At 36.4% G+C, this 288,358-nt stretch overlaps 1 protein-coding gene across 1 annotated transcript; it reads left to right on the forward strand.

The window, feature by feature from the left end:
• Positions 1-258,485: 258,485 nt before the first annotated feature.
• On the forward strand, positions 258,486-260,012 carry LOC131064738 (nematode resistance protein-like HSPRO2). The gene has a single exon (XM_057999008.2). It carries the CDS (start codon positions 258,486-258,488, stop codon positions 260,010-260,012), a length of 1,527 nt encoding a protein of 508 aa, XP_057854991.2.
• The last annotated feature ends 28,346 nt before the right edge of the window (positions 260,013-288,358 follow it).

The following is a 288,358-nucleotide window of genomic DNA, read 5'->3' on the forward strand; positions in this document are numbered from 1 at the left end:
CTGAAACATACCATTTTGTTGACTAATATATATACTGTCTGTCTAGTCAAATTTTGTAAGTATATAGATTTTTGAGTTATGACTTTGAAAGTAGTTTTGTTAAACATCTCAACTAATGTCAAAAGGGGAGATTGTTACTATTTATTATAGTTGCCATTATTTTTATATCCAAAGTCATTCTATATACTCTATTCAGTTACCTCTACTGAAACATTCAGTCGGTATGCACAGAGGAATCAGTTATAGAAGGAAGTAGTCACAGAGCCCAATATTCACCAAGCTGTCTACCAAGTAACATTCCATGTCTACTGAGAAACAATAATGATACACTGAGTTGATATACACGGAGTGAAATATTTTACTAGATTCATTGAACCTAGACACACATGTGGAAACGTGTTACAAGATCGAGGAACATAGAACTATGATCACATTGGAAATTGCACTTAAGGATTGTGTATGATTTTGAGGTCATCTATCCATTGAAATATTTTGTAAGGTTATTCATTCGATAAATCATGTTTGTAAGATCGAAGCAATGAACTAGATCACCGACATAAGAGATCTATTTATACAACATGGATTGAGATCAGATAGAGACACATAGAGGTGTATGAAGCAAGACATGCATGATACATAAGAAAGCACTAAGTGTTATGACTGTTACAAAGACACAAAGGTCATCGAGAAGGATTTCAGAGAATAGTCAAAGAATAGAGTAAACAAAAAGGTTTACCGAGTTATTCTATGGGTTACCGAGGTATGCTATAAGCAAGGTAATCTCATTTTGAGCACATAGAATCTGCTATAACATTCCGGATGTAAAGTTGTAGATATTTGTAAAGATTTTATAATAATATTTGAAGTTGTAAGAGAAACCTTTAACAGAGTAAAAGACTCTGACAAAGTCTATAAATTGTAAAGCCTTTAACCAGGTGCAACATTTAGAATAACTGTTGTAAAATCCTTTAGCAAGGTAGATCTAATGATCTTGATACTCCTAACAAGGTAAGCTATCAGAAATAGCTGAACATGTAGCTCTAACCGAGCAACCTTTATTATTGCAGTAGTGAAGTTGTGGGTACCATCCCCACTACAGTTTTTCTCTCTAACCAAGAGTTTTTGCGTAGCCAAAATATATGTGCTATGGAGTGAATTATGTATGATTGTTATTTGTTTGTTTTAGTTTTATGTTATGTTACAACAACTTTTGGTTTATGCATATCAGTGAAGATATTTTTGAAGAAAGGATTTGTAGTACTGATTCACCCCTCCCTTCTCAATACATTAGCTTTCCATATTGGGCCTAACACAAAGTTGTGTGTTTTTGTCAACTCTGCAGATTCTTCTCTTGGCAAGAGATGTCAGACAATAAAGCACATTGGCTAAGTTTCAACGCTTTGAGAAAGTGTGAGTAAAGGGGGGCCTAGATTAGGCTAGATTTGAACATACCGGGCTTCAACAATTGCAAGCACTTGAAGACATACAACTTAGGCTGGAAAGATGATTCTACTTGATCCCCATGCGGATTTCTCAATATACCTAGATAGAGCGGATAGATAGAGATTTGGTAGCACTAGCTCCCCTCCATAACAATCACTTCTCATGCATAATAGAATCTCATACCCCAAAGATCTGGAGATATTATAAACCAAGGGACATTTATCTCTACTCTAAATGATACATGTGGGGCAACTTCAAAGTTCTGAGCTCCTGCATCAACAAGCAAAGGGATTTTGGTAACTGGTACAAAGTTTTTAGTAAATTTTTGAAGGTTTCAATCCAACGACGCATTATTGAAGCAAGCCACTTAAGGATTTAATTGAGCTTATAGGTGCAGAGAAGGCCTCCACATACAAAAAATTCACTCAACACTCCAGTCAATTGACCAACAAATTTATATAACGGCTCGAAAATCACCCCTCGAGATCCCACCGAGAGAGATGATATCCCCAGAGTACCTCTATTTTGAAACACTCCCTTGATGTAATGAGGCCCTCAAGAGGTGATTCACTACTCAAAAAAAAAAAAGGGTGTTGTTAATGACCTTTATCTTCACCCTAGGTCCATGAAGACGAGGAAAGAGGATACTTGGTGTAATAGTGGGTCCACCCTACAAACGTGCAAGTACACCAATCACAGAAAAAACATTCATTTTTATCCATCACAAAATATGATTTCATTTTAGGAACTTGAAAATGAAAATTTTTAAACCAAGATTGTAAGATGATTGTTCATTTTAGCCAAGATTGTAGCAAAATGACAATGTTCATTTTAACCAAGATAGAAAAATGTGAATGCTTACCATCAATATAAATGCTTCCTTTTCCACAAACAGGTGCAACTTCTTCTCCTGCAAACCTAATTGATCGAATGACATGCTTATCAAGGTTGATAAACTTACTTCTATCAATGGTCATATGATTTGAACATCCTAATGATCCACACCTTTGGTTCTAGTTTTACATGTAGTGCAGTCTTCACACTCACTAGTTTCTCACTGATTTTCACATCTTCAAAAGTTTCAAAAATCTCATTATCCTTTTCTTCTTTATCTAGGAACAACGATTCTTTATTTTATTCTTCGCCATCTTCTTCTTTAGATGAGTAGGTCTTCGTTGGACAAAAACTCTTCTTTTTCTTATCTCTATCATCTCTTCTCATATTTCTATCATTTCCTCTATAGTTCTCCTTTCCTTTGTTATCATCATTATGTCTTCTATCATAGTCCTCTTTATACATATAATTGGAAGCATAATGATCGATTCTTCCAAAATTAAAATATTTTAGGGGTAACTTACCTTTTTCTTAGTATGAATATGGAACCAGGTAGAATGTACATAAGGCCAAAATCCACTTTCATAACAATATTGGTGTAGACACTAAAAAATGGTTAACGCTTGCAATATCATACTTAAACATTTATGAGTGATCTTCTTTTAGGTTTTCATATTTTACTAACATTTCTTCTATGTTACACATTTGATCTTTATCATCTGTTAACATTGTATCATTCTTCTACATTCTTTTCCTATTCGATCTTGTTTTCTCAAGTTTGAATTAGGTCTTCTCACTGTAAATCTCAATTGTCATTTCATGATCATGATCAGTTGTTAATGTTAACCAAACATCATTTATCATTTTCAATCATTATCAATTTCTATCAATCTTGATCAATTCATCATCGATCCCTATCAATTATCAATCATCATTTATCATTGTCAATATTTGTCAATTTTCATCAATCCTTGTCAATTTGATCAATTTGTCATTGATCCCTATCATTATCAATTTGGTTAATTTTTGGTCCTTATCAATCATTTTGTTGATCATTTTTATCATCATTAATATTAATCATGTCAATCCTATCATGGTATCATTTAACCTAATTCATTTATCATTCTACTTCGAGTTTAAGAATTCTTAGATTATTTCTCCCTTTTATCCCTTTTCCTATCTAGGGTTTAATAATTATTCAATTATTTATTCCTTTATCCTAACTAGTTTCTTTTAGGATTTATGAATTAGTTCATTATCCTAATTCCCTTTTTCATATTTTGCAAATAAATGTTATTTATTTAGTTGTCTAATTATGAGATTTGTGGGAGAAATTAATAAATAAATATTTATTAATTTATCCCCCACTTCTCCTCCATTTTTTTATATTCCCCCCTCTTTTCTATATTCCTCTCATCTTTTCTAGCTTCCCTTCATCTTTTATAGCCTTCTAGTTTCCTCATTTTTGAATGGAAAATTTCCCTCCACAATTCACTCATTTTTTCATAAAATGACATAGCAATTTGTCATAAATTCAGCATAATTTTTTTAATAATTTTGTCATAATCCTTCTCTTTTCGAATCAATTTGCCAATTTCGACTGAAATTTCTTCTTACATTTTTCTCATGCTAATTTGGTCCTCTCATCAATTTCTTTATAAACTAAACAAATTTCTTCATCATTTTCAAACCACATTTTGAGTATCCTTACGTTATCACATTCAAATACATCTTCTTGCAATCTAGCTTGCTTTTAATCACTTGCATTTGTAGGTGGCATCCACAAATTTGAAGGAGAAATAAAAGAAATGGAGGCCAATTGAAGGAGATGCTTTTGTTGGTTTGCATTTTTAATTTACATCTTGTCTTCAATTCTTCCATTGAGTGGGATAGTACTTTATTTCATTGCATTGTTAGGTTTGTGGTTCCTTAACTATTGTTCTTTGATGCTTTATTTTGAATTTCCTACGTACAATTGGAATACAAAATCACCTAGAGGAGTGATTGTATATGACTAACTCTTGTAAAAGAGAGTCAAATGACACCTCTAGGGTTTCTATTCCTTCATTGCTATGGAAAGTGAATGAATTATGGAGATATGTTGAAGTAATGAAAAACTATGGGTAAGGTATGATTAAAAGAAGCAATTAAGTTGTTGTAAACGATTGACAGGTAATAAAAAGTGTTGTAACAAACACAAAACTAAGAAAGAAATATGACTATGCACTTGTGACTGCAATCCAGAGTTGAATCTATGGGATCGGGACACTCAGAATGTTGATCTAGTCCTATGAGTATGAGATATTGTTGGAAAATTTGCAAGTTGAATCAATTTGGAAGCCACCTGTAAAATTTGATCAAAATTTTTGAGGATAGGGGCATCCCCAGTGACTTGGTCTAGACAAGGGCGCTCCTAGCACCCTAGTCTTGGGGAATCAAGTCAAACCAGGAATAGGTTTATATTGGGCTCCTAATGTTTTTTGGGTCTCCTGGCTCTATTGGGTACCTGTAGCTTCAATAGGAAATGGAATTTTCTTAGGATAAGTCCTCCAATTTTTTGATGCAATAACATGATAAATCCCATAAACTCAATCAAGATAATGATGAGATATCACAAGATTATGGAAATGAATGGAGAAGGATGCCTTAAATAGGTATTTCATAATTAAATTCACCTTTAGGTCGACTGAGATTTGATATATTTTCACATGGAGTAGAATTTAAATTATATAAGACTGCCAATTTATCCTTTTGAAATTCAGGAAAAAAAGTGTGGGACTAGGAAGGTAGAGCACCCTGGTCTTGATAACGTTGTTTTGAATTTCTAAGAATGCAAGATAACGAGGTTCTAATGTTAATTCCAGCTCGATGGCTCTAACAATAATGTGTAGATATTCAAAATGTGTCTTGGAATTTGAAATTGGGGTAGGATTAAGGATAAATTAGGATGAAATGATAAAGGAAATGCCTAAAATTAAGCAGCCAAATAAGAGTTTGATGATGTAATAAAGTGGAATAAGACTACTAATATTAATTTAAATCAATCAAGGTCTCATAATGCATAGAGGAAAGGGAAATACTAAAATAGGTTCTAGGAGAGTGTGAAATTGGACACACTAATAAAGTTGTACAATTTACGACATTACACCTTTGTACTTTTCAATTCCTCTCTTCAATCTTCTTACAAATTTTGCTACAATCTCATCCATGTCTTCATTTTCATTTGGTTCTTGATTTCTTTGTAACTTTGAGTGTTGCTTCCCTCCTTTCCTTTTTGATGTCATCTAATTCAGCAATCTCAGAGGCAAAGAGTGAACCGAAGAGCTTATCCATAGTGTACTTATTCATATCATGACTTCCCTCAATAGTGGACTTTTTAGGGTTATAGCTTTTGGGAAATGTTTTCATTATCTTCCTTACAACTTCAATTTCTTCTAGCATTCCACCAACACCTCTATGTGCATTTACAATTTCATTCACTTGATGAGTATAGCCTTTAATATTTTCATCATCAGACATCCTCACATTCTCCAACTTGTGCTTTAGATTTGTAATCTTGGCTTGCTTTGTCCTTTCATCACCTTCAAATACACTCTTCAACTTTTCTGAGATTTCTTTAGCTAACTTCATGCATATGACTTTGCTAAATACTGTTGTAAAGTGGAAAATTGGATCCTACTGACTCCCTACCTAGGAGAGAGAAAGGAAGCCACTAGGATGATTTTCACCTGGAGGAAATTTACATTCAAAAGAGGGGCTTGAATCCACTAGATCCAAATCCAAGGGAAACAAGGATGTGAATTTCATGTGGATTGCAAGGGTTGAAGTGTGATTTACCCTCTTTTGTAAATGAGAAAGTTGACTTGTTGACTATGTGGAAACAAAGAGAAAATGGGTGAAACGAGGATCTACCAGTTTGGGATTGCACTGTAACTTTGGATCTGAGCTAATTAGACTGATACGGATCTGCCTTGCAAATTTGGAGAAAATTCATCGGGACCGTGGCAGGAGTGTACATGGTCCTCCACAAAATCCACAAAATGAAAACGGTTCTTCTGTCTCTACAAATGAAGCCCAAACCTACAATTACAGCTGCACACTTGCAACCTACACACATAAAAGAAAGGAAAAGGGGTTGTGGATAGGGGTTTTCCTTAGTCAAACCCCAGTTGAGGAATCAACCTTGAAAGATAGTAATTGCAAATGCTTGAATGTAAACAATAGAAATATATACCTTGTAGATCTACAACTTGTTGATGATGATTGCTTTTCTTCTTGAATGTAATCGCAAGTGTTGCATGGAATGGCATGTAACATGAAAAAATCCTAACACATACACATTCTTGCAAATGAATGTTGAAATATTGCTCCAATGGATGAATGAAGAAGACTTGAATGCTTGAATACTTGATGATGTATATCTTTGCCTATGCTTGCTTATCCAATTCCTGCTTATCTAATTCCCTCTTATGTAAATGAAAAAACCAACTCCCTTTTTATACATATCTCCAAAGATTAATTCATCTCACCAAAGGACAACATCAGGGAGATATGGGATCCTGAAGTGCAGATAGGGTCGGGGGGACTTATCTTGGGGCCACCCTAAGAGGGTGGGATAGGGGCTCCATGCTCCTATCCCAGGGGGGATAGGGGCACCATGCCCCTATCCCAAGGGGGATAGGGGCACCATGCCCCTGTCCTGCCCTATCTTGGGGCCCGGATAGGGTCCTAAGGCTACCTCAAGGCTCAAACAGGAAGGGGTCAAGGGGTGAAAATGCAGAAAGAGGTCTTGGCTAGGAAGGAGGATGTCATCCCCAAGGTGAAGACCTCAAATGTGGTTAAAATTGCAGGAGGTGCAATTTTATGACACTGCATTTAGCCCCCACTTAGTGGGAGTATGGATTACACCACTACTTTCCGTAAAGTAGAAGAAAGAGAGATGAAGATGTGAGATGAGAAACAATACAACAAGGAGTATAAGACATCACTAATCTTGAGGAACCAAGCCCCCAATCCTAGGATCTTAACTCACTCAAACATATGCAAGAGAACACAAAACAAAAGGAACAAGACACATGAAAAAAAACAAAGCACAAAAGACACATGACAAGACAAGACACAAGATGACAAATGAACTAGCCAAAGAGACCTCAATACTCAGATATCTCAATAACTAACCAGGACACATAGACCAATGCCATCACATAAACACAAGTGATCACATAAAAGAGCAAAGTTGACATCATCCATGAACCATCAATAGAAAAACTATAGGTTCATGAGAGGAAGAAGAGAGAGAACATGAATACACACTTTGGTGATCCATGAGAAGAAATGAGAACAAGAGAGAGACCATGGAAATATCGCCCCTAAAACTAGGTGATCCATTGAGAGAAGGACATGGAAATATAGCCCCCAAAGCTTGTCTGGGTGATCCATGTAAGGGAGGAGAGTGGGAACACCGTTAGTTCCACCCAACCTCAAGCGCGTGTGTGTGCAAGTGAGGTTTGAAGCACCTCATAGGAGTCTATGCCTGAGTACGCTACAACCTATATAGAATGTATAGTACATGTGTCGAGAAAAGCATGATATTTCGCTCTAAGAGTATGTGCTCTGGTTCTGAGAATAATCACCCTGCATAAGAGAAAAGTGGCATCATCTCACTCTAAGAGTCTATGCTGTAGTTCTGAGAATGACCCATTGTATAAGAAAAGAAGTGAAGGCATCCCTCTCTAAGAGTTTGTGCTCTAGTTCTGAGAATGACCCACTGTACAAGAGAAAAGTGACAACATCTTGCTCTAAGAGGCTTCCCTCTAGTTTCAAGAATGTCTCACTGTACAAGAAAAGTGATGACACCTTGCTCTAGGAGGCCACCCTCTGGTTCCAAGAATGTCCCATTGTACAATGAATAAGAGAAGTATAGTACAAAGGAGCAGTGTGGGTGCCCCCCTTAAGATGTCAACATAAGTTGATGTTGATATCTTAAGGAAATTAGAACAAGGGTACCTACCTTCGTCACAAAGAAGATATCCATTATGCAACAATGTTATAAATCCAAGCAAGAGAGGGAATACTCTTCAAGAAAGGATAAGATAGTTGAAAAGAGATATATTGTTGTAAGTGTAAAGGTGATCCTTGAAAGAGAACATATCTTTGTTCAAAAGACATCTACACCCAAGAGGAGTTGTCTTAGAAAAATATAACATCTTCTAGAATGATGCACATAAGAGAAAAATAATTCAATCCTTCCTCCTATTGCTAAGTGAAAGGGATTCTTGATGAAGGATGACTCACGTTTAGCCCCAAGAGGGATGGGTGAATTTATCACAGATATACATTACCAAGTGGAAAAGAGGTTGTAATCAAGGACTTACACCTCCTATATAAGAGGTAATCCTTGAGAAAACAACCAACAATATTGTACAAGGAATCACATCAAGTAATAAAGCTCACACCATCCACACAATAGGGAAAAGTGGATCCTTAGAGAAAGAGAGAGGCAGAGAGATAATTTCCCCCCAAGTGTAGGACAATGAGAAGAATTACACAACTTCTAGAGAGATATTTCTCATAAAAGACGTACCATTTCAAACAAGGAATACATCCTAACCAAGGAACATACATGCACTCACATGAAAGATAAATCCATTCAAGAAAGGACATCAAGTTATGAATAACACAATAGAAGAGGTAATTTACAAAGAGAGAGAAAGGGGAAGAAGAAGGTTTAAAAAAATTCTCTGAGGAGAGATTGTTCATAAGAGATGTACCATTTCAAGAAAGGAGAAGATCCCACTCATAGAATAGACATGCGCTCGCATGAAGGAAAACTCCATGCAAGAAAGGACATCGAGTTTATGAATAATGTACCCAGTGAAGAAAACAGTGAAACCTTAGAAAGAGGAAAAGAAATATTCTTGCCCCCCAAGAAGAGAGGCAAAAATAAATAGACTATTATGTTTCTCACTAAGTATGTTTGCACTTGAAATTGTACCACCATGAATGACAAAGAGCCCCCAATAAGTAGGCTAACTATGTCACATAGTGAGGAGCAACATAATAGAAACTTGAATGTTATTTTAAATGATCATGATGAATATGCCATTCATTGTCAAATGTTATTTTTAACATGCCTGAATCAATTGCAATATTTGCGTTAAGAGAAAAATTTAGAATATGAAATTTAGGCATCTTAAACTTTCTAGACAAGGTAGGAGTGAAATCTAAAGACCCCCAATCATCCTCTAAGAGTCCTTCTTTAAGAACTTCTTTGGTAGGAGATGGTGTATTTGAGTGAATTAAAGAGAGGATTATAAGAACTAAGAAATCATATGATGCTTCGCTCATGTTCTCATCAATTATCTCAATAGTATATGTGTAAGGCACAACATGATAATCAGGAAGAATTTTTGGTTTCCTAGGAACATGAATGGCATTGATTTGATTTTTATCAGGCTCTTGATTTTTGGGAGAGAGAGAATTATAATGAGAAATAATATCATCATCTTTTTCTAAGGTATCTTTATGTTCAAGAAACTCATTAGAAAAAGGACTATCATATGTAATTAATCCTTCATCTTTAGAGGGAAGATCATTAAAAGAAGGTATGGTATCACTAGGATAAGTAGCCATAATATCATCCTCTTGCACCAAATACTCCTTATGAGGCAGATAATTTTTAGGGGAAGAAAGAACACAATTCTCCAAAGATTCATCTTTAGGAGGGAGATCTTTAAAAGAAGTGTCCATGTTCCCTTTTTGCACTAATGTGCCCTCATTAATGAGATTAATGTTGGGAGAGGGTAAATCATAGCTATGAATAAAAGGGAGAACTAACCTATCATCATATGCAAGAAAGGGAACATAATGAATATCTTTAATGTAACTCGAAATTGAATAAGAAAAATAAGATAAGAACTCCATATTCATTGATGATCAAACAATAATAATGTTCACCCCATACATGCATAGAAATTTTAATAGAGGGAAAATGGAATTTGAATTGCAAATTTAAAATTTCAATTTCAATTTGTGAAATTTGAATTTGTGTTCAACCTTAGAGGGTGTTAGAATTGATAAAGTATGACAATTTTCTGGATTTAAGCAGAAAAACATAGTTAATTATGTCTCCTAAAATTTTGGGAAAAAAGTCGAGGACTATGGTGAAAGTGCACACAGTCCAACCAATTTTTTTTGAAATTTTTAGGGATGATAGGTATTATGATATTATTGCGGTATCCAAAAACACAGCTGATTTGGAAATGTCTAGATCGGTTAAATTTGCAGTCAAAGGTCGAAAAATAGAAAGATCTTTAAAATTAGGGTTTTATGATTTAACCACTGAATTTTTAGAATAAAGAGACATATTTGAATTGTAATTTTGAAACAGAAATCAGATCTGAAACAAGTAATAAAAATTTTACACTTCACAAGCTTAATTTTCTCAAAATAAAAAAATAGGGTTTTTACGCAATTAACCTCTAAAATTTGCAAATAGATCAAACTTGGAAATGAAAATTTGAAATCCAAATTGTAATTAATAAGATCTAATAATGAGAAATCAGAGTAAATGTGTAAGACGTCGGGTTCACCAAAATGTAAAGTGGAAAATTGGATCCTAGTGACTCCCCACCTAGGAGAGAGAAAGGAAGCCACTAGGATGATTTTCAATTGGAGGAACTTTACATTCAAAAGAGGGGCTTGAATCCACTAGATCTAAATCCAAGGGAAACAAGGATGTGAATTCCAAGTGGATTGTAAGGGTTGAAGTGTGATTTATCCTCTTTTATTATTGAGAAAGTTGACTTGTTGGCTATGTGGAAAAGAGAGAGAAAATGGGTGAAATGAGGAGCTGCCAATTTAGGATCGCTCTATAACTTTGGATCTAAGCTAATTAGACTAATATAGATCTTCCCTACAAATTTGGAGAAAAGTCGTCGGGACCGTGGCGAGAGTGTACATGGTCCTCCACAAAATCCGCAAAATGAAAATGTATCTTCTATCTTTGCAAATGAAGCCCAAACCTATAATTATAGCTAAGCACCTACAACCTACACACAAAAAAGAGAGAAAAGGGGGTTGTGGATAGGGGTTTGCCTCAGTCAAACCCCTATTGAGGAATCAACCTTGAAGGAAAGTAATTGCAAATGCTTGAATGTAAACAATAGAAATGTAAACCTTGTCGATCTGCAACTTGTTGATGATGATTGCTTTGCTTCTTGAATGTAATAACAAGTGTTGCATGGAATGGCATGTAACATGACAAAACCCTAACACATACACATGCTTGCAAATGAATGTCAAAATATTGGTCCAATGGATGAATGAAGAAGACTTCAATGCTTGAATGCTTGATGATGTATATCTTTGCCTATGCTTTCTTATCTAGTTCCTACTTATCTAATTCCCACATATGCAAATGAAAAAACCAACTCCTTTTTTATACATGCCTCAAAAGATTAATTCATCTCACCAAAGGCCAACATCGGGGAGGTTTGGATCCCGAAGTGCAGATAGGGCCGGGGGGACCTATCTTGGGGCCACCCTAAGAGGGTGGGATACGAGCACCACGCCCCTATCCTGCCCTCTCTTGGGGCCCAGACAGGGTCCTGAGGCTACCTTAGGGCTCAAATAGGAAGGGGTCAAGGGGTGAAAATGTAGAATGAGGTCTTGGCTAGGAAGGAGGATGTCGTCGCCAAGGTGGAGACCTCAAATGTGGTTAAAATTTTAGGATGCACAATTTTATGACACTACAACTGCATCATTCAAACAAGTGGCAATTGCAACTATAGCCTTTGCATTATTCTCATATGCTTTGATTTCATCTAGAATTGTAGGACTATTTTGAGGAGTAGTATAGACCTTCTTAATGCTTTCCCATATTTTAGCTGACAAAGTTGCTAAATGATATTCCATCATTTCTTTCCAATAAGCATAATTTATGCCATCAAACTTTAGAGCCTTGTAGGTGAAATTATGTGATATTATGAATTTTCCCCAAACAACTTTAGCTTTTGAAGAGGAACCTCGCTCTAATAGAAATTTTGAACACTCCATAGGACTAAGAGGGGAGTTGAATCTTGATTTGGTCCCTAATTTATGTCTTTTAAACTTTCAAACCACAGCTATGTAATCATAGCAATATTAAATCATGAAAGCAAAAATCACAACAAATTCATGAACATTAGATTTACATGGAAAACTCTAAGTAGGGAATAACAATGATGAGAATCACAATCACAGTATGAATATATATTTTTATAATGTTGTCTCCAAAACTTATTTCTCTTGACTTGTAGAACTAAGGTGCACAACCTTAGGGCAAGATACAAATGATTTGCAGGATTAAGACACATTGTCTTAGGGTGAGATATAAAAAGATACCAATAAGACTCACAATCTTTTGATAGAAAAAGGATTAGTTGAATTGAAATGAATTGAATCTCTTGATCATGAAATTATCCTTGAATCATTATGTCATGTGATCAATATCATGGAAAACACATCTGACTTCAAATTGTTGGCATTGCCTGAAGATTGCATTGATGAACTATAGTGTTGTCATTGATGTCAATAGTAACCGGTAATGGAGTTGTATTGCAATTGGTAATGATGCAGTAATGCAATTGGTAGTTGAGAAGTTAAGGAAACCAAAATTGTTATTTCAAGCAGAGTGATCAACTAGTAACCCTAACCAGTTGATATGTAGAACCCTAATCGATGGAGCTTGGTGAATCAGTTATGTTGATCTATGATCAAATGGTGATCTAAGATTTAGGTGCCATATAAGAAGGATGTGTGTGATGATTTTCAAAGTGGTTTTGGCATGTGAAGATAACTATTTATCTTGGGAATGAGCAAATGCATAGCATGAAGTGATAACCGCGTGATAAGTTGCAGGGTTCAATGTGTAGTGATCTAGGAGTGGTTCAAGTTGTCTAGAACAATGTGTAGTCGATTTCTATGTAATCTAATGGTCATGTTTGAACTGATATGTTTGTAATCTCGATGAGAGTTGTAGGTTTTGTGATGTGTTACTGACCTATTGTATTTTCTTATAAGGTTGATGAGCTGTTTGTAATTGTGTTTCCAATTTGGTTAAGTGTGGTAGTGTGATTATTGTCGAACTAGAAGGAGTGTCTGCATAATATTTTGAAGGCAGATAGGAGTAGAAAAGGATCTGACTAAGCAGAGTAGTGCTATTACCAGATAAGCAAAGACCCCATTGTTCTCTAACCATTACAACAATTAAATCCCTTAACCGGGTAAGCTTTAATAGGCTTGGTGCTGTCTAAATCCTATAACTAGGTGATCCATTAGCTTGGATTTGAAATCCTCTATCGAGGTTACTCCTAACAGGGTATTTCCTTTAATAGGGTATTGTAGTCAATCCCTTAACCGGGTGGTCCCTAATCGGATCTGTTCTTAACATGATATTATTGTATAAGCTTCTAACAAAGCTTATCTCCTAACAGGGCGAAATTCATAAGAGTTTAGAATATTTATGGGTATTCATCACCACCGTGGTTTTTCCCTTTTGGGTTTCCATGTGAAAAATCACTGTGTTAAGTGGTGAATGATTTTGTGGATATGTTTTGATATGGTTGATATGATTGACTGGTAAAGTCACTTAGATATGTTTAGATCACTAGAAGTGATCTGAAATGTGCTATTACTGATGTTAGTAAAGTGTTTTAATGTTTGGGTTAAATGGTATGTCAGTTTCAGATCTGTTACATTGTAGCATTGATGTTTTGGTCAATCGGTAATGTTTGACAGTGCAGTTGTATTTTTTGATACAGGGTGTAAACCAGTTAGTTTTGCAAGTTGTTTATGAGTGGGTTTAAGTTTCATGAAAGTTTAGTTTGTTTTCTATCTACTGATTCACCCCCTCTCTCAGTAGTTGACCGGATCCTTATTGATTCATCATATTATCACAAATACTATCTTAGAATACTATCATACTAAAGATATCATCATCAAAGCTCTTCATAGCTGACTTTCACACATCTCTGACATCAAATCTACTTGCAAATCATTCACATCCACTACTTATCAATTCACACACAGTCCATGCATCATTCACACATTCACACTCCTTTATATACAAGATTAATAATTAAAACCCTTGACTAGGTTGATCACAAATAAAATAAACAATATTACATAAATTCGGCCACATGGACCTAAAATATCCATTTTGGTCTACTCTAGGAGATAGAGAGGATAAAAATACATCATAACACATCATTTTCAAACAATTATAATGAATCACACATTCTAACACATGCTCCAAAGTTGACAACAAATGAAACATGTAGGTAAACATTAAAGCACATTAACCAGTCAGCCCAAATGTATCCTTAAAGGAAAACTTCACAATGCAAATCTCCACATTCCATGGTGAGACCCAAAAAACTAGCCAAACTCATTATCCAAAGAAAACTTGGACCAAAATAATATGATCCAAGTAGGATACATCACCACAGTCAATTGAAAATTAGACCAGCTGACAACACAAAACACATAAAATCATAATTCCACTTTCCAATCGAACCATCAACAAAAAAATGACTTGGAAAACTACATAAACTAAATAAACATGTCCTCCAAATAGCAACACTTGAATCCACATACCTAAAAGACACCAATAATTCTCTGGACTACTTCTAACAGACAAACACTATTAGAAATATCAATAACCATCTCTACCATTTGCGCAATAAAGAACCTAAAACCTTGATTAGTGCAATATACACAAAACATAAACATTTTATCTAGAGTTGCAACACATAATATTTATATATTAAAGGAATGAAAAGCATTATTTCATTGGGACATTAAACACTCTTTCTTGCATTAATATTATTTCTTTTATATTGAAACATCCACTACACCAACCTTCCAGAAACACCTAGACATTGTCACCAGACCACACAATAATACTAGAATACTCACTTTTGAACCATCGTCAACACATAGTGACATCAATGAAAACACAACACAACTCAAGTTTCCAACAAACTATTGAGTAATATGCTGATTATAGTTCACCCTTGTCACTATTGGAAATGAAAAAAATACATCCCATCATTCATTATATTTCTTAATCCATGTTGCATAGATCCTTTCTATTGGTAATTGGAAATCAAGCAATATTATAATTTTGTCATTGTGCATTGTATATCTTGCATGCATAATTTATCTTGTCTCTTAACACACATTTATACAATGAACACCAGATATATATTGAAACCAAGGATAGAAAAAACCATGGAGAGAATGGCCTCTTGGATCTACTATCCAAATATAGCCTCACAAGAATAATAAATCACTTACAAAGATTAAGTAGACACCAACCTACTAAAGATAACAATATCCTAATGTATTGTGAGAACAAACCCACAAGAGACACTAATCTCAAATGCCTAGGTTTAAGCAACGACTTAATAGCTAGGATCTCAATCTCAACAATATGAATGATATGGTTTTAGGACCTTCAACATACAATTTTCCTCTGATCAAATCAGCTTCAATATAATATCACTTGAACCTTATGGTATTATAATAATAGTGTGCATTAATCAAGAACTCACACTCTATCTCATTCTCTAGTTCACATGATATTCATTTGTATTCTCAAAAGTACATCAACATCATTACAACTACACCAAAAAATAAATTTAGGAAATTCATATATATGTGTCACAAATACAATTATAATTACAAGTCATCCTAAGCATAGTTAATCATTTACAAGTTAGTCATGCAACTTTTCTTCACTAAACACATAGTATATTGGGTCCTGAATATCCCATTCACACATAAATACAAGGGAACACACCACACACTTCTCATAGAAGCTTGAGTAGGTAAAAAATATTGTTCACCTGTAATCTTTGACAGACACACACACTACAATTTATCTACATGTTGGCCATATTAAATGCATAATAGGTTTGACCCAATAAGCTCATACATAGTTTCTCATAGAAAATTGACCTATTGTGGATCCTATAGAGGATCTATTTGATCATAAGGAACATCCACTCTTAGTTTCTAGCAACATATACTCAAAACAATTGTTGCATAATTCTCAAACATGAACACGGTTTGTTAGCAACACAATGGCTAAACTAATGAATGTTGGCATTCTTTATGTTTATGATGTGATTGTCATTGATGGACACACACTTGCATTGAGATCTCCTTTATATGTATGAGCTTAAGCTCAACTGGAATATGTTGCAACTAGTATGTTGTATTATAGTCGTTAGACTTTTGGTGTTTTGCAGAATGTGTTTACCAGTCTGAAGCGGCATGTCGACCCCAAGTGGTTCATGGATCCCAAGCGGTGCAAGGGATTAAAGCGACATAACACATTTTTACTACTCTTCATTTTTGTCAAATTGGCAATCAGTATTTTGTATGAACCGATAATACTCTGTGATGAGTTACCAACTAGCATTTTGTGATGAGTTACCATCCACCGATTGTTTGACGGTGCCGACACTTTAATGGTTCTTTTTATGCCGTGTTACTAGATATGTCTAGATGCATTGAACCTAGGAAATTATATTGTAATCCTATTGGACTGACATGAAATCAGATTCCTTTAAAAGGACATCATGTCTAGGGTTTTATGTTGTTGGTATTGTTGATGTTGTTGCTAGGGTTTAAGGTGGTTGAGGAGTTAGAGAGAGTATGAATGTATAGAAGACTGAAGTAATGCTGGAATGCATTAGGAACGAGCTATCAAGGATCTAACCAAGCAATCTATGCTATTTGCTAGATCACTCACTTGTTGATTACTCACATCTTCAACAAGTCTGTAGCCCTTAACCGGGTAGGCCCAAAAGCCTTTTGTAAATCCTCTAACAAGGTGTTCACATCTGTGGATCTAAAATCCTCTAGCAAGGTAGTCTTTAATTAGACTTATCTCCTAACAGAGATTGAGATTCCTAACAGGATCTGTTCTTGTAAAGAATATTGTAAGACCTTAACTGGTCTGGTTCCTATTTTGCAAATAGTTACTTGTGAGCTTCATCTCACCGTGGTTTTTCCCATTTGGGTTTCTACGTCAAATATCTTGTGTTATGGTGGTATTGCTTCTGTGGGTAAATGTCTTATTTGCATTTTGGTTTGCATGTGTGTTAACTGGTTTGTCTGCTAAACTACTTTACCGGTTTACTGTTAGTCTTGCAAAGTGTTTAAGTGCAGTGTTTTTTGGCATACTAATTCACCCCCCCTCTTAGTATTCATCAATTGGTATCAAAGCTAGCCTTTCTATAAGTTTAACCACTTGGAAAGAGATATGGGGGAATACACATTGAGGGAGCTTACTCATCGGTTCACTTAGTCTGAGCAAGCCTATGATGATCTTATGGTCAAATACAACGCATCTCAAGCAAAAAGGAGAGAACATGCAGAAAAGTTGATGGAGCTATTTGAAAGTAGTTCCTTTGATGAAGCGAACATGGAAGCCTTGATTCAAGAAGTAGAAAAGCTGAATGAATCCAATTCCAACCTGAGAAAAGAATTGGAAGGACTAACTATTCGAATGTGCTAAGAGCTTGAGAACCCAAGGAAAGCTAAAGATCTGGTCAAAGATAAGGATCATGAAAACTCCAAGCTGAAGCAAGAGATCAGTGCCCTAAATTCTCAACTCCATTTGAGCAAAGTGGAAAAGGAAGACATGCAAGGGGAACTGAACATTGCCATCTCTAAGAATGAAAACCTGATGGAAACAAATGCTTCTATTTCCAACGAACTCTCTGAGTCAAAGGAAATACTTACGAAGTTCAACAAGAGTACTATCAAGCTAGAGCAAAAGCTTGAATCTGCCAAACCTATCAAGAATACTGATGGACTTGGTTATTCTGGTCATGAGGAAGGTGAGACCTCTGGTACAAATGTTGGAACATCAAAGAATCAACCGACATCAAAGGATAAAGGTAAGAAAAAGTTTAAACCTATTTTCTTTAACTGTCTTAAAGAAGGACATACTGCCAATGTGTGGAGGAGTAAGGCTTACAATAATTTTCCTTATTTTCTAAATGATAAGCCTAGATCCTATAAATTCAATGGTAATTGTTATGCATGCAACAAGTTTGGGCATAGAGCATCTGAATGTAGGTATGTTATGAATAACACTGGAAGATATCCTCAGAGGACCCAAGGAGTTGGTCCTGAACCTTTTGTGAACCAGAATCACAACCGGTTTAATGCCTTCAATCATCAGCCAAGAAGTAGTGGCTATCAAGCGGCGACTAGATGGAGAGCAAACTGTTGGATTTGTCATGGCCATGGTCACACTGCTGCAACATACAGAAGGAAGAATGGAAACATGAACAATGGACCTTGGAGAGCACCTGGATTGGTCTGCTATCACTGCAACAAACTAGGTCACATTGCCAAATTCTATAGATCAAGAAAGAACATATCTTATGATATACTGGTCACTCTAGAAGGAAAGATTGATGTTGACACTATTCAAGCGGATATGAACAAAACCTGGAAGAAGAAACCAACGGTGTTACAAGAGGAACCAATTTTTGCACCTAGTGTGGAAATCATGGAACCGGCAAACTAAGCTTCAAAAAAGCTTAGGGGGAGCAAACAGCGAGATGTTTCGAACCCCCAGTTTACACCAGTAAAAGACCTTAACCGGTATGCGATACTTGTCATTTCGTGGAAGACCGGAAATGGTAAAAGACAAATTAGGGTTTATGCCCTAATGGTGGAGCATTTATTGCGGTAGGTGAGGAATATGTTTAAAAGGATTTTTCAAATCATTTCTCACTATCAGTTTTCAAAGCGAAGAAGGTTTTCGAGTGCAGAGCGACGACAAAGTGATTTGTGCTGCGATTTAGAGAAATTTTAGAAACCTTGAAGGAGATTCAAAAGCAAATTGCAAACGGTCAAGTGAAGAGCGCAAAGTGGTGATTTTGCAACCAATGGAGTGTGAGGTGGAGAAGAATATGAAAGCCCTAAATTCATGATTTTCGAAATGTATTTTTTGAGTTTTCAGTTTCTACCATAGCTTCTCCATCCCATACTAGCTTTAGTACATCTGTAGATTCAGCAAGCTTTATTCAACACAAGACTAGATATAATGCCCTATCACAAGTTCCAGCTGGTGTGATAGTAGAAGAGGGAATCTCAGATTACATAGATTGTAAAATCAAAGACCTAGGGTCTCTAGCAATTCACTCACGGCTAGGTTTATTTTATGGACAAGATAAAAAGATCAAACTGGAGTATAGTATTTTGGAGAAGAAGAAGCTCCACAATGTTGTTTATTTCCTGGAGGATTTCACAAATGATCACATCAGGATCATTCTGAGCAGAGTGCATGGGGACAAGATGTACCTGGAAAGAATGCATGATATAACACCACAAGCAATTCATGTCATCACTGGTTTCATGCTTGCATGGTGATAGGCTACCGGACATTCTCTACCGGAAAACTTAACTCTGTATCTATTGCAGCAGTAAATGCCGGTTACCGGATGATCAAGGACAATGCATCATTTGACCTATGCACCGGTATGCAAAGGCAACTCCTGTTGAATCTTATATCGATCAAACAGGATAATGCATTGAGGTTCAAGTTTGGACAACTACTGGTTGGATTGTTCTTTTACTTCCAAGGCTACTTTCTAGGAGTAGGTGATGTCCAGTGGTCTGCTGACCAACTGACAACCAAGCAAATCAAGGAAAGCATTCAAGTAGTTGGAACCGGTTACCCTAAAGTTCTGAATAATTACTTTGATGAGTTCAGACATAAAATGAGTTAAATGGTGAGAATATTAGGTGATATTGTAAAGAAATATGAAGATGATATCTATTTCACCATTAAAGTGGATCAATGCATAATGGAGGTTGTTGAGCCTAGATAGGAGGAAGTGGAGCCTATGGGCTATGAGGTAATGAATGATATGTTGGAAGGATATGCCTCTACCCTTATTGCCTCACCGCTTGATCCAAAGGAAAAAAGAACCGGCACGTACCTAGAAAGGATAACACCAGTTGAGGAACTCTCAGCAAAGAAAGGAAAATAACCTTTAGTGAAGAAGGCAAAAGTAGTGCCTTCAGCATCGACACCGGCTACTGCAACCAGTCCTAAAGTGTCCAAGTGGTCACTGGCTAAAAAGAAATTGGAAGCGGCACCTGCTAAAGTGTTCAAAAGAAAGAGGAAGACAAGGAATACCTCACTAGACTCAGAAGAAACTATGTCTGAGGAAAAACCTAAGAAGACACGACAAGCAAATAAAAAGACAAAGAATGAACTAGCATCATCGACATCGGTAAAAATTGACATATCCTCCTACAAACCTTTGACACATTGTCAAAGAACTATCAAAAACATTAGGAGAAAAGTACTAAATGATTTGATTGATTGTTTTGATGACTTTAATGATGATGAAAGGAAGTGGTTGAAAAAGAAATAATTTAGTATTTATGTGTTAATGACCGATCGCCTTCATAAATTAGATCTGAGACACCAGATTCTTTGTATAAATCCTTAGACAATAAATGGCGCATTGCCATAGAGTAGGAATAGGAAATGAGAGAAAAAATTTTTGCTGAACATTTTCCTGATATATCAAATTCAGAACTGTTTGAAGTAATAAATAAATACAAAGGCCTCTTCTTCATGAGAAGAAGAAGACTCCTATTACTAGAAGGGAAGGGTAAAGAAGTGCTCAAGAATACACACACCCTTGCTCTAGAAGCTCTGAAGATGCATTGAGTGGCTGAAGCCAACAGGAAGGCTGAGCAAGAACTGTCAATAACTAAACTAGATAAGTGTTTGATGATGAAGGAAATTCGGTTGTTGAACCTATCGACACTATTGATGTTGATGCTCTAGATGGAGAAGATATTATTTAGGGTACACCATTGGAAGCTACAGGATAGGAGAAGCAGGTAGAACAAGAAATAAAGAAAAAGGAAATTGAGGATAAAAAGGAGGAAGCAAAGGATGAAGCGGAGAAGAAGAAAGCAGAAGAGGAGAAGAAGAAGAAGGATGAAGAGGAGAAGTAGAAGAAGGATGAAGAGGAGAAGAAGAAGAAGAAGGATGAAGAGGAGCAGAAGAAGAAGGATGAAGAGGAGAAGAAGAAGAAGGATGAAGAGGACAAGAAGAAAAAGGAAGAGGACAAGAAGAAGAAGGAAGAAGATGAGGAGAAATGGAAATAGGAAGAGAAGAGAAAAGAGGATGAGAAGAAAAGAAGAGAAGAAGATGAAGAGAAAAAGAAACAAGAAGATGCAAAGAAGAAGAAAGAAGAAGAAGACAAGGAAGAGGAGATGCAGAAGGAAATAGAGAAAAGGAAGAAGGAAGAGGAAGAGAAGGAAGAGGAAAAGAGAAGAGAAGTGGCAAAGAAGAAAACAGAGGAGGACAAGGCAGGAGAAGTAGCAAAGAGCACGTAGATGGAAACACCTAAGGCAACTAGTAGTCAAGCCAAACCGGCTGACCTCACTAGTCCCATTGACCTCCAGTCTGCAAGTGAACTGGAGCTACTGTAGAGCATCAAGGTTTCTCAAGAACGCCTTGAGGTGTTAAGAAGGAAGAAGGAGGAAGATGTGATCCAAGTTGCAGTGGACACTCTTTCTGGTTTGTTACCTAGTACAAACCTCCCCAGTACCAACTCATCAATGGCCCAATTGAAGCTCCTATGCACAATAGTGGATGATCAAGTGCAGAGCTTAGAGGAGGTAGCAGAGGCAAATGCCAAGAAAGAGCATCAAAAGGCTCTAAATATTGCTCTGGTGAAGAAGTTAAATGAGCTTTGGGCTGAACTCCAAAAAGCACAAAAGGATATAAGGGATGCTTTGGATGAGGGGAATCTTCTACTCAGCAAGATTTGCCAACCCCATCTATTTTGTGACGATGTGCTTGCATAGAAGCAAAAGCTTCAATTTGACTTGCAGTCCTACATGAGCACATTCAAGCCACCTTATGACTCTTTTACAACTTATGGGAAAACCCTTTACCAGTTTCACATCTAGTTTGCCAAATTAGAGTTAGAAATAAGCACCCAGTCTCGAGATTTGCAGAAGCTACAACTGGCTCTACTCCCACGTCTGCAAATTCTTCAGAAGTGCTATCTAAATCTGGATGCTTTAACAGTGACACAGGAGATGAGCACAATTGACGCCATGAAAGAACAGGTCTCCCAGATGCAGATGGAGAAAGAAGTAGCCACCTCCCTACTTGAGTCTTGGTCTTTATCTATGAAACAATTCTTGCAGGACTTTAAATCTATTTTTGACAAATTTTATTCCTTATTGTCATAAACTTTTATTATTTTAATACCAAATGAAGACAAGGGTTGTTTAGCTGTACTTTGTCATTGTTGGCAAAAGGGGAGAAGTATTCTAAGGGGGAGAAGTATCTGGTATTTAAAATCTTAATGTATGCTCTGATATCTCTATGTGCAAAATAGTTATACATTGTATTGTTAAAGGGATAGTGTATATGCTTAGGGGGAGCAATTTTGCTAATGGCATGATTTTGTTGTAAAACACTTAGATGTCAAAATTTTATTTTCCTAAGTGTTGCCATCAATGCCAAAGGGGGAGATTGTTGGCATTTTTTATTTTTATGATGTGATTGTCATTGATGGACACACACTTGCATTGAGATCTCCTTTATATGTATGAGCTTAAGCTCAACCGGAATATGTTGCAACCCGTATGTTGTATTATAGTTGTTAGACTATTGGTGTTTTGCAAAATGTGTTTACCGGTCTGAAGTGGCATGTCGACCCCAAGCGGTTCATGGATCCCAAGCGGTACGAGGGATTAAAGTGGCATAACACATTTTTACCAGTCTTCATTTTTGTCAAACTAGCAACCGGTATTTTGTATAAACTGGTAATACTCTGTGATGAGTTACCAACCGGTATTTTGTGATGAGTTACTATCCATCGTGTTTGACGGTGCTGACACTTTAATGATGCTTTTTCTGTCGTGTTACCAGATATGTCTAGATGCATTGAACCTAGGAAATTGTATTGTAATCCTATTGGACCAACATGAAATCAAATTCCTTTAAAAGGACATCATGTCTAGGGTTTTATGTTGTTGGTATTGTTGTTGTTGTTGTTGGTATTGTTGATGTTGTTGCTAGGGTTTAAGGTGGTTGAGGAGTCAGAGAGAGTATGAATGTATAGAAGACTGAAGTAATGTTGGAATGCATTAGGAATGAGCTATCAAGGATCTAACCAAGAAATTTGTGTTATTTGCTAGATCACTCACTTGTTGATTACTCACATCTTCGACAAGTCTGTAGCCCTTAACCAGGTAGGCCCAAAAGCCTTTTGTAAATCCTCTAACAAGGTGGTTCACATCTATGGATCTAAAATCCTCTAGCAAGGTAATCTTTAATCAGACTTATCTCCTAACAGAGATTGAGATTCCTAATAGGATCTGTTCAGGTAAAGAACATTGTAAGACCTTAACCGGTCTGACCTTAACTGGTCTGACCTTAACCAGTCTAGTTCCTATTCTGTAGATAGTTACATGTGAGTTTCATCTCACCGTGGTTTTTTCCATTTGGGTTTCCACGTCAAATATCTTGTGTTATGGTGGTATTGCTTCTGTGAGTGAATGTCTTATTTGCATTTTGGTTTGCATACTGTTTTACCGGTTTACTGTTAGTCTTGCAAAGTATTTAAGTGCAGTGTTTTTTGGCATACTAATTCACCCCCCTCTTAGTATTCATCAATGAAAGAAACATTGTGTTCTACTACACTTGAATTCTGCAAATACTAGATACTAATATAAAATGTGTAGGCATACTCTTATTGCAAATCACAATTCACAACTCTTAAGCATCAATAGATGTAGATCTCAACGAGTTGCTAGAGTAGGAACAATAGTTGGGTAACTGCAACCTACTTTTCATAATAGACTTCTAAAATACTTCCATCAACATGAATGGGTGGACCATGATAGTATTGACCTTTATCATCCAATTTCTTAGTCAGATCAATCAATGAGACTGCATAAGATTGTTTCTGTAGACACCTAAAAATGTCTCATTAATCTCGCACTAATTATTCATCCTAATTAATTAAGTGATTTTTTAATTATTTAATTAAGCTAATTATTCTTCTAAACTGACTCAATCATCACATTCAACATTTCTAATTATTGAATTTCTATTCCTTAATTAATTATTCAGTTAACCCTATCTCAAATATCAATTAAATATTAATCACATTTCTAATGTTTAAATAATTTCATTTAAATTATTTAAATTAATTAACTTATTCCTCCAAATCCCCAAATTCAAATTCATTTAATTCCATCTAATTTCATTTCTATCAAATTCACAAATCCCCAAATTCAAATTTCAATTAATTTCCTCTAATTCCAAATCATCAAATTAACATTTCATCAAATTTGAATTTCAGTTAATTTCATGTGCATTTCAGCATTCAAAAGTCCAAATTCAAATCCAAATTGAAAATAAAAATCAAATTCAATTCCAAAATCCTACAACACATGTTGAAATCATAACTGATTGATCAAATCAGTTAACTCTACAATCACCCATTTTCACTCCAAAATAGCTTTTTCTAACTAGTCAATCAATCCTCTTATCTCTCCTATCAATTTAGTCAACTAGCTAGTCTTCATTCTATTGGTTAATCAATTGATTTCACTCTCCAATCAATCCTATTAATAGAACAATCTATTGAGTTAACGAATCAATCAATATGAGTTCAATGATCAATCAAACTCAGTTGACTATCAATCAAGACTTGAGTTCAAATCCTCACCCCTTCTATGTTGAAAATCTATATAAACAACATCATTTTCACAAATCAGCCGAGATCACACTCTTCAAAGCAATTGCCATCTTATGCAGGAATTTCAGTGCAATACCTGAGTTCCACCTACACAATTTTGGAGAAGAACAATGGAAGCACAAATTTGGAATAGGGAGTTTGAATTCGTTTAAAGCTTTCAATTCTTGCATCTAATTTCTATTAGCTTATGTTTGAGTTTGTTTAATTAGTTAAGGATATGTGATCGTTCTTATTTCCTAATTAGCTCATATTAATTTCAAGAATGAAGACAATTGGAGAACCCGATGTGAAACTAACCTTCTGATTTTGTTTTTTCACGATTTGTAGGTCCCGTATGGAACATAAAAATATGATGCACAATTGTATTGACATAAATTTGCAATTTTTAATTCTGATAAGCAATTGTTATCATATTAGTGTGCAATTGTAGTTATATTAATTCACAATTGTCTTAACTGATACACAATTGTATGGATAGGTTAAATTGTTAATTTTTAGTGTCATTTTTGTTTTCCTAGCATTTGCGTTGCTAACCCCAAAAAATCTTTCATTTCTGAAAAAATAAAAAAATTTGTGCATGAAATGTCTCAAACCTAATGGTAGGAAGGGTGACATTCAAAAATTCAAGTACCAAAAGAAGGAAAGAGAATATAAGACAACAAAAGGCCTATCATAGACTTGTAAAAGAAAAAGAGAAACTCTGAATCTTGGAAGAAGAAGAAGCCATGAATCAATATTATCGAGCCATACACAAAATCTTTGAGAAATTCAACATTTATGATGACATTGAGGTCCTAGGTCGCCTTGTGGTGGAGGATTTCCTCCAAATTTTAATTCCATCTTTTGTCTTTTTCATTCTATGATTAACTAGTTAGCAATTGTTTAGAGATCTGTTTGCAGTGTTGACAGAAATTCGCAATTGTATACATATTAGTTCACAATTATAGTTAAATTAGTTTGCAATTATGCAGTAGTTGATGCACAATTGTTAGGAGTCAACAGAGTATTATTGTTCTAGATTTTTTAAATTCTCTGTCATTGATATATGTTATGTATTCACAAGATAGAGGAGTCAAAATTGTAACCGAAGAAAGGATTAGGCTGGAGAGTCCACCATGTGCTAACAATTTTTGTGTTTTCTTGCAGGGATAGTTGGACCGAGTTTAGCTAATTTTTCTTTTGGTGCTCTTAAAAAGAACAACACAAATCTCATCATTGTTATGTTGGTTAAAATAAACCCCATGTATTTTTGAGCAACATCTCCAATAGTTTATAAAAATTACAATGAAGGTTTAAAAAGAACCCTTGTTCTTCATGTCTTCAAGGTGATAGGTATATGCTCTCCCCTTTTCAAGGTGATAAAAAATCCAGACCCACCTTTTCATGCTTTATTTCATTTTCTCCATTAAGATAACACCTTTAGAAGGCCTACCTTCCAAGTAGCCCATAAGGCCAAGTGAGAGGGAACGACCTAAGTGGCAATGACTAAAGCCAAGTAATCCAAGCCATTATAAACAAATGCATATGTGATGAAAATCATATGTGAAGAGTGTTATATGCTGTCACAATGACATTATGCCTCCCTCGGTGCCTATATGGTATGTTAAAATCTATAGAGTGTAACCTCTATTGACTGGGAGACCTCCCTTAATGGAGTGTAAAACGCTGATAATTGTGACCACTCGAATGAAACTCTTTCTAAATATAGTAGAAATTAGAAGCCCAATTGAGTCAGTAACCAGATAGTTTTATTATAACAGTGCAAAGGTAGGGAAGAATCCACCCCCAAGACACTCACCATATATCTCCCTGGATAATGGGCCAATTGAGGAGCAATTCTCTTTGGTTTAATTTCTGGAAAAAGGCAAAAAATTGAGTGCACCTTAGGGTGTGACAAGGCTGTTTGAGCTGATGGAGTATCAATATGTGGGTTGTGGTAATATTTGTGACCTTTTAACCTTATGAGAGTCATCTTGATGTTCTATCAAATTGCCAAAATACTATCAAAAACAAAATGGGGTCTAGAAAACGATCTCAACATTCAAGAGAATTTGAAAAAGTCCTTTAAACAAGTGCTCTCTTTGTTTAGTTTAGATTGTTTTCTTTCCTTGCTACTCTGTCTTTGCAACATCAACATCAACAAGATCAAACCCCTCAACAAAGTCAAATTTCAACATCAACAAGATCAAAACCCTCAACAAAGTCAAGTATCAATATCAACAAGATCAAAACCCTACAGCAAAGAAGCTTCTTAAGATCAACAAATCAATCAAACATTGCAACATTATAGAAATGGAGAAAACATCTTACATGTTGTGATCCTAGGTCTAGACCAATCAAGCAAACATCATGAACTGGAATTATGCATTTCATAGGGAAGGTGAAGAATTCATCCCTTCCATTCCTATTCCATCATCATCCATAAATATTTTAGCTCAACAAGTCAAGACTTGGCAACAACAAATGAGAGAGATGACTATCCCTAATGTCATGCAAGAACTTGGCTGCCGCTGTGGGATGTGGCCCGCAGCTCGGCTGTCACCGCCGTTGTGGGGCACCGCCCACAGGGGGGGGCGAAGCCACCTCGACTGTGGGTTGCGGCACATAGTGGTGTCTAAAGCCACCACTAGGGGTCGCCGCCCACAGTGCGTGGGGGGGCGCCCTGCGGGGGTTCCACAGGGGTGGAGGCTCCTTGATGCCCAAAGGCCATTTTCCTCCCTTTTTAAAAAAAATTGTTATTATTTTTTTAAATATATAGTTACCTTCAAAAGTATATATATATATATATATATATATATATATATATATATATATATATATATATATATATATATATATATATATATATATATATATATATATATATATATATATATATATATATATATATATATATATATATATAACTTTGATATTTTAGGGTTGCAGATTTACTTAACTATAAATATATTTTCTTTGCCTTCTAAATTATGCAAAAGTTAACAAAGTATGGCCATCATGGAAATAGGGGCAATTTTTCTTTTATTTACTTTAAACAATTTGTTTATATTTCCCTTCCTAAAATCGCATAAAGAAGGTTTTCAAAAATAACAAGTTTAAATAAAGCATTTGTTTTTTCATTGACAATATAGTTGCTAACTTTAGAGATGGATTACTAATTCTAGATTTATTTACTGCACATAAATAAACTGACAGAATTTAATAAATTTTAATTGCAACTATATTAGACTAGATATCATTTGAAATAGTCCATAGAGATAGACAAATTAAATCTGTTTAACCGTATTTTGTAAAATGGAATAGATATGCTTACTTTTCTCTCATTTCCATTATTTCAATATGCATAAGGAAATAAACTGAACTTTTATTTTCAGAAATAACATGAATACAACAAGTATTTTTTCAATAACTATAGGAACTTAATCTACAAATAATCATTTCATTTTTGCAATAATAACTTAATAGAATAATGCATTCTTTAAAACATATTTAAAATACAATGTAGTCAACATTACAAATGGGTGAGATACCCAACTAGTCTCTCATTTCTTATTAAATGAGGACTTTAAATAAAATGAGTACATTTGTTTTTTCAAAATAAAAACAACATATAGCTTTTCTTTTACATTGATGCAACTAAAATTTAATATCCCATTCCCTATTCTTTTTTTGCAAATCAAGTAAAACCAGCAACTCCTACCTTGCCTTTTTCTTTTCTTTCCAAGCAACCTACAAATAAATCAGAAGGCTATGACCATGGAGAGCTCACCTCCTAGCCTAGGCTTACTAGAAGCCACCCCCGAGCTTGGAGAACCAAGCCCTAGACAAGTTACACTTAGGCAAACACAACAAGCAAGGGAAAAATATACAACAAACACTTCCCCAGCCAAGGCTACACTTCATCACAAAATGTGATGTTTTTAAATGGGTGGAAGTGGACCAAATACCCTGAGGAGACTGCAAGAATGGTAGATCACAAAGCCATCTCATGGTAAACAAATATATATCATAAGTACATTAACCCCACATCTTTATGCCCCCCCAAGGCATTCATGCCATACTTTCTCTCCTTATGACCCCCAAATGCATAAACAAGGCCATGCAACAAGGGTCACATATTCAACCCTTGAGATCACTCTCATAATGAGAGCCTCTCACTTGAGGGTTGTCAAAATCCTTCCACCCACAAGTTCATCCTACTCTCCCAAGAGTAGAAGGCCTTGGTTACTCCCGAATCACAAGAAAATGCATAAAAGAAATAACAGATAGGTCACATAATAATTTCACAGAGGAAAATACAAGAAACAACTTTTACATACAAACAATCTTTCCAACTTAAACATGCAACATGAAAGGGAGAAGATGAACCAACCTTCAATCTGCCCAAAGGTTCGCTAGAACTAGTTTGAGGATGAGCAACCCAATTCCACAATCCTTTCTTCTACACTTAGCCAAATTTCTATCCCAAAACTATTCTTTTCAAAATTTCATGATCTCCAAAAATGGAGAGTGGGTGATTACCCACTAAGTCTCTCATCCTTGCCTAAGAAGGCCTCAATGAGAGTTCTCACAGGTTTCTAAAACTCAAAAAGGAAAAAGTAAAAGAAAGTGGGAAAAAGAATCTCACATCAAAATGAAAGGTTATCTAACCTAGATGGAACCTTCTAAATTGAATTTTCGCTCACCTTAGGAAACCCACTTTTTGAGGTGACTAAACTGTCACATGGGAGTAGTCACATGCCTAAAAATACTCCTAACCCATAGGTATACCTTATGGACTTTAGGAAAAACCTTTAAACTACCGCTAGGAGTCCATTTGACCCCTTAGAAACCCATCTCTGAAGTTAACCTTTGGGCCAAACCTGAGTTGACCACTCCAAAGACTCTCTACCCAAGGAAAATTTGGGACCTAATTCAAATGTTTGAAAAGGCTATGGTTAAAACAACTCCCTTGAAGAGACAAGTCAAAAATCAAGACACAAATCAACACATGTGTCAAGTGACACAATAAAATACATAACAAAATTACACATGGAATTTGTCTCTTGTTGGATTTACACAAATTAATAAATTCAATTTAACACACATGCAACATTTACTTTCACAAATAAAATACGATACATACGGGGTGTTGTCTCTCCAAATAGACAACCCTTGATTTTATGAATGTACATAGGTCTAGGTTTGGTTCTCCATAGTCTTTCCATGGTCACATGGATAATTTTCCTATGCAACTCAATTACACATTAGTACTTCCAAATAACCTCATAAAATATTAAACACCTGAATAAGAATACACATCAAACACTCTGCATACAATTGACATTAAACAAATCAATATCTCATATATCCAAATAAATCCACATAAGTAATTATCATAATCCTCATAATTTTGATCCATACATAAGACATGCATTCTATTTCTATCATCATAGTAAAGTCCTGCAAATCCAATAATGACATACATCATCTCAAAGTTATCCTATTCTAGAATCATATTGAGTTCTATATCTATAATGCATAGAAATGAAGCATCAATAGACATCAATGTTATCCAAATCATGGAATCATATAAGTTCTAAATCCATAATGCATAAAAATAAAGCATCCATAATAGTCTCAACATGAAAATCATTGAAATGCTAGGATGAGTCGGGGTAGGGCCTCACACACTCCCCCTCTAGGCATGAACTTCTTCCCGGAGTTCATCAAAAAGATGGGGGTACTGTGATCTCATACGTGCTGCATCCTCCCATGAAGCCGTAACCTCATCATAGCAATCCCACTAGACCCTAACCTGGTCTAGCTCTCAACCTCGAATGGCCAGCGTCTGGCGTGCCAAAATGCGAATGGGCTCCAAAGCTAGTTGTCCGTCCGACTCCACCTGCAAGGCATCCCAATCTAAAATATGAGACTCATCATAGATATACTTCCTCAAAACTGATACATGGAACACATCCCGGATGCGTGACAGGATAGGTGGCAATGCTAATCGATAGGCAACTGGTCCTATCCTCTCAAGTATCCCAAATGGTCCTAGAAAGCAAGGTGTGAGCTTAGAACCCTTTCCATAACATATTGGACTCTTATGCGGTCGCACTCTCAAGAAGACTCTATCTCCAACCAAGTAGCTACAATCTATCCTCTTTACATCTGCATACTTCTTCTGTCTATCTTGTTCCTCTCTAAGATGCTGCTTAATTAGATCCACCTGCTGCTCCATATCCTAAACTATCTTAGGACCAATAGCAACTCTGTCCTCTATGCGGTCCCAACTCAACGGTGTCCTACAAGGCCTGCCATATAATGCCTAATAGGATGGCATCCCCAATGAAGTGTGATGCCCATTGTTATAGGAAAACTCCACTAAGGGAAGGTACTCTTCCCATTTGGTCTGATGATCCATGACATACATGCAAAGCATATCCTCTAACACCTAGTTAACCCTCTCTGTTTGACCATCCATTTCCGGATGATAGGTTGTACTGAAGTTGAGCTTGGTGCCCATAACTGCCTGTAATGCCTTCCAAAAGGAAGAAGTGAAGAGGGAATCCCTATTAGAAATAATCTTGCATGGAAAGGCATGAAGTTTGAAAATGTCTCGTAAGAACACCTGTGCTACTGCTGGTGCTATGAAGGTAGTCCGAACTGGTGAAAAGTGGGCCACTTTGGTCAACTTGTCAACTATCACCAAGATGGCATCATGGCGACGAGATGACATAGGGAGACCAATGATGAAATCCATGGATATAGTATCCCACTTCCACTCTGGTATAGCATGAGACTGGAGCAACCCACTTGAATGGCGGTGCTCTACCTTGACTCTGTGACACTTGAGGCATCAGGCTACTAACTCAACAATGAGCTACTGCATTCCTGGCCAATGATATAACTATCTCAAGTCAGCATGCATCTTCTTAACTCTGGGATGTGCTGCATAAGGACCTCTATGAGCCTCCGTGATAATGAACTCTTGCAATCCCCCAGAAGAAGGTACATAGATGCGTCCTCTATGGTGTAATAGTCCATCGGTCTAAGGAATAATCCACATATTTCCCTTCTAGAGTTTCCTGAGATCCTATCACCTGACAAACCTCTAAATAGCATCCATCCTCCTGTAATTGCTGCAATATACGATCTCTCTAATCCATGCCCATAGATATGGTGTATACCTCGTGACGTCTACTACTCAAAGCATCTGCAACTATGTTTTCTTTCCCTTTGATGTAGTGAACGTCAAAATCATACTCGCACAAGAACTCCATCCAATTCCTCTGATGTGCATTAAGGTTTGGCTGAGTGAATATGTATTGAAGGCCCTAATGGTCTGAATGAACCTCAAAATGATGACCCAAAAGGAATTGTCTCCACCTCATAAGTGCATGCACTACTACTGCGAGCTTAAGGTCATGAGTAGGGTAGTTAAGCTAATGAGTCTTAAGTTTCCTTGACTCAAAAGCTATAGCCCTACCATCTTGCATAAGGACTGCTCCTAAATCCTCCAGGGAGGCATCTGTGCAAACCATGAAGTCAGCTGAGGGATCTGGTACTACAAGGATAGGTGCGCTAGTAATTGTCTTTTTGAGTTCCTGAAAGGCCCTCTCGTAATTCTCTGTCCACTCAAATTTCTTTCCTTTATGCTGAAGAGAAGTAATAGGATGTGAGACTCTAGAGAATCCCTCAACAAAGTGTCGGTAATAACCTACTAAACCCATGAAGCTCCTGACCTTTGTCACACTGGTTGGCGCTGGCTAATCCATGATAGCTCTAATCTTTGATGGCTCAACTAAAATCCCATCATCGGAAATAACGTGCCCAAGGTACTTGACCTCTGAATGAAAGAATGCACACTTTGACAAACTGACATACAACTGTTTGTTCCTCAAACACTGCAAAACTTGTCTCAGGTGCTCCTCATGCTCCTTCTCATTCCGAGAATATATCAATATGTCATCGAGGAACATAATCACAAAATGGTCAAGAAATGTGCGGAATACCCCATTCATGAGGCTCATGAAAACAACTAGAGCATTCGTAAGACCAAATGAAACCACAGTGAACTCATAGTGGCCATATCTAGTGTGAAATGCAATCTTGTGGATATCACTTTCCACTATTCTCAACTGATGGTATCTTGACTTCAGATCAATTTTGGAAAATACTTTGGCACCTTGAAGTTGGTCGAATAAATCATCGATCCTGGGCAAGGGATATCAGTTATTGATGGTTACTTTGTTCAACTGACGATAATCCATGCATAATCGAAGAGATCTGTCCTTCTTCTTCATGAAGATGACTAGTGCACCCCAAGGGGACACGCTAGGATGAATGTGACCCTTCTATAGGAGTTCCTCAAGCTACATCTTGAGCTCATTAAGCTCATTTGTGGTCATCCTATAAGGTGCTCTTGAAACTGGCTCAACTCCTGGTACAAGGTCTATATGAAAGTCAATCTCTCTACGGGGTGGCATTCTAAGTAGCTCTGAAGGAAACACGTCTGAATATCCCTTAAGGATAGGATGGTCATCAATAGATGTTTCCTTTTCATCCTCTTCCTCTCTATCACTGATGGTGATGGCAAATAACTAACACCCCTTTCGCATGCTCTGCTTAAGCTGCATTGCGGAAATCATACGAAGAGACACGGGTCTCTGAATCCCAATGATTGCTATGGGAGAACCATGATGATCCTCACACTCGATCTCTTTTAGGCAGCAATCCATCTTGGCTCTGTGGGCATAAAGCTAATCCATGCCAAGTATGATGCCATATGATCCAAGTGGTGTAATTCTAAAGTCTACTAAGGTGGTGGTATTGCCAATCTGAAGCTGACATGCCCTAACCTCTGATTCCACTGACACTCTAGCCCCTGAAGCTAACTCCACTTACCAACTGACATGTTGTCTAATTGCCACTAGCCCACAATGCTCCATAACCAATGGAGATATAAAGGAGTTAGTAGCTCCTGAATCAAATAATATAGATACACTGCTACCTTTGATCATACCTGCAGCCTCAATGACTATGGCCTGGTGCTCTGCTTGGCGGTTGTCAACTACTATGAAGACTCTATGGGACTTGCCCATAGCTCCAACTATAGGCTCTGATGCTGCCATCCTCTGATTTCCTGCCATCTAACCTAGAGGACACTCTCTCACCATGTACCCCATGGCTCCACATGTGAAACACGCACCGCGTGCCTGAAACTAGAAGCCCTGAGGCCTAGAGAAAGGCTGTCTCCCTGTCCTACTAGAACCACTGTACCCACCCCTGGAGGACTGCTAAGTCCTCGCCAGAGGTGTGTAAGGAACCTAGGATCACTGATCTCACCTCTAGCCCTAAGACTGCTATTTCTTGGGCTTTGCACCCTACTGACTCTACGGAGGCCCCTACCTTTGGTTCTGCTGTGACTGTTGCGGAGGAGGGGGTTTGGAGAACTCCAATGTGTGCCTGTTATTACCCTTCCAATGGGGTTTTTGAAACCCGTATGTCTAGGGTATAGGGTTTCAGTTCTAGAACTGATCCCTTGTATCCTATGGCCTAACCTGAATCTCCTCTGCTATCAAGGCCTTCTCCATGGCAACCTGAAGGCTCCCTGGAGCGGACATCCTCACTAGTCCTGCTATGTTGGCATTCAACCCTCTGATAAAATGGTTGATGAGAAGCTTCTCATCTTTCAGGTAGTCCACGTATGGCAAGAGCTCGAAGAAATTGCTCTCCTACTGGGTCACTAAGAGACCCTTCTACTGGAGGTCATGGAACTCATCTATTATATGCTGTCTGTAATGCTCTGACAAGTACCTCTCCTTGAACCTCTCTATAAAATTCTCCCATGTGATGGTATCTGCAACTAAACCACACTTGTATTCCTCCTGTCTCTACCATGTGGAGGTTGTTCCTCTCAATAGGTGGACTACTACATGTGCCTTTAGATTGCTCTCGTAGGAGCACAATGCAAAGCACCTATCCAGGCTCAAAAGCCAAGCCTCAGCTTCTACCCCATTGGTAGATCCCCCAAAAGATGGTGGCTAGAGGTGCATAACCTTTCTGATTAGATCCCCTAGATCCCGACATGATCTCTTATGATACACTAGCTCTGCTACTAGAGGTGGTCTTGGTAGGTGAACAAACTCAGGCTCATGCTTAGCCTAACTCTCTATGGGATTAGGAGGTGGACTCCTACTCTATTCCCTATCTGTCGATCTATGGTTCCCTGAGTTTTGGTTTTCAACATGATGATCCCCTACTCAAAGCCTATCTTGGACTATACCAATCAGGTTCTGGAGTGCTAATAAGATGTCTTGGTTTGGGTCAACTGGTCGTTTGGGAGGAGCCTCTGGGTTCCTTTCTGGAGCCGATTCCTCCCTATCGACCTCTTCGCATGCCATGCATACACGCCTAGGACCCCTCCCCCGCTTGCGAGCTTGTTGTGGAGTCGGAGGCATCCTTATGAGGAAATAAAATAAAATGAATTAAATAAATAATTTGTCAGAGAAATATTTAATTAATTAAAATTAAATATAATAAAAGTAAATATAATATAATTAATTAAATAATTAAAGCGAAACGTAATGGAGAAAGGTTCCTAGTGTTGGAAACCTTGCTCTGACACCAAAATGTCATGCCCAAACTTTTGGGCACAAACGGAATAAATTTTTTTTAAACATGTCCTAATAAAACTAAGTTTGCTAAAATAATGCAGTATCAAGTCTTGTCTTAACTACGTTTGAATTCTTCTTTAGCTAAAGTTAATTTAAACAACTATATCAAGTAAGCGAAATAATCTAAATTACATGCGGAAAATTAACTCTTCAAAGGATTTATTATTAACTCATCAATTAATAAATAATAAATTCATTTAAGCAAAAACCCCTAAATTAATTGACAAGAGATATTATTAATTTCAATTAATCTTTTTAATCATTGTAGGAATTAATTAAATTAACTCTAGCAATTGGATTTTTAAATCCCATGATTTATTATAACATTAATTATAATGTGTTTAAAATTTGACTAAAGGGCTAAATAAATCCATAATAAAAATCGCCCTATAAAGTTTAATCTTGACAAGCCTAAATTTAGGTGGACTACAATAATCCCCCTATAGCCAATTATCTTACAAGGGGAATCGTTATAATTTCCTAAAATATAAAACTTCAAAAATAATTAAAATTTAAACCGTTATAATTTCCTAAAATATAAAACTTCAAAAATAATTAAAATTTAAACATCATATTCGAGTATACCCATATGTTTATATAAAACATTTATAAAATTTAAATACATAATAAAATAATTAATCTAAAATTAGACTTATACATTCGTATATATAATCATATGTAATGTAAAACTTCATATGTAAGATATAATGAGTCACGACAAATAATATATATATTATTTGTCTAGTTTAAATATCTATGGGGATTCCCTATTCAAAATTCGAATAGGGTTTCCCCCCTTTTTTTAATTTCAAAACCAAAATAATTAAATAACAATGATAACCTAATTTTTTTATTATAAACTTAACCCCTTCATTTTTTTTAATCTTTCTTTTAAAATTCCAAAACTACCCTAACCCGAACCGGGTTAGGGTTTTATTGTTTTGCGCAGGGAGGAGGTCAAAGGCAAATGGCAGAGGAGGGCGGCCATAGGGTTTCGTTGTTGGTGCGGCGATGGGGGAGAAAGCCTTGGGGGCTCCTCGCAGGGACGGCCGTAGCCGAGCCTACGGGTCACGGCCCACACATGCAGCCTTGGCCGCCGCTATGGCATGCGGCCTGCAACCCGGCTGCTGTCGTCATTGTGGGGCGCCGCCCACAAGGGGGGCCAAAGCCACCCCGATTGTGTGTTGCGGCCCATAGTGGCTGTTACGATTCCCACAAATACTGAGAGGGGGGGGGTGAACCAATATCTAACCGGTGAATTGAATTTCTTAACTCAAAACATGTAGAACATATTATAACAGTGTACCGGTATGCAAGAAATAATGCAATCAATAGAATTAAAAGAAACCACATGAAAAACACACCATAACATAATGATTCAATAAGGAAACCCAGTGTGGGAAAAACCTTGGTGGGATTTGTGACCCACAATATTCACTTACTAGCCAATAATAGAATATTACTGCTACAAGAGGGGCCTGCACATGCAGGAAGGCCAACTGCCTAGAGCTCACTGCTCAATGGGAAGTCTCACTGACTTACAATGATGGATTATATAAATCCAGTATCTTGTACTGCTTCAAAATAGCATCTATAATGCCAGATCTAGTACCGGTTTCTGCTCTGCTTCTTACATAAACCCTTAACTTATAATTCACATAATAGGTCTGCCTTGTTTCGCTTAAATATAATCTTCTCACTTACTTACAAATGTTCTACAATGATCTCTCTTATATAAGATTCATTTTACAATGATGCCAAGTCAGCTTACAAAGATTTTACAATAATAAACAAAATATAATATAACAAAAATCATGTCGGCCTCTGTGTCGGTATGCTTCATTTCTCTGCCGGAGTCGGTGGTCTGAGTGTCGATGTAGAGTCTGATCTTGCTAGTGCCGGTGTAATGCCTTGCCGATGCCATAGGATTGTAAGGTTTCCATTAATGACAAAACCTTTAATCACCTACAAAATCTCATTGGAGTGTGCATATGGCAACAATCTCCCCCTTTGGCATTGATGGCAACACTCATGAGAAAATTCAAAAGTGTATCCAAAACTTGTAATCCAAAAATGTTTCCAAAAGTATAAGAGCTCCCCTTGAGCAGATAAGTCTTCTGTTGGTTATTTTCTCATTCTACTACTCCCCCTTTGGCATCAATGACAAAGGTTGCCAAGATGTTAGTAGAGTTGTAGTCTCACTCAACCTTGTAATTGGGTGGTTACAATTTGAAAAAGATCTGCCAAAATCAAGTTTATACTTTCCATAAACTTCTTGCTGTCCTTATTGTTGTCTCTGTTCTTTGAATTGTACCGGTGAGGTGCTCCATATGCTTTGTCGGTGTTCTCTGTCCCTGTACTAGTGCCTTAGATATTTCCTTCTTTAATGATGCTAGATAGTCCAATCTTGGACTTAGTCTTAGTCTCAAATGCTTTTCCTTATTTACTATTCTCTCCTTTTCTCTTTCTAACTTAAGTAATTCTTCCATAAAAATTGTTATACTTTGCTCAAAAACTGATAATGTATCAGGTGAGTTAACAAAATTGTCTGCAAGTTTATTGATTTCATCCTATACCTTGCTCATTTTCTTATATATGTCTACTGTCAAAAAATTTGTCTTGCAAGTATCTTTGTACAAAGTTTCAAATTCCTTTAGTAAGTTACATAGTTCCGGTAGAAGTGTGTCAAATTCCCTAGTACACTTCTTTATCTTATCTTCAAAGAATTTTTGCTTTTCAATTTCTACCTTATCCTTCAATGTTTCTTCCTTTATTTGCTCAATAGTCACCATGTTCTCGGTGATGTATTTACACAAAGTATCAAGTTGTCTTAAAGAATCCTTATTGTCTATGTTACAGTTAGGAGCTATTACCTTCAAAATTGGGATTGTGTCATCTATAGCTTTATAAGCCTGTGAACTACAATATGTTATCTTTTTGATGGAGTCCAAAAGTACTTTAGTTACATTTGTTGATTTGTAACCTGTTGAGGAGGAACCAACATTCTAAATTCCGCCGGTGGAGGAAGTAACCAAGCTTGCAGTGACCTTTGGTAGGTTAGTCTATGTTTCCATTTCTTTAAGCAATGGTTTTTGATCTTCTCCTATTGCTGGTGGCATTGTTTCCATGTGAACCTGTTCCTATTTTAGAGCCTGTTGCTTTGCTTGTCTCTCTATTTGTTGCTCTATTTTAGTCTCAGTCTGAGTCTCTAACTGTTGCTCTATGTTATCAACTTCAACTTTCCTTTCAGTATTGTCAATGCTATCAGTTGCCGATGGCTCACTAGCCATATCTGTCTTGCCGGTTGTTTCTTTGTCTATCACAATGTTGACCTTTTGTGTATCAACATCAACTATGTATAGTACCTCAGGATTAGGATTTGTATCCTCTATGTCCATACTCTCATCTGCCAGTTGATCTTCAGTAGTTGTTACCGGTGATGTAATTTGAGGCGGTGGGGATAAGTTATCTTTTACTTTGATGCTCAGAGGTCCACCAACCTTTCCTTTTCCTTTGTCTCTCTCCTTCTGGTATACCTTTATTGGTTTGGGGTTCCTGTACTCTTCCTATTTTTCTTTCTCAACAATAAATATGTCCCATGCATTTTCTGTTTCCTCTGTTACTTCATTCACTCTTCCAACAATTAATGTAATATGCCGGTGTGTAATAGAGAATACTAACCGGTTGGCTTCTACAATTAAGTCATCTATCTTCTTAGGTGAGTTTACTGGATAAACAACTGTAAAGCGGAAAAATCGAACCCTAGGTGTTCCCTCCACTCCACTCCAACGAGAGAGAAAGGAGGGTCACTAGGGTTGACGGTTTTCACTTGGGAGAGACTTTACATTCAAAAGAGGGGTTGAAACTCACAAGATCCAATCCCACACAATGCAAGATTGAATTCTAAATGATTTTCAAGGGTTAAGACATCAAGGATACCCTCTTTTGTAAAGAAAGTAGATAGAATGATTGAACTAGGAATGCATGTAAAGTAAGAAAGATTCGATTATAAATAGAGATGGGGACATAGGATGAAGCTACGGACCTGGAATTAGTAGTAAAATGTCGAGACGATGCTGTTCTGCAAATTTGAGCGAAAGTTGACGGGACGATGGCGCCCGGAGTGCACACGGTCCTCCGAAAAATCCGCGAAACGAAGGGGGATTTGTTCGTCTCTGCACAAGGATTCCAGATCTTCAATTACAGCCGCGTACCTGCAACCTACACACAGAAAAGAGAGGACAATTGGGGGGTTAGGGATTAGGGGTTTTCCTTTAGGTCAAACCCCGGTTTTGGAATTAACCAAGAAATGAGAATGCTGTAAATGTAAATGTTTGTAATGTAAACAAGTACTGATACCTTGTTGTAAGAATGTTTGTATTCTTACATGCGAAGGTGTAATGAATGTTGTATGTTATATGTTGTAAGTGATCTCCTCTTCAATGGTTGAATCCTTGTCTTTGAATGCAACATCTAGCCTTGAATGGAGACTTAGAATACTCAATGGCTTGAAGGAATGCTTGAATGTTTGAATATTTGAACATCGCTTCGGCGTCTTGCTCTTGCTTTTTTTTCCTTCCTTTTTCCTCCTCTCTTTCTAGGAGAGGAAAAGTAGTTTATATACTTGTCAATTAGGGTTAGGAGACTGATTTTTCTGACCTTAGGCCGACGTAGAAGCATCATTTTCCGAATTGCAAACTTAAAGACCCGATGCCCAACAAGAGACCGGACCCAAAATAGGGCCAGGGAACAAGGCGCTGGGTGCCATGGTCTCACCTCCCGGGACAACAGGGTGCAAGGAAGGATCAGGCCAAGGTGCAGAAATATGCAGTTTTTGATGTCGTAAACAGGTTTCGGGGTCTCCATTCAGGTTCAACGTTGCACCGCCATCGTGAAGACCCAAATGCAGTCAAAATTGCAAGTGTCACAATTTTAGGACGCTACAACAACAAGTAACTTTTCAATTTTGATTTTCTTATCAAGCTCTACAACAACTTGTCTTCTTGCTTCCATTCTTTTGAACAATTTATCTGGTATATCATCTATTACTTCCATTAAGAACTTCTTATAGATGTCCATGTGTAAAATAACACTGTTTTCAACTTGTTCTTTGTCATCTGCTGGCAATGTATCATAGACCTTTCCTATGTTTTTGAGTTTCCCTTCCTCTATGATTTCATATAGCAATTTGTCAAGAGGAGCCATGTTTTGTTTAGTCTTCTTCTTTGGTGTCAACTTTTTCTTTGGTGTTGTCTTTCTAATCGGAGACCTCACTGCCTATTGTTTTTGTCTAGTCCTTCTAGGCAAAGGTGTGGATGCCGGTGAAGGATCCCTTTTCCTTACAACTCTTTTGAAAGTTGCAGGCATGTCACTTTCTGAAGAAGTAGCTACCGGTGATAGGTGAGTGTCAGGCTATAGAGTTCCTAACTCATCCTCAGTGATACCAGTTTTTTTTAATACATCTTCTTTAATAGCCTTATCTTGTCTAGAACCTCTTCTCACAACTGCTTCAACCTTTTTCACTCTCTTCTTAGATTGAATTTGTTTTTCTATGGTCTCAGGACTACCAAATACTTCTTCCTTTGGTTCATTTGGTGCTTCCAGAAGTGCTTTAGTATAAGTTTCAATTATATGATCATCAGTCTCATAACCCATCTCTATTACCCAAATTGTTCTTGGGATGACTGCTTCCATCCAGATCTCATCCTTTTTTATTACAAAATATATATCATCCTTGTATTTGTTGATAATTTTCTATGATATTCTGATTCTTTTGTTCATCCTAACCTTTAGTGCTTGAAAATAGTCATGAATGTTCTTTTCTTTGTTTTCACCCATGTTGTTGAATAGGTCTATTAACTGTTTTCCTACTAGTATGTCAAATCCAAGATTCTTACTACCTATACCGGGAACCTGTTTGGTTATGTGTAGCATCAAGCATACAAGTAGATTTCCAAATCTAAAGGTTCCTTTCTTATCCTTCTTGATTTTGTCTAGGTTATCAATCAACTCATCTTTTAACCATTCACATACATCAATTTTTACATTGTCTTTAACCATGTCATAAGAACTTTTAATGCATAAACTGGAAACTGAGTTAAGTCTATTTGCATGAGTTGCTGTGTACCCTAAAATCATGCTAACAAATCTCACATTTATATAGGTCACATCATTAACTCTCAGAGACCTTCTGTCTAATGTTGCACCAGTTAAGTTCATTACTAGGTCATTGGAGACCTTCTTAGTCTTGTCTGGTCTATTATCGGTGGGAGGTAACCCTATTACTATTTTCACAGCTTCCTTTGTTATTTTGTGTACTGAATCAAGCCAAAAGAATGAACCATGTACCCTGCTTAAAACTATCCTAATCACCTCCTTGGGAAATTTAGGAATGCAGAGGATTTCATTGAATCCTAGGGTTTCAACAATTTTATGTTCAGGTTTTACATTACCAGAATTATGACATATAACAATCTTATACATGCTTTTAATTTCTTCATCTCCTAATTCCTTTATGTTGTAATGAATATATATTCGGGGATCTTCTACGAAAACAACTCCCTTTGGAATTTGGGAAAAAGCACCTACATTGTCATCTTTCTTAGCTACCTCGGGAACTAGCTGAAATACGGGCCTAGGGCATTTTATAACCTTGACTACTATAGGGTTTGCTATGAATTCAGGTGCAGAGGAGGATGCCATGATGATAAATACCTTTTTCTGCCTTTGGATGGATTGATTGCCGAAGTGCTTTGCCTCTTTGCTCGAAATCCCTTAGCTCTGTAAATTTCGGGCTCTTCGAATGTTTGAAATCTTGGTGAAGTGAAATGGAGCCAAAACCATAAATTTATAATGCTTATTTGCCATCTACCACATTTAATGTATGCCGGTTAAGTAGTCACTTAACATTGTCTGCCGGTATAGAAGTAATTTCCAACTTCTCACCATTAACCGAGGGAATTATAGCATATGTCTCATTGATTGCCAAACCCTCAAGAAAAATTTCTTCAATTTCATGAAGAGCTTCTTGTTAGTGGAGTATTACTCTGTCCTGTCGGTGAAGCATCACTTTGTCCTGCCAGTGAAGTGTTGATTGGTTCTATCGGTGGAGGAGTATTCTCAACTGTGAGATTTTGCCAAGATCAAGGGTACAATGAAAAGTATTAAAATAGAGACAAAATAATGACAAGAACAAACTGTATTCTCATCAATATGAAAATGATCAACTGGATTCTCCAATACAATGAATATAGGCCTGCTTATATAGGAAAGGCCATATGGATGTATGAGCACACAATCATGACATGTGGCTCAATGAGAAACAAGGGTAGGTAAGAAATACTAGGGGTAGGTAGGAGAAATAATATAATATTCCACAAGAGGTGGATGACCCACCGAATGTGGAGTGTAATAGCAAAATAAGACTACAAAAGGTGGAATTTCTCCTACAAGCTCTATCCCTATGTGCACACTTCCCGAAGTGTCTCAAATCCAAACTACGAAGAAATGCATTATCCTAAGTTAACTTAAGTAAAGTGTAATAATATCCATAATGAATATTCATTTACACCAACACCCGCCCTTAAGTGCAACTTAGGGAAATGAAGCCTTAAGTCAACAATGCAAGATGGGTCCCGACTATTAGGCCATGATAGGTACCCATGTACAATATGCAAATACAAGCAAAACCATGAAATGTAATCTCTCACAAATGGAGAAAAGGAGAAAACCCGGTGGGAAAAAACTCCCCCCCAATAGAGAGATGAAAGTACAAAAGACTCTCAAAGAAGAAGGACAAAACCTCAAAGAGGAGAAAGTCCCCCCCATAAGAGAGGAAGGAGAAGTTAGTTGACCCCCCCTAATGACACATCCCGCACCCCCAAGAGAGCTCGCAACTACTGAAACATACTCTCAGTGAAAGGTTTGGTGAATATGTCTGCAACCTGCTCCACTATAGGGCAATACTGCAAATCAATGACCTACTCCTAAATGAGCTCTCAGATATAGTGCATATGAATCTTGATGTGTTTGGTCTGCTAGTGCTAGACCGGGTTCTTTGAGATTGCAATAGCACTCTGATTGTCACAATGTAGAACTATCGGTCGTGGAGTGGTGAACCCAAACTCTGTGAGAATCTGCTAGAGCCAAACGGTCTCAGTCACTGCATTAATAGTGCCTCGATACTCAGCCTAAGTTGAAGAGAGAGCAATAGCATGTTGCTTCTTGCTTTGCCAACAAATGGGGCCTGAACCAAGGTGAAAACTATAACCTGAAGTAGACTTACGATCATCAAGATCACTAGCCCAATCAAAGTCTGTGTAACCAACTAGGCAAAGTCTTGTGCTTGCTGCATAGTGAATCCCATAGTGATGTAAACCTTGGATGTAATGAAGGATGCATTTGGTGGCTTTCCAATGAAGCTCATGTGGTTCCTGGATGAAGCGAGAAACCATGCCAACTGCAGATGAAATATCAGGGCGTGTATGGGTCAAGTAGATAAGACTACCCACAAGCCGATGATACAAAGTGGCATCAACTAGTGGAGAAGAACAATGAGCCTCAAGCTTGACTCCTGAAAGAAAGGGAGTCGGTGCAGGCTTACATTCAACCATATGAAAGCATGCAAGTAGATCAAGAGCATACTTGGGCTATGATAGTGTAATCCCAGAAGGTGACTGTGAAATCTCTATCCCAAGAAAGTAGTGCAAAAGACCCAAGCCAGTCATAGCAAATCTGTCATGCAAAGCAGATTTGACCCTGCTAATGATGGATGCAGTATTCCCTGTAATGATCAAGTCATCAACATAGAGTACAAGTATCAAGTGAGAGTCATCCTGTCGCAAAATGTAGACACTCAGATCAGAATGACACCTGGTGAACCCTGCAGAGAGAAGAAAGAAATCCTTCTTGGCGTACCAAGCCCTGGGGGCCTGCTTAAGGCCATAGAGAGATTTCCTTAGTCTGCAAACCAAAGAAGTATCCTGGATGAAACCCTGTGGTTGCTCCATATAAATCTTCTCATCAAGATCACCATGAAGAAAAGAACTCTTCACATCCATCTGATGTACAACCCAACCATGAGTTGCAGCAATAGCAAGTGTCAAGCGAATGGAGTTCATCTTGGCTACAGGCGCAAAGGTCTGAGTATAGTCAACACCTGCAACCTGAGAGAAACCTTTTGCAACAAGCCAAGCCTTATATTATCCACACTACCATCCGCAACAAACTTGGTTCGATAGATCCACTTACATCAAACCATATTTCTTCCCTTAGGGAGATGGACTAAATCCCACGTGTTGTTCCTCATCAAGGAACTATACTCTTCCTCCATAGCTTGGTCCCACTCAGGAACCTCTGATGCTTCCCAAAATGTCTATGGATTAGAAGCGGTAGCAATGAATGGATGTGGAATATCCTGATGTTGTGATCGAGTTCTCTATGTATCTGAAGGATCCCAAACAAGAGAACCCACAGACTCAAGTGTCTGTCGAGCCCAACGAGGTCTAGGTGGAGGTGGAGAACAAGGCTGCTCAACTACAAGTGGACCTTGCAGAGGTGTAACCCTGCGAGTCGGAGTTGAAGAAGTCTGATCATCTGAATCACTAGCATCACTATCCACAATGGAGGAAGGTGGAGGAGGTAGAGAGGCTAAGCTAGGAGAGCTTTCCTTAAAGTGATCACTCCTCTCAATGAACACCTCATGTGTCTCAGGATCCATCAATCTATATGCCTTAACACCCTCAGGACATCCAACAAATATACAAGGTCGACTTTGTGGTTCCAATGCCTTGTGTTTCTGTGGAGGTATGCGAGCCCATGCTGGACACCCAAAGACTCTGAAATGTCTCACAATCGGTTTCCTACCAGCCCAAGCTTCAAAAGGAGTAATACCTTGCAAAGCTTTGTGAGGAACTTGATTCTGGATGTGTGTGGCACAACTGATAGCCTCGGCCCAAAAGGCGGGATCAAGAGAATGTGCATGAATCATACAGCTAGCCATTTCTTTGAGAGTTCTATTCTTGCATTCTGCAACTCTGTTCTGCTATGGAGTGTATGGGACAAAATGCTGAAGATCAATTCCCTCAAATGTACAAAAATCCTCAAGTATTTTGTTCACATATTCCCTTCCATTATCTGTGTGAAGAATCTTCACCACTTTCTCGGATTGCTTCTCCACACGAGTCTTGAAGTCCTGAAATCTGTCAAATACTTCACTCTTATGAATAAGAAAGTAGACCCAAGTGAAGCGGGAGATGTCATTAATGAAGGTGAGGACATAGCAGGCCTTACTAAATGAAGGTACTGGAAATGGACCTGCTATATCACTGTGAACAAGTTGAAGAACTTCCAAAGATCTCCAAGCTTTCCCTTTATCAAACTTTTCCTTCGGATGCTTTCCCATGGAACACCCTAAACATACACCCTCTGAAAAATTGATTCAAGGTAGACCTGTGACCATGTCTTTAGTGCTGACATGCTGAAGATAGTGGTAGTTGAGGTGACCAAACCGCTCATGCCATAGCTTACTTTTAGAATTTGAATGAGTAAGCAAGGCCCTAGAAGGTGAACTTGGCACAAAGTGGGAGAATGAATAAAGCCTTGAGTTGTCATTGACTTGTCCCACTGCTACCAAGGCATCATCATCAAGTTCCTTTACCACAACTGAATCTGGTGTAAACTCAACCTTTTTCCCATTCCCATAGTGAGTGATTTGGTAGATAGAGAGAAGGTTGGTAGACAAGTTAGGAACATAGAGAACATTCTCAAATGTTCCATCATCCATGTCAACTGAACCTTTCCCTTCAACCTCTACTTGTGTATCATCACCTATGTAAATGTGAGGTACCTTAGATGGCTCCAATGAAGAAAATTGCTCCTTTGTAGAACCCATGTGATATGAGGCACCTGAGTCAAGTATCCACTGATGTGAAGAACTTGTTGTAGCCACAAATGGTTGCCCTTTTCCCTTAGACTATGAGGAAGAGGAAGGAGATGAATCCTTCTTTGTGTAGGCAGATGGCAAGTTGATGTTGTTTTTCTTGAGAAGATTAGTTAACTCATCAACTTGTTTTGTGTGGCATTGATGCTCATCATGACCATACTTCTTGCAATATGCACAAGTTGGCTTATCCTTCTTAGGTGGTGTCCCCTTTTTGGAAGAGGATGAAAAATTGCCTTGTGATGGAGAGGATGATTGTCCTTTTTCGTACTATGGCTGTGACTTAGATTGCTTCTTCTTCTTGTTGGAATCTTTGCCTTGACTTCCTTAATTCCCTTAATTAGCCACCAAAGCCTTGGACTTTGAAGACTTGAGAAAGCCCATGTTCAACAACTTAGATTGTTCCAATATCAACATTTCCATGAAAGCATCAAATGAAGGCATAACATAGGAACTCCCCACTGTCAAACAATGAATTTGGAAGCTAGACACAAATGTTGCATATTCTGGTGCAAGCTTATCCAACAAGTTGAATATCAATTGAGCATCCTTTTTGTCAATTCCACAATCCTTAAGCTTTTCTCTTAGCTCATTTGCTTTGGTGACATAATCTTGGATTGTATCAAAACTCTTGGGATCCAAGTTGGTGAGCTCATTATCAATCTTATAACCTCTGATTTCATCAGCTTGACCATACAATATCTGAAACATATCCCAAGCATCTTTGATTGTAGTACACTTTTCAATATGAAAGATGAGGTCATCTGATACATACTTGCACAAAGTTCCAAGAGCCATGCAATTCTTAGTGAGCCATTCTAATTGAGCATTATGATTAGCCTTAGGATCAGGTGGTGCTGCTATTGTTCCATCTATGTAATGCGTGAGACCTTTTTCCATTAATTTGCTCCATACTTTAATTTTCCATGATGCATAATTATATGGAGTTAAAGGTGGAAATTCATGAGGACTCATTGCAACAAAAATGAAAGAGCACAAGAAAAGAGAGGCACAATCACACAAGACACCCCCCCAAATTCACTCAATCAAAGAACCCCCCCCCCAAAAGTGATGATTTGACACTTTATACTTAGTGCATGTACAATGGGCCACTTGCAAAAAATGGCAAAGTGGACTTCTGATTTCAATTTTAAAACTGCCTCAATAAGGCCAAAAGAGACTCAAACTAATAATGCAAGAGATCTAAACTAAGATCCAAGCAATTTACAAGTACGAAATAGGCCAAATAAGACCAATATCTGAAAGTACAATTTCTATTTAAAATCTCTAAAATCTGATCATAGATTATGAAAGTAGATGAAAAAAAATGTAGTTTCAAAAAAATGACACCTGAAAAAGGAGGTCGTATGAGCTCAAACGAGGCCTTTGAAATTGCAGATTTGAGGATTGGACAGGTACAACTAAGAGAATCTGAAAATTCTGAAAAACCTATGCACCAAAACCAGAAAATTATCACACCACTACAAAGAGCACAAAAAATTAGCACAACTCAAAAAAAATTGCACCCAAAAAGGAGCAAAATTGAGCAAGTTATGGGCCTCCAAAGTTGACCCAAAAATCCAAAGTGTAATAATATCCATAATGAATATTTATTTACACCAACACCAACAATATTTAGGTCTGACTTTCTAATCCATTGTTTTGAGAATTCTTGCTTAAGCTCTTCAACTTTTTCTTTACCTTTCAAGCTAGAACTTTTGTTGTTTGTCGGTGATCCTTTACTTCTACAGAATTTTGCAATATGCCCAATCTTGTTACATGCATAACAAGTCACATTATTCTTTTGAATAGCTTTCCCATAACCTATGTCGGTTTGTGTTCTGCATTGATTAGATAGGTGTCCAAATCTTCCACAAACATAACATCTCACATTCATTCTGCAATTTTCAGAGTTGTGACCAACTTTGTTGCATTTTGAACATTGACCAGTGGGTGTGTTGATAATCTGATAATTTCTAGATCTACATTCATTTTCTCTATGACCAAACTTATTACTGTTAAAGCATTTTCCATTGAATTTATAAACATTAGGTTGCCTTACCGGTTTGCTATGATCTTGTGTATTTGTAGTACCAAAGCTTTCACCAACTTCAAAGCCAATTCCAGAAGTGTCACCTTTAGGTTTTTGATTCTTCAGCAAGTTACCAAGTTCTTCTAAGCTTTTCTTGAATTTTTCTTTATGTTGATTTATAGTATCTAGTTCTCTTTCTAAGTTTTCTATCTGCCTCATCAGTTCATTGGAGTCATTCTGAGTGTGCATCAGATCTATCTTCAACAAATCATTTTCATAGCCAAGTCTTGTGTTTTCATTTGCAACATCACTTAGTCTTCTGGTCAAATCTTCTTCATTCTTCTTTCTATATTCAATTTCTTTACAAAATCTCATAGTCATATCTTGCATCTCATTCTTTGTTGTCATGTTATCTTGTTTCAGCTTGTTTATCATATCATTAAGAGTTTCTTTTTCATCATTCTCATTTTGCATCTTTTCACAAAGTTCTCTTCTCTTGTTTCTTGAAATAGTAAGATTTTCTTGAAGTGCCTGAATGATATCCTGGGCTGCCTTTAGATCATCTTCTAGTTTGATATTTTTTAATTTCTCTGCATCATAGTCTGAAAGAGCTGCTTCTAGTTGCTTCATCAGATTTTCTATATCTACCGGTGTCAAGATCTTCCTCAAGCTGTTAGGCTTCTGAAAATAGAGGACCAAGCTCTGATACCAATTTTTAGGATTCCCATAGATACTGAGAGGGGGGGGGGGGGGGGTGAATCAGTATCTAACTGGTGAATTGAATTTCTTAACTTAAAACATGTAGAACATATTGTATATGGTGAAAACGGATAACAATAATAACAATATTGAAAGACTAAATGAATTCAACCACCAAACCCTAGCCTAACAATCAACAAAGATCCACCATAACATATGAAGATTACCTAAGACAATGCAAATCACATGAAATCACAAAGATTATACCATCACATGTCCAATAGGGTTTTGATCTCCATTCTTCCTATCTCCATTGATCTTGCTTGATATATTTGCTCTCAGATATAATGTACACAAGAGCTCAACAAAGAACGGAATGTGGTTGCAAGTAGGATCGTAGTATAGTCAAGTCCTTAAGATCAGTGATTAGGATGATTGATTAGAATGCATAGAATGATTAGGGTTTGATAATGAAGGAAGCATCTCCTTATATAGAAGACACTATATGAAATGGAGGGATAAGATTGAGAGGTGTAAAAGGAGGTCGGCTATGATTAGAGGGTAGGTAAAAGAAATAATAAAATAATGAAAGGGGTAGGTAGTGTATGAATTAAGAGATGAATGACATGTGTCATGGGTAGAAAAGGTTAATGAATTAATTAAATAAATAAAGATTTATTTAATTAATAGAAGAAGTGGGATCAATTAAATAAATAAGATATTTATTTAATTTAGGAAAAGGATAATTTAAATAAATAAATGTATTTATTTAAATGAGAAATAAGGCTAGAAGAGGATAAATGAATTAATTAAATAAATAAAGATTTATTTAATTAATAGAAGAATTAAGCTTAGATAATTAAATAAATAAAATATTTATTTAATTAGACATGACAATTTTAGGTGTCTACATTTTGCCCCTCTTTGAGACAATGCGGCTTGTCGTGTTGTTTCAAAGAAGATAAGATGAACTGATACAGAGTTGCCCCAGGATGGGAATGATATGCCCCCTCGAGAGATTGGATGAAAATGTCTGAAAAGATTGCAGACAATCTCTCGATAAGAAAGAGAGGCTAGAATGGACTGACCGGATAAAGTGACAAAGTCACGGGATAAAGAAGACTGACTCGGGAAACGAAGGCTAGGGGTAGTCTATAAGATAGACCACGGGGGAAAATACATCCTCATTGTCATCTATACATCCACGAGAGCAGAGTGCAGAGCAAAAATAGAGCAGCAGCAGTCAGCAGCGATGGCCTTTGTTCACAGTTTCGATCGCGTTCGCTGATTCCAGAGGCCAGCAGAGGCAGGGGAGCCAGTAAGTACCACAAAACCTCCTTGTACTTTGATGCATTTATTGTCATTAATGCATGTCGAATAGGGTGATAAATGCGCTTAGACTAGGGTCCAAAAAGTGTCAAAAAATGTCCAGGCGCGTCTGTGCAGGGCATAGGCACGTCTGTGTCAAGAAGGCACGTCTGTGTTTTTCAGGCGCGTCTATGCAGTCTTTGAGCGCGTTTATGTCATGTAAGCACGTTTGCATTGAAAAAATGCAAGTTTGGTCTTCTAGGTCAAATCGACAGTTCTGTGATAAACATATGCTGTCGATTGGATAAGCTACTGAGAGGATACACTCAAGCAGGTCCTCTAGGAAGACTAGGATAGATCAAGGCACTTTGTGATGAATAGCGAGTACCAAGATAGAGTACTTTGTGATGAATAGGGAGTACTGAAATATGAGCAACACTTTGTGATGAACAGGGAGTGCAAATGTGAGTAACACTTTGTGATGAACAGGGAGTGTCACACACGTAGTACTTTGTGATGAACAGTGAGTACCACTAGGATAAATAGCAACACTTTATGATGAACAATGAGTGTCACTAGGGTAAATAGCCATATGCATTTAGATAGCGAGTAGCATTTTGTGATAAACAGTGAATGCCACTATAACTGACATGATTGAGTTGTTTGACTGCAGGAGTATTTGCCGATGCTAGAGTCACGGGAGAGATTCCCGTCGACGCAGAGGTTGCGACCTGAGTTGTCGCTCGAGGACAGAGCTACCATCGAGGAGATGGGTTTGAGACATGTGTTGTACGTGCCTAAGTTTCAGGCAAACATGGGTTTGCTGACTGCGCTGGCTGAGAGATGGCACTCTGAGACGTGTACGTTTCATCTGCCGATGGGTGAGATGACAGTCACCCTGCAGGATGTATATAGGATTATGCGGAAACCGATTGATGGGGAGCTGATTTTGTACGATCGAGACAGAGACAAGGATGCCCTTAGATGAGTGTTCTAGGATCCAAGACTGGAGATGAGGGTGGGACACGTGGCATGGGATACCATGACATGGATAGGATTAGCACTACCAATAGTGTTGGCAGGAGTGATCAGTGAGTTCCTCTGTATCAGTTTTGTACCATTTTGTATAATGATGTAGACACCCGCAGGTGATTGTAGCCATATGATTTTGACATCATTGTATCATGACACTTTATATATATATGTGAGATGATTCATCTTTGCGGTAGCTATATGCATGTGTACCTATGTGATGAGATGTTCTTATGTGATGCTTATGATATGGATGCAAATATGTATATGATGCAATGCAATATTTTTTTATTTTATTTTTGTTCGTTTATGTTTTATATGTGTATGCATGATGCAAATGTGAATGTAAGTAATGCAGATGAATATGATAATGCAAATGTAAATTGTGCTAACAGGTGTTGTGTGCAGGATGTGATGCAATTGTGATATCTATATGTATGTATGAAATACTTATATGTGGTAATGTAGGTGCAGCTACATGAAATGCAAATGTTTTTGGTGTGTCATTATACTCAGTCATGTGATAGCAGGCTACGAGGACTTGAGAAGGATGATGGAAGTCAACCAAGAAAGGGGGATGAAAGATAGAAGATATGAAAGTGAAAGAGCTTCTTGTGCGTTATCATCATTGAGCTTTATTATGGCAAAATAGGTTATGACAATCGAGGCATATGTTCGACCCAAAAAGTCATTGTACCTGTTTGCATGGAGATAAGACAGTCACAAACAAGGAATGCCCCAGTTCACACCAGACTCATAGTGTCCTCATATCCTTGGACAAGTCATAGCATTACTAAGAGATAGTCCACAGACAGAAAATACAAATAGGTGACGATACCCCATCCTCGCCTTTCTAGTCAAGGACATCCTGGAGATAGAATCTCTAGTCAAAGACATCCCGGAAAAGCTAAAAGACATGTCACCAAAAAGATAAAATCAAAAGAAAACCAAGACTCGTCACCAACATCCACTGTAGTCCTCAAGTTTAGTGTCTCTTGTCACTTGTATAAGTCTTATTCGATTGTGGTCACAATGTTTACTTTCACAGAAAGGATAGATAGCACTGAACCATAATGTTGTCTGAGTCTGTTGAAAGATTTGATTTGTTGAAGCCCATTGTTGTTGTTGTGTCTCATCTAAAATTGACCGAATCCATGAAACTGATACTTTATTGCGGAGAAGATGAAACTTTATTGCGGATCTGTGATGCAAATGTTGCTTTATTGCGGATTGTGCGCGGATAGACTGAAGGAAGCTGGAAGAAACTGTACTCCTTGAAACATGTGATGTTCTCAGTTCCACACCCATCACTAGGCGTAGGATTTTGCCTTAGCCACAGATAGGATCTGATTTATTATGGATGGAAAGGGAGGTGAAAAGGGAGGTTTATTATGAATGGCTAACCAATCTTGGGTAGATCAATAACAAGCCATGATGGGAATGGGTAAGTTTATTATGAACGAATAGGTTGTGAGTGTGTGCAAAGTGAAATGATGAAGAGAATCCTGAAGGAGGGAGGAGCAATGTCTCTACACATGGTGCTGGTGACCCAGTTTTCACCATGGTACTTGCCCAGGGCGCCACCAAAGTGGTTTTCACCGTTGGACAAAATTATTTCTCTTTACTTTTTTCGATTTTTCAATGTTTTTTGTGTCACAAGGCACCTGTTTGCCAGGTTTTCACCAAGTAACGATTTTTTTTGTTTTATAATTTTTTTTGTATTTTTGAATTAGGATATTTTGAAGAGCTATGTGTAAAACCTGCGAAGGTGCATGTTGTTGATAGGATCCTCCAAAGGTTCACCTTCTGTAGTTGAGAGATGATATGCACCAAATCCATATGCTGCTGTAATGATATAAGGACCAAGCCAGTTTGGTTCGAACTTGCCCTTCTTCTGTCTGTCTTGTTGATTTTTAGGGTTTTCTCTGAGAACTAAGTCACCTACCTCAAATGTGCAAGGCTTGACCTTGTGATTGTAGCTGCATTGTTCCTTGATTGAATGATGTGTAGCTTGAGTGTCTGTCTTCCTTGATGAAGGAACTGAGATAGAATTACTAGAGTGTGGACTACATAGGCCCATATGCGTATCACCTAAAGAAGTTTGGGCATCCCTAATAACAAAGTCCTTTGAGGAAGCTCCATTAAAGGTCCCTGATGTATCGCCAGAAGGGAAAGGATGTGAGGAACAAGTGGATGAGTGATGAAGGCTTATGATTGCAAAAAGAAGTGAAAGTAGGATAGCATGATGGAGACTTAGGATCAACAAGTATGCTTTTTGACTTGAAATTTTAGAACTTTTGCCCCTAGTTATTTTGACATTAGGGGAGATCAACTCTTTCTCTTTTTGCTTCATAGGATTTTTATCCTTGCCCTTGATTTTTGCAGAGTCCAATAGCTTTTGATTTTGATTTGGACTAAAGGACTTTTCTTTATTTTTGACTTTTAAATTTTTCTTTTCAAAGCTTGATTTTTGATCCCCAATGAGTAAGGTCTTTTGTAATTGTTGTTGATCCAAGTCTAGGAGAGGAGTGGAAATGGAATGAGTGGATGATATGGTAAGGCTATGTGGGTTCTCAAGAGGGTTGGCGATACGCTCAATAGATTCTTTGTTGGAACCACTCTTAGGATTGTTGATATCAAGAGATGCTTGCACCACTAGAGGAGATTTGCATTCAAACTTAGTAGCCACAACGCTAGGTGGTTCACACCTAATTCTTTGGCATTGCAAATTGTTTGTAGGTTGTTCCTGTTGACAGAATACCTTAGGAGATAATGGGATTTGGTCAACATGAAATATATACTCACCACATCCTAGGTCTTTAATTTTGAACTTTTCTTTTAGCTCTGCTTGTTTGGATGTAGAAGCTTTCAAGGATTCTAGATCTACATATGCCGATGAAGGAATAGCTTCTCGATTAGCTGGAATTGTTATTTCTAATCTAGGTCGCAGATTGTTGCAATATATGAATGGATTTGGGTCAGCATTAACTGTTATTTCAACTCCATTGTGAGGAAACTTAATGCATTGGTGATATGTACATGGGACTATGCTCATTTCATGAATCCATGGGCGTCCCAAGAGTATGTTGTATGTGAGATCGATGTCTAGGACTTGACAAACCACATCCTTTGTAACTGGCCCAACTCTGAGAGGTAAGGTGACTGTGCCCTTGGATGAACGCTCTTCATCATCATATGCCTTGATGGTAATTTTGTTTGTAGAATTCACAGCTTTCTCAGAATATCCCAATTGTTTAATAGTGTTCAATGTGCAAATGTTTAGACCCGCTCCTCCATCTATCAGGACTCGTTTTATTCGATGTTTGTGTATGAAGGCTTCAATGTGTAATGGTGCATTATGTGGCTGACTTACGGAGGTGTCATCGGCTTCAGTGAATGTAAGGGAGTGTGGAATGGAAAGGTATCCCACCATGGCTTGGAACTGGTCCATGTTTAGATCAGTAGGAACAGCAGTATCTCTCAAGATTTTGTCAAGAATAGCTTTATGTGCTCAAGGATTGAAATGAGCGTGGGTGTCTTCCCTAACTGTTCTACAAGGTCATACTCAGGTTTGGTTGATGAAGAAGCGGTGTTTTTAGTTGGAGCACCTTTCAAAGTGAATTTACTTCGGCGAGTTGTAGCATGACATTCAGAGGTAGGTTCAGAAGAAGATCCAACACCTTTTAGGACAATCCTGGGTCTTCGAGTAGAATTCTCAGATGCTTTGTCCTTGATGATAATGGTAGAGACATAATTGTCCATCGAGATGTGATTGATAGTTGATTCATAGTTTTAGGATGCTTTGGTATAGTTGGTTTGATCCTCTGTGGCTTTAGCTTTTCCTTTGTCATGTTTTGGGAATAGTTCCTTAAACATCTCATGTTCTTGATTAGATGAATGTCCCTCAATCTCAATGTCACCTCTATCAATGAGATCCTGTATGATGTTCTTCAGTCGATGACAATTTCCTATCTTATGACCCTTGCTCTTATGAAATTCACAATACTCATCATCATTCCACCAATTCGGCTTAACCTTTGGTTCATATGGAGGAAAATCTGGAACTGTGATTACCTTGTTTGCCACAAGCTTCTTGAAAAGTGACTTAAGTGGTTCTCTTAATGGAGTGTACTTCCTTCATGATCTGGAAGTTGTTTGAGTAATTACTTGATTGTTTATAGAACTTGATCCTGAAAAGATGAATTTAGGTCGCACTGTGTTGGCATCAACAACACCATCATTGACTGTGTTCTTGTTTTTATTCCAAAATCTTGGCTTGTCTTTTCCTTTAAAGTCATCTTTGTTTTCCTTAAATATCTTAATGACTCCTTGTTCAATTAGGACCTTTTCTGTTGCTAAGCCTTTTTCGATAACGTCCTTGAAGGTAGACAAACAAGCTTTCCTTAAGTCATAACCAATCTCTTTGTTAACATTTTGTGTGAACATTTCTACCATTTGTTTTTGTGGAATCTCACAAGAGCATCTATTGGCTAGATTTCTCCATCTTTGTAAAAATGATGCAAAAGATTCTCCCTCTTTTTGCTTGGTGTTGCACAAAGTAGTGACTGATATGTCTGTCTCTATATTGTAGGAGAAATGTTGAATAAATGCTTCTGCTAGGTCACCCCATGACTTAATACTAGGTGGAAGTTGGGAGAACCATTCCATAGCTTGATCACCTAAGCTTTGTGGGAATAATCTCATCAAATATGTCTCTTCTGCTGCTACCTCAATGCAAGCTGTGAAAAATTGTCTTATGTGTGCCTTAGGATCCCCTTTTCCTCTATACTTATCAAATTTAGGCATCACAAAGTGTGTAAGAAAAGGAGGCATTGGAATGCTCTTGTCAAATGTATAAGGACATATGTCTCTCATTGTGTATGTTGGCCTCGGTGTATTTATGTCCTCCATTTTCTTTTGTAAGTCCCTAATTTGTTGCTCCAAATTGCTCTTAGGTGGAGATCGACTTCTTGGACCATATCCTATGTTTGAGGTACCCATTGGAGGAGGTGCATGTTGCATATATGGATGATATTGATCATACACATGTTCATATGGAGGAGGTCTGTAATGATGTTGCATATATGGACCACTTGGTATAGATTCATGTTGAGGAACACCATATCTATTTTGTGCATGTATACCATACTCTACAGGCATGTCATGTTCTACTGTGTTGCCCCCAAATTTGACATGAGGTTTCCTTGTGTCCAAATTTTGAGCATGCCTTGGAATATCCCATTGCTTTGGTGGTTGATCCTTAGCATTAGTATGTGATTGAGCATATCTGTCTGCATAAGACTTCCATAATGGTCTACGAAAGTGAGTATCATATGCTTGACCATGTGTATGTGGGACCTCTAGTTTTTGAAGCAAAGCTGATGGTGATTCAGGTACCATGTGTGGTCCTCTATTTCCTCCACTATTAGGTCTCCTTTGATCCATATTGGAGTGAGGTTGTTGCAAAGGTCTATGTTCCATTATTTGAGACATGTCAAAATCATGAGGTATCGTCACCTATTCGACATGCAAGAAACAATGCAATAAACATAATTAAAAGAAACCCCTACCGGTGTGTGCAAAGTGATATAATAGTGTATCGGTATGCAAGAAACAATGCAATAAACATAATTAAAAGAAACCACATGAAAAACACACCATAACACAATGATTTAACGAGGAAACCCGATGTGGAAAAAACCTTGGTGGGATTTGTGACCCACAATATTCACTTACTGGCCAATAAGAGAATATTACTGCTATAAGAGGGGTCTGCACATGGAGGAAGGCCAACTACCTAGAGCTCACTGCTCAATGGGAAGTCTCACTGACTTACAATGATGGATTATATAAATCCAGTATCTTGTACTACTTCAAAATAGCATCTATAATGCCAGATCCAGTACCAATTTTTGCTCTGCTTCTTACATAAACCCTTAACCTATAATTCGCATAATAGGTCTGCCTTATTTCACTTAAATATAATCTTCTCACTTACTTACAAATGTTCTACAATGATCTCTCTTATATAAGAGTCATTTTACAATGATGCCAAGTCGGCTTACAAAGATTTTACAATAATAAACAAAATATAATATAACAAAAATCCTGTCAGCCTCCGTGCTGGTATGCTTCCTTTCTCTGTCGGTGCCAGTGGTCTGAGTGCTGGTGTAATGCCTTGTTGATGCCATAGGATTGTAAGGTTGCCATCAATGACAAAACCTTCAATCACCTACAATGTCTCACTGGAGTGTGCATATGCCAACAGTGGCGGTTACGGCCGCCGATGGGGGTCAGTACCCACAGCATGGGGGGGCCATCCTGCGAGGGTTCCACAGGGGCTGAGGTTCCCCGATGCCCAAATGCCATTTTCCTCCCTTTTTTAATTTTTTTTTTTTTTGAAACTACATAGTTACCTTCTAAAGTATATATATATATATATATATATATATATATATATATATATATATATATATATATATATAACTTTGATATTTGAGGGATAGATTAGGTTGCAGATTTACTTAACTATAAATATATTTGCTTTGCCTTCTAAATTATGCAAAAGTTAACAAAGTATGGCCATCATGGAAATAGGGGAAATTTTTCTTTTATTTACTTTAAACTAACTGTTTATATTTCTTTTCCTAAAATCACATAAAGCGGGTTTTCAAAACTAACAGGTTTAAATAAAGCATTTCTTTTTCTATTGGCAATCTAGTTGCTAACTTTAGAGATGGATTACTAATTCTAGATTTATTTACTGCAAATAAATAAAGTGACAGAACTTAATAAATTTTAATAGCAACTATATTAGGCTAGAAATCATTTGAAATAGTCCATAGAGATAGACAAATTAAATCTTCTTAACGATATTTTGTAAAAAGGAATAGATATGCTTACTTTTCTCTCATTTCCATTATTTCAATATGCATAAGGAAATAAACTGAACTTTTATTTTCAGAAATAACATGAATACAACAAGTATTATTTCAATAACTATAGGAACTTAATCCACAAATATTCATTTCATTTTTGCAATAATAACATAATAGAATAATGCATTCTTTAAAGCATATTTAAAATACAATGTAGTCAACATTACAAATGGGTGAGATACCCAACTAGTCTCTCATTTCTTATTAAATGAGGACTTTAAATAAAATGAGTACATTTCTTTTCTCAAAATAAATACAACATATAGCTTTTCTTTTACATTGCTGCAATTAAAATTTAATATCCCATTCCCTATTCTTTTTCTGCAAATCAAGTAAAACCAACAACTCTTAGCTTGCCTTTTTCTTTTCTTTCCAAGCAACTTGCAAATAAATCAGAAGGTTATGACCATGGAGAGCTCACCTCCCAGCCTAGGCTTACTAGAAGCCACCCCTAAGATTGGAGAACCAAGCCCTAGACAGGTTACACTCAGGCAAACACAATAGGCAAGGGAAAAACATACAACAAATAATTTCCCAACCAAGGCTACACTTCATCACAAAATGTGATGCTTTTACATGGGTGGAAGTGGACCAAATACCCTGAGGAGACTGCAAGAATGGTAGATCACAAAGCCATCTCATGGAAAACAAAGATGTATTATAAGTACATTAGCCCCACATTCTTATGCCCCCCAAAGGCATTCATGCCATACTTTCTCTCCTTATGACCCCCAAATCCATAAACAAGGTCATGCAGCAAGGGTCACATATTCAACCCTTGAGATCACTCTCATAATGAGAGCCTCTCACTCGAGGGCTGTCAAACTCCTTCCACCCACAGGGCCATCCTACTCTCCCAAGAGTAGAAGGCCTTGGTTACTCCCAAATCACAAGAAAATGCATAAAAGAAATAACAGATAGGTCACATAATAATTTCACAAAGGAAAATACAAGAAACAACTTTTACATGAAAATAATCTTTCCAACATAAACATGCAACATGAAAGGGAGAAGATGAACCAACCTTCAATCTGCTCAAAGGTTTGCTAGAAATAGTTTGAGGATGAGCAATCCAATTCCACAATCCTCTCTTCTACACTTAGCCAAATTTCTATCCCAAAACTATTCTTTTCAAAATTTCATGATGTCCAAAAATGGAGAGTGGGTGATTACCCACTAAGTCTCTCATCCTTGCCTAAGAAGGCCTCAGTGAGAGTTCTCACAAGTTTCTAAAACTCAAAAAGGAAAAAGTAAAAGAAAGTGGGAAAAAGAATCTCACATCAAAAAGGAAGGTTATCTAACCTAGATGGAACCTTCTAAATTGAATTTTCGTTAACCTTAGGAAACCCACTTTTTGAGGTGGCTAAACTGTCACATGGGAGTAGTCACATGCCTAAAAATACTCCTAACCCATAGGTATACCTTATGGACTTTAAGAAAAACCTTTAAACTACCCCTAGGAGTCCATTTGACCCCTTAGAAACCCATCTGAAGTTAACCTTCGGGTCAAACCTGAGTTGACCACTCCCAAGACTCTCTACGCAAGGAAAATTTGGGACCACATTCAAATGTTTGAAAAGGCTATGGTTAAAACAACTCCCTCCAAGAGACAAGTCAAAAATCAAGACACAAATCAGCACGTGTCAAGTGACACAATAAAATACATAACAAAATTACACATGGAATTTGTCTCTTGTTGGATTTACACAAATTAATAAATTAAATTTAACACACATGCAATATTTACTTTCCCAAATAAAATACGATACATACAGGGTGTTGTCTCTCCAAATAGACAGCCCCTGGTTTTACGAACGTACATAAGTCTAGGTTTGGTTCTCCATAGTATTTCCATGGTCGCATGGATAATTTTCCTGCGCAACTCAATTACACATTAGTACTTCCAAATAATCTCATAAAATATTAAACACATGAATAAGAATACACATCAAACACTCTGCATATAATTAACATTAAACAATTCAATATCTCATATATCCAAATAAATCCACATAAGTAATTATCATAATCCTCATAATTTTGATCCATACGCAAGGCATGCATTCTATTTCTATCATCATAGTAAAGTCCCGCAAATCCAATAATGGCATACATCATCTCAAAGTTATCCTATTTTAGAATCATATAGAGTTATATATCTATAATGCATAGAAATGAAGCATCAATATACATCAATGTTATCCAAATCATGGAATCATATAAGTTCTAAATCCATAATGCATAAAAATAAAGCATCCATAATAGTCTCAACATGAAAATCACTGAAATGCTAGGATGAGTTGGGGTAGGGCCTCACACCTAATAAACATAAGGATTGGTTAGAAAAAATGATGAGAGAAGCGATAACCATGAGGGAATCATTATCAGGCCAACCTTCTTTTTCTTGTGAGACCATTCAAACATGCCAACCTTCATTCTCCAACAAAATCATTCCTACTTCACTTCAACCAACATTAGAGTTAGGTCAACCTTCTTTTTCTTTCAACCCAACATATCAATCACATCAAACACATCAACCCAATATTCAAATTTCCCCTTTCAACCAAAATCAAACCCCATTCAACCAAACCCAAAATAAAAAACCAACCATGTAAAAGCCTCAAAACAATTCATATGATCATCCAAAGAATATTCTCACATGAGCTTCCCAGTTCATGTTTTCCAAGCAAGATTAAAATCATATACCAGCTCCTAGAAAGGGCTTGTCCTTTCATGAAAAATTTGACCCTCAAGTACCCTCCATATCTTCCACCATTTCATCATCCCCTGAAATCACATAAGACCAATCCATGCCATCTCTATCCAATAACACAATCTCCCAAGGGCTATCCATAATACAAATCCAATATAATCCAAGTCATGATGCTAGTCCTTTCCATGCTTAAAAAATTCAATTTCTAATGCCTCCATATATCCTATTTCCAAGTAAACCACTTCAGATTGTCTTTTCTCATCAGGCCAAAGTGTTGAAACCTTCCAAAAATATCGCATGCATATCCAAACTCCTTCCCCATGTCAAAATGATAATTCAAAATCAGAAGAAATCAATCATGAACCAACTCAAGATCAAGAACAAACCCTTCCATTCTACCCAATTTTTGATCAAGATCCCACCTATCAAGAATCCTATGATGATCCCCTCACTATTTTCTATTCCACTCATAATGATACCCTTTCATCTCAAGAACAAAGTATCCTTCCAAGTCCCATCCAACATCCTCCTGCTAAGCAAGATCATGATATCTGTTCCATCCTTCCTAATAATCCCTTTCCAAGTCAAGATCAAAGAATCCCATCAGCTTCATTTCCTAAACAAGCTCCCATTGTTTACCTAGATCCTTATCAAGATCCCTCTTTCCCTTCATCTCTATGTCATAATCCTCCCTGTTCCTCACAAGATTCCCTCTCAAATAAACTTACCATTTCTCCTAGTCTCCCTCATGATCCCAATGCATCTACACAAGTTGTTCATGAACCCCTTGTCAATGAACTCACCAATCTAGATCATATTACACAGTGAAACTTGTCAACAATTGTATGTGCCCTATAATTATTTAATGAAGTCAATACCCAAATTTTTCAATTATATTCTTCAAGAACAAGCATAACACTAGCTAATGAGATCAACACCTAGCTGGCTTCATCATCCTCTTCAAGTGGGTCAATAGAAACAAGCATATCACCCACTCATGTCACAATTTTAAAACCATAATCTATTTGCCTCATACACCCACACTTGATAGAATGGGGGAAAGAAGATCTACCATAGCTGCATTGGTTTGAAAATAAGGAGGCTATAGTTGAATTCATGGGTGCCAGAGCTGGATTTCCCTTTGATGATCCACAAAATCCAAAACCTAAGGAAATCAACATTGGAGATGTCAAACATGTACACCAAGGTGAATATCCTTTTGAAAAATAAAGTTTTATCCAACTCTTCAAACACATACCAATCAACTATCTACATAAAATTCATATCAACCCGATGAACAACCTGCACCTAAAAAGATATTACATCTAAGGTATGGGTTCATTTAAATTTTCAGTACTGCATTGCATCACATATCTCTATTTCAGAGTGCATCATAGTTGCTTGCTTATCATCATTGCACAACATATAGTTGCATATCTTTATTACTTTCTCATATAGTTTCATCAATAAAACAAGGCAATTGTCTGAGCCATTCACCTATCTACACTGAAAAGAAAAAAGATGGTCTCATTTCCTAGATACTGGTACATGAAGTTTTTAGGACTTTGGTCATTCATCTTCAACATCACCTTATGATTAATCTTTATCCATGGTTGAGTAGAGATTTCACCATTGAGTCTTGTTACCAAAAATATGTCAATTACTATATATCAAATATTAATCAATAGCTCTAAGTCATTACAGATACCTAGTTGGTCATGTGGCTAGTGAAAAATCCAATATTTAGCTTCAACGCTGCTGTAATTGTCATACCCAAGTAAGTTTGATTACTTACAAGTCAAGGCAAGAAAATAAAGAAGAAATGTTATGCCAATATCCATCTCAAGGAAAAATAGTACAAATATATAGCTGAAATATCATGCAAAATGTGCATTAAAATCTTGACTAAGGGAACATGTGAATAACTCCATCAAGGCTATGGATGCCTGTTGGAAATGGATCAATATTTGAGAGATTATGGTGTATAACCTCGTCAGAGCCCTAAAAGATTGCTAGCAGTGAGGCTCTATCTAGGTTGCTTTTGAAGTCAGAATTACTCACGTAGCTAGCCACATAGGATTCCAAGGGTCTTTGTGTTAGAAATTTGGAATTTATTATGTGTTGCATTGATGTTTTATCATTGATGGCAACACTTGTTGTTTTGGTTGTTTACCGGTTTTTGATTGGTTTAGGTAGAGTGGTTGATAATGATATTGATTAGGTAGGATCCGATATGTTTTGGTTTGTGGAATTAGTTTGGATATGTCATTCATGCTATTCAGATGTGTATCACAATTAGTTGGTTTGGGATTTGATAACTCAGAAGCTATCACTTGTTATAGTAAGACATTTGGTCACCGGTAAGGGTTTTACTGGCAGAGCTTTATTGAAGATCTTTTGATGAATGTGATAAGTGGTGTTGGTGCAACTTTTAGTGTTCATGTTCTAGTTCATTGGTGGTTTTGGATTTGGTTTATGGCAACCTATTTTGGGTCTGCTGTTATCTAGGTTATGGATCGGTTTTTGTAACGTGTTGGAGGATGTTCCTAATGCGTTACTGGTGGGATTTAATGATTGGTTTACATTGTTCTCAGCCTAAGATGACTTGTTTGATCATTGGATTATAGGTTTATGTTATGAATTTATTTTATTATCTTTTAGTTGGCCGACCTAATTGTTTAGGTCTCGGGTTGGTAAAAATATGATGTAAGATCTCTTTGTAGATCATGGGTTGATAGGTCAAGGTAATTATATGATATGTGTGCGAATAATGTTGTAATCATATGCAGAAGGTTTGGTCGATCATAGGTGATCAAATTGGTTTTGTAAGAGAGGTTTAAGGCCTCTGGTATTGAGCTTAACCAGAACTGCACTCAAGCATAGGAGATGCTATACTTGTAGTTCACTCTTCTTTCTAGATTATAGTCTGATGTTTATGTAGTCAGCGAGGCTCATTTTTGTGATGAGTAGTGCACTCTAGGTTATTGGCCTTCTTGCATCTACAATTCCCTCATATTGTAATCACATACTTACTGCAAAAGTATTATTTGACTGTAGGTAGGCTTCCCACCGTGGTTTTACCCTTTATCGGGTTTTCCACGTACAAATCTTGGTGTCATGTGTTATGGATGGATGGTAAATAATCTATGATTTATGTTTATGTTAACATGCTTTATCAGTCATTCTGGTATTTGGTTTATACATTTTGGTATTAAGTTTATGTGTTTCGGTAATAAGGATTCAAATGCTTAAAGTTGTTTAATTTGGTGACAATTGATTCACCCCACCTCTCAATTTTCCTCTAGTTATCTAAGATGTCTAACAATTGGTATCAAATATTGGTCCTCTCTATAGAAGCTTAACCACTTGAGGAAGATCCTATGGCATCTAGAAGTTCAAGTTCATCTGCTACTGTTTTTCAGAGAGAAATTCCTAGGCTTGATGGACCAAATTACAGGGTATGTAAGATTCAGATGGAGACTCATCTGAGATGTCTTGGAAAGGAGATTTGGGAGATCACTAGAAATGGTGTTACATCATTTAATCTGGCATCTGATAATCCTCCTCTAGCTGGTCTGATAAAGAGCTTAAGAATGATTGTAGAGCCAGAGAAGCTCTTTTGTGTGTACTTTCTGATCAACAAATTATGGGACTAACTGACAAATCAACTGCAAAGGCTATATGGGACAAATTGGAGACTCTGAATGAAGGTGACCCTATTGCTAAAATTGCTAAACTTGATGGTTACTGGGTAAGGTATGAAAATCTAAATATGGAAGAAGATGAAAGGATTACTGCTTTTATGGAGAGAGTTAATGAGATTGTTTTGGGAATTCAATGTTGTGGTGGATCTCTGAGCGAAGATGAGATTGTTTCTAAAGTACTAAGAGATTTATCACCAGCTTATGAGATGAAGGCTACTACAATTAATGAGCTTAGAACTATGGGAAACACCTCTGTTAATAGGGATACCTTGGTTGGGAAATTATCTGCTTTTGAGCTTCAGGAATTTGGACCTTCTAGAGCTGTTAAATCTGCACCTACTTTTCATTCATCTACATCATCTACTGGCAAAAGTGATTGGAAAGATTTATATGCAAAGGAACTAGAGGATATGAAGAAATAAGATGAAGAGTTTGAGCAACTTGAAGCCTTATTTTCTATAAGAGTACCTAAAGGTCCGACAGGAAGTAAGTATGAAAGAAAATCACCTTTTAAATGCTTTGAATGTAATAAGATAGGTCATTTTGCATCTAGATGTCCTGAAAGGAATTCAATATTTGAAGAAAGAGATAGAAGATATTTTAGGCCTAACCATGATTATCAGAATAAGCACAAGTACAGGAAAAACAAAGACAAATCATGCTACTATGCGGATGAGGAAGGTGTGACTGATTCTGATGATGAACCAACACAAGATTCAGCTAGTGGATCTGGCAATAGAAAGGAATGGGTATTTTTGGCTATCAAGGAAGATGATCTGGTACCTGAAGAGAAGGCCCTTGCTGCTAAAATTGAAGACAAGGATGAATGGGTAATTGACAGTGGATGTTCACATCATATTACTAGAGATAAAATGAAGTTCTTATCTATGCAAGAATTTGATGGTGTTCTGGTTAGATTTGGAGATGAAAAAGAATGCATGATCAAGGAAAAAGGAACAATATCACTAGATGGTAAGAATAACATTGATAATGTTTATTATGTTGAAGGTTTAAGTGAGGGGGTTCACCTAGCTTGCTCACACTTCATCTAGCTGGTGTTGCTCAATTCCACCAAGTCTCCATGTCTAGCTATGCTCTAAGACCTCCAAGTCCTTATCAATCTCTTCTAGGGCTTGCTTCTTGTCAATCTCAAGGTGTTTTCTTCAAGTGTTTAACTAGGAACCCTACCAATTCACAATGTTTCCCATGTGCTCATTATGGTTGTCTTGGCTTCAACTTGTCAATTTTACCTCTTGCTATTGTGAGTTGATGAAAAGGTGTGGAGGTGGCTTCTAACATGTTTTGAATTCCTTTTGGGTCCAACTAAGGTTTTCTTTCATTTCCTTTCTTACCGATTTAACCATTTTCCCTAGAAAAGGGCTAAAAGGAATGAGCCCCAATTAAGCCTCCAAAATCCAGTTTTCTAGGGCTTAGGGGAAAATGGTACAAAAGACCCTAGAACAAGGTTTGATATTCTTAAATGATACACCTAACCCCAAGTGATTTAGGTGTTTTTGGTTTCTCAACCCACCGTACAATGCCCTAACCCAAAAATGAGGGTTTTGAAGGGTTTGTAGGCCTTCTAACCGACAGTGACTGGTCAAGTTTGTGTTTGGGAATCAAATGGTCTTTTCAAGGCTTCTCCTTGCATAATAAACTCTGTATGAACTTCATGGACCCCTTAAAAAAGTTATTTTGTGGTCTTGCATCCACCCTTGCACTTTACCCTCCAAATTCACCCTATCTCCTCTAGCTGGGTTGCTCCCGGACTCGCCTAGAACAATGTGACAGTCATATAAAATTTCATCTATATCACTTGTCCCTACATATGTACATTTTACAAGTGGTTTCCTTCCATTTACCAATAGGTCATGATGGTAGCACGGAGGGAATTCATGGGGCAACCATTTTACACAAAATTGCTATGTATAAGCCAAAACTGGTTGTTTGCAAACAAAGCAATGAAAACACTAATACAACCTAGATTAAAAGCTTGAAATGAAACTAAAAACTCTGAAACACACCAAAAAAACTCAATCCATTACTGGATCAATGGATTCAATCCATTTGTACTCACAATATGAGAAAATAAGCCAAAATGATGTCAAACAGTTTGAAAATGAGTAGTTTTAGATTGTTGATCTTACAAAAACAAAACTCCAACCTTGGTAACCATGAAAGAGAATGTTTTTATAGTCTTCCCCATGTGTGGAGGCATTATAGTGTTTTGGGCCATCCCTAACTCCATCGCTAAGCATTTTCGGACAAAAATTGTCATGACAACTTTTGCAACTTTGCACTTTTTTCTTTCCTAATCCATGAAACCTATTCTAAGTCATTACTCATGACTTTTAAAGCATTCCTAAGACTATTTTAACCCTCCCTAATAATTATACCAAGTTTTACCACTTTTGACCATCAAGAAGGTGAATTTACTACTCAAACCACTACCCATGCACAAAATGCAAACCTAAGAATAACTAACTCAATCTAGGCCTACATTTACTCATCACAGTCACTCTTCGACCCTCCTAGAGTCCTTATTCAAGTTCCCAACTTGGATAAGGTCAGTACAAGCCAAAATTGAGAAAAACCTATAAATTTAAGTCCTAGGTGCTTGTGCACCATTAAGGCATAATCTTTTGAGTGTAGGACAATTAGTGGATAAGGGATTTCAGTTACAGTTCAAGGATGGAAAATGCAAGATTATCAACAAATCTAGTTTGAAATTGCATTCGGTACATAGACTAAAGGTAATATGTTTCATTTTAACTTCGGTGAGAAGACATGTTTGATTGCACAAATTCATGAGAGTTGGTTATGGCATAAGAGGTTGTGTCATGTGAATTTTGGTTGCATTGTGAAGATTAGTTCTACTAAGGCAGTTAGAGATAAACCTAAGATTGTAAAGCCCTATAATCTGGTATGTAAGGAATGTCAAATGGGAAAGCAAGTCAACATTTCTTTTAAGAGTATACAAGACTAATGATGTTCTTGATCTTATTCATATGTGGTGCTAGAATCCAAAATTTTAAGGGTGATAGATATTTCATGCTAATCATTGATGATTATTCTAGAATGATGTGGGTTACTTTTCTAAGGGAGAAGTCTGAAGCATTTGCAAAGTTTAAAATCTTTAAAGCTAAAGTTGAGATAGAGACAAGATTGAAGATTAAATGCTTAAGGTCATATCAGGGTGGAGAATTCACATCCGGTGAATTTAACAATTATTGTGAGAAGAATGGGATAAGGAGACAGTTGTTTGCACCTCAGACACCTCAGCAGAATGGAGTTGTGAAAAGAAAGAACATAACTATCTTGGATGTAGCTAGAACCATGATGATGAAAGCTAATCTGCCTCATATCTACCAGAAAGAAGTTGTAAGCACGATGGTATACACATTCAACAAAGTTCATATCAAAGGAGATACCACTAAGACACCTTAGGAGTTATGGTTTGGTTATACACCAACAGTTAAGTATTTCAGAACCTTTGGTAGTAAATGCTATATCAAAAGAGATGATTCCATTGGAAAGTTTGATCCTAGATGTGATGAAGGAATATTTCTTGGTTATTATAATGAAAGAAAAGCATATAGATGTTATAACAAAAGATTGCAGAGAATTGCGAAGAGCACAAATGTCAAAGTGGATGAGCAAAATAGAAGTCAAATTAGAACTTATGAGAGAGAACCGGTAGTGGAAATGATCATAACTAAACCGATAGAACCTATATCGGAACCAAATGTTGAACCAGTTACTCTGAAAATATCAGAAAATTCAAAAGTAACTGAAGATCAAGACAAAGGAACATAAAATCTAAAGACTCCTAGGTATGTAAGGTTGAATCATTCTGAAGATCAGATCATTGGAGATAAAAGAAAATGAGTGATGACAAGAAGAAGGTTGGCAACTGATGAGGTATGTTTTATTTCTCAAGTTGAACCGACATCAGTAATCGAAGCTTGTAAAGATGAATATTGGATGAAAGCTTTGGAACAAGAATTAGATCAGATAGAAAAGAATAACACATGGAATTTAGTTCCCTGACCTATAAATAAGAATGTTATTGGAAGTGAATGGGTTTTCAGGAATAAATTGAATGAGGATGGACAAGTTGTGAGGAATAAAGCTAGATTGGTTTGTAAAGCATATTCTCAGAAGGAAGGAATTGATTATGATGAAACTTTTGCATCGGTAGCTAGGATTGAAGCTGTGAGATTATTTATTGCTTATGTTGCTCATAAGAATTACAAGGTTTATAAGATGGAACTTAAGTATTCATTTCTGAATGGAGATCTTGAAGAGGAATTTTATATTGATCAACCTGATGGATTTTCACTTTCAGATGACAAAAACATGGTTTGTAGGTTAAGGAAAGCTTTATATGGATTGAAACAAGCCCCTAGAGATTGCTATGCAAGATTGGATAAATATCTTTTGAATCCTGATTTCACTAAAGGTAATGTTGATAGTAATTTATTTTATAAGATCACTGATGATGACATATTGATTATTGAGGTCATTGTTGATGATATCATTTTTGGAGGTGAAGATAAGTTGTGTATGGAATTCTCTAACAATATGAAGAATGAATTTGAGATGTCTATGATTGGGGAGATGAGATTTTTCTTAGGTTTGCAGATTACTCAAACTCATAAAGGTATTTTCATCTATCAAACTAAGTATGCTAGAGAGTTGTGGAAGAAATTTGGTATGGAAAATTATAAACCGATTAGTACTCCTATGGTTACAAGTGAGAAATTGACAAAGAAAGATGCGTCTACATTGGTAAATCCTACTAGGTACAAATCTATGATTGGTGGTTTGTTATATTTGACTCAGACTAGACCGGATATAATGAATGCAGTTTTTATTGTATCAAGATATCAGAGTGATCCTAGAGAAAATCATGAGAGTGCAGAGAAAAGGATTTTTCTGGTATTTGGAGGGAACAACTAAATATGGTTTGTGGTATCCTAAAAGTGATGACTCTACATTATGTGCCTATATAGATGCAGATTGGGTTGGAGATGTTGATGACCGAAAGAGCACATCTAGTGGAGCTTTCTTTCTTGGAAAGAAACTTGTTTCATGGATTAGCAAGAAGCAGTCATGCACTTCTTTATTTACTGTTGAAGCTGAGTATCTTGTTGTTGCTACTAACTGTACACAAGTTCTATGGATGAAGAAAATGTTGAAGGATATAAAGGTGGATTGTAATGAACCAGAAGTTATTCACTGTGATAACTTTGATGCTATTGATATATCAAAGAATTTGGTATTTCATTCTAAGACAAAGCAAATATATATCAAGTATAAATTTTTGAAGGATAAGGTGGAAGCAAATGAGGTCAGACTGGTTTATGTGAACACTAAAGAGAAGATTGCAGACATTTTCAGTAAACCTTTGCCTAAAGAATCATTTGAATACTTCAGAGACAGGTTGGGGGTTTCTGCCCCTCTGATAGAGACTTGAGTGATGCTGATTGACATCAGTCTGCTATGCATTATTAGACTTATTACTCATTTCAGATTGATGTGGTGGTGCTACTACTTAGGGGGAGTAGTCAGATGCATGTTTCAGAGGATTTCTTATTTTTCTTTGATGTTTTATGCCAAATATTTGGTATTGATGTCAAAAGGGGAGAGATATATGTAAAAAATAGAGCTTAACAAAATATCAATCAATAGGTAGTTTGGTTCAAAACTTCATTGCTATATCATTTTGTGGGATTGTAAAGCGGAAAAATCGAACCCTAGTTGTTCTCCCCTCCCCAACTCCAAGGAGAGAGAAGGGGGAGTCACTAGGGTTGATGGTTTTCACTTAGGAGAAACTTTACATTCAAAAGAGGGGTTGAAACCCACAAGATCCAATCCCACGCAATGCAAGATTGGATTCTATATGAGTTTCAAGGGTTGTGATAGCAAGGATACCCTCTTTTGTAAAGAAATGTGGAAAGAATGATTGAACTAGGAATGCATGTAAAGTGGGAAAGATTTGCTTATAAATAGAGATAGGGATATAGGATGAAGCTGCAGACCTGGAATTAGCAGTAAAATGTCGAGACGGTGCTGTTCTGCAAATTTGAGCGAAAGTTGACGGGATGATGGCGCCCGGCGTGCACACGGTCCTCTGAAAAATCCGCGAAACGAAGGGGCATCTGTTCATCTCTGCACAAGGATTCCAAATCTTCAATTACAGCCGCGTACCTGCAACCTACACACAGAAAAGAGAGGACGATTGGGGGGTTAGGGATGAGGGGTTTGCCTTTAGGTCAAACCCCGGTTTTGGAATTAACCAAGAAATGAGAATGCTGTAAATGTAAATGTTTGTAATGTAAACAAGTATTGATACCTTGTTGTAAGAATGTTTGTATTCTTACATGCGAAGGTGTAAATGTTGTTGTATGTTGTATGTTGTAAGTGATCTCTTCAATGGTTGAATCCTTGTCTTGAATGCAACACTTAGCCTTGAATGGAGACTTAGAATGATTAATTGCTTGAAGGAATGCTTGAATGCTTGAATGTTTGAGTATCGCTTCCGCCTTTTTTTTTCCCTCCTCCAAAATGGGAGAGGAAATGTAGTTTATATACTTGTCAATTAGGGTTGAAAGACTGATTTTCCCGACCTTAGGCCGACCAGGAAATATTATTTTCCAATTTGCAAACTTAAAGACCCGAAGCCCCAAAAGAGACCGGGCCCAAAACAGGGCCAGGGACCAGGGCGCTGGGCACCATGGTCCTTGGGGACCAGGGCGCTGGGCACCCTAGTCCTGAAGGACCAGGGTGCTGGGCGCCATGGTCCCACCTCCAGGGACAGCAGGGTGCAAGGAGGATCAGGCCAGGGTGCTGAAAAATGCATTTTTTGGTGTCATGAACAAGTTACGGGGTCTCCATTCAGGTTCAGTGTTGCGCCGCCATCGTGAAGACCCAAATGCGGTCGAAATTGCAAGTGTCGCAATTTTAGGACGCTACATTTAGCCCCCACTTTAGCGGGAGTATAAGCGTACACTCATACTGTCAGTAGTAAGGATCTTACGAATTTGATTGACAAAGTAAAAGGGAAGATCACGAGGGAGAACCATGACTGTTAGTAGTAAGGTTCCCTCACTATGAGTCATGCAAGAAAGATATCAAAAATTTTCAAGGCAAAGCTAAATTTGTCAAGAAATTTTCAAGTATCTTGAAAAGATATGAATGGGATGTATGCCCCCCTACGTTAAAGCGATCGCACATGCCTCATCGGGGGTGATTGCTTTAAGGTAGTGATACATATAAGAGATGAGAAAGGAGCACGTTATCACAAGGATTTAGCCCCCAAGTGTGAGATAAGCCCAAGGATAATAGACACAAAACACAAAGCACAAGGTGACTTCGCTTTCCTCGGGGTTAGTATGCTGTATGATAATTCATGTATATCATATGTATGTATGCATAATTGTTCTTCATTCCCCAATCAAGGAAGGTCACCTAGAAGAAGGGAACACATGTGTCTTTTGAGTCAACATGAGAGAGACCAAAAGAGATCTCAATGTTTTGCATCGTCCTCAAGTAGACAACATTAAGGACAACAAATAGAAGAATGGGAGTAACACATAGAAGGAGTGACAAAAGAGAGGAGGAGAGAGTCTGCTATGCTAATGAACTAGTCTAGCACGTCATCTACCCCCCGATCTTGCTGATCAATATTTCGGGAAGGTAGGAAACATGCTAGAGGAGGAACATCCAACACAGCAGATGGACCTATCACAAGATCCAAACAAGGGCTATGTTCATACCCCAAGCCACGGTGTTCTTGTCTAGGAGCTAGGATAAGTGCTTTAGAAAATTCGTTAGATAGATGGTTATCAACATCAACATATTCATACTCACTATTAGAATGTACAGGAGTAGCATTTTCATCATGAATAACATTTTCATCTATATCATCATCAAGATTTATAAAAATAGGATCTTTAACTCGCACAGGATCAAGACCATCATGCATCTTATGTATAGGAGATTTCGGCTCAATCGTCGGTTGAGGAGAAAATGGAATAATATTGGCTGAAGGTGTTTTTGGGGATTGCAAATTTTGAGAAGCAGCTGCCTGAGCTCTAAGACGACGCTTTCGTCAGTGTTCACGTGCAGAATGATTTCGTCTAGTCTTAGTAGGAAGTTGCGAAGATTGAGGAGGAGGAATGTTCTCATCCTTATCACTTGGGTGTTTAGGTTGTGGTCTCTTAGGTTGAATAATAGGAGAAGAGGAAGGTCTCTTCTCTCCATAAGAGGAAGGAGGAGGAACTGCTCCATATAAGGGAGGAATATTTGGTTTAGGAAGGAGACCAAGTCCATCATGACGAGGAGGTATAGGTCTACTTTTAGGAAGTTTATTAGATATAGGCATAGTCACATTCATAGGAATGGGTTGGGAATCTTCTTGAGGAAAGACATTAGTTTTATCTTTCAAAGGAAGAACTTCCTTCTCAAGAACAATAGGAATGTCAAGTTTGGGTGTTCTAGGTTCGCTTAGAGATAGGATCATATCTTTTTTCCACTTTTGATAAGATTTGAAAAGATGATCACTTCGCGGAGGAAGAGATTGGAATTGTTTAGGCCAAAAGTAATCAATAGGAACGCTAGAAGTTCTTTCAGCTGGTTTAAAGAGACTATGATTGACAGTAACAACTTCACCATTATGGGGAAATTTCAAACACTTGTGAATAGGAGAAGCAATAGCTTTCATGGAAGATAGCCAAGGATAGCCTAGCTTCACACAAAATTGTTCGGATGATGGAATAATAGCAAAGTCCACATCAAGGGATTTGTTATGGACCTCAATAGGTAATGTAATAGAACCAATTGCAGGAGAAGAAAATGCATCAAATAGTTTCACAACCACATTTGTTTCATCATAGATCACTTGATTCAATTGCAAAGTAAAAAGAAATTCTTCAGTAATGATATTAACCATACAAGAAGGATCAATAAGCACTCCACGGCAAGGTGTATTCTTGACTTTTGCAACTATATATAAAGGACCATCAGGTGCCCTGATAGTTTCACTAGAATCAAAGGTGATGGAAGGTTCTTTAGGAATTTTCTGCTACTCCACAAGGTTAATCACATTAGGAGTCATAGAAACAAGATCATCAGGTGAGACAGAGGAATCAGTAGTATCAATCAAATTAGAGGTATGAGAAGGTAATGGATTGGTAAAAATTTAAAGATTTTGGTTAGGAGGAGCTACAGATTTGTTGCCTTTATCATTCACTCCAGAAACAGAAATAGTATTATTATCAATCAAATCTTGAATTTTACCCTTTAAAGCAAAACATTTTTCAATATCATGCCCAGGATGACGATGAAATTGACAAAAAGATTTGTTATCAAAATAGGGTGAATTAATCTTTGCAGGATCTATTTGCCTTATAGGAGGAAGAGTAAGCACATTTTGTTCCAATAACTTATTCATAATACTACGCAATGATTCATTCAAAGGAGTAAACTTTCTTTCTTTCTTGAAAAACTTAGAAATAGGAGGCACACCTGATGCTGCATTCACATTGTTGTTGATGATGTTTTCATTGAATTTAATGGACTCTCTATTCGGTTTAAACTTCCCAAATGGTTGTTGACTACTATCACCCTTATCAGTCGGAGCCATAGGATTTGCTTGTTCCATTTGACTCACAGTCAGTTGATAATTGTGAAGAGTTGCGCACAACTGTTGGAAAGAAATAAACTCAGAAAACAGGAGTTTTTCTCTAATATCTTTTTGTAAATTAGAAATAAAGATTCTTTGAATATCATTGTCAGGCACTGGAAAAGAAATTTGAGCATACAAATGCTTATATCTACCAATGAAATCAGTCACTTTTTCTTTAACACCTTGTTTACAATGCATTAAATCAATCAAAGTAACTTTAGGACTTATATTGTTTTGAAATTGTTGAATGAAACCATTTGCAAGTTGTTCGAAAGAAGTAATAGAATAAGAAGGCAACGAGCAATACCGTTGTAGGGCTTTATCTCTTAATGTTCTAGTAAATAGTTTTGCAAGCAACCTTTGGTCATAAGCAAAATCAGTACATATTGTTTGAAAGGTCTTAACATGTGTTAGAGGATCACCCTTACCATTATAAAGCTCCAAATGCGGAATTTCAACATGTTTAGGGGGAATAGCTCGAACAATGTCAAGAGAAAGTGGGCTCGCAACGTCAAATGTGGGCACACTAAACTTAGATTGATTCATAGAGGCAATTTGTTGCTGTAAAGAAGAGACAGTTTGTGCAAGATTGTTAATGGTCACTTCAGTCGAAGAGTTCATATTAGACGTGTTAGATTGTGATGGAGGTGTTATGTTATTGAAAGAAGGTAGAGAGTAAGGTGGTGGGACACTATGATAGTTGGTCATAGGAGATGATTGGAAAGGAGGAACACTACAAGGAGGAATGGAAGGGTTAAATGAATTGCCCCCTTGCGTCATGTTCATTTGTGGAGATATAATAGGAACACTCATTGAAGGAATGAATGAAGAAGTTGGATTGAATGAAGGAAGAGGGTTGATTGAAGAAGAAGGATTGCCCCCATGACTTGTGATCATAGGAGGAATGTCTTGTATTGAAGTAGTCATTATGTTTGATGTAAAAGTAGGTATACTAGCAATAGAAGTCGTCAAAGGGATAGAATGATTGACTTGAGTAGGAGGTTGTGTATAACCCAAAGTTTCAGCACAACTCTTCATAGGCATCACATTCGAATCCACAATGTGTGCAATACCACGCAAAATATCAATTCCATTCTTATCACTTTGAACCATACGTTTTAGACCCTCAATTAATGAAAGAGCTTCACTATCAGGGTATTCTTGAGACATCCATTGTCGAAAATCATCAAATTGGTTATCCAATTTTGAAAGTTGTTCTATAGAAACCTCAAGGAGAGCTTTTCATCATTAAGAGGATTAGAGGAATTACCCATGTCCTCGTTAAAAAGGCCATTCAAATTAGGTTCCATCTCCTAGGTAATTACACCTTGGAAAGACTTAATTCTAAGGCTTCGTCTAACGGGAATAGTGTAAGTAGGGCTTATTGTTGTAAGACTCATGCACTAAGGAAAGAGAGAAGATTTTGAATTTTAGAGGTAGCAAATTTCAATAAAATCAGCCAATCTCCTAGATTTAAGCTGTTAAATGCAATCAGGACAATCTCCCAAAATTTCAGAAAAAATGTCCGGGACCGTGGCGAACGGAGTGCCCACGGTCCTCGCAACTTTTTTCGAAATTTTCAGGGATGAAAGTTATGATGATTTTAAAGCTAATCTGAAAAAATTGAGTGATTTTACGATCTGTAGATAGGCCAAATTAAAGTTGCAATCTCAAAATTGAACCCTACCAAGATTGTTGAAAAAATGCAAAATTTGAATTTTGAAAAAGAGAGGGAAACTGAAATTTTGAATTTTATGATTTTAGAGGGAATGTTAAAAGCAATGCAAGTTTCAAAATTTAAAAGTTGACTCAATTTCATGCAAAATTCGAATTTGAAAGTGGAAATCAAGGTTTTTGCAATTAAACACTTAATTTCAAAAGTCACAAACTGCAAAAATTTGAATAAAGCACTAAAATTTCGAATGAATGCCAGCACACTTTTCAGATTTAGGACTGTAAGAAACACAATTTTGATACAAATTTCAATTTCAACAATTTTTGAATGATTAGAAGCCTCAATCCAAGCAATCGCTAGACCAACTTTGACTTTAATTTTGAAAGTGTTAAAATTGATAAAATCGGCCAAAATTCTGGATTTTAGCAGAAAAATACAGTAAGATCTAGCTCCCGAAATTTCAGAAAAAATGTCGGGGACGATGGCGCTCGGGGTGCACACGGTCCTCGCAACTTTTTTCCAAATTTTCAGGGATGAAAGATATTGTGATTTTATTGCAGAATCCAAAGTTACAGCCGATTTGGAGGTGTTTTGATTAGTGAAATTATCAGTCAAAGGAAGGTCTTAAAAATTAGGGTTTTGACATTTAACCACTTAATTTTCAGAATTAAAGCACAAATATGAATTGACAATTTGCAATAGAAGGGTAGATCTGAAACAAGCATTAACAATTAAACATTTCACAAGTTTAATTACTTAAAAAGAAAATTTTAGGGTTTTTATGCAATCAACCTCTAAAATTTGCAAAAAATCAAACATGGAAATGTAATTAAGGAAACAAAATTTTTAGATCTAACCATGAAAAATCAGAATGAGGATGTTCACGTCAGGTTCACCAAAATGTAAAGCGGAAAAATCGAACCCTAGTTGTTCTCCCCTCCCCAACTCCAAGGAGAGAGAAGGGGGAGTCACTAGGGTTGATGGTTTTCACTTAGGAGAAACTTTACATTCAAAAGAGGGGTTGAAACCCACAAGATCCAATCCCACGCAATGCAAGATTGGATTCTATATGAGTTTCAAGGGTTGTGATAGCAAGGATACCCTCTTTTGTAAAGAAATGTGGAAAGAATGATTGAACTAGGAATGCATGTAAAGTAGGAAAGATTTGCTTATAAACAGAGATAGGGATATAGGATGAAGCTGCGGACCTGGAATTAGCAGTAAAATGTCGAGACGGTGCTGTTCTGCAAATTTGAGCAAAAGTTGACGGGACGATGGCGCCCGACGTGCACACGGTCCTCCGAAAAATCTGCGAAACGAAGGGGGATCTGTTCGTCTCTGTACAAGGATTCCAGATCTTCAATTACAGCCGCGTACCTGCAACCTACACACAGAAAAGAGAGGACGATTGGGGGGTTAGGTATGAGGGGTTTGCCTTTAGGTCAAACCCCGGTTTTGGAATTAACCAAGAAATGAGAATGCTGTAAATGTAAATGTTTGTAATGTAAACAAGTATTGATACCTTGTTGTAAGAATGTTTGTATTCTTACATGCGAAGGTGTAAATGTTGTTGTATGTTGTATGTTGTAAGTGATCTCCTCTTCAATGGTTAAATCCTTGTCTTGAATGCAACACTTAGCCTTGAATGGAGACTTAGAATGATTAATTGATTGAAGGAATGCTTGAATGCTTGAATGCTTGAATGTTTGAGTATTGCTTCTGCCTTTTTTTTTCCCTCCTCCAAAATGGGAGAGGAAATGTAGTTTATATACTTGTCAATTAGGGTTGAAAGACTGATTTTCCCGACCTTAGGCCGACCAGGAAATATTATTTTCCAATTTGCAAACTTAAAGACCCGAAGCCCCAAAAGAGACCGGGCCCAAAATAGGGCCAGGGACCAGGGCGTTGGGCGCCATGGTCCTGGGGGACTAGGGCGCTGGGCACCCTAGTCCTGAAGGACCAGGGCACTAGGTGTCATGGTCCCACCTCCAGGGACAGTAGGGTGCAAGGAGGATCAGGCCAGGGTGCTGAAAAATGCAGTTTTTGGTGTCATGAACAAGTTTCGGGGTCTCCATTCAGGTTCAATGTTGTGCCACCATCGTGAAGACCCAAATGCGGTCGAAATTGCAAGTGTCACAATTTTAGGACGCTACAGGGATATTGTTGGTTGTCTTCCATTAGGGGAGAGCTGTTTGGCATTTCTTGGCACTTGGATGTTTTTCACGTCTAGTGTTACCATCAATGCCAAAGGGGGAGATTGTTGGAAATTTGGAATTGATTATGTGTTGCATTGATGTTTTGTCATTGATGGCAACACCGGTTGTTTTGGTTGTTTACCGATTTCTGATTGGTTATGGTAGAGTGGTTGATTATGATATTGATCTGATAGGATCCGATATGCTTTGGTTTGTGAAATTGGTTTGGATTTGTTCGTGTTCCAGTTCATCGATGGTTTTGGATTTGGTTTATGGCGACCTATTTTGGGTCTAGTGTTATCTCGGTTATGGACTTGTTTCTGTAACGTGTTGGAGGATGTTCCTGATGCGTTACCAATAGGATTTAATGATTTGTTTAAAATGTTTTCAGCCTAAGCCAACTTGGTTGATCATTGGATTGTGGGTTTATGTTATGAATTTATTGTATTATTTTTAGGTGGCCGACCTAATTGTTTAGGTCCCGGGTTGGTATAAATATGATGTAAGATCTCTTTGTAGATCATGGGTTGGTAGATCAAGGTAATGCGATCATCTGTGTGTGAATAATGTTGTAATCATAAGCAGAAGGTTCGATCGATCATAGGTGATTAAATTGGGTTTGTAAGAGAGGTTTAAGGCCTCAAGTATTGAGCTTAACTGGAACTGTACTCAGGCATAGGAGATGCTATACTTGCAGTTCACTCTTCTTTCTGAATTGTAGTCTAATGTTTATGTAGTCAATGAGGATCCTTTTTGTGATGAGCAGTGTGCTCTAGGCTATTGGTCTTCCTGCATGTGTATGCCCCTCATATTGTAATCACATACTTACAACAAAAGTATTATTTGACTGTGGGTAGGCTTCCCACCATGGTTTTTACCTTTACCGGGTTTTCCACATACAAATATTGGTGTCGTGTGTTATGGATGGATGGTAACTGTTCTGTGATTTATGTTTATGTTTAAATGCTTTATCAGTCATTCTGGCATTCGGTTTATGCATTCCAGTATTAAGTTTATGTGTTTCGATTAATAAGAATTTAAAAGCTTAAAGTTCTTTAATCCAGTGACAATTGATTCACCCCTCCCCATCTCAGTTGTCCTCTGGTTATCTGAGTTGTCTAACACTTTGATGGTTATAAGACTCAGAATAAATCCAAGTGCACACACATGGGCAAAAGAAAATCAAAGTTTCACGAATTGATGAAGAAGTTTTTCGTGCCTCCATTCATAAATATTTGTTACATAGTGTGTTAGGTTGGATGGTCTAAAGTCTTTTGAGATTGGATTGAACTCTTATCTTTGAAACATTTCACACCTTTAATCCAATTAGTGAATTTTAGAATGAAAGATGCACACGATCATCATTGTTCGAATAGGAACTACATCTTCATCATGTATCTTGCATTAGCATAACTCATATCAAAAATTCATTGTCTCCATATGCATCACCTAGATCATCATGTCATATAGGTCTGCATACTGGGGGCATAACTGAAAAAATCCTAAAAAATCAGATAAAGTCTTGAAAAAATCCTAAAAATCAGATAAATTCTTTAAAAAATCCTAAAAAATCAGCAAAAGTCTTGAAAAAAACATAAAAACATTGAAATATCAAAATCCAAACAAATCAAAAAAACAAAAATACAAAACATTTGGAAAGCATAAAAAAATCCAAAACATCGAAAAAATGTCCTGAAAAAAATTAAAAACAAAATCGCAAATAAAAAAATAAATCTGAAAATCAAAGCAAGAAAGCATGGGTTATGCATCAAATCATATCAACAACAAGTAAACTCTCAAAGTATATAATCAAACTGATCACATGTATTGTTAATCAATCCATCGATCAAAATCTATCAACATGTCTTATATAAGGAAGCTACACTCGAAACCAAACAAATCTGTCTTATACGAGGCACTCACTCTTTGAAACCATGTATTCTTATCGATCATTAAGCAATGAAAACAATGACATAGATCAGTATGGTTGTTGGATTTTGTCCTAGTTAGCCTTATCTTTATCAATTGATGGAAGTTCATGTTTCATCTTGACAAAATTTAAAAAATCAGAAAACAACAAAATCAAACAAAAACATTCAAATATCAATCCAAAAATCCTAAACATTGAAAAACTTAAAAACAAACTCAAAATAAAAAAATCAACCAAAACTTGCAATAAAATGTCTCATGAGAAATAAATACCCTAGCAGATATGCAACAAACACTTCACACATAGTTCAACAAAGGATATTACTATCTTATCAAACATTTGCAACCAACCTGATCAAGTCTTATCAATCATCGATATCCATATCAACGTGATCATTATCATGTCTTAGACAAAATCAAATACACTTGAAACTAGACAGATCAGTCTTAAATGGGGTCCAAAGCTTCTGAAACCAAATGTTATCAACCATCACATCAAATAAATCAAAGAAAAGGTACAGTCAGTTTTGTTGCTGAGTTTTGTCTAATTTGGTTTTTATCTTTTATCAATTGGTGAAGATCATGTTTCTATGCTACTCAAGGATGTCCAAAAAGTGACTAGAGGAGCCATCATGGGCATGATCCTATACTTTATTTGTTGTTTTGTGGTATGAACCAATGAAGTTCTAGGGAAATTGCTCTATTGGGTGTCTGTGATAGGAGCATTCAGCCTGTGAATGCCACACATACCTCGACCCCTAGTGAAATTCCCAGAATGGAGGATTCATTCCTTATCTACTATGTGTTTGTTTCTTTGCAATGAGATATCTATACACCTTGGTTCCTTATACCCTAGTGTACTAAGCTTCATTGTTGCATAATAAGGCTCAATGATGATAATCTGTTGCACTACGAATAAAGGCAAAGAAGAGTATTCATCACCATCTTTCACTATCATCATCAATCATATCAGTCATTCCATTAGGATTGACTCGTGTATCATCATCAATCATATCATTTCATTTTCTCATCTCATCATGTTGATTCTATCTCAAAGATCATTTTCTCATCAAACATATTCTACTCTCAATGAGTTCATTTCAATTTCTACTCACATCTTTCTAATTCCATCTCAAATCATTTCATCATATCAACTATTCTATCAATCATTTATTCTTTACTTTCATCATATTTTGATCTATCATTTGTCTTATACAGGATTAGTCCTTCCTAAAACTAGACATGATCATCTGTTTTTGTCTTATTCAAGATCTTCCTGAAACTAGACGTTTTAATCATCTTTGTCTTATACAAGATGTGTCCTTCCTAAAACCAAACTTTATCTTTATTAGATCAATCCTATCAATCAAATCTATTTGATCAATCTCATCAATCTCATCAATCCTATAAATCTAATCGATCATTCAATCAATCTTCAAATCATTCTAACCATATCTTCTATCGAGTCAAATCCATTCATGTATCAATTAATCATTATCCATCTTTTATCTAACATTCTTCTTCTTTCGAGAGATTATTCATGCCTTCAATGCACAAACAATCTCTCGAGGGGGCATTATACCCATAGCATCATCGGGGCATACGGGGGCATAAAATTTTCTTTTTCTTTGAAACAACATCGTCTCGACATTGTGTCAAAGAGGGGCAAATGTAGACACCTAAAAATGTCTCATTAATCTTGCACTAATTATTCGTCCTAATTAATTAAGTAATTGCTTAATGATTTAATTAAGCTAATTATTCTTCTAAACCGACTCAATCGTCACATTTAACATTTCTAACTATCGAATTTCTATTCCTTAATTAATTAATCAATTAATCCTATCTCAAATATTAATTAAATATTAATTATTTAATTAATTACAATAATTCCTTAATTAAATAATCTTTATTATTTAATTAATCACATTTGTAATGTTTAAATAATTTCATTTAAATTATTTAAATTAATTAACTTATTCCTCCAAATCCCCGAATTCAAATTTCAGTTAATTCCATCTAATTTCATTTCTATCAAATTCAGAAATCCCCAAATTCAAATTTCAATTAATTTCATCTAATTCCAAATCATCAAATTAACATTTCACCAAATCTGAATTTCAGTTAATTTCATGTGCATTTTAGCATTCAAAAGTCCAAATTCAATTCCAAAATCCTACAACACATGTTGATATCATAACTGATTGATCAAATCGGTTAACTCAGTTAACTCTTCAATAACCCCTTTTCACTCCAAATCAGCTTTTTTTGACTAGTCAATCAATCCACTTATCTCTCCAATCAATTCAGTCTTCTAATCCATCAATTCAGTCAACTAGTTAGTCTATTCAATCTACTGGTTAATCAATTGAGTTTATTCTGCAATCAATCCTGTTAGCAGACCAATCTATTGATTTAACAAATCAATCAAGATGAGTTCACTGATCAATCAATCCCTGTTGACTATCAATCAAGATGTGAGTTCAAATCCTCACCCCTTCTATGTTGAAAATCTATATAAATAACATTATTTTCACAAATCAATCTAGATCACACTCTTCAAAGCAATTGCCATCTTAAGGAGGAATTTCAGTGCAATACTTGAGAGCCACCCACACAATTTTGGAGAAGAACAATGGAAGGACAAATCTGGAATAGGGAGTTTGAATTCGTTTAAAGCTTTCAATTATTGCATCTAATTTCTATTGGTTTATGTTTGAGTTTGTTTAATTAGTCAAGGATTTGTGATCCTCCTTATTTCCTAATTAGCTCATATGACTTTCGAGCATGAAAACAGTTTCTACTTGATATGCTCTGATATGACATGAAAAGTAACATAAGTTCTTCGACCTTCCAGATAGAAAAAACATAAGCAGTGTGAGTAAAAACATCCATCCAATAGTCTCCTACTAAGATATATTCCTTTTTGACATCAATGACAACTTCTATTCAACATTTCACACATTATGCAATTGGTGGGTTCACTTAATTTTTCTTGTAGGAGCAATAGGATGACTCTTTCTTGCAACTATTTCGGATGGAACCCAAAATATTCTAAAGATTCATTTTAGTGTGCAAAAGGCTCCTATAGTACCTAAATGTTCTAAAATTATCTCTTACCTACTCTTTTTATTGAATTAAGATACCATTACTGCATATCTCACCAACCATTTTCATCCACCTAATGACAACCCTAGCTTTGTGAGTGAAATTTTGATCTAGGAAGTGGAGCAGTGGTTATTAGACCCAACACATGGAAATGTGTAATTGGTTTGACTTCATCTAGTTGTTTTTTCTCTAATTATTCTCTTTCTTGTACTTATTTGTCTTCTTATTCTCCTCGGCCTCATCATCGTCCTCCTGCTCCTCCTCCTACTCCTCATCCTCCTTGTTGTCCTTGTCCTCTTCCTCATCCTCATCATCATCAACATCATCATTGTCCTTCTTCTCTTGCTCCTTCGTGTCCTCCTCCTCCTCCTTCTCCTTCTTCTTCTTCCTCTTCCTCTTCTTCTTTTTTTCTTTCATGTTATTAATTGGTAATAGGTTCTAAGATCCCATTTGAGTGTCAATACTTGGATCTAGATTAGCTAGCCTAGATGATCCATTGTTGTTTCGTGAAACATATACTTTTGAACCTACTTGATTTTTGAAATAAGAACTAATAATTACAAAAATATAATGGGTGCTTGATATATCTCCTTTTATGGTATCCAACATGTATCCAATATCCACCTTTATCTTGTTGGTTTCTTCTTCCCTAGGTGTGGTATCCACCTCTTCTACTAATGAAATATCCTTATCATGAATCCTTCTAAGAGTGAACTTATTATTTATGCCTCTCGTGGAAGATCTCACCATGGTGCACCAAAATAGTTTTATAATAAATGACACACAAAAAAAAATTAACTAAAAAAGTATTGTAACATGCTAGGGCCTATATTTCACTTTCCAAAAAAACTATCAACAAAATTCTCTAATTTGTATCTTTTTTAGTGAATTTATTGAAAATCCTAATTATTCAATAAATTCATTATATATACTCCAAATTCCTTCAAATTGGGATTTCATATGCTAAATGCACCTTTATCAGTCCTCTAGAAATCAAGAAATGATACACTAAATTGCATGTTGGTAAACAAAAGTGGTGGAAACATTAATGTAACTTGATTATATAATAACTCCTTGTATTATGCTCTGATTTCCTTTAATTTTATAACATAGTATCTTAAATGTGACCTTAGAAAATCATGTAAAAATCAAGAAAATTATTGTCAAAATCAAAGAGATATTTTCTTTTCAAAATAATAAAAATTAAAAAGTTATCTTGCCTTCATAGTGCTAAGATCATGCTCTAAATCACTTTCAATGAAAAAAGTCTTACAATAGAAAAGTATAATGGAAAATGTGTTAAACATACTTGATAATAATATGTCACTTTGAGAGGGAAACTCTTAATCCATTTTGAGGGGGATACCTCCTAATCTTATGTCTGTCTTAGCTCTCTTCTATCCTGAAGATGGATGATAGAGTGTGATCTGAAATGGTAATACAAAAATTTATCACACAGTCTAACCTAGAAAGAACAACATCTTGAAAGATAATAATAACTAGCCACTAACTCTTATATATCCTATATATACCTTGTTATGCCTTGGCTTAGGGCTATCACCTAGCATAACTTAGATACTTAATTACAACCCCTAGGATGATCTAAGTACTTATATATCTAATTATAATAATGATTATGTAACTTATTTAAGAATGAAGGCAGCCACAAACTAACTAAACATAACCAAATACACACTATAGGGTTAGAGGCATAACAAAGTACTACACTTTTCAAATTGTAAGGTTGAAAATTGTATACCTTATCATTTTTACAATACAATTTGACCTTATTTTACCATTTTTTTCCCTTTTTTAATGTTTATATGGTTCACTTAACCCACCTTTGGCATTTGTCATATCCCTCATGTTATCTTGGTTTTGTTTTCTTGTGATTCTATGTATTTCCCATGAGTTTGTATATGCTCATTGTGTCCTTATAAGATTCTATTTCCTTTTTTATCAAAATTTTGGTTGTGTTATACTTTGTTACTAGTGTGGGTGTGTAGATGTTTGCATGGGTGTGTTGTCATCCGTAAAGGAAACAATAATACAATAGATGTTTCTTGCCTAGATGAGTGACTATTCAACTTCCAAACCATCTTATAACTATTATGCAACCCATTGGTTGAAATCTCAAAAGTCGCATTAGCCTTTTGATGCATGTTTTGAGCTTCCCTTCTTTGGGACATCTATCATTCATTCATTCATATTTTATTTTTTCTATATTGTACCAACACCACTCTCAATAGTGTCTTGAGTTATTCTTTGTGAACAACCTTGTGATCTTGGTAACATCACTCTACATCCATCTTATTTTTTATTCAAGAGCAACTTTATTACCTGCAAGTGAGTCTCTCATTCTACAACAGCCTTGGGTGAGATAAACTAATGCACTTAAGATTAGAAGCACGCAAATAGAAGTACTATTTCTTCATTTCATTTGATTGCCTATGGAGTTCAAAAGACCAAAATAGGGGCTTGACCACTTTAGCAAGCTCTTAAATAGTCACCACCATTTTCATTCTCTTGAAAATATGTAAAGGGTTTCAACTTCACTTTAAGGTTTGCATCCCTTTTTTTTCATTGTCATTTCATTATTTCATATAAATTTGGGTTAACTAGACTAGTTTATTGTTATTTTGTACTTGGTTTTTGTATATGTCCAATTTATTATGTCTTTTATTCCCATTTCCCTAAGTGTAGAAATTACAAATTTCACATAGAAACTTTATTATCTAATATTTTCATGGCATAGCATGAAACCTACATTACAATGCAGCTTCTAGATGATAGTGCAAGTGCACTAGTGTTTGTACTAAATCACCTCCAAATTTGTTGTCTAGTTTCTTTATAACATGAAACCTACACTATAATGTAGCTTCTAGATGATAATGCAAGTGCACTAGTGTTTGTACTAAATCACCTCCAAATTTATTGTCTAGTTTCTCTATAACTTGCATTTGTATTTCTTGTATTTTCTATTTCCTATTTCACAACTTGGTATTTTTCTTGAATAGACAGTTTAATTAGGTGAAATATATTTAAGATAAGCTTAAACATATTTTTGGGGTTTATCTCGCAGTGTGATGGTTAAGTTGTGGTATTGTTGATGGTGCCACTAAGGTTCATTGCGACATTCATGCCAATAGGCTAATTGTGAATGATTGTAGCGTTAATGCTGGTGGGTTGGTTGTGAACCACTGTGACATTCATGCTAGTGATTTCACATGTGTTCATGCCCTTGTAAAAAACCCTATAGCTGATTTTTAAAAAAATTTAAACATATTACTTTTTTTTTGTCACAATAGTATTATTATTATCAGTAGTCTTATCTAGAGTGTAATGAATTAATTGAAATCTTCAATACACTTAGAAAATCAACACTTTAATCTTACTCAAACTTAATTTTTATTTTTTATAAAAACGTTATATAAACAAAAACAAAAACAAAACAAGTATATTAAAAAACAATTCATAAAAATAAAGTTAAAAAATAGATAAATAAAAATAATTCATTAATAAAAGGTAAAATATATGTATCTATATACATATATAGATAGATGCAAATACAAATATAAAATTATTCTAAAGTAAAATGAAATTAGAGTAACTTTAGGAAAGAATTTATTAAAATAATGTGTCCATTTTTAAGATGATTGTTCATGTCTTATTAAAATACTATATATAATTAAAAGAACTGAAAAATCACTAACAACTCCTTTGATAGCATGCATCATCTCACCATACATCATCTCAACCTCCTTCTGATAGTATGCAATTCCATCTCTATCGTCCTGTTGTTGACATGAACCTTAGCTCCCCTCCTCCCAATCCTGTTTCTATCATGGAGATTGGAACCCTAGTGGTTCATCCCACACTCTCAACCCCGAAGGGTAAAAAGGCCCCTTCGAAAGGAAAAGGAAAATCTGCTGGGAAACAGAAACACATTATTGTTGATTATAGTTCTGATGACTCGGGTAGTGAGGAAATTCTTGCTAAGAGTTCTGTGAAAGCTAAGGGAAGGAGGAGGTCTCATATGCTTGCATCTAATGCCACCAAAAAAAATAGAAAGAGAAGAATGGATGATGAAGAGGAGGAGGAGAGCCCTAAGAAAATAGATCTTGGGATGGATGAAGAAGACAAGGAGGATATCTTTTTGACCCCACCTAATACCTTTGAGTCGAACCCTAATTATGCGATAGAGGACGCTCTAGGGGAATAATTGGTCTTTGAAGTGGTGGATGATGAGGGAGAAGGCAAGTGTAGCAACGAAAAGGAGGACCGTGTGCAAAAGGTGGATGTTCCCCACCCTAATAGTGAAAAGGAGGACTGTGTGCAATAGGTGGGTGTGCCCCACCCCACTAGCCCTACTAGTCGGCCATTTGGAGAAGATGTTAACACTTTGTCCAGGAAACTGCAAAGCACAAGGGATGCGCTCACAGAAGCGAATGAGGAAATGAAGAGAATCACGAAGAAGGCTAGGACCATTAAGCATAAACACGAGGTACTGGATAGGAAAATCGCGGGCATTGTCAGGGTGAGCCTGAGAATCATGCACAGTTCGACAACTACCTCGTGTGCACTCCAAGACAGGATGCTCGAGGACGGTAACGCTGACAAGGAAAAGATCAAGGACCTTTTCAAATTCCTCACAGAGGATTGGGAGGGTGTCATTAGACAAGCGGGCATTTGGAATCCCTAGTTATTTTCCTAGGCATAGGGCTGGGGGTCAGTTTTGTTTTGATGTCTGAGGGGTCCCCTTTTTTGTGAACTTGTTGCTATAGTTTTGGCTATTTCGCTTGGTTTTATGTAATGATATTTTAACGCCTTCAAACTGTGGACTTTAAGGGTCATCTCCCTTGTAAAGTTCTTTTTCATAACAAAAAACAACTCCTCTTAAAAAATTCATATCTATACTAATTAACCAGAATATTGTTTTATAAAAATATTTTTATAGTTATTGTACAATGAGTTGAATCCCATAAACAAAATAATAATATTTTTTAATAAAAAAGAGTTTAAAATATCCTACACAACTTTTGGGCATGGGATAAAAGACCATAAGATAAGATCTTGAAGCACGTATTCACAATATCTCAATGAAATAACTTTATTCTTTATAAAATATCATCTGTGCACTTTTGAGAAAAAATCAAAATTGCTCAAACCAAAGAGTTCAAAATTATTTAAAATTGGTAAAGCTCAAAATAATGATTATTATAGATAAAGATGTGAAAAGATGGATTATTCTTCAATAATATTAGATTTTAATGGATTATAAATAAAATATATATATTTAGTTTAAATGCATATACTTTTACAATTTTATGATTCATTAAATAAAGAAATCTTTGTTTATATAATAATACAATTATTTTCATATAATAAGAAATAGAAAGAGAAAAAATTTCAAATCGCGTGGGATATATATAGTCAAACATGATTGATTATTTAAATGTATAAGATATATCTTAATGAGAATAATTCAAAGGTCCGTACAAAAGTGGAAAATAAATGTGAGGCATTAAAAAAGTGATTATCCAAAACTCCTAAATTTGGTTGGCCCCACCATGTTTTGATTTTTAGGGCACCGCTATTATTGGCTTTAATGGAGGCAACCCTTGCAGTGGGAAATGTTGAATATGATGGGGGGTGTCAATTTTTAATGCTTATCTTCTTACTCATGTTTTCTTGATTAGGATGGTCAAATTATTTTATAAAAAGTTGTTTATGATCTAAATATTATTTCCATTAATTTCAAATCAAATATATAATCTTGATTCCCAATAAAAAGATTTTATTTCTAAAGTTTTGGATTAGATTTAGATTATAAATAAATAATCATGTGAAGATTCTTTTAAAAGTTTGGTGTAAATTGTCTTATATGCATTATTGAAGAAGGATGATCTAGTCATTGTTTGTGTTGTACATTTTAACATATTCAATCTAATTTGGTCTAATTAGTGTTTGTGTTGTATATTTTAACATATTCAATCTAATTTCTTTGGGTTTTTCCCTCTAGATTGAAATCGAATAATTTTGTATATTTTATACTTTGTAATAGGTTAATAATTTTTAGTGGATTTTATATAATTATTTATAAAGTTATTTGGTGTTAGATATATTAGGAACTCGTAAATGTGACTCAAACATATGGTCAATAATGAGTAAGCCAACAAAACTTTGTAATAAACAACCCTTAAATATCAATTTTACATGGTATTAAGGAACCCCATATGGATATGTAAAGTTATATGTTTCGTTCCATGTCATATTTTATGGACATGATTATTTTACAACTTTATCATCATATTATTATGCCTTATTAAAGGTGTTATGATGGTTAGATTAGACACAATTCTATATGATCACAATTTAATGGCTTATTATCTTTGTCCATTGTTGTCAATCATTGTCATACCTTTTGCATCTAGACAAGATCAAAATTATGGTAGCCTACATTATTGTATTATAATGTATTGTAATTTGTGCCAAGCTTGTATAAGTAATTTACCTAGCCATACTATGTCAACCCTTAATTACATATATAGGGAAACAAAATTAATGTAAAATTTGGTGGAAAACATTTCTTACAAAGCCTACCTCGAATTTAGAATTATTATTTGTACTAGGACTATGAAGAAAAGAAAATGATTAAGGTAAATAACGTAAATGATAATTTAAACCTATTATACCTTTTACCTCAAATCAATGTGTTCCTAAAATAGAGTTGAAGTAGAGTGCACCCTTGCTCCAATTGATTTTCTCTCACAAATAGCTTGCTTGTTCATGTGGATTGCATTGTTATATGGAGCCTAATCAGACTCAGAGGTTAAATTTTCCCCTTTTATTAGTGCAATTTCCCCCCAAATTTTAATGGGGATTTGGGGGCAATGCCCCTGGCGCATGCTTAGACAACTTTTATTACCTCATAAAGGCATCGAGTGTTATTTTTCTATTGGCTAAGATATTCTAAGCCTATTTTTGTAATCGACATAAGTCTTGATAAACTGGCTAAGGGTTAGGGTTTTCTATAGAGAATTTTGTAGCATTTTGCAATAGTATTGAGTTGCAAGGGATTGTTGGTTGTAATCTGTTCAATTTGTTAGATAATAATATTTGACTCTTTGTTTGGAGGATGTAGCCCAAGATTGGGTGAACCACATTAAAAAAAATCTCTTCATTGTTATCATATTTGTTTTTTTCATTCCTTTGTTTAATCTTTTTGCATTTAATTGATATTTTTTGTAGGCAATTCCTAATAGATTTCTCCATAGAAAAATAGCATGACTTTGGTATGGCTATGACTTAATAATGGAAAAGTGACAACATAGACAAGTGATAGAAAAAGACTTAATGTAAATGAAAACAAAAGGATTTGATTTATAGATTCAAAATAAATACAAAAATCTTAAGCAAGTGAAAGGTATTGAATATAGCATTTTTCATGATTTATATTCACATTCTATTGGAAACTGTTATGCATTTAAGAAATGTGTTCAACTACAATATGATCTTGCACACATTTGTCTCACAGAGGATACTACAATATGATCTTGCACACATTTGTCTCACAGAGGATTCAGTTCTATTTCTTGGTAAAAACATCATGCCTTAGCACTTCCTTTCCCTTCATGTTTCTCTTCACCCTATGACATAATTAGCCTATTTCACGGGGGCTCTTTATCATTAGTGGTAGTATTGTTTCACTTTAACATACTTTGGGGCAGCAACATGAAGTCCATTTCTTCTTCTTCTTTCTATACATTTGTCTTTATCTTTGTGCATAATTCATTATTAGATCTCTTTTCTTGCATAGGATTACTCTTATGTGAGCATATAATTGTTCTTTGGTTTTCCTCCTTTCTTGGAGAGGGGCATATTTAATGAGTAATGCACTTCTTCTCTTTCCTTCATTCTCTTGGAAATCTTACCTCTTCTATGGTTTCGATTATTCACAAGTATCATATGCCCCTTAGCAAGGAATGATCTCTTAGAGGTATGTCTCCTTTCCTTGAAAGGTTTGTTCCACTAGGACGACATATCACTTGAAACTAATCACCATCAGAAAATGTGTAATATTTCTCCTTGTTCTCCTCACTTGGGGGGCAAGGATTTTCATTCCTTTCCCTTGCATCATTATTTCCTTTAGGTGTTGCATTTTTCATATGTGATTATCATTTATTACAATGGTATGCTTTTATGACCAATCCCTCTTGGGGAATATACGATGCTTATTCTCTCTTCTTTTCAAAGATTACCACTTCTTGAGATGTGTATTTTACATTTACTAATGTCTTTTCTTGCATATGTTCATGTAAGTTCATTGCACATTTGCTTATGTTTAATCTCTCTCTAGTAGATTGTGTAAGCTCTTCTCATTGTCCCTTAGCTTGGGGGACAATGATCCTTCTCTCTCTCTTTCTCTAGGGATCCACTTTTATCCTATTAAGTGGATGGTGTAAGTTCTATTACTTGATGTCATTCCTTGTGTAGAATTGTTGGTTATTGGCTTAAGGATTCTCTCTTATACAAGAAGTGTTAATCCTTGACTATGACCTCTTTTACACTTGGTTATGTACATCTATGATAAATCCAACCATCCCTCTAGGGGATAAAAGTGATTCATCCCTCATCAAGAATCCCTTTCACCTTGAAATAGGGGGAAGGGTTGCATTCTTGTTCTTTCCTTTTCTTGTTCTAGAAGAAGTTATATTTGTCTAAAACAATACCTCTTGGGGGTAGATGTATTTTTGAACAAATATCTCTTCTCCTCCAAGGATCACCTTTACACTTACAGTAAGATATCTCTTTTCAACTATCTTATTCTTGCTTGAAGACTATTCCTTCTCTTGCTTGGATTTATGACATTGTTGCATAGCGGATATCTTCTTTGTGATGAAGGTAGGTATCCTTGTTCTACTTTCCTTAAGATATCAACATTAGACTATGTTGACATCTTAAGGGGGGGGCTCTCACACTGCTCCTTTGTATTATACTTCTCTCATGCATTGAACAATGGTACATTCTTGGAACCAGAGGGAAACCTCTTAGAGAAAGATGTTGTCACTTTTTGTACAATGGGTCATTCTCAGAACCAAAGCATGGTCTCTTAGAGCGAGATGTCTTCACTTTTTCTTTACTTGTACAATGGGACATTCTTGGAACTGGGGGGAAACCTCTTAGAGAAAGTTGTCATCAATTTTCTCTTGTATAGTGGGTCATTCTCGGAACTAGAGCATAGTCTCTTAGAGCGAGATGATGCCACTTTTGTTTTATGCGGGGTGATTATTCTCGGAACCAGAGCATGGTCTCTTAGAGCGAGATATCACACCTTTCTTGACACTTGTACTATACATTCTATACAGGTTGTAGCGTACTCAGGTATAGAATCCTATGAGGCGCTTCAAACCTCACTTGCACACACACACATGAGGTTGAGTGGAACTAATGAAGTTCTTACTCTCTCTCTTTACATGGATCACCTTAGAAAGCTCTAGGGGCAAGACATCCATGGTTTCTTTCTTCTTTTCTTTTCTTCTCATGGATCACCAAAGTGTGTATTCATGTTCTCTCTCTTCTTCCTCTCATGAACTCATAGTTTTACTATTGATAGTTCATAAATGATGTCAGCTTTTCTATTTTATGTGATCGCTCATGTTTATGTGATGTCATTGGTCTTTGTGTCCTGATTAGTTGTTGAGACATTTGAGCTCGAGGTCTCTTCGGCTAGTTAGTTTGTCATCTTGTATCTTGTTCTTGTCATGTATCTTTTTGTGCTTTGTCTTTGTTTTGTGTGTCTTGTACCTTTTTGTTTTGTGTGCTCTTGCATATGTTGGTGTGAGTTAAGACCCTAAGATTGGGAGCTTTTTCCTCCTCAATATTAGTGATGTCTTATACTCCTTGTGGTTTGGCTCTGCATCTCCCATCTTCATCTCTCTTTTCTTCTACTTTACCGACAGTAGTGGCATAAGCCATACTCCCGCTAAAGTGGGGGCCAAATGTAGTGTCATAAAATTGTGACCCCTACAATTTAAGCACATTTGGAGTCCTCACCTTGGCGACGACATCCCCTCCCTTAACCAGGGCCTATTTCTGCATTTCCATCCCTTCTCCTTTCCTCCTTAATGTCTTGTGGCTGCCCTGTATCCTGTCTGGGGCCCAATATAGGGTAGGATAGGGGCGTGGCACCTCTGTCCCCCCTAGGACAGGGGCATGGTTCCCTTTTCCCCCTAGGATAGTGGTGTGGTGCCCCTATCCCCACCTCCTAGGGTGGTCCTATGTGTGGGTTGCCCGATCTCTTATGCACTTTTTATCTTCGGGGTTTGCAATTCCTCTTTGTTGGCCTTCGGTGGTTGAAAGTTAATCCTTGAGGCATGTATAAAAGGGAATTCAATACCCTCATTCAAGGATGGATGAACAACGAAAGGATATATAGAGATAATAAGGAGAAGATACAAGATTTCAAGGTCATCATCAAGAATTCAAGTCTTCTTCATTGATCCATTGGAGCAACATTATAACATTCATTTGAAAGTATGCGTGTGTGTTCAGGTTTTGTCATGTTACATGCCATTTCATACAACATTTGTAGTTGCATTCAAGAAGCAAAGCAATCATCATCAAATAGTTGCAGATCTACAATGTATGCATATCCAATGTTTACATTCAAGCATTTGCAATTACTTTCTTTCTAGGTTGATTCCTTAACCGGGGTTTGACCAAGGAAAACCCCTATCCACAACCCCCCTTTCTTCTCTTTTATGTTTGTAGGTTGTAGGTGCACAATTGTAATTATAGGTTTGGGTTTCATTTGCAGAGACGAAAGAACCCTTTTCGTTTCGCGGATTTTGTGGCGGACCATGTACATTCCCACCACGGTCTCGACGACTTTTCTCCAAATTTGCAGGGTAGATCCATGTCAGTTTAATTTATAAAAGAGACTAAATCACACATCAACCACTTGCAATCCACTTAGTATTCAGATCCTTGTCTCTCTTGGATTTGGATCTAGTGGATTCAACCCCTCTTTTGAATGTAAAGTTCCTCCCAAGTGAAAATCATCCTAGTGGCTTCCTTTCTCTCTCCTAGGTGGGGAGTCACTAGGATCCAATTTTCCACTTTACAAGAACAAACAAAGAGACAAGCCTTTGAACCATCATAACATGTAAGACCTATAATATACTCAAGCTCCTCTAAAGTATCATCATCAAAGGGTATCTTTTATCTACATCATCAAGGGGAATGCACCAAATTATAGTATGATTCTCTAAAAATGGAGAGATATGAGTGTGTGCGGGAAAAGCGGGGCGATGGAACTCAAAATGCAAAAATGCGGTTCCAAAGAGGCTTGTTCACACAACCACGGGACTTCTTGGTGTAAGCTATGGAGTCATGAAGAATGACTCAACTTCCCAAGGTTGGTTCCATGGTTCTCTATCTCACAAGGTCCCTCAAGCCAATGTCTTTGCTCTCACATCACTAAGCAAAGTGGCTTAGGGATGACGAATGCAAGAATGAGGGACGCTTATGATTGATTTAAATTATGAAATGCATCCTATCCATGCATGATCCTACAAATGCAATAAACTAGATTATAAGATGACAAGATTAGCAACAATACTATCCTAACATGATATACTAGTTAATGATTTAAGCTAATGATAAAGGAAATAGTTTAAAATGCTTATTAGATTAATTCCTATTACAAAGAGAAGCTAGATGTATTGATATTTTGAGCATAAATGAGATACTAAAAGATTGCATGGATGTTTAAAATGGAGGAATGAGAGCTCTATTTATAGTGAAAATAGGGCAATGGATGGTCAAGATTGAAGGAGTTAATCAAGGGTCAGGATTGAAAGTTATCAATCCATGTTTACAATTTTCACCAATGAAATGGTGACAATTGTCAACATAAGACTGGTTGAGAGGAGATGAAAGAAGCATTAAATGCTTGAGAAGACCTTATGGTTACCTTAGGAGGTAAGGGTTAAGGTTAGGTTAGGGTTATCCAAGGGGTAAAATCTTGTGCAAAGGTTAAAGGGACAACCATGGTCAAAGCAATGAATGCTTGATGAGGCCCCTGGGTTAGATGAAGGTTAAGTTAGTCAAAAAGTCTCTAACCATGTCACTAAGGGTTAGTTCAATATTAATGGTTTGAAGACTTTGGGGACAAATTTGTAAGAGTCCTTCCAAATTTGGGGGTATTCAACAAGTTAGCTTGTTGAATGGATAAAGGCTTTAATGCATTTTGAAGAATTTACTCCAAATTTGAGAAGTGACCTCCTCAAATTTAGGGAAAGGGGATAATGAATGGGTTTAGGTTAATTGATTAGGATTAGATGGATTCTAGAAGAAATTATGAATAGGGTTAGGATGCAAGTGGGAGATGTAGGAAAATGCAAGTGGATGAGGAAAATAGAATTTAATTAAAATAAAATTAATTTATTTCAATTGTGGTTGCAAATTTGGGAAATTGAATAAATTAGATTTATTCAATTTGGGATAAACTATTAACTAAATGTAAATTTAATTAAAAGTAAGAAGAAGAGATTTAATTAAATAAAATGATTTATTTAATTAAATGATGCAAAGGGCTTTAGTGAATTTAACTAAATAAATTGAATAATTTATTTATTTAAATAGAAGAATGTGGGTGATTTAGTTAAATTGAATTTAACTAAATGGAGGAATGGGAATAAAATAAACATTAAATATTCATTTAGGAATACGGTCATTTTTATACGTCTACATTTTGCCCCTCTTTGAAGTGACATGTGTGCACATGTTGATTTAGAGAAAATGATGTGTCGTCATGATTTTAGTTATGATCAATTTTTATTTCGTTTCGAGATTTTCATGTCATGCCCCAGATTTGATAAACGATGCCCCAGATTTGATGAACGATGTTGATAATGCCCCCTCGGGAGATGAATCAAAATTTTTGAAAATTTGATTTGATTTAGATAAATTTGATAAATTTCATTGCATTGTAAAATTTTGTCTATGTTGAATGCGGTAATTTGATTCATCTCCTGATATTGACATTTGGTAGGGTTGTAGGAGACACCGCGAGCAATTTACACGTCCCTCCATGTAACCGTAATTTTGATTTACCCTATATAAAGGGAAAAAGTGATCTCTTTTGTCTCATTTGTGCTTGTTGACCTTGGAGAAAGTGATTTTTGGAGAGAAGTCAACATGCCGGTTCTTTATGCTTCTCATTGATTCGAGCACGTTCGGAGGTATCAGAGGCTTGTCGCGTATGGACCACCAGTAAGTCAACCTTTTTGACCACTTTTGGATTTTTTATTTTGTCATTTTTTATCATGTTTTTAATTTTGTCATGCGGATTTGCCGGTTTAGCGCTTCAGGGTCAAAGCGCAACACATACGATAGGTTTCATAGTGCGTAGGTTTTAATAAAATAGGTGGCATTCAAAAAGTTTAGGGTAGCGCAACGGTAAATTAGGGTAGTGCTTAGGATAAGTTTAGCGCATTGGGATAACAGGGTAGCACAGAGGGAAAAATGTGTAGCACGTAGGAGATACCTAGCGCATAGGGTTTTTAGGGTATTGCATTGGTAGGCTTAGGTAGCTTGTAGTTATACCCTAGCATAGCGGGGAAGTAGCACAAGAGCCAAGTAGGATAGCGCATAGGGTAGTTTTAGCGCTTGGGGTACGTTAGGTGGCGCAAAAATAGGATAGGATAGCGCATAGGTGCTGGCTAGTGCATAGGATGGATTGGGTAGTGCTTTGAGAGGACATGGTAGCACATAGTAAGCAGTTTAGCGCATAGACAAGCTTTTTTAGTGCATGGGGAAATTTTTTTGGTAAAGGGTGTTTTTTTGGATGAAGAAAATTTGTAGTGTTGATGCCAGTTCTGCCAAGATGGGTGCAAATTGTCAGTCTGCGTGCCTGTTGTCTTTGTTTTAATAAGTTTGTCCAATAGGAGTTTCGATATAACTTGATTTGATTTGCAATGTTTCAAGTTAATATATGCTGATTTGATATGATGTGGCTTTTGATAGGGATGGTGTATATGAACTTGATTTGATAGGGATTGTTTCAAGTTGATATATATGTTGAACTTGAGTTGTTTTACAAGCTGCAATGATTGTGGAACTTGAGTTGTGTTACAAGTTGATATGGATGCGAAACTTGAGTTGTTTTACAAGTTGCAATGAATGTGAAACTTGATTTGTGTTACAAGCTAATATGATTGTGAAACTTGAGTAGTGTTACAAGCTGATATGAGTTGATATGAAAATGGACTGATATGATGTGGAACTTGATTAGATTTTCAAAGTTTCAAGTTTTGATATGAATTTGATTTTGATATCTATGTTTTGATGAGGAAACTAATATTGGACTTGTTTTGCTAGATGACAGGAGCACATTGGAGTGGTTCAGTTGCGAGAGCGATTTCTGAGACCGTGGTCATTAATACCATGATTGACACAGGCAGACAAAGATATTATTAAGAGGTGTGGTCTCTCCTCATTGTTAGAGATGCCTCGGTTTATCGTGAATCGGTGTTTATTGACAACATTAGCTGAGAGGTGGCACAGTGATACAAACACCTTTCATTTGGCGACAGGCGAGATCACAGTCACGCCTGAGGATTGCTATCGGATTTTGTGGATGCGTGGTAGGGGCGCTATTACCCTATGAGAAGACTAAGGAGGGTGGTACAGAGGCACTGCGCCGGATTCTGTAGGATGACACAGTTTGCAGATACGAGATCCCTTGGTAGGAGTTCCTAGATTTGGATTACGCTCCCCTACCCTCAGTGTTGGCAAGTTTATAAGTGGTTTCTTATGTCCCGAACGTAGGTCAAAGGGGCTGGTAGTGGGATGGGGATAAGTTTTGGAGGACATGGTGACACAGGGTCACCACTTTGCATGGGGGTCGGCTATCCTGGCTCACTTATACAGGGATTTACATTAGGTAGTATACTTGGGCTATAGCATTTTATCAGCTGGAGTGACACTGCTACAAGTATGGGCATGGGAGCATATTCCTGCAGCGAGGCCACTGGTGGATAGAGATAGGCATGTTGGGTGTGCGTACGCATACGGATACCGAGGGATAGTTGTCTAGCATAAGCTGGGCAAGCTAGAGCACTAGAGGAGAGTGTTGGATGATATTGATACGGTCGTTTGGTGACCATATACAGGTTGTGAGGTATGGGCAGAGGATGGGATGGAGATGCCTTATTTTTACATGTCCAGGTATTTGATAGGGTGGACGTCCTTTATTATTGAGAGGTTTCTACATAGTCGGGTGCTATGGTAGTATGGTCGACAACAGGGGATTCCACAGGGAGCATGCCTATATGCTCGACGGAGACAGGACATTTCGGATTGGGGACCTACGATTGATAGCGCGGTGGCCGTGGAGGAGTTCTTTCATTTAACCGGCTAGATTTAGGATTATGCCCCTGAGATAGTTGATGCAGGGATGACTGATGAGTTTGCAGGTTTTTTTGCAGTGCGTGCAGTGGCCAGGATATCGGATCCAGTGGAGATGATTCCCGCTTTCAATGATGATGAGGATGATCATCCTGAGAGGCTAGGGAGACGGGGAGAGGTGGGTGAGGAGGTAGATGGGGGAGGTGGTGATGGAGGAGGAGACGATGGCGGAGATGGTGGAGGAAGAGGCCAAGGTTGGCGAGGGGATAGGGGGAGATTGGATCGGGGGAGGAGAGGAGATAGGGGTGGAGATGGTGGTGATAGAGGCATATGGGTGGAGAGAGAAGTGCAGCGGGTTACGATGGATAGAGGGAGAGGAGGGTTGGCTATCAGAGCTGGGGGTGAGGAGAGGGTTGGGGAGGTGATAGTGGCAGTGGAAGGGTATGATGATGTCAGATGACCGACCTAGAGGAGGAGGCCAGATGTGCTACCTCCACTAGCACCAAGAGCAGGCAGAGGGACAGGGGGTACCCCTTCATAGGTACCCCTGTAGATGCGGATTGTGACGCATCTAGAGGATGCACATATTAGATCTCTGCAATTGTCAGTGCAACAGTTGCATACACAGTTGTTGGCAGATCAATGTCAAATTACTCAACTGACCACAGACCATGATACTAAGATAGAGCGTCAGGGTCGAGCAGAGGAGCTCGCAGTGAGTTTGTAGAGAGCTACAACATGTGGCCTGATGAGAGACACCTTGAGAGAGCTGGATTTGAGAGCCAAGGAGGCAGAGTACTACCGGCATCATTATAAGGATGCGGTTCCCAGGGAGCGTCGAGTGCAAAGTTTTATAGTGTCAAGATCTAGTCGATCTCGAGAGTCTGGGTCAAGGACAGAGAGCAAAGGCATGATAGGGCCTCCTAGACATGATCCACCTGGAGATCCAGGTGCTGGGACATCTGTAGCAAGACCGTCTCCCTCAAGAGATAGTCATACCTGAGAGACATTGTCTCTATTATATTTTGATCATTTTGTTGTATTGGCACAAACATGACATATTTTGTACATTGATCATTCTTTGAGATATATATATATATATATATATATATATATATATATATATATATATATATATATATATATATATATATATATATATATATATATATATGACACCATTTTCTTTGATCCTCATGTGATGTGTTATGGATGGTGCTTTCTATATGCTTGTGATTATTTTATGATGATGCAATGCTTAGATGGATGTATGTGATGTGATATGTGACGAATATGATGTGATAATGCATGATGTTATGAGATGCATCTTGAAAATGAGATGCATGATAATGATATGCTGTGAGATGTATCTTGAAAATGAGATGTATGATAATGATATGCTGTGAGATGTATCTTGAAGATGAGATGTATGATAATGATATGATGTGAGATTAAGATTTTAAAATGATATGTATGATAATGATATGCTGTGAGATATATCTTGAAAATGAGATGTATGATAATGATATGTTGTGGGTTGTATCTTGAAAATGAGATGTATGATAATGATATGCCGTGAGATTAAGATTTTAAAATGATGTGACTAATTGTAAAACAATATGAAACTATTTATAAAATGATATGCAACTAATTATAAAATGATATGCAACTAATTGTAAAATGATATACAACTAATTGTTTTGAGCATCCTCATTTTGCATTTGTCATCCTTGTATAGCCACATGTTGTTTGCTTTCTTTATAGGTATCATCATTGAGCATTGATTTGTTTTGGGATATGTTGAAAATTTATACAAGCATAATGGTATAATTGAACCATAATGACCTGAGAAAAATTTACATGATTTTTGATTTTGCAAGATAGCACAAGTGTCAAGGTATAATTGAACCAAGATGACCTGTGTGCGGATTGCGTATAAATAGATAAGATTAAACCATTTGTATGCGTAAGGTGGAATCGTGTCTTCAGTGATATGTTGTGAATCACATCTTGAGACAAGTATTGACAGAGTACAAATGATCGCCTCACAGACAGAAAACTAAAAAAAAATTGGAGTCCCCACAACTTTCTCTAGCTTGATGCATCATTGAGAGAATGTAGAAGATCCAATAGTTCAAAAAGTTTTAAGTGCAAGACTAGTCAAACTTTATGCAAGATGAAACATTTGATACTTCAGAAAATCATCCATCATATTTTGTGAATCCCGTTAAGTGACCAATGTGTGGTGTTTGTGATTGCTGAGTTTTGTTTGCTGGATATGATGTTCTGAGTTTGCGACAAGTTTTTTACAGCTTGAGTGTGCTACAAGTTTTGATTAATACTTCCCCTAGTTGGGTGTTCCTCTTAATGTAGATATGTATAGGGATTACCAAGCCATGGTGAGATGCGGTGAAAGGATATGATGATAAACCAGGATAGTGACTATGCTAAGTATGTTCTGGATGGATATTATGATAAAAATATAGGGCAATGACCGGTAGTGTTTTACTAGATATAATGGTATGGATATAGATAGAGGAGCTGTCCTCTCACAATAGCGCCTGTTTGCCAGTTTTTCACCAGTTTCTTTTATTGTACCTTTTTATTTGCCTTTTCTTGATTTTTTGACTTTTCCGTGCATTAGATTACTCAAGTGTAGTATTTCTTTAGATGGATGTTGTTAGTTGGTTTGTCAAGCACATATCCCTCTGAAGTTGTTAGCTGATAGGTGCCTGATCCATAGGTTGATATGATGACATAGGGACCTAACCAATTAGGTTCAAATTTCCCTTTCTTTTCCCGATCCTGCTGATTCCTAGGATTTTCCTTGAGTACTAGGTCACCAATTTTAAAAATTTTGGGAATGACCTTGTGGTTGTAGCTCCTGCACATACATTACTGATATGCTTTGAGATGAGTGTAGGCACGTTGACGTCTTTCATCTAGAAGCTTGAGCTCTTGCAGTCGATTAACTCGATACTCTTCATCTAGAATTTGGCCTTTTAAAGAGACTCTAAGAGATGGAATTTCTACCTCTAGGGGTAAAATAGCTTCAGATCCATATACCAATGAATATGGTGTAGCTCCCGTTGGTGTGCGAATGCTAGTTCTGTATGCCCAAAGTGTTGGATTAAGTTGTACATGCCAATCTTTGCTAGCATCATTCACTATTTTCTTTAGGATTTTCAAAATTGTCTTGTTGGATGCTTATGCTTGACCATTTACCTGTGGGTAGAAGGTGTAGAAAAACAACGTTGGAATTTGAATTTTTCACATATCTCTCGCACATTTTGGTTCTTGAAAGGTCATCCATTATCTATGATGATGGAGCTTGGAATGCCATATCTGTAGATCAGATAATTAAGGATAAAAGAGGCTATTTGTTTCCCAGTTATTGTGGTCATGGGGACCGCTTCAATCCACTTGGTAAAGTATTCTATTGCAGTTATAATGTGTTAGGATTCCCACAAATACTGAGAGGGGGGGTGAATCAGTATCTGACCGGTAATGAAATTTTATTAAGATAGAACATGCAGAACATAAAGTAACAGTATACCGATATGCAAGAATTAATGTAATTAACAGAATCAAAAACATCCACATGAAAAGAACACCATGACACAAGATGTTTAACGAGGAAACCCGGTGTGGGAAAAACCTTGGTGGGATTTGTGACCCAAAATATTCACTTACTGGCCAATAAGAGAATATTACTTACAATAGGGGCCTGCACATGCAGGAAGGCCAACTACCTAGAGCACACTGCTCAATAAGAAGTCACACTGACTTACAATGAGGATTATACAAATTCAATATTCTGTACTGCTTTATAATAGCTCTTCAATGCCAGATTCAGTACCAGTTCTTGCTCTGTTCTTTACATATACCCTTGACCTATAATTCGCACATTAGGTCTGCCTAGTAATTTTTTTTATGCTTTCTATCCATGTCTTACAAATGTCTACAATGATCTCTTTTATATACAAGAGTCATTTTACAATTTGCCAAGTCAGCTTACAATAATAAACAAAATATTACATATCAAAAATCATGTCGGCCTCTGTGCCGGTATACATCTTTTCTTCTGTGCCGGTGTACATCTTTTCTTTTGTGCCGGTGTACATCTTTTCTTCTATGCCGGTGCCGGTGTCGGTGTAGAGTGATCTTGCTGACGCCGGTGCACTGTCTTGCTTGAATAATGCTTTCCCTGTAGAATGTCTTGTCGGTGCCATAGGATTGCAAGGTTGCTTGTGTAATGCTTTGCCGGTATAATGTCTTGCCGGTGCCATAGGATTGCAAGGTTTCCATCAATGACAAAACCTTCAATCACACACAATGTCTCATTGGAGTGTCCATATGCCAACAATCTCCCCCTTTGGCATTGATGGCAACACTCATGAGAAATTCCAAAAAGATGTCAAAAAATGTGTAGACCAAAAAATTTACCAAAAAAAAGTGAGTGACTCCCCCTGAGCATATGATCCCTGTGTTTTTTAATTATCTCATCCTACTACTCCCCCTTTGGCATCAATGACAAAGGTTAGTAGAGTTTGTAGTTATACCAGTCTATAACCTCAACCTTGTAGCTGGGTAGTTATTATCTAAAAAAGATCTCCCAAAATTAGGTTTATACCATCCATAAACTTCTTACTGTCTTTTATTGTTGTCTCAGTTCTTTTTATAGTGCCCGTGAGATGCTGCAAATGCTCTGCTGGTGTTTTACTTCCCTGTGTTAATGCCTCTGAAATTTCCTTTCGCAGAGATGCTAAATAGTCCAATCTTGGACTTAGTTTAGATCTCAAATGTTTTGCCTTGTTTATTATTCTCTCTTTCTCTTTTTCCAATTTGAGCAATTCTTCCTCAAAATTTGCTATCTTCTTTTCAAAAACTGATAATGAATCAGGTGAGTTGACAAAATTGTCTGCAAGTTTATTTATCTCATCCTGTGCCTTGCTTATTTTCTTGTCAATATCTACAGTCAAAAGGTTTGTTTTACATGTATCTTTATATAGATTCTTGTACTCTTTTAACAAACTACACAGTTCCGGTAGAAGTGTGTCAAAATCTTTGTTACACTTCTTTATTCCTTCCTCAAAGAATTTCTATTTCTCCTTTTCTACAATTTCCTTTACAGATTCTACCTTTATTTGCTCAAAATTTCTAGAAATATATTTACATAGTGTATCCAACTGTCCTAAAGAATCTTTATTGTCTATGTTACAATTAGGAGCTATTGATTTCAAAAATGGGATTGAATCATCTATTGCTTTGTAAGCTTGTGAGCTATAATCAGTTATTTTCTTGATGGATTCAATTAATACCTCAGTTACATTTGATGGTGACCCAACAAACTGAGTACCGGTGGAAGTGACCATGCTTGTATTGACCTCTGGCAGGTCAGTTTGTGTCTGCATTTCCTTAAGCACTAGTTTTCCTGCTTCATTTCTTACCAGTGGCATCTATTCTGGAGCCTTTAGCTCTGTTGGTTTCTCTGTTTATGTTTCAAATTCCATCTTTTTCCCTGTATCCGCTATCGGTTGCTCTGTATTTCCTGTTGCCGGAGGCTCACTAGCCATATCTGTCTTATCTGTTGTATCTTTATCTACCACTATGTTGATCTTCTCAGTATCAACATTCATAGTATATAGGACTTCAGGATTAGGATTATTATCCTCTACATCCATACTCTCAACTGTCGGTTGGTTTTCAGTAGTTGTTGATTTTACCAGTGGAGTATTTAAAGGAGGTGGGGGTAAGTTGTCTCTAACCTTGATACTTGGTGGTCCACCAACTTTACCTTTCCCCTTGTCTTTATCTTTCTGATAAACTTTAATAGGCTTGGGATTCCTATATTCTTCTTGTTTTTCTTTTTCAACCAAAAATATGTCCCAACCATTTTCTGTTTCCTCTGAAACCTCTGTAACTCTACCTGCCATCAGTGAAATTTGCCGGTGTGCAGTGGAAAAAACTGTCCGGTTAGCTTGAGCTATCAGATCATCAATTTCTTTTGGGGAGTTTACCGAATATACTACAAGTAGTTTTTCTATTTTTATTTTCTTGTCCAGTTCAATTACTCCTTGCCTTCTGGCCTCAAGTCTTTTGTATAAGTCATCAGGAATTTCATTTAAGACTTGCAACAAAAACTTTTTAAACATGTCCATGTGTAATATTACACTCTCCTCAACTTGCCCTTTCTCATCATCCGATAGGATGTCATAAATTTTCCCTATGTTCTTCAGTTTTCCTTCCTCTGTGATCTCATTTAACAAAATTTCTAGAGGTGCCAAGTCAATTGTTGCCTTTTTCTTTTTCTTAGGGGTCAGCTTCCTTTTAGGTGTGACCTTTCTGACCAGAGATCTCATAGCTTGTTGCTTCTGCCTTGTCCTTCTAGGTGAAGGAGTGGTTGCTGGTGAGGGATCTCTTTTCCTAACAACTCTTTTAAAAGTTGCTGGTACATCTCCTTCTGAGGAAGTACCTACCGGTGATAGATGAGCTTCAGGTTGTGGGTCTGCCAACTCATCTTCAGTTATGCTAGTTTTCTTTAATATATCTTCCTTTATGGATTTTTCTTGTCTGGATCCTTTCCTCACAACTGCCTCAACCTTTTTCATTGTCTTCTTAGATTGAATTTGACTTTCTATGGTCTTAGCACTACCAAATACTTCTTCCTTTGGTTCATTGGGGGCTTCCAGAAGTGCTTTGGCATAAGTTTCCACTATGTGGTCATCTATTTCATATCCCATTTCTGTTACCCAGATTGTCCTAGGGATGACTGCTTCCATCCATATTTCATCCTTTTTTATTACAAAACATATATCATCCTTGTATTTGTTGACAATTTCCTGTGATAGTCTGATTCTTTTGTTCATTCTGACATTTAGTGCTTGAAAATACTCATTGATATTCTTTTCCTTGTTTTCACCCATGTTGTTGAATAAGTCTGATAATTATTTTCCTACCAATATGTCAAATCCAAAATCTTTATGTCCTATACTGGGAACCTGTTTTGTTATATGTAGCATTAAGCATATAAGTAAATTTCCAAATCTAAAAGTTCCTTTCTTATCCTTCTTGATTTTGCCTAAGTTATCAATCAACTCATCTTTTAACCATTCACATACATCATTTTTTGCATTTTCTTTTACCATATCATGAGCACTCTTAATGCATAAACTAGAAACTGAGTTGAGTCTATTTGCATGAGTTGCTTTGTACCCTAAATTCATGCTAACAAATCTAACATTTTTATCGGTCACATCATTAACCCTTAGAGACCTTCTGTTTGATGTTGCACCAGTTAAGTTCATTACTAGGTCATTGGAGACCTTCTTAGTCTTGTCGGGTCTGTTACCGATGGAAGTTTACCCTGTTACTGCTTTCATAGCTTCCTTTGTAATTTTGTGAACTGAATCAAGCCAAAAGAATGAACCATGTACCCTGCTTAAAACTATCCTAATCACTTCCTTGGGAAATTCAGGAATGCAAAGGATTTCAGTGAATCCTAGGGTTTCAACAACTTTATATTCAGGTTTTACATTTCTGGAATTGTCACATATAACAGTCTTATACATGTTTTTAATTTCTTCATCTCCTAATTCCTCTATGTTGTAATGGATATAGATTCTAGGATCTTCTGCATAAACAACTCCTTTTGGAATTTGGGAAAAAGCACCTGTATTGTCATCTTTCTTAGCTACCTTGGGAACTAGCTGAAATACGGGCCTAGGGCATTTTATAACCTCGACTATTGTAGGGTTTGCTATGAATTCAAGTGCAGAGGAGGATGCCATGATGATAAATACCTTTTTTTGCCTTTGGATGGATTGATTGCTGAAATGCTTTGCCTCTTTGCTCGAAATGCCTTAGCTCTGGAGATTTCGCGCTCTTTGAATGTTTGAATGATCGGTGAAGTGAAATGGAGCCAAAACCTTATTTTATAAAGTCTTTTCTGCAACCTACCACATTAATTGCTTGCCGGTAATGTATTAGCTTAACTTTATTTGTCGGTAATGAGTGATTTTCAACTTCTTTTCTCTAACCGAGGGAATAATAGCACATGTGTCATTAGATTGCCAAACCCTCAAGATATTTTTCTTCAATTAGATAAAGAACTTCCTGCCAGCGGAGCATTGCTCTGTCCTGTCGGTGGAGCATCATATTGTCTTGCTGGTGGAGCATTTGTTGGTTCTACCGGTGGAGGAGTATCTCCAATATTTAGATCAGCTTTTCTAATCCATTTCTTTGAGAATTCTTGCTTAACCTCTTCAACCTTTTCTTTACCTTTCAAGCTAGTACTTTTGTTGTCTACCGGTGTACCTTTACTTCTCCAAAATTTAGCAATATGACCAATCTTGTTACATGCATTACAAGTTACATTATTTTTCTGAATAGCTTTCCCATAACCTATGCCGGTTTGTGTTCTGCATTGATTTGATAAATGTCCAAATCTTCCACAAACATAACATCTTACATTCATTTTGTAGTTTTCAGAGTTATGACCAATTTTGTTGCATTTGGAGCATTGACCGGTGGGAGGATTGATATTCTGATAATTCCTAGATGTACATTCGTTTGCCCTATGACCATATTTATTACAGTTAAAGCATTTTCCATTGAATTTGTAAGTATTAGGAGGTCTTATCGATTTGCTGTGATCTTGAGTATTTGCAGTACCGGAGCTTTCTCCAACTTCAAATCCAATTCCAGAAGTGTCACCTTTGGGTTTTTGATTCTTCAATAAGGTACCAAGTTCTTCTGAGCTTTTCTTGAATTTTTCTTTGTGTTGATTTGCAGTTTCCAATTCCCTTTCCAAGATTTCTTTTTGTCTCATTAGTTCATTCGAGTCATTCTGAGTATGCTTCAGATCTGTCTTCAACATGTCATTTTCATAGCTAAGTCTTGTGTTCTCATTTGTTGCATCACTTAGTCTTCTGGTCAATTCTTCTTCATTCTTCTTTCTATCCTCAATCTCTTTGCAAAATCTCATAGTCATATCCTGCATTTCATTTTTTGTTGTCATGATCTCTTGTTTCAATTTGCTTATCATATCATTAAGTGATTCCTTTTCATCATTCTCATTTTACAATTTTTCCCAAAGTTCTCTTCTCTTATTTCTTGTAATAGTAAGATTTTCTTGAAGTGCCTGAATGATATCCTGAGCTGCTTTTAAATCATCTTCTAATTTGATATTTTTCAACTTCTCTGTATCATAGTCAGTAAGAGCTCCTTCAAGTTGCTTCATTAGATTTTTCATCTTTACCGGTGTCAAGATCTTCCTCAAGCTATTAAGCTTCTGAAAATAGAGGACCAGGCTTTGATACCAATTGTTAGGGTTCCCACAGATACTGAGAGGGGGGGGTGAATCAGTATCTGACCGGTAATGAAATTTTGTTAAGACAGAACATGCAGAACATAAAATAACAGTATACCGGTATGCAAGAATTAATGCAATTAATAGAATCAAAAACATCCACATGAAAAGAGCACCATAACACAAGATGTTTAACGAGGAAACCCAGTGTGGGAAAAACCTCGGTGGGATTTGTGACCCACAATATTCATTTACTGGCCAATAAGAGAATATTACTTACAATAGGGGCCTACACATGCAGGAAGGCCAACTGCCTAGAGCACACTACTCAATAAGAAGTCACACTGACTTACAATGAGGATTATACAAATCCAATATTCTGTACTGCTTTATAATAGCATCTTCAATGCCAGATTCAGTACTGGTTCTTGCTCTGTTCTTTACATATACCCTTGACCTATAATTCACACATTAGGTCTGCCTAGTAATTTTTTTTATGCTTTCTATCCATGTCTTACAAATGTCTACAATGATCTCTTTTATATACAAGAGTCATTTTACAATTTGCCAAGTCGGCTTACAATAATAAACAAAATATTACATATCAAAAATCCTGTCAGCCTCTGTGCCGATATACATCTTTTCTTCTGTGCCGGTGTACATCTTTTCTTCTGTGCTGGTGCCGGTGTCGGTGTAGAGTGATCTTGCTGATGTCAGTGCACTGTCTTGTTTGAATAATGGTTTGCCTGTAGAATGTCTTGTCGGTGCCATAGGATTGCAAGGTTGCCTGTGTAATGCTTTGCCAGTATAATGTCTTGCCGGTGGCATAGAATTGCAAGGTTGCCTGTGTAATGCTTTGCTGGTATAATGTCTTGCCGGTGCCATAGCATTGCAAGGTTGCCATCAATGACAAAACCTTCAATCACACACAATGTCTCATTGGAGTGTCCATATGCCAACATAATGAACTTGTGTCCATTTGAAGATGAAGGATGAATTTTTCCGACCAAGTCTAGTCCCCATTGGAAAAAGGGCCAGGATGTTGTGAATGGTTGTAGTTCTCATGCTAGTGGATGTATAAGATTTCCATGGATTTGCCATTTAGGGCACTTCTTTGCGAAGTGGTAAGAGTCTTTTTCCATTGTTGGCCAGTAATATCCCATTCTTAGGAGATTTTTAGCCAGAGTAGGACCACTTTAATGTGTGCCACAGATACCTTCGTGAAGCTCTTGTAAAGCAGAGTCAGATTCATTATGATCAAGGCAACGAAGAAGAGTACCATCTAGACCTTGACGGTACAAAGTATCAGCGGTAAGAGTATAACGGGTGGTTTGCCAGATAAAGTTGCATTTTTGGTTTCAGGATAGGTCAATGGGTAGGATATTGCTCTTAAGATAGTCACATATCATCCATATAATGGAGAGTCTGAACCGATCAAGGCATAGATAACATGGGAATCTGAATGGTCATAGGCTAGGGAGAACAGTTGCTCTACCAGAAACTCGTAATGATTCTGTTACTCTGGAATTTGTAGTAGTGAAGCGATAGTAGCCATTGCATCAGCTACTCTATTATCCAACCTTGGTATTTGCTCAAAGGTGATGTGTACAAAATATTGTTTAAAATCATCCACCATTCGCTTGTATGGTAGAAGCTTGTCGTCCTTTATCTGATAGTCATTGTTGATTTGATTGATGACTAGTTGTGAATCTCCATAGACTTTTAATTATGTGATTTTCCATTCTACGACCATTTTGATGCCTATAACCAGTGCCTCATATTCAACAACATTATTTGTGCATGGAAACATAAGCCAATATGATCTTGGTATGGTGTACCCTTCAGGAGTGATGAACAGAATGCCAACACTTGATCCATGTTGAGTATAGGATCCATCAAAGTATAGGGTCTATTGTTTGGTAGAGATAGTAAGAACGTCTTTTTCTAGAAATTTGATCTCCATAGGTTGTTTTCTAGGTAGGGGTGCTTTAGCTAGTTGATCTACAATTGCTTGTCCTTTGATAGCTCATCGTTCTGTGTAGTGGATATCAAACTCACTGAGAATCATGACCCATTTAGCCAATCTCCCTGTAAGAGCTTCCTTGCTGAGTAAATATTTGAGAGGATTAATTTTTGCAACTAGCTTAATTGTGTGAGCTAGCATGTAGTGCCAGAAATTTTGAGAGGTAAATACCACTGTTAGACAAGACTTCTCAATGAATGTATAGTTGAGTTCATATCCGTTAAATGTCCTGCTGATGTAGTATATAGCTCGTTCTTTACCCTGTTGATCTTCTTGTGCTAACAATGCCCCCAGTGATATGTTTGTTGTTGAAATATAGAGAATAAGTGGCTTCCCTGCTATTGGTGGTACTAGAACTGGTGGGTTCATTAAATACTACTTGATTTGATAAAATGATTCTGCACATTTGGCTTCCCATCTGAATGGTACATTTTTATGTAGCAAATGATTGAATGAGAGACTTTTATCTACTAATTGAGTGATGAATCGCCTGATTGATTGGATCCGTCCTTGTAGAGATCTAAGCTGACTGATGTTCTTTGGTGGTAGCATCTCCATAATGGCTTGTACCTTTGCTGGATCCACTTCAATACCCTTAGCTGAAACTATATAACCTAGTAACTTGCCTAATGTAACCCCAAAGACACACTTCTTAGGGTTGAGCCTGACTTGGAATTTCTCCAATCTGTCAAAAATATTTTCTAAGATGTTTAAATGATATGCTCTGGTGAATGATTTAGCTAGTAAATCATCTACATAGTCTTCCATGAAGGTATGCATCATGTCATGAAAGATTGTCATCATAGCTCATTGATAAGCTGCTCTTGCATTCTTAAAGCCAAAAGGCATGACATTCCAACAAAATGTTCCCCAGGGATAGGTAAATGCTATTCTATCTTGATCCTCTGGGGCTATCTTGATTTGATTATAGCCTAAAAAACCATCCATTAGTGATAGCATTGCATGGCCTATTGTGAGGTCTACAATTATGTCGATACTGGGTAAAGGAAAGTCATACTTGGGACAGGCTTTGTTGACATCTCTAAAATTAGTGCATATTCTGATACTGCCATATGGTTTTGATACTAGTACAATGTTGGAAATCCATTTAGCATAGTTGATAGGTCGAATGAACCCGACATCTAATAGTTTCTTCAATTCAGCTTTAACCATGAGCGCCACATGTGGATTCATCTTTCACAGTTTTTGCTTGACTGGCTTAGCTCCTAGAGTAATGGATAGGTGATGCATGATGAATTGTGGATCAATCCTAGGCATATCTACATATGACCAAGCAAAGTTGATTTGCTTTTCTTTAAAAAATTGGATAAACTTTGATTTTTCTTCTTCTATCAAAGATTCTGCAAGGTGTATAGTTTTGGCTGCTTCTCTAGTACCAATGTTGATTGATTGAGTGGGCTCAATCAATATGGGTGATCGCTCATGATAATGCTCAGGAAGAGTGTCAAGTTTCCCATCCTTAGGTGCCTTAAAAAGGTTTTCACCCTCAGATGCATCCTTTATTTTTACTTTTTTGTGATCTATTGCTGCCATTGACTGGTTTTCAGTAGTAGATCCTTTATTTTGTTCATTTTTGCGACTGAGGTACCTGGCACTCCCTTGATTGTAGATGTCATTATTTTGTTTATTGGTAGAGTCTGTCTCTGGGTTAATGGTACATAAGTAATGGATAATGGATTCGTCATTTGGGAAAATTGGTATATCATGAGTTTCAAGTTCGTCCCAATCTATGAGGTCGGGAAAGACAAGTGGTAAGGAGTCATTTGGTGGATCAAGTTCTACTGCTATAAGTGTCAGGACGGAGGTATCATCATGATTGGCTTGGGTGTTAAAGATGTTAAGGATTTCGTCGAGGTCTTTGATGGTATCATTTTCTGTATAGACTTGTTCATAATATCCCTGCTTGTTTTCCTTGGCGTCATAGATATTTTGTGGACCAAATTCAAGTGGTCTAGAATCTGTGTCGCGTTCTTCTTAAGAGATGGGTGTATTACTGTCATTTGCACAAATATCTTTAGTTACATTAGAACAACTGCCCCATTCATATTCATTGGAATCAGTCTCATAGGTATTATCCCAGATTCTAGCAGTGCTGTAAACTGGTATGTTGTATGGTGAGAACAGGTCTTTGATAATTGAGACAAGTTTGATAGTTTTCTCTGATTCTGTGTCAGATCCTACTTCGACTCTTTGCATTTGTTCATATGTTATCTCTCCTCGGGGAGGAATGATGCAATCAGGAGGTGATTCTTCTTTGTTGGATATTGGTTCTTGAATATGATGTGCTTCTGTAGTAGATGTTTCTTTCTTTCGATTGATAGGTTGCCTTTGACATTGCTTTTGTTCTTGATGTTCACGTTCCTTACGTATTGTCTCAGCTGACTCAAATAGTGCCTCTTGCCAGGAGTCTTCTTTGTATTTCTTCTTTACTTTCCACTCAGGTTTTTGATATTTGGGTGGTGTCCTCTTTGGTAGTAGAGTGAGTTCAAAGGCCAGTCCCTTTTTGTCTTTACTGAATTGTGAAGGAGGATCCAATGGTTCTGTGATGCCTTCCTTTCTCTTACAAATAGGTCCTTTGCCATTGTATCCCATTTGTCGCATGATTAAGTAGCCTTTTCCATACAGGTGTGTGGGTATATCTATCTCCACAGTAGCTACTCTCTCTTCTTCTTCATCTTTGTATAACAAACTAAGGATGTCCTTTTCCTCTGATTCATGTGCTAGAGTGCCTAGTTGGATAAATGTGCCATCAAACTTGGTGATGGGCTAGGTTGCTTGATGTGTTGATGTTGTAGGTAATCCATGAGATTTAGGTGATGTTGGTAAGTTGGTCAAACACATGGGTTCCAAAGAGTACTCTCCCATGCCTTGCTCTTGGATTTTCATTTTCTACTTGAAATCCATAGACAGTGATGTAGACTTTTCTTGCTGAGGATCTGGTGTTATGTAACTATGTTTTTCTCTATTATGTGGAACCAAGCTGTCTTGGGCTACTCCCATAGCATTACAATGTTGAAAAGGATTATGATCTGCTGATATGGAAATTTCCTGTCCATTGTAGGGGAACTTAACACACTAATGATAAGTAGAAGGTACTTCTTGCATTTCATGTATCCAACATCGACCGAATAAGATATTGTATATAAGGTCTATGTCCAAGACTTGGCATATAGTGTCCTTTTGTATTGGTCCTACTTGTATTGGCAACATCACTATTCCTTTAGATGATCTTTCTTCATCATCACATACTTTGATAGTGATCTTTTTGCATGGATCAATAGATTGCTCAGAGAAGCCTAATGCACGGATAAGTTTTAAGGTACAGATATTGAGTCTAGCTCCTCCATCTATAAATACTCTTTTAACTCGATGTTTATAGACCAAGACTTCAATGTGGAGTGGAGTATTGTGTGGATGGCTCAATGAGATATTATCATGCTCAGAAAAAAGTGAGGTTATGAGGCCTTGTCATATGAGCCACCATGGCTTGGAATTTGTTAGCATCCAGATCTTGAGGTACATTTGTTTCCAATAATGCTTGCTCCAATATGTCCTTGTGTTTTGGCAAAAGTTTCAACAATTCTAGTATGAATATTTGAGTAGGAGTCTTGCACAGTTGACTGCCTAGATCATATTGAATTTTGGGTACGGTTTTTGCTGTTGACATCTGCCCTTTCAAGACATATTTTTGAGCTCTGGTTGTTACGTTGACAGATTCATGTTCATGCTTATCTCTGATGGTGATGATGTTTACTTGATTGTCTTTAGCTGATATATGATTGATGGTGTTATTGTATATGTGATTGACACGAGCTCCACGTGTGTCATTTGAGGTTGAAGCTCCATCCTTGTTGTAGTTTGGAAGAGGATTCTTAAAGGCTCCATGGTCGCTATTTGTCTTGAGACCATCGACTATTAAATCACCTCTATCAATCATGTCCTGAACAATGTTTTTTAGTCTCATGCAATCATTTATTTGATGACCTCTGTTACGATGAAAATCACAAAAGTGTGAGTCATTCCACCAGGGTGGTTTGATTTGTGGTTCAAAGTTGCTGATTGCTGGTAAGGAGATAATTTTGTTTTCCAGGAGTTCTCTAAATGCTGACTCTAATGATTGCCCCTGTGGTGTGTAAATGTGTTTTTGAAAGTTGTTTGTGTTGCCTTGTGAGTTTAGATTAGGTCATTGATTGGTGTTATTATTTTGGGTATTGTTTGTGTTGAATTGATCTTGATTGGTATTTGGTGCATAAGTGTTAGCGCCTTGGTTAGCACCTTTGGGATGTTGGCATATGCACACTCCAATGAGACATTGTATGGGATTGAAGGTTTTGTCATTGATGGCAACCTTGCAATCCTATGGCACCAGCAAAGGCATTATACCGGCATCAGCAGATCACACTCTACATCGGCACTCAGGACACTGGCACCGACACAGAAGAAATGAAGTATACCGACATAGAGGCTGACAGGATTTTGTTATATTATATTTTTTTTATTATTATAAAACTTTGTAAGCCGACTTGGAAAATTGTAAAATGACTCTTATATATAAAAGAGATCATTGTAGACATTTGATATAGGAGAAGTAAGTATTAAGGAAAAATATTAGGCAGACCTATTATGCGAAATATAGGTTAAGAGGTTTATGTAAGCATCAGAGCAGCAACCGGTACTGGATCAAGCATTGAAGATGCTATTGTAAAGCAATACACGATATTGGATTTGTATAATCCTCATTATAAGTCAGTGAGACTTCCCATTGAGCAGTGAGCTCTAGGTAGTTGGCCTTCCTGCATGTGCAGGCCCCTATTGTAAGTAATATTCTCTTATTGGCCAGTGACTGAATATTGTGGGTCACAAATCCCATCGAGGCTTTTCCCACACCGGGTTTCCTCATTAAAACCTTATGTTATGAGGTGCTTTTCATGTGGATGTTCTTGATTCTATTTATTGCATTATTTCTTGCATACCGGTACACTGTTATATATTGTTCTGCATGTTTTAAGTTAAGAAATTCTATATACCAGTTAGATACTGATTCACCCCCCCTCTCAATATCTATGGGATTCCTAACAATTGGTATCAGAGCCTGGTCCTCTATTTTCAGAAGCCTAATAGCTTGACGGAGATCTTGACACCGGTAAAGATGGAAAATCTGATGAAGCAATTGGAAGGAGCTCTTTCAGACTATGATGTAGAGAAATTGAAAAATATCAAACTAGAAGATGATTTAAGGGTAGCTCAAGATATCATTCAGGCACTTCAAGAAAATTTTACTGTTGCAAGAAATAAGAGAAGAGAACTTTGTGAAAAATTGCAAAATGAGAATGATGAAAATGAATCACTTAATGATATGATAAGCAAGTTGAAACAAGAGAACATGACAACAAAGAATGAGATGCAGGATATGACTATCAGATTTTGCAAAGAGATTGAGGATAGGAAGAAGAATGAAGAAGAATTGACCAGAAGAATAAGTGATGCAACAAATGAGAACACAAGACTTAGCTATGAAAATGACATGTTGAAGACAGATCTGATACATACTCAGAATGATTCAAATGAACTGATGAGACAAAAAGAAGTCTTAGAAAGAGAACTAGAAACTACAAATCAACATAAAGAAAAATTCAAGAAAAGCTCAGAGGAACTTGGCACCTTGCTGAAGAATCAAAAACCTAAAGGTGACACTTCTGGAATTGGCTTTGAAGTCGGTGAAAGCTCCGGTATTGCAAATACTCAGGATCACAACAAACCGGTAAGACAACCTAATGCTTATAAATTCAATGGAAAATGCTTTAACTGTAATAAGTATGGTCATAGAGAAAATGAATGTAGATCTAGAAATTATTAGAATATCAACACACCCACCAGTCAATGTTCTAAATGAAACAAAGTAGGTCACAACTCTGAAAACTACAGAATGAATGTGAGATGTTATGTTTGTGGAAGATTTGGACATTTATCTAATCAATGCAGAACACAAACCAACATAGGTTATGGGAAAGCTATTCAGAAGAACAATGTAACTTGTTATGCATGTAACAAGATTGGGAATATTGCTAAATTCTATAGAAGTAAAGGAACACCGGTAGACAACAAAAGTTCTAGCTTGAAAGGTAAAGAAAAAGTTGAAGAGGTTAAGCAAGAATTCTCAAAACAATGGATTAGAAAAGCTGATCTAAATATTGGGAATACTCCTCCACCGGTAGAAAAAACCAATACTTCACCAGTAGAACAGAGTAATGCTTCACCAAAAGGATAGAGCGGTGCTCCACCGGCAAGAAGTTCTTCATCTAATTGAAGAAAGTTTCCTTGAGGGTTTGGCAATCTAATGACACATATGCTATTATTCCCTCGGTTAGAGATAAGAAGTTGGAAATAAGTTATTACCGGCAAACAATGTTAAGTGAATACTTAACCGACATGCAATTAATATGGTAGATGGCAAAAAGACACTATAAAATCAAGGTTTTGGCTCCATTTCATTTCACCGAGATTTCAAACCTACGAAGAGTGTGAAGTTTCCGAGATAAGGCATTTCGAGCAAGAAGCAAGAACACTCCAAGCAATCATTCATCCTAAAGGCAGTAAAAGGTATTTAATCATGGCATCCACCTCTACAATTGAATATATAGCAAACCCCACTATTGTTGAAGTGATAAAAAGACCTAGGCCCGTATTTCAGTTAGTTCCCGAGGTAGCAAAGAAAGATGATACCTTAGGTGCTTTTTCTCAAATTCCCAAGGGAGTTGTCTATGCTGAAGACCCCAAAATGTACATCCACTGCAACATTGAGGAACTAGGAGATGAAGAGATTAAAACCATGTTTAAAACTATGATATGTGATAAAACTGACAATGTAAAAGAGGAACACAAGATCATTGAAACCCTAGGATTTATAGAGATCCTTAGCATTCCTGAATTCCCCAAGGATGTGATTAGGATAGTCTTAAGCAGGGTACATGGTGAATTTTTCTGGTTAGATGCAGTCCACAAAATCACTAAGGAAGTTGTGAAAGCTATCATAGGGTTACTGACCACCGGTAAAAGGCCAGATAAAACCAAGAAGGTATCCAATGACCTAGTTACAAACCTAACTGGTGCAACATTCGACAAGAGGTCCCTAAGAGTTAATGACGTAACAGACATTAATGTGAGATTTATCAGCATGATATTAGGGTATAAAGCTACTCATGCAAATAGACTCAATTCAGTTTCAAGTTTGTGCATTAAGAGTGCTTATGATATGGTCACAAACAATGCAAAGATTGATATATGTGAGTGGTTAAAAGATGAATTAATTGACAACCTTGGAAAGCTTAAGAAGGACAAGAAAGGAACTTTCAGGTTTGGAAATCTGTTAGTATGTCTGATGCTACATATAACAAAATAGGTTCCCGATATAGGCTATAAAGAACTTGGATATGATATACCAGTAGGCAAACAGTTAACAGAACTATTCAATAACATGGGAGAAGACAAGGAAAACAATATTCATGACTTTTTTCAAGCATTAAAGGCCAAAATGAAGAAAAGAATCAGGTTATCACAAAAGATTGTCGACAAATACAAAGATGAAATATGCTTTGTAATCAAGAAAGATGAAATCTGGCTGGAAGCAGTCATCCCTAGGATAGTTTGGGTAACTGAGATGGGCTATGAAACAAATGATCATATAATTGAAACATATGCTAAAGCACTTCTGGAAGCCACCAGAGAACCTAAGGAAGAAGTATTTGGTAGTGCAAAAACCATTGAAAGCCAAATACAATAAAAGAAAAGAGTGAAAAAGGTTGAGGCAGCTGTAAGGAAAGGTTCCAGACAAGCAAAAGCCATCAAAGAAGATGTGTTGAAGAAAACCGGTATAACAGAGGATGAGTTAGTAGCTCCACAACCTGAAACTCACCTATCATCAGTAGGTACTTCTTCAGGGAGTGACATGCCTACAACTTTCAAAAGAGTTGTAAGGAAAAGAGATCCCTCACCGGCAACTACACCCTCACCCAAGAGGACAAGACAAAAGCAACAAGCAGTGAGATCTCCGGTAAGGAATGCCACACCAAAGAAGAAGAAACTGACACCCAAAAAGAAGAAGAGGACAAACAAAGACTTGACCCCTCTTGATATACTGCTGAATGAAATTATAGAGGAAGGTAAATTGAAGAACATACAGAAAATATATGACACCTTAATAGCTGATGAAAAAGAACAAGTTGAAAATAGTGTTATATTGCATATGGATATGTATAGAAGTTTTTGATGGAAGTAGTCAATGAAATTCCAGATGAGCTATTTAAAAGACTAGAAGCAAGAAGACAAGCAATAATAGAACTAGATAAGAAAATAAAGATTGAAAAGCTACTTGCTGTATATTCGGTAAACTCACCCAAAGAAATTGATGACCTAATTTCTCAAGCCAAACAATTAGTATTTTCTACTGCACACCGACACTGATAGGGAGCTTGGTAGGTAAGCACTCACAAGGCTAGTTGCTCAAAATGAACAATTTATTGGCTAAGGAATTGTAGAGTCTATTGTGTTTGAATATCCAATCTATCCTATTGTTGTCATGTCAAATTATCAATGGTTGGCTTGCCCAACAAACTCCCTTCTAGGTGATGTCTCTTGCCCATGCACAAAACTACTCAAAATACTTAACCATTCCAACTATACTTACTCAACCCCTGCTCTTGGCATCCAACTTGCTGTTTCCAAATGCATATTAGCAATTCCAACATGAACATGTGGGGGCAGCAAAGTTTTGTTCAAGGTTTGTTAGTCAAACCTGGTTTTAGACTCATAGTCATTTGCTTGTTCAAATACACCACCAAAGGATCAAACCACCAATTTAGGCTATGCACTGTCCAAGGTTCCATCTGCCACTTATCAAACTATTTATGATTGTTCTCCTAAGTTTTTACAATCCCCCAAGTCCTTCTTACAATTGGGTTTGAGCATTCTTTCAAAAACTGTCATTTGTGTGTTATGCAACATTGTCTAGTTTGCTTCTTCAAGTTACTCAAATCCACTATTCTAAGTCCAAACCCCCAAATGTCTAAACTGGTGTTTTGAGGGCTTAACAAGGTTTCCAAGGTTGATTTGGATTGATTTCAAAAGGTTTTACAAGGTCACCAAACCTTACTCCAATCGGATTCTTAGTTTTTCCCAAAACAGGGCTACAAGGAAAGAGCCCTTTTTAGCCCTCCTGAAACACTATTTTGCTCATTACTCACTCCCAACTTGGAATATTTGAAAAAGAAAAATATTTTTGAGTACCCTTTTGGCCAAAATCATGAATTAGTTCCAAGAGAGGTCTTGGGAAGGTCAATTTATGACTATCCTATTTTGTAGCCTCAAAACAAGGGTTTTCAAGAGGGTTTGGGTGCTTCCACCCTGGATTCACTCCATAAAACTTGTTTCATCCTCCCATACTACTTAGGGACCTCTGCCATATAAATTTTGAGCTTCCCCTACCCTTTCCATACAAGCATTTTAGCAAACACTTGGCAAGCAACTGAAAATGGAGAGAAATGTCATTAAGACTGTCAATTTGCTGCCCTTTACCAGCTAGACTGCTGCTGCACTCTTTGGAGCTGTTACACAAGAAATATTAACTTGTACAGAGCCTCAATGAGGTATTAAAACATTTATAAAACCTCCTATTACAATGCCTTCATGATTCAAGGCTTGGATTATGCTCTTAAGGCATTCCATGAGCATTTAGTCAAATACAACTCATAAAAACAGTGAACTCACTCTTTGCTTACAAAATGATAAAGTTTGATTGGATCAAGCTCAACCAATGAGGAAATTTGATCTTACACACCATTGGCCATATGTTCAGACCTCTACCCCATGTATTTGCTCACCCCAAATTAGACTTTGGGTGCAAATCTTGAGTTTTAAACACACTACTAGCCGAGTAATCAATACTTGCCTAGTATTCACTCAAATCCTTCTTCCAACCACCATTTTGGATTAAAAAAAAACATATGTATAGTATATAAATGAGTGACAACTTGACTGAATCCATATTGTGGGATCCCAAGCATGGATTAGTCAAGTGGAGTCATTTTGGAGCTTCAAACCCTTGACAGGGCAGCAAGCACCTAGTTTTAGAAATAATTTTGTAAAATCAAACTTTTTGAAGAAACCAATGCCACAATCAACTAAAAGGAATTGAAAAAGTACCATGAACACTTTCCCAAAGGTATAGTATGGATTAAGAAGGTACAATACGGACCATTTCTCTAAAAGATACAAAAACCAGTCATAAAGCCATTATTTTCTAATTTTATTGAAGAACCTTTTGTTTTAACAATCACCAACCCTTTCCAAGGAAAAGTGAGGCCTTTTATAGTTTTTCCAGTTGGTTATCAAGCCTTATTATGGACATGAGGCTTTCATAACTTCAATTTGCAAGAAAAACCCAAAAATGACGACTTTTGACAACTTTTCAAGCCAAATGACAACTTTTCTTGCTCCAAGATGCATTTTTCACAACCTAACCTTATCAACTTGTCTAAACCACTTAGAAATGCCTAAAAACACCTAAAAAACATGTTCCAATTCTTTGGAAAGCACTAGAAAACTATTTTTGGCAATTTTGCACATTTTTGCAAAAAATTGTCAACTCAAGGCCTAAAAGGCACAACTTGATCTCTAGAGCCCAAAATGAGATCAAAACCACTAAACCTGACCCAAAACAACCTAAAATAACATAATTAACCTAACACAAGACTTTACAAACATTAAAGCATTAAATATTCAAAAATGGGAGTTTTTCTCAACTAGTTGCTCCTGCACCAGGCACATTGCTTTAATGGTTGGAAGAATTAATGAGGTGACCAAGGAGACAGAAAATGGATGGGATATATTCCTAGTTGAGAAAGAAAAACAAGAAGAATACAGGAACGCCAAACCCATAAAAGTATATCAGAAAGATAGAGACAAGGGTAAAGGTAAAGTTGGTGGACCACCTAGTATCAAGGTTAGAGACAACTTACCCCCACCTCCTCTAATTACTCCATTGGTAAAAACAACAACTACAAAAGATCAACCGACAGCTGAGAGTATGGATGTAGAGGATGATAATCCTAATCCTAAAGTCTTATATACTATGGATGTTGATACTCAAAAGATCAACATAGTGGTAGACAAAGATACAATTGATAAGACTGATATGGCTAGTGAGCCTCCGGTAGTTGAGGAAACTGATAACACATAGGAGAAACTGGTAGAAGACAAAGAGCAAAAGGCTCCAGAATAGGATCAATAGCAACAGGAACAACTACATAAGGAAACAATACCACCGACAACTAGTGAAGTAGAAAAACCATTGCTTAAAGAAATGCAGACACAAATAGACCTACTAGAGGTCAATACAAGCTTGGTTACTTCCACTGGTACTCAGATTGTTGATTCATCATCAGGATACAAATCAACTAATGTGACTAAGGTACTATTAGATTCAATCAAGAAGATAATTGACTGCAGCTCACAAGCTTACAAGGCAATTGATGATACCATACCAATTTTGAAGGTAATTGCTCCTAACTGTAATATAGACAATAAAAATTCTTTAGGACAACTTGATACACTGTGTAAATATATCACATAAAATATTGAGAAAATAAAGGAAGAGTCATTGAAGGATAAAATAGAAGTTGAAAAATAGAAATTCTTTGATGAGCAAATAAAGAAGTGTAACAAATATTTTGACACACTTCTACCGGAATTATGTAATTTAGTGAAAGAGTACAAAAATCTGTACAAAGATACCTGTAAAACAAACTTTTTGACTGTAGATATAGACAAGAAGATGAGCAAGGTATAGGATGAGATCAATAAACTTGCAGATAGTTTTGTCAACTCACCTGATACACTATCAATTTTTGAGGAAAAGATAACAAATTTTGAAGAAGAATTAATTAAATTGGAAAGAGAGAAAGAAAGAATAGTGAATAAGGCAAAGCATTTGAGATCAAAAATAAGTCCAAGATTGGACTATCTAGCATCACTACGGAAGGAAGTATCTTAGGCACTAATACAAGGAAAGAAAACACCAGTAGAGCATTTGTAGCATCTCACCAGTATCGTGAAGAGAATAGAGACAACAATAAAGGATAGCAAGAAGTTTATGGATAGTATAAACTTGATTTTGGGAGATCTTTTTCAAATTGTAACCACCCAGTTACAAGGTTGAAACTACAAACTCTATTGACATCTTGACAACCTTTGTCATTGATGCCAAAGGGGGAGTAGTGGGATGAGAAAATTCAATATCACAGGAGTCATATGCTCAGGGGGAGCACACACATTTTTGGATCATTTTTGAAATTTCTCATGAGTGTTGCCATTAATGCCAAAGGGGGAGATTGTTGGCATATGCACACTCCAATGAGACATTGTATGTGATTGAAGGTTTTGTCATTAATGGCAACCTTGCAATCCTATGGCACCAGCAAAGGCATTATATCGGCATCAACATATCACACTCTACACTGGCACTCAGGACACTGGCACCGACACAGAAGAAATGAAGTATACCGGCACAGAGGCCAACAAGATTTTGTTATATTATATTTTGTTTATTATTATAAAACTTTGTAAGCCGACTTGGGAAATTGTAAAATGACTCTTATATATAAAAGAGATCATTGTAGATATTTGATATAGGAGAAGTAAGTATTAAGGAAAAATATTAGGCAGGCCTATTATGCGAAATATAGGTTAAGAGGTTTATGTAAGCAGTAGAGCAGCAACTGGTACTGGATCAGGCATTGAAGATGCTATTGTAAACCAGTACAAGATATTGGATTTGTATAATCCTCATTATAAGTCAGTGAGACTTCCCATTGAGCAGTGAGCTCTAGGCAGTTGGCCTTCCTGCATGTACAGGCTCTTATTGTAAGTAATATTCTCATATTGGCCGGTGAGTGAATATTGTGGGTCACAAATCCCACCAAGGTTTTTCCCACACCAGGTTTCCTCATTAAAACCTTGTGTTATGGTGTCCTTTTCATGTGGATGTTCTTGATTCTGTTTATTGCATTATTTATTGCATACCAGTACACTGTTATATTTTGTTCTGCATGTTTTAAGTTAAGAAATTCTATATACTGGTTAGATACTGATTCACCCCCCCCCCCCTCCGTATCTGTGGGATTCCTAACATGGGATTATTTGTAGCTTGAGGATTACCTAATAATGTGAGCATGGGCTGCTTTGATTTTGGATCATTTGATTCATTTCCTCCTTCATTTCCATTGTTTTGATTTCTGGTCCAGAATCTGGATTTGTCTAAGTTGTTGTAGTTTGATGAACTTGTTCCTTCTTTGAATAATTTTAATGTTCCTTTCTTGACACATGCCTCTTCTACTTGGATGCCATTCTCAATCAACTTGGCAAAAGATGGTATGCATTGGAGTTTGTGTCTGTAACTCATCTCACTATTCAAGTTGTCGATGAAAATTTCCATCTTTTCCTTTTTGGGCACATCACGAGGATATCTTGAAACCATACATCGCCAACATTGAAGGAATACCATGAATGTTTCATTGTTTTTCTTCTTGGTATTACAAACATCTAGCATAGTGATAGCATGTTGAATGTTATAGGAATATTGAGTTATGAATTTGTTGACTAGTTCATCGAATGATCTGACGGGAGGTGTGATTTTGGATAACCATTCCATTGTTTGCCCTTCCAAGCTTCTTGGGAATAACCTCATCAAATAGGTGTTATCATGGGCGAATTCAAGACTCATTGTACAAAATTCTCGAACATGATCATAGGAATCACTTTTCCCATCATATTTGTCAAATTTGGGAATGTTTGAGTTTGGAGGAAAAGCTACCATGTTTAACCGTCTGTGAAAAGGATAAGGACAAATTTTAGTTAAGGAGTACCGTACTGTTGTACCTTGTTGCATGTCTTGCATTTGTCTTTGTAAATTTTGCATTTGTTGATTGAGAGCAATCAAAGGTGCAGTGTGTTGCTGACGGAAGAGTTCTTCCCTTGCATTAGTTCTAGGCTGAAATGGTGTGTGGAATGGTATGTTTTTCTCCGGGATGTTTTGCTCAGGGATATTTTGCTCAGGGTCACGTGTTTCTTCCTCTCTTTGTCATTCTTGATATTCATAATGTCGAGATCTTTTTCTAAAAATGTCTGTGTCCAAATCCTCAGGAAGTTTAACTCCTTTGCTTGTAAGCATGAGCAGATATTTTTCTTTGTCATTTTCCATGAGCCTTTCCACAAGCCTTTGAAATGAAGCACTTTCTTGACACCCTTGAAGGAGTTCCTCAGTAATTTCAGTGTCCTCTAGATTTGGACCCTTGAAAGGATTTGATAATCTCCGATTCATGTTGGATTTCAGTTGCATTTCACTTTGTTTGTTTCATTGAGAGCAAGTAACAACAGGCATCTAGTAGAAGCTTTCTGTGACAAAAGGAATGAACTCTTCTTCAATGTTTTTCTCAAGGGTTGGTGGTTCAAATCGGGGTATGTTATAAGTGATGCACTCTTTGGGAAAGAAGGCCAGATTGATCTTCCCTCCTTGATTTATGCGTTGATTGAATGCTGATTTTTGACAGAATGCCCTACTCCTCAAGGGTTCCTTGTCAAATTTGTTTATTTTGTTTTGAAGATACAAGCGTATATGACGAAGGTTTATGTGATTAGATTTGAAGAGTTGGCGATTGATGTATAAAAAATTATTTCTTTTGGCAAGTTTTGAAGAACTCGGTTGTTGTTTCTTCAACTTAGTGTTATGATAAATATTCTTTCTTCTCAGAATATGAGGATTAGTCATGTACAAGCGATCAATGGTTTCCTTTGATTTGTTTTTGGATTTAGTTTAGCTTGTTTTGGAAGCTCAAGTTTTACTTTATCAAGATGAAGGTTTAGATGCCCCCTCATGACAAAGTGTGTCAAATGATATGGAATACAAGCTTTCCCAATATGGAAACTCGATTTGACAACTTGGAGTTTTTAAAACAAGTGTGTTTTTGGATAAAAATTCGTTTGATGGAAGGACCTGTTTGATACTTGTGATGATGTTTCCTGATTTTGATAGGAGAGATATGTCTACCTTGCGACTAGTTTAAGATTTTGGACAACTTTGTTTGATGGAAATTTTTCTCTAGAAATAACTTTTGATACTCTGTTTTTGGTTTTCTGCTCGATGAAGTTTAGGCTGATGAAGGAAAGCTTTCAAAATTGCCCTCTGTTTTGCCCCATGTTTTCCTGGTTTTGGCTATGCGCTAAAATAGAGACTCAATGCACTATAAAAAGTCCTCAACGTGATAGAGAAAAGACCCTATGTGCTACGCCACCCCCTGATACGCGCTAACTAGTTTATCTTGATTTTGCTTTGGTTCAAAAGGTTATGCGCCAATATGGGCCGCCTATGCGCTAACTATTAAACCTTACGCGCTAAGATTTGGTTTCCATGCACTAAGTTGATGCTTCAATGTGCTAAACTATTTTCAAAACGCGCTACTTGAAATTACTAGTTTTGGTTTCTGGTGAAGCGCTAATGTTTATACTTGATGAGCTAAGGTGAAGGTTAATGTGCTAAAAGATGGTTTCCACACACCAAGAAGTTGCTCTTATGTGCTAAATTGTCTTGATATTTTGACTTGGTTGCTTTTCTGTGATTTTTGGAATTTTGCTTTGAGTTTTTAGTATTGATATATGATTTTCTGAAGAAACAAATGAAAGCACGACACCAAAGATACAACCATTTTGCTTAATCTAAACAATAAGTGTATGTTCTACAAGGATGTGTTCAAATCCCCAATGTTTTGACAGGTTTAGATACAACATGCACATCAGTCAGACTCTTTATTCAAAGATCATAAGCAATATCATAGCCCACTAGTCTCGATACTCCGCCAGCTCAAACAACCGTGTCACCCCCTAGGGGGCGCCCATTTTTTTGCCTTTTGCCAGAAATTAACTCAAAGTGAATTGCTTCACAATTGAGTAGTTATCTTGGGAGATATATGGTGAGCGATCTTGGGGGCGGATTCTTCCCCACCCTTGCACTATGATATTGCAAATGTCTGGATATTGACTTGGCTCAAAGTTTTTATGCTAAGGTTTGTAATCAGGCTTGCCATTCGACCGTCAGTGATAAAATCCCTCAGGAGGCTTCCCAACCTTTAGAACAAAGGCTTTACGTATCTCAAGGATATTGGGGGAAGGCTAATCGCTGTGCGCAACCGTTGAAAAGGACTTTTGTCACTTTTCACTTTTGATTATAGTGGGTTGGAACACTTGGCTTCAAAGTTGTTTCCCACTTAGGTCATTCCCTTCACACTGGCCAAAAAATGGCTTTAAGAGTTTTTCAACCCCTCGGGAAGGCAAGCCTGCTAAAGGATTTATTGCTTGAAGTAAAGAAAGCTTTTAAGAGTGGTTTGGCCTTTTGATCACCCAATTAAGGGGAGATCATATACCTTCCGCTTTCGAGGCAAAGCACACAAGTTCTTTATAGCCTTTCAAAGCAATGATTTGCTAACTCTATATGGAGATGTTGCTCCATGAAAAAATGGTGTTCCTTTTAACCTTTCATAGCAGTGATTTTTGATCTATTTAAAAAGGAACATGGTCAACAAAATAAACGCGATACTTTATCAACAAAAGAAATTGATTTGAAAGGGGAAGATCTTCCCTCTTTAGTTGCAAATGACATTTGGACTTTGTGCGATTCTTTACCTTGCAAGAATTTAAAATGGATCCTTTTATGCACCAAAGGACAATGAAGTTCTTTTTAAGCCATTTGTTTGCAAAACTTGAAAAATTGTTTTGTTCTTTTTAAGACCCAATTTGAAAAATTTTCTCCTAGAAGAGCAAGGAAAATTCATTTTGTTTTGTGGTTCTTTTTAAAGCCCAAACCATGTGAGTTCAATTTTATCCAAGAAAAAATCAAAAAGCTTTATATTTTGACTAACTTAACTAAGTAAAAATTTAAACTATTTGATCCTAGAAATAAAATTAAGCTCCCATCTGCAAGAAACTTGTTAAAAACCTGTAAGACACCAAGTAAAATTGTTAGAAAATCTGTGGGTTTGGTGGACTTCAACAAGTCTAATTTCACATTCGGTTACAGTTTTTTAAAATTTGCCTCTGTCTGTGATGCACTACAGAACAGACTATACATGCTACGAGATAGTCAAGATGCGCCATCGGACATACTCGATGCGCTGAAATGTTTTCTAAATGCACTACTCTGTTATTCTCCCACACCAAGACCTACAGGAAAATTTTAGTGAGGATGATGTGCTAAGGTATGGTCTGCACGCGCTGGGCAATGAGTCCCACATGCCAAAGAGTGAGCTAGATGCACTGAAAGATCAACCAGATGTGCTAAGGGATGTTCCCTATGTGCTGATTCCTGTTTCCCATGTACTTGCAAAAGTGTTTATTTTTTAAAACTGATTTGATTAATGGGGTAGAGCCCAACGGTGGGCACTAGAAATGTGTGCGAGAAAAGCATGGTGATGGAACTCAAAATGCAAAAATGTGGTTCCAAAGAGGCTTGTTCACATACCCACGGGACTTATTGGTGTAAGTTATGGAGTCATGAAGAATCACTCAACTTCCCAAGGTTGGTTCCATGGTTCTCTATCTCACAAGGTCCCTCAAGCCAATGCCTTTGCTCTCAAATCACTGAGCAAAGTGGCTTAGGGATGACGAATGCAAGAATGAGGGATGCTTATGATTGATTTAAATTATGAAATGCATCCTATCCATACATGATCCTACAAATGCAATAAACTAGATTATAAGATGACAAGATTAGTAGCAATACTATCCTAACATGATATACTAGTTAATGATTTAAGCTAATGATAAAGGAAATAGTCTAAAATGCTTATTAGATTAATTCCTATTACAAAGAGAAGCTAGATGCATTGATAATTTGAGCATAAATGAGATACTAAAAGCTTGCATGGATTTTTAAAATGGAGGAATGAGAGCTCTATTTATAGTGAAAATAGGGCAATGGATGGTCAAGATTGAAGGAGTTAATCAAGGGTCAGGATTGAAAGTTATCAATCCATGTTTACAATTTTCACCAATGAAATAGTGACAATTGTCAACATAAGACTGGTTGAGAGGAGATGAAAGAAGCATTAAATGCTTGAGAAGACCTTATGGTTACCTTAGGAGGTAAGGGTTAAGGTTAGGTTAGGGTTATCCAATGGATAAAGCTTTTATCCAAGGGGTAAAATCTTGTGCAAAGGTTAAAGGGACAACCATGGTCAAAGAAATGAATGCTTGATGAGACCCCTGGGTTAGATGGAGGTTAAGTTAGTCAAAAAGTCTCTAACCATGCCACTAAGGGTTAGTTAACCATTAATGGTTTGAAGACTTTGGGGACAAATTTGTAAGAGTCCTTCCAAATTTGGGGGTATTCAACAAGTTAGCTTGTTGAATGGATAAAGGCTTTAATGCCTTTTGAAGACTTTACTCCAAATTTGAGAAGTGACCTCCTCAAATTTAGGGAAAGGGGATAATGAATGGGTTTAGGTTAATTGATTAGGATTAGATGGATTCTAGAAGAAATTATGAATAGGGCTAGGATGCAAGTGGGAGATGTAGGAAAATGCAAGTGGATGAGGAAAATAGAATTTAATTAAAATAAAATTAATTTATTTCAATTGTGGTTGCAAATTTGGGAAATTGAATAAATTAGATTTATTCAATTTGGGATAAACTATTAATTAAATGTAAATTTAATTAAAAGTAAGAAGAAGCGATTTAATTAAATAAAATGATTTATATATTTAAATGATACAAAGGGCTTTAGTGAATTTAACTAAATAAATTGAATAATTTATTTATTTAAATAGAAGAATGGGAGTGATTTAGTTAAATTGAATTTAACTAAATGGAGGAATGGGATTAAAATGAACATTAAATATTCATTTAGGAATACGGTCATTTTTATACGTCTACAATGAGGTTCTCCATGGATCTCTAAATGTCTAGTCCAAAGTGTGTGGGGATAATCAATGTCTAATACAACACACATAGTATCATTATCAACACTAGAATAAATCACTCCTAAACCATTATTAATGATGTTGCCCCATGTTGATCTACTCATTGGTGTGTCTAGTTTAGGTATAAGTCTATAAAGATAAGGAGAAATATCAAGCCACCTAAGATGTGTTAGGATGGTATTTTTCAAGGCTCATAATTATCATTTTTCAATATTACTCAAATGGTAAAGTCAGAGACCAATAACATCTATATATGTAGACCAGATCTAATGAAGTCAGGTAGGATTAGTTCTTTTTAATTTACTTTTAGACATAATTTTTTTTTTAATGAAGTGGCCAAAGTTTAGTCAAAACACAAATATCAGAACCTATCATGGCATATGTTCTATTTTTTATGGTTACAAATTGCATTACATATTATTCCCCCTTAATTAATGACCCTTTTATTGTCAACCACCTAAAATTGAGGGAATAATTCCTCCAAAATGTAAAAGGGTTGTACATTTTATTGAGGATAAATCATTTGACCCATTTGCAACATCTTCAAATTAGGATTTATATAGTTTTTACAAAGAAATTTTATTATAATTAAGGGTCCACAAAGCCACTAAAGTTGGTTCAATCTTAATAGTCAAAATCAAGAAATAGGACAATAGTTTCAAAGTCCAAAATTAAACCTACCTAAAATAAATATACACAAGTTTGATGGTACATATGTAACTTGATGGATAAGTCTCATGGAATAATATTTTGGAGTTTATAATATATATAATGATTTAATGGCTGACATAGCCTCACTATACTGGAATATTACCCTTATCAATGGTACTAGTGGATGATGAGTGAAAAATAAGGGAAAGTAATTAGTCAGAGGGAATTCACTAATGACCTAGTATCCCACTATGAGAAATCATGGAAGTGGACCTATTTTACCCAAGTTATAAATTTAAAATAAATGGGGAAGGTAGTATAATATAATGCTAAACATATTTGATTAACGATTTGAACTCAAAATGTCACATCTTATTAAAGGCTACAACTCTACATCAATAGACTTAATGAACAAATTAAACATGATATCCATTTGTTGGAAACTTGTGAAGTTAGAAAATATATATGCAATATACATAAAATATTGAGCAACAAAAATTCACTAGAAAAAGATCCACATAGGGCCAAACCATAAGATGAAAACATAAATATGTCATCAATCCTATTAAAAAAATGGGGCTAACATTTTTTATCCCAAGAGAAATAAACAACCTCTCTTATCAGTAAGAGGCAAAGAAAGGATAAAAAAGTCTATGTTGGCATTGTGATAGAAATTGGTCTAGGGGCCATGGATGTGGTTGTAATGAGAAGATACTAATGATTATTGACAATGAGGTTAAAGAGGACAAAGAAGTATTTATAGCAGAACCAAATATGGACCTAAAGAATAAAAAGTTTAGACGAACAAGATAGTTCTACCATCTTCGTACATGCATTGAATGGAACTAAAGAGGTTAAGGAAGACAAAGTGTTTGGTTATATAAAAAAAAGAAAGGTGTTAGTGTTGATTGATATAGGTAGTACACATAACTTTAATGATAAAATATTAGCTCGTTAGCTTAATTATTTTGTGTATCTAGTCTCTAACTTTCAAGTCATCATAGTTGATGGAAAATAAATCTCTTGTGGTGGTAAGTACCATCATATAAAACTTTCAATAGGAAATTACCATCTAGATTAAGGAATTCTTGCTATTCCAATAGGAGGAGAAAATATAGTTTTAGAGGTATAATGGGTTTAATAGTTGGGAACAATGTTCTTCAATTTTTAAGAATTATTTATGAATTTCAACTCTAATGGATAAAATTATAAAATTATAGAAGTAAAATCACCACCAAGTCAAATTATTATCTCCCATGGGATGAAAAAACAACTTACTAAAGGTTCTTATGGTCTAATGGCACAACTAATTTTTTAGAAACACAATATGTGAAAAATCAACATCAACTAGAGCTTCAAGAGATCATTAAAATGATCATCAAAATTTTTAAGAACCCAAGGGTATCCCTCCAATTAGAGACAATGATTATGTCTTTGAATTAATACCTGGAAGCATCCCTCCTAACATTAGACCTTGTCATCATCCTTATGAAAAAAAGAAAATTAAAAAAAAAAATTGTCAAGGAAATGTTGGATTAAAAAATTATTCATCCTATTGAATTTCATTTTCATCTCCTATGGTTATGGTTAAAAATAAGGACGAGTCACGAAGAATGTATCCTTAATATAGGGAAATCAATAAGCTCACTTTGAAGGATAAGTTTCAATATTCATGTTATTGATGAATTATTTGATGAATTAAATGAAGCAATTTTCTTTACTAAGATTTATCTTTTGGTATCATCAAATACATATAAAGGAATATTATATATATAAAATCATCTATAGAACACATGAGGGATGCTATGAATTCATAGTATTCCCTTTGGTCTAACTAATAGTTCATCAAATTTTCAAAGCCTCGTGAACTCAGTGCTACACCCATTTCTTCACAAATTTGTGTTGGTATTATTTGATAATATCCTTATTCATAGTAAATCATGGGAAGAACATTTGTGAAATGTAGAGAAGATATTACAGGTACTTGAAGATAATCAATTTTATTTTTAGAAATCCAAATGTATCTTTTGGGTGAAAAAGTAGAATACTTAAGATATGTGGTGTCACGTTAAGGTGTTAAGACATATCCCAAGAATATTTTTGCAATAAAATAATGACCATTTGAAACCAAAAATTATCAAATTTTTGAAAGGATTTTTGGTTCTAAAAAGATATAATAGAAGATTTCTCCAAAATTATGTTGATATTGCAACAACATTAACGACATTATTAAAGAAGGATTATTTTTCATGGTTACGTATAACCACCCATACCTTCCAACAACTAAAAGTTATCACTTTAACTCCAGTGATAGCTAACCCAAAATTATCTAAGATATTTGTGGTAGAATGTGATATTTTTTTGATATGGAGTTGGAGTAGTACTAATGCAACAAGGGCATCCATTATCATTTGAGATTTGACAATATGATAAAAGGAAATGTTATCCATTATCCATGAAATTAAATAATGACATCAATATTTCCTTGGAAGGCATGACTATCCTCAACAAAAAAAAAGAGGGTTACCAAGATGCTAAGGTATGACTTTGAAATCATTTATAAAAATGACAAACAAAATATTAGGGTTGATGCCCTTTCTTGACAAGAAGTAGAGGAAGAAAATATTTTTGTTCCTTTTTTTATTACAACCTAAATTGTTAAAATTTGCATGTGGAAAGTGGTAGCATCATCCTTGAATACTTAATCTCATTGAAAAACTTCAACATGACACATCTTTTTCTATAATCATATATGTGTAATGGATGAAAGTGGAATCAGGTGGTATTAAGACCTAACTCCACTTTCATTCATACATTGGAATAAAAAAACACCTAAAGGAGTGATTATCTTTGACCAAGTCTTGTGAAATAGAGTCAAGGAATACTTTTAGGGTTTCTATTCCTTTGCTGCTATGAAAAGGGAATGCACAAAATATGAGAGGATGTGAAACTATGTAAAGAGGATGAATATAAGTGACTAAAACAACAAAACATTAGACTGATAAATCAACATAATTGAGACAAAAAGTATAGATTTGAGATAAAAATCTAATTTGCACTTGATATTGAAAATTGAGCCTAATTTGATTGGATTGGGGCACTAAGCGCTTTGGTCCTAGTGACCGGAATGCGATGCAAACTAGGAATTTGTAACCTGAGCCTGTTTGAGAATTGTTTACCAAATCTGGAGCTAATCAAGGAGGACTTGGGCACTGGGTACCCTGGTCCTAGTGGAATAGGGTGTTGGGCACTTTGGTCTAGGCACTTTCTATTGAATTTTGGTTGAATGCTCTGTCTCTAGGTCTTGAAGTTGTTATGATCTTCCCAACTCCATTGGATACTTGAAACTACACACAAGAAGGAAAGAAATGGGGGTTATGGATAGGGGTTTTCCTTAGATCAAACCCCAGGTTTGGAATTCAAACTAATTGAAATACAAATTGAAATTGAAATGAAATGGAAAAGCTTGCCTTTTGAGGGCAAGGTTGAATTGCTTGAATGTAGATGATTATACCTTCAATATGTGGTGCAATGCTCTTAGGATAAGTCTTTCATGTGTTTATGAAATAAGATGATAAATCACATAAAATCCATCATGGAATCATAGATAAAACATAAGTTCAAGATGCCTTAATGTAGTTTGCAGCTCCTTGAATCAAACCTGCTCTTGAATTGATGATAATGTTTGCATTAAGTGTTATTGTTGAAAATGAATTGATAGGATGCCTTATATAGAGATTTCATAATTAAAATCACCTTTAGGATGACTTAGAATTAATATATTTTCACACAAAGTGGGATTTGAACATTTATAATTCCACCAAATTAAGCTCTCAAAATTTGGGGAAAAAAGGTTGGGACTAGAATGGTGGTCGCTTTGGTCCAATCAACTTTTTTCTAATTTTCTAGGGATGCAAGATATCGTGATTATAAAGTCAAATCAAGCTTAGCGGGTCAATCCAAGGTGGTCAAATATGAGAAAATTGGGACATTATTAGGATTAATTAAAATAAAATAAAAAGGGGCATACCTACGGTTAAGGGCCCAATTTATGATATGTGAATTGTTGAGAGAGGACTTTAAGTTTAATTAAATTAATAATTAAATGCCTAAAGGAGCCTTATAAATGCAATGGGGCACACTAAGGCAAGTGCTAACCTAAGCATGGAATTGGACAACCCTAATTAGGAGTGTACAATTTACAATGCTACAATATGGAAAAAAGATTAATTAATTGTACAGAGATGGATTATTTTTATGTCAAAAATTTCAGAAAAAAGAAGATATATTATCTCAAATACATCATTAACCAATAGGAAATACAAAGTTTTTAAAGACCTATCATCAAATAAAGAAAGATTTATTCTAGGAAGGTCAAAAAGAATATGTTAAGACATTTTTGGTAGAATGTTTGATATGCCAATGAAATAAAGGTAAAACAATAAAAACTCTAGGCCTCTTATAGCCATTAGGCATTCCAACACAACATTGGGAAGATATATCAATGTACTTCATTATGGGGCTTCCAAAGTCTAATAATCTTAATGCAATTTCAGTTGTTGTGGATATACTCACTAAGTACATGCATTTTTTTGTAGTATTTCTCATGCATTTCATGCTAGAACTATGGCCAAAGTATTTATATAAAATATACAAAAACTTCATGGAATTCCCAAAATCACATTGATTGATTGTGACCCTCTTCACTTGCATATTTTGGAAAAACTTATTTATAAAATGGGAAACAAAACTAGCACATGGTTCCTCTTATCATCTATAATTTTATGACCAAACAAAAATTATGAATAAATATTTGGAGGGATATTTAAGTCTCTTTTCTCCTAATAAGAAAATGCAATGGTCTAAATGGCTACAACTAGTAGCATGGTGATACAACACATTATACATTAAATGAATCTATTTGAGGCTCTTTATGGATACCCCCAACATCTACTACTTATTTACTATCTCATTCTAGAGCTCTTGTTCTAGAGGATCATATTCAACACCAGTAAGAAATACCATAAATTCTTAAGGATGATTTAGTTATGGATCAAAATTGAATGAAACAAGAAGAAGATCAACATCATGGTGAGTGAAATTTTGAAGAGGGGTTTTGGGTATTTCCTAGATTACAACCTTATAGAAAAATTCCCTTAAGAAACATAAGAACATGAAGATTTTACCTAAATTTAATGGTCCCTATAAGGTTCTCCATTGAATAGGAAGTGCAACTTATAAGCTATGACTTCCACCGTCTCCCAAAATTTATCCCATCTTCTATCTCTCTTTCTTATATAATGTAATAGGTGTTCAAAACATCCGAGATCACTTCTTAAAATAAATACTCTCCAAAAAATATCAATATGCAAAATGAGAAATATCAAAAGAAATTGTCACACTGTCACTAAAAATGTGTAAAAAGGTGTCTTGCATATAAAGGCAACCAAGAAGAGGTGAGAAGGTAGGAGTGGAACTCTAACTACCCTCCAAGTATGCAACAAGTGTAGGACTCTATGGACAAGTATTGGGAAACTTGGCGAGTCTACATGAGGTGAGACAAAAGTCTCTCCAACCTCCCTTAAGGTGAGGAGAGAATATCTCAACCCTCTAAGTGAGCTTAGACATAATGTGAATAAGACTCAACTAAGTAGGCTAAAAGAAAACTAGTTAGGTAAAACACTTTTTCACTCTAACGCTCTCCATAAAGTGAAACTTAGGGATTAAGCTAATCACATAAAATATGAGTTTCGATAACATGAATTGATAAGGTAATCATGTAGAAATAAACATCTCTCATAAATAGAGATAGGAAGAAAACCTTGTGGGAACAAAAAACCCATCTAAAAGAGAGAAAGACAAGGATAATACCTCTTAAAAATATGTCCATATGAAGATGAACATGATAATGAATAAATCCTAAATCACGTCAAGAACTGTAAACTCTACTAGAAGAAGAATTAGGGTGTAATGGAATAAATGAAACTCTAAAGATGTAGAACAAGAGATACAACTATGACCAAAGAACACAAATAACAAATCAGAAGTGTCACATATTACACTACTTAGAAGTGTATGGTGTTCAACATGGATGATCAAAGAATATGAATAAGAAAACATGAGTGTCAAGTGCTTGGTGTTCATGAATATCACAAAATGATCCACTGAAAGAATACATCATATGAGAGGTACAAAATGTTAGGCCCAATATGGAAAGCTAATGTACTGAGAGGGGAGGGGTGAATCAGTACTCCAAAACTTTTCTTCAATAATAACTGTACTATTATGCATAAACAGAATAGTGCAGTAACATAAAATAAAGTTAAAAGAGATAGATAACAATCATACATGATTTACTCCATAACACATATATTTTGGTTACGCAGAAACTTTTGGTTAGAGAGAAAAATTGCGATGGGGATGGCACTGACAACTTCACTATTGCAATAATAAAGAATGCTCGGTTAGAGCTACATTTAGCTATTTCTGATAGCTTACCCTGTTAGGAGTAACAAGATCTATTAGATCTACCTTGCTAAAGGATTTTACAACATTTATTCTGAATGCTATAGTTGGTTAGAGGCTTTACAATTTATAGACTTGATTAGAGTCTTTTACCCTATTAAAGGTTTCTCTTTCAATCTTCACAATATTACAATAAAATCATTACAAATATCTGCAACTTTACATCTGAAATGTTATAGCAGATTCTATATCCTCAGAATAAGATTACCTTACATATAGCATACCTCGGTAACCCATATAGTAACTCGGTAAACCCTTCTGTTTACTCTGTTCTTTGACTATTCTCTAAAAACCTTCTTGGTGACCTTTGTGTCTCTGTAACAGTCTTCCTTCATTCATACATGCACACACCTTGCTCTTAACTCATGCTATATAAATATATCTCTTAAAACGGTGATCCAATTCATTGCTTCGATCTTACAAACAAGATTCCTCGAATGAATAACTAAATAAAATATTTCATTGGTTAGATTGTCCTTGTAATCATACACAATCTTCTGGTGCAATTTCCAATGTAATAACGGTTAGATGTGCCTCGATCTTGTAACACATTTTCATATGCATGTCCAGGTTTAATGTATCTGGTAACACATTTCACTCAGTGTATGTCAACTCGATGTGTCATCTTTATTGCTTGGTAGTCTCGAAAAGATACTCGGTAGACAGCTCAGTGTATACTGCGTTCTGTAACTGCTTTCTTTTGTAACCGACTAGACTGTGCATACCGGCTTCTCTGTGTATATACCGACTGCATGATTCGGTAGTGCTAACCGACTAGAATGTATAATATGACTTTGAATATAAAACTAATGGCAACTTGATAAGTAGTAACAATCTCCCCTTTTGACATTAGTTGAGATGTTTGACAAAAGCTACTTTCAAAGTCATAATCCAAAAATCTATATACTTGCCAAATGACTATACTTGACAATATATACAATAGTCAATGAAATAGTATATTCAGATATACTCCCCTTATCATTATTCTGCTCATAAATCTGATTTTGTATGCTCAGTTCTGTGCTTGTGTGCTCTGCTTTCTCTGCATACTCTACTCGGTATACTCCCCTGTATACAATACTCAAAACTGTATTATCAAAATTGTATCACTCGCTAAATATAGTATATTACTCCCCTTATGTAGTATTACTCCCCTTTTTTGACAAACATCAAAAACTTAATTTCCATCCGGGGGTGGTAACTGATCAAAAATAGATTTATACTTTTTCCAGGCGTCGGTGAGTGCGACTGAGAGTGCATCCTTTACACTTTCCATTAAAGAATTTTGTGCTTGAATATCAACCAATAGTGATATTAAGCCATCAAGAGTGCTTCCCTCTTGTGTAGTAGATAGGTGTGTAGCTCAGTTAATCTGTTCCTAAACTGATGAGATATGAGGAAGGAATAATGTCTGGAGGGTCATTATATCCATCCTGATCTTATGTTCTTCATTTCTAAGTTCTAAGTATTGAGCCATGAGCTGTTGAAGCTTGGTGTAAAAATTCTGAACTGAATTTGGCTCTGTGGTCAATTTGGTGTAGAGATTGGTGATCTCTTTCTCAATTGCATCAGTTTTATTCTTGATATCTTTAATGAATAAGGAAAATGTAGAAAGTTTTTGAAATAAATAAAGAATATGCTTGAGTTGAGGGGACAACTCAACAATGAATTTGAAAAGCTTGACTTTTCCTATAGCTAGAGCTTTTTGTACCTCTTCTATCATTTTTGTAGTAAGCTCTTTATCTTTTAGCTTGCTTAATTACTCGGATGCATCAACTCTAGATGTTTCTATTTGATTAAGGATTTCATCCAATTGAATGTGGATGGCTGCATCGGTTGACACTGTAGCTGATGGTAGCATTTCTATTAGCAGTGTCTTCACCTTCTGTAGTACTTTATTCTTCTTTTGAATGGCCATCTATTTTTCCTGTTTGGCTTTTGCTTTGCATAGTTCATTGAAATCAATAAGTTCTTGCCCCTTTAATTTTGAGATATCCACATTGGGCAACACTATCAGTTTAGTCAAGTCATCTTTAAAACTATGCTTTTTCACTTTCTTCTCTTTACCTTTGGTCGGTTGGACCAAGACAAGTTCTTGTGACGCTTGCTGACCCTCGATCAGTTGCTCGGTAGTTGCAACACTTTGGTCTATTCTTGTAGCCATTGTGGTGTCCTTGGGTGTCTTGGTACTGAGGGTCTCAGCTGCTACATTCTCAGTGCTTGATGGTTGCTTGAGAGGTTGTTTCTTGAGCTGTACCTTCTGCTACTTTAGACTGGTGACCTTCGGTGCCTTGTGCTGTATCTTTGGGTGCTTTGGTAGAGATAGGTGGCTTGACCGACGGATAAGGCTGAACTTGTACTATCACAGATTCACTAGATACAAGTTTTGCATAGGTAGTGCCTTCTATCATTTCCTGCTCCGGTGCTTCTGCATCCATGGCATCTTCATCAATTTGAATAGTGTCAGTCGGGTCTTGCTCGGTAGCATCAGGACCTTGCTCGGTGACATCAGGCTCTTGCTCGGTGACATCAACAATTTCAACATGAGATTGTTCACCGACATCCTTTAGTTTGAAGATTTCTTGCCACTTGGCTTTTGTCTCATTTTCTACATCAATATATAGCCCATTCATCAATTTTAAGGCTCTCTGTTTGACAAGAAATTTAGAATTGTAGGTTGTCAAATGCTCCTTTATTTCTGCTACAGACATATCAGGAAATAGATGAACTAGACTTCTTTCTCTAATTTGTTTTTCTAAGTCCATTGCATATTTCCACCTATTATCAATATGCAAGTAAAGTTAATTTGGAAGTGACTTTACAAGTTCTAAAGGAGCTAGCCGAAACTTTAGAAGTGTACAAATGACAACTTCTTCAATTTGTCACTTCTCATCATTATTCCTAGTCTCATACTTGACATACCTAAATCCTACAAATCCACCATATTCTTTAAGATTGGCACAAAAGTTTTCAACACTATGAATATTTACCTTCTTACTTTTTACAATCTAGAATTTGTTGGCATCTTTTGATTTTGTATCACTAGACTCTTTTGCCAAAATGAGTCTCTGAGTATATTTCTTGTAGGTTTTGGTTACCTTGGGAATAGTAACACTCTTTTGTTTCTTACTCAGTGATGCAGTTGATGCTCTAGTGTTGGGTCTCTTTGTTGGTGGAGTCGGTAGGGCCTTTGTAATGTCCAGTTTCTTTCTTTTCAAAACTTTACCCTTAGGCAACTTGGTACTCAATGTTATTGCTGCCTCTTGAGCTTCAGATTCCTCTTCGGTAATAGCAAGAGTTCCTTTGACAGGTGTAGAGGAGGATTCTTCTCCGAATTTCTCAGATAAAACCTTTATCATCTTTGTAGCCTTTCTTGTAGCTTTAGGTACTACAATGCTCATTTTTACCTTTTCCTTAACTTCTTCATAGGTTCCATATCTTAGTTCAGTAGCATGCCTTGGCAGTGTGAGATATGCATCAATTTGCTGTTGTGTGATATCATAGTCAATCTCGTAACCCATTGGTGGCAAAGATTGAGTCCTTGGTTCTACAACATTCATATAGCAGTAATCAGTGTCTACCTCAAAACATATATCATCCTTATATTTCTCTAACAGCTGTGTTGGAATCCGGTACCTGTTGTGCATCTTTTCTTGAAATTTGCCGAAGTAGTCATCCATGATATCATTGAAATTATCTCCCAATTTCTTGATAAATTCATTAATTTGATGGGTGATTGGTCGGTGTAGCTCCCATACTACTTTACTGACTGAGGGAAAGAACTTCTCAAATTAGAAAAACATGCATACAAGAAGTGAACCAAACTTCAGTGTATTTGCCGAGTTGTTCTTGTTCAACTTCCTTATTGTGTTTAGGTTCTCAAACAAGTTTTTTAATAACACTTCACATAAATATACTTTCATTCCCTTTTTCACTATTTTTTAGGCTAAGTCAATTGCTGCACAGGGTACACTGTTTTCCCTTGCTGATTGGAAGAAACAGTAACCAATTACTCTAATTGCAAACTTAAGTTCTGCATCAGTGACATTATTCAGTTTCAGTCCTCGGTAATCAGATTCAACTCCAGTTAAACTGATTAACTCCTTCTATGATATCATTTTCTGTGCTCGTGCATGATCATATATAGAATACCCGGTGATCACATGAATGATTTCCTTAGTGATTTTGAATGGTTGCTCCTCTAGCCACATAAAGTCATCATGAACTCTGCTTAAAACAAACTTAACCCACACAGGGATAGGCTAGGGCTTCAGTTAATCCCTTGATTTTGATATACTCGTACTTGCTATCCATTTTGCCATCGGTACATAGCTCATCATATGTGTCACTAATCTCAACACGACCAAGTTCTTCAACACGGCATTTGGTGAAGAATCTAACATCTTCGACTAACAAGACTCGATCTGGGATGAGTGAAAAGGTAGTTTTGTCATCCAGTTCAGAGGCGACTTTAGGAGTCAAAGTGTATTTCAGTGAGGGCTTCTCCACATTCTTGACAACTACGAGATCTTGGATCTTGGGTGCCATTTGTAAATTTCAAATAAAACTTAGCAAACTATCCTTAGGGTTTGACGGTATACAAACGACAGACAATTCACACTCGATAGATAATAGCAATTTGACAAGATCGAAAAACCAACTTGACAATGCGATGAGATTTGATATAAATACCTTGGATTCGCTTTGAATGAAGTTTGATTGCCTTGATTCACTCTGCTCTGCTCTCTTGAAAACTTGGTGAATGAAAATCATCGCGAAAATACCTTTAAGTACACAAAATACCTTATCGGGCTCCGTGCGAGTTAGGTCAAAACATTAAATGCACTTGGTTTACCTTTAACCGATTTACTCTCTTTTCTTTCGTTTTAACCAAGTAACCAAATTTCCTTTATTTACCGACTTGACAGGTTTCCTGTATTCACCAACTTGATAGGTTTCCTGTAAAGTACTTTTGATAGAATTTCAAACCTACTAATGCATCTTAACTATGCAGATTTTGAATTTAGTACATAATAGAATAGGAACTATTATGATTTTAACCTTTAGAGAATGCAGTCCCTTCATACCTTTTCTGATTAATTTGGAATAGGTGCACCTAACTCGGTAGGTAAGGTGCTTTCTTCATCTGACATGATTTCCTTCTTTTTCCAAATCATCTTGAATTTTTCTTTTATCTCTGCAGTGTCTCCTCTAGGTTGATCTTTGCAATCTCCAGCTAAATGTCCATCTTTGTGACAATGAAAACATGCCATACCAGGATTTCTCCATGATCTTCGGTTGTTCATTCCAAACCTTATAAAACAGTTGGAACTTATATGTCCATATCTTCCACAACATTCGCACCATATCCTTGTTTTGTAGTCCCATGGTACTGCTGCACATTGTCGGTAAGGATTTGTGTGCAGACCACATGTGATTCTTTTTCTTACACCAACACTTCTCGATACTATGTCCATATCTATTGCAGTTTTTACAAAACCCTTTGAATTTTGCCTTCTGATAGTTGTTAACAGACTTTGTCCTACATTGATTAGATGTGTGACCATATTTATTGCAATTGTAACAATACTCATTTGACTTAGTGATATTCGGTTGCTTACCTTTTCTGATCTGGCATATGTTGGTAGTATGACCTTGATTTCCATAGTAGTAGCAAATAGGCTTCTTCCTTTTGATTTTATTCATGTTTCCAACTTGCTTTGATGATTCTCCTTTCTCGGTAGTATGAATTCCTTTCTCGGTAGAGTCTTTTCCTTTGTAACCGAGTCTTGCATCTTTGTTGGGCCTTCTTGTATTGAGTTTCTCATCCAACATTTTTGATGGTTCATAACTCTTCTTCAATGTTTCTTTGGATTTCTTCTTTGTTTGAAGTTCATCAGTCAACCTTGATACTCCAAGTCTCAATGCTTGATTCTCATCATTCTTCAGAATTGCTTCATGATGTGCACAACCTATTTGATCTATCATATTTTGTTGAATCCTAGTCAACCTTATGATTTCATCATTCTTATTAGATACTAAGACTTCAAGTTGTTGTTTCTCTCTTTGTAGATCTCTTGCTTTATCCTCAGCTGTCCTTAATGCATATAGATTTTCAGTCATCTGTGTGCTGAAATGTTCATGTTCTCTTTTCATTGCTTTTAGTTAATCAGCCAATGCTTTGTTCTTTTCTTTCAACACTCCAATCATTTCTTCATTTTCTTCAGATATACTGTTCTCAGATGGTGTCTCAATTTGTTCCACTAACTCTTGAGAATCCTGTAAGTCATTAGATAATCTTCTTCTTACTTTCAGAGATTTTTGCATTTGCCTTTGCATGTCTGCAATCACTTGATTTGCATGATCTAGCTCTTCTTACAGATACACAATCCTCCGAGATTGTTTATAGCTTTCCATTGATAAGATCTTTCTCTTTAGGTAGTTAAACCCTTTTCCAAGATTCATGGCTCTGATACCAATTGTTAGGCCCAATATGGAAAGCTAATGTACTGAGAGGGGAGGGGTGAATCAGTACTCCAAAACTTTTCTTCAATAATAACTGTACTGCTATGCATAAATAGAATAGTGCAGTAACATAAAATAAAGTTAAAACCGATAGATAACAATCATACATGATTCACTCCATAACACATATATTTTGGTTACGCAGAAACTCTTGGTTAGAGAGAAAAACTGCGATGGGGATGGCACCCACAACTTCACTACTACAATAATAAAGAATACTCGGTTAGAGCTACATTTAGTTATTTCTGATAGCTTACCCTGTTAGGAGTAACAAGATCTGTTAGATCTACCTTGCTAAAGGATTTTGCAACATTTATTCTGAATGCTGTACCTGGTAAGAGGCTTTACAATTTATAGACTTGATTAGAGTCTTTTACCCTATTAAAGGTTTGTATTTCAATCTTCACAATATTACAATAAAATCATTACAAATATCTGCAACTTTACATCTGAAATGTTATAGTAGATTCTACGTGCTTAGAATAAGATTACCTTGCATATAGCATACCTCGGTAACCCATATAGTAACTCGATAAACCCTTCTGTTTACTCTATTCTTCGACTGTTCTCTGAAAACCTTCTCGGTGACCTTTGTGTCTTTGTAACAGTCTTCCTTCATTCATACATGCACACACCTTGCTCTTAACTCATGCTATATAAATAGATCTCTTAAAACGGTGATCCAATTCATTTCTTCGATCTTACAAACAAGATTCCTCGAATGAATAACTAAACAAAATATTTCATTGGTTAGATTGTCCTTGTAATCATACACAATCTTCTGGTGCAATTTCCAATGTAATAACGGTTAGATGTACCTCGATCTTGTAACACATTTTCATATGCATGTCCAGGTTCAATGTATCTGGTAACATGTTTCACTCGGTGTATGTCAACTCGGCGTGTCATCTTTACTGCTCGGTAGTCTCGAAAAGATACTCGGCAGACAGCTCGGTGTATACTGCGTTCTATAACTGCTTTCTTCTGTAACCGACTAGACTGTGCATACCGACTTCTCTATGTATATACCGACTGCATGATTCGGTAGTGCTAACCGACTAGAATGTATAGTATGACTTTGAATATAAAACTAATGGCAACTTGATAAGTAGTAACACAAAAGAGTAAGTCTATGTAACCCTTCTATAAATATGTGAGGTTCATAAGGCTCCACTAGGTTCCTCCACAACTCCACTAAAGATAGAAATAATTAGCAATAAAAATGTCATGATTTCCCCTTTAATGTTGATGAAGAAGTGATGACGTCAAACCAACTAAAATTGGGTACAATAATGTTCATAGGAATGAGACCCAACATTATAAGATCTATTATTCCCTCCATAAGGAACACACATTCAATTTTGTGGCATTTTATATGAGTTCATTTATAGAATTATATGCTATAAAATGAGTTCTTACATGTTTTATGTCAAGAGGTGGACAATGAAGACATATATCAAGTTTTCATTCAAACCTCAACAAATTGATAAAAAATAAAAAATAAAACCCCCATGATGCAAAAACATATACCCCTTAAAAGTATATAGTGATATGAAACTTTATTCTAGTGCATTTACATAATAGAAAAGATGTGCAAGGCCTCAAAAGAGGCATAATCAAAATCTAAAATTAAAATTGTCATGAATTGGGCACAACAATGTGCACAAGAATGAGACCCAATATTAGATCTACTATTCCCTCCATAAGGAACACACATTCAATTTTGTGACACTTTATATGAGTGCATTTACATAACTATATGTGCTAGAATGAGTTCTTATATGTTTTATGCCAAGAGGTGGACAATGAAGACACATATCAAGTTGTTATTCAAACATCAAAAAAATGACAAAATAGAAAATAAAACCCCCATGATGTAAAAACATAGACCCCCTTAAAAGTATATAGTGACATGACACTTTATTTTAGTTCATTTACAAAATAGAAAATATGTACAAGACCTCAAAAGAGGTATTATTAGAATATGATTTTCTAGAATATATCATGTAAAATAAATGTCACCATTATGTAGATCTCAAAAAATCATGTAGGTCAATAAGATGACACCTAAAAATGTGCCTGTATGAGCTCAAATGAGCCTCTCAAAGTTCTAAAAATTGGGATTGTGCAGGGTTTCCTCTAAGAAACAAAAAATTAGCAAAAAAAAATGTACATCAATCTACAAAAAAAATTATACCACTAGATAGAGCATGAAAAAATGACCTCCCACAGTTGAGGAAAAAAAATAGGTCAATGAAGAGGGGGTGCAAATGTGGGGCTAAAAAGGTGATGTCATTCTAACTGGGCATTGATTGGGTGGAGGAGGCTAACGTGGCACTAAGGTGGCTTGTTGGAAATATTCCTAAAGAATATTTTACAAGCATTTAAAAAAAAATTTAGAAAAATCTTGTGCTTTGACTATACGGTACCCTGTGTAGGTACTACATAGTACCCCACATAGGTACTACACAATACATAATACACTGCACAGGCCTACATAGGTACACAATATTTAATTTAAAAAAAAAAAAAAAAAATTCATACCAAGAAAGTGGAATTGCAATAAAATAATACTTTTGAATTGCATGCAAACTGAGATGTTGATGTAGATGGCACAACCATATGAAATTTCGTACATCCCAACCAAGGATGGGCCAAAAAATTGCAAAATTTTTACAACGTTGGAACACAAAGTGTTGTATATAAATATTCATCTATGGACCCTCTATAGCGCAATTGTGACATCCGTTTCACTCCAACAAGCTCTTTTTTGCCTTATGCCAACAAACCTCTCAAAATAAAGCCTAAAATGGAGGGATTCTGATGTATGCTCTGATATCATGATGGAAAAAACCAAGATCACTTGAAAAAAAAAATACTCTTCACAAACCATCAAGATACAAAATGAGAAATATCATAAACAATTGCCACATTGTCACTAAAAATGCACAAAACATGTCGTTCATATGAAGGCAACCAAGAATATGTGAGAAGGTAGGAGTGAAACTTTGACTACCCCTCAAAGTATGCAACAAATACAAGGCTCTATGGATAAGTGTTGGGACACTTGGCGAGTCTACAATAGGTAAGACAAAAGTCTCATTAACATCCCATAACATGAGGAGAGAATATCTCAACCCTCAAAGTGATATTAAAGATAGCATGAATAGGACTCAACTAAGTAGGCTAAAAGAAAACTAGTTAGGTAAAACAACTTCTCAAAATAAGAATAGGTCGTAATATTCCAACTTAATTAAAATTACCATAGCTAGATGAAGAAGGAAAGTTTATTTTAGGACCTAAGAAAAATATTGAGAAAAGAGTGAAACAATTATGAAATAGAGCCATCTCTAAGTTCATAATCAAATGAAAGAATATACCAATCAAAGATGCAAAATGGAAAGTTGAACAATTTAGACTAAAGTATCAAAAATCACTAAGTGTTGAGGATGATGCATTTTTGAATTTGAGGGCATGTTAGGTACCTAATATTATATCTAAAGTTATGACCCTAATATAATATATTACTAAGTATGCATTATATATTCCTAAGTATAATAAGTTAAGCATTTGTGGCATGTTTGACCTTAAAATTAATTTTAGTTAGTACCTTCAACATTATTAATTAGGATGAAGGGATATGTCCCTACATGGTTAAGCCTATAAATAAGGTGGAGATGTTTCTACCAGATCATATTCTCATCAAATATTGAACTCCTAAATTATTATTTAATTGCTGAAGGTCACCCACTCAAACTGGTCTCCTACTTTATAATTTTTTACAATTATTTACAAGAAATACCATAGTGAAGACATCATAGTTGAAACATTTATATACTACTTTTATTCATAAAGAAACACTTAATAATCATACATCATAACCATAATTTTTTACATCATGGCATTATACAGGTGTAGCATCTCAAATTGTAATCCCTTACAATTTAGTCCACATTTTGGGCCCTCACCTTAGTGTCATGTGTCCCCCGATTCCTAATTAATGCCCGATTATACATTCACCATGTAAATTTTTCCTTTTCTTCATTCAACACACAACATGACCCCTTATCCTGGCCCCAATATAGGGTAGGACCAAATATAAATGCTTTGGTCCTCCTTGATTGGGCCCTTTCTTGGTCCCCTCTTGCTTCTTCAAAAATGAGTGGTAAATCCCTCCTTGTGTTGTCCTATGTCAAAAAATTAATATATTTTTCGACGGGAAAGTATATAAGGAGGTTTTAGCCTCTCATTTTCATATGGGAACATCATAAGAGGAGGGTGAAATTATAATCATCAAGAATTTGAGCATTGAAGAATTCATCATCAAGCATCTCTAGAGGTCTTCAAGGCTGCATTCTCCATTCATCAATTGTGGAGCATAATTACATCATTCATTTGCAAGCATGTGTGTGTGTTTATAGTTTTTTTATGTTCATGCCATTTCATACAACATATTTTATTACATCCAAGAAGCAAATCATCATTATCGGACATTGCAGATTTGAGGTATACCTTTCCATCATTTATTTTAGTATTTGCAATATTTCAATCAAGGATAATTCCTAACTGGGGTTTGGCTTAGGCAAGCCCCTATTCCCAACCTATTTCCCTTTCTTTCTATGTGCAGAAAATAGGTACAGAGTTGTGATCTTTAGAATATGCATTATTTGCATAGATGAATCAACCCTTTTTGGTGTGCAGAAAGTTAGGATGATCATAGCAATGGTTGCTCTGATCTTGATATTTTTGGAGCTTTTTTAGGGATCAGGTCTGAATATGCATATACTACTTAGATCCAGGAGCGTGCCTCGATTTGATTACTTTAGCTCATTGTTTCCATATTTTTATCTTCATTTTCAACACTTTAACCTAATGTTAGCAATTCAACTCACAAAAGAGGGGAAATAAATTCACACCCCCTTGAATACAATCAATATTTCAATCCTCATCATTACTGATTTGTGACTAAATCCATTGGATTCATCCCGCTTTTGAATGTAATGGTAAATTTGTGGTTTTTACGCTTCTATGGTGGAACCCTAATTTTCCACCCAGTGCATTTTGGTGAACCTAACTCCTTAAACCTTTAATTATGATTTGTGTTCTCTAATATGAGTGTTTATGCAATTTAGAATTCAAATTTACATTTACAAGTTTAATTTCCAATTGAATTTCAAAAATTTAGAGGTTGATTTCACAAAAACTGTAATTTTTAATTCTAATATTGAGCTTGTGATTTGCCTAATTTGGATTAATTGTTTCAAATATGACTTGGAAACATTTCAAAATTCAAATTCAAATTCATAGCTCTCATTTTAATCAAGTTATATACATTTAGAGGTTTAAATTATAAAAACCCTAACTTATTTTGGTTAAATTGATCTATGGATTGCTTCATCATTCATCATGGCACTTAATAAATCTGATTTAATTGCTATTTCACATATTATTACTTTGCTTTTCACTTATATTTATCAAAATCATGTGTTGGATAATGGCTTCTTTCATTTCACAATGCTTATTTTCATTCATAGAACTTTAACATATTGTGCTTTTAAATTTTCAAAATTCCTTCATTTCAATCAATTTGTTCTCAAAGCTTTCATTTAGAGTGCATTTTGTTTTATGGTGATTTTTTTAGGAAAGTGCATTTCATATATAGATCATCTCAAAGCTTTTGTCGATCCCAATCCTAGAGATGTTAATAGAAAACCTAACACTTGTACCTCTCCTAGCGTATTTAGTGTGAATGAAGAAAGAGCTAATACTCCTATCAATTATCTCTCTAATGGAGAGAAAGTATTGATGGCCCCATCTTCTCCTCATACACATACCCTAGTGCAAGGGGGACAAAACCAAAATAATGGTGTTTACATCTCTCTAGATCCTCCTTATTCTACTAGAGCCTACCTTAAACATCAAAACATTTGTAGAGAAGATGATGCCATGCATTTTATTCATGATCTCTCTCCCCATATAACATTAAGTAAATATGAGGCCTTGGATGGTAAGGACTTTCTTTCCCAACCCACAAAAGAGGATATGCATGATGAAAGAAGGGAAAGTCTTCCTTCACAAGATATTCCATCTTCATCTACTAATCCTTTTATTCCTTCTAAACATCCTTATGCTACAAACTTTAAAGAAATTTATTACAATGTTCCTCACCTTATCAATTAAAGGATACTTATAGGAGTGGCTTTGATATAATATCAAAACAAGGTTTTAGAAGAGAGGGACTTGGAAAATTTGAACAAGGAATTAGAGTCCCTATAAATCCTCCTACATAAATTACCACATAAGGCTTAGGAAATGATAATAAATCTCCTATGGATGTGTTATGCCTTGCATATCCACTCCCCATTAGTTTCCTTGTGTTACAATATGGGTCCCCTGTTGTTGCTCGCTTTTGCTTTGTTCTTTTTCTTTTTGTTCTTTTACCTCGGAACTCCGGAGTCTTGAGGTCCCTTTTTGTTCTTTTGCTTTCACCAACCCTGGAACTTCGGACCCCCAGAGTCTTGAGGTTGGTCTCCTTCTTTTCGTCTTTTGTTTCCTTTTCCATTACCTTAGAACTCTGGTGTTCTGGAGTCCCGAGGTGTGTCTTTTGTTTTCTTGTTCTTTATCTCGGAACTCCAGAGTTCTGGAGTCCCAAGGTATGTGTTTGAGTCTTTTACCTTGGAACTCCTAAGTCCTGGAGTCCCGAGGTGTATGGCTGATCCACCCCAGAACCTCGGATTCCTAGAGTCCTGAGGTGGATCCTTGCTTGCTTTACTTCTTGAGCTAACCTCGAGACCCCGGAGTCCTGAGGTCCTGTATAAATTGCTCATACGGACGGGTTTGGGAGGGGTATAAATAGAAATGGTGAACTTTTAAAATTCATTTGTGCATTCAAAGCTCCTTCTTCCTTGCCTCTTAACCGCGAGCCTCCAAACTGCCAAGCTTCCTATTGCGTTCTTGGGCATTTTGATCCACTAGGTAGGTGATTTTTCTTGCCCTTTTGGTCGTTTGTAGGGTAGATTTCTTTTTCTTGTTCTCCTTTCTTCGGGTTTTTGTTTTTGTTTTCTCTTCTTGTATTTTTTTGTGTGTTTTCTTGTGTATCCATGTGCCCTAAATACCTACCCCGAAACCCCAGACCCTCGGAGTTCCTAGTGGTTTGCTCTTACTTACCCCAGAACCCCAAAATTCTGGGATTTTGTTGTAACTTTCTTATCACTAACCTCAGAATTCCAGAATCCCAGAGTTTTGGATTATTTCTTTGCGAGGGAGTCCTATCACCTACCCCAGAACCCTGAAACCCTGAAGTTCCGAGGTCTATCTTTCTAAATCATTTTGCTGAAATAATATTGGCTATTTGGGTCGGGACCACAGTATCTTGGGATGAGCTTAAATACCTACCCCGAAGTTCCAAAATCAAGTGTTATTTAACCAGCCCTGAACCCCGGAACCCCAGAGTTCTAGACTGCAACCATGAGTACCTACCTTGAAACCCCATAATTCCAGACCCAGTTTTAAAAAGAAAAAACTCCCTACTCTGGAAACCCGAAGACCCAAAGTTAATGAAATTTTTATGTTTTTGATAAAGAACTGATCCTTGTTTTCTTCTTACAGGTTCAGGTAGTTAGATGGACTCATCTTCTAACAAACGAAGCAAAGATATTGACAAACTTCCAGCTACCATGAAATACCACTATCAAGGACAAGTCTACTCCTCAAAGTTGGATGATCAAGTCAAATGGGTCACTGACATGAAAATTGGCCATATTGAAATTGATGATATCAGAACCCAGCTAAATAAACCCAAACTAGAGGCCCTACATAGGAGAATCAAAAGATCAGGCTCAGTGTAGACAACTATTTTTCCACAATCAGTGCAAGCACCAGAATTTATAATGACAATTGCTCAGTTCTACAACCTAAACACTATAAAGTGCACTAACGCATAGGGAAGGAAAGTTATAGACTTGTCTCTTGACATGTTGGGATTCAAGTTTGGTATCCCAACCAGAGAAGAGATATTCCTCTCAACTAAAGAGGGGGCCTTAAAAGTATGGAATGACAAAGTTGCAGCAAATAAAAGACACATGAATGAAAACTGGTTGGAAGAAGAGAGAGAAACGGGTCTCAAGGGAAGACTTCAAGGAGCCCCAAAGAGACTTGATTATTATGCTGAGCAGGGCCTTTGGCAAGCCTGATTGTAAGAATTTCCATCCATGGAAGTTCTAGTTTATGACCACTATCCTAATTGGAAAACAATATTTTGATTGGTTGCAGATCTTCTCTGACAATATTTGCAAACAAATGAAGGAAGTCCACCATACCCAAAAATTATTTTTCACATCTTATGTCATCTGGGTGGCTGCCAAAGCTAAAAATTTTCTCAGACTACAAGTAGAGGGTCAGTTAGGGGATGAGGAAGGACAGAAGAAGGTATGCAAATATTATTCCCAACTCCCCCTAGCCAATGCAAAGGCTCATTTCAAAAGAATTAATGATGCCTTCATTTTTCCAGTAATAATTAAAATAACAAGAGACACATGATATTGGATTAGCCCGGAGGCCATAGCTATTATTTGAGAGTGGGCATGTTGGTTTTTCCAAAACCCACACTTTGTGTACATTATGGTCAGTGGATTCACAGGGAACCCAATGTTGCTTCCCAGATACTGCAATGATAGAGTAATTTTGGTGGAATATATAAGGAAACTATTGGGCCTCCAGTCTCTCTTATCTTCAAAACATAAAATAGGCATTAATTTTTCAGTATCTATTGGATACTTCTCATGTTCAAAGATACAGGTTGCAAAGCTAGTAGAGTGAGAGCTTCAAGATTTGAACTTGAAAGAGTATGATTATGCTAGCGAATTTTATGATCCCTACATGAAGCTCAAACAAGCTATACCCAAGGCATATGAGGGACATAGGCTGAGACTGGAGGATTTTTGGGCCAACCTCTAAGACAGTTTTGAGGTTAGAGAGAAAAACTATAATAGGTTATCTATGCCACAGATAAGAGACTTTGAAATTGAGACCAATCTCTCTAAAGACCTCAAGGATGGTGGAGACCGACTCGATGCAACTTATAAAGGGTTAGAAATTGATAAGAAGCCCCTCTCCCCAATAAGGTGGTCTATGAATGAGGATATGAATATTGAAAAGGTTTCTCAAGTGGTCATCAATAGGACCAAACAATGGCTAAGCTAGAGGGTAATGTCGAGTTTCTCAAAAGAAAAACAGAAGGAGTCCACTTCTGGGGTACCCAAATCAAGGGGTTATAAGGAGTATGCTCGGAGATGAGATCAAGCTCAAGACAAAATATGTCCACCAATCTTGATGAGGGGGAGAAACCTCAAGAAAGCACTGAGGACTTATTGAAGAAACTCCAAGAGATGATGACGGAGTCTAAGTTGTTGAAGAAGGCAGTAGACCTTGGGGTGACCAAAGGATTATAGGTAGTACCACTGGCTAAAGTCCTCCCACCAAGGACAACTATAGGGTAGACTATAGGAGAGTGTACCCAGGAGCAGGAGGAAGAAATAGAAATTATGGAAGATATAACTACTCAACCTCCTTCAATAGCTTCCACATAGTATCCAGGTACCAACACCCTTGCACCACCAAAAATTAATGTACCCGTAGGGTACCCTGGATTACAAGGCTTTGAGTCTAGCACTAAAGGAATAAGAATTAGGGACATTGAATCCAATTCAGATCAAGAAGAAGAGGATCTTGAGCAACATTAGCCACTAGAAGGCAAGAAAGAAGGGGATGAGGTGGAGGACCTATTGAATGAAAGATTAGTTCTAACCCCTCAAGATCAAGAGGACCTCCTCAAGGACATAGCAACTGAGCAAGGTGAAACAAAGGTAGGTGAGGAAGAGATGACATTCAATGAAGAGGTTAGTGGAAAATTAGGAGAATTACATAAGCAATAGGCTCTCCAAATGAATCTAGCCCGCCAAGTTACCTCACCTCAAGATCCTGGGCGAACAGAAGTAGAGGAAAGAGATGAAGCAGAGGAGTAGGTGGAGGTCCATGTTATAATTGCAGATATAGTGTCACACCAAGGTGAAAAGGATGAAGATATACCACAATGGCTTGAGTTCACTTTTGAGAAGAAAAAGAGAAAAGCCGAGCTTCCTAAGGTCACTTTGAAACACATAATCACCGTGGAGCCACCAAAGGATAAGAAGCCAAAAACCGTACATCATTTATCAAAAAGTGGCTTTGGTGAAGTGATTGCAGCTGTGGCAGTCACACTCCAAGCTAAGGGGCAAGCTTCCCCCAAGTATCAAATGTCCTAGGTAAATTTGGGTAAACAAACCAAGTGGGGAGAGATAGATACTTTGGAGCTAGCCACAAGTGTTGTCAGGGGGCATGTAGAAAAAGAGCTTACTTCAAACATGGAGATCAAAGCACAAATAGGGCAATACAAGCAGCTCCTTATTGAAATGAGAAAACCTCTAGACTCTCGTAGGGCTGATGACCTACCTTCGACCTTATCACTACTTGAAAAACTACTTGCAGTGCACCCTGTTAACACACCTGATGAGATAGATCAATTAATCTCTGAGGCTAACCGGTCAGTATTCTCAACTGCTCATCTGTATGTATCACCGATGGTAGGAAGAGTGAATCAGGTAACAGAGGAAACAACAGATGCATGGGACATATTCCTGGTAGAAAAAGAGAAACAGGAAGAGTATCAAAAACCTAAAACCTTTAAGGTATATCAAAAGAACAGGGACAAAGGAAAAGGTAAGGTAGGTGGACCTCCCAGTATAAAGATAACTGACAACTTACCCCCACCACCTCTAGATACTCCACCGGTAGACGCCACTGACAATCAACCGACAACTGAGAGTATGGACACACCACATGAGGATACAAATCCTGATTCTGAGGTGTTATATACAATGAACATTGACACTCAGGAAGTAAATATTATGGTGGATAAGGAATCAACTAAGAAATCAGATGTGGCAACAGAGCCACCGACAGGAAATATTGCAATAGAAAACATTGAAATTGGGGAACTAAAACAAAATGAAGGATCAAGTGAACACCAGACACTGGAAAGGAAAAAACTACAGATGTGCATATTGAGGCATCCACTAAGCCACCAACAACTACTGAAACTGAAAAACCAATTGAGTCATCGGCAACAGGCAGCACAGAGGAAAAACTGGTAGTGGACAACACAGAGAAACAGGTAGAGCAACAAGCTCCTTCACAGGTACAGATAGAGATAGTGCCACCGACCCAAAATGAAAAGCCTAAAATTTTGTTTGTAGAAATGCAAACTCAAACAGATCCTCCAGAGAAAGAGGAAAGCAAAGCTATAACTACAACCGACAGATTACTAATTGTTAAAACTATTGGACAAACATCCGGTATAGCCATGACAAAATTCAGACCTACTAATATAACTGAGGTCTTATTAGATTCAATAAAGAAAATAACAGAGTGCAATGCACAAGCCTATAAGGCTATAGATGACACTTTACCAATTTTGAAGATGATAGCTCCAAAGTGTAACATAGACAATAAAGATTCTTTGAGCCAATTAGACATATTGTCTAAGTATATAACTGGTAACCTAATAACACTAGACAAAATAAATGAGGATACATTTAAGGAGAGATTGATAAAGGAAAAATATAAATTCTTTGAGGATATAGTTAAGAAGAATAAGGAAGAGATGGACACCCTTTTACCGGAACTCACTGAAATCATTTTTGACTTCAAGAAATTGTATAGGGACACTTGCAAAATGGATGTATTAATAGAGGATCTTGACAAAGAAATCAGAAAAGCACAGGATAAGATTAATAATGTTGTTGATAATCTGATTGGAACATCAGACTCATTTTTGGAATTAGAGAAGAAAATTGCAGAGCAAGAAGAGAAAATCAAGAAACTGGAAAATGAAAAACAAAGAATAAAGGACAAAGCAAAGGACTTAAAATGCAGACTTGGTCCAAGACTAGAGTATCTTATTTCTTTGAGAAAAGAAATATCTGAGGCTCTGGTTCCCGGACTAAAGACACCGGAAGAGAAAATACACATACTCACCGGTACAGTGCAGAGGACTCAAGAAGCCATAAAAGACTGCAAAACATTCAGCAATGGAATAAATCTAGTTTTGACAGACATTTTTCAGATTGTAACCCACCAGTTACAAGAATCCAGGTAGGACTCCACTGACAATGAATGACAACCTTTGTCATTGATGTCAAAGGGGGAGTAGAACAAGGAGAAAAATGGTTCATCTACTCAGGGGGAGCACACAGTTTTGGTAAGACATTTTTGGCAGACTAATTTTTGGGGATGTCAGTTTTGGACACTTTTTGATTTTTCTCATGAGTGTTGCCATCAATGCCAAAGGGGGAGATTGTTGGCAAATGCAAAATCCAATGAGAAATTGTAGGTGGTTGAAGGTTTTGTCATTGATGGCAACCTTGCAATCATATGATACTGGCAAGACAAATATACCAGCACTGACAACGACAAACTCTACACCGACACACAGAACACCGACAGTGAAAGGATGGATACCGGCACTCTGGTCGACATGAATTTTGTTGATAATATATTTTGTAACTAATTGTAAAATCATTGTAATCTGACATGGCGAGTTTTAATATGACTCATATATGTATGAGATCATTGTAGAACATTTAGTATGAATGTGATAGGTGAAATTAAGCAGACCTAATTATGCGAATTATAGGCTAAGGGTTTATGTATGAAGCAGAGCTAAAACCGGTACTGGATCTGGCATAATAGATGCTAATTTGAAGCAGTACAAGACATTGGATTTGTATAATCCACTTTTTTAAGTCAGTGTGACTTCCTTTGTAATTGAGCAGTGAGCACTAGGCACTTGGCCTTCCTGCATGTGCAGGCCCCTCTTGTAAAATAGTAATATTCCCTTATTGGCTAGTAAGTGAATATTGTGGGTCACAAATCCCACCGAGGTTTTTCCCACACTAGGTTTCCTCGTTAAACTATTGTGTTATGGTGTGATTTTCATGTGGTTGTTGTTATTCTTGTTTACTGCATTATTTTTGGTTTACCGATACACAGTATTGATATGCTTTACATGTTTTAATTCAAGTAAATTCAAAAAATGGTTAGATACTGGTTCACCCCCCCCTCTCAGTATCTTTGGGAATCCTAATAGAGCTACCTTCAACCTCATCAATGCTAGAGGGAGAAATGAAGGCACTAGTGGGGGTGAGACGGGTGGCCACTATAGCTAAATCATGGACCCAAGTTAATGTAGCTAAGATTAGATTATTTCTGCAGGATACTATGAGGATATACCATAGGGCAGTATAGGCAGGTGGAGCTTTATCTTCTTGTTCTACGCAATGGGAACAGAAGCTAAGCATTTTTAATAAGCAGTTCTGAATTTTGAATAAAGTATTGCGGTTAGGGGAAGAGACAATAATGGAGGAGGACATCTTAGGAGGGGACAGTTGTGAAAACTTGCAGTCCTATGTGTACATTTTGGAGCTAAAGATTGAGATATTTCAGCAGTATATGAATGATATGGTAGAGATTCGGGTCCCTCTCCTCAGAGAAATTTTGAAATATGAGAATTTTGTAAAACATATGCTTGGAGCCTTTGGTTTAGGATTAACTAGTACTGAAATAATGGAGCAACAATAAGTTTTGAGTCAGTGGGATGCATACGAGGCTTAACATTTAGGACCTTCAGCCTAGTTTGATGTTGCCCTCATGGATAGGTACACGTACTTGATCACTCAGTGTCAAGAGGTGGCGAAGACAATATGGAGTTAGAGAAAGTAAAGAAGCATGCAGATGGTGTTTTGAAGAAGTATAAATTTATAATTAAACACGTAGCCGATCCTCATGTCCAAGCAGTCGCATGCATAATGGATAATTATAGATATTTTATTAAAAAGTGAAGGATGAACATATAGTTACTAAAGATAGAAGAGTTTTTGCATGACCCCCAATTTTGTATTTTCAATTATAGCTCCAACTCAGCTTCCAATTTTGTGCAAAATGCCGCATGACTACGAAAACATGGCTCATCCAGCATGGTCTTCGTAGTGCTCATGCTGCCCCCATTTCATAGTAGTTAATTGGAGTATCAAGGCAGAAACTTGCAAGTTAATTGCGACTCCCAGTTTCAGTTCTTAATCTAGGTTAGATTTATTTCCTAGATAATAGGGCAGAAAACTTCTATAAATTCAGAATTTGGATTCATTTGTAAGGGTCCCCAAATTGATGATTTGTGGCCCACTTAGAGATTTTTAGAATATTTTTGCAGATTGTTAAGAGTTGAGTTATTTTGTTACGCATTCATTGAGATTAATATAAGAAGCAGCTTGTAGATTTCCTGATCTATGTCTATATTCTACTAAATTATTTTGTGTAATCTAGTAATGTCTATTATTTGGAGTTAGCAACCTGGTTTAATCTTTTTGTTTATCACTTTATGGATCATATTGTGCATGTCAGTGGTGTATGGGAATTACTGTGATAGGCCATATTTTTGATGATTTTTATTTCCATAGGTTTGTGAAATTGATGATTTTGCAGGTTTGCTAGAGGTCCATTGTTGAATGCCAACTTGGATAATATTTGATAATTTCTTGGGTTGCAGGGAATTAACTGAGTAGTTCATTAAGTTATTATTCTATTGGTTTTATTTTTATTTTCTTGTTCCCTTTTACTCTTCGCAGTTTATTTTCCAGAGAATCTTAAATGATAAAATATAATAAACAAAAGGAAGTTCAGCCATTTACGACCAACGAGATTTAGTTTCAGCAGTATATGAATGATATGGCAGAGATTCTGGTTCCTCTCCTCAGAGAAATTTTGAAATATGAGAATTTTGTAAAACATATGCTTGGAGCCTTTGGTTTAGGATTAACTAGTATTAAAATAATGGAGCAACAACAAGTTTTGAATTAGTGGGATGCATACGAGGCTCAACATTTAGGACCTCGGCCCAGTTCGATGTCACCCTCATGGACAGGTACACATACTTGATCACTCAGTGTCAAGAGGTGGTAGAGACAATAGGGGAGTTAGAGAAAGTAAAGAAGCATGCAAATGGTGTTTTGAAGAAGTATAAATTTAGAATTAAACATGTAGCTAATCCTCATGTCCAAGTAGTCGCATGCATAATGGTTAATTGTAGAGATTTTATTAAAAAGTGAAGGATGAACATACAATTACTAAAGATAGAAGATTTTTTGCATGACCCCCAATTTTGTATTTTCAGCTACGCCTCCCACTCAGGTTCCAATTTTGAGCAAAATGCCGCATGACTACGAAAACATGACTCATCTAGTATGGTCTTCGTAGTGCTCATGTAGCCACCATTTCGTAGTAGTTAATTGGAGTATCAAGGTAGAAACTTGCAAGTTAACTGCGACTCCTAGTTTGAGTTCTTAATTTAGGTTAGATTTATTTCCTAGCTAATAGGGCAGAAAACTTCTATAAATTCAGAATTTGGATTCATTTGTAAGGGTCCCCAAATTGATGATTTGTGGCCCACTTAGAGATTTTTAGAATATTTTTGCAGATTGTTAAGAAGTTGAGGTATTTTGTTACGCATTCATTGAGATTAATATAAGAAGCAGCTTGTAGATTGCCTGATCTATGTCTATATTCTACTAAATTGTTTTGTGTAATCTGGTAATGTCTATTATTTGGAGTTAGCAACCTGGTTTGATATTTTTGTTTATCACTTTATGAATCATATTGTGCACGTCAGTGGTGTATGGGAATTACTGTGATAGGCCATATTTTTGATGAATTTTATTTCCATAGGTTTGTGAAATTGATGATTTTGTAGGTTTGTTGGAGGTCCGTTGTTGAATGCTAACTTGGATAATATTTGATAATTTCTTTGGTTGTAGGGAATTAACTAAGTAATTCATTAAGCTGTTATTCTATTGGTTTTATTGTTATTTTCTTGTTCCCTTTTACTCTTCACAGTTTATTTTCCAGAGAATCTTAAATCATAATATAAAATTTAAAAAAGGAAGTTCAGCCATTTATGACCAGTGAGACTAGTTTCAACCAACAGGCCCCTTAACAGGTACAACCACATTAACCATTGGGCTGCCCATCACCATCGTGACCCGACTATAGAGACCTCGGGGTAGTGAGTTTTCTCAAATTCATTTATTTTCAGGAGAGGTGGCGAGTGTTCACATTAGCCACCTGACTATTGGCGGGTGTGTCAAAAACAGTCATCAATAGAAACTAGTGCTAGAAGGAGGGCCTACACTAGTCCCCTCACTGGTTAACCACATATGGTACTTCCAGGAGACAGATTGATGCCCTTTACCCAACCTAACCTCAACTATGAGCAAGACGACATTCTTACCCAACTATATGATTTTGCTTGGGATAGTACAAGAGATTATAATGACTGGTTACGAGCATGAAAAGTCTTGGACAATGAAAGACAAAAGGCTAAACATATAGAAGCAGAGGCATAAAGACAATGTAATCCTCTAGAGAATCCACAAGAAAGTCCACAAACACCTCCTCAACCAGAGAATTGAGGTACTAAGTTGGACCGTATATCATCTTTCTCTCGAAAGAGATTCCACCGAGTTCTTAGGAGTAGTTCTTCACCATTCGACTTAGCTAGGACCTGCCACTAGGAGAAAGAGGAACAAAGCTAAGAAACAACCCTCATCAACCTCACCAGTACAATCATCCATAGTCAATGTAGAAGATCGGCTGATTCCTAGTCCTCAGCCTATTGCTGCACCTTTTGTCACTCAACGTCCACTGTCACCACCTTCAATGGCCTACTTTAACCAAGAAACCAAACCACTAGGAACCATACCAGGGGGTATTCATGACCTACCTAGAAACCCGGATAAATTTTGCAGCATATTTTATTATTTGGGGGGACGAACGACTGATGAACATATTGAAGCATTCAAAGATGCAATCACTCATAACCATATTGAATACCAAGATGCATTATGTAGACTCTTCCCATTTTCACTTGGGGAGAATGAATACAATTGGTACTTAACCTTACCTGAAAATTCTATCATAGGCCAGGACGTCCTGGAGAAGGCTTTCATCGATAAATTTCAAGTATACGTAGATCCCGGAACACTAACCATCGGTTCGCTTCTCTTAAGAAGTCACCATATGAGCCATTAACAACTTTTAATACTAGCTTTCAAAGGGAATTCAAGAGCCTACAAGCTCCTTACCAGGTAGCACCCAATTTAGCAATCGACTCCTATCTAAGAGCTATCAACCCTTGGACTGCAATGTTTATTAAGAAAAGTGTTCCCTAAGATCAAAGGGACACTTTGGCAAAAGTCTTCGTGTTAGTAATTAGTATGAACCATAAGTTGAATCAAACCCTAGGAGGGATCAGATATAATCTACCTATAGGGGTGAAGCAAGAGAATTACAACCAATTCTTAGGTGTTCCCTTGCCTTTACCTATAGGTGCCCCAATAATGAGCTTGGTGCTAATCTATGCACCCCAACCTCAGGCAAATCAACAGTTTGTTGCCCAAGCTTTGACTTGGAAAAATAATACCAATACCACCCCCACTCAAATGCAATATGTTGGTCAAGCGCAAGGGGGAAGTCAACAGTTTGGTAATACTGACACAACAAACCAACCTCCAACTACGGCACCTAAGAATCAAGGATCTCATATATCTACTAAAGTAGAAGCCTTAAAGAAAATGATCTCACAAGTTACTTTAGACATGAGCCAGCTAAATATAAATCCTCGAGGAGGGTATAATCAATCTCAACCATATAATAATCAATGAAACTACAATAACTAGAGCCAAAATCAAAGGTATAACAACAAACCTTATAATAGGTAGTGGAAAATGGGTCCGAATAACAATGGGGTGAACCATGATCATCTTGATGCATGAGATAACCCAAACCACACACAAAGTGTTAAACTGTGGATATGAATTTGCTAACAAATCGGTGTAGGTTACATGATACAATTGTGCACTGTGAGGTTAATTGTGCTCAGTTCAAGAAAATTAATAAGAATTGCTCAAGTTGATTCTCAGCCAAAATATTGTTCTGATGATGAACCCAATAAGGTTAATACTGCCATGTTGGTTGATACCTTCCTATGCAAAGAATTCCAAGCTGAAGCTAAAGGTGAACCATGTGTCGATGATGCTCAAGCCTTTCAGACCAGAAACAACTACAATATTAGGAGTCAAGGCAAAACTCCATTAACGGAGCCACCTCCCTCGAACGGTGGGTTTGTACCTCCTGATGTGAATGCAAGAAACAATCCTCACCTTCCTCAAGCTTTTCAAGGAGCACACCCTAGACAAGCTCAAGGGAAAGATTATATTCTGAAAGGATCATTTGATGTTACTAAGGAGATGGAGAGGATGACCACCACTATGTCCCTGATGGAAGTATTGAGATATTGCCTTGAACAAAAGAGGGCTCTCCTTAGGAAGTTGGAACTATTAGAGTCATAGAGCAATGAGGTTAAGATGGTAAACCTTAATGAAGTCAATGCTAACGTCAACAGTGATGCAATAGAGAATCCACCATTTTTACTAAGTTTGAGGATATGTGGAAAGAATTTACAAAACTGTTTGGTAGATTTAGGGGCTTCAGGAAACGTAATGCCCTACTCTATATGTCAGAAGCTTGGACTTAAAACGGTATGTGCAAATAGTAAGGTGGTACAACTAGACAAAACTAAGGTTAACGTAATTGGAGAATTGAAAGATGTATACATCCAATTAGGATCTGATCCCCGAATATCTAGTTACATTGACATTCAAGTAGTGGATATTCCAAAAGTATATGGGATGCTCCTTAGTAGGGATTGGTCAAAGACTTTGGGTGGATATTTCTTGACTTGTTTTACATGCCTATGGCTTCCATGGAATGGGGTAAGCAATCAGATCCAAATCAATAGTGAACCTAAGTTGAAGAAGTTAGTAACGGATTATGGTGCTCCCATTGAGGTGGTGTTTGCTGAAATAAGTCCAGGAGTTTACAAGGTCAATGAAATCCTCACTTTCTCTGCACTAGCTCCCTCTAGTTATTTCAAGCACACATGATTGTATATAGAGGGTAGGTCAAAGGTTTCACTATAATAGTACAACAAGGAATGTATTTGTTGGGGGATACTATGAAGATACAAGATTTAGTGCTTCTGAAATGGTGTTGGATGCATCATAAGGAGCACTCAGAGATATCATGTATCCCATGCCAGAATGAGATTATAAAGTTGATGAGCCTGGTTCCATACAAAGAAGATGATCATACCATCAATGTGGAAGAAGTTCAAAGTCCAAGTTGTGAAGGATTAGAGCCCCAAACAATGGATCCTATAAGTAAGACTACCCTACCTAAAAAACACAACCAGGAGATTCTTGCAGTTGAGATTGTCAAACAATAGAAGGAAGATATTACTCTTGAGAAAGAGAAAGAAGAAACACAATGTCAACTTCAACCTCTATTGGAACAAATTGTTCCTAACACTATTGAAGCATTCATGCAACCAGAAATTGAACAACCTTAATTGTAGCAAGACTTTGAGTCTGAGAAACAATAATCATCTCCGGAAGCTAATCTGATCACTGACCCTAAGGTGAAAAATGTAAAGAAACCAAAAGATGAAATATGGTTTTTTAAGTTTGATGGGTCAAGATCCAAGCAAGGCAGTGGAGTAGGTGTAAGGTTAACAAAACCAAAAGGGAAAACCCTTTTAGCCTCTTACCAATTCCAATTCCCTTGTACTAATAACATGACAAAGTATGAGGCCCTAGTTAAAGGATTACTCTTCGCTCATAAGAAAGGAGATAAGTGTTTGAAAGTGCAAGGAGATTTTGAGTTGGTGGTTAAACAAGTGCGAAGCCAATATATGTGTCACGATAAAAGGTTAGCAGTATATAGGAATAGAGTATGGGATTTGATTGAGGATTTTATGCTTTTGACATTCAGCTAGTACCCAGGAAAGTAAATGGAATACCTGATGCATTTGTCGTAGCTGCCAGTACATTAAAACTAGTAAGCCAATCCCCTTTGAAGAAGTTTTCCATAGAGTTAACCTCCATACCTGCTGTACCTAATAATATCAAACACTTTCAAGTTCTCTAGGATGATGCCCACATTCTAGCCTTTCTTGCCAATTCAGGGGCTTTTAAAGAGAAAATCATTGATGAGGAAGATAAATCAGATGATCTTGATGTCGAAAGTAATACTGATATTATGGATTTACCAACTAACATGATTCCTAAAGGGATGGTCACCTTTGAGAGACTTTTTGATTCTAACCCTAGAGTAAAGGAGAGATTAACAACGGATTCAGATGTCAGAAAGTATGAGCCACATAATATTGGTCCAGAAGGATAAGAGAGGATTGTTTATATTGGGAAGATTTGCACTCAAAATGAAAGAGAAAAATTTTTACAGATCTTGAAAGAGTTCATTGATGTAATAGCATGGGGGTATGAATATTTAAAGAAATTTGATACGAAGATCATCACCCATGTTATCCCCCTAAAACCTAACATAAATTCATTTTGACAAAAGCAATGACCGGTCAATTCACTAATAGAACCCTTGATTTTCAAGGAAGTACAAAAGTTGCTATCTGCCAAGATTATTTTTCCGGTACGACATTCTACTTGGGTTGCTAATTTGGTACCAGTAAGAAAAAAGAATGGAGAAATATGGCTTTGTGTGGACTTTCACAATCTCAACAAGGCCTTTGAGAAAGATAATTACCCGCTTCCTTCTTTGGATGAAGTACTACAGATAGTAAATGGTTCACAAATGATGTCATTCTTAGATGGTTATTCTGGATATAACCAAGTTTTGGTGAACTATGAGGATCATATGAAGACAACATTTATGATGAAGTGGGGAATGTATGCATATAGAAGAATGCCATTCGGGTTGATCAACGTTGGGGCGACCTTTCAAAGATTAATGGATGCAACCTTTAAAGAACTGGCTGGAAAATGTATTATTATCTATGTGGATGACTTGACAATATTTTCCAAGGTCAGAGAAGACCACCCAGACCACCTCCAAAAGGTATTGGAAAGATGTCATAGATATGGGATTTCCCTTAACCCCAAGAAATGTGTATTTGGAGTGGCTGAAGGAAAGCTAATTGGCCACGTAATCTCTAAGAGGGGGATATCTATAGACCCAGATCAGGTAGAAGCGTTGTTGAAGTTACAAATGCTTGACAGTAAAAAGGAGATGAGATCTTTCTTTGGGAAGATCAATTTGTCAGAAAGTTCATTATCGGGTTTGCAGAGATAATAAAGCTATTGAATGAAATGATGAAAATGGATGCTAAGGTTGAATGGAAAACAGAAGAAAAAGAGGCTTTCGCCTAGATTAAAAAATCCATCGCTGAAGCCCCTGTGTTAACCAGCCCTGACTACACTCTATTGTTTTACATATATTCTTTTGCTTCGTTACACTCTGGGGTAGCTATTTTGACGCAGACGCACACGGGGAATGGGAAACCTATTGAATTTATAAGCTCTCCCTTCAAAAGTATTGAGGTTAGTTACTCTGCTCTTGAAAAATAGGCTTTTGCGTTAGTGAGAGCAGTCAAGAAATTTAGGCATTATATCCTGAGGAGCAAAATCTATGTGATTGTCCCTGATCAAGCGGTGAAGTCACTACTCATACAATCCGAGTTGGGAGAACGTCGAGGGAAATGGATGACAATCTTACAATAATTTGATCTAGAGATGCATCCAATGAAGTTGGTCCAAGGCCATGGATTGTCTCAGGCCATGGTGACTAACATCCCTCAAATCCAGTGTTAACAATATACATTGGAGTCATTCACTAAGGACCCATGGTACATGGATTTGGTATTTACATTGCTGAATAATAGGTGTCCTGAGGGGTTGACAACCATGCAAAGATGAGCATTAAGGCTCAAAAGTGCCAATTATATGATCAAGGATTTGACACTTTATAGAAAGAATTATGAAGGTATTTACCTTTAGTGTCTTGATCATCAAGAAGCCCGTAACATGATTGAGGAATTCCATGGGAAATATGGTACAAGTCATGGGTCGACAGATGCCACTGCACATCAAATATTGAAGGCTGGACACTAGCATATTTAAAGATACTCATGAGCATGTTTGTCACTATCATACATGCCAAACCGCAACTTCTAGAGAGAAATCCCGCCATGCCTCTCCAACCAGTGTTTGAGGTAAGACCTTTCGCCCAATGGGCACTGGATTTCGTAGGTGTTATTAATCCTAACTCGTCTGCATGACATAAGTTTATTCTTATTGAAACGGATTACTGCACCTGGTGGATGGAAGATATTGCATGTCAGAATGCTACTATTGAGGTAGTCTTGAAATTTATCAAAGAGCACATAGTCACCAGGTTTGGTATGACGTTTTCTCTGGTATGTGACAATGGCCCCACTTTTACTTCTACACAATTGATGCAATGGTCATACGAATATAAAGTGATATTGAAATTTTCATCCAACTACTACCCGCAAGGTAACGGAGTAGTTGAATCTATGAGAAAGAACATCCTAGATGTCATTGAGAATCTACTTGAGAAAAATCCCAGGGATTGGCATAATTAGTTGAGATATGCCTTATGGGCTGATTGAACTAGAGTAAAAGCCACATTGGGAACTTCTCTGTATTACCTTGTCTATGGCCAGACCCCTGTCTTCCCAATCAACTTACAAATACCAGTCCTCCAATTAATGAAAGAACTTGACATTGAGGATCAGGTAGAGGTTCGCCTCTTAAATTTATTAAGACGATGAAAAAAGGATTAGTACTCTACAACACATTGCCAAGCACCAAGTCGTTGTTAAGTGATGGTTTGATAAGAGGGCTAAGGTGAAATATTTTCGGATCTTTGACCTAGTCCTGTTATGGGACAAGACCAAGGAAAACAAAGGTGATCACCACAAGTTTGAAAGGTTGCGGTTAGGTCCTTACCAAACAGCGAAAATTTTAGGGGAAAACACCTTTAGGTTAAGCTCGTTGACTGGAGAACTTGTACCATTGCTCGTCAATTGTCAGTTTCTAAAACATTACTTCGATTAACTCCCAGTGAAGCTTGACCTATTGTATATAGTAGATTAGTTGTTTCCCTTTTGTTTTGTTTGTTTGTTTTTCTTCGTTGTTTGTTTGGGTTTTTGCATGTTTCTTGTGTTTTCATTTTGCTGCGTGCTTTTTTCCCTTTTGTTTTGTTTGTTTGTTTTGTTTCATTCGTTTCCTTTTCATTGTGTTAGGATATACATATTTTGTTCTCAAATATTCTAAAAGGAAGGTATCCTTTTCATAACATGTTGTCAAATTCTGTGAGACTTCGACTCTTTTCTATTTATGACTTCATTGTCAATTGGTTAATTTTGAAACTTTTGTCTATACTCGTTCAAGGTAGTATATAATGGTTTAAATATGATTTGAGTTTTTGACTTTCAATTGGAAAAGGCTAGCTTGATAAACTCAGCACTACCACCACATTAAGATACATTAGAAAGTTTTGTAACATATCGGATAAACTGGTTTTCAAGTGAAAAATCCGAAGTCAGGATGTTTCACGTTATCCACCATGGTTCCCAACCCAGTAATCAGACTTCAATGTTTTAAAAGTTGCTTAAAAGGTTATTAAGGAAAGAAGTCATTTTATGTTCTATAATTATTTTTTAAAAAAAGAGAGAAAAGAAATTATCCTCTTAAAGAAACTAAAATGGGTGTTTCAAGTAACCTCCACTGGGGCTATGGACGCCTGGCTGGCAGTGGAGCACTGCTTGATGGGAACCAGAGGTATCTCTATTGGGGCTATAGACACCTGATTGGAAGTAGAGCTATGCCCAAGATAACATTGCATGAAACACATTGGTTGGCTTCACCTACGTATCTTGCGACCAGTTTCCTCTGATTATCTGCATTATTGAAAATGATGGAGTAATAAATCATGCACACACACTTAAGGGTTAATCATGTTCAGTTCTCAAATTGGTTGTTTTTTCATTGGTTCACTCATCTTTTTCTTCTTATACATCCTTTTGAATGATAATAGCCTTAGGCATCGGGTTAACCAGAGATTCTGAAATTCTAAATTGCCTAGAGTCATTTTTCCCAGATAGTCGCCATTTGTTATGCCTTGCATATCCACTCCCCATTAGTTTCCTTGTGTTACAATATGGGTCCCCTGTTGTTGCTCACTTTTTCTTTTTTCTTTTTCTTTTTGTTCTTTTACCTCGAAACTCCAAAGTCCCAGAGTCCTGAGGTCTATTTTGTTCTTTTTCCTTTAGCAACCTTGGAACTTCGGACCCCCGGAGTCCCAAGGTTGGTCTCCTTCTTTTCTTCTTTTGTTTCCTTTTCCTTTATCTTGGAACTCTGATGTTCTGGACTCCCGAGGTGTGTCTTTTGTTTTCTTGTTCTTTACCTAGGAAATCCAGAGTTCCAGAGTCCTGAGGTATGTGTTCGAGTCCTTTACCTCGGAGCTCCGTAGTCCCAGAGTCCCAAGGTGTGTGTCTGATCCACCCCGAAACCACAGAGTCCCAAGGTGGATCCTTGCTTGCTTGCCTTCCTGAGCTCGGAACCTCGAGACCCTGGAACCCTGGAGTTCCAGACCCTATTTGAAAAAGAAAAAACTCCCTACTCCAAAAACTTAAAGTCCCGAAGTGAATGAAATTTTTATGTTTTTGATAAAGAACTGATCCTTATTTTCTTTTTACAAGTTCAGGTAGTTAGATGGACTCATCTTCTAGCAAAAGAAGAAAAGATATTGACAAACTTCTAGCTACCATGAAATACCACTACCAAGGACAAGTCTACTCCTCAAAGTTGGATGATTAAGTCAAATGGGTCACAAACATGGAAATTGGCCATATTGAAATTGAAGATATCAGAAGCCAGCTAAATAAACCCAAACTAGAGGCCCTACATAGGAAAATCAAAAGATCAGGCTTAGTGGAGACAACTATTTTTCCACAATCAATGCAAGCACCGGAATTTATAATGACAATTGCTTAGTTCTACAACTCGGACACAAAAAGTGCACTAACACACAGGGAATGACATTTATAGACCTGCCTCCTGACATGCTGGGATTCGTGTTTGGTATCCCAACCACAGAAGAGATATTTGTCTCAACTAAAGAGGAGGCCTTAAAAGTATGGAATGACAAAGTTTCAGCAAATAAAAGACACATGAATGAAAACTGGATGGAAGAAGAGAGAAAAATAGGTCTCAAGGCAACAAAGATCCTAAGGGAAGACTTCAAGGAGCCCCAAAGAGACTTGATTATTATGCTAAGCAGGGCCTTTGGCAAGCCTGATTGTAAGAATTTCCATCCATGGATGTTCTAGTTATGACCACTATCCTAATTGGAATACAATATTTGATTGGCCGCAAATCCTCTCTCACATCATTTGCAAACAAATGAAGGAAGTCCACCAGACCCAAAAATTATTTTTCACATCTTATGTCATCTGGGTGGGTGCCAGAGTTGGAAAGTTTTCGAGACTACAAGTAGAGGGTCAGTTAGGGGATGAGGAAGGACAGAAGAAGGCATGGGAACATTATTCCCAACTCCCCCTAGCCAATGCAAAGGCTATTTCAAAAGAATTAATGATGCCTTCATTTTTTCGGTAATAATTAAATTAACAGGAGACACAGGATACCAGATTAGCTTGGAGGTCATGGCTATTATCCGAAAGTGGGCATGTTAGTTTATCCAAGACCTATGCTCTTATTAGATTAGGGTTAGCGGATTCATAGGGAACCTAATGTTGCTTCCCAGGTACTGCAATGATAGAGTAATTTTGTTGGAATATGTAAGGCAACTGTTGGGCCTCCAATCTCTCTTATCTTCAAAATATAAATCAGACATTGATTTTTCATTATCTATTGGATACTTCTCACGATCAAAGATACAGGTTACGAACCTAGCAAAGCCAGAGCTTCAAGATTTGAACTTGAAAGAGTATGATTATGCTAGGGAATTTCATGATCACTATGGGAAGCTCAAACAAGCTATGCCCAAAGCATATGAGGGACACAGGCCAAGATTGGAGGATTTTTGGGCCAACCTCTAGGACAATTTGTGGTTAGAGAGAAAAATTTTAATAGGTTATCTGTGCCACAAATAAGAGATTTCAAAATTGAGACCAATCTCCCTAAAGACCTCAAGGATGATGGAGACCGACTCAATGCAGCTTATAAAGGGTTAGAAATTGATAAGAAGACCCTCTCCCCAATAAGGTGGTCTATGAATGAGGATGTGAATATTGAAAAGGTTTCTCAAGTGGTCATAATTAGTACCAAGCAATGGCTAAGCCAGAGGGTAAGGTCGAGTGCCTCAAAGGAAAAATAGAAGGAGTCCACTTCAGGGGTACCGCAATCAAGGGGGAGTATGCTCAGAAGATGAGATCAAGCTCAAGATAGAATACGTCTAGTGATCCTAATGAGGGGGAGAAACCTCAAGAAAGCACTAAGGACTTGTTGAAGAAACTCCAAGAGAAGATGAAGGAGTCTGAGTTGTTGAAGAAGGCAACAGACCTTGGAGTGACCGATGGATTAGGAATAGTACCACTAGATAAAGTCCTCCCAGCAAGGAAAGCTATAGGGCAGACTATAGGAGAGGGTACCTAGGAGCAGGAGGAATAAATAGAAATTACTGAAGATATACCTACTCAACCACCTTCAACAACTACCACACAAGGTCCAGGTACCAACGCCCCTGCACCCCCACCAGTTAATGTACCCGTAGGGCAACTTGCAGTGCAAGGCTTTGGGTCTAGCACCAAAGGAATAAGAGTTAGGAACATTGAATCTGATTTAGATCAGGAAGAAGAGGATCTTGAGAAACATCACTCGCTAGGAAGTAAGAAAGAAGGGGATGAGGTGGAGGACCTATTGAATGAAAGATTAGTTCTAACCCCTCAAGATCAAGAGGACCTCCTCAAGGACATACTAGCCAAGCAAGGTGAAATAGAGGTAGGTGAGGAAGAGATGACATTCAATGAAGAGGTCAGTGGAAAATCAGGAGAATTACATAAGAAACGGGCTCTCCAAACCAATCTATCCTGCCAAGTTACCTCACCTCAAGATCCCGGGCGAATAGAGGCGGAGGAAAGAGATGAAGCAGAGGAGCAGGCGGAGGTTGATGTTATAACTGTAGATATAGTGTCACATCAAGGTGACAAGGATGAAGATATACCACAATGGCTTGAGTTTACTTTTGAGAAGAAAAAGAGAAAAGTAGAGCTTCCTAAGGTCACTTTGCAACAAGTAATCACCGAGCAGCCACCAAAGGCTAAGAAGCCAAAAACCATACATTATTTATCAAAAAGGGGCTTCGCTAAAGTGATTGTAGATGTGGCAGTTCCACTTTAAGATGAGGGAGAAGCTTCCCCCAAGTATCAAATATCCCAGGTAAATTTGGGTAAACAAACCAAGCGGAGAGAGCTAGATACTTTGGAGCTAGCCACAAGTGTTGTTAGGGGGCGTCTAGAAAAAGAGCATACTTCAAACATGGAGCTCAAAGCACAAATAGGGCAATACAAGGAGCTCCTGATTCAAATGAGAAAACCTGTAGACTCTTGTAGGGCTGATGACCTATCTTTGACCTCATCACTGCCAGAGGGAGAAGTGAAGGCACTAGTGGGTGTGAGATGGGTGGCCGCTATAGCTAAATCATGGACCCAAGTTAATGTAGCTAAGATTAGATTATTTTTGTAGGATACTATGAGGATATACCATAGGGAAGTACAGGCAGGCTAAGCTTTAGCTTCTTGTTCTACGCAATGGGAATGGAAGCTAAACATTTTTAATAAGCAGTTCCGAATTTTAAATAAAGTGTTGTGGTTAGGGGAAGAGACAATAATGGAGGAGGACCTCTTAGGAGGGGATGGTTGTGAAAACTTGCAGTCCTATGTGTACATTTTGGAGCTGAAGATTGAGATGTTTCAATAGTATATTAAGGATATGGTAGAGATTCAGGTTCCTCTCCTCAGAGAAATTTTGAAATATGAGAATTTTGTAAAACATATGCTTGGAGCCTTTGGTTTAGGATTAACTAGTACCCAAATAATGGAGCAACAACAAGTTTTGAATCAGTAGGATGCATACAAGGCTCAACATTTAGGACCTTCGGCCCAATTCGATATCGCACTCATGGAAATGTACAAGTACTTGATCACTCAGTGTGAAGAGGTGGCAGAGACAATAGGGGAGTTAGAGAAAGTAAAGAAGCATGTAGATGGTGTTTTGAAGAAGTATAAATCTAGAATTAAACACGTAGTTGATCTTCATGTCCAAGCAGTCGCATGCATAATGGATAATTATAGAGATTTTATTAAAAAGTGAAGGATGAACATACAGTTACTAAAGATAGAAAAGTTTTTACATGACCCCCAATTTTGTATTTTCAGTTGCGGCTCCAACTTAGGTTCCAATTTTGAGAAAAATTCCGCATGAACATGAAAACATGGCTCATGCAGCATGGTCTTCCTAGTGCTCATGCAACCCCCATTTCATAGTAGTTAAGTGGAGTATCAAGGTAGAAACTTGCAAGTTAATTGCCACTCCTAGTTTCAGTTCTTAATTTAGGTTAGATTTATTTCCTAGATAATAGGGTAGAAAACTTCTATAAATTGAGAATTTGGATTCATTTGTAAGGGTCCCAAATTGATGATTTGTGTCCCACTTAGAGATTTTTAGAATATTTTTGCAAATTGTTAAGAAGTTGAGTTATTCTGTTACGCATTTATTGAGATTAATATAAGAAGCAGCTTGTAGATTGCTTGATCTATGTCTATATTCTACCAAATTATTCTTGTGTAATCTGGTAATGCCTATTATTTGGAGTTAGCAACCTGGTTTGATCTTTTTGTTTATCACTTTATGAATCATATTGGGCATGTCAGTGGTGTATGGGGATTACTGTGATAGGCTATATTGTTGATGGTTTTTATTTCCATACGTCTGTGAAATTGATGATTCTGTAGGTTTGTTAGAGGTCCGTTGTTGAATGCTAACTTGGATAATATTTGATAATTTCTTGGGTTGTAGGGAATTAACTGAGTAGTTCATTAAGTTGTTATTGTATTGGTTTTATTGTTACTTTCTTGTTCCCTTTTACTCTTCGCAGTTTATTTTCTAGAGAATCTTAAATCATAAAATACAAAAAAAAGGAAGGAAGTTCAGCTATTTACGACCAGCGAGATTTAGTTTCAACCAATAGGCGCCTAACAAGTACAACCACATCAACCATTGGGCTACCCATCACTATCGTGACCCGACTATAGAGACCTTGGGGTAGTGAGTTTTATCAAATTCATTTCTTTCAGGAGAGGTGGTGAGTGTTCACATTGGCTACCTGACTATTGGCGGGTGTGTCAAAAACAATTGTCAATAGGATGACCTCCTTAGGATTCAAGACTTAAAATACCATCTTGCGATACAACAAGCCATTCGTTCCCATAAAAGTACTTCTTCAAAAACTCCTTTTTGTTCATTTCATCAAACTCATGACCATCACGCTAATGATTGTCCTAATTTTCAAAATGCAAGGAAGGAACTTATTGATAGTGGCAAATCATAGTTGAAAATCCTTCTTCTTCTAATAATAACTCTTATCCTCAATCTCAAAAGAATAAGCGTACACCTATTGATGATCAAGAAAAATTGGCTACTAGAATCTTTTAGAAATTGAAGTATGACAAGAATGTTGTTTTTGCTTTTGTTAAGTTTAACAATAAGCATAGAGCAGGTAGTGGACATTTCCTTTTTCATCATGGTGGTTCTCATTCTTTTGGAAAGTGTAACAAATTTAAGGAGTTTTTACAAGAACAATATGATCGTTCTCGTATATGTCTTTCAATAACTCTTGCTCTCTTTCTTGGTGAAAAGGTAGTGCCTTAACACTCCTCTCACCCTGATGTTGCTCCTCACCCTATGACACAAGAAGTTAACTTAATTGGAGGCTCTTTGTAATTAGAGGTGGTTATTTTTCAATTTCAAACATCTTGGGGTAGCAACATGGTTCTTTTAACGTTTAACCTATCTATTATCTTTAAAAGTTTCATCATTTCCTTTATGGATTTAATTATTAGTAACTTGATGTCCTTTCTTGCATAGAATTATCCTTCATGCAAGTACATATGTGGACCTGCTATTTGCTTGAAATGACACATCTCTTATGGATAATCTCTCCTTAGGGAATGTGTTATCCTTTTCTCTCATTTATCATTGTCCTCTTGCTTAGGGGGCAAGAATAGTATTTTATATCTCTCTTTCTATCTAAGATATCACTATTCCTTTTAGGGGTTGCATTTTTCATATGTTGATATACTTTCTTACATGAAACGACATGTATCCTATGATTAATCCATCTCTAGGGAAATCAGTGAGCTTTCTTTCATTTTCTCTCTCTCTTTGAAGATTACCACTTCTTTTGAGTTGCATTTACATATACTCATGTCATTTATTGCATTGGATATTCATTCATGTAAGAAAATTATGCATTTGCTTATCTTTTATCTCTCCTTAGAGGTTGTGTAATTCTTCTCATTATCCTTACACTTTGGGGGCAATGATCTCTCTCTCTCTCCTTTCTAAGGATCTACTTTTCCTTTTTTGAGTAGTGTTTGCTTATGATTTGATGTCATTCCTTGTGTGAATTTGTTGTTTTCTCAAGGATTCTCTCTTATGCAAGAGGTTTAAGTCCTTGGCTACAACCTCTTATTCACTTGGAAATGTATATCTATTATAAACCTACCCCTCATAGTGGGTCACAAGTGTGTCATCCTTCATTAAGAATCTCTTTCACCTAGAAATATGGGGAAGGTATGAATTCTTGTTCCCCTTCCTTTCTTTTGGTAGAAGATGCTATATTTGTTCAAGAAACTCCTCTTGGAGGTAGGTGTCTTTCGAGAAAAGATCTCTTCTCCTCCAAGGATACTCTTTACACTTGCTATAGGATGTCTCTTTTTCAACTATCTTATCCTTACTTGAAGAGTATTCCCTCTTTAGCTTGGATTTATGATATTGTTGCCTAAAGGATATCTCCTTGGTTTTCAAGGTTAGGTATCCTTGTTTCTAGCTTCCTTAAGACATCAACATGGATCTATGTTGATATCTTAAGGGGGGCACCCATGTTGCTCCCCTTGTACCATATTGTACTTTTGCACATCATTTTTGCATGTCTTAAACAGGGTGTTCATTCTTGACACCAGAGGAAACAAAATCTTACATGAGATGCTTCAAGCCCAAAACTAGACACAACATTTGATATATGTCTTAGAAAGGGTTACACATCACCGAAACAAGAGGAAACAAACTCTTACATGGGATATCCTTGAAACTAGGCATGTATCTCGCCTCTTTGCATTTACACATGTTCCCTTTTGGTATTTGCACACATAGTCGCCTCTTGGCATTTTTATTTACATTAAATGTCTTAAACAACTTGATGCACACTCAAAAATGGGGTGTTTCATACTTGAAACTAGCCATCACTTGCCCACACACACGAGGATGATAACATGGTGCTTCATACTTGAAACCAGACATCACTTGCACACACACACACAAGGATGAGTGGAACTATCACAATAGGACTAGACTATTCCTACTCTCCTCCCCGACATGGATCACCTAGATGAAAACATATAGGGGCAAGGTATCTATGTTTTCTCTCATCATTCTTGTCATGGATCACCTAGAAAGACACATCTAGTGTGTATTCTGCATGCTCTCTCTTCTTCCTCTAATGAACTCTTAGCTTTTCTATTGATAGTTCATGGATGATGCTTTCTTTTCTCTTTTATGTGATCACTTGTGTTCATTAGATGGCAATTTTGTTTTGAAGAATGATATTGGTGGTTGAGACATTTTGATATAAAGGTCTCTTTGGCTAGTTGACTTGAGGTCTTCTTTTTGGTCTTTAGCTTTTGTGTCTTGTGTGTCCTTTTTCATATATTGCCTTTGTTTGTCTTTTTATCTTTTTGTTTTTTGTCTTATGCCCTTGCATATAATTGAGTGAGTTAAGATCCTATGATTGGGGGCTTGGTTCCTTGAAATTAGTGATGTCTTATATTGCTTGTGATTTTGCTCCTCATTGCTCATCTCCATCTCTCTTTTTTCTACTTTATCATGAGTATTTGCGTAAGATCATAGTCCCACTAAAGTGGGGGCTAAATGTAGTGTCCTAAATTGTACTCCCTTAAAATTTAGTCAACATTTTGGGCTCTCACCTTAGTGTGCATCCCCCAATGCCTAATTAAGGCTTGATTATACCTTCACCATGCAAATTTAGCCTTGCCTTCATTCAACACAATGCATCACCCCTTGTCCTAGCCCGAATACACGCTCTAGTCCTCATTGGGACCAGAGAGCCACACTTTGGTCCCCCTTAATTGGGCCCTTTCTTGGCCCCCTCTTGCATCTTCAAAAATGAGTGGGAAATGTCTACCCATGTTGACCTATGTCAAAAAATTAATACATTTTTTGATTGGCAAGTATATAAGGAGGTTTTCTCCTCTCATTTAAATATATAAACATCATAAGAGGAGGGTGAAATTATAATCATCAAGCATCTCCAGAGGTCTTCAAGGTTGCATTCTTCATTCATCAATTGTGGAGCATAATTACATCATTGATTTGAAAGAATGTGTGTGTGATTAGGATTTTGTTATGTTCATGCCATTTCATACAACATATGATTACATCCAAGAAGCAAAGAATCATTATCAATCATTGCAGATCTGAGGTATACCTTTCCATCATTTATTTAAGTGTTTGTAATATTTCAATCAAGGTTAATTCCTAAACCGGGGTTTTTCTTATGAAAGCCCTTATTCCCAACCTATTTCCATTTATTTATGTGTGTAGAAAATAGGTATGAAGCTACGATCTTCAGAATAGGCATTATTTGTAGAGACGAATCAACCCTTTTTGGTGTACAGAAAGTTAGAAGGACCAAAGCGATGGGTGCTTCGGTCTTGACATTTTTAAATCTTTTTCGGGGGTCGGGTTCGAATGTACATATACTGCTCAAATCCAGGTGTGTGCCTCAATTTGATGACTGCAGCTCATTGTTTTTGCATTTTTACCTTCATTTTCAACACTTAAACTTAATTTCAACAATTCAACTCACAAAAGAGGGCAAATCAATTCACCCCCCGTGAATCCAATAAATATTTCAGTCCTCGTCATTACTTATTTGTGACTAAATCTATTGGATTCATCCCTATTTTGAATGTAATGGTAAATTAGTGGTTTTTACCCTTATATGGTGGAAACCCAAACTTTTCACCCATTGCAAGAATATATTCCCATAAGAGGCACTCATTTGGAACATATCATTTCATTCCATTGTTATAGATCCATTTCACCTACTTTTATTAATTGTATTGCTTAATATTCTTTTATATTTATTAGTTGCCTTCTTATTGTTGGTATGTGGTGACTAATGATGCTACTAGGCTTAAATTTTGGTGACCTTTTTAGCTATGTTTCCCCCTATATCAATTAGTGTTGATATGTTAGTGCATGGGGTTGCAAGGGGGAGTAACCCCCTTGCAATATTTGGTCCCCTGACCAGCTAGGTGTCTAGGGTGTAGCGCGCCCCAACGAAGATTTTTGGGGCAATACCCCTAGAATAAAATTTAATCTATAATTTATCATTGTAAATCCCGACCATTTATCATTAGGTCATAGATCTAATGGTGGATATTTTGTGTGCTTTTATTTTCCCTAGAAGACAACCCTATTTTATGAGGGCATTATATTTTGGCCGGATATCATATTGTAATATTCTCTTCACTGGATAATAAAAAGAAGTGGAAGACTATTTCTCTAGTGGATGTAGCTCACATTGGGTGAACCACATTAAATTTTTGTGTTATTGTGTTTTGTTATGTTTGCCTCTCTTGTTCTATATTATATTTAATATTCTTTATTGCTCTAGTCTTCCTTAAACCCTAACAGTTACCTATACTATGATTACATTCCTTTTAGGATTTTCAATTGATCTATTTACCTAGGAGAAAAGGTGTGGTTTCTTAACATGCATTACATGTCTTCATACTTTCTTAGTGGGAGAAAAATGAAGGGCTTATTTTCGTACACATGTAAGTATCTAGTCAATTTTATATACACATATCATGCTTTAGTTTTACTTTCCTCACCTCAATTTATGAACATTCCCTTGTAGTACATACAACTCAATGATGAGATTTAATTAATAATTATATTTTTATTTTAGTTTTAATTTTCATGTGTTGAGAACACACTTGTTCCAATAAACTAGATTATACAAGCTTTATATGCTTCATATCACTAAATTATTATTTTTATATCTATTTTGGAATTCATGGCCATTTAGATTTTAAAGAACACTAAAATGAGGGAAAATGTAATGGAGAAAGTAGTGCACCTTTATGTTTTTACACCACATTGTGTAGATGTTACTAATGCATGATGCTAACATTTGATTATTTATTTTTGACACACTCACTCAATCAACATCTAAATATATCTCTTTATTATTTTATAACTCAATTAATGAAATTCTTGATCTGATTTATAGAGCATTTACCATCCTAGATGGAATTGTATCTATGATTCTATCCTCTAGGCTAAACCATAGTGATGATTTTGTCCTTCCAAATTACAATTCAACCTTTTCCTATGTTGACTCTTTCAAAATAGGAATACTACCTATTGAAATATGAGCCAAAGGTTTCAGATTTAATATCCAAATCTTGTAGTTAAATAAATCACCCTATTTCATTATGATTGTTGAATATACATAAAAATGTCTAATACATAATTAGAACATGTTTAAAATATTTATATCATGTCAATTGAACATTAAGTTATTATCTTCTAATCTATCTGTATCAAGTCATAAAATATCTTTTATTTTTTTGTTTAATCATTGTTGAATTAATCATGAGATTTGGTTGCTAGCTAGAAAATAGTTTAAGAATTTTTCCCTTTAGTTATAGTAGGTCTTAATAATGAATTTTATTACCACCTAATTTTCCTTACACATATACACAATGCACAATGATAACATCAAGGAAAAACCAAACTAGGTAGATATGTTGCATGTGTGACCCTATCCCAAACTCTCAAATTCTTATGTCCTAGTGGGTTCAAGTTATTGACATCCAATCTAATTCAAAACTGCATTTTTGGTCTCTCTCATAATGCCACAACACTTGTATTAAATTTTATATCAATTTCAAAAAAAGCCTTAATTTATCTTTATTTATTCAATCTATTTGTATCATTTTTTAAGAACCTTTTACATATGTAAGCCATGAATTATATTGACTTATCCTTTGAATAATTCATTATTTGTAAGGTGTATTTATTTTCAATACACCTCCTAACGTTTTTGAATTCTAAAGACTAGAATACTTGTTAGCAATTGACACTCATCCAGTAGTTTTTGGTGGTTTCTGGTGGCTAACTATTGGTTTAGGATTGTCATTGATGGCAACTCTTCATAGAGATTCGATCCGGTGGTCTTAATTCTTCATATTCGGAAGCGGGTGTTAACTAGTAGCTTATTAACTAGTATTTCAGGAAGAACATAGCATTTTTGGTTTTGGAAGCTTTCTGGTGATTGAGGTGCATTGAATCATGTTTGAGTTAGTTGGGCTGAATTAGACATCATTTTATTATTGTTTTGGTGATCCGGTCAAGCCGACATGAGACTAAACGTTACATTAGCAGGTCAACATGATGTATGATCTATTTTGTGGTTGTCAATATATAAGTTTGGTGTGGATGATATTTTTGGTAAATGATGTGATTGTATGCAAGCAAGAGGCGATTGAGAATCCATTTTGGCATAGTTTCACGTGCGCATTCTTGATCCGGTATCTGACTAAGACAGAGAACAGGGCAAAATAGAGCATAACAAAGAAGGTGATCCAGTTAGTGTATTCAGTACTTAACCGAAACTCATTCAGGCATTGTAGATGTTATTTCAGAGTTCATTCATTTTAATGCATCACTGTAACAACTTTGTAAGTCAGTGAGACTTCCCTAAGGGTTGTAGCCTTCCAGGTTATTGTAATTAAGCAGTGAGCTCTAGGCAGTGTGCCTGAATGCTTGTGCATTCCCATTTTGTAATATTGTTTTGCTATTGGCCATAGTGGAATAATATTGTGGGTTCAAATCCCACCATGGTTTTTCCCATTTGGGTTTCCACGTAAAAATACCGGTGTTATGATTTTATGGTTGTTTGTTTTATGTTTCTGCATTTCAGTTTCAAGTATTTGCTTCTGGTGGTTGAAAGTCAAGTTTGAAAATCTGCTAACTGGTAGATCAGTGATTCACCCCCTCTCTCAGTGATCCCTGATTCTAATAATTGGTATCAAAGTTTATCTCCTCTAAGGAAGCTTAACCACTCAAGGAAGGTCTAAGAGATTGATTCAATGGATTCCGGTTTTCAGAGATAACTCATTGTGAAACTTGAGGATCTTGATGCAACTAGAAATGAGATTTGTAACTTGAAGAAAATCCTGAATGTTGCTGATTATTTCATGCATGACTTGAATGATCAAGAAAACACTTCAAAAGACAAGAGGAAATTATTGATGGATAAGCTGAAGGAGAAAGAAGATCAGATCATGGAATACCAGGGTAAAGCTAATGAAGTTAACAAGCTTGAGAGAGAGAATGTTGCCTTGAAGAATGAGATGCAATCCATTGGGATGAGGTTGACTAAAGAGATTGAGGACCTGAAGAAGAATGAAGAGAATCTAGCACAATCATTGAAGGAAAGAGAAGATGAATGCTTCAAGCTTACCTTTGAGAATGATCAATTGAATCTTGAATTAACATAGTCTAGAAATAATGGTCAAGAACTTGAAAGACATATTGGTACCTTGAGGGATGAACTTGCTACTTCTAAAAAATACAAAGGCAAATTCAAATATAGCTCAACAAGGCTTGATTAGATGTTGAAGATTCAGAGACATGGAAAGGACACGCGGGGACTTGGATTTGAGAAAGTTGAATCCTCCAGATCTGAACAAGGCAATGCAAAACCCAATCAAAAGAAGAGCAAGAATCCTCCAATAAGACAACCTAATGCTCATAAATTCAATGGTAGTTGTTTTACTTGCAATAAATTTGGTCATATGGGAAGTCAATGCAGAAGTAGGATGAATAATGGAATGAACAACATGAATAATTTTCCTACCTTTACCAATCAATGTTTCATATGCAATAATTTTGGACACAAGTCAAATATGTGTAGAGAAGTAATGAATAACTTCTAGAATAAGAGGTGCTATGCTTGTGGGATGTTTGGACATATCTCTAACTAGTGGAGGAATAGATCAAATCAGATGGACTTCAAACCTATGTAGAATAATGTTGTTTGTCGTTCATGTAACAAAACCGATCACATTGCAAAGTACTGCAGAAGAAGGATCAGTGCTCTACAAGACAAGAACAAATCATATGAGAAGGGAAAAGCGAAGGTAGAAGAGATCAGAGACAAACATGAGAATATGTGGGTTAAAAAAGATGAATTTAAAGAATAAAATGGGTCTACACCCGAATCCGGTGCAGGATCTTCATCCATTAACTAGGGCTTTATGCCTTAGGGGGAGCTTTATCCAGATTCTTAGAACCCTATCTTTGGTGGTCTGTAATCAGTTCTAGAAGGTTGCAGAAGGATTAAATCATATGTGCAGATATTATCCAGAAGTTTCAGAGAGGATTTGATGCTCTTGTATGCGACCCTATGAAATTCATGGTAACCGGTGCAACATTTATTAAAGTGGAAAATTATGTTTTCGAAGGATAAAAGTGCATTTCGAAGCTTCATTTGTCACAATGCAATCAAATGAATAGAGAAGAGAAGCAAAGCAAAGTGATTTGGCGATTTCAATAGTTATTTCAATGATCCTAAAGAAAATTTCAGTGCCCGGTTGTGAATCAAGGTATTTATCTATTCAGGTTTTCCGTTTTTGCAAACCCTAGTATTCGAAATGGCTTCAACTTTTGGTATTGCTACCCAATTGATCATGGAGATTAAGGACAAGGCCAGACCTATATTCAAGAATCACCCTTTCAAGTCAGTTGAGGATGATCCAAAAGTTGCATTTTCATCAATGCCCTACGACGTGCTTCATAATGAAGATATTAGGGCTTACATACACTATGATCTCGAGGATCTTGGTAATGCAGATATGTTGGACCTATACAACAAACACTTGGCGGACGATTGGGAAATATCAAACCTGAGTACAAGGTTCTTTAGGACAAGGGTTTCTTGCAATTCATTCATTTTTCATTGTTTGACGAAGTAGAGTGGATCTGGTACATTCTTAGCTGAGTTCATGATGAGTTAATATGGCTTGATAGGCCACACAAGATCACCAAAAAAGCAATTCGAGTTGTGACGAGCCTAGCTAAAACTGGTGAGGTGCCTAGTTTGAGGAAAGTGTCGAATGACACGGTGATAGAAATCATTGGCTCCAAATTTCACAATAGATTGATGACCATAAATGACATTCTAGAGAATGATATGAAATTTGCATCGATGGTGGTTGGTTACAAGGTTTACTAGTCAAGCAGGTAAAATATTGTCTCTGGTACCACCATTTACTCTGCATATAGAATGTTGAAAGAAGAAAAAAGGTATTACCTATGCACAACCCTCCTGAATGAGTTATTGAGAAATTTGAAGAAGATTAAGCAAGATAAGAAGCACACTTTCAAATATGGGACACTTCTTATTTGCTTGGATTTATACTTCTTGAATGAAATACCCGGTGTGAAAGGAAAGGTCCAATGGGCCTATGATAGATCAGTGGCCATGTAGATCAAAGAGGGATTATAGGGAGTTGGAGATGCAACAATGAGGATATCTTCTCTCTAGGGATACTTCAAATCTTTCCAAGTAGCAATGAAAAGCAGAGAGAGAATCCCTAAGGAAATAGTTTAAAAGTATGAGCAAACCATATGCTTCATGGTCGACAAAGATCAATGTCTGATGGAACCTGTGGAGCCTAGAATAGTGTGGATCATGCACATGGGGTATGAAGTTGACTCTGTTACTCTTAAGGCATATGCTCAACACCTTCTGAGTCAACTGGTGGATCCCAAGGAAGGTAGATTTGGTACATTCAAGGAGAAGGATCTTAGTTTACACATGCAGTTCACTACACCTTCCTGAGAAAGGAAGGTTACAAAGATGGTTGGGGAGGTGGTAGTTTAGATGGGTTTCACCTGGGAGGAGGTGAAGAAAGAAAGAGAAAGACATGTGCAGAAAGAGGCCAAAGAGGAAACTAGGAAACCTAAGGTTGATCTAGATCCCTCTAAGGTCAAACCTAAGGAGACCAAGTTTTCTCCTCCTCTAGTGGCACAATCTGCAGTACCTAGCCCATCTGGGAAAGGTGTCTTGAAGCAAAAGGAGAAGCCCAAAAGGACTTATGTTGCACTATCACTGGTGGCTTTTGAAACAAAGTTTGAGGAGGAAGCAGGAAAAGCGAAGAAGAAAGGAGAATTTGTCAGAGTGGTGAGGAAGCCGCAATTTAGTGGATCCCAATAGAGAAAGAAGGCAAAATCAGATCAAGTTCCTACTAGGAGGCCTATGAGAAAGAAAAGTCAAAAATCAACCTGAGAAAGGTAAATCTGCATTCGTTCCCTCATTGACAACAAAATAGTTAATTGGTAAAATAATTGTGGATGGAAATTTGAAGAATCTTAGAGTCTGTTATGAGAAATTAAGTGAAGTTGATTAGAGAAAAGTTGAAGAAGTTGTTGTATTATACATGCACAATTTTAGCAAGACATTAATTGAGCTGGAGAAGAGAATTCCAAAGGACTTGTACAACCTTATTGATGCAAGGAGAATGACATCAAGTAAAACATACAAAGAGTTGAAGGAGAGAGAGCTAATAAATGTTTCCACCTGTATTACTCATGATGAAGCCAAGAGGCTAATTCAGGAGGCAAATAAGAAATAATATAGAAGCAAGAACAGGGTTAAAAAATTAATGATTGGAAAGGTAGAGGAGGTGAGGAAAGAGACAAAGTATATATGGAGAAAAATCATTCAAAATGATCCCCTGTACAAATATGCATTTAAGTCCTCTCAACCAAAAGAAGAGCAAGGTGTTTCCGATGGTCAAAAGGATGAAACTCGGATTGAGGGACATCCGGAAGATCGGGGTAACACAACACTTGATGCTGAGACATGTGATATTCTTCTAGTGGTGGATAGCTCTGCAACCCTTGAGATTCAATAGGTTGATATTGCACCAAGTGGCAACACCGGTGCAAAAGATAAAGGGGATGGAGAAGAGAAGAATGATGTTGGGAGTACAAAGGCTAAGTAGGGATAACTATAAGAAACCATGCCCCGGGCAACTGTGTAAAATCCAGATGAATCGGACATTATTTTTGGGGGCGGGGGGGGGGGGGGGGGGGAATTTTCATAATTGATGGGGAATTTTTTTTTTAAATAGGAAAAAAAATTATTTCATATTGGTGATTTTTTTCTAGGGTACGAAAATTCCATAAATTTATGGCGCATAAAACATTGTTCTATGGGAAAAATATTTATTGTGGGAGGCAAATATTTTTTGTTAAAAGGAACAAATATATAATTGTATGAGCGAAAATTTTTACTCTGAAGGAAAAATTATTTAAATGTATTGGTGATTTTTATCCACCGCTTGAAAATTATTGAATTTGTTTTGGCGAATATTTTGTTATTTATGGAAAATATATAATTTATTGGTGATTTCATGAATTCATTACCATTAATAGACAAGGCACATCACATCAAATCAGTACATCACATCACATAAATTCATAATACATTGAGTCCGGACTCTGCATGATGTATTAATAACTGCAGCCTCTTTGACACATGAAGGGTGACACATACCTAAAATCTATCAAGGATTTTAAACCGTTCAATGATCGCAGATCAATGGATGAAGTTTTATTTCAGCCCAATTTTCTGAAGAGAACATAGCTCACCAGAAAGTGCCCATAATGGAATTGGATTTAATAGAAACATATCAAATGTCATGAATCACGATCGATAATTTCGTTCATTTAATAAATATCTTTTTAGTAATTGCAATCCACTCCATCTCCACGACTTCCAATGTGATACTTGCCAACTTGGTACTGGTTTATAGTTGTTTCCATTTTCACACAATAGTGCATTTATGGGAAAGATTTGCAAAGATAAGAAAAATTTTAAAAATTTTAAAGCAATTAGTACGGTTAAAGAAGTAATTATTACAATCAAGAGCTTCAACTATTTATATATGATCTCTACTTCTTTCATCTTCAATTAGCCTTTGCCATTTGGTAGATAAATTGTCAGAGCTGTATTCGAATTCGTCCTCTGGTTTAGGTTTATAGGCTCAGGTTGTTTAATTTGTTAATCTGCTTTCTCAAGATGGACACGCCCATCCACTTGAGAAGCACTTATGCAAAGGACTAGAGGGCCTTTCTAGGCTCCGTTAGAGACCCAACCCTCCAATCAGTCTGCAAGGAGGTTGGGTCATTCACCAATGAGGCTTTGTGGATGGTGTTGGGCAGAGAGTTTCTACGAAACGAAAATAGGTACCGTGTTAACACGAACATTACATCCCGTTTCTTAGCGTCTCTTCTGGACCTCAGAGGAGACAAGGTAGATATTCTAATGCTATTGAGGAAGGTTTTTAAGGAAGACTTCCTTGGAGATGACATTACTATTGTCATCCTTGCAGAAGTAGGGGTGGGGATCCCTTGGGCGAGTGAATTATCCAAGCTTCTCCTCCCTGACCAAATAGTGCCAGTGGCTAGGCAACCGTTTCTCCTGAACTTGAATGCGGAGCAGTTGATGCATCACAGGAAATGGGTACGGATTGGCAGGGAATTCCTTCGGAAATGGTTGCTCCTAGATGACTTTCCAAACTACAATTGGCTTGAAGCATTCTCTTAGCTTATGTTGTCTAAAGAATTCTACATGGAAGGAGGGCTGGATTCTTAGTGCAAAGTTGTAAACCATCCACTGCCTGTGCCCTAGCCCTGCCCCCCTGGGCCCCTAGTAGTTTTTTTTTCCTATGTCCTCGAAACCTAACAGGCTCAATGGCTCACTTAGTTTGGATTTAAAGTTTTTGAGGGTCTCAGACTTGAGACAAAAAAATTGTAAATTTCCAAAGCATAAATATTAATGATAATTTTTCAAATTCTAGTTTGTTTCAGTTTGCCTCTTACAGTCTTATGGATATAAAAATGCTTTCTATAATTCTATTTCATTTTTATTAATTAATTTCTTTCAAATTCTTTTTGTATATGAGATACGTTATTTCAATTATTTGTTAAACAATGGAAATAAATTTAATACTATGATCTTTTTTATGTAATGCTATAAAAAAAAAATTAGTTCGTTCCATTAATTATTAATTATAATTTTATAAATATATAGTCATTCAAAATACAAAATTTCAAAAGTTTCAAGATACAAAAGTTTATAGGTAAAGGTTTTTTCATTCTATTAATTCAAAAGTTTCAAGATAGAAAATTTGCAGTCATTCATGCATAAATGCAGACAGATAGAAAACCATACTACCCACAGCTTATAGCAAGTAGACAAAAAAACTAGTTCATTGTTGGATATCCATAACAAATGTTCTAGCAGTAATAAATCATTTGGAAGCAAATTAAAAAACACTGGCCGATTCAATAGGCCGCTCACTCACTATCCCCCTAGGTCGCCTCCTCCCAGTCCCTTCCCTCCTCGGAGGTTGATGTTTTCCCTTTTGTCGCTTCAGCTTTCATTTTTGGAATGCAGTTTAGGCACCCGAAGTTAGGGTCACCCTCCAAGCTTGCTAGTAGCTGTATGGCCCTTCCTTCTTTAGCCCTATCTCTCAATTCTCTACCAACCTCCATCCTTGCCACCACATGCAAAGCCTTCAGGACTTCATCCACCCTGGTTAATTTCACAAAGAGTTTCATCGCTTCCTACCCCACTCAGGCACGTTCACGGCACTAGTATTTGATTTCATCCTCTGGGACATGAATAAATGGAAGCAACTCCTCCTGGTCATCCCCTTCCTTAATTTGAATGCCAACTCTTGACACCACCCACTCCAAGATTGAATCCAGGTTAATCAAAAAATCCCCATCAATCAATTTGACCAATGTGAGTTTTACCTTTTCCACCTCCAATTCAAATTCACAGGCCCACACCAGAATCAGAGAGTAAACATCCATGTTAGTTCGATATCGGTGACTGATATGTGCCACCTCCTCCGCAAGCATCAGTTGAGTTGCCACGCACAACTTCTCCTCCTTAAACCTGAATAGTCCTTGCATTCGTTTATCAGATACTTTGCCCAAAAAGGGAACCAACTTCTTGTTTGTTCGCAATGTGAAATTGGCCTCCATGGTCACTTGCAATTTCAAAATCACTTCATGCAAAAAATGTCTTACAGAAGCTACAAACTACAGATTTGTTCAGCCTCAAAGAAAAAACTAGCGCACAGATCAAAAGGTAATAAATTTTGCCTCCATCTTATAGGCCGGGTAATGAATGTGTATGATAAGGCATTAATTCCATGAGATCAAGAAAAAGATTTCCTGTCATCCTCCCCTTCCTCCATTCGTGTGACCTGCTGTAGACAACTCCTTCTGCAACAATTAATCACCACCTTGGCATTTGTACTTTCCAAATTTGTTTGCCTTAAAAGGTTGAGGACTGCACATTTTTTAAAATTAATACACTAAATTTATGTTGAACTTTTATATATATTTTTAAACTATTAATTAAAATTATATATCATAAACATATTTTGAATGTTTTCTTTTTTATATTAAACTTTTACCTTTCAAATTGTATATCAAAATTTATATTTTTCTTTAGTTATTTATTTTATTCTAGAAACTAAGTTTCATGTTTTATACTATTTTTGAATTTCAATTTTTTACAAATAATATTAACATTATATTTAATAGTTATCTCAAACTATTGCACATCTTTAAAATTTAAATGTCTCTTATTATGGGACCGACGACATCTGACAACACTCAAGTTCTCAACAGTTATCATCGTCCGTTGGATGAGAAAAGATCAATAGCTTAGGGTGGATTTCGGCCCAAATGTGAGCAGTGAACACATTGGTGAGAACTTCGCCCTAAATTGAACATTTTAAATTTAATTAAATATAATTAAGTCTATAGTCTATAGACTATAAACCGCTTTTTCGGGCGGAAGTTTAAAATGATTAAATAGACTTAAAAAAAAACCCGAAAAGTGAGTCGTGACACGAGTATGGTGACATGCCAGAAAAATGGCAAAAGTCGTGGGACTGACTACATCTGTAAACAGGTACCATCGTCTATTGGATGAACAAAGATCAATGACTTAGGGTGGATTTCGGCCCGAATGTGGAAAGTGAACACATTGGTGAGAACTTTGTCTGTAATTGAACATTTTAAATTTAATTAAATATAATTAAGTCTATAGTCTATAGACTATAAATCTCTTTTTCAAGCGGAAGTTTAAAATGATTAAATAGACTTTAAAAAGAGACCCGAAAAGTGACACGAGTATGGTGACGTGCCAGAAAAATGGCAGAAGGCATGGGACCCACTATATCTGTAAATAGGTACCATCATCTGTTGGATGAACAAAGATCAACAACTTAGGGTGGATTTCGGCCCGAATTTGGAAAGTGAACATATTGGTGACAACTTCGCCTGGAATTGAACATTTTAAATTTAATTAAATATAATTAAGTCTATAAAGCTCTTTTTCGGGAAGAAGTTTAAAATGATTAAACAGAATTAGAAAATAGACCCGAAAAGTGACACGAGTATGGTGACGTGCTCGAAAACTGGCAGAAGTCATGGGACCCATGACAACTAACAACAGGTACCATCATCCGTTGGATGAGGAAAGATCAACAACTAAGGGTGGATTTCGGCCCAAATGTGGGAAGTGAACACATTTGTGAGAACTTCGCCCGGAATTGAAACATTTAAAATTTAATTAAATATAAATAACTATATAAAGCTCTTTTTCGGGCGGAAGTTTAAAATTATTAAACAGACTTAAAAAATAGACTCGTAAAGTCACAACAGGTACCCTGGTCCCTCGTCCATTGGATGAGAAAAGATCAATGACTTAGGGTGGATTTCGGCCTGAATGTGGGAAGTGAACTCATTTGTGAGAACTTCACCTAAAATTGAACGTAGTATATTTAATATCCTCAGAATTTATACTGAAGTAGTGAATATTTTGTCCTTCGACATCGAATAGTTATTAATAATAATTAATAAAATTACAACATGATTCTTAATGTCCTCGGAATTTATACTGAAGTAATGAATGTTTTGTCCTTTGGCATCGAATAGTTATTAATAGTAATTAATAAAATTACAACATGATTCTAGATATTTTGCCCTTTAGGTATTACTTTTCTACTTTTCAAAGTTTTCAAAATAAGAGACTCGTAAATCATAATCGTATTTCATTTCATGGACAAACCTGTAAATTGAGGGAGATTCAGAAACAACTACTAGATTGAGGAATGCAAGTTGCAACAGAGACTGTCTGCCCCAATCTAGTGAAATAGAAATTTCGGGTAAAATATAGAACACCTACATCCCGCCTTTTTAGCTTTTGGTAATCTCGTGGTCCAATTTGAGGGTTAGCATTTTCAGGTTTTTATCTAGCATTATTTTGAATTATTAACAATAATAGTGATGGGGAAAATGGGAAGCAGTAGTTCAACAAGAAGCCAAGTGAAAAACAAAATGTACCTAACGGAACTAGTAAAAACACCAGGTTTCACTGATGAATACCATGATATTTATAACCCTTCTATCCATGGTGAAAAGAATATCATAAATATTAGATATGCATTGTCTAGTAAGGCGGCAGATCCATGTAGGGCAAAATTTATTGTTTTCAACCCAATGTTACAACAAAGAACATATAAAATCACATCGTGGGATGTTGGATTGGGAAGCATGGTGTTACCTGAAGTATTCCCTTGCCCTGATTTTGTCATGGTCTGCGCCGAAAATTATGATGAAGATAAAAAATCAATTGTCAATAAAAATACAAAAGAAGAAATTCTATCCATAAACGAGGAAGAATTTGCTCTTTTTTTGAACCTAGGATTTGAAGCCCAAAACTCAAATGTCCAAATTGACCTTGAAAAGCTAATAGGGAATTATGAGAGTCTCGATCCAAGTCGCAGAGATTCATTTATCAAAGGTCTAATAAAGAGTGGTACTGGTATTGTGCTGGATCAAAATCATAAGCCTCCTTATGATTCTAAGATTTTTGTTTCATGGGTTGGGGATACTATTTCCTTGATGTCGTTTTGCCTGGGATTGGAAAATGATAGGGAAGTGGGTGCAAGCCTTCTTGAAATGATTAATAATATCCATTGTGTAGGTCAGCCAGTAAGATATAATTTTATTGGGCACATTGTAAAATCCATGCAAAAACAATTACTAATGATAAAAAAAGGTTCCTGTAAGACATTGAGGTTCTCATCCTACTTGTGCTATCTCCTTCTATCCAAGTATCATGCAATATTTGAGACCAACAAGCTTCAAATTGTGAGCTATAAGATTGATGAGAAGACTGGGAAGAGAACAAAGTGTCCAATATATGATTGGACACCAAAGATAAGGATGCATGATAACAGAAAGAACTACAACCATTTTGTAGACTTCTTTTTGGCACCAATGTATAATGAAATTACAAGCACTCCAATGCCTATGTTGTCTGTGTCTTGTAGAGATTGCATTCAACTCGAAAGTCAAATAGAATTGGCTGACTGATTCTTCATGGAAGAATAAACTATGTTAAGGTTTTACGGATTGACAGTAAAACCATACAAACTTTCAATACATGTGACAGAGAGGGTATTTACATTAAAGTATGTATGGCAATTGGAGAGCACAGATAGGCACTTCCATGGTCAGAAAAAGAAGAGCATATTTTCTTCCTTTCCTTTCTCATGTGGAGGGTTTACATTTGAGAGAAAAGCATTCAATATGGCACATGATTTTTTGACAGTTTTTAACTTTGGTGATAAGGGTCTCTGGCAGTATGATCCAATCAGTGTAGTTCAGGCAAGGCTTAAGAAAAATGGGAACTCTTCAGCATTATATCAACATGAAAGTAAACCATTGCTAGAAAAGCTTAGAAACATGGACTCTTGAGATGAGGTTAAAAAAAGGATGGAGAAAATTGCAACTGACAATAACATTTCAATAGAAGAAATTTCATCACAAATGATGGCCTTTCACACATAGAGGACAGCAGAGGGGGGCCAGGGCATCCAAAATAGGAGGTCCTACAATTTATACCTAAAATATGCTAATCCATCTAAGAAAACTATTCCCGAATCAATTATGCATGAATGTAAAGAGAATTATTGGACCCAAACCAAAATAAATGATTTTTGAACTATGAGGAGGAATCTCGGTGAACCAAAGACAAGTGCAGAATTTGAGACCATCAAAGAGGATGGAGGGTTTAGAAAATTGTGGAATATGGAGCATCCCACAACATCAGATGACAGGAGTGAAGATGATGATCAGTATGAGGTTGAGCCCACTCAAACAACTACTATAGTCCCTAAAATATTAGGTGCAGTCCATGAGGCAATGAAAGACAAATATAGAAAAGGGGCAAGCATTGTGGAAAAAACAGGTTTTGAAGGTGGTGGTCTAGGTCCCAGAGGAGAGGGTATTTGGTACTCACTTCAGGTACAACTTCCATCAAGGTCAAAATCAAAAGGTCATGTTAAACCAGTCATTGGACTTGATTCTTCATCACCGATAGGTACTACTCATTACCCTCAGGGTCCACCTACATTTGTTTCAGGTTCAAATCCACAACCACAACCACATCATGGTATTCCCATTGGTGGCGAATCAAGTGCTACTGCCACTGGTGGGGAATCTGGGGATAGTATTCCTATTAATGTTTAGTCAAGTATCATTGTGATTGGTGGGGTTGGCATGGGTACTCCTACTGATACTAGTTGTCTTGGTGTTGGACAAGGGCAACAACAAAAAATATCTTGCAAGAGGCCACTAGTGGTAGATACTCAATCTCATACTATTGAGAATCCTATATCAAGTGCCACTGACACTACAAATGAATCATTTGCTGCTTTAGATCACACACCTCAAAAGATTATGAAAATTACACATGAAAGTGTCAGTGGGAGTGGGACAGGATCAGGAACTGTTGCTGGTAATCCTAGTCAAGCATTAGTTAAAACCACAGGAATAAGTGGAACTGGAGCCTATGGTATTCCTATGTCACCTTTCAAACATTCAATTACTTCAGCAAGCCCAGATTTTGAATTTTGTGATTACTATGAAAAATATGAACACACAACAAAAGCAAATAAAGAAAAAAAGAAAGCATTTCATAGGGTTTCCCTAACTGAAGTTGTAAATGAACAACCTGCAAGGAATGGAGTATTTCCAACATATGACCCACAGAAAGATATGATGGAGTTCATGGTTGTTATGCCCCCAACCCCAGCTAAAGATAAAAATCTACCACATAGTCAGATAGATCCCTCTGAATTTCAAGTTAGCACCCTCCAAGTGGATTTTTCCAAAGTACATAAATTGGACAAAATTAGTGTGTCAAAAAGGACTAACAAAGTGGTCTACACTTCACTACTAAAGGTGGAGAGAGAAAAAATAAACTGGAGAAACAAATAGAAAAGTTACAGGCAGACCTGGAAAACAAAAAAATCAAGGAGGAAAGCAACAAATAGCAAGTGCAATGATTTACAGAAAAGGATAAAAAATTCAGGCTCTGCAGTAGAAATTGTAGAGTAGGAGAAGATGGATGTAGAATTGAAGGACCTGACAGAAAAACTGGCTAAAAGCAGTAAACAATTTGATGAGGAAAGAACCAGTTTTCAAAAATTATACAAAAGTTATGAGTCTGCTGCTGCCGAAATGAGAAAATTACAGGACCTATTGGATCATGGGAAGGAAAAAGAAAAACATTTGCAAGAGGAAGTAGAGGAAGAAAGAAAAAAATGTGCACAAACGAAAGAAGACCCGCAAAATGCAAATGATAAAATAAAAACTTTGGAGGATAATGCACAAGAAAACATTTGACGGAAAATAATGCAGAGGAGTGACAAGTTGTGTGAATGGTTTCAATTGACTAAAAGTCTGAGACTAATTTATATGAAAATCAAAGGGCACTATGAGAAGAGCACAAATGTTTATTCAAAAGAGGATATGGCAAAAAGGATTCTGAAAGTAGTCTACAGTTCTAGTGACAACTACTTGGCATCCAAGGGAATTAAGAGTCACATTAGTGCCACAGTTAAACATCATCTATCATTCAAAAATGCCAGAAGCTAAGGGAAACATCAGAAGTTATGGAAAATTGGCAAAAAAAGATCTTGAAGCTATAAGAAAAGAAAAATAATTTGACTAAACTTGGTTTGCCTAAGACCGTTGACCCATCAAATAAATTCATTAGAGAAGAAGCTTACAAAAAAAGTATGGAGATAAAAATGAAGTCTGATTAAGACTTGCTTCCAAAGGACACAACTCCCCAAAGCTTTCTGGAATTCATCCAACCATTTACAACTCTAAATTCGGTATTGGATGAAACAGTGATGTCAAGTAAATATTCTACATATGGAATGTTGACGAAGTTGGAGTTGACTTTCCATAGTTTACAGAATATTGACCTTCCATTAGACGAAGAGTGGAGCACCCTACAAAAACTAGCACATGAATCTTAAGAATCATAGTATGTATTGCACAATTTTCTTCTTTTACTCTTAATTTCAAGGTTTTATGTTTTTTCTATTTTCTATTTTGCTAATCCAACCTATGAATGTATGATGCACTCGCTATTGCTATTTTGCTAATCTAGCCTATGAATCTATTTTATGAATAGGGAAAAACCAGCGCTCGTTATTGCTATTTTGCTAATCCAGCCTATGAATTTATGATGCAGAGTGCAAAACTTCAGCCAGTAAATTTGTATTCTCAAATTCTCCCTTGCTTTAACATTTATGCATTTCTCTATTTATGATTAGTAGGTTTTAGGCACTGCTATTATCTATGTTTAATTTTTCATGGCATGAATTAATATTTAATTTTGAACTCTGTTTTTTGAATAGGAGACATCAAACATGTAGCAGATGTTAAATTGCTAATACGGCCTGTGATGGCCATATAAATCTATGCCGAGTTTGTGATTTTGATGTTCAGTCTTCACATGTGCAAACTTGCAATTTGACCTGAAGCTGTTGTTGCTCCCTTGTTTCTATAAAAGGGAATTTAGGGTCATTTGCAAAGGGTTCTAAAACTTTGTATTCACTTATGCATGGACATTGGAGAATCACACAGGAGCTGTTGTTGCTCGCTTGTTTCTATAAAAGGGAATTCAGGGTCATTTGCAAAGGGTTCTGAAACTTTGTATTCACTTTTGCAATTTGCATGGAGAATCACACAAATTGGTGTATTACTATTGAATGAATTGTATCATATGGCTATATTTTGAAAGAATTAATGACAATCTAAGTTATCGACATGTGTATTACTATTGGATGAATTGTATCATATGGTTCTGAAATATATCACACAGATTTGAGACTCAAACATGTATAAATAAACAATAAACATCTTTGTATCAATAAACACATTATGGTTTTTTTTTTATTATTCTATTTTAAATTTGGAAATAGAAGGTTGAAAAATACAATTACAAATCAATATTAAATTCTAATTGCAAAAAGTAATATGCTTTTGTAATATGAATGATGAGATACAGTAATAAGATTAATAAATACCACTCTCTTACAGTTGGCATTCATCCTCATCAAATTCAGAGCTTTCTTGATTCTTGTTTGTGGTTTGAGTTTCTTCACTCTGAGTCTACATACCTTCACCAAACTACATCTCAATGCTACCAGTAGGTCCAGTACATGGGGCAATATTCCCACTAGCACTTTGGTTTGAAGTGTTGCCCAAACCTTTTCTTTCACATTTCGACCTCCAGATTTGCAGTGCCCTATCATAAGGAAAAGTGTGGACATCATACCTAGATGTATAGAGCCTCAAGCAATTTTCCAAATTTTTGTCTAGTTTGTTTCTTAGCTTTGATTTTAGGAACCCCAAAGCACTGAAAACTCTCTCATCTTCCACCGAACACAATATCATGGTAAGATATAAATCAGCAAGCTTCACATATTTTGGCATTGAATCACGTAACATTTTGTTCTTAGCTATAGTTTTCCAAATCCTTGTTATTGATCCCTCTTCACGGGGGTTCTCCATTTTGGCATATTGTTCTCTCATAGTGTATGCAAAATGAGATGATTGCTCTCGAAGATGAGTTTCATCTAATATTCTATTTATAGTTACTCCATTCAATTCTCTGGGTGTGCAAAATTGTTTTATCAAAATCAATAGCTTACTTCGAAAATCAAATGCAATGTTGAGGCTCCAATAATGAGGAAACACAATAGACATGGCTTCGAGAAGGTTGTTAGGAGGGAATCTGCATCTAATTTGTGAGGAAAGATCATATGCAATTTTCTTCACAGAAGTAGTTACAGTTTCAACAATCTTGTTGAAATCTTCCCTTGTAACTCTTGCTAGTTTCTTCCTGGGGCACTTTCCTGGTTCCTCGAGGTCGACCATGGCATAGAAGTGCATTGGTATCTCAACTCCCCATACATTTGCACATACCTCCCCATCTGCACTGATTTGTAAAAAGTTATCAGGATTGTTCAAATTTGCGAGTGTCCGCCACTTAACAAATTTTTCATCAAATAGTGTTGGTTGATTTCGATAGAGATTGTTGAGGGTCATGCATGTCATCTTACGCATCATAGCATATTCTGCAATATACAGAGCTCTCTTTTTGGGTAGCCTTCATAATATTTGTCATTTCCTCTAGCATGGGCAGAAGAGCTGCTAAAGTTAAGAGTGTCTCTAAATTACTTAACCTACGAAGAAGTTCAGGAAATTTTGGTTGATTTGATTCGTCACGAGTTGTGTGAAATAGTCCAATCAAGGATGGATATTCTGAAAACACTCGATGCTCTGGACCATCCAAAGAGATCCATCTGGTATCATTATCCTTGAGAAGCTTGTTCCCATCAGTTATTCCATCAGCAAAGTGTTGAAATTCCATAAATCGCTTGGGACTTCGACAGAAGTGTGAGTAGAGCTCTATGATTAAAATTTTAATTTTTTTAACCGAAGCAAACTTGCTCACAATTCCAAAAGCTAGATTCATTCTGTGAGCCATGTAGTCAATTGCAGTAATGTACGGTGCAAATGAATTTTCAATCTTTGTACAAAGACCGTTCCTGTGACCTTGCATTACTGAAGCTCCATCTGCTCCAACACAAACCAATTTTTGAGCTATCATCATATCATCCATACCTCCATATTCAATTAAACTTCTTTTTACTAGTTGAAATAAATTTTTCATTGTCGCACTCTCCTTCATTTTAGCAACAGATAGTAGATGAGGTTGGCGGGTATGATTCTTTATGGTATAAACATGCATGCATACCCATGAAGTATTGTCTACTATCGTAACTTCGTCTAAAGAAAATGTAATAAACTTTGACTCTCTTATTTTTCCTTTACATCTTCTTTTTCAACCTCAGCAAGACAACTTGCCCATTCCCATCCACTGTTTACTGACCAGTGTCTATTAGGATAGTTAGGAACTTTCAAAAAGTGTAATAAACCACTAATTGATGGGAAATTTGTCATTACACGCCCTCTACTCAAAATATAAAAAACAACGCTTAACTGGACAGCTTTTCCCAGCTGTTCTATTTGCATTGCTTTTCCAAAAACATCTTCAATAGAACCTTTAACTTCAGTAGGCTTTGTCTGTATTTTCTCATGAAAAGAATACTCTTCGGCATTCCTCACATGCTTACATTCCTCCTTTGTTTTCCATCTTATCACTGATTTTTCAACCCTGTCTATCATTTGTTTTTCATAAACTTTACCCATACGCTTTTCTATGGTGTCAAATTTTAGCTACAACCTAATTTCCTTGTTATGTTTCTAAGTGCAAATCTTACACCTACATTCTATTGGAGGCTCACCTTCAATTGGATTCTCCATTGGTTCAATGAATGGATACTTTGATGCCCAATTAATTTGAAAATTCCTCACTGGCATATCCCACTCCCGATCCTTTTTTGATATGGCTTTTCTTTTCCCCTTCTGTGTATTATCATCAATGGCATATTGATAACTTAATGATGAATGAATAGTACCAAACCAGTACGAAGAGGGGGGGGGTGAATCAGTACAGGCAAAAACTCAACCTTAAACCGGTTTGTCAACTAACACTTATGTACTGGCAGACAAATAGCAGCACCGGTCCTTCAACAGAGTTCAACCGGCAAAACCTAGTGTAACTAAGACAAGCAAAGACCGGTTGACACTTATCTTCTCATATAATCTAACTCTTCATTCCCATTTCACTCTAATGCATGAATAGGCAATCTACCATCAAAGATGTACATATTACAACAAGATCAACATGCATCACCACTTAATCAGAAAACAATCATAACATCACATGAAGAAAACATCACACATGACACACATATTTTTCACGTGGAAACCCAACTGGGAAAAACCATGGTGGGGATGAATACCCACAAGCTTGTTTTCGAACTCTTTGGAAGTCCGCTCTATTAGGAGCCTTGTCCAGTTAAAGACAGATACAATAGGTTCTGTTAGGAACTGATCCTGTTAGGGATCACCCAGTTAAGGGATGGCTACAATACCTGGTTAAGTGTTAAACCCTATTAAGGGTACCTTGTTAGAGGATTTCAAGAACTCAATAGCTAAAGGATATCAATGACTCAGTAGCTTCGAGTTACCCTGTTAGAGGATTTTCAATAAGCCAGTTAAGGCTACCCTGTTAGGGGATTTCACAATTGTTGAAGTAGTTAAAGATCAACAGGTATATCAATGACCTGATAATAGCACTCAATGCTAATGCAGATCTGCTTAAGCTCCTCTTCACCTTCTGCACTTACACTCTTCAGATATGACTTCTCTCCTCTGGTCTGGCAAGAATCACGTATCTCTTCTCTTAGATACACACACACAACTTTTGCCAACAACCTCGAAATAATCACAACATCGACCTTATATGACAATAGACAGGTCGGTAGCATAAACCCTAGACCTGTTAGGTTAAGGAATTCAAATGGTTCAATCCTGACCATTGATCATACTGTATTGAATGCAACAGTCTTGATCCAATCTCAAGACATTCTCCATCATTCATTTTCCATTGATTTCATGGCAGTTGATAACTCATCACACGTTCTCACCATTTACAGACTTCGCACATTCCCAAGGTAGATAGGAACACTCTTCTTTATGTAGGATCCTTAATGCGCACAAGGCTTACGTGGCAACACTATCTATTCTTCGTTATCATGCTAACTTCATCACATAAAGATCATTGATTGAGTCACACAGGCTTGAGATACTCCAACCGGAAATCCTGAAGTGGAAACTACCTACCAACTGGTAGTCATACAATGCTTCCATGTGTCGGTTCCCATGACTACATGTCGGTTCACCTTGACATGTCGGTTCACCTTGAACAAATATACCGCTTTACTTTGGCATATATATCGGTTCTTACATATGCTAGTTCTCTCTTCATATTACATATTGACATCAATGACAACATACAATATCATTATATCCTCATACCTGTTCACATAATGCCAACAATTATCACCCAAGTCGATTATATCATTCCAGCTAACTTGGGTATCTACCAGATAATCTTCTTCAAGATCATTCTGATCTAAGATATCAGGTTCGCCACCGTCTTCAACATGCGGTGTAGGTGGCAAATTTTGTACTTGTACTTCTGATGATGTACCTTCCTGATTTTCACCACAGTCTTTTCCAATGCCAAAGTATGAAGACAATGTTCTACTTTTTGTTGGCCTCTCCTAGCCTTCCCCACATTTAGGTTTCCTACCCCTCTTTCTGTTTGACATCTCCAACAAAATAAAGGCTTCCAAAAAATATCAATTTGTTGAAGAAGCAATAATAGACTATAATGTATAATATACCACTTCAAAAATATGATCACTCACCTTTAGGCTTTAGGTCACTAGCAGTCGCCAATGCAGTCAACAACAATGATTTTCCTTGGTCTGAAACATCGCTATTGATCAGAATTTAGAACCTAGAACCCACCAGATTGTGTTGAGATAGATCTGATCATTGCATGTATTTATACCAATCCTTATATGGTGAATTCCGTGGGAATTTTATATGGTATACGAATATTTGACGAATCTCGCATAACTATAACACAACTTATGTAATTTTCTAGGCGATTATAGGTCGTCCAAATAATTGGTGAATACAATATAGTTGGTGAAAGTTGGGGTGAATGGAGACACATGTCAGCAAGATGTCGAGCAAATTGGGCCCCCCTGGCTAACAAATCTTCACATGCTTATAGGCGAATTAAGGTCATCTATTAAGGCAATCTCGGAGAGTGTAGGCAAAAAAATTAAATTTACTGTGTGTCCACCATATATTGTATTGGCGAAATCATCACATAGAAACATTTAATTGCATTAAACATAAGGTGATCGGGTCATGACTTTGACAAAAAATGATAATGTTCTAGTGACATGGCCACCCCCAGTCGGTACAAAATATTCGCCATTTCCCAAGTTGTTGAAGTGAAAAATTTGCCATTGGCGAATATTCACCACTAAAGTAATCTCTGAGGCTAAAGTTAATAAGGTAGATAAAGGAAAAGGTGAAGTTGATCCGCTAATTGTCACTCCTCTAGTTACAAGGACCTCACCTCAGATCCCTATCAATCTTGATGGTTCACTGAACCTTGGAAAGATGTCTCTTGCAGAGAAGTTTATGATCTCAGCTTCTATGTAAGCCCATGCTAGCCAGGATCTAAAGCAGTCTGAATTTGAAAATAAGAAGCTAATTTTGATGTCAGTTGATGTTTTGTAGAAGGTGGGTTCAAACGTATAGTTAGATTCCAATAATATCCCCTTCGGTAAATTATTGAAATTAATTAACAATGTTAATACAAGTTTTGATTCTTTGGAGAAGACTGCTACTCAGAAAGTTTTGGATTAATTTAAGAATGTTAGGATATAGAAATTGTGGAAGATGATTGAGGATGATAGAGTGAGACTAAATAAGAGACTACAAATTATTTCTGATACATTATCATAAGGTGGTAAATTGTATAAATCTTGCCTAATTTTGCCTAAGTTCACTGTTGATATAGACAAGTAGATAGGTATTTGCTAGGGAAATCTTGTTGGTATTTCTCAATTTTTTGATCCTAATGTTCTTGGCATTGACAAAACCAGTTAATCCAGAGAACTGGCATATTTGTTGAGATTTGTCATTAATGTCTAACACTAATTGGTGGAGTGGTATTGGTGGAGTGGTGTATCTCAGTAGCAAAGGTGATGACCTGTAAACATCATGGAAACAACATAAGAGACAGATGGTCAAGGTTCAATCATCTCAAGGGAAGACAAATTAAGCTAACCGGTCTATCACTCAAGAAGATCGATGTTGAGGTCAAATCTTTAGGTTGGTCATTCTGATGATGACAAAGTCACAAAAAGTGACTTAGGCAAGAAGGCTTGAGGTTGTATGCAAACCGGAACCTCATTGGAAAATAGGAGAAGAGGCTTGATGGAAGCACAACATTTCGGCATCAAAGGATGAACTAGTAATGAAGAGTGCACTAGTATACCGGTACACTAGTGAAGCAGAAGGAAGATAGGTGGTCACCATAGATCTGAGATCGGTGATCGGTTACACAGTTATGATGGCAAAAGGTGAGTTGGTGAGCCTGTGTCTACGCTGAACTAAATGTTGGTGAAGTCAACTTCAGCCATCATGTAGTTAAGCCATGATTACTTGCAGATTTTCTAGTTCTCATTTAAAAGACTGAACTTGACCCAGAAGTCACTATTTTTGGGGGATGCGATGGCAGAATTGGTTGAGTAGCTGGCAGAATTGTTGCAGGGCACACAGAAAAAGAGTGGGAGATTTTGTATTTAAAATCCTCTGAAATCTGTGATTGCTTTGATTGAGGAAAAACCTGAAGGTGACGACAGAAACTGTATAAATTATTTTTAAGTTCACTCAAAAATTCTTGATTGTAAAATTTGCAAAGAGAAGATCCTATGAAAGGTTATCCAAAGTGTAGAGTAGAGTGAGAGGAAGTGCTAAAAGATTTAGCAGAGCAGAGAGTGTATGAAGTAGACCGACAGAGTGCAGAGCTGAGGGTCAGAGGACTGATAGAGTGCAGAGCTAAGGGTTAGAAGACTGATACAGTGCAAAGCCAAGGGTCAGAAGACCGGTAGAGTGCAGAGCCAAGGGTCAAAGGACCGACAGAGTGAAGAGTTGAGGATCAGAGGACTGATAGAGTGCAGAGCCGAAGGTATAAGCAAAAAACAGTGTTGTGCAGAGAGAAGACACAACCATTGTAGATAGAGTATGATTTTCATTGTGATCTGATCAAGCTATCAATAGCTACTCTAGCAGATCATATTTATGTTTCTTTCTAACCATTGCAACTCAAATCCTTTAATCGGGTGGACTTTAACAGGTCCTTTTGTAAAATCCCTTAACCGGGTGACATCTTAATTGATGTTCCTAAGTCCTTTAATCAGGCTACCTTTAATAGGGTAAAGGCACTAACAGGCCTTAAACAAAATCCCTTAACCAGGTGGAACCTAACAGTGTCTTTGTAATCTCCTAATAGGGATGGCTCTTCACCAGGCGTACTCTAGAAGAGTATGAATTTTGTGAGTTCCTACTCACACCATAGTTTTCTCCCATTTGGGTTTCCACGAGATAAATCTTGGTGTCACTTTGTATCTTTTCATGCATGCATATTCTTCTACAGTAATTATTTGTATTGATGAATATTAAGTGAGTGCAGACTTGAGTTAAAAGTTTTAAATGTGTAAAGCTAGTAAACTATTGATTCACCCCTCCCCTCTCAGCACCAATTGGGACTAACATTTCTATCAGAGCTTTCGTCCTTAGATTCAGAAGAGCCTAACAACTTAAGGAAAGATCCAAGATGATGCGAAAGGAGGGTCCTAAGTTCTCTAAGGAGAATTATACCTTATGGTGTAATAGAATGAAGCTATACCTAAGAACCCTATGAGATGAATACTGGAATCATGTAATCATAAAGTACAATGAACCTACAGGGGTTCTCACTGCAGATCAAATCAAAGAAAGGCAAGACAACACTGCTACTATGGATCTAATTGCTAGCACTCTATCTGATAATGAGTATTTTGAGGTTTAAGATCTGAAAACAACCAATCAGATGTGGAATAAGCTGAAGACTGTGTATGGAGGAGATCCTCATGTTCAAAAGGCTAAAGTGGATAGCTTGAGAGGAAAATATGATGAGATGAGGACGCAAGAAGGAGAAAATATAGAACAATATAGTAAAATAATAAAGGATGTAATAAACTCCATCATAAATGTTGGAGGGAAGCTGAAGAAGATAATGTGGTTAGTAAAATCTTGAGAACCTTGCTACCACAATATGCCATAACAGTTTATGCAATTCAGGAAACTCTGATCCTTGGAAACAGTTAGTGTTTCACTTGACTCACTGATTGGTAAGTTGACTGCCTTTGAACTAAGCAACTATAATAAAAGTGTACCAAATATTGATATTGCCTTCAAAGCTTCCATGATATCTGCACCAACAAGGAGAAGACAAGAAAATAGAAGCAGTTCTACTACAAGAACCAGTCATTCTCATGAAGTGACAACCTGTTATCTGAAGAATAGGAACAAGATGAGATTGAAGCTCTATTGGCAAGAAGACTGCCAAGAGGAAAAGGAAAGTATAAAGGTAAACTTCCCTGAAGTGCTTCTCCTATAATAAAATAGGTCATATTGCATCTAAATGTCTTGGCAATGATAGGAAGGATAGTTTAAAAAGCTACAAGGACAAGAGAAAGAAGGAGTGCTATATTGTAGAAGAAGGAGTTATCGATGAAGAATCAAAAGGATCTGATGGAGATGGAAATGCATTTGTGGTGGTAAAGGAAGATAACATAGAGGAAGGTGATATGGAACTGATTTCTAGTTCAAACCGGTGTGGAGATTGGGTAATTGATAGTGGTTGCACTCACCACATGACTGGTGATAGAAATAAATTCTCGGCATGGAGGATTGCAATGGAGGAATGGTGAGATTCGGAAATGATGCTCCTTGTGCAGTAAAAGGTAAGGGATCTATTGCCCTAAATGATAAAACAAATTGTGAAGATGTTTATTGGGTAGAAGGGCTAAAATATAGTCTGCTAAGTGTTGCACAACTTAACAATAAGGGTTACCAATTAGAATTCAATGAAGGAATATGCAAAATAAATGACAAATCAAGAAGTCTGATTGCTACCAGTAAACAATATAAAGGTAATTTGTTTCACCTAGACACCACCATAGGTAGTTGTCTAATGGCAAGGTAGAAGACAATTGGTTGTGGAACAAAAGATTGTGTCATGTTAACTTTGATAGCATAACAAAAGTCAGTGAAATGAAGTTTGTCAAAGGTATGCCTAATATTGTGAAACCTGAAAAATACTATGTAAAGAATGCCAACTAGGAAAGTTGATCGAGTCTATTTTCAACAGCAAATCTTTTTCATCTGAAAATGTGATGGACTTAGTTCATATAGACTTGTGTGGTCCTATGAGAATCAAGAATTTTTATGGAGACCAGTATTTCATGTTGTTTGTAGATGACTTCTAAAGAATGATGTGGGCTATATTCTTGAAAGAAAAATCTAAAGCCTTTCACATGTTTAAGGTCTTCAAGGCTTGAGTAGGGAGAGGAACTGGTAAGAATCTGAAATGTCTAAGATCATATAGAGGAGGAGAGTTCACCTCTCAAGCATTTATGAATTACTGTGAAGAACAGGGGATTATGAGACAGATGTCTGCACCTAGAACACCTCAACAAAATGGGGTTGCTGAAAGAAGGAACATAACTCTTATTGATTGTGCAAGGATTCTGATGATACAAAAGGATATTCCACATATCTTCTGGAGAGAAGAATTAAGCAGTGTTGTGTACACCTTGAACTGGATACAAGTGAAGAAAGGGACAGATATAACTCCCTATTTATGGTGTGGATACTCACCCAATGTTTGCTATTCAAAAGTATTTGGAAGTAGGTGCTATATCAAGAGGGATGAGTACTCTAGAAAGTTTGATCCCAAGAGTGATGAAGGAAGCTTCTTAGGTTACTCCAAAAAGAGTTAAAAATACTGGTGTTTGAACAAAAGGACTGATAAGATTGTGGAAAGTGCAAATGTCAGAGTAGATAAGTTCTGGGAGAAAAATGAACAGGATAGCAAGAGTGAACCAGATGATTATAAATGATTCGAGTACATTGTACCGGTCGAACCTGGTGAAGAGAATCATGTTGTAGTGGTAAATCGAGAATCTTGTGAAGTAGAACCTGCACAATCGGTAGAATAAGCTCCAAGAAATGAACTGGTACTAGCAAAGTATGTCAGAAAAAATCACTCCGCTAAAAATATCATTGGTGACAAAGATGCAACAGTATTGACTAGAAGAAGAGAAAGAGAAAATGCTTGTCTTCTCTCCATAATTGACCCAAAAATAGCAAATGAGGCTGTAAAAGATGATGACTGGATCAAAACCATGGAGGAGGAACTAGAGCAGATTGAGAAAATACAAACTTGGACTCTAGTGCCCAGATCGGAAAACAAAAATGTGATAGGTACCAAATAGATGAAACCGGTCAAGTAGTAAGAAACAAAGAAAGATTAGTCTGCAAAGGCTATGCTTAGGAAAAAGGTTTAGATTATGGAGAAACCTTTGCACTAGTGGCCAAGCTAGAAGGGGTCAAAATTTTGTTGGCCTATGCTTTTTACAAGAATTTCAAAGTTTACCAAATGGATGTCAAATCAGCAATCTTGATATGATGTTTTAGAGGAATCAGTATACATAGAGCAATTGGAAGGGTTTGCATCAGAAGATGGAAGAAATATGGTATGCAGGTTATAGAAGGCTCTATATGGGCTAAAGAAAGCACCAAGAGATTGGTATGAGAGGCTGCACTCATATCTATTAAGCATAGGGTGCAAGAGAACCAGTGATAATAATAACCTATATCTGAAGACCGGAGAAGAAAGAAAACATTTGATTGCTGAAATATTTGTAGATGACATCATTTTTGGAGGAGATGATGAGATGAGAAGAGGTTTTGTAGAACAAATGAAGAAAGAATTTGAAATGTCCATGATCGGTGAGATAAAACTCTTCATTGGCCTGCAAGTCTCATAGCTAAAGAATGGCATATTCATTAGCCAGACCAAGTACATAGGGGAAATTTTGAAAACTTTTGGAATGGAAGATTGCAAGTCTATTCGAACTCCAATCGTTAGAGGTTGTAAGCTCTCCAAAACTTATGAGGCTCATGAAGTGAATGGGACACTTTACCGATCCATGATTGGTAAGTTGTAGTATGCAATACACAACAGACCGGATATAGCACAAGTTGTTGGCTTGGTTGCCAGATTTGCTGCAAATCCAAAAGAGACTCATCTTGTGGTAGTCAAGAGAATATTTAGATACCGGAAGGGAACTGATGAGTATGGCCCCTGGTATCCACCTAAGGGTGATTTCAACCTAAGTTTCTTCACCGATGCTAGCTGGGCAGGAAACATTGATGACAGAAAGAGCACCAGTGGAGGTGCATTCTTTCTTGGAGACAAAATTATGTCATGGACAAGGAAGAAACAAAATTGCATCTCTCAATCCACAGTTGAGGCAGAGTATGTGGCTGCTGCAATAAACTGCACACATATAGTATGGATCAAGCAATTATTGGAAGGTATCCAAGAAAAGGTGACTGAACCGGTAGTGATTCACTATGACAACACTAGTGCTATAGACATATCCAAGAATTCGGTGATGCATTCCAAGATAAAGCATATAGCTATCAAATATCACTACCTCAGAGAATAGGTTCAAGACAAGGAAGTGAGGTTGGAGTATATACCAACAAAAGAAGAGGTGTATGATATCTTCACCAAACCACTACAGAAGGACACCTTTGAATACCTTAGAGGTAAGCTAGGGGTAATGCCCCTACGTAAATTAAAATAAGTAAAAAAGGGCTCTATATCAATCTAGTATGATTTCTTTATGAAAAACTTCTAGGACTGGATTGATAAGTGTGGACTACTCCAGATAGGGGGAGCATTCTTGTAAGTATATTGAAATACATCTTTGGCATTGTTGTCAAAGGGGGAGATATGACTGTAGTGTTTGAGCATTGGTAAGTAGTGATTGAGATGAAGTTGCTGAAACAAAGTATTACCAGTGTTAGAGGGAGATATTCATTACTCAAAGCAGAAGTGATGACCGGTACATAAATAAAGAAAGAAATGAAGAAAGTATATGTAGGAGCAACTGATAAGACAAATTCTGAAGTGTTGCCATCAATGCCAAAGGGGGAGATTGTTGGCATTGACAAAACTAGTTAATCCAGAGAACCGATATATTTGTTGAGATTTGTCATTGATGTCTAACACTGGCCAGTGGAGTGGTGTATCTCAGTAGCAAAGGTGGTGACTTGTAAACATAATGGAAACAACATAAGAGACAGATGATCAAGGTTCAATAAGCTCAAGGGAAGATAGACTAAGATAACCGGTCTATCACTCAAGAAGATCGGTGTTGAGGTCAGATCTTCAAGTTGGTCATTCAAATGATGATGGAGTCACAAAAGGTGACTTAGGCAAGAAGCATTGAGTTTGTATGCAAATTGGAACCTCATTGGCAAATAGGAGAAGAGTCTTGATGGAAGCACAAAAAATCGACATCAAAGGATGAACCGGTAATGAAGAGCGCAGTGGTACGCTGGTACACCGGTGAAGTAGAAGGAAGATAGGTGGTTACTATAAATATCAGAGCGGTGATCGATTACACAGTTGTGATGGCAAAAGGTGAGTTGGTGAGCTTGTTTCTATGCCAAACTAAAGGTTGGTGAAGTCAACTTCAGTCATCATGCAGTTACGCCATGATTACTTGTGGATTTTCTAGGGCATTTAAAAGACTGAACTTGACCTATAAGTCACTATATTTTGGGAGATGCGGTGGCAAAATTGGTTGAGTAGTTGGCGGAATTGTTGCAGGGCATGTAGAGAAAGAGTGGGAGATTTTGAATTTGAAATCCTTTGAAATCTGTGATTGATTTGATTGAGGAAACACCTAAAGGTGATGACAGACAGTGTATAAAGTATTTTTGAGTTCATTCAAAAATTATTGATCATAAAATTTGCAAAGAGAAGATCTTTTGAAAGGCGATCCAAAATGCAAAGTAGAGTGAGAGGAAGTGCTAAAATATTTAGCAGAGCAGAGAGTGTATGAAGTAGACTAACAGAGTGTAGAGCTGAGGGTCAGAGGACCGACAAAGTCTAGACCCGAGGGTCAGAGGATCGACAGAGTGTAGACCCGAGGGTCAAAGGACCTGTAGAGTGCAGAGTCAAGGGTCAGAGGACCGACAGAGTGAAGAGATGAGGATCAGAGGACTGACAAAGTGCAGAGCTGAAGGTATAAGCAGAAAATCGGTGTTGTGCAGAGCAGACACAACCAGTGTAGATAGAGAATGATTTTCATTGTGATTTGATCAAGCTATTAGTAGCTACTCCAATAGATCATCTTTTTGTTTCTTTCTAACCATTACAACTCAAATCCCTTAACCAGGTGGGCTTTAACAGGTCCCTTTGTAAAATCCCTTAACTCGGTGACATCTTAATTAATGTTCCTAAGTCCTTTAACCAGGCTACCTTTAACAAGGTAAAGGAACTAATAGGCCTTAAACAAAATCCGTTAACTGGGTGGCACCTAACAATGTCATTGTAATCTTCTGACAGGGATGGCTCGTCACCGAGTGTACTCTAGAAGAGTACAAATTTTGTGAGTTCCTACTCACACCGTGGTTTTCCCATTTGGGTTTCCACCAAATAAATCTTGGTGTCACTGTGTTTATTTGTATTGATGAATATTAAGTGAGTGCAAACTTAAGTTAAAAGTTTTAATTGTGTAAAACTGGTAAAGTGTTGATTTAGCTCTCCCCTCTTAGCACCGGTTGGGACTAACAAATGTAACTCTAACTATAAGTGTTAAAGGGAAGATTATAGCTCAGAATGATCAGATCTCAAGCCTCCAAGTGAACAAGCACAAAATTTTGAGAAAAGTAGGTGAACTCTAGAACTTGATTGCTCCTTAGTTGGACACCATTATGAGTAATAAGGTAGATTGTATGAAGGAGATGGCCCGACCTGTGTCATTTGACCTAAGGGAATTATATATTCATGCCACTATATTTAGTGCTTTCATCACTGTTTTGGATAACTCGAAGAGTGGGTGGGATACTCACCTAGGATTTTTGAAGACTATTTATGCTGACATCTTCAAGTATTTGCAAATATCTCAATTTTGGACAACACCCTATCTTTGGCATTTCTATAAAAGGGGGAGAGGAACGGTGAAAAATGTATAGTTTTGAAGAGTGAAATTCTTTGTCTAAGGGGGAGCCTTAGAAATTCTTTTCATTCTTTTGAACCAGTGTACAATGCTCAACACTTAGTCATTTTTTATGAGTGCTGCCATCAATGCCAAAGGGGGAGATTGTTGGAAATTGACACTCATCTGGTAGTTTCTGATGGCTAACTATTGGTTTAGGGTTGTCATTGATGGTAACTATTCATGGAGATTCGATCCAATGGTTGTAATTCTTCGTATCCGAAAGCGGGTGTTAACTGGTAGCTTATTAACTGGTATTTTAGGAAGAACATAACATTTGTGGGTCTGGAAGCTTTCCAGTGATTGCAATGCATTGAATTGTGTTTGAGTTAATTACGTCTACTTAGACACATCATTTTATTATTGTTTTGGTGATCTGTATTTATCTTTGGTGATCCGGAAGCCAACATGAGACTACACGTTACACTAGTAGTCCGACATGATGTATGATCTATTTTGTGCTTGTCGATATATAAGTTTGGTGTGGATGATCTTTTTGGTGAATGATATGATTGTATGCGAGCAAGAGGTGACCGAGAATCATTTTGGGTGCAATTTCACATGCGCATTCTTGATTCGGTAGCTAACTGAGACATAGAAGAGGGTAAAATAGGGCATAACAGAGAAGGTGATCCAATCAGTGTATTCAGTACTTAACCGGAACTCATCCAAACATTGTAGATGCTATTTCAAAGTCCATTCATTGTAATTCATCACTGTAACAACTTTGTGATGATTCAATGATGAATAGTTAGTACCAAACCGGTACTAAGAGGGGGGGTGAATCAGTACTGAGAAAAACACTTTTCTTTGAACCGGTTTGACTGAGAACACTGCACTTGATTGGCAAACAATATCACCGGTCCCAGATTACTACTGGTTAAACACAGTAAGAATGTGACATACATAAACTGCTAACTCTTAGCTTTTCACACAATCTAACATCATATTTCCACTTCACCCATATGCATACACTAGTAACACATCAACAGAAATGTAAAGGCTTACTGGTTCAACATGCTTTACTGCTTGATAGAGAATAAAAAAGCATCACATGAAAAGAATCACACATAACACACATATTTTTCACATGGAAACCCAACTAGGAAAAACCAGGGTGGGGATGAATACCCACAAGCTTTTCTTTGAACCCTTTTGAAGTCCACTCTATTAGTAGCCTAGTCTAGTTAAAGACTACAATAGGTTATGTTAGGAACTGATCCTGCTAGGGATCACTTGGTTAAGGAATGGCTAAAATACCCGGTTAAGGGTTAAACCTTGTTAAAGGTTACCTTGTTAGAGGATTTTAAGAACTCAATGATTTTGAGTCACCCTGTTAAAGGATTTTACAGCAAGCCGGTTAAAGCTACCCTGTCAAGGGATTTTCCAACTATTGAAGTGGTTAGAGGTCAACAGGTATTACAATGATCTGGTAACAACACTTCAATGCCAATGTAGATCTGCTTTAGTTCCTTCCTTCTACAATCACACTCTGTAGGTATCTATTCTCTTATCTGGTCTTGCAAGAATCACGTATCTCTGCAATTAGATACACCCACAACATTTGCCAACAACTTCAACATGAAAAACAACATTGACCTTATAGGAAAAAATAGGTTAGTAGCATAAACCCTAAACCCTAAACATTTAGGTTAAGCGATTTATTCGGTTCAATCCTGACCATTGAACACTTTGCATTGAATACAACAGTCTTGAACAGATCTCAAGACGTTCTCCATCATTCATTTTTCACCACTTCTTGGAGGCTGATAACCCATCATGCATTCTCCACCATTTACAGAGACTTCGCACATTGTTGAGGTAGATAGGATCAATCTCCTTCATGCAAGATTCTTCATGCACACAAGGCTGACGTGGCAACACAATTTGTTCTTCATTACAATGCTAACTCATCACATGATGTCATCAGTTGAATCACACAGGCTTGAAATAGTTCAATCGGAAACCTTGAAGTTGACTACCAACCGGTAGTCATACCATATACCATATACCAGTTCACATTCCAACATACTGATTCACTTGGACAGACATACCGCTTCACTTTTTCACATATATCGGTTCACAACATCATACTGGTTCTGTTGCAAGATGCTTACTTCAATATACTGGTTCACTTTTCAACATATTGACATCAATGACAACATACAATATCATCATGTCATCATACTATGCACATATGCCAACAATCTCCTCCTTTGGCATTGATGGCAATATACAAAGATATCTCTCTACTTCACATCTTCTCCCCCAATGCTGCATATATCTTTTCCGCTTCACATCTTCTCCCTCTTTGACAATAATGCTAAAGTGAGGGCAGATACATCTATGTTCTACTATGCTGCTCCCCCTAAGGAGTAGCATCCTTCATCACACCAATCCTAAAAAAGATATATCAATGTAAGTCCTGACTAATGTGGATCACACACCTTTAGTTCACCTCTTGAAGGGGCAGCACCCCTAATTCACCTCTCAAATAGGTAAAGGTAGCCTTCGGTAGAAGCTTGGTGAATATGTCTACTAACTGCTGCTTACTAGAGACATGTTCCAATACAACTTCTTTGTTATGAACCTTTTCCCTTAAGAAATGATACTTAAGCTCAAAGTGCTTGGTTCTAGAATGTGAAACCGGATTCTTAGAGATGTTAATCACACTTGTGTTGTCACAAAATATACTTATCGGTTCAGATACATGAACTTTGAAGCCATTTAATACATGCTTCATCCAAATTGTCTGGGTGTAGTTCATAAATGTTGTAGCATACTCCGCTTTTGCTGTAGACTGAGAGATACAACTCTGCTTCTTACTCATCCATGAGACTTGTTTCCCACCAAGAAAGAATGCACCACCGGTTGTGCTCTTTCGGTCATCCACATTACTAGCCCGGTCAGCATTAGTAAACACTTTTAGGTTGAAATCATTACTATATGGATACCATAATCCATAGTCAATAGTTCCCTTCAGATATCTCTAAATCTGCTTGACTGCTACCAGGTGAGATTCTCTTGGGCTTTTCTAGAACCATGCAATAATGCCCACTGCATGTGCAATGTCCGGTGTGCTATGTACTACATAGTGCAATTTACCAATCATTGATCGGTATTCCTTCTCATTTACCAACCCTGAGTCATCCTCTTTTGATAATTTACAACCGGTCACCATCAGTGTACCAACCAATTTGTTGTCTTCCATGTCAAAGGTCTTCAACACCTCTTTGACATATTTGGATTGAGTGATAAAGATTCCATCTTTCATTTGTTGAATTTGTAGTCCAATGAAGAAATTAATCTCCCCTATAAGTGACATCTCAAACTCCTTTTTCATCTCATCTACAAAATCATGACTCATCTTGTCATCTCCTCCAAAGATTATGTCATCAACAAATACCTCACACATCAAAATCTGATCTCCTTTTGACTTCAGGTAGATATTACTATCCTCACTTGTTCTCTCAAATCCAATCTTCAAAAGATGGGAGTGCAAGCGTTCATACCATGCTCTAGGTGCCTGCTTTAGTCCATACAAGGCCTTATGTAGCCTACACACCATTTAACTATCTTTTGATTGGGAAAACCCATCTGGTTGCTTTATATACACCTCCTCTTCTAGTATTCCATTTAGGAATGAATATTTTACATCCATTTGATATACTTTGAATCCCCTAAATGCTGTATATGCAAGAAGCATATGAACTCCTTCCAATCTAGCTACTAGAGCAAAGGTTTCTTCATAGTCTTCTCCTTCTTCTTGGGCATATCCTTTACACACCAATCTGGCTTTGTTTCTAACCACTGAGCCATCTTCATTCAACTTATTTTTGAAAACCCATTTGGTGCCAATGACATTTTTATGCTCCGATCTGGGTACCAAGGACCATGTACCATTCTTTTCTATCTGGTCATGTTCCTCTTCGATTTCCTTGATCCAGTCTTCATCTTTATGTGCCTCTTTGAATGTTTTAGGCTCAAATTCAGAGATCATGCAAGAGTTTTCTTTGACTTTTCTTCTTGTAAGAATTCCCGCATCCTTGTCTCCTATGATCTGTTTTGGATCATGATTCAGCTTTACATACCTAGGAATGATCTTGGTTCTTTCCTCTTGCTTTTCTTCTTCATCCTCATCTTCATCAGCATCAACATCTATCGGTGTAGGAGCACTGTTACTGGTGCTAGGCTGTTTTGTAAACGGTTCCCCAAAGGTTACTACTGGTTCATCTCCTACTTGCTCACTGCCAGTTTCCTCAGATTTCTCAAAGGCTTCATCAACTCTAACATTGATGCTTTCAACAATTCTCTGAGTCCTATTGTTGAAACATTTGAGAGCTTTGCTTTTTGTGGAATACCCTAGGAATATTCCCTCATCACATTTAGCATCAAACTTGCTTTGATGTTCACTCCTCTTGATATAACATTTGCTACCAAACACTCTAAAGTAGCTTACCATTGGTGTCTTATTGATCCAATTCTCATAAGGTGTTTTATCCTTACACTTTTTGATGAGTACCTGGTTCATTGTGTAGACTGCAGTGCTCACCACTTCTCTCCAAAAGGTGCGAGCAACCTTCCCTTGAATCAACATAGTTGTAGCCACTTCAACCACAGTCTGGTTGTTCCTTTCTACTAGGCCATTCTATTGTGGAGTCCGAGGGGAAGACAGTTGCCTCTTGATGCCATTCTCTTCACACTATTTGTTAAATTTATCGGAAGTGAATTCTCCTCCTTGATCAGTTCTTAAGCACTTAATCCTCTTACCGCCTTCTTTTTCAATCAGTGCTTTGAAGGCTTTGAACTTTCCGAAAGCTTCAGATTTTTCTTTCAAGAATGCAACCCACATCATTCTTGAGCAATCATCAGTAAGAATCATAAAATACCTATCTCCCTACACACTCCTAGTTTTCATAGGACCACACAAATTAGTATGCACAAGATCAAGTAAATTGTCTTCGGTGAAAGGTTTACCTTTGAAGGTTGAGGAAGGCATTTCCCCCAGTTGACACTCTCTGCACAAAGGATTCTCCAGTTTTCTTAGCATAGGTAATCCTCTAATTGCCTTGATCTTATTGACCTTCACAATATTATCAAAGTTTACATGACAGAGTCTCCTATGCCATATCCAGCTATCCTCAAACTTAGCCATTAGACATGTACTGACATTTGCAGTTAGTTGAAATAGGTTACCTTTCGTCTACATACCGGTAGCCATCAGTTCACCATTCTTTCCTTTGATTTTGTACACTCCAGTTTTGAATTCCAAAGTGAGTCCATTATCATTCAGTTGAGAAACACTCAAAAGGTTGTGTCTGAGACCTTCTACCCAATACACATTGTCAGCACTGCTTCTTCCATTCAGAGAGATGGACCCTCTGCCTTTTACCATACATGGTGCATCATTACCAAAATGAACCACACCACCATCATACTCTTCCAGAGATAGAAACTTTCTCCGGTCACCAGTCATATGGTGAGAACAGCCACTGTCAATGATCCACTAATTAGAATTATCAAAGTAGGAGAAAAGAGCCTTCTTGTCTGACACATCTTCCTTGACTGCTACAAACACAATATCTTCATTTTCTTCATCTTCTGATTCCTCATCAGTGACACCTTCATCAACTGCTACAAAACAGTTTCTCTAGTTTCCTCCTTTGAACTTCTTGAACCTCTTTGGTTTGTCCTTGTTGTCACCATTAGGGCAGTTTACAACAATGTGTCCTATCCGGTTACAAGAAAAGCATATCAAAGGAAACTTACCTCTGTATTTATCGGTTCCCTTGGGAAGTCTCTTGGCAAGAAAAGCTTCAAAATCCATCAAGATCTCCTCATCATCCATTTCTCTACTTTGTCTTGGTTCACCACTGGTACTAGCTTCTTTACCTTTTCTAGATGGCGCACCAGATGCTTTGAAGGTTGATTCAGTCTTTTGAATACTGCCATCATAATTATTTAGCTCATAAGTTGTTAACTTTGCAATGATAGAGTCTAGGGATATCTTTGTCTTGTCTATAGACCTCAACTCCTGAATAGCAGCAACCCTTATTGCATAGATCGGTAATAAGGATCTCAAAACTTTGCAAACAATAGTGGAATCTTCCATTTTGCCACCTGCACTCTTGATATCTCCAACAACAGTTTTGATTCTTATTCCATATTGTTGAATGGTCTCTCCTTCAACCATCCGCATATCTTCAAATTTTCCCCCAAGGCTTTCTTCCTTAGATTGTTTCACATGCTCATCACCATTGTATACACCTAAAATTGGCTATGAGCAATTAAATAAATATTTTATATTTATTTAATAATTATTCTTCTATTAAATAGTTAATTTGAAAAGATTAATTTATTTAATTCATTTCATGTCTTTCTATTAATTAATATTTTATTAATTAATTCAATTATCCTATTCTTCTAATTAATTAAATATCTAATATTTAATTATCTCCTCCAAACAATTAAATATCCAATATTTAATAGTTATTCTCCTATCCTATAGTCTCAAATATTAAATAATTTCTAAATTATTTAATCCCTTATCCAACTCACCCTTCCATCTCCACTTCATCTTCCCTTTGCCAACTCATCCATCATGTGGCTTAAGAAATTAATATTTCTTAAATATTAATTCATCATTTATCTCCAACTTCCAAACTTAATGAAAATTGTGTACGTACACATGTTTCATAACCATTTCCTATATTCTCTCCAACACCCCCTACATCTTAGGAAGGACTTGAGTCCACTTGTCCTCTCATGCCTAAATTTCCTCCAACCATCCCTAGATTTCCTCAGTTAGCAACCCAGTCAAGGTGAGATGAGTGACACTTGTCTTCTCCTTCCCCCTTTCTCTCAACCTTCACCTTTGCTCACAGCCATCCAAATCTGTAGATCTGATCATGACCGTTGATCTAAGCCACATCATCTTATCCTCTCAAAGTCTATAAAATCAAGAGCTTCAATTGAGAGAGAGTTAGTCTTCAAATTGATCATATGCATCCGTGAGTTTTTTAAGCAAATAGCAATAGAAAATATCATATATCATTATAGCATAATCATTTTAGCCTAATCATGTAGTATTGCATATCATAGTATCAGTTAACTACAAGTTATCAGTCCATTCTTCATATGCCATCTTGGAAGCCAACAGTGCATTGTCTGAGAGCACACCATCTGCAACCAGGAACAGTGGAGTTAGGACACAATGAGACATAAGCCATGAAGGTAAAATAAGGTTTTATTTTAGTATGTATTTCATGTAGTTTCATTGGTGGATTCTGGATTTCCTGTATGCATTTCCATTGTATTATGTGAAAATAACTTATTACAGGTAACATTCTCAGGATGAAATTCAAGCTCACATATTTTGGTGTCCACCGTGGGGCTGGACCTCACATATACCTTTAAAAAATCTCACAAAAAGTTAAATCAATGCATTTGTAAAGCAGATTCATGAATGTGTAAATTCTGACAGCACTTTTGTTCGACAGGTTAGCCCATTTGCATCATATGTTAGCGCATATGTCATGTAGGTTAGCGCTTTTGTCTGAAAAACTGCACATTTGCATCATAGGTTAGCACATATGTCATATAGGTTAGCACTTATGTCTTAAATTCTGTGCATTTGTGTCTTAGGTTTGCACATATGTCAAGGAAATCGCACTTTTGTATCCACAGAGCAATGCTTTTGTAGTCTAGGTTAGCGCTTTTGATCTGCAGGTTAGCGCTTTTGGGAAAAAAGATAGTGCATATGTTAGATTAGCGCTTCCATTTATAAAACCGAAAAAAATTTCTTGCAGGTCCGAATGTCCAAGAAATCAAATTTTTCAGATTACTAACATGCGTGTGTAGGATGACATTTAAGGCAAATTTTATGCATTTTATCATCTAGCTAATTAAAAGTCTTCATTTGGGAAGTAATATATCATATCTTGTTCATCTATTTTAATTAAGAGGATGAATTGATAGCATGCAACTTGCATTTTTGGTATTTTCTCTAAAATAGTTGCACATAGACTTTTAAAAAGGCTAAAATAAACACCATGCTTGTTGGAGCAACATCTCCAAATAGGACTTAGCCAATAATTGCTTTGAAAAGGATAAAAAGAACACTTGTATTTCATGTCTCAAAAGTGGTAGGTATATGCTCTTCCCTTAATTGGGTGACCAAAAAGCCAAACCCACTCTTTTATGCTTTCTTTACTTTCAAGCAATTAAATCCTTTAGAGGGTCTGCCTTCTCGAGCTGCCTTGAGGGGGCCAGTGAGACGAGAATGACCTAAAGTGGAAACGGGCTAATACTGAGTCCTTCCAATCCACTATAAATAAATCATGTTTGTGACGAAAGTCCCAAACAACATGGGCTGATAAGTTCATACTGACACTATGTTTCCCCATAAACCCTATGGAGCGTAACCTCTATAGGCTGGGAACCTTCTGTATTTACAGAGCTGAAAGTGCCACATGTATGGCCACTTGACTGGAAGCCTTTACTAAAAACCACTTGTACTCGTTGCCAAAATCCTTCTAGTTGTTCGCGCAGGAGGTCGGACCTCTAAAGCAGCTGACATACATACAGTTCCTAGTAGAGATATAAAGTTTGCCATGGGGAGATTTCATGGAAACTAGTTCTTGGCTGCCCCGAAAAAGTGATTGTCAAGGGTGGAGCCAGTGGGGTCAAGCATCTAAATATCCGCTTTGAATAGCATAGCCTCGGGGGAAACTCCATGTGAGATTCAACAACTATTGTCTCAGCCTGCCATAGGGACTGTACTTGCTTGTGGCTTTTGTTTATTAAACATTGTGTCTTCTATGTCTGTAACATGTTCCAAATGGTCAAAAATTGAAGGAAATTATCATCTACAAGGGAGCAAAAATCCAACAAATTTCTGAAAAAGTTTGATCAAAAGGGTAATACAAAATCTTTTAAACACTTGAAACACCAGACCCAAAATCAAAGTGTCAAAACATCAATGTCAAAATAATTCTTGAAGTAGGTTTGTCTCTAAACCATCACATACTTTTCAAACTATCTCAAACAACTAGGTTGCTAATCCAACAGGTTATGCTCAAAAGGTTCTATAAACATCAACATTTAACAAGCTACCGATTCAACTATCTTAAGTGCAAAAATCAATATCTTTGTCAAGTTTCTCATCAGGATAATCAAATCCTCTATCACGAAGCTTGATCAAATCTATACTAGGTTCCTAATCTTGGATATATCTTTCCTATTTTGAACCTAGGTTATATAAAAACCAAAATCACACCAACATTGGAATTAAAAAAACTTGTGAATTGTCAAATGCTTATATGACTTTTAAGTATCACCTTAAGAAAAGAAATTCTAGTTATAAAGCTACTCAGAAAAGGATAAGATTCTTGTATATCAATCACAAGATCTTATTGAAACATAGGACATTTCTACACCATTTTCGTCACTACTTACGTGGCTGTTGTACAGAATTTGACGATGAAACTCTACAAAGACATGCCTTTCAACAAAGAGACGCTTTATCCCAATGAACAAACAATAGTGGTAAGATCAACAAAGCATATCTTCCTAAACCAATAATCACCTATTGACTTTGTCCTTTGGAAATTTCAACAACATTGAAATAATCACATGCCAGTTTGGACTAGAGCCCAACACGAGCAACTTAGAAAACAACAACAAATGGAGGAAGAAGATGCTCCTATATTTCACACTTTTGGATATACCATTGTTGACGAAGAAGCAGTCAATAGCACCATTAGAGACCTTGAGCAAGATTTCAAATTTGATAGGCTAAAGAAAAATATCTCTTGATGTTGGCAAAATCTGGAGCTAAACTACCACAAGACTTTAAAATGGAAAGCTTGAAACAAGATGCAGAGACAAGTAACACCCAAAACATAGATGATCCAAATAACGAGGACATAAACAAAGAAAGTAACGGAGAAACAAGGAAAGAAAGGGATGATAAAAGAAAAGAGCGTAGTGACAAAAAGACTCACGAAGAAACAAGAAGAAACTATGTAGATAATCCCTTATCAAACCTTTACAAATACAAACTCTTCAACAACAAATACAAGACATGCAAAATGGGACAAGCTCCAAGAAATATTCATTAGAAGATATATGCCCATATCCTTTTGATAAAAATCTGAATATGATACCATTTCCGCAACATTGCGAGATTCCTAAATATGACAAATACAATGGAAGATCTGATCCTCAAGATCACATTAGGGAGTTTTGTACTATGAGCATGGAATTTGCTTATGATGAAACTTACCTTATGCGTCTTTTTCCTAGGAGTTTAAATGGCCAATCAATGGAGTGGTTTTCAAGATTACCATCCGAAATCAAATCCTTTGAAGAACTTGTGAATAGGTTTATTTCACAATATTCCTACAATATAAGGAATGAAATAACAATGCTAGATCTTTGCAATGTTAAACAAAAGAATGGTGAATCCTTTATGATTTTCTTACAACGATGGAAACACATGTTTAATAGGTATCCCCGAGATGTACCTGATCAAGAAAAAATGGACATATTCATTGATAATCTTATCAATGAAATGAGTTATCGACTAAGGATGCAATGTCCTCCCTCTTTTGCCAAAATGATTGAGAATGGACTAAAAATAGAGAATGCAATGGTAAAGAAAGGAGAACTAAAACTTTACAATAATTCATACAACAACAACAACAATGACAAACCCAAGTTCTAGTCAAAGAATAGGAATGTTAGCAATGAAGGGAATGACAATAATAGTAATACAAAACAACAACAACCAATTTTCAATCTATCAAGTCAAAATACAAGCAATAACAATCCAGAAAACAACAAAGCTAAGTCCTTTTTCTCCAATCCTCAAAGAAAATAAACAAACATTGGAGAATCTTTAAAATCAGCTCTAAAAAAGTTACTTGCTAATAAATTGATTGTTTTGCCAGAAACAAAAAATTATGAACCACCAGTCAAGCCCAATTGGTAGATTGACAATCATTTTTGCAACTATCACCGGGATAAAGGACACCTAACAAATGATTGTCAGAGATTGAAACACCTTATCCAAGATCTAATTGATAATGGAACCATTACAGTGGATAGCCATAAAACCAATGAATCACACTTGGCTTTCAAGACTCCACTCACAAATTATGACAGGCGAATCGTCCCAATTAAAAGATGACAAAGGAAAAACCAAGGTGAATTACACTTATACATACGATGATGTAGTGAATGTGATTATTGTTAATAAAATTCATCTTTAGAACCAATCAATGTTATCACGAGAAGCAAAGCAAAGGTTACCTTTCCAGGTGTAACAAAAGATCCAACACCCAATCCACAACAATACAATTTAGTAGAGCAATTACAATGAATACCTACTCAAATATCAATTCTGGAACTTCTCAAGATTTCACCTATGCATAAGGACATTTTGGAGAAAGCTTTAGTGGAGACAATAGTTTCAAAATATTTGGATATAGATCAGTTCCAAAATATGGTAGGGCACCTCATAGCTCCTCATTGCTTATCATTTTATATTAATGATGATGCATCCTTGCAACATCCTCATAATGCTCCCTTACATGTTGAAGTCTCCATAAATAAAACTCATGTCAAACGTGTGCTCATAGATAGAGGAGCTGGATTAAACATTTGTGCATTAAGTTTGATAAAAGCTTTGGGATATTCAGAGAATGCAGTAGACCCGAAAAAGAAAATAACCATCAAGGCTTATGATGAAGCAAAACGTTCTTCTAAAGGGACTATTGTGCTACCAATAAAGATAGGACCTGTGGAAAAGGAAACATTGTGTCGAGTTTTAGATTTGAACCTCTCCTACAATATTCTTCTGGGAAGACCATGGATTCACAAGATGCAAGCAGTTCCTTCTACATATCATCAATGTGTAAAATTTCCTCATGAAGGAAAAGAAATCACTATAATTGCAGATTCTAATCAATATTGCAATAATTTGAAGCCAACACAAGATACAAGGGTTCCATATAACAGAGAATCAGTATATCCTACCAAAGAAATTCAAGCAAAGTTATGGGAAACTTTTGAAGAAAAGCTCAAGTTAAATGATGAAGGAATTGGAAAGTATTCTTTGAAAAATTTTCCACTTTCCCCTAAGTCATATGGAAAGCCTACAGATATGCATTCAAAGGCATCAGAAAAATCAAAACATATGTTTAAAGGAACCTTTGTTAGTGCTGGAACTTTTGAAGAGGAAAATGAAGACAAAGACATTTTTGGTTGGTTATACAAAGATGAAGATAAAACTATAGCAACAACAACAAAAGTCAATATTCCCATAAAACAATATGACAAAGGATATGACATCATGCAAAAGATGGGATATGAAGGAAAATGACCAATTGGTAAGCAACATCAAGGTATTTCAGAACCTATTTGTCCACACTCACAATCCACAGAAGATAAATCCGGGCTAGGATATCTGAAGTCTAATCAAAAGCAACATAATCATCAACAACAAAAATGGAGAAAGAAATCAGTTTCTAAAGTTGGCAAGAAAAGCTACATCAAGCGGCCGAAACAATAACCAATAAACAAAAGAAGCAAGAAGAATATGAAAAGAAAGAGGAGAAGATCATCATCCAAGGTGAAGAAAAATATTGTCAACAAGTTCTAAAAATACAAAAAAAGGCAAAATCTTCACAAGATATTCCAGAAGCAGAGATGGTAGAAATCAGAGAACTCTTTGCACCATACGACATTCCAGTATGGTATAGTGGAGTAATCTTGGATCAGGATTTAGCAACAGATTCCAATGAATATGAATGGAGTCTAGATGTCTTATCCACTACATCAAGTAAAGAACATAATGAAGATCAAGTAGCTATCACGAAAGAAGACTTGTCTATAGCAAAACAAAAGATGGAGTTAGAAAGAAGGCAAGAAAAACTCAGAATCCAAAGAAAAGAGGCATATGCAAAAAGGAAAGGAAATGACAAAGACAGAGAAGCAATGCCATAGGAAGCACAAACACAAATCAGATATGGAAGAACCATGAAAGAGCTAAGGGATAGTCAAGTTGGACTAACTATTAGTCCAGAAGAAGTTGAGTTTGAAAGGAGACAAAATCTATTAAAAGAATCTACTTCATCATGTGCACAAATATGTCAACTCCAAAATGCAAATGAGGTCAATCAAGAAGGAATTTGCAGTATCAAAGATGTGTGCATTGATATAATCCATTCATTTAAGGGACAAATGTCAGTTGAAGGACCACTTGAGTCTGAACTACCAAATGCTAATATTAATCTTGTTAAGACTAATTCGGAAATGCTTGAGAAAGACAATTCTCAAAAACATTTAATCTGTGACAATATTTATTCTATACCAAGCTTTGATCATTATGTCATGAACATTGAAACACCTAATGATGACAGTGATTATGATTTACCCCTTCTACATCCTAAACTAATCGATTGGGATAATTTAGACAACCCCGAACTGAATGTCTTTTCCAATGATCATGACTTAGTCGTATACCTTAACATTGTTGAACCTATCCATCCTAAGATATCTTCCATTGTAGAATCAAGTGATGTTTCTTGTAATCAGGAGAATGCCAAACTTTCCAGTCACAAAAGTGAAATAAAACAAGGAAAGAGACCTATTGTTGAAAACCATTTCATGGCAACATTAGATCAATCAAAAGAGAAAACAAAGAGTGTATTCAATGGTGAAAACCTCCTAGAGGCACCAAAAGATGGAAAGTTTGACATTTTTTCTGCATATTTTCAAGAGAGATCTGCTATTCTGATAGAATCAACAGAAGCAGTAAACATTCATACATCAAAAGATCATAAAATACTTCATTTCGCTACCTCATTATCAGAAAGAGAGAGGAAAGAGTACATGGAATTCTTTAAGCAAAGAGAAATAAATTTTTCTTGGTCTTATGTAGATATGCCAGGACTTAACCCAGATCTTATCATGCATCATCTTAACGTGGATTTAAAAGCAAAACCTGTTAAGCAGAAGCTAAGAAAGATGCATCTGCATATTGCTCTCCTTGTCAAAACCGAGCTCAAGAAATTATTAGAAGTGGGTTTCATAAGACCAGTTGCTTATCCAGAATGGGTCTCAAGTATCGTACCAGTATCAAAACTAGATAAGAGCATAAGAGTCTGCATAGATTTCAGAGATCTAAATAAAGCATGTCCAAAAGATGATTTCCCGTTGTCATGCCCGAAATTTAGGGCAAAAAACGAAATGATTTTTTTTTTTTTTTAAATACTAATTAATTAACAAAGTTCGCTAACTCGACGTGCATTAACATGTTTGCCATATCAATATTCGAGCTAACTCTGATACTAACTAAGTAACGAAATTAATTAAAAATTTATTTGCGGAAAACTAAATGATTTAATTTATTTTCTCATCAACATAGTCAATAGTTTAATTAAAACAAACTCATTAAAACTAGAAGATGAAGATAAATTTAGTCTCCATTAAGACTATATTGTCTAAAATCCATTTTTAAATCCATAATTAAAATAATCGTTTAAAGTGTCACTTAATTTAGATAATTTAATTTACACGGGAAAAATTAATTACGAGTAGCTATTAATCGACTTGGAAAGCTAATTAAAAATTATTTTTCTAGCATCCATTCTAACCTCAAAATGAAAGGTGCTTAAATTAATCCCTTTTAAATCCAAACTTAAAATTTAATGCCCTAATTAAATTACCTAGGGCATGATTAAGTATCTATCACACTAAATACATTTAAAAATATAAGATTAGGCTTTATTCTTCATTTTTTTTTTTTTTCAACTTCCTATTTGCATATCATATAGGGGTATTTAAATATTTTAAATCTCTATATAAATACATACCCAAATATATAAATAAATAAATATATATATATATATATATATATATATATATATATATATATATATATATATCTAAAAGATTTTCGAACTTAATAGCAATTAAGCCCTTCAAACCCTAATTAGGGATTTTCAATTTTAAAATGACCCTAATCTAAATGGGTTACCATTTTATTTGATTTATTTATTACCCTAGCCCTACCTGGGCTAGGGTTTAATATTTTTTTTTTTTATTAGCATTTTGATGCAGGGCCGAAACCCATCGAGTGGCGGTCATGGTATTTTTCGCAGGTTTAAGGGGGGGACGGGGGCACCATTGTGTGCCCAAATAGTGGCGGCACAGCACCACTATGTGTCCACACAGTGGGAGCCGCAACGGCCCACACCACTGTGTGTCCACACAGTGGGAGCCGTTGCGGCCCACACAATGGAAGCCACGGCCCACACTGTGTGTTCACACAGTGGAAGCCGTGAGGCCGACCACTGTGTGTAGGCACAGTGGGGTCTGCGGCCCCAAAAAAAACCTTTTTTTTTAAAAAAAAAAGTTATTAAATTTTTTATTTTTATGTATTTTTTTTTTAAATATATATATATATATATATATATATATATATATATATATATACAACGCATTTTATTTTATTTTAAAAAAATTAAAAAAATAAAAAATATAGTTATAATAATATACATGCAAACTGCCTTAATACTATATTTGTATGAATTTATAAATTTCATGGGGCATCCAATTAAAATAAATAGGCTCTAGTATTTTGATTTAGATGAAGAGGATATAGATGGGATAATGATTTTCAAAACTTCATTATACTATATTGCTTTTACAGGAAACAGAAATAATTAATTTATTTTTCGATATACAATATGCATGCAAATCTAACTTATGCCTTATTATATTTAATTTTATTTTGAATGCCTAAGAATGAAATAAATTTCCTGCTAAACAATACATCATAGCACATCGAATAAAATTTATTTCTGAACTTAGGGAATACTAATTTAGGAATTCATTATTCTTTTCTGCAATAAATACATTTACTGATTCTGTAATTTTCTATAGCAACTGACTAGATATTTTTATTAAAATCTAACAACAACTACAACTCATATTTTCTGCAATTAAAATGAAGACAAATTCACAGATGAAAGAAAAACACAGAATTTAAATAAAACAGAATTTCATATTTCAAAGACTATTGCATGCAATTCAAAAGTAACTCTTTTCAAATAGAAATAGGAATATATCTAGCTTTTTACAATATTAAAGATATTCTGCAAAGTTTACCAGATGTTTCTCTATTTAAATACAATCACTAATCTCATGTCTATATTTCGAATTTACATTTAGCCTCTCATTCCAACGAATGAGGGTGTATTTCTCCTATTAAAACTAATAACTACAAATGAAATTAGATTTCTTCAAGCACTAATCTTCTGCAACTTTTCACTTGTCCTATTCTTTTCTCCTGACAATCCTGCATAATAAATCACAAATATGACCATGGAGTGCTCACCTCCTAGCCTAGGCTAACTAGTAGCCACCCCCGAGCTTGAAGAACCAAGCCCTAGACGGGTAACAAACATGCAAACAAATAGAAGGCAGGAAACACACAGATTTCAAACACACTCCCAACTTGGCTACACTGCACCACACTTTGGTGATGACCTTTTCAAGGGTGGTAGTGGACCAATACCCTGAGGAGAACTGCAAGTATGGAAAACATGTAGCCACCTCATGGCACAACAAATACATCAAGAAATTTCAACCCCTTATTCCTTATGCCCCCCAAGGCATTCTAGCCTTATATCCCTCCTTATGACCCCCATTGCACAAACAGGCCATGCAGCAAGGGTCACACAAAAATCCCTTGTGATCGCTCTCAATATGAGAGTCTCTCACTCGAGGGTTGTCACTGCTACCACCCACAAGATCCTCCTCTCTCCCAATAGTAAGAGGTCTTGAAAAACTCCCAAAAAAAACACAGACACAAACATAATGCAAAATACCAAATGAAATTCCCAAAAAGGACATACAAGAAAACAAATTTCTTACACCAACATACTTTCAGACACATGCAAAGAAAGAGTCATTTTAAAGAAGAATGTGACCAACCTTAATCTTCCCAAAGGTAGGATAGTATTTGAGGAAGAGCTTCCCAAATCCATGGATCTTCTTCTTCTACCCTTAGCCAAATTTTCTATTCAAATCTATTCTATTCTTTTCAAAAAAATTCTCGTCTCCAAAAATGGAGAGTGGGTGATTACCCTCAGATCTTCAAATTTTTGCTTAAGAAGCTCATTCTCTCAGTTCTCACAAGTTTCTAAAAACTAAAGAGGAAGGTAAGATAGAATGGGAAAGAGAACTCTCATTCGAAAAGGAAAGTTTACTACTAGGTTCAAATTTCTAATTTCAATTTTCGCACAACTCAGAAAAGCCCAATTTTAGGATGTCAAAAAGATCACTTAGGAGTAGAAACTTGCCTAAAATTACCCCTAACCCTTAGGTATACCTTATGGGCTTTAGGAAATGCTATTAAACTACCCCTAGGTGTTCATTTAACCCATTTTAAACCCCTCTGAAGTTTATTTTCGGGTCAAACATATGTTGACTTCTCCAAAAATTCCTTTCCCAAGGTATTTATGACATCACGTTATATTAAATGAAAAAGCTATAGTTGAACACTTTCCCACCAAGAGACAACAAAATAAATTTAAACTTAAATCCACACATGTGTCAAGTGACACAAAGAAAACACTTATACAATTTAAAACATGACAACGTCTCTTGTGGATTTTACACAATAAATTTAAATAACACTTAACACACAAGCAGCATATACTGTTATGAATAAAATACAATACAAACGGGGTGTTGTCTCTCCAAATAGACAACCCCTGGCTTACGAACATACATAAGTCTAGGTTTGGTTCTCCATAAATTTTCCATGGTCACATGGATAACTTCCTGCGCATCTCAATTTACACATTAGTACTTTCAAATATCCACATATAATATAATTCAAAGGAATAACAATACACATCATCACTTGCATACAATTTACATCCAAACAGATTAAATACATCTTTTATCAAGCAATTTCACATAAGAAATTTCATCCTAATTCACATAAACTAAACCATACATCATAATTCTGTTATCATAGTAAAGTCTTGCAAATTCAATAATGACATCTATCATCGCAATATCATCTTATCTAACAATCATGTAGTGTTTTATCTCATAAAGCATATAAGTAAATCATCAAAATATAGCAATGTTATCCAAATCCTAAAACCATATCAGTACTAAGTTTCAATATGCATCAAAATAAAGTATCCATGATAGTCAATATATAAAAATCACTGAAATGTCAGACTGAGTTGAGGTGAGGCCTCACACCCTCCCCCTCTAGGCATGAAATTCCTCCTAGAGTTCATCAAAGAGGTGGGGGTACTCTGATCTCATATGTGTTGCATCCTCCCATGAAGCCATAACCTCATCATAGCAATCCCACTGGACCCTAACCTGGTCCAGCTCTCGACCTCGGAGGGCCAGCGTCCGGCGTGCCAAAATGCGAATGGGCTCCAAAGCTAGCTGCCCGTCCGACTCCACCTGCAAGGCATCCCAATCTAAAATGTGAGACTCATCATAGATATATTTTCTTAAAACTGATACATGAAACACATTGTGGATGTGTGACAAGCTAGGTGGCAATGCTAAATGGTAGGCAACTGGGCCTACCCTCTCAAGAATCTCAAAAGGTCCTACAAAGCGAGGTGTGAGCTTAGAACCCTTTCCATAACGGATTGGACACTTATGCGATCGCACTCTCAAGAAGACTCTGTCTCCAACCAAATAGCTACGATCTATCCTCTTTGCATCAAAATATTTCTTCTGTCTGTCCTGAGCCTCTCTAAGTCGCTACCTAATCAAATCCACCTGTTGTTCCATATCCTGAACTATCTCAGGACCAATAGCAACTCTATCCTCTATGTGATCCCAACTCAAGGGCGTCCTGCAAGGCCTACCGTATAATGCCTGATAGGGTAGCATCCCAAAGAAGTGTGATGCCCATTGTTATAGACAAACTCCACTAAGGGAAGATACTCCTCCCACCAGGTCTGATGATCCATGACATACATGCGAAGCATATCCTCTAACACCTGATTGACCCTCTCTGTCTGACCATCTATTTCTGGGTGATAGGCTGTACTGAAATTGAGCTTAGTGCCCATAGCTACCTGTAATGACTTCCAAAAGGAAGAAGTGAAAAGAGAATCCCTATCAGAAATAATCTTGCGAGGCATGCCATGAAGTCTAACAATGTCTCACAAGAACACCTATGCTACTGCTGGAGCTGTGAAAGTAGTACGGACTGGTGAAAAGTGTGCTACTTTGGTCAACTTGTCAACTGTCACCAAGATAGCATCATGGTGACGAGAAGACATAGGAAGACCAATGATGAAATCCATGGATATAGTATCCCACTTCCACTCTGGTATAACATGAGATTGGAGCAACCCACCTGGATGGTGGTGCTCTACCTTTACTCTCTGACACTCGAGGCATCGAGCTACTATCTCAGCAATGAGCTGCTGCATTCCCAGCCAATGATATAGCTGCCTCAAGTCAGCATGCAAGTTTTTAACCTCGGGATGCGCTGCATAAGGAGCTCTATGAGCCTCTGTGACAATGAACTCTTGCAACCCTCTGGAGGAAGGTACATAAATGCACCCTCTATGGCGTAACAGTCCATCGGACTCCAAAGAATAATCCACTTATTTCCCTTCTAGAGTAACCTGAGATCGTATTACCTGACCAACCTCTGCATACCATATATCCTCTAGCAAGTGCTGTAGTATACGATCTCTCAAATCCGTGCCCATAGATATGGTTTAAACCTCATGACGTCTCCTACTCAAAGCATCTGCAACTACGTTTTCCTTTCCTTTGATGTAGTGAACGTCAAAATCATATTCACACAAGAACTCCATCCATCTCCTCTGACGTGCATTAAGGTTCGGCTGAGTGAAAATATACTGAAGACTCTGATGATCTGCATGCAACTCGAAGTGATGACCTAAAAGGAAGTGTCCCACCTCACAAGTGCATGCACTACTACTGCAAGCTCAAGGTCATGAGTGGGATAATTAATTTCATGAGTCTTAAGTTTCCTAGACTCGAAAGCTATGGCCCTACCATCCTGCATAAGAACTGCTCCTAAACCCTCTAGTGAAGCATCTGTACAAACCATGAAGTCAGCTATGGGGTCTAGTACAAGGATAGGAGCGCTAGTAAGTGCCCTTTTGAGTTCCTAAAAGGCCTTCTCGCACTTCTCTATCCACTCAAATTTCTTCCCTTTACGCTGAAAAGAAGTAATAGGGTGTGCGACTCTGGAGAATCCCTCGACAAAACGTCGGTAATACCCTGCTAAGCCCATGAAACTCCTGACCTCTGTCACACTGGTTGGCGCTGGCCAATCCATAATAGCCCTAATCTTTGATGGGTCAACTGAGATCCCATCACTAGAATTAACGTGCTCAAGGTACTTAACCTCTGACCGGGAGAAAGCACACTTCAACAAACTGCCAAACAACTGGTTATCCCGCAAACACTGCAATACCTGTTTCGGGTGCTCCTCATGCTCCTTCTCATTCTGAGAATATATCAGTATATCATCGAGAAACACAATAACAAAATGGTCTAGAAATGTACGGAACACCCCATTCATGAGGCTCATAAAAACTGCTAGGGCATTCGTAAGTCCGAATGGGACTACGGTGAACTCATAGTGACCATATCTAGTGCGAAATGCGGTTTTGTGGATATCACTCTCCACTATTCTCAACTGATGGTATCTTGACTTCAGATCTATTTTGAAAAAGACTTTGGCACCCTGAAGCTGGTCAAATAAATCATCAATTCTGGGCAAAGGATATCGGTTCTTGATGGTTACTTTATTTAGCTGCTGATAATCCATACATAATCGGAGAGATCCGTCCTTCTTCTTAATGAAGATGACTGGTGCACCCCAAGGGGATACGCTAGGATGAGTATGACCCTTCTCAAGGAGTTCCTCAAGCTGTATTTTGAGTTCATTTAGCTCATTTGTGGTCATCCTATAAGGTGCTCTAGAAACTGGCTCGGCTCCTGGTACTAGATCTATATGAAAATCAATCTCTCTACGGGGCGGCATTCCCGGTAACTCTGAAGGAAATATATCTGAATATCCCTTAAGGATAGGATGGTCGTCAAGCGATGTTTCTTTTTCTTCCTCTTCTCCTCTGTCACTGATAGTGATAGCAAATAGCTGACATCCCTTTCGCATGCTCCGCTTAAGCTGCATTGTGGAGATCATACGAAGAGACATGAGCCTCTGAATCCCGGTGATAACTATGGGTGAACCATGATCATCCTCACACTCGATCTTTTTCAGGCGGCAATCCATCTTGGCTCTGTGGGCATAAAGCCAATCCATGCCAAGTACGATTTCGTAAGATCCAAGTGGGGTCACTCTAAGGTCTACTAAAGTGGTGGTCTTGCCAATCTGTAGTTGACATGCCCTAACCTCTGATTCCAATGACACTCTAGCCCCTGAAGCTAATTCCACTTCCCAACTGACACCCTGTCTAGTTGCCACTAGCCCGCAATGCTCCACAACCAATGGAGATATAAAGGAGTCAGTAGCTCCTGAATCAAACAAAATAGATACATTGTTACCTTTGATCATACCTATAGATTCGATAACCGTGGCCTGATGCTCAGCCTAGCAGTTGTCAACCGCTGCGAATACTCTATGGGACCTACCCATATCACCACTCTGAAGCAGCCATCCGCTGATTCCCTACCACCTGACCCTGAGGGAAATCCCTCGCCATATGCCTCATGGCTCCACACGTAAAGCAAGCACCCCGTGCCTAAAACTGGGCACCCTGAGGCCTAGAGAAAGCCTGACCTCCTGTCCTATTGGATCTGTTGTACCCACCCCTGGAGGACTGCTGAGTCCTCGTCGGTTGTGTGTACTGCCCTTGTGCTCTCTGATCACGTCTCTATCCCTGAGTCTGCCACTGTTTGGGCTTGGAGCCCTACTAATATTGTGGAGGCTTCTACCTCTGGTTCTGTGGTGTCTGTTGCGGAGGAGGGGGTTTGGAGAACCCCTAAGAATTTCGATTGTTTCCTTTCCAATGTGGTTTTTGGAATCCATAAGTCTAAGGTGCGGGATTTCGGTTCTGAAACCGATCCCTATTGTCCTATGGTCTGACCTGAATTTCCTCGGCAATCAGTGCCTTCTCCATAGCAACCCGAAGGCTCTCTGGAGTGGACATCCTAACAGGCCCGACTATATCGGCATTTAACCCTCTGATGAAGCGGTTTACAAGAAGTTTCTCATCCTTTAAATAATCTACATAAGGCAACAGCTCAAAGAATTTGCTTTCATATTGGGTTACTGACAAGCCTTTTTGTTGGAGATCGTGAAATTCATCTATACGATGTTGTTTGAAATGTTCTGATAGGTACCTCTCACGGAATCTCTTTGTGAATATCTCCCAAGTGAGAGTATCAGGAACTAATCCGCATTTGTACTCTTCCTGTCTCCACCAAGTGGAGGTCGACCCTCTCAGTAGATGAACTGCGACACGTGCTTTTAGGTTGCTCTCATAAGAACGCAATGCAAAACACCTCTCAAGACTCAAAAGCCATGCCTCAACCTCTACCTCGTTGGTAGACCCTCCAAAGGACGGTGGCTGGAGGCGCATGACCTCCCTGATAAGATCCCCTAGATCCCGACGAGCTCTGTCAAAATAAACTGGTTCCACTACTAGAGGTGGTCCTGGCATATGCATAGACTCTGGCTCATTTCCACCCTGACTCTCTACAAGAATGGGAGCTGGGCTCCTGCTTCGTTCTCTATCAACAGATCTATGACTCCTAGAGTCATGACTTCTAACCTGAGGGTTCTCTGTTGGGATCCTTTCCTGAACTATGCCAATAAGATTCTGTATTGTTGGTAAGAGGTCTCGGTTAGGTTAATTTGGTTGTTCAGGAGGTGCTCCTGGGTTCTCTTCTAGAACTGATGCCTCCCTCACTACCTCTTTGCGTGCTATGCGCACACGTCTAGGACCCCATCCGCGCTTGCGAGCTTGTCGCGTTGTCGGAGGCATCCTAAGAGGAAATAAGGCAAAATAATTAATTAATTTCTTTTAGAATAATATTAATTCAATTAAATTTAAAAGTCTGATCAAATCAATTTAACAAAATAATTTAAATAATCTAAGGCGAAACGTAAGTGGAGTAAGGTTCCTAGTGTGGAAACCTTGCTTTGATACCAAAATGTCATGCCCGAAATTTAGGGCAAAAAATGAAATGATTTTTTTTTTTTTAAATACTAATTAATTAACAAAGTTCGCTAACTCGACGTGCATTAAAATGTTTGCCATATCAATATTCGAGCTAACTCTAGTACTAACTAAGTAACAAAATTAATTAAAAATTTATTTGCGGAAAACCAAATGATTTAATTTATTTTCTCATCAACATAGTCAATAGTTTAATTAAAACAAACTCATTAAAACTAGAAGATGAAGATAAATTTAGTCTCCATTAAGACTATATTGTCTAAAATCCATAATTAAAATAATCGTTTAAAGTGTCACTTAATTTAGATAATTTAATTTACACAGGCAAAATTAATTACGAGTAGCTATTAATCGACTTGGAAAGCTAATTATAAATTATTTTTCTAGCATCCATTCTAACCTCAAAATGAAAGGTGATTAAATTAATCCCTTTTAAATCCAAACTTAAAATTTTTTGCCCTAATTAAATTAACTAGGGCATGATTAAGTATCTATCACACTAAATACATTTAAAAATATAAGATTAGGCTTTATTCTTTAAATTTATTTATTTTTCAACTTCCTATTTGTATATCATATAGGGGGTATTTAAATATTTTAAATCTCTATATAAATACATACCCAAATATATATATATATATATATATAATCTTCTAAAAGATTTTCCAACTTAATAGCAATTAAGCCCTTCAAACCCTAATTAGGGATTTTCAATTATAAAATGACCCTAATCTAAATGGGTTACCATTTTATTTGATTTATTTATTACCCTAGCCCTCCCCTGGCTAGGGTTTAATATATTATTTTTTTATTAGCATTTTGATGCAGAGCCGAAACCCATCGAGCGGCGGCCATGGTATTTTTCGCAGGTTTAAGGGGGCAACGGGGGTGCCACTGTGTGCCTACACAGTGGCAGCGCAGCACCACTGTGTGTCCACACAGTGGGAGTCGCAGCGGCCCACACCACTGTGTGTCCACACAGTGGGAGCCGCTGCAGCCCACACTGTGTGACCACACAGTGGAAGCCATGGCCCACATTGTGTGTTCACACAGTGGAAACCGCGAGGCTGACCACTGTGTGTATGCACAGTGGGGTCCGCGGCCCCAAAAAAAACCTTTTTTTTTTTTTTTAAGTTATAAATTTTTTTATTTTTATGTTTTTTTTTTTAAATAGATATATTTATATATATATTAATATACATCTCTCTTTTTTTATATTTAGATATATTCATATTTATTTATATATATAATGCATTTTATTTTATTTTTAAAAAAAAATTTAAAAAAAAAAAACATAGTTATAATGATACAAGCAAACTGCCTTAATACTATATTTGTATGAATTTATAAATTTCATGAGGCATCCAATTAAAATAAATAGGCTCTAGTATTTTGATTTAGATGAAGAGGATATAGATGGGATAATGATTTTCAAAACTTCATTATACTATATTGCTTTTACAGGAAACATAAATAATTTATTTATTTTTCGATATACAATATGCATGCAAATCTAACTTATGCCTTTTTATATTTAATTTTATTTTGAATGCCTAAGAATGAAATAAATTTCTTGCTAAACTATACATCATAGCACATCGAATAAACTTTATTTCTGAACTTAGGGAATACTAATTTAGGAATTCATTATTCTTTTCTGCAATAAATACATTTACTGATTCTGCAATTTTCTACAATAACTGACTAGATATTTTTATTAAAATCTAACAACTACAACTCATATTTTTTGCAATTAAAATGAAGACAAATTCACAAATGAAAGAAAAACACAGAATTTAAATAAAACTGATTTTCATATTTCAAAGACTATTGCATGCAATTCAAAAGTAACTCTTTTCAAATAGAAATAGGAATATATCTAGCTTTTTACAATATTAAAGATATTCTGCAAAGTTTACCAGATGTTTCTTTATTTAAATACAATCACTAATCTCATGTCTATATTTCGAATTTACATTTAGCCTCTCATTCCAACGAATGAGGGTGTATTTCTCCTATTAAAACTAATAACTACAAATGAAATTAGATTTCTTCAAGCACTAATCTTCTGCAACTTTTCACTTGTCCTACTATTTTCTCCCGACAATCCTGCATAATAAATCACAAATATGACCATGGAGTGCTCACCTCCCAGCCTAGGCTAACTGGTAGCCACCCTCGAGCTCGAAGAACCAAGCCCTATACGGGTAACAAACATGCAAACACATAGAAGGCAGAAAACACACAGATTTCAAACACACTCCCAACTTGGCTACACTGCACCACACTTTGGTGATGACCTTTTCAAGGGTGGTAGTGGACCAATACCCTGAGGAGAACTGCAAGTATGGAAAACATGTAGCCACCTCATGGCACAACAAATACATCAAGAAATTTCAACCCCTTATTCCTTATGCCCCCTAGGCATTCTAGCCTTATATCCCTCCTTATGACCCCCATTGCACAAACAGGCCATGCAGCAAGAGTCACACAAAAATACCTTGTGATCACTCTCAATATGAGAGTCTCTCACTCAAGGGTTGTCACTGCTACCACCCACAAGATCCTCCTCTCTCCCAAGAGTAAGAGGTCTTGAAAAACTCCCAAAAAAAAACACAGACACAAACATAATGCAAAATACCAAATGAAATTCCCAAAAAGGACATACAAGAAAACAGATTTCTTACACCAACATACTTTCAGACACATGCAAAGAAAGAGTCATTTTAAAGAAGAATGTAACCAACCTTAATTTGCCCAAAGGTAGGATAGTATTTGAGGAAGAGCTGCCCAAATCCACGGATCTTCTTCTTCTACCCTTAGCCAAATTTTCTATTCAAATCTATTCTATTCTTTTCAAAAAAAATCTCGTCTCCAAAAATGGAGAGTGGGTGATTACCCTCAAATCTTCAAATTTTTGCTTAAGAAGCTCATTCTTTCAGTTCTCACAAGTTTCTAAAAACTAAAGAGGAAGGTAAGATAGAATGGGAAAGAGAACTCTCATTCGAAAATGAAAGTTTACTACTAGGTTCAAATTTCTAATTTCAATTTTCGCACAACTCAAAAAAGCCCAATTTTAGAATGTCAAAAAGATCACTTAGGAGTAGAAACTTGCCTAAAATTACCCCTAACCCTTAGGTATACCTTATGGGCTTTAGGAAACCCTATTAAACTACCCCTAGGTGTTCATTTAACCCATTTTAAACCCCTCTAAAGTTTATTTTCGGGTCAAACATATGTTGACTTCTCCAAAAAATCCTTTCCCAAGGTATTTATGACATCACGTTATATTAAATGAAAAAGCTATAGTTGAACACTTTCCCACCAAGAGACAACAAAAGAAATTTAAACTTAAATCCACACATGTGTCAAGTGACACAAAGAAAACACTTATACAATTTAAAACATGACAACGTCTCTCGTGGATTTTACACAATAAATTTAAATAACACTTAACACACAAGCAGCATATACTGTTATGAATAAAATACAATACAAACGGGGTGTTGTCTCTCCAAATAGACAACCCCTGGCTTACGAACATACATAAGTCTAGGTTTTGTTCTCCGTAAATTTTCCATGGTCACATGGATAACTTCCTGCGCATCTCAATTTACACATTAGTACTTTCAAATATCCACATATAATATAATTCAAAGGAATAACAATACACATCATCACTTGCATACAATTTACATCCGAACAGATTAAATACATCTTTTATCAAGCAATTTCACATAAGCAATTTCATCCTAATTCACATAAACTAAACCATACATCATAATTCTATTATCATAGTAAAGTCCTGCAAATTCAATAACAACATCTATCATCGCAATATCATCTTATCTAACAATCATGTAGTGTTCTATCTCATAAAGCATATAAGTAAATCATCAAAATATAGCAATGTTATCCAAATCCTGAAACCATATCAGTACTAAGTTTCAATATGCATCAAAATAAAGTATCCATGATAGTCAATATATAAAAATCACTGAAATGTCAAACTGAGTCGAGGTGAGGCCTCACACTCCTTACCGAACATTGATATCATAGTGGACTTATCAGCAGGCCATGAGATGTTTTCATAAATAGATGGCTTCTCAGGATATAATCAAATAAGAATCGCACCTGAAGATCAAGAGAAGACAAATTTTACCTGTGCATGGGGAACGTACTGCTGGAATATTATGCCATTTGGGCTTAAGAATGTAGGAGCGACTTATCAAAGGGCTATGATGACAATTTTTCATGACATGATGCATACATTCATGGAAGATTATGTCGATGACATACTTGCAAAATCTCACACAAGAAAAGAACATTTGAACATTTTAAGCAAGATTTTTGACAGGCTGGAAAGATATCAATTGAGATTAAATTCAAAGAAATGTGCATTTGGAGTAACCTCTGGAAAGCTCCTTGGATACATTATATCAACTCGTGGCATCGAAGTAGATCCTGGAAAAGTTAAAGCTATCATGGAGATGGATTCACCCAAGAACATAAGTCAATTGTGATCTTTACAAGGAAGGTTGCGATCAATCAGGAGATTTGTTTCTCAATTGGCCGATAGATGTCTTCCATTTACCCATCTTCAACATAAAAATGTTCCATTCAAATGGGATACAAAATGTGAAGAAGCTTTCTTACAAATAAAAGAATATCTTATGAGTTCTCCAGTATTGATATCACCAACCAAGGGGAAACCATTGTTACTCTATATCTTAGCAACAAGTGTATCATTAGGCACTCTCCTAGCTCAACATGATGATGAAGGAAAAGAAAGAGCAGTTTATTATATTAAAAGAACGCTTGTTGGCTATGAGTTAAATTATTCCTCAATTGAAAAGATATGTCTAGTAGTTGTATTTGCAACCCAGAAGCTGCGACATTATATGTTGATTCATTCTATAAAACTAATAGCAAAGATAGATCCTCTCAAATATCTATTCAGCAAGTCAACATTGACAGGGAGACTAGCCAAATGGGTTATGATACTGAGTGAATTTGACATAGAATATGTTGACCAGAAAGCTATCAAGGGACAAGTCATCGCTGATCAATTGGTTGATGCACCTCTACATAATAACATGCCTTTGCACATCGAATTTCCTGATGCAGATATCTTGACAGTAAGTACAAACTTTTGGGAATTTTACTTTGATGGTTCTTATACCCAATATGGATTAGGTGCAGGAATCTTTTTCATCACACCTCAAGGACACACAATTCCGAAATCATATAGACTATGATTTCCATGCACCAATAATATTGCAGAGTATGAAGCATTGGCTATAGGGCTTAAAATGGCCATTGGATGGAATATTTAAGAACTACATGTCTATGGGGATTCACAACTTGTCATAAATCAAATAAATGATGAATATCAAACAAAGGATGATAAGCTTATGCCATACAAACAGCTGATAGAGGAATTTAAAGGGCACTTTAATGAAATCACATTCACCCAGATTCCCAGAAATGAGAATAAAGCAGCAGATGCGATGGCTACAATAGCATCTCTCTTGCAAAATAAAGAGAATCAATAGCGTTATGAATTTCTCGTGGAAGATATCTTAACCCCTACCATCCAATCCTAGCATACCTATCAAATTTGCCATATATCAGGAACCAGTGAATCCTTATATTGTCAAACCTACCAATATTTGAAAGATCATATCCTTCCTCTGGAATTATCTCATAATCAATGAAGAAAATTTATTTGTCAGTTCTCTTGCTATACCATTATTGTTGATATCCTATATAGGCGCGGTCTAGATGGTACATTGTTGTGATGTCTTGAAAAAGACGAATCTGAGAGAGTTCTTAATGATATTCATGCGGGCATTTGCAGTACACACTCAAGTGGTTTAACATTGGCTAAGAAAATTATCTGTATGGGTTACTTTTGGCCTACTATGGAAAGAGATTCATTCACCTATGCTAGAAAATGTAAATAGTGTCAGATCCATGGAAATCTAATCCATGCACCAGCACAAGAGTTATATCCTATGATGGGATCATGGTCATTTTCACAATGGGGCCTTGATTTGGTAGGAAAGATCAATCCTTCATCTTCTAATGGACATAAGTTCATTCTGATTGCTACTAAATATTTTACTAAGTGGATTGAAGCAGTGCCTTTAACAACAGTGACAGGAAAAAAAATATCATCATTCATCTTGAATTATATAATCTGTTGCTATGGTGTTCCTATGACCATTATCATTGATAATGGAAGACCATTCAAAAATCAAGATGTGAAAGAACTATGTGAACAGTTTCATATCCAACAGAGGTTCTCTACTCCATATTATCCATAGGGAAATGGTCAAGCTGAGGCATCAAACAAAACTATCTTGAAAATCTTGAAGAAAACAGTAAATGAAGCTGGAAAAGATTGGCACATTCAGCTAAATCCTGCTCTTTGGGCATACCGAACTAGCGTCTGCACTCCAACAGGGGCAACTCCATATTTTTTGGTCTATGGATCAGAAGATATATTACCTATAGAAGTAGAGATACCTTCTCTATGTGTATCCTTGCACGGTCTTATACTAGAAGAAGAACAACGAGTTTCTCGACTTCAAGAACTAGAACTGATTCAGGAACGTTGCCAAAATGCAACAGAACATTTGAAAGTATACCAACAAAGAATGGAAAGAAGCTATAACCATAAAGTCAAGCTGGGTATTTTCTAGATTGGAGACATAGTTCTAAGGGAGAATCCAAGAAATCAGCAAGACCAAGAAAAGAAGGGAAAATTTGAACCAAATTGGCTAGGACCTTTTGTCATAGTAGCAACATATAGATCAGGAGCATACAAGTTATCTACTCCTAAAGGTGATTGGTTTGATGAACCTATCAATTCTATCCATCTCAAGAAATTCTATGCTTGAGGTATAAAGTCCTGAGAAAATCAATAAAAAGCATATAAAGTCTTGAGAAAATCAATAAAAAGCATATAAAGTCCTGAAAAAATTAATAAAAAGCAAAAAAATGCAATAAATTTAGATGGTGAAAACCTAGTAAACAAGCGCTATCTAAAAAGTGAGTTCCTCCATCTATGAGATCGCTTTGCGCACCTATCCACTCCATCCTATCGCTTCCATCTATCTTAGCTTATCCAAAACATCTTTCGCATCCATTGCTCTAAACCATTTAGCAAGAAATATGTAGCTTACCAATAGTTAACCAATCTTTGACATACTTTTCGTAGTCACTATCTTAGATTTTATTAGCATCGATCAATCTGCATTTGTATCCCACTATGGTTTGGATGTTGATCAATTCATATATCCATAATAATTTTTGTTTCCACTGGGGGCAAAATCCAAATTCCTTTTGCTAAGGTGATCTTTTGAACCTTTGAAAACTCCAAAACATTCAAAAAACTTAGAAAAACCAAAAACATCTAGGGTTTTGAACCAGATAAAAAGAAACAAAGCAACGAAAATCAAGGCATTTCATAACAACTAAATCGTCAAACTTAGAAAATGAAGAATCAACTAGCAATCTATAAAGGATTATCAAAGATCATTCATTAAGATAATTATATCAGTTAATGACCATTAGAACATGTGAATGACATACAAGGTTCAGTGTTTATATCTTGATTTTATTGCTAATCATGTACTCTATGCAACTCAAGGATGTCCATGACTAGAGAAGCTATGATGGGGCATGATTATTTTTCTTTGCTTGTTGTCTGCAGTTTATCTCTTACTACGGTATGAACTTGTCTCAGGATATGATCAACAAAAGATCAATTAGGACGTTCCAAGTCATGCATGAAAGGAGATAATCCTTGTCTGTTCTGCAAGCAATACTCAGGTCAACTTGATCCATTATATCAAGCTTCTTATATTAACTTGCTATATCAAAATCCATGTAAGAAATACTCAGGACATCTTGAATCATTATGTCAAGTTGCTTGTATTATCTTACAACATTTAAAGCTCAATGATGAAATCAAGCACTGTTACAAGATCACATATGAAGAATGGCAGTACAATTTTTAGTTAGATCATTTCATTAGCTCATTATTCATCTGCATTATAAGCATATCATTTCATTAAACAGATCAACGATCATTAATAAAGATTGAGTATACTTGGACAAACAAAAATAATTTGTATTTAATCATTATAGGTGCATTTTAATCATCAGTCATTCCATTTTAGTTGCCTTTTATCATTGCATTAGTTTGCATTTAATAGCATGCATTTCATTTATCATGTAGTGTATCATCATTGTTATTTGCATTATCATTTTTATAATGATCATTTAGTTGCACCTTTGCACTTAGATTCATGAACATTGCATAAAAACTCAAAAATATTTCATGTAGATCATTTGCATTTACATAATCATAAATCAAAAGCAAATCAATCATTCATTTGCATTCCATATAGATCAGTACATTTGCATCATTTAAGATAGAAATCATTTTCATTTGAATCCAAGATCATCGGAAATCACAACAAAAACATATCATCACTACATCCATATAATCAAAACATATAGATCATCAAAGCATAAAGCATCATCATCAAATAGAGTAACATGCATATAAATCATCATCATCATATACAACCCTGTAAGGAAACTCAGGTGCGGAAACAACTTCCTACACTAATCTCTAGAGGAAAGTATTGTGCAAATTCTTTTAAATCCTTACAATTTCAAATTCGTTAACAACTTTAACAAAGATATTGCAGCCATATACTATGCATACAGAAAATAGAGAATGACACAATGATTTACCCTAGGGAAAAACTTTCGATAAAAAACCCCAGCACTCCAAAACCTGCACAATGTATTATCTTCAACACAACGGTTACAACACACTTGCAATGCAAGTTCTTTTAGGAGACAATCGACACTTAAAGACAAATCCAGTAGCACGATATCATACCAACAATACACTCTTTTCGTTGCCACATGTCTTGCATGTCTTCACCCGTCATTGAAATCTCCTAGAAATAGCTCTTACGTGTCATAGGAATCCGTCATAACCGTTTCAGCCATGATCTCCTTACACACAATTCAAGATGCCGACACATCAAGTGGAGTGACACATCAACATGCCAACTAGACATGTACACTCACACTTAATTACATTATTTGCAAGAAATACATTTTACAAAACAAATAATAAGAATAGGAATTATCCAAGGTTGAGACACCTTATTCCTAACAAACCCATGTCTGCATATAGATCATCATAAAATAATAAAAAGTCCAAGTATACAATGATATCAGATAAACAATACAAATGCCTCATCCAATGCAAATCAAGTCAAGGTTGTCTTGTACCACTACCACCTGACTCTGTCGGTCTCTGTGGCTGTGGGTGAGAAGATCCTCCAGATGCTTGTCTCCCATGCTCCTTACTCCTCTAAGGAGGTCCCATGACCCCACCACTACTAGCATCCATCAATACGGTGGTATGATAACTACCTGCTCTCGGGCTCTTTGCAACTGCCTCCTCATATCGTCATCGCCAGTGGGAAGTCTCCTTCCCAGCCCGAACTAGTGCTCTAATAGTATCTGCCGAGAGAGTACCTGATCCAACCTACTGAATATGATCAAGAATCCCCTGAGTATCATGTTGTCTCCTAATAGCTCTATCCCGCTCAGTAATAAGAGTCTGTACTTGTGCTCGAAGCTAATCAATATGTGCTCTCAGACTGTCAATAGTATCCTACCCTGGCACATCATGCTCTGGTATAACCACATCTGGCATATCATGCACTGGTGCAACCTGTTGTGGTACATCCTGCTATGGTGCATGAATCCCAAACCCCTCACCACCAACCTGTCCAACTACTAGAATCTCGATTTGAGTAACTCTTTGAACCCATCATATAATCAGGGGAACATGATCCTCAGGATCCTCATCATCTCCACCATGCACTGCAATAACTCGAGGATCTGGCTGAATCTATCCGAAATCAATGCCTCTCCCGCAACCCCCATCTAGTCTAGTCACCCTGCCTCCTGTCAATGGCAACCCTCTCGGTGATCTCATACCAGTCCTGCATGATCTCTCCCAATCTGTCCAACATCTCTGCCACCCATAGGACGTGGTCTCTCAATCCTGCCAGCCGATCCAAATGGTCCTCCATGGACTCTCAATCGACCTCCCCTCCGTCCAGGTCTCCTACCACCACCACCTCCATCCCCACCATCATCTCCACCTCCCCCAGCCTCATGAGTAGCTCTAAGCTCTCGTCTCTGTCCGCGTCTCCTAGAAACTGGATCATCTGAGTCATCCTCATCATCTCCTGAACTAGGAGGAGGATCTACTAGATCAGTAATGCGAGGAAATGGATGAGCTAGTATATATTGAGCATACTCTACAGTAACCCCAGGATCAAGAATGTACAATCTCATATCATAAGCCACTCTCAAAGTAGCAACAAACTCTGCACCAGCAATCTCAAATGACAACGACGGTCCCCAATCTCGTCTATCTCTATAACGTTGAGAATATATCATCACACCAGTAGGCATAGGCTAGATGATACCAAACTGTCTCAAAATCCGACCAATCAACTGTTGCTCAACAATAAAAGGTGTCTGACCAATGAGATATCTACTCTGCATAATACATGGTAATGTTTGTGCATCATCCATCCATGGCTCACAATCAAGATATGGTCTCCAAGTGATGTTGTCCAATGAATCAAGCACCCAATGCCAATACTCCATCTTACCTAGCTTATGCTGACTAAGGATACCTGCATAAAAATACACATATGGCTTTCTCTCTCCATGCACTTTGTGATGGATAGGTTGGGTAACAACAATGTGCTCCCAGCACCAGATCTGCAATAAAGTGCATCTAGTAGATAAACTCGCACTCTCATCATACACTACCTGATGAAGATCATGATATAAATTTGCCAACATGCAAACACCCCAAGCATATTGAGTACTATGTCGAATCATACTAAGGAAAATCTCACCCCATCCAACAAAAAAACCTCGTGAACTCCTATCAAGACATATAAATCCTCCAATCAAACCAACAAGAATAACAGGAAGAGTCTTGTAATACATCACCATATCAACCCATCGGATCTCTCCTCTACCAATGCTCTCATCAACAAACACAACTCTGCAAGCCTCTGTCCCAACCCGATCCTGATAATCATACTGCACAAGCTTGCTAGTCACTGGGATATGCAGAATCCTATAGACATCCTCTAGAGTCACACTAATCTCACCCATCGGCAGGTGGAAAGTGTTATGCTCGATGTGCCATCTCTTGGCCAATGTTGTCAGCAAACCTCTATTATGTGTAATCTCAGGCATATATAACAAATGGCATAAACCACAAGCATCTATGTGTCTAATCTCAGCTTGGGTCAACTCCGAAACTAAATGACACATTGTGGGTAATTTCTCCCGACACTGAAGAACATCAAGTTTCTCCTATTTTGTTAAGAGAAATCAATCAAATCAAACTAAATCATCAAATTTATCAATCAAATAAAACTGAATCATCAAATTTATCAATCAAATCAAACTGAATCATCAAATCTATCTATCAAATCAAATTGAATCATCAAATTTATCTATCAAATCTATCTATCAAATCAAATTGAAGCAACTTATGTTGTCAAAACATTTTAAAACCTATAAATCATGGTTTTTTATCAAACACTGAGTTTACTCAAAAACTCTACTAAGCTCTTACATCAGAAACTAAATCGGTTTCTTAGAGCTACTCAATCAATCAATCAAGCTAGTGAAAAGCTATCTATCAATCAAGCTAATCATTCCTATCAATCAATCAAGCTAATCAAAGCTATCAATCAATCAAGCTAATCAAAGCTATCTATCAATCAAGCAAATCAATCCTATCAATCAATCAAGCTAATCAAAGCTATCAATCAATCAAGCTAATCAATCCTATCAATCAAACAAGATAATCAAAGCTATCTATCAATCACGCAATCACAAAATCACAAAATCAAGACCCCATTTCATCATCAATGCATATTAAACATGTTAAATCTACTTATCAAGGTGATTTTTAGCTTTTGTACTTATCAAAAATATCAATTTAAGCAAAAGCACTATCCTATTGAGCATTTGCATCAAACTACAACAAATGCACTAAATCTAAATGCAAATGCGCTAACTTAGTGCATATGCGCTATCCTTTTTAACAAAAGCGCTAAAACTAGAGGCATAAACACTAATCCATGCAAAAGTGCTACCTTTCTGGGCATATGCGCTAACAAACAACACATTTGTGCTACCCTATGCATATACGCTAACATCTTGAACATAAGCGCTAACATACTAAGCATATGCGCTAATCTAAGCATTTGCGTTAAACCTAGTTTCATAAGCACTAAAACAAACTGCAAAAGCGCTAAAATAATGCTGAAATTTTTTTAAAAAATTCAAAAACGCGCCTAAAACATGAAATTTTGAATTAAAATTTGAAAACAAGGCTCAGGATAAGATACATACTAGATACCCATACTCGACAGGTCGTTGGTAACGCCAAACTCGCTCAAATCGATGACACTCCACCAGAATCACCATTTCGCCACCTCAACAAGAATATTTTCAAACAAAAAGCTGACAAGGATAACAATGAAGTTAAAATTAGCCTTGGTTAATTTTATATTTACTATTTGAAGAGCAATTAATTTCAATGGGGCAATTTAATTTGTTTTTTCCAAATGAATTTAATTGACTAAATTTTTATCAATTATCATGAGATCAATCATTCAAACCAGAATTTTTGAAAATTTCACGATCAATCTCCTGAGGGGGCACACAATTAGGATTTTCAATCTCTATCAGGCGCACTATCGAGACTTGATTTAATCTTTGAAACAATGTTGTTTTCACATCATTTCAAAGAGGGGCAAAATGTATACACCTAAAATTGGCTATGAGCAATTAAATAAATATTTTATATTTATTTAATAATTATTCTTCTATTAAATAGTTGATTTGAAAAGATTAATTTATTTAATTCATTTCATGTCTTTCTATTAATTAATATTTTATTAATTAATTCAATTATCCTATTCTTCTAATTAATTAAATATCTAATATTTAATTATTCCTCTAACCAAGTTAATTAAATATCTAATATTTAATTATCTCCTCCAAACAATTAAATATCCAATATTTAATAGTTATTCTCCTATCCTATAGTCTCAAATATTAAATAATTTCTAAATTATTTAATCCCTTATCCAACTCACCCTACCATCTCCACTTCATCTTCCCTTTACCAACTCGTCCATCATGTGGCTAAAGAAATTAATATTTCTTAAATATTAATTCATCATTTATCTCCAACTTCCAAACTTAATGAAAATTGTGTACGTACACATATTTCATAACCATTTCCTATATTCTCTCTAGCACCCCCTACATCTTAGGAAGGAATTGAGTCCACTTGTCCTCTCATGCCTAAATTTTCTCCAACCATCCCTCAGTCAGCAACCCGGTCAAGGTGAGATGAGTGACACTTGTCTTCTCCTTCCCCCTTTCTCTCAACCTTCACCTTTGCTCACAGCCATCCAAATCTATAGATCTGATCATGACCGTTGATCTAAGCCACATCATCTAATCCTCTCAAAGTCTATAAAATCAAGAGTTTCAGTTGAGAGAGAGTTAGTCTTCAAATTGATCATATGCATTCGTGAGTTTTTGAAGCAAATAGCAAATAGCAAATATCATCTATCATTATAGCATAATCATTTTAGCCTAATCATGTAGTATTTCATATCATAGTATCAGTTAACTACAAGTTATTAGTCCATTCTTCATATGCCATCTTGGAAGCCAATAGTGTATTGTCTGAGAGCACACCATCTGCAACCAGGAATAGTGGAGTTAGGACACAATGAGACATAAGCCATGAAGGTAAAATAATGTTTTATTTTAGTATGTATTTCATGTAGTTTAATTGGTGGATTTTGGATTTCCTGTATGCATTTCCATTGTAACTTATTACAGGTAACATTCTGAGGATGAAATTCAAGCTCACACAACCGCCATAGATATTCTCAAGGGCATCCCATACTTCTTTGGGATTCTCTTTATCCTGAACATCAGTAAACTCAATGTTAGATAAACTGATGATTAGGGCTTCCATGACTTGCCCATTCTCCTGAATTTCTCTCTTTTGATCATCGATGAGAGTACCGGTAGGGATAACATAAGCATTCTCAACATAGCTCTAGTGTTGAGCACCCATGCTTCTGATGTATATCTTCATTCTATCCTTCCATATTTTAAAGTTGTCTCTGTTGAACTTTGGACCTTCCCTCTTCATCTTTAGAGTAGGATCTTTACCTCAAGCGGTTAAGCTTACAACACAGAGGACCTGGAGGATGCTTTGATACCAATTGATGATTCAATGATGAACAGTTAGTACCAAACCGGTACTGAGAAGGGGGGAGGGGTGAATCAGTACTGAGAAAAAAACTTTTCCTTGAACCGGTTTGATTGAGAACACTGCACTTGACTGGCAAGCAATATCACTGGTCTAAACTAGATTACTACCAGTTAAACACAGTAAGAATGTGACATACATAAACCGGTAACTCTTGGCTTTCCACACAATCTAACATCATATTTCCACTTCACCCATGTGCATACACTAGTAACACATCAACAGAAATGTAAAGACTTACTGGTTCAACATGTTTTACCGCTTGACAGAGAATAACAAAGCATCACATGAAAAGCATCACACATAACACACATATTTTTCATGTGGAAACCCAACTGGGAAAAACCACGGTGGGGATGAATACCCACAAGCTATTCTTTGAACCCTTTTGAAGTCCGCTCTGTTAGGAGCCTAGTCCGGTTAAAGACTTTACAATAGGTTCTATTAGGAACTGATCCTGCTAGGGATCACCTGGTTAAGGGATGACTAAAATACCCGGTTAAGGGTTAAACCCCGTTAAAGGTTACCTTGTTAGAGGATTTTAAGAACTCAATGATTTTGAGTCACCCTGTTAAAGGATTTTATAGCAAGCCGGTTAAAGCTACCCTGTCAAGGGATTTTCCAACTGTTGAAGTGGTTAGAGGTCAGTAGGTATTACAATGATCTGGTAACAACACTTCAATGCCAATGCAGATCCGCTTTAGTTCCTTCCTTCAACAATCACACTCTGCAGGGATCTATTCTCTTATCTGGTCTGACAATAATCACATATCTCTACACTTAGATACACTCACAACATTTGCCAACAACTTCAACATGAAAAACAACATCGACCTTATAGGAAACAGATAGGTCAGTAGCATAAACCCTAAACCCTAAACATTTAGGTTAAGCAATTCAATCGGTTCAATCCTGACCATTGAACACTTTGCATTGAATACAACAGTCTTGAACAGATCTCAAGACGTTCTCCATCGTTCATTTTTCACCGCTTCTTGGAGGCTGATAACCCATCACGCGTTCTCCACCATTTACAGAGACTTTGCACATTCCCGAGGTAGATAGGATCAATCTCCTTCATGCAAGATCCTTCACACACACAAGGCTGACGTGGCAACACAATCTATTCTTCATTACAATGCTAACTCATCACACGATGTCATCGGTTGAATCACATAGGCTTGGAATACTTCAATTGGAAACCCTGAAGTTGACTACCCATCGGTAGTCATACCATATACCATATACCGGCTCACATTCCAACATATCGGTTCACTTGGACAGACATACTGCTTTACTTTTTCACATATACCGGTTCACAACATCATACCGGTTCTCTTGCAAGATGCTTAATCGGTTCTCTTGCAAGATGCTTACTTCAATATACCGGTTCACTCTTCAGCATATTGACATCAATGACAACATACAATATCATCATGTCATCATACTCTGCACATATGCCAACACTTTGTAAGTCAGTGATACTTTCCTGAGGGTTGTAGCCTTCTGGGTTATTGTAATTGAGCAGTGAGTTCTAGGTAGTGTACCTGAATGCTTGTGCATTCCCATTTTGTAATATTTTTTTTCTACTGGCCATAGTGGAATAATATTGTGGGTTCAAATCCCACTGTAGCTTTTCCCATTTGGGTTTCCACATAAAAATATTGGTGTTATGATCTTGTGGTTGATTGTTTTATGTTTCTACATTTCAGTTTTAAGTATTTGCTTTCAGTGGTTGAAAGTCAAGTTTGAAAATCTGCTAACTGGTAGATCACTTATTCACCCCCCCTCTCAGTGATCCCTGATTCCAACAATACTAACCTTAATTAAAAACATACTTTTGTTTAAGACTGGTCACATGAAGCTACTCCCTACAAGTGCAATTTTTTTTTGAAAGTAGAAATAATAGTACATGTTTCTAATAGTTAGTCAATTTCATAATAAATGATTGAGATAGATTCTTTGAAAATAACAAGCTTACATTATCACATTAAAAAATTAAGCACTTTAAAAATTAAAAATTAGGGAACGTAAATATTAGATTCTAAACTAATGGGAGTTAAAGTTACAAACATATATTATAAAATTGAACTAACAACACAATCTCATTTGGTCTTTGCATAGCTCTTTAGCATTTTTGTCTCAAGTTTCAAATTATTTTTAAATATCAAACACTTTAAATGTCAAAGATATTTTTTGCTAATAAAAATAGAACAATGATTTATCACTTATATGTTTGAATGAAATGTAAAATCATCATTTATTATTTAATCATCAAACTATTTTAATATTTAAATAGAATAACAATAAAATAATTAATAAGAAAAGTATTATTTGAATGATAAATTGTAATGCTCTATTAAGTCTTATTATATAATTTTTATTATGTCACTTAAATTATAATTTAGTTTACATAGTTTCAATTCGAACTTTAAATGTATGTCAATATGGTTATTCAAATCTTTTTTGAAGAATTATTTTGGTAGTCATGTAGATGGTAGTTCTTTGTTATAAAATAAAAGACTGAAATTATAGTTTTTTATATTAGAAAATGAAAGTATAAGTCATTCTATCTAACTAGTGGCATGCCTTTCTCATGATGTGCATTATGACCATGTAGTTTGTACTAAGAAGTATGGAGATCATGCTTACGAAATTATGACTTTGATCACGATGATATTCTATAGAAGAAGATTGTCCCCTTTTGTAAGGAGAGGTTTATATAACTCTAGCATTCATACAAGGTGCATTATAATTGTAATTGTAAGTGGGCCATTTTGAGTGGCACTTTATTGGCTGACACTCACATTTGTATTAAGACATTTGAACAAATAATAGATTTGGAATACACCCAAAATATAGTAGATTTCCTTTCTAAATGTTGAATAGGATTCCACCATGAAAGCATGCTACTTAGAGACTACTAGTTGTGTCATTTTCTCTTTTGATAATATCGTTTAAAGATACATCTTGCGTAGACTATGAGGTGTGATTTTTTCTACCCACCTTTTTGTGGTATAGTGTATTTTTTTAAAACTTTATATGATTAATATAAGTGGTATTTCATTAAGGATATAAATTATTATAATTTATAGCTAACATTATGATAATGTTTTATTAAATCATGTCAAATCTAAATCAAATCAAATGGCATCATGAGCGGAAAATTGAATGTGACATATCTAGCCTAGACACCACAAAAGAGTGGGAGGTGCAATAAAATGCGATTTAATAAATTCACACAACTTAAATTTAACATTTGTTCTTTTGTCTAATAGAGTAATAATTTGGTAAATCTACATCTAAATGAAAATTCATAATGAATGATTGATTTAAATGTTTATATCTAATAAAAATTTAATTTTATCAAAATAGAAAAATTAAAATATAAATCTTAGAGAATTCTAACATTGCAAAAACACATTTTAAAATAACTAATAATATAAATATCAAGATAATGTATAAGTTAAGTGGGCTTGATCATGGAACAAACTCTATTGTTAAGTGCACTTGAGTTGGAGTTGTTGTTTAGTCATTTTTGAATTAATCATGAAATTTGGTTGCTATCAAATATGTCAAGTATTTTCCCCTTTAGTTATAGTAGGTCTTGATAATGGTTTTTAGCACCACCTAGTTTTCTTTACACACATGTATACATTATACACATTTTTTTATAGGTATTAAATAGTTATCTCTACTCAAGACAACCATATCATCAAGAAATTACTTTATGAGATAGATCGCGTTGCATGTGTAAACCTATCCCAAACTCTCAAATTCTTAGGTCTTAGTGGCTTCAAGGATTTTGCATCCGATATAATTCCAAACTCCACTTTTGGTCTCTCTCATAATGCCACAACAATTGGATTTAACATTATATCAATTTCAAGGAAAGCTTTAATTTATTTTATATATTTAATCTATTTGTATCTTAAATTACTCAACTATCATTTATTTTTATGAACTTTTTATATATGTAAGACGTGAATTATATTGATTTATCCTTTGAATACTTCAATATGTATAAGGTGTATTTTTCATATGCCTCCTAACCTTTTTAAATAATTCAAGGCTAAAATACTAATCCTAATTAAAAATATATAATTTTCTCTTTCTTTTAATTTTGAGAAATTAATAAAAAAATTTAGGGCGGTCATCACATAGAAACTAATCTCCGCAATTGCAAAAAAAATGAAAGTAGAAATAATAGTACATGTTGCTAATAGTTTCATAATAAATGATTGAGATAGATTCTTTGAGAATAAGTTCACATTATCGCATTAAAAAAAAAAAAAACTAATTGTAGACAACATAAATATTAGAATATGAATTAATGGGAGTTATAAAGATACAAACATATATTTATAAAATTAAAATTGAACTAACAATACAATAACATTTGGTTTTTGCATCACTCTTTACAATTTTTGTTCCAAGTTCCAAACTATTTCTAAATATCAAAGAATTTAAATGTCAAATGTATTTTTTGCTTAAAAAAAAATACAATGATTTATCACTTATATGTTTGAATAAAGTGTAAACTTATCATTATCATTCGATCATTGAATCATTTTAATATTTAAATAGAACAATAAAAAAATCAATAAACAAAATATTATTATATAATTTTTATTCTCTCATTGAAATTATCTCATGGTTTAGACAATTTGAATTCAAACTTTAAATGTATAACAACATGATTATTCAAATAGTTTTGAATATTTATTTTGGTAGCCATGTATAGATTGCAGTTGTCTTTTATGAAAAAAAAACTAAATTTATAGTTTTCTATATTAGAAAATGAAAGTATGTACTAGTGGTATTTCTATCCAACTAGTGGTATTTCTCTCTTGTTGGGCATTATGACCATTTACTATGTACTAGATGAAGTTTGAAAATCATGCTTATGGACATTATGACTTTGATCATGTTGACATTTTACAAAAGGAGATTTGTCCCTTTTGGAATGAGAGAAAAATAGAGCTCTAGCAATAACATGAGGTGCATTATTATTGTAGTTGTAGGTGGGTCATTACAAGTGCAACTTTGTTGACATGTATTTATATTTGTATTAATACATTTGAATAGATTATAGATTTAGAATACATCCAAAAAAAAAGAGTAGAATTCATTTCTAAAAGTTAAATAGGATTCCATTATGAAAGAATGCTACTTAGAAGCTACTTGTTATGTCATTTTTGCTTTTGATATGTTGTTTAAAGCTACACTTTGCATAGACAATGAGGTGTGACTTTTCCACCCACCGTTTTGTGGTATAGTGTATTTTTAGAATTATTAAATTATGTCAAATTTAAATCAAAACAAGTGGCATCATGAGGGAAAACTTGATTATGACATATCTAGCCTAGACACCACAAAAGAGTAGAAGGGGGTGCAATAAATTATAGTTTAATAAATTCACACAACTTAAATTTAATATCTAGTTTTTGTCTAATAGAATAATAGTTTGGTAGGTCTATATCCAAATGAAAAGTCATAATAAATGATTGAGATAAATGTTTATAGAATAAAAAAATTCACTTCATCAAAATAGAAAAATTAAAATATAAATCATAAAGAATTCTAAAGTTACAAACACATATTTTGAAATAACTACTAATATAATTATCAAGATAATGTAGGAGGTAAGGAGCTTTATAATGGATGATTCATATGGCAAAACACTTGCTAAAGGATTTTCAAATGGGGTAACAACTTCAATGGGCTTGATCATGTAATAAAGTCCATAGTTAAGTGCACTTGAGTTGGTGTTAAAATAGGATGTATGAACTCTCAGAAAATTTTGGTGCTTCATCCATGTGAGCATCATCCATATGAAAAGACTATATGTTGACCATTCATGCTTATGAGGTGTGGGATCTTATAAACTACTACTAATAAAATATGAGTCAATAAATTAGCCTAAAATATGTAGTTGCAACTTTACAAAATTTCACATAATCATATAATTACTCATTACTCATTATAAATTTTTCTTTGAAATATGAATTAATAAGAAATAGGTCTCACGTAGTGGCTAGAGATAGCCTTGCAATTTGAATTATAAGAAGAATTGAGTATTTATTAATGACCAAGTGATTCCTCGGTATAACATCTTTGTAAATAAATTATTTACTATTGTAAATGAGTTTTGTAATACATTTTGAAAATTTATCTAGAATTTGTGAACCACATCATGTTTTTGGATCCACACATCTAATTTTTAATAGTGCTTTGATAGTTGACATAGAATTTCAAACAAAAATTAGATGCTTTTATATTGCACAAATAACACACTATTATAGTATTTGTGCATAATTAATTATAAACAACTTGAATCATTCATAGGCTTTGCAAAGCAATGAAGTGATATTAGATAATAGCAGATGAAATCTTATAATAAATGAAAGCGTAAAATACTATAATTATTTTTTGCCTCTGGTTGAATTATAAATCATGGACCAAACACTTCTATGACAATTTTTTTATAAACTTAAATTTGATCAAATGCAATATTAAAATGGTGAGGACTTTTTAAACTTAAATTTAACCAAATACAATATCAAGAAAACATCATCGAAACATTTCTTTTGTATTGAACTCTACTTTATTATAATTGTATTGCCTTGATATTACTTGATTAAAATAATCAAGATGATAGACAACCAAACAAATATGGTAAAAATAATTTAAATATTTAATATCTTACAAATTTTAAAATATTATATTTATATATTAATTATTAATAGTATTAATTTAATAATATTTATTTATATATTAAAATAATTTAAATATATAAATAAAAAGTTTTTAAAAAATCATCAATTGTTTTATAATTCTTACATTGGTGTGAATGTAATTGTGATGAAAATAATTTTTTAATTTTGATTGTGGAATTAGATAGAAGTTTGGGTGTGAGAGTCTAGTTCTATATAATTTTATTTGTGAGTAGTGTTAACAAAATATGGAAAAGGGGTAACCTACATCATTAAAAAGAGGTATTATCTCATTTTTTACTAATTTTTTATGTTTTTGATAATAAAGCAGTCAAAACTAAGGGGTTGACTCAGAATACACAACAAGCCTCAGAGAGAGCATAACCAACACACACACAGTAGCCAAACGACAGTCAGCCAATCCCTATCTTAATCATCAAAAACATAAACCACCTGCAACTATAGAATAACCCAAGATTGGTAACAATCTCGTCCATATAGCATCTTAAACAACAGGTATCCATAAAGAAACTAACCTTAAACCACTTGTCCCTAGAAGTAAGCATATTGTTCATACTACAATAACTAAAGAAAATAAAGAGAGTCTTAACAAGCCTCATAGGGCTGATAATGAAATTAAACATAAGAAGGATCCAGTTGATCCTGAATCAAAACCTTAAACAAAAAAGGAAAGCAACACCCATTGATCATTTTTTCCAGCCCCCATGTGCTGGGAGAGCAGCAGACCAGTCCAATCATCAGCAAGGAATTCAAACAGTTCCTTTGTGGTGTCACCTCCCAAGCCAGCCTGGTTTTCTTTATCTCGATGCAGAAGGCACATAGTAGTGGCCGAGGAATGCATGACCTTCAGGGAAAATTTCACAATTTTGTTGACATGGGTATCCAGAGAGTCAAGCTTCTTTTTCACACCATTCAGATCCTTGGAGATAGCTTTACAACTCGCACATTGAACAACCTCCTCCTTCTCACCTCCATCAACAATAGTCTGACCACCCTCAAACTTCCTCCCATCTTCCTTAGAGATTTGTTTATGTTGGGGGGAAGTGGTAGATAATAGGGAGGTGTTCTTATTATCTTCCTGCATGGTCTCAGAGTCAGGGGCATTGGTGTCCAGCTTAGAAGACTTCGAACCCTCCGTGGCCTCCATGTCATCCTCAGCCTTATCACTTTCCTCCTCAAAATCTTCCACGTCATCTTTGACATAGTTCTTCCTCACAACAATTTGCTTCATTCGGGGTTTACCAACAAATCTGTTGGACCTACGAGGGGTCACACCATCTTCTGTGTCAGACTCAACTAACAGGACCTTGGGTTCATTTATGGGTTTTTTGGAGGTAACTTTGGTAGTAGAAGGATTACATTTTTTTCCCCCAATTTTAGGAGGGGAAATGAGGGGGCATGGCCATGGGATTGACAGGGTGTATTAGGCTTTTTCGAGGTCTTTTTATTTCCCTTTTTAGTATCAGCAGAGGGGCCTGGGTAGGAGGGGCAGGTTGGACAGAGATAGGTTTGGGCGGACACAGGGCCCGGTGGAAATTGTAAAGACAAAACATTAAACCCTGGTGAAGGATGGTGAAATTGTTGTCCTGACTCATGCATTGACGAACATCTTTAATAGTGAATTCCAAAGCATGAAGTAAAAAGAAAGGAAAGGAAATAATATCATGGTTGTGAAAATGATTAAGCAACGGGAAGTGGTAGTAATAGAAAATCCCATATCTACCATCAAGGGTAGAATACTTCATTATAATTTTACACACCTAGTTCCACAGATAAGGAAGACATTCTCTGTTGAAGCCTCCACGTAGCTTAACTGTCTCTTCACCCTTTTTGTAGAATCTATTCATACTGGTTTCATCCGTGACCCTTCTAGTCTTCTTCCATTTCCTTCCCTCAGTAGACAGCCCCGTAGCCTGGGCAATGACATCTTCGTTAATTTTAAGAGAAATATCCCCCATGACGACTCTCTTGTCATTCCAGCTGCTGACAAACTGCATGGAGAGACTTTCATCGAACCCAGCCATGGCTTCCATGAACGGAACAATGCCCCCTTCCTTGACATACATCCACATACAAGGGTCATTGCGAAAGCAGTCATCAACAATGTCCGGCTCAACCCAGACTAAATATCCCCCCATATCAGTTTCCTCTAGAGTGATATTGGTAAGCAACGCCGAACTGGTAATGGACTTGCAGAGGGAGAAACCAGTGTGAAAAGCAAGAATGATCAACAAAATTTTAGCTGAAGTGTGGTAAAAATGACAATAATTATCATTTATGGTGCTTCCCAAGGCACGCACCTACCAGCTTCGATAAGCATGTGAAATGACACCTCTTATCTCATCCGCCAACTTGTAAAGATCTTTATTTTGGAAAAATCTTAAACTCTAGTTATAGCAATAATTGTTGTACTTGCTATGACCTATCAAATTAATGATTAAAAATTACAACTTCAATCCATCAGTAACACAAGTATAGGTGGCTAGACACGTCATCGCTAGGTCAAAGCGGTGAAGATTATGGGGACCATCGTTGGCCACCTTGGCATATCCCGCCCAATTCAAATTTGAATTTCCCGCCTTCATCTTGACTTCGCAGAAAGACCAATACGTCCACCCATAAAATGAACCATAGCAAATCATTGGTTGGTAAGGAAATTTTGATCTCTCCCTATGAGGGATTTCTGTCTGTCAGAAAGCAATGCCAAGTGTCTCTAGCACCTCATACCTTTCATCTCAAGGCCCGCCGCAACCAGGGAGTCCGCCACCAAATTGCCCTCTCTATAAATATGTTGAAAGTGAAATTCCTCCAGCCAAACAATCATAGACCATATGTCCTTGAGAATGTTGCTAATCATCCAGCTAATCCCAAAAACACCTTTAGTCGCCTCGATGATCAACTTAGAATCCCCTTCAATGATCAATCTTTTAGTGTCAATAGCGAGAGCCAATTTAAGTCCCTAGAAGAGCGCTAAGGCTTCGGCCATGTTACTCGAGGCTGAACCAAAATTTCCAGCATAGGCTAGAACCAGATTGCCCAAGTTGTCCCTTATAATTCCACCTCCCGCCGCAACCCCACTGCGAGCGGCACCATCAAAGTTGAGTTTAAACCATGAGGGGGAAGGGGCCGACCATCTAGTGTTGAGCCTCTCCATCCTTTTAGAATTGTCATATAGTAGGAAGTCATCAGGCAGATTCCATATCCTAACCCAATTACAATCCATCTCTAAAGGGGCAAATTGTGATTTTTTCCATTTGCAGACCAAAGCATTCTCCCTGAGAATCTTTTCCATTATGCCAACCATAGTATCAACAGAGTTGTTAGTATCATGGAAGATCCAGTTGTTCCTTTCCTTCCAGATGTTCCAGTAGATATAAGGAGGGATGAGTTTCCAAAACTGTTTGATCGGGGGATGAGCAGACGAGCACTTCCAGTTGATGACAAATTGTTGCAAGTCTTCTAAGAAGGTCCACACGATGTTGAATTTCTGTAAGACTTTGTACCAGACCATGGAAGAGAAGGGACAATGAATAAAGAGATGATTGATGTTTTCCTTAGCACAATTACACAATACACACCAATTGGCCAATAGGAAGCCTCTCCTCTTAAGGTTATCAATGGTTAGGATCTTCCCATGCAGAGCCGTCCACCAAAAAAAAATTTTTTTTGGGATAAGCTGCGAATTCCAAACTTTCTTGCAGTTGTTGCAGTCATTGGTAGGAGCGATCAAGAGAATTTTTTTATGTTATAATATATATGTGTGATTAAAAAAGGACACAAGGATTTATGATTTTTTAAAAATTAAAGTAATGTTGGGATTCAATATTGTTCATATTTTGAACATTGACAAAATATTAATAGATAAGGTAGCATAATACAAAAATTTGGTATTGTAGCAACTTTTCAAACATATTGTTCATATTTTGAACATTGACTAAATATTAATACATAATGTAACATATTATGAAATTATGGTATTGTAGTAACTTTTCAAACTTCAATTCTTGGGATAGTATGAAGTTTGACATTTTAAATTTTATTAATTAAAAAAATTCAAACATATAATTAGTTGACATTGTTTTTAAATGTATTGCCAAATTTGTCTTATTCCAACCTCATCTCTTATTTATGATGTCAAAGCCTTTAACTTAGCAAGACTTCATCATATTAGTAACTATAATAATTATCATAATTAATAACATATTATGAAATTATGGTATTGTAGTAACTTTTCAAACTTTAATTCTCCGAGAGAGTATGAAATCTGATATTTTAAATTTTATTAATTAAAAAAATTCAAACATATTATTAGTGGGCTCTTTAAATATCTCTAGACTTCACCAGCAAACCAAGGACCCATTGATCTTTTATATAAAATTTGACAAACATACAATTTAACAATTGACAAATGAATTAAAAAAGCTTACACTTTGAACATTATAATATCTTTTTGGAGTTTCTAAACTTGACATGTAAGTATTTTTCTATCAAAGTTTGGGAAGTATAATCCAAAACATTGATGGAAACTTTGGTCTAAATTATTGATGGAAAGTATAGTCTTGATGAAAATATATTTTAATCATCAAATCCATAAACTCTAAAAAATATATTAAAATATTTAAAGTGCAATTTTTTAATTTAAGTTATCCAAGTACAACTTGAGTTGACCTCATGGTGGAGAACTTGTGCTCTTGAAAGAAAGGTCACAAGTTCATATCCTACAAGAGATAAGATATGTAACACAATTAGATATCTCTCACAAAAAATGCACGCTATAAACCATCTAAAATAGTCCCAATGATAAATTATAAAACAATATTTCTCTCCTTCTAATGTGAAATTATAAATTTGTCCACTTTTCTGCCACAACCTAATTTTGTCTCTGCCTATAATACTGATATCTACCATGACAAATACTGATATCTACCATATCATAGAATGTTACTTTCTTCAACTTTTGGTAATGCCGACCACTTTTTTCATACAAGTTTCCTTTAATGGCGGCCATTTGTGCAGTGCCACGCAAACTATGTTTAAGCACGTGAGAACTGTAGCAATTCGATTTCACATATAAGTTAATAAAGTTGTGCTGTCCACAACCCATACAATTGTTTTAATGTTGTTTATTCATTCACATCTGCTCCAAATAGACTTTTATTTGACTTTGTTTTAACTATTCAAAGGGTGGACCATCTGTTCTCATGCTTATCTAGTTTGTAGATTTTATTTTTTTTAAGATTGCATAAATCTGGCAGTCTTTTATAAATTGCAGTGTACTGTATAAACATTTTAATATGATTGATGATGCTGACGTGACACATTTTCTAATGAACAGACTAGACTTCGTGACCTCATGCTTTACCCAAAAAACTTCTCCCAAGAAAACCAGACCCCAGTCCTTATCTAATTTGTAAACATATTTATTAGACTTATAAATATGAAAGAAGCTTATTCCTATTCTTATCTAGCTTAGTATCATACCAGGAACTTTCTTTGATTGCTGTCATGAGAGGAGGAGGAGGACCCACACTGCAAGCATTGAGAATTTCAAAGATTTAATCTTGTTAGTCTTTTGGACGACATTGTTTAACTTAAATATTACTTCAGTCTTGTTGCACAGTTGGTCTTCATTTTGGGTTAAGATTCAAAGAACCCAAAATTGTCAGACAATTGACTGTTTTTTCAAATCTTCCAGAACAGTTTTTGTGTCACGCATTATAGAAGTTTTTGCATGTGGGTAAAGGAAACTTTTAAAAAATGAACATGGATATCTTTATTTCGATGAGCACTTAGACTATTGTTCCGTTGATTATGTCTCCATTCCCACCTACAAGCTTGGAAATGGTCTAGTCTTCCCCACAAGACCCTGGTAGTGGAGGTCTTGAACAAATATTGTCTAGGGTTGCGTGGGAAAGATGTTAACTTGTTTAGGAATAGAGGGCGAAATTGCACTCATGATGTCTAGATGCCAAAAGGTCAAAGTTCCATGAGAATTGGGCAAGCTCCCCAAGGAAGTCTAAGCTTCTCTCCCTTGTGGAGTTGTTTACTTTGCCTTTGATTTGTGGGGATTAATAGGCTGGTTAGGTTAACTGAGAAAAGTTGCCCAACTTTGTGTTTTGGGAAGGATTGGATCCAGGCTACTCTGCAAGTTATTGAGATGATGGAGGTCAGTAGCAGCAGTGATAGCATGGAGGGAATAGAAGGTTTTCAAGGTATTAGCAGTAATGCAACGGAAGAGATGAAGGATAGTTATGACATGAGTTACAGCAGAATATTATCTTCTTCAGGTCCCATGAATTGTTCTTTCTTAACTGAAGAATTTGTAGAGGCATCTCCAAGTGAGTGTGCAGCATATGAGAAATATCTGAATCTCTCAGAGTTCACTGCAATCTGGAAATCCAGGGAATGGCATGGTTGGCCTGCAGAGCTGCTGGTAAAAACTGCCTTGCAGTCACTGGAAATGACTTTCAGATTAATTTCATCAGTCCTGTGTGACACAAGGCCTTATATTAACAGAGAAGAGTGGAAAAGAAGGCTTGAATCCTTGACTGCTTCTCAGCTTGAATTAATATCTGTGATTTGTGAAGGTGATAAGGATGCCCCCACAGTTCAACTGTCTGTAAGTAATGGTGTTATTGCTACTAAAGTTGGCCAAGAGGTATGGCAGAGACCTGGGGCTTTGCCTGTGGTTAGCAGAGTAAGTCAAGAGAGTTTACTACCTCGCTTGGGTACATGGAAAAGGGCTGAACATATGGTTTCTAGAATATGGCTTGTAATTGAAACTCATATGCAGAGAGCCCCTTTTACATTAGGCCTTGGGGAACCAAATCTTTCAGGCAAGCCTATTCTTGAATATGATAAGATCTGTAAGCCAAGCTATCTGTATTCCTTCAGGCAATCCTCACAGTTCCACAATGCAGAGGATCACACGCTTTGTACAGTCCATCAGATCTTTGAGGCCTGGTTGTTTGTAGCCCATCTGCTGCTGAGGAGAATACATCAAAGGATAGACCATGAAGATTCAGTAGGAGCATCCAAAGACTGCTGGACAATTGAAAGGATTTGGCAATTGCTTACAGACATTCAGAATCTGTTTCTGTTGGTGGATCCAGATGACTTTCTTTGCCTTAAACACCAATTGTCCATCAACAGGGCTACTAGCTCTAGTACCTCCAAGGGTGCATACTGCCTTAAATCTACTGCTCTGAGAAGCCTTACAGATGCATGCAAGGAACTAAGAAATCTTGTGCCAAAAGTTATGGGTGTTGAGGCTGATCCAAAGGGTGGACCTAGGCTTCAAGAAGCAGTCTTGGAGTTGTTTCATTCTCATAGACACACAAGAAGAGAAAGCCCAAATGGTGAAACTTCATGTGGGATTATTCACATTTTATTGGCCTTCCAGGGAATTGAAGCTGCAGTGAAGAGATTTTTCTTCTCATTTCAGCAATTGGTAATTGCAGTCATGAGCAGTGCTGAAATGAATCGAACAACATATTTAGGTGCATCTGATGCTCTCACTCAGATATATTCCGAGCCTCCTTTTTTCCCAAGTGTGGATGGTGCCAAGATATTCCTAAGTGACTTTTGGAAGCACAGAACTATAGCCATGGGGGAATGCATGCAAAAACCTGTGGGGAAATCAAATGAAGCTACAAGAAAGCATGAACATCAATATGTAATTCCTTGAACAAAGACTGAATAGCTTCATATTACATGTAATCAAAAGCTATCCAAATTGACATTTTTTTTTTTACATACAATTTAAATGTAGTTTTTGGATCTGATTGTATTCAATATTAATATCAAATGGAGATTTTGTTTTCTCTACCTGCAGGGATTTACTCATATGCATGCTAGAGTTATCTGTGTTACAGGTTATTGTGGTTTATCCAAGCCCTAAAATTTTATATAGTACGTATTTCAATGCTATTAGATTTCCACAATCTATTCGAATATTGTTTGTAGTTTCTAAATTTGATTGTGTGAAAATTTTTAACCATCAATGTTTTGGATGACACTTGATGATCCATCATCAAAATATAAGTGAGTTAAAAGAAAATGAAATAAATTGATGATTAAAATATTTCTTACACATTCAAACTTAAAAACTAAAAACAATTTAACCATAGCAAATTGATACTGATTTTTCTAAATGTGATTGATCTTGAAAACTTTGTAAAAATATAGATTTTTTAAGATATTGCAGAAAATCTATCCCTTCAATCTTAACTCTTTGTTCTGCTGTATAAATTCTTAGTCTTTGCAGGGGAAGGCTAAGGATAGCAATGGAGAAATACAAATGTTGTTTCATTTTCTTACATAATGGGGTAATACAAGTGTTGTTTCCTCCTCTCTTTTTTTTGAATTGAAGAATTGAAACAGAGCAGATTACATATAATAAGAGTATGCAGAAAACCAGCTGTGAGATTAATATCCAAAACTAAAATTAAAAAAAAAATTAATATAATAATATTATAGCTGTTGAAAAACAGTTTCAGCAGTAACAACTAGATCAAAATAGTATCAAGGACAACTTCAAAGGAGCTGTAGAAAAATTCAATACAATACATAAGGCAGAAGCCACTGTATTTGTTTCAGAGAGTTGCCTAGCTTTTTTTCTAATACTATTCCTTGTACAATATTTGTGACATCTTATAGATTGTTTTGATTTGTGGTGCTGTCTGGGCCGATAGAATGCACTGGCATCATAGTGTGTTTTATAAGTTAGTCTTATAAACACATTATGGGGCCAGTGCATTCAATTGGTCCTATAGCCAGAGCTGTGATATGTTCTATGACATTGTGTATTTGGGAATTTTTTATTTATGTATATTGTTCATTCTTCAAGATTGAATAAGAAGTAATCTCATGACAAGTTTATAGATATTGAGTAGGAATCAATCTTTTTATAGATATGATAATTATGAGACATTCAAGCATATGATTTTTTTTTACATTTTTTATATTTAATGTTTATTTTTATTTTCTTCTAGATTTGTTGGTTGTATTTGCAATCCCTAATCATTATTTCTTATTGTACTTTTTCAATCCTTTGACCTAATTTAAGTTTTGATGGACATTAATATCATTATCAATATCCTATTTATCTATCAAACTTTTCCATGTCCAATGAGACACTTACAATTATTCGATTTATTTTTGTAGTGATGAAATTTGCATACCCATGTCAATTCTCATTTAATTTAGGGCCCGATTTGAAAGAATATCTTGATGCAATTATATATCGATAAATATCACAATTTTTGTGTGAAGTTTGACGCATTGCCCTATCCTTCACATAACCCCACCATTGCTCGTTCCAATATATTTGACCTCATTTCATTTGCTTTTACACATATTCGTACACATTTGACATTAGGCACATCCACCATGTCTAGACATTCATTCCTTGGATTGACGTTAGCTTTCCATCCCAAATCAAGCCCACAATATGAGATCAATTAGGTATTACATGGAACTAAACTTTGAAATAAATTCAAATTCAAATTTTTGAGTCTTGCTCATTCCATTCCTACCATTAGCCAACTTGGATTTCATGTGAATATTGCTATGTAGTGGTATTTAAAGATACTCATTTAGACATTAATTCACATTTGAGAATTCTAGGATCATCTAGTAATTAGTCAATTCCTAAGAACATACAAGGGGCATTCATTGTAGGAACACTTCAACTGGAGCAATAAAAAAATATGTTTGCAATATGTAAGCAAGATAAGGTAGCATAATAACTTCCTACACTAATCTTGAGAGCAGGGTTATGCAAAAACTTTTTTCAATTTTGACAATAGTTACAAAAATTAGACAGAAATAAATTTAAATATCATGCATAATACAACATAGTGATTTACATGGGGAAAACCCTTTTAGGAGAAAAACTCCACGCACCAAAAGTTGTCCAATATATTATTTAGAAATCACAATATTACGATATACTTGTAGAGCAAACTTTCACATTGCCTAGCTTTTTTCCTAATACTATTCCTTGTACAATGTGTGTGACATCTTATAGACTGTTGTGATTTGTGGTGCCGTTTGGGCCGATAGAATGCACTGGCATCATGGTATGTTTTATAAGTTAATCTTATAAACATATTATGGGTCCAGTGCATTCTATTGGCCCCATAACCAAAACTGTGATATGTTCTATGATATTGTGTATTTTGGAATTTTTTATTTATATATATTGTTCATTTTTCAAGGTTGAATAAAAAGTAATCTCGTGACAAGTTTATAGATATTGAGTAGGAATCAATCTTTTTATAGATATGATAATTATGAGACATTCAAGCATATGATTTATTTTCACATTTTTAATATTTAATGTTTATTTTTATTTTCTTCTAGATTTGTTGGTTGTATTTGCAATCCCTAATCTTTATTTCTTATTGTACTTTTTCAATCCTTTGACCTAATTTTAGTTTTGATGGACATTAATATCATTATCAATATCCTATTTATCTATCAAACTTTTCCATGTCCAATGAGACACTTACAATTATTCGATTTATTTTTGTAGTGATGAAATTTGCATACTCATGTCAATTCTCATTTAATTTAGGGCCCAATTTGAAAGAATATCTTGATGCAATTATATATTGATAAATATCACAATTTTTGTGTGAAGTTTGATGCATTTCCCTATCCTTCACATAACCCCGCCATTGCTCATTCTAATACATTTCACCTCATTTAATCTGCTTTTACACATATTCGTACACATTTGACATTAGGCACGGTCCACCATGTATAAACATTCATTCCTTGCATTGACATTAGCTTCCCATCCCAAATCAAGCCCACAATATGAGATCAATTAGGTATTACATAGAAGTAAACTTTGAAATAAATTCAAATTCAAACTTTTTGAGTCTTGCTCATTCCATTCCTATCATGAGCCAACTTGGATTTCATGTGAATATTTCTATGTAGTGGTTTTTAAAGGTACTCATTTAGACATTAATTCACATTTGATAATTCTAGGATCATCTAGTAATTAGTCAATTCCTAAGAGCATACAAGGGCATTCATTGTAGGAACACTTCAACTGGAGCAATAAAAAAATCTATTTGCATTATGTAAGCAAGATAAGGTAGCATAATAACTTCCTACACTAATCTTGAGAGGAGGGTTATGCAAAACTTTTTTTGATTTTGACAATAGTTACAAAAATTAAACAGAAATAAATTTAAATATCATGCATAATACAACATAGTGATTTACATGGGGAAAACCCTTTTAGGAGAAAAACCCCACACACCAAAAGTTGTCTAATATATTATTCAGAAATCACAATATTACGATATAATTGTAGAGCAAACTTTCACAAGAGTCACCAATCAGAAATTTAGAGGCAACCCAATAGCTATTAGACTTGAAATACGGATCACAATATCTGGCCAAAATGTAATTCCTCATAAAATAGGGTTGTCTTCTAGGGCAAACAAAGCCAACATAATCTCTACCATCATATTGGAGACCTAATGTGTTGGGATTAAGGTGTCTCAACCTTAGAGGGTCACATGATTAAATAATTAATTTATCAGTCCTTATACATTGCTAATTTTATTTATTAAATGCAAAATTATAAATTTCCAAATAGCCAAGGCACTTTGTGAGGCCCATTGACAAGTTGGCTTCTACATTCAATGTACGGAGAGCAGAATTGTGACACTTCTCACAAGGGCGATGATTTGGAGAGAAGCAACTGTGAAAACTTCTCAAATGAGTGTTATGGTGATATGTGGCAATGTTTTTGAGTAATCTCTTGGCGAGGAATTGGAAAGTTTTGAGCACTTGGATAGACTTGGAGTTAAATGGAAAGTTCTAAATTGGTAGTCGACTATATTTTTCTCTATTGAGACGTTTTGCATGTGAGGATTTTTTTATTATTTTCATAAATAATAATTTTGACGTCTTTTATGTGGTTGCATGTTGATACAATATTGGTAGGTTGCCTTGTGGGTTAGTTGTTGGACACAAGATGCCACTGAGAGGGGGGGTGAATCAGTCGTTTCCAAATCTTTACCCTTTTGATCCTAGGATAGATTACCAGTTAACAACCCAATGACCAAGTAATCCTACCGGTTAGATAAATCAATGCAACACAATACAACCACACAAAGGCACATCACATAATTGTTAGGTCCCACGAAGGACAACTAAGAGGGGGGGGGTGAATCAGTTGTGAACCAGTTGTCAATAAATTGTAATCCAAATGCAAATTACTCCAACTTAAACTTAATGTCGGTAAACCAAACTTAAGTGTTGGTAAAACAGATTAATAGTTATAGTAGTACCGGTGTAACTTAATGCATGAAACAGAAAGAGAAACAACATCCACAACACATGACACATGGATTTTGACGTGGAAACCCGATAAGGGAAAAACCATGGTGGGAAACCTTACCCACAATCAGATGATACTACTGCAGATAGTATGTGTATACAAATGGGGTTTGCACATGCAGAAAAGCCAACTACCTAGAGCTCACTTCTCAATCACAAAATAGGAGTCACACAAACTGCATAATTGGATGGTTAAATCCAATGATAATGTACTGCTCAAAATAGCATCTCCAATGCTGGATTTAGTACCGGTTAAGCTTTGAAAATGAGTGTCAAAACACCTTCATAACCTTCCTTCAACCTTCAAATAATGTCTACGTGATTCGCACAAGGATCTGCTTATTTTCACTCTTCAATATTTGAACACACTCATACCATATCCATATCATGATCTTCAATAAGATCTTACAATCATTTATACAAAGCCTAAGACCAAATGTATATTTCGGCTCAATTACAAATAAGTCTTGATGTGATACAATATTTCGGCTCAATACATCTACCACAATATCCAATCAATAAACAATCTCCATAACGTGTTGTGCTGATCTGGAGTACCGGTCCATAACCTAGACCTATCTGTCGGTAAAGGTAAAGTTCATGTCTTCAACATAACCAAATGATCTCCAGATGATAACAAGTCATCATCGCTGTCGATGAACAATATAACCTACTGGTGAACACATACCGGTGACTGTGCATAAGCCACTAACCATACCGGTGAACATAATGTAAACCTCCAAGAAGACAAGTGTTGACATCAATGACAAAAATAATGCAACACATGATGAAGTTATACATAATACACATTGGATAAAAGCAATGGAAGATGAATTAGAAAAAATTGAAAAGAACAACACTTGGACATTAGTTCCCCGACCTAAAGACAAAAATGTAATTGGAACTAAATGGGTATATAGAAATAAACTTAATGAAGATGGAGAAGTAATCAGGAACAAAGCAAGATTAGTTTGTAAAGGTTATTCACAGAAAGAAGGAATTGATCATAATGAAACCTTTGCACCAGTAGCCAGAATTGAGGTAGTTAGACTATTTCTTGCATTTACAACCTATAAGAACTATAAAGTTTATCAAATGGATGTAAAATGTGCATTTTTGAATGGAGATCTTGAGGAGGAAGTTTACATTGAACAACCTAATGGATTTTCTTTGACAGATAATAAGGATATGGTTTGCAGATTAAGGAAAGCTTTATATGGATTGAAGCAAGCTCCTGGAGCTTGGTATGCTAGATTGGATAAATAGATTTTGAAGCTTGGTTACACAAAAGGTAATGCTGACAACAATTTGTATTACAAAGTTACTGATGGGGAGTTTACTCAAAGAGAGATATTTCCTTGCTTAAGGGCAGTCAGAAGTTATCCTTGTGGGCTTCATACTTTGTTCATATTGTCTTCTAGTCAATTTAGACACCTAAGCTCTCTACGAGTGCTCCCAATCTAGATGTGCTCACTTGTTGCTCAAGCATGGTTGAGATTCACCAGGGTAAATCCAACCTTACACTCTAAAACTCTTAACAAGTGCTTGCAAAGGATGTAGTAGGTACTTGGGATGTTTTTCAAGGTCAATAAATTGGTTTTGTGTGAGGGTTTCATTCTTTTCCCCATCGCTTCTAACTTTTCCTATTTTCTAGGCATAGTATCCCTAGTGCCCCAATTAGCCCTACCTAACCAATTTTTGTGGATTTTCTCCCAATTTCTCCAAATACCCACACAAAATATTTGTTGATCAGGATACCCTTTTGGAAGTACTTTCCAACTTCTGAATTTAGGAAACCTAGTCTGATCGTACAGGTACGAAACCCGAGAAATGCTTGTTTTAGGTGGTTTTGGGCTTATTTTGCTCTTTTTCCAAGGGTTAGGTGTCTTCCTTGATTTGACACACCTCCAAATTCACACGTATGTTCTACCACACATCACTTGTTCATCCCAAATACTCTGCAACTCCAACCCTGCTCATTCCTGCAAACACTTGCATAATCTCATTCATTTCCTAACCGAGCTATGACTGAGCTCGCCTAGGAAATGATGCTCATTGGCCTTTCAATGACCTCCAAAGGAAAATAAAATCTATATAAACTGTAAAAAGGTTCCATGGATCGAGTCCCAAGGGTTAATGAGAAGAACTCAAAGGACTTCAAGCTGGAACCATGTATGGGCCTCTCAAACCCTTACTTAGGCCGAGAGCTTACAAAATTGGAAACTCAATTCAAACCTGAAAAAAAACTAATTAAAATTTCTTCCTGAGCACTACAAGAACATGTACAAAACAACAAGAAAGGTACAACAATGCAATCAATCCATTAAGTACGGATTGCTGCTCTAATTCTTGACAATTGCAACGTAAAACTTCAAAATTGATCTCAAAATGTATTCCAATCTACTCCAGGCATTGAACATCCTCATTACATTGATTCTCAAGGATTTAATATGCCATTTTTGGCCTAACTAACTCTCCATCGGCTCCCTAACCAACCCTTTACACAAAATGCAAATAGTTGCTCAACGTTGCAAAAAGTTGTCAAGCAACTTTGACAACTTTTGCCATAAAGTGCATTTTTGCCTTAAATGCTTGATTCTTTCCTCCAAACCATCTAAGATGACTAAAAACCATTACATTGACATGTCCTAATGCCAAACAAGGCTATTCAAGGCAATTTTCATCAAAATGCAAGATTTTGCCATTTTAGGCTTACAAGGGCTTACAAGCCAAAATTGAGAAAACGCATTGTCCTAAGGACATTCAACCTACCCAAGCACTACAAAAACATATTAAGACTTAAGAGAAGACTCTTATTCACCATTCCAAACCAGCCTATGAACAAACGCACCAAAACGAAGAAACTGGACTCAAAACTAGTTGTTCCTGCACCATACTCCCCCAAAGAAAATAAGTCAAATGACTCCTTGAGGCAACAAATAAAATGGAATTCCATGCTTAGAGAAGTCTATCTCAGGTATCCAAGTAGCCTCTGATTCTAGAAGGTTCTGCCACTTAACCAAGTGCTCCATGTAGGTGGTATGTCTTGTTTTCTTCAAAATTCTAGAATCTAACACCTTCTCGGCTTGGGGAATGGGTGCAACTGGTAAGGGTAGGTCTGAAAGTGCTTGAGAGACCTCTAAAAATCTACTATCTTCTTCTAGAAGTGTTCCCTTATACTGCACCAAATCTGCTACATTGAAAATGGGTGACAAAGCCACATCATCGAGTAGGTCTACCTTGTATGCATTTCTGCCATACTTGGCCAAAACTTTGCAAGGACCTATCCTCCTCATCTGAAGCTTACAAGGGAAACCTTTCTAAAGTCTTTCTTTTTTGAAATGAATCATCACCATATCACCAACAACAAATTGGATGTCTTCCCTTTTCTCATCCACCTTGTCTTTGATCTTTTGAGTAGTGTCCAATAGGCTTGTCCTAACCTGCTCATGAACCTCTTGCATTGATTGGGCCATGTCCAAGGCATGTCCACTTTATTGTCACATCTTTCCCACATCTCTGAGTTCCAAAACCTCTCTAGGATGAATGCCCTACACCACCTCAAAAGGGCTTTTACCGGTGGACCTATTCACACTATCATTGTAAGAAAATTTTGCTTGATGGATGATTTGATCCCAAGCTTGACCATAATCTTTTATTAGGCATCTAAGTAGATTCCCAAGTGTTCTATTAACCACCTCAGTTTGACCATCCATTTGGGGATGATAGGCTGAACTGAAAGACAAATTAGTACCTAATCTTTGCCTCAAAGTCTTCCAAAAATGACCAAAAAAATTTGCATCCCTATATGACACAATGTTGATAGGTAAACCATGATTCCTAATAACCTCTTTGAAAAACAAGTGAGCAATGTGGCTGGAATCATGAGTGACCTTGCATGGAATAAAATGTGCCATCTTACTAAATCTATCTACCACAACATAGATGTTATCAAAACCTGATTTGGTTTTTGGCAAACCAACCACAAAGTCCATACTTACACACTCCCATGGTTGGTTGGGAATAGGTAAAGGCTGATAAAGACCAGCATTGGAAGATGTACCCTTAGCTCTTTGACAAACCACATATTGCTCCACATATCTTCTAATACCTCTTTGCATCTTAGGCCAAAAGTAGAATCTTTGGACAAGTTCCATAGTCTTGTTCAAACCAAAGTGTCCACTCAAGCATCCATTATGCTTTTCTTGCATCAATTTTTCCCTCATAGAACCTCTAGGCACACATAGCTACCCTCCTTTGAACAAAAGGCCATCTTGCAAGGTGTAGTCTGCATACTCACTATGGAAATGGTTTCCAAATTCTTGGCAAACCTTGTAGGCAACAACAAAATCTTCATCTTCCTCATACAAATTCTTGAAGCTATCCACTCCAATGCTTTTGAGCTGCACTTCTTGCACTGTTAGTAATCTCCTAATCAATGCATCAGCTACCTTGTTACATTGTCCTTTCTTGTGTTTGATGGTAAAGGTATATGACTGCAAATACTCTACCCATTTAATATGCCTATGGTTCAACTTTTCTTGTGAATTAAGAAAGCTAAGAGCTTGATTATCAGTGTAAACCACAAATTTTTTAGGTAACAAATAATGCCTCCACTTCCTAAGTGATTGAACAAGTGCATACAATTCCAAATTATAGGAGGAATACCTTTTCTTTTCATCATTGAGTTTCTCACTGAAGAAGGCAACCGGTCTATTGTCTTGACTCAAAACTGCTCGAACTGCTATGTTGCTTGCATCACATTCAATTGTGAAGAGTTTGTCAAAGCTTGGTAGGATAAGTACCGGTTGAGTAGCCACCTTTGTCTTTAGGAGTTCAAAGCCTCTTTTTTCTTCCTTTGTCCATACAAACCTAGTTTCTCACACCTCCCTTGATTGTCTCAAGCATGGGTGCACATATTTCATTGAACCCTTTGATGAACTTTCTATAAAACTGAGCCAAGCCATGGAAAATTCTCACTTCAATTTCTATCCTAGGTGTAGGCCAATTGATTATGGCTTCCACCTTAGAGGTATCCATCTTCAAATCACCTCTTGAGACTAAAAACCCAAGATACACCAATTCCTGTTTCATAAACTCACATTTCTCCAAATTGATGGTTAGTTCTTCATCACATAGTTTACTCAAGACAATTTCTATATGCTTAAGATGCTCATCTTTAAACTTACTAAAAATTAAGATGTCATCTAAGTAAACAACAACAAATTTACCAATGTAGTCCTTGAGTACTTCATTCATGAGCCTCATGAATGTGCTAGGGGCATTTGTGAGTCCAAATAGAATAACAAGCCATTCATAAATTCCTTTTGTAGTCTTGAAGGTTGTCTTCCATTCATCACCCTCCTTTATTCTAATTTGGTGGTAACCACTCTTAAGATCTATCTTAGTGAAGTATTCAGCACCCCCCAAACAATCCATCAAGTCTTCAATTCATGGGATGGGAAATCTATATCTGATAGTAATCTGGTTTATTACTCTAGAGTCAGTGCAAAGTCTCCAAGTACCTCCCTTCTTTGGAGCCAAAATGGTGGGTGCTACACATGGGTTGATGCTCTTCTTGATTAGATCATTATCTAGGAGTTCTTGTATTTTCTTGGCTATCTCTTTATTTTGATCTGGTGTCATTTTATAAGCTGCCTTATTGGGTAAGGAAGCTCTAGGTACAAAGTCTATTTGATGACTTATGGCACATTGAGGAGGAAATGCAGCTGGTGTTCCATCACTAATGATATCCTCAAACTGATCTAAAACCTGCTGCACTTCTTTAGGAATGCTCACCTTCTTCTCCTTGCTATCCTCTTTTGGCTTCACAATAATGGCAAACCCCACTCCTTCTCCCTCTTTGAGTGTGTTGATGAACTCCTTCTCACCAACCAACAACACATTAGGACCTTTGGATGTGCCCCCTACTTGGTCTCCTATGGACTGGATTTTGTAGGTGGTTCCATCTTTTTGGAAGGTATAAGCATTCTTCTCTCCATGATGTATTGCCTTTCTGTCAAACTGCCATGGCCTACCTAGGAGTAGGTGGCAAGCATCCATGGGTAAAATATCACATAAGATTTTGTCTTTGTAACCTCCAATGGTGAACTCAACCCAAGTTTGTTCATTTACAAGAACATACTGCCCCTTGTTGAGCCATGTAACTCTATAGGGATCATTATGTGGGATTCTTGGCAAATTGAGTTTACTCACCGCTTCCTTTGACACTATGTTGTCTATGGATCCTGAATCCACTACCACTCTACATACCTTTCCCATGATCTTACATTTTATTATGAACAGGGATCTCCTTTGGCTAGGTTCCTCCTTAACCGATTCTTTAATCAAGACTCTCCTTATCATGAGGTTCTCTCCAACCTCTGAATCCAAGCTTACTTCTGATGTTTTCATGTTTGCTGCATCCTCTTGAGCATAATTTACTCTCCTCTCACCTCCTTGGGATGAAGAAGTCTTCTCAGGGCATCTATAGGCCGGGTGTCCAAGTTGATGGTAGTTGTAGCGCTTCATGGTGGCAAAATAGGACCCTCTTCCTGATCCACTAGACCTTCCAGATCCCCTTCCTCTATAGCTGCTCTTGCTATTGGAATCCCCACTTTTCTCAACCAATTTGGATTCCCCTTGGGATCTTTGGTCTATGCTTCTTCCACCAAAACTACCTCTCTGACCTCTGCCATCTCTTCCCCTACCTCTACCTCTATTGCTTTGTTCTTGTTTCTTCTTGCTCTTTTCTTCCACTCTTAGTGCCAATTGATAGCACTTGTGCATGGTGTTGGTGAATAAAAAACTTAATTCCTCTTGGATATTCCATCTCAAGCCATTTAAGTATCTGACTACCTTGATGTTCTCATCCTCTACTACCTTGGATCATAGACACAACTTCTGAAATTCCTCAGTATAGCTGCTCACATCCAAGTCTCTTTTCCTCAAATTTTGTCTCCTCTTGTAAAACTAGATCTCATAATCCTCAAGGATGTATGCCTCTTTCACCTTGGCTAACATGCCCTTCCATGTAGCTATGGGGTTCTTGCCCTCTTTTTGCCTCTCTTCTTGGATAAACTTCCACCAAGTCAATGCTGCCCCTCTCAATCTAGACTTGGCCACCTTCACCTTTTGTGCCTCACTGATTCCATCACATTCAAAGTAATTCTCCAATCCCTCTATCCATTCCAGGACTACCTCAGGCTCCATTTTTCCACAAAAACGTGGCACTCCTTCTAGGGATTTTCCTTCTAAGGCTTTAATTGCTTTAAGGAAAGTTTCTTCAAGGAGAATAGGGCCTGGTTCAGGAGTCTTATCCTCTTCTACAAATTCTTTTTCCTTCCCTTCATTGACCTTGATTGTCACTTTCTTAGTTTTCTCTTCAACTGCATCTAGTTTACTCTCCAGTTGTAATAGTCTTTCTCTGAGGAGCCTATTTTATTCTTCTTGGTCTTCTACCTTCTTTTCTAACTCTGCATTGGTCACCATCCTTAAACTATTCTCTCCTACTGATTGAGTGTTTGTCATATGCTGGCTTCTTCCCAAATCTTGGAAGCTCTAATACCACTATGATGGGGAGGTTACTCAAAGAGAGCTATTTCCTTGCTTAAGGGTAGTCAGATGTTATCCTTGTAGGCTTCATAATTTTGTCATATTGTCTTCTATTCAATTTAGACACCTAATCTCTCTAGGAGTGCTCCCAATCTAGATGTGCTCACTTGTTGCTCAAGCATGGTTGAGATTCACCAGGGTAAATCCAACTTTACACTCTAAAACTCTTAACAAGTGCTTGCAGAGGATGTAGTAGGTACTTGGGATTTTTTTCAAGGTTAATCAATTGGTTTTGTGTGAGGGTTTCATTATTTTCCCCATCGCTTCTTCCTTTTCCTAGTTTCTAGGCCTAGTAGCCCTAGAGCCCCAATTAGCCCTACATAACCGGTTTTTGTGGATTTTCTCCCAATTTCTCCAAAGATCCACATAAACTCTTTTCTGATCAGGATACCCTTTTGGAAGTACTTTCCAACTTTTGAATTTATGAAACTTAGTCTGACTGTACAGGTACAGAACCTGAGAAATGCTTGTTTTAGGTGGTTTTGGGCTTGTTTTGGTCTTTTCCCAAGGGTTAGGTGTCTTCCTTGATTTTCCACACCTCCAAATTCACATGTATGTTCTGCCACACATCACTTGTTCATCGCAAACACTCTGCAACTCCAAACCTGCTCATTCCTGCAAACACTTGCATAATCTCATTCATTTCCTAATCGGGCTATGACTGAGCTCACCTAGGAAATGTTGCTTATTGGCCTTTCAATGACCTCAAAAGGAAAATAAAAGATATATGCACTATACAAAGGTTCCATGGCTCGAGTCACAAGGGTTGTTGAGAAGAACTCAAAGGACTTCAAGCTCAAACCATGTCTGGCCTCTCAAACCCTTACTTAGGCTGAGAGCTTACAAAATTGGAAACCTAATTCAAACCTGCAAACAAACTAATGAAATTGCTTCTTGAGCACTACAATAACATGTAGAAAACAACAAGAAAGGTACATCAATTCAATCATTCCATTAAGTATGGATTGATGCTCTAATTCTTGACAATTGCAATGTAAAACTTCAAAATTGATCTCAAAATGTATTCCAATCTACTCCAGGCATTGAACAACCTCATTACATTGACTCTCAAGGATTTTATATGCCATGTTTGGCCTAACTAAATCTCCATTGGTTCCCTAACCTACCCTTTGCACAAAATGCAAAAAGTTGCTCAACGTTGGAAAAAGTTGTCAAGCAACTTTGACAACTTTTGCCAAAAAGTGCATTTTTGCCTTACATGCTTGATTCTCTCCTAAAAACCATCTAAGATGAATAAAAACCATTACATTGACATGTCCTAATGCCAAACAAGTCTATTCAAGGCATTTTTCATCAAAATGCAAGATTTTGCCATTTTAGGCTTACAAGGGCTTACAAGCCAAAATTGAGCAAATGCATTGTCCTAAGGACATTCAACCTACCCAAGCACTACAAAAACATATTAAGACCTAAGAAAATACTCTTATTCACCATTCCAAACCAACATATGAACAAACACACCAAAATGAAGAAACTGAACTCAAAACTAGGTGCTCCTACACTAGTTACCAATGATGATATTTTGGTTATTGAAGTATTTGTGGATGATATCATTTTTGGAGGTGAAGATGTAAGGACTTTTCTAACCAAATGCAAAAATAATTTTAAATGTCTATGATAGGAGAGATTAAAAAATTTCTAGGTTTGCAGCTTTCACAAATAGATAAAGGTATATTCATATGTCAAACAAAGTACTTGAAGGAACTTTTGAAGAAATTTTCCATGAAAAATTCCAAACCAGTAAGTACTCCTATGACTACAACTGATAAATTGACATTGAAGGATGATTCAGCTCCTATTAATCCGACAAGGTACAAATCTATGATTGGAGGTTTACTGTATTTGACACAAACAAGACCTGATATAATGAATGGAGTATGTATTGTATCTACATTTCAAAGCAATCCTAAATAAAATCATGAATCAACAGTTAAAAGGATTTTTCAGTACCTACAAGGCACAACAAATCTTGGTTTATGGTATCCTAAAGATAAATTTTTTGATTTATGTGCATACATCGATGCAAATTGGGCAAGAGATGTAGATGATATAAAGAGTACCACTAGCGGTGCATTCTTTCTTGGTAGAAAATTGATTTGATGGATAAGCAAGAAGCAGACTTGTACATCATTATCAATAGTAGAATCAGAATATGTTGCAGCAACAACTAATTGTACTTAGGTATTATGGATCAAGCAAATGTTGAAGGATATAAAGGTAAAATGGAAAGAACCAATAATCATTTATTGTGATAATTCAATAGCAATTGATATATCAAAGAATCCAGTATTTCACTCTAAGACAAAGCATGTTTCTATTAAGTATAATTTTCTGAAAGACAATGTTGAAGCAAATGAACTGAAATTGGTTTATGTGAATACTAAAGAGCAAATTGCAGATATCTTTACAAAGCCTTTGCCTAAGGAAACATTTGAATATCTCAGAGAGCAGCTTGGGGTAATTTCCCCATCGGTAGAGACTTAGATGTTGAAGATTGGCATCAAACCGACAGGAACTAACAGAAAAATATTTTTCCAGCTTTGATGAAGGAGAGCTACTTCTCAGAGGGAGTAATTGGCAGAATATTAAGTTTTGAATTCTTAACTGCTTTGGCATTTGATGTCAAAGGGGGATAGATATCTATGGAAAAACCTTGTATTTGGGAGAGATGATCATTCTACTTGGAGAGATATACTCTTTTGGATATATGTATTTTTGGTTTTGGTTTCTATTTTGTTACAAAACTTTGTATCGATGTACCTTTGGGAAATTGTTGGTCTATTGGTTTTTAGCATTCTATTTTTGGCACTTAGATGATTTTCCATCTAGTGTTACCATCAATGACAAAACCAATGCAACACATGATGAAGTTATCCATAATACCAACACTAACATTGGTATATACGAGGAAAAACCAAGATGGGAAAAACCTCATTGATAAATGTTGCTAGAGTCTACTGCTCCAATCCTCACAATCAAAACAATGATTACAATATTTAGGGCACCAACCCAAGGAGCACCAACCCCTACAGATTAATGAGAACCAAACCAAAGGAGCTACAACCCCTACTAATTTATGGGCACCAACCCAAAGGAGCTACAACCCCTGCACCAAGCACCAACTTAGTGATCTACAAAGAACATCATAAAATACTACAACAAAAGTAATATCCTTGTTACAAAGGAGCTTTGTAACTCTTGTGCATGTCTCTCTACAAACTTACTTCTATACAAGTCTCTGTTGGTTCTCTGCTCACTTTCTCTCTGCTGCAAACTTGTCAGTTCAGCCTCTGATTATTCTCTATTGGTACTCTTCTCTTTGCTCTCTAATCACTACCAGTTCTCAGCTTGCTGGTTCTTCACAAATCCTCACTCTGCTCTTCTCTTCTCAGCCTCTTCTCTACCATTTCAATCACCACCGGTGCATTCCACTATGAGACTTAATGACAGTCTACTGGTTACCTTACCCTTGTCGATTGAACTCTTCTAATTGGTTATCACTCAAGTACTCAGTCACCTCTATGATTTGTCAATGGACTCTCTGACTAGTTAGCACTTGGATTCTTCTCACTCAACAGATGTCTCTCTCTCATGCAGCAACAACAGATATGGTCATCAATTTGCATATTTATACTATTCATTTCTGCCAAAATAACATTCAAACTTCTAGCACGCTAGGGTTCCTTCATCGTCCTCGAGGTAGAAAAAATCCAATTAGATCTTCCATAGATCAACCACCTACAATGGATCAATCAAACTCCACCAATCCCGCTGCATCTAGAACACATTTGCCAAATATAGCAGACACGACTCCTTTTTGGTCTACACTTGTCAATCACCTATGGAGGGATCATACGGTTAGCTTCACCTACCCAGATCATTCTCTGGACACTCAGCCTCGATCATGAAGCCACCAAATTAGATCTCTATCCTCAGATCAGTCTCGAGCCACACCCTTCTTCTCTTGACTTGTAATAGTCATAGTCAACATTAAATGTTGACCAATCACTGACTACCTCACTAACTGCAAGGTTCATTCGCCGTTTCATGCAATTTTTCCACTTCAACTCCACATGGCATCATTGTTGGTATCTAGCTCAACTTAGGTCACCATGTCGGTTTAGACTTTATCACCGACCACCAAACAACAGGGTTCATCTACCGGTTCACTAACCCTGTCGGTTATACGCTAACCAGTCAACCTTCAAGTTTGCTCTTCCGATGTAATATTTTGCACTTTTTCTCGCTCACCAATTGTCCTATATATCAGTAATAACCCTAATGACACCATGCCATCAATCTACAACTATCTCCATCTACATTTGCATTCCGGTTGTATTCTCTGTCTGTAGCTGCTTAACATTGTCTTTATCTTTATCAAACTGGACACCATCTCAACTGGTTTTTCAAAATGAAAAACCCATCACTTCTTTAATCTTCCTCCTCTATCTCGGTGGCACAACATTCCAACCAAGCTGATCTGGTGCATATCTCTAATTTCATGCACCTGAGGCACCCTTGCGATTCATCGGTTCATCCGGTGTGAGCCTTCAATCACCTGCCTTCAATTCTTATGTCTTACCTTGGAGGACTAAGATACACTCCATGCATACTAGGAGATAAGCTCCACTTGCTGGTGGGGATGGATCCTTGTCATCTCATTCAGCCTTTGGCATTGCCTTGGCATTCCTTAGCTGACATTGAGCATAAACATCTTCAACCAGGCACACATGATCCGGTTGGGCACACTCATTATCAGTCTTCTCTTCATTTGGTGGGAGTCTTGCAGATTGACATCCAACAACATACTAGTGACCTGCACATACTTCACCTCCAATGTTGATGTGATTCTTGTAACATTTTGTCTCTTCATCACAATCAACATCCCAACATCTTGCTCTCTTACTGATGTCATCATTTTGCCTCTTCATCAATCTTGTTGCCATGTTTTCATACTGGTTTCATGCATTACTTTTTTGCATCATTATGCCTTCTTCAACCATCAACATGCCACTTCACCGATGGAAACTTCATGCATACCAGTTGACATCATCTCCTTACCAGTGACAGGCTATACCGGTAACCTGCTATACTTGTTGGGTTTCGGTATACAGCAATGACAACACTTCTCATCAATCTCCCATACCGGCTGCCATCCTATACTGGTTGACATTAATGACAACACAATGCCAACATTAGTTTGGACCTATGCATATTGTCAGTTTTAGTTTGCAAGCATGTAAAGACCATGGAGATGACACATGGCATCCTTGGGCACCTAGGTTGGAGATGCATAATTTTTTATGACTTAGTCACTTTGATAAGAAGCTTTTATATTTCTCTAAGAAGTTGTTATGTTGTCAAATTCACTCTAGACTTGTATCATAATGTAAAGCCACCTATACTAGCATAGACTCAAAATATTGTATTGTAATAGTATTTTACCATAATACAATTGATCTGTGCTTTGATGTGTGGGTTTTTCCCCATAAGGGTTTTTCGATGTAAAATTTATGTCGTATGGGTTTGTAATTTAAATCTAAAAATTAATCTAAATGCATGTGCATCTTAATGAATTTGTACAACTATCTAAGGTTTGCAAGAAATTTTTGCATTCAATCTCCTATAAGTTTTGCATTAGGAAGGTTCTTTCCATACTCTTCTTTCCTTTTAGTTGGTATCAGAGTCTGACCAACTTTGTTATCTGTAGTGGGTTGTAGGGTTTTTTGTGCAGATCTTGTTTAGTAGGAGTTTTGTAGGGAATATTTTGATAACCTTGTTGTAAGTTTAATATGGCAAGCACATCCAAAATAATAGATATGGATAAATTCAATGATAGCAATTTTGAGTTGTGGAAACTCAAAATGGAAGATGTGCTTGTAGATAGAGATCTATGGGCTATGATATTTGGGACTAAGCCTCAAACAATAGCTCAAGATGTTTATGATACAGTGGATAAAAAATATAAGGGTTTGATAGGATGCTGTTTGGATGACTTTGTGATCCTGAATGTTCATGAAGAGAAGACTACAACTAAGATTTAAAAGAAGCTTAGTGACATTTATCAAGGGAAATCCTTTGTAAATAATATTTTCAAGAAAGAAGTTGTATTGTTCAAGGATAACGGAAGGAGGATCTATTGCACATCATATGAAAGCATTCAACATGTTGCCTGCCCAATTGAGCTTTGTTGGTATAAATATTGATGAGCATGGCAATTGATTGCACATGTTATGTTCTTTTCCAAACTCATGGGATCACCTTGTGATGGCCATTAGAAGCACAACAAGCACTTTCAAGATGGAGGATGTGGTTGCTTTGTTGTTATATGAAGAGATGTAGAGAAATACTTTGAGATGGTTAAGGAGGCCCTAGTTGCTTGTGTTAGATACATGGAGAAATGCAAGAAGAAGGTCAAGAAAGGTAAATCAAAGTCTCTAGGGAGATCCAACTCTCCTAGCAAAAAGTTCAAGGCAAAATGCTATAAGTGCAAAAAATTGGTCATTTCTAAAAATAATGTAAAGAGGAGAAGAAAAAGAAAAATAAGAAAGTCTTTAATTTTGACTCTAATAGATCTTCTCAAGATGATATAGATGGTTTTGTTGTATCCTTGGAAACACATGTATTAGAATATGTGTGGTTGATTGATTTAGGTGCCTCTTTCCACATGACCTCTCATAGGGGTTGTTTCTCAAAGTATGAGGAGTATGATGGTGAGAAGGTGTATTTGGATAATGACTCTCACCTAAATATTGTTGGTCATGGAAGATTCAAGATCAAATTACCTAATGGTAGAGTGAAGGGGATTGATGGTATTCTGCATAACCCCAGTTTAGCAGAAAACCTTATTTTAATTAGCAAGTTGAGTCATGTGGGAGTGCAGGTTATTTTATCAAGTGGTGGATGCAAGATGACCAAATGTTCTATGGTGCTTGATAAGGGTGTTCAAATAGGCACTCTATATAAGTTGGATGCATGCACAATTCATTGTAATAGAACTTTTGTAAATTCTAAGAAGAGGGCTTTTGACTCTTCATCCTCACCATCATATCAAGAAAATAAGAAGACTATAGTATCTACATTTGATGGTCATGGTTTCTAGGTTCCTAAGCATGCAAATTATTTGGAGATGGAGCTCCCAGCCGAGAAAAAAATGTTGTGGTAGCAAAGACTTGGCCACATTGGTGAAAAGGGTTTGCAAGCCCTAAAAAATAAGAGCTTGGTTGCCTTGATAATTGTAATCTCAAGTTTGACTTTTGTAAAAATTATATATATGGAAAACAACACCATGTTTCTTTTTATTTCAGTTCTCATAAGTCTTATAGGGTTTTTTCTATATTCATTCTGATGTGTTTGGTCCTATTAATGTTCCTTCTTTATCTAGGTTTGTATGCATTGCCTCATTCATAGATGATTATAGTAGAATGACATTTGTGTATTTCTTCATAAGTAAATCTAAATCTTTTCAGTTGCTTTAAGGAATTAAAATCCTTGGTTGAAAATCATACTGGTAGGAAAATTAAGTGTTTGAGGATAGATAATAGTGGTGAGTTTTGTTTTGAAGAGTTCGATAGGTTCTGTAAGGACCATGATATTGAGAGACACAAGACAAATCCATATACTCCATAGAAAAATGGAGTTGTGGAGAGGATGAACAAAACATTGATGGAGAGGATAGGAGTATGTGAGTAGTGCTAGCCTTGAACAAAAGTTATGGGTTGAAGCGACAACCACTGCATGTTATTTGATTAATACATATCATACTTTGGAACTTGTTGAAAATTCCCCTCTCGAAGCATGGTCTAGTAAGAATCCCTCAATGAGACATCTCAAAGTCTTTGGTTGTGAGGCATATTCTCATGTTCCTAGTGAGAAAAGCTCAAAATTGGAGAAAAAGGTAGTTAAGTGTATCTTCATTAGCTATGGTATCAGTTTCAAGGGGTACAAGCTCTGGGATCTAATTGCAAATAAGGTGCTCTAGAGTAGAAGTGTGAAATTTTGAGAACCAAAGCTTTCCACTATTGATTTGCATATAGAGAAGGAAGAGAAACAAAAAGAGGTAGTTTAGGTTTGTAAACTTATAAGGCACCGAGAGGGGAGGGGGGTTGAATCAGTGCAAGAAAAAACAATATGAATCTGATCACTTACTTAAACAACTTAAAACTTAACAAGCATAAGAGGAATATCACCACATAAGCTAATGCCCAATAAAAAAAATTCCACATAACACAAGAGATTTATACGTGGAAACCCAAAAGGGAAAAAACATGGTGGGAGTTAATACCCACAAGATTCACTATCTATAGAATAGAAATATTGATCAGTTAAGGTCTTACAAATGTGCCCTGTTAGGAGTAGACCCAGTTAAGAGTCACCCGGTTATGGGATTTAATATGAAAAGCCCTATTAAAATATTTAACCTATTAGGATCAACCTTGCAAGAATATTTAAGACTCTGATATAGAGCTACCCTGTTAGGGGATTTACAATGCAAGGCCTGTGAGGACCTACCCGATTAGGGGATTTTACTGCTGCAAACTGTTAGGAAAACAATAGTCAAAAGATCTTCATGTAACACCTCTGTGTTTGATAAGATCCATTTCAAATCCTCAAAAACTTCAATAACACATCAATACAAAACTTCACTAATCACTGCCCAATGAAACTCGCATCCTTCTCTAATGATTTCATACTCTTCCATATATTGAATGTATACCTCATCACACTTTTTATAAACATTCATTTTTAGTCGACTACAACCTTGGAACAATTTCCTAGGTTCAATGAATCTAGACATTCTTACATTACATGCCTTACTTATGTTGGCCACCGACATAAGAAATAAAAAACAAAACAAATCCTGTGTCGGTTTATCAATTTAAGTGAGTTTTATTAGAGTGTTCATCAAAATGCCTACTCTGTACATCAAATCTCACTTCCCTGGTTGAATCTGCCAATACGGTCATGAACATAGCTCCAAATACTTGTCTCCATCACTCTTGTAAAACCACATCATCCAACTCTTCATCGACCACCTGTACCGGTTGTCAGAATGCAACTTAGTTCTTATTTACTTGTTGAAGTCCTAATTGTCGGTTCTCTGTTCAACTATCTTTTGTACCGATTATACCTTACCGGTTGGCTTCCAAGACTTAGATGACTCCAAAAAAATTGTTTCCATCAATGAAAACACAAAACCTAGTCATCAAACATGAATCTCAATCTCTTAATCACATTCACTAATCAATCATTTATTGGTTCAGTCAAATGCCAACATAGGTTCTTCCCACTCCAAAGAAAGATGAACTACATACTCCTACTGGACTAGACAATGAGGGGAGATCTAGTAGCTTTGAGAAATCTGAAGAGGAACAAGATCATATTGAACACTTCTATATGTTAAGAGGAGGGAGGATGAATCAACATAAATTAAACTTAACCCACTTTAATCATTCATTCTAATTACCACATGTGCATAAGAAAAGAACTGAAAAACAAAGAGAAATCACACATGAACACAAAGATTTAATGTGGAAAACCCAATGAGGGGAAAACATCAGTGAGAACTATCCCACTATATGAAAATGGGTTACAATGTTTTAGGTTCAAGGCTAAGGAAACTCACTACTCTTGAGTTGGACTTGCAAGGCTGAGGGAAACAAACCTAGGGAAATATACAAGAGACTTGCAAAAACTAAAGATCACTTCTTTAGGGAAAAATATAGTTAATCAAAATGATTGATCTGCAAAATATTACATCCTTTGATATGTTGATTACAGATATCTATTATTACACATTTGAAACTAACTTCATCACTACTTAACTATGCTTGTGAATATTCACACTTACAAGATACACCATACCAAACTTTGCATCTTTCTCATACACATTGTATAATCCTCCACATAGATTTCATCTTTATATACAATTCACAACCAAATAAACATCAATTAGGTTGCCCTAATTAGATGTAACATGTAGGATATAAATAGCCAGCCTAAAAATAATCTCTGAAACAATGATAAATGAAAAATAAAATGTGTGAAGTATCACACCATGTTAGTGCACCTTCATATCCATCCTGAACCAATTCCTACAACTTAACACGCTATCACACAGGCCAAAGATTGCATAGATTAGCTCCAAAGGATAAAACCGTTAAAGAAAACCAACCAAACTTACTCAGAACATGATGTGAATCACCAAAAATATTGTGGATACACAACATAGCATCATCTAGAACCAATATAACTAAACCATTGAGTTGTACCACCAAAACAACTAAAGGCAGAGTAATGCAATGCATTCTTGCAAAATGTCACACTGTCACTGCACAAGCTAATACTCAAACCATCACAACTTCAACTATAGATAAAATGAGAACATACAAAAAAGGATATATCAAGAATTTTCATCCACTGGAATCATACTACAACCACAAGAAATGATGAAGCAATGTGCCACAATTCTAGCCATAAAACTATGCCCAGTCTATCAAATTGTTCACTGGGATAGTCACATTTAGCCAACTTCAACTATGAACCATAGAATACACCTCCAAAGTTCCAAAAAGTCATAAGAGAACTAGATATACCATTTAAAGAAACCATAATCAATCTCCACACATCAACATGAACTCATAACTAATCCTTTGATAATGCAGTATTCCATAACAAAACTAATCAACCTCTTGGACCAAGTTATCATCAATAACAACAAGTTTGACATCAATGACAATAAAAATTCATATTTGCAATAATCTTCCCCTTTTTCATTGATGGCAACACTTGTGCCAACTCCAAACTATTATCATATCACTCCATGAAACACTTATCTTTCCACAATGAATTCTCTCCCCCTTTAACATCAAGGACAAAGGGCATATCCAAAACACAACACAAACTGAATGTTTGCATACAAATCCCCCTACCACCATCAACTCACCCTTTGGGCATGAAATTTTTTTAAAAATCAAAACTGTATTTCACCAAGTTTCTACTTATTTACATATGTATATATAGGAACAAAATTGTCTTACCGACAAAAAATAAGAGTTCTACATAGCTGGGGGTAAAATACCAAGTGATATTCCAATCATTCTTTGTAGAGGTCAAAATGTTATGCTGAATTTTCATCTTCAAAAGAAGATCTTCCAATTATCAAACTAAGTCTGAGAGTCTATAAGAAGTTTCACCATGTTGGTGAGCTTCAAGCCTACAATATATCTCATAAGACCAAACCATGTCTTAATCTTGTCCTTTCGATTAGTCAGTAGATTTAACTACATGTACAAATTCTCTATCTGAAGTCTTCAATTACCATCAACATCCTTCAAGTCTATAGTACTAGATAATTATAGGATTTGTGAGTCTCAAATATCTATCTATCCCTTAATGTGTTTAGTTGATTCAAGCCACTAGTGACAAAACCTATATGCTACCACTACATCCTTTACACTCTTCTCAAACATACTTATGCCTTCTTATAGATGGGTGTGTGTATTTTCACACTTATTCACTAACTCCTTTAATCTCTTCTCTTCTATCTTTTTTTCATTATCTTTCAAAATTGTTGCTTCCAAGTTAGAAGAATGATCTTTTAATCCACTAAGCATCACCTGTAGCTGCTCTACATCACGCAAAGTCTCATCCAACACAAATTTTAAAAGTTTGTCATGGAGAAATTTTACTATAGAATTAATCAACTCTGTACTTTGCATTTTTTATTTGATGAACATTTTTGCATGCAGAATGGTGAAGTATATCACCCAAATATAAAATGTACAGGGGGGACAACTGGTTAAGGTCCATCTGAACTTGAGACATAGGTACCTGTAGTACCTTAGAAGTGATTACTAGTTCAAATTGTAATTGAAATTGAAACAAATATGATGTAGAGTCTTTAGAAGGACCAGAAGATTCTCCACCAAACATATTACTCCTTTCTTCCTATGTCACTTTCTCTTTTTGTTGTTCTTTCTCCACTCCCTTCTATACCTCTTGTGTCTAATCTAGAATTTTTTTAACCTTTTCCTCACCCTTGTTAGTCTCCATACCCCGACCAGTTTCCAGACCTCCATCTCCACCAATTTACTCATTCATTTTCTTCTTTGTGCCATTTTAAACATCATCAATACTAGGTGTATGCTAGAAATAGTGGAACCTACAAGACAAAGGCAAACACATCAAGCATACCAATGAAACATAACAAAACAAAGATCTAAATGACAAAGAAAGCTAAATCATCCATCTTCTAAGATTGTTCCATTATTTTCTATCTCCAAGGATCCTTCAAATCAAGGTGGCTCTCGGTTTGGATGAGCACTTGATCTCTAGGATGACTACCTAAAGAATGAGGGATATGTGATCAAAGATGTAAATGCTATGCAATTGAGATCTTAGTGAATGATTTTGATATGAAACTAGATAGTGATATGGTGTAAGATGATGAGATTGATATGAAGCTAAACTAGTGTGAAAATGATATTAAGATGATATTAAGCTAGCATGGAAATGAAACTAACATGATATATTATGAACATGATATGCAAAACATGATAAATCTAGGATATGATGCTACTAAATGATATAATTATTATTATCAAAGAGAGGCTAAAAATGCTTGATGAAATGAGACTATAAATTAGATGCATGAAGAATTGGACATGATAATGAAGGAACTGAGTCCTATTTATAGAAGAAATAGGGAAATGGATGGTTAATATTGAGAAATATTAATAAGGGCTAGGATTGAAAGCTATTCAATCCTTGTTTACAATTTTCACCAATTAAATGGTGATAATTGTCAACAAGAGGTGGCTTGAGAGGGGATGTAAGATGCATTAAATGCTCAAGAAGAGATGAGGGTCACCCTAGGAGGGTGTGGTTAGGGTTAGGCTAGGGTTAACAAGTGGATAAATCTTGTGCAAGGGTTGATAGGATAACTAGGGTCAAAGCAATGAATGCTTGATGAGACCCATGGGTTAAATGAGGGTTAAGTTAGAGAGAAAGTCTCTAACCATAGGTTGAGGTTGGATTAACCATTTAAGGCTAGGAAGACTTTGAAGGTTAACTTGTTGAGGACATAAAGCCTTTAATGCATTTCAAAGACTTTGAGGGATTTTTGAGAAGTGACTTCTCTTAATGAATGTGCGAATTTTTAAGAGATGGATTAGGCTAAATAGGATGGTTAGAAAAATATAGAAGAATCTAGAAGAGGATTAATCATGCAAGTGGATTTGTTAGGAGAATGCAAGTAGGAGATATTAGAATTTTAAATAAAATTAAAATGTTTTATTTCAATTAATGGGCGCAACTTGCATTTGTAGGAAAATACAAGTGGGGGGGGGGTTTATAAATAAATTAGATTTATTTATCTGCAAGAAATGATTTTTAATTAAATGGTGGAGAGGGAATTTAATCAAATAAATAGAATTTATTTAATTAATGGAAGAAAGGGGAATTAATCAAATATTGAATTTGATTAATCGTTGGATAAAAGAAAATGAATATTAATCAAACCTTAGTTTAATTAATAGGTGGATAAATGATAATTGAACAAATAAAATTCATTTAATTAAGTGTGTAGATTTAGGTGTCTACACTAGGAGAACTTGTTTTACTCTCTACCGAACTAGTACTTAGTTTCTTCTTCTTTGAAGGAGAATACAAATTCTTCTTTATCTCTTCTGCAACATTAGCTACTGTATGCTTAGTCTACTTGACCACCCTCTGATAGTCATCTGAATCTTCTTGCATTATGATATTCACTTTTTCTTTTTCTCTTAACATTGCATTAAGAGATTGCACAATCTTGGCTCTATATTCCCTGGATAAAGGATTGCACGCCATTTCTAAAGCCCATTTCCTTATTTTAAATTCTTTCATCAATGCATCATTCCTTCTTGTTAAGGCTTCTAATGAATCCATAGGTAACTTATCTACAATATCATTCATATTCTAGTCAAAGGTGATCAAATACTACATAATATCCTTTTCTATCTTCTCTTTGTGTACCATTGTAAATTTTCACTAGGCCAATTTACACCTTATATTTGTGCCCCTACTTTAGTGCATCTCCTTATCATCTCCTATTTGGGTTTGTTTAGTGCCTTAACTCCAAATTTTATATCTCAAACACCTACAAATGACTCTTTGGAGGTGTGTCCTCCTTCTTGGGCTTTAAATTTGGTCCTTGATTGAGGAGGACCAAGGCATGACGAGCGCTCTGGTCCTAGACCAGAGTGCCCAGTGCCCTGGTACCTCTTTTTGGGGCCCAATTTTCAAGTAGGGGGTTAGACCCATCTCTCTAGTGGGAAATGAAGCGGGTGGCTCAATATGACCATTGGAGGTTGGCCTAATTGATAAATTGACCTAGATCTTCATATATAAAGGCATTTAATTAATTAATTTCAATTCTAAGACTCTAAGCATTTGATCTAAAATATTCAAGCATTGAAGTGCTCATCATCAAGCATTTTCAGAATTTTTCAAGGCTGCATATTCTTCATTCAGTCATTGTGGAGCAAGTTACAACATTCATATGCAAGCATATGTGTGTGATTAGGGTTTTGTCATGTCCATACCATTTCATACAACATATGTGATTAGATTGAAGAAGAAAAGCATCATTATCAGTCATTACACATCTGAGGTATATCCTTCCATCATTTATTTCAGTATTTTCAATATTTCGTTCAAGGTTAATTCCTAGACTAGGGTTTAACTTAGGAAAATCCCTATTCCCAACCTATTTCCCCTCTTTTTTGTGTGTAGGAAGAAGGTACAGAGCTATGATCTTCGATATAAGCTTTATTCACAAAGATGAATCGATCCCCCATTGGAGTGTGAAAAGTTGGGAGGAATAGAGTGACCGTCACACCGGTACTAATAAATCAGGAGCTCGTTCTGGGAACAGGTCCCAATCCTCTTACAATCCTCATATATAATTTCATGGCTTGATCTAGTGACTGTAGCTCACTATTTACACATTTTTACATCAATTCCAATATATTTACCCTAATTTCAGCAAATTCAATAAATCAGTTCAACTCGAGAGAAAGAAGAGGCACATTCAAAACCCCTTGGAATTAGATAAGAATATAGATCTATTAGATTTATATCAATCTAATTCCTATCTTTCCATAATATATTGGTCCCCAAGTAAAAAATAGTAGTTTTCATCCTTCTTGTGGTAGAAACACTAAATTTTTTCACAATTACACTTTGTCTACATGAGGTGCATCCTTATATAACCCTACAAACACTTCCAAAGAATTATGCTCACAAATTGCATTCACCAAACTATCAAGATCAAGAAGTTGATAATCCACATCAAATGGAGGGTAACTTATCTTCTTCTTCTTTCCCTTTGTCTTCTCTATTTCTTTCTTCATTACTTCCTTCCCTTTATTTGTAAGGGCCTCTATCAAAGATAGCTTGGCTCTCATCTTTTGACTAAGAGGCATAGCGTCCTCTTCCTCAACTATTGTCCGTGTGAACCTATTTCTAATCACATACTTATATTTTTTCTACCTCTTCATCTGTGCTACTATTATCTATTTCCTCCTCTTCAATCTCTAGGCCTTTCTTTCCTCTTATTGTATTTTTTTAAGGTCTTTGACATTTCTTCTCAATTGAAACTTCTCTTACTAGGGTTTTAGAGGAACCAATCTTCACTAGAGGAGAGGTAAAAACTTACCTAGTTCTCCTTTGTGCATGGTTTCCAAATGCCTCTTCCAATGTGGGTAGATTTGTCTTTTTGCATAAGTTTTCTATCCACTTTGCATGTCTACTCTTAGCCTTCGTCTGGATCATCTTGTTAAAAATATCAGTTTCTATCCTAAATCTCTCTACTTGTAGATCCACTAGCAATTGCAACAAAGTCTCAATATTCTTCTCCATATACTCCTCTGATATTTTATAAGGCAACTTAGGTAGCCAAGTAGTTCTTAGCTCTACCGCTTCAATATAACAATGGTCCTTGCTGACCAAAAAGGTGATCTCATTTCTATATTTTTGGACCAAACTAGT

The sequence above is a fragment of the Cryptomeria japonica genome, chromosome 8 (assembly GCF_030272615.1).
Source record: "Cryptomeria japonica chromosome 8, Sugi_1.0, whole genome shotgun sequence".
Classification (NCBI taxonomy): domain Eukaryota; kingdom Viridiplantae; phylum Streptophyta; class Pinopsida; order Cupressales; family Cupressaceae; genus Cryptomeria; species Cryptomeria japonica.

Bases quoted from the DNA above. Each gene is read 5' to 3' on its own strand.
- LOC131064738 (XM_057999008.2), top strand. From the start codon at position 258,486: ATGGAGGTCAGTAGCAGCAGTGATAGCATGGAGGGAATAGAAGGTTTT.